This window comes from Ranitomeya variabilis, chromosome 1 (genome assembly GCF_051348905.1).
Source record: "Ranitomeya variabilis isolate aRanVar5 chromosome 1, aRanVar5.hap1, whole genome shotgun sequence".
Classification (NCBI taxonomy): Eukaryota; Metazoa; Chordata; class Amphibia; order Anura; family Dendrobatidae; genus Ranitomeya; species Ranitomeya variabilis.
Genome location: NC_135232.1, coordinates 1,131,652,387 through 1,131,940,744, shown reverse-complemented (window position 1 = coordinate 1,131,940,744; position 288,358 = coordinate 1,131,652,387). Strand labels below are relative to the sequence as shown.

Here is a 288,358-nt window from a genome sequence, read left to right as displayed (position 1 = left end):
TGTCATCTCTCTGTAGGGGCAGGCTGGGGGGGATGTCATCTCTCTGTAGGGGCAGGCTGGGGGGGATGTCATCTCTCTGTAGGGGCAGGCTTGGGGGATGTCTTCTCTCTGTAGTGGCAGGTTGGGGGGGATGTCGTCTCTGTAGGGGCAGGTTGGGGGGATGTCATCCCTCTGTAGGGGCAGGCTGGGGGAGGGGATGTAAAGTGAGACATTTTTACAGAAGTCCCCTTCAATCTGAATCTTTGTTCCTCACCTCAGCGTATTGTCTCTTGGAGGCTCCGCACATCGGGGGGCTCAGGAGTCAGACTTTCCTTTTGGGGGGCTCGGGCCGCCCCTCGTTCTGTTGCAGCAGCAATGTTATATCTTCTGTATACGATTTGGGGGCACATACCCCTCGGGAATTGATGACATAGATCCCTACCTGTGCAGGGTCCGGGCCTGTGCACAGTCCGTCCCGATATCTGACCTTCCCTCCTGTCTCTGGTCGTTATTAGGCGCTCACCGGCTCCTACATGAGAGCGGCCTGTACCTCCTGCTCCTGCTGACCACCTGCTGCTACCTCAGCATCCTCCTCGGTCTGGCCGCCTTCCTGCTGGACTTTCTTGGGACGAAGTACATGGGAATCCGGAGACTGGTGGGGATTCTGCTGCCTCCCACCCTGCACCTGAGCACAGGTAACACATACACCCGGCATTGAGGAAATCTCTCTCCTGTTAGTGACAGTGTAACAGTCCGGGGGTCCGCACATCAGTGTAGCAAACCCTCAGCTGCGAGGAATATTCAGTCTCATGGATTTTTAACCTTTGAATACTTGTAATAAAGGGGAAACTGGTCAAGAACAGAGACACAAACTTAATTTCCCACTTTCCACCATAGGGTGTATGGAGCGGGCACTGGCATATGCGGGAGGTGTTATACAGCCAGCGCCTGCCTCCACAATTTCCCATCACTGCTGTTTAACCATTTTGTTGCAACGGTCAGTGTCTTGACACCACGTTTAGGCCTCGTATGGAGGTGTGTGGATGAGTATTAAATGATGGATCTTGGGAAAAGAGGAGGAAGATTCTAAAGCATAAAGTCAAAAAAATTGGCCATGGCTAAAAGGGGTTAAAAAGTTGCACAATGTGTCACAACATGTACAATCACAGGAGGAGCCATGCAGCCCATGACTTAGTGTGGGGCATCTGGTTATTTCCTCGCCTCCTTTCCCCTTAGGAGGTTTGTGACCATTGCAGTTCACCATGTGTCCACCTGGTGTCACTGTTGCTCACTTCTCTGCTCCTGTTTTGTTGACCCTGTGTCCAGTCTCAGGTTCTGTTCCTAATTCTTTCTCTGCTCCTGTTTTGTTGGCCCTGTCTCAGGTTCTGTTCCTAATTATCCGTCCCCTTCCCTTGCAGTTCACCGTGTGTCCACTTGGTGTCACTGTTGCTCACTTCTCTGCTCCTGTTTTGTTGGCCCTCTGTCCAGTCTCAGGTTCTGTTCCTAATTCTCCTTCCCCTTCCCTTGCAGTGTTGTCGTCAGCTGCGGCCGTGGCTCTCTGCACCTACCTCTACGTAGCCCTGTATCATGAAGTGCACTTCCAGCTCATTAACTCTCCTGCAAACACCTTGACTCTGGGCGAGAGTTACTACTTTGCTATCTTTGCCTCCTTGGCTTCCATGGCTGCCACCGTTCTCAGCTTCTCTTATGCCAGAAAATACCGGAGAGTAAGCGGGACAGTCACACCGTCATCACAAATCGAAGAAACCGCCCCACTACTGCAAGAGACGGACCCCACCGGAGAGTACGGGTAGCCTGCTATGCAGCAGCCCACCGGAGGACCAAAGGGTTGCATTAATCTGCACGGGTGTGACTATTTCCAGTTCAGTATTATGTGTTTGTGGACTGTCATGTTATAGACCACTGAAGCCCCCTGCTATAAATGTTACCAACTGCTCACAGGAGGGGGGGATTATATCAGGGGATGAGCAGCTTCCTGACATCGGCAGCCGGGATCTGACATTATTGTCCATCCCCGGCACTGATCGGTGGAGAGGAGTCTTCTGACTAGACCCTTCTCTCCAGCCGGCAGTGATTGGGGCAGACCCCCGCTCTGTACGGTATGCAGCCATTACTATATACTACCTATGTTGTATCCCTCCTGTTATAGGTCAGTCATTTTGTTTTTTTATTTGTTTTATAGGGAGAATATCAGCACAGTGTAATGATGGGGGGATTTCGAGGGAGACGTGTGCAGGGACGGGTCGGTGTAATGGATTTATTGTTTCCCTCCTCAGAGAACTGATCACGAGCAAGGGGTCTGTGTAATCGGGAGTCACTCACGTGTCCACCTCTTGTTCAACAGGGTACAGATGGCTACACAGGGAATGTAATCCTTAAAGATGGATTCCTCTACTAGCTCATCAGTATCAGATCGGTGGGGGTCCATCACCAGCCCCCCTACTGATCAGGGGCTGGACGTACAGTGCACAGCTCTGTGTGAGACAGATAGAGCTGGACTGCAGTACTGAGAGCGGCCACTAGATGGTTGTGGAGCTGTGCTGTATCGGCTCCATACACGGACTATATCTGGACACTGGTCGGGGGCTGCTGCATGTCAGACCCCAATGGATATGATTTTTTTTCTTTCTAAGTAGTGGAAAACCCCTCTAAGTGTTTTGCATTCATTCACTCGGATCTGTACACACTGTCATTATGTACCTGCTGACAAGTTCCCATTAAAGCCTGTAGTGCTACATAAGAGCCTGTGCATTGTGGGACCCCGGCAATGCGTTCCGGGACCACCCTCCTCTGGTGTTATGTACACGATAAAGTAATATATAACATATTAGAACTTTTGTGTATACAGCTCCTTTGCAGAATGATGTGTTTCCTTCACGACAGACTCCGTTATTGGGGGTCACGAGCCCTCGTATTCACATCTAGAAGCTTGGATCCCGACCGGACACAATTGTAACGAACCCTCAGCTGTGAGGAGTAATCGTGGCTGTAGAAATATGCAAATGTTTCCATTCACTAGCAGGAAGAGGAGATGACGGGGGGAAGGGTCTCTATTTCAATGGTGGTTTTCAGCAAAGTCATAGCATAACTTGGGGGGCCACAGAGGGTCTCTTAACCCCTTAATGACCAACATGCACCTGTCAAGATAATCTCTGATTTTCTCCCATAATGCATCTGAAATATACAGGCCCGAGTTGCCACTTGCCAGCGGCTTAACCCTTTAATTGCCAGAGTGAAGAGCAGCTGTGGCATATAGAGATAGAGGGGGCTTCCTGTCGCCCCCTGCTTCCTCCTTATAGGGTGATTATGGTTGACGACGGCCCCCAGGTCCAACCAATGTCCGTTAGTTCAAAGTATTATACAGGTGATCGCTGGTTCCTGTCTTGAGTGTGAGGGGGGTGAAATATAATCCTAAAAAGTTTCATTATAAAAAAAATTTCATTCATAGGTTTTTGGGTTTTTTTGATTCACCAAATCCATTTGGTGCTTTTGTCACCATCATGACAATCCGTACCCAAAGATTCGGGGGTCTTCGGTTTTGTTTTTTTTTATAGAAAAGAAAAATGTAAATAAAATGGTAAAAACAAGACCCAACTATCTACCATATGTCAGAGGAAAAATATAAAAAGTGATGTCTCTATGGGAAGCAGGGACACAAAAATCCCCTTTTCCTGCAGCTAAAACAGACTGTAAATGTGCAAAATTTAAAATATATATACGGTATATATATTTGTCCGTGTTTGGTATCGCTCTTTTCATACCGACCTGTAGAATAAAATACACTGGATATTTTTACTGTGCAGGAAAGTATTAAGAATAAAAAGTCACCATAATTATAGGTCTTTACATTCCTTCCCCACAAAAAAAAAAATAAAATTTTGGACAGTTTAAAAAGCCCTCGAATGCCCACATCACCGGCAAGGAAAAAAAAAACAGGTTTGGGCTTTCTCAATGCAATGTTAAAAAAATAAAAAAGGTTTGTTATAGATATCAAACAGCCCTGATTTGGAAAGAAATGATTATTGTTCTTGACCAAAGCCTTGATAAGAAGGCCGAGCGCGCCCACCGGCCACTTTGGGAGCCGAGCGCGCCCGCCGGCCACTTTGGGAGCCGAGCGCGCCCGCCGGCCACTTTGGGAGCCGAGCGCGCCCGCCGGCCACTTTGGGAGCCGAGCGCGCCCGCCGGCCACTTTGGGAGCCGAGCGCGCCCGCCGGCCACTTTGGGAGCCGAGCGCGCCCGCCGGCCACTTTGGGAGCCGAGCGCGCCCGCCGGCCACTTTGGGAGCCGAGCGCGCCCGCCGGCCACTTTGGGAGCCGAGCGCGCCCGCCGGCCACTTTGGGAGCCGAGCGCGCCCGCCGGCCACTTTGGGAGCCGAGCGCGCCCGCCGGCCACTTTGGGAGCCGAGCGCGCCCGCCGGCCACTTTGGGAGCCGAGCGCGCCCGCCGGCCACTTTGGGAGCCGAGCGCGCCCGCCGGCCACTTTGGGAGCCGAGCGCGCCCGCCGGCCACTTTGGGAGCCGAGCGCGCCCGCCGGCCACTTTGGGAGCCGAGCGCGCCCGCCGGCCACTTTGGGAGCCGAGCGCGCCCGCCGGCCACTTTGGGAGCCGAGCGCGCCCGCCGGCCACTTTGGGAGCCGAGCGCGCCCGCCGGCCACTTTGGGAGCCGAGCGCGCCCGCCGGCCACTTTGGGAGCCGAGCGCGCCCGCCGGCCACTTTGGGAGCCGAGCGCGCCCGCCGGCCACTTTGGGAGCCGAGCGCGCCCGCCGGCCACTTTGGGAGCCGAGCGCGCCCGCCGGCCACTTTGGGAGCCGAGCGCGCCCGCCGGCCACTTTGGGAGCCGAGCGCGCCCGCCGGCCACTTTGGGAGCCGAGCGCGCCCGCCGGCCACTTTGGGAGCCGAGCGCGCCCGCCGGCCACTTTGGGAGCCGAGCGCGCCCGCCGGCCACTTTGGGAGCCGAGCGCGCCCGCCGGCCACTTTGGGAGCCGAGCGCGCCCGCCGGCCACTTTGGGAGCCGAGCGCGCCCGCCGGCCACTTTGGGAGCCGAGCGCGCCCGCCGGCCACTTTGGGAGCCGAGCGCGCCCGCCGGCCACTTTGGGAGCCGAGCGCGCCCGCCGGCCACTTTGGGAGCCGAGCGCGCCCGCCGGCCACTTTGGGAGCCGAGCGCGCCCGCCGGCCACTTTGGGAGCCGAGCGCGCCCGCCGGCCACTTCGGGAGCCGAGCGCGCCCACTGGCCTCATGTAATCTCTTCCTTTCTCTTTTGGGAGCAGGACGGGAGCACTATTTCATGAGATTATTTTTTGTTTTTCACCTTTCTGAAGACCCTCAGATACTACCTTGTTTTTCAGCCTCTGAATATAAATCATGTTGCTATTCACTGACGGCAAGCAGTAAATGGTGAGCGTCCCCTAAATGTGCAGCCCGTTGTTCCGGTTGTCGGCGCTGCGCTCGTCTGCTGCCCTCGGTGGGCTTTCTTCTTCCTGAGCGCGGAGACAGCGAATCTGCGTGAGCTAATAAGCGTGAGCGCGGCGTCTCGTTCTGACACGATGAGCGTCGTCCTACATGGCGCTGAGCGCGCAGAACTAATGCTGTAATTAGGGATGTGATTAGATTACGATGGACTGACGGAGACGCGGAGGATGAATGGACAGCGCTGCAGAACGCCGCGAACTGGAGCGCCTGATACTATTACTAGCTGTGCAATGGTCCTGGGTGGCAGAACTACCCACATACCAGGGAGCACAGTACCTAGACGGGGATCTGCCATTCAGGACTCTGGGAAAGCTGAGTGTATTATTTATAGGTATTTGTCGTAGAGTCTTGTGCAGCTCCTGTGTATTTGTTCACGAACATCGGGAAAGGAAGGAGTTAATTGGGCGCTCTCCGCCACTAGCTGGCACTCTGCTGTCATCCTGTCCACAGCGGGGGGCACCAGGCTGAGCTTCAAAGCGAAGAGTTGTCAGCGCCGGCTGTGTGCATGCTCTACTCCGAGCATCTGAGCTGCGGACGCCGGTCACCATAGTAATGATCAGAAGCAGTACAGAGGGGGCCGGGGGGACGTCGCTGCACATAACCGCATATAATACACCAAACACATTGTGGGATAGAAAGGAACAGAACCGAAGACTCAGGATGGACACGGAGAGGAGCACTGAAAATTACTACTGGAGTAACCATCACCTCCGCCCTACAGTACTACTGCTACTGACTAATATACAGAATAATTCACTAATATAATGGCACTAATCCTGTACAAAGAAACAGTATTATAGTAATTATGTGTACATAGGAGCAGTATTATAGTTATTATATTCTTGTACATAGGAGCAGTATTACAGTAGTTATATTCTTGTACATAGGGGGCAGTATTATAGTAGTTATATTCTTGTACATAGGAGCAGTATTATAGTAGTTATATTCTTGTACATAGGGGGCAGTATTATAGTAGTTATATTCTTGTACATAGGGGCAGTATTATAGTAGTTATATTCTTGTACATAGGGGCAGTATTATAGTAGTTATATTCTTGTACATAGGAGCAGTATAATAGTAGTTATATTCTTGTACATAGGGGCAGTATTATAGTAGTTATATTCTTGTACATAGGGCAGTATTATAGTAGTTATATTCTTGTACATAGGAGCAGTATTATAGTAGTTATATTCTTGTACATAGGGCGCAGTATTATAGTAGTTATATTCTTGTACATAGGAGCAGTATTATAGTAGTTATATTCTTGTATATAGGGGCAGTATTATAGTAGTTATATTCTTGTACATAGGGGGCAGTATTATAGTAGTTATATTCTTGTACATAGGGACAGTATTATAGTAGTTATATTCTTGTACATAGGGGGCAGTATTATAGTAGTTATTCTCTTGTACATAGGGACAGTATTATAGTAGTTATATTCTTGTACATAGGGGGCAGTATTATAGTAGTTATATTCTTGTACATAGGGGCAGTATTATAGTAGTTATATTCTTGTACATAGGGGCAGTATTATAGTAGTTATATTCTTCTACATAGGGGCAGTATAATAGTAGTTATATTCTTGTACATACGGCAGTATTATAGTAGTTATATTCTTGTACATAGGAGCAATATTATAGTAGTTATATTCTTGTACATATGAGCAATATTATAGTAGTTATATTCTTGTACATAGGAGCAATATTATAGTAGTTATATTCTTGTACGTAGGGGCAGTGTTATAGTAGTTATATTCTTGTACATAGGGGCAGTGTTATAGTAGTTATATTCTTGTACATAGGGGCAGTGTTATAGTAGTTATATTCTTGTACATAGGGGCAGTATTATAGTAGTTATATTCTTGTACATAGGAGCAATATTATAGTAGTTATATTCTTGTACATAGGGGGCAGTATTATAGTAGTTATATTCTTGTACATAGGGGCAGTACTATAGTAGTTATATTCTTGTACATAGTATTATAGTAGTTATATTCTTGTACATAGTATTATAGTAGTTATATTCTTGTACATAGTATTATAGTAGTTATATTCTTGTACATAGGAGCAGTATTATAGTAGATATATTCTTGTACATAGGAGCAGTATTATAGTAGTTATATTCTTGTACATAGGGGCAGTATTATAGCAGTTATATTCTTGTACATAGGGGCAGTATTATAGTAGTTATATTCTTGTACATAGGAGCAGTATTATAGTAGATATATTCTTGTACATAGTACTATAGAAGTTATATTCTTGTACATAGTATTATAGTAGTTATATTCTTGTACATAGTATTATAGTAGTTATATTCTTGTACATAGGAGCAGTATTATAGTAGTTAAATTCTTGTACATAGGGGCAGTATTATAGTAGTTATATTCTTGTACATAGGAGCAGTATTATAGTAGTTATATTCTGTACATAGGGGTAGTGTTATAGTAATTATATTCTTGTACATAGGAGCAGTATTATAGTAGTTATATTCTTGTACATAGGAGCAGTATTATAGTAGTTATATTCTTGTACATAGAGGCAGTATTATAGTAGTTATATTCTTGTACATAGGAGCAGTATTATAGTAGTTAAATTCTTGTACATAGGGGCAGTATTATAGTAGTTATATTCTTGTACATAGGAGCAGTATTATAGTAGTTATATTCTGTACATAGGGGTAGTGTTATAGTAATTATATTCTTGTACATAGGAGCAGTATTATAGTAGTTATATTCTTGTACATAGGAGCAATATTATAGTAGTTATATTCTTGTACATAGGGGCAGTACTATAGTAGTTATATTCTTGTACATAGTATTATAGTAGTTATATTCTTGTACATAGGGGCAGTGTTATAGTAGTTATATTCTTGTACATAGGGGCAGTATTATAGTAGTTATATTCTTGTACATAGGAGCAATATTATAGTAGTTATATTCTTGTACATAGGGGGCAGTATTATAGTAGTTATATTCTTGTACATAGGGGCAGTACTATAGTAGTTATATTCTTGTACATAGTATTATAGTAGTTATATTCTTGTACATAGTATTATAGTAGTTATATTCTTGTACATAGTATTATAGTAGTTATATTCTTGTACATAGGAGCAGTATTATAGTAGATATATTCTTGTACATAGTACTATAGAAGTTATATTCTTGTACATAGTATTATAGTAGTTATATTCTTGTACATAGTATTATAGTAGTTATATTCTTGTACATAGGAGCAGTATTATAGTAGTTAAATTCTTGTACATAGGGGCAGTATTATAGTAGTTATATTCTTGTACATAGGAGCAGTATTATAGTAGTTATATTCTGTACATAGGGGTAGTGTTATAGTAATTATATTCTTGTACATAGGAGCAGTATTATAGTAGTTATATTCTTGTACATAGGAGCAGTATTATAGTAGTTATATTCTTGTACATAGAGGCAGTATTATAGTAGTTATATTCTTGTACATAGGGGCAGTATTATAGTAGTTATATTCTTGTACATAGGAGCAGTATTATAGTAGTTATATTCTTGTACATAGGAGCAGTATTATAGTAGTTATATTCTTGTACGTAGGAGCAGTATTATAGTAGTTATATTCTTGTACGTAGGGGCAGTGTTATAGTAGTTATATTCTTGTATATAGGAGCAGTATTATAGTAGTTATATTCCTGTACATAGGAGCAGTATTATAGTAGTTATATTCTTGTACATAGGGACCGTATTATAGTAGTTATATTCTTGTACATAAGGGCCGTATTATAGTAGTTATATTCTTGCACATGGGAGTAGTATTTAAGTAGTTATATTCCTGTTCATAGGGGGCAGTATTATAGTAGTTATATTCTTATACATAGGGGTAGTATTATAGTAGTTATATTCCTGTTCATAGGGGCAGTATTATAGTAGTTATATTCTTGTATATAGGGGCAGTATTATAGTAGTTATATTCTTGTACATAGGAGCAGTATTATAGCAGTTATATTCTTGTACATAGGGGCAGTATTATAGTAGTTATATTCTTGTACATATGGGGCAGTATTATAGTAGTTATATTCTTGTATATAGGGGCAGTATTATAGTAGTTATATTCTTGTACATAGGAGCAGTATTATAGAAGTTATATTCTTGTACATAGGGGCAGTATTATAGTAGTTATATTCTTGTACATAGGGGCAGTATTATAGTAGTTATATTCTTGTACATAGGGGCCGTATTTAAGTAGTTATATTCTTGTACATAGGAGCAGTATTATCTATATTCTATATATATAATTGTCTAAGGGTTTTTCCGTCTGTCTTTCTGTCTGTCTGTCCTGGAAATCCCGCGTGTCTGATTGGTCGAGGCCGCCTGGGCCTCGACCAATCAGCGACGGGCACAGTATCGACGTAGATGTCATAATGGTTGCCATGGCGACGATGATGTCATAAAGGTTGCCTCGACCAATCAGCAACGGGCACAGTCTGCCGCGAATTCTGGAATCATCATTGTCCATATACTACGGGGACATGCATATTCTAGAATACCCGATGCATTAGAATCGGGCCACAATCTAGTCTATATATATAATTGTCTAAGGGTTTTTCTGTCTGTCCTGGAAATCCCGCGTCTCTGATTGGTCGAGGCCGCCTGGGAGCCGTGTGTGTACGAGGTGTACGGAGCGAAGCCGTGTGTGTACGTGGTGTATGGAGCAGAGTCGTGTGTGTACGAGGTGTACGAAGCGGAGCCGTGTGTGTACGAGGTGTACGGAGCGGAGCCGTGTGTGTACGAAGCAGAGGCGTGTGTGTACGGAGCAGAGCCGTGTGTGTACGAGGTGTATGGAGTGGAGCCGTGTGTGTACGAGGTGTACGGAGTGGAGCCGTGTGTGTATGAAGCGGAGCCGTGTGTGTACAAGGTGTACGGAGCGGAGCCATGTGTGTACGAGATGTATGGAGCGGAGCCGTGTGTGTATGAGGTGTATGGAGCGGAGCTGAATGTGTACGAGGTGTGTGGAGCGGAGCCGTGTGTACGAGGTGTACGGAGCGGAGCCGCGTGTGTACGAGGTGTACGGAGCGGAGCCGCGTGTGTACGAGGTGTACGGAGCGGAGCCGCGTGTGTACGAGGTGTACGGAGCGGAGCCGCGTGTGTACGGAGCGGAGCCGCGTGTGTACGGAGCACATCCGCGTGTGTAGGAGTAGCTATTAGTGGCCATTATGCGGTACGAAGTATGTGCGGCCAATATACAGTATGGAGCATCATGTGTGGTCATTATACAGTATGGAGCATCATGTGGGGCCATTATACAGTATGGAGCATCATGTGCGGTCATTATACAGTATGGAGCATCATGTGGGGTCATTATACAGTATGGAGCATCATGTGGGGCCATTATACAGTATGGAGCATCATGTGCAGTCATTATACAGTATGGAGCATCATGTGAGGTCATACAGTATGGAGCATCATGTGGGGCCATTATACAGTATGGAGCATCATGTGCAGCCAATATACAGAATGGAGCATAATGTGCAGCCATTATACATTATGGAGCATTATGTGCAGTCAGTATACAGTATGGAGCATCATGTACAGTCATACAGTATGGAGCATCATGTGCAGTCATTATACAGTATGGAGCATCATGTGCAGTCATTATACAGTATGGAGCATCATGTGCAGTCATACAGTATGGAGCATCATGTGGGGCCATTATACAGTATGGAGCATCATGTGCGGTCATTATACAGTATGGAGCATCATGTACAGTCATACAGTATGGAGCATCATGTGCAGTCATTATACAGTATGGAGCATCATGTGCAGTCATACAGTATGGAGCATCATGTGGGGCCATTATACAGTATGGAGCATCATGTGCGGTCATTATACAGTATGGAGCATCATGTGGGGTCATTATACAGTATGGAGCATCATGTGGGGCCATTATACAGTATGGAGCATCATGTGGGGCCATTATACAGTATGGAGCATCATGTACAGTCATTATACAGTATGGAGCATCATGTGCGGTCATTATACAGTATGGAGCATCACGTGCGGTCATTATACAGTATGGAGCATCACGTGTGGCCATTATACAGTATGGAGCATCACGTGCGGCCATTATACAGTATGGAGCATCATGTGGGGCCATTTTACAGTAAGGATCATCATGTGTGGTCATTATACAGTATGGAGCATCATGTGGGGCTATTATACAGTATGGAGCATCATGTGCGGTCATTATACAGTATGGAGCATCATGTGTGGCCATTATACAATATGGAGCATCGTGCGGTCATTATACAGTATGGAGCACTGTGTGGCCATATTTTTTTGTTTATAATTATTGTATATGAAACAGTGTGATCAGCAGTGCTAAATGGGTGTGGTTGGGACGTGGATATGGGTGTGACTAATTATGAATGGGTGTGGTCAGAGGCGTGGCCTAAAATTTGCCACATTGCGCGGCGCAAACTTTGTCCCTCTTTCACATCTCCCTGCACTTGTAGTTACAGCAGATTCTTGCTCTTAGGCCAGAGTCACACACAACGTATAAAAATACGATCCGTTTTTGATGGCCGAGATACGCAGAAAACTTCCTGAACAGTGATCCGTATTCAATGCGAGGATGCGATTTTTTTTTTTTCTCCAAAAATTATCCGTGTGTCATCCGTATGGCATCCGTACGGCGAGATTATCTTGCCGGCTTGCAAAATGGACATTGAATGGATCCGTGGCCTCAAATGTTTGTAAAAACCTATATACAGTCTATATATATATATATATATATATATATATATATATATATATATATATATATATATATATATATATATATATATATACTAGATTGTGGCCCGATTCTAATGCATCGGGTATTCTAGAATATGCATGTCCCCGTAGTATATGGACAATGATGATTCCAGAATTCGCGGCAGACTGTGCCCGTCGCTGATTGGTCGAGGCAACCTTTATGACATCATCGTCGCCATGGCAACCATTATGACATCTACGTCGATACTGTGCCCGTCGCTGATTGGTCGAGGCCCAGGCGGCCTCCAGGACGCGGGATTTCCAGGACAGACAGAAAAACCCTTAGACAATTATATGTATAGATGTGGGCTGTTATACACTCCGTGGGCTGTGCTATATACTACGTGGCTGTGCTATATACTCCGTGGGCTGTGCTATATACTCCGTGGGCTGTGCTACATGCTCCGTGGGCTGTGCTGTATACTACGTGGCTGTGCTATATACTACGTGGCTGTGCTATATACTACGTGGCTGTGCAGTATACAAAGTGGCTGTGCAATGTACTACGTGGCTGTGCTATTTACTATGTGGGCACTAACGCATCGGGTATTCTAGAATATGCATGTCCCCGTAGTATATGGACAATGATGATTCCAGAATTCGCGGCAGACTGTGCCCGTTGCTGATTGGTCGAGGCAACCTTTATGACATCATCGTCGCCATGGCAACCATTATGACATCTACGTCGATACTGTGCCTGTCGCTGATTGGTCGAGGCCCAGGCGGCCTCGACCAATCAGAGACGCGGGATTTCCAGGACAGACAGACAGAAAAACCCTTAGACATATATATATATAGATACAGTGCCTACAAGTAGTATTCAACCCCCTGCAGATTTAGCAGGTTTACACATTTGGAATTAACTTGGCATTGTGACATTTGGACTGTAGATCAGCCTGGAAGTGTGAAATGCACTGCAGCAAAAAAGAATGTTATTTCTTTGTTTATTTTTTTTTTTTTAAATTGTGAAAAGTTTTTTCAGAGGGTCATTTATTATTCAACCCCTCAACCCACCAGAATTCTGTTTGGTTCCCCTAAAGTATTAAGAAGTAGTTCAGGCACAAAGAACAATGAGCTTCACGTGTTTGGATTAATTATCTCTTTTTCCAGCCTTTTCTGACTATTTAAGACCCTCCCCAAACTTGTGAACAGCACTCATACATGGTCAACATGGGAAAGACAAAGGAGCATTCCAAGGCCATCAGAGACAAGATCGTGGAGGGTCACAAGGCTGGCAAGGGGTACAAAACCCTTTCCAAGGAGTTGGGCCTACCTGTCTCAACTGTTGGGAGCATCATCCGGAAGTGGAAGGCTTATGGAACTACTGTTAGCCTTCCATGGCCTGGACAGCTTTTGAAAGTTTCCTCCCGTGCCGAAGCCAGGCTTGTCCGAAGAGTCAAGGCTAACCCAAAGACAAGGAAGGAGCTCCGGGAAGATCTCATGGCAGTGGGGACATTGGTTTCAGTCAATACCATAAGTAACGTACTCCACCGCAATGGTCTCCGTTCCAGACGAGCCCGTAAGGTACCTTTACTTTCAAAGCGTCATGTCAAGGCTCGTCTACAGTTTGCTCATGATCACTTGGAGGACTCTGAGACTGACTGGTTCAAGGTTCTCTGGTCTGATGAGACCAAGATCGAGATCTTTGGTGCCAACCACACACGTGACGTTTGGAGACTGGATGGCACTGCATACGACCCCAAGAATACCATCCCTACAGTCAAGCATGGTGGTGGCAACATCATGCTGTGGGGCTGTTTCTCAGCCAAGGGGCCTGGCCATCTGGTCCGCATCCATGGGAAGATGGATAGCACGGCCTACCTGGAGATTTTGGCCAAGAACCTCCGCTCCTCCATCAAGGATCTTAAGATGGGTCGTCATTTCATCTTCCAACGACCCAAAGCACACAGCCAAGAAAACCAAGGCCTGGTTCAAGAGGCAAAAAATCAAGGTGTTGCAGTGGCCTAGTCAGTCTCCTGACCTTAACCCAATTGAAAACATGTGGAAGGAGCTCAAGATTAAAATCCACATGAGACACCCAAAGAACCTAGATAACTTGGAGAAGATCTGCTTGGAGGAGTGGGCCAAGATAACTCCAGAGACCTGTGCCGGCCTGATCAGGTCTTATAAAAGACGATTATTAGCTGTAATTGCAAACAAAGGTTATTCCACAAAATATTAAACCTAGGGGTTGAAGAATAATTGACCCACACTTTTATGTTTAAAATTTATAAAAATTTAACTGAGCAACAAAACTTTTTGGTTTGTAAGATTTATGCATCTGTTAATAAATCCTGCTCTTGTTTGAAGTTTGAAGGCTCTTATTTGCATCTTATTAAACCTGCTAAATCTGCTGGGGGTTGAATACTACTTTTAGTAGTATATATAAAATGTCATTGAGACATATATATATTTCATACAGCGCTAGATAGCAGAAAAGTCGGTAATTCAATTGTCGGCTTTTGCTATCTCCTTCCCAAACCCGACAAGATATGAGACATGGTTACATACAGTAAACCATCTTATATCCTTTCTTTTTTTACATATTCCTCACTACTAATGTTAGAAGTGTATGTGTGCTAAATTTGGAAGCTCTAGCTGTTAAAATAAAGGGTTAAATCGTGGGAAAAAACTGGCATGGGCTCCCGCGCAATTATCTCCGCCTGAGTGGTAAAGACAGTGACTGAGGGCAGATATTAATAGCCTAGAGAGGGTCCATGGTTATTGCCCCCCCCCCCCGGGTAAAAACATCTGCTCCCAGCCACCCCAGGAAAGGCACATCTGTAAGATGCGCCTATTCTGGCACTTGGCCAATCTCTTCCCACTGCCCTGTAGCGGTGGGATATGGGGTAATAAAGGGTTAATGTCACCTTGCTATTGTAAGATGACATTAAGCCTGGTTAATAATGGAGAGGTGTCAATGAGACACCTCTCTATTATTAATCCTATATTAATAAAGGGTTAAAAAACTGGGGAATGAATGGAATGCAGGGGAGCCGTAGCTACCTAGACTTGTGGTGCTGCGCCCCCTGCTGGCATAAACTCATGAACTCGAGCGTGAGAAAACATTCAGAAAAATTCCCACGCTCGAGTTCATATGAGTTTATGCCAGCAGGGGGTGCAGCACCGCAAGTCTAGGTAGCTACGTTCCCCTGCTTTCCATTCATTCCCCACTTTTACAGGCAGGAGCACAGCTGCATTAGCAGAGCTTCTGCTTGTAAAATTATTTAACCCCTTCTGATGGATTTACATCGCGGGACTTGACTGTAACGCCGGAGAGGTATGGGATATTGTTGCTTTTTTATTTTAACTTTGTTTAAGGTGACAAGGGTCTTCAATTGGATTGAGAGTTTAATAAACTATTACAACACCATGTGTCTTTATTTCATTAAAATACTTTTTTCCTAGTGTGTGTGTGTGTGTGTGTGTGTGTGTGTGTGTTTTTTAACCCTTTATTAATATAGGACTAATAATGGATACCTTTATTAATATAGGATTAATAATGGATAGGTGTCTCATTGACGCCTCTCCATTATTAACCAGGCTTAATGTCACCTTACAATAGCAAGGTGACATTAACCCTTTATTACGCGCGCCGCTAACTTTGTCCCTCTTTCCCATCTTCAAAAGTTGGGAGGTATGTTATAGTCGTTATATCCTTGTACATAGCGGCAGTATTATAGTAGTTATATCCTTGTACATGGGGGCAGTATTATAGTAGTTATATTCTTGTACATAGGGGCAGTATTATAGTAGTTATATTCTTGTACATAGGAGCAGTATTATAGCAGTATGCCTTCAATTTTGAATAAATCCCCAACAGTGTCACCAGCAAAGCACCCCCACACCATCACACCTCCTCCTCCATGCTTCACGGCATGTAGAGTCCATCCGTTCACCTTTTCTGCGTCGCACAAAGACACGGTGGTTGGAACCAAAGATCTCAAATTAGGACTCATCAGACCAAAGCACAGATTTCCACTGGTCTAATGTCCATTCCTTGTGTTCTTTAGCCCAAACAAGTCTCTTCTGCTTGTTGCCTGTCCTTAGCAGTGGTTTCCTAGCAGCTATTTTACCATGAAGGTCCGCTGCACAAAGTCTCCTCTTAACAGTTGTTGTAGAGAAGTGTCTGCTGCTAGAACTCTGTGTGGCATTGACCTGGTCTCTAATCTGAGCTGCTGTTAACCTGCGATTTCTGAGGCTGATGACGAGTGTTGAGCTACCTCCCTAGTGTTCGAGTTTGGTTCGGTTCGTCGAACTGGGACGTGTTTGACGAATGTTCGTCAAACCCCATTGAAACCAATGGCAGGCAAACACAAACACATACAAACACATAGAAACCACCATAAAGGTGTCCAAAAGCTGACAAACTGCTCAGAAGACACAACAAACACATGGAAAAGTCACAACTACTTATAGTCATGTGAAAAGAAAAGAGGTGGAGGAGTAAAAGGAGGAGGAGACACAGATATAGGCATGTCATCTAAAATCACCCTACCAACACCCAGACGTCGTGACAAAAAAAATTAAAAAATAAATATCTTTAGGTAGAATGGCGGCGGGTCCATTCAGAACATTTTCCTTAGAAGACGTAGTGGTACCCCCGTTGGGAGTTGTGCCAAAAAAGGAACCCAATACATTCACACTAATCCACCATTTGTCATATCCAAGGGGCAGGTCAGTAAACGACAACATCGACGCGGAACCAATACAGTGCTATATACTGTATCTCCTTTGACGAGACAATCAGGCGGGTCAAGAAGTTGGGAAGGGGCACCCTAATGGCCAAAACAGACATTGAGGGGGTATTCCGGTTACTAACTGTGCCTCCGAATAGTGTCCACCTATTGGGCTGCTTCTGTGAAGAAGCATACTACATAGATCGCTGTTTGCCCATGGGGTGCTCCATATCCTGCTCACTATTTGAGGCATTTAGTTGCTTCCTCGAATGTGTCATCATGGATGTTTCTAAGGGGGCACATATTATCCGTTTCCTCGACGACTTCTTATGCCTGGGCCCAAAAGATTTGCCACAGTGTGAAAACACGCGGTAGTCCACCTGAGATAAGGAGAGAGCTGGAGGGAGAGTGGACACCCCAGAGCCGAGGGGTTAGATTGAGAAAGGAAGAAGGCGGTGTAGCTTGCTTCATGGGTCGGGTACTCTGCTGAGTAGCAGAAATTGCTACTAGGCCCAAAAGGATTTCCTTGGCCAAATGCCATAAAAAATAGTAGTTAGGTAAACAGGCGGTGTAGCTTGCTTCATGGGTGAAGTACGCTGCTGAGTAGCATCAAATTCTACTAGGCCCAAAAGGATTTCCTGGGCTAGATGCCATTAAAAAATAGTACTTAGGTAAACAGGCGGTGTAGCTTGCTTCATGGGTGGGGTACGCTGCTGAGTAGCACCAAATTCTACTAGGCCCAAAAGGATTTCCTGGGCCAGATGCCGTTAAAAAATAGTACTTAGGTAAACAGGCAGTGTAGCTTGCTTCATGGGTGGGGTACGCTGCTGAGTAGCACCAAATTCTAGTAGGCCCAAAAGGATTTCCTGGGCTAGATGCCTGTTATGATCCGGTGACTTTGGAGCCGCATTAACTTTCTCTGGAGTAGGTGGAAACTGTACTGACCGCAAAACCTGAACTAACACCGCAACTAGAAGTAGCCGTGGGGTGTGCCTAACAAACCCTAGACACCTCGACACAGCCGGAGGACTAAATACCCCTATAGATGGAAATAGGAATACTACCTTGCCTCAGAGCAGAACCCCAAAGGATAGGCAGCCACCCACGAATCTTGACTGTGAGTAGGAGAGGAAAGACACACGCAGGCAGAAAACAGGATTCAGCAAAAGAGGCCACTCTAGCTAAATAGGGAAAGATAGGACAGAATACTAAGCGGTCAGTATTAAAACCCTTCCAAAAATATCCACAGCAGATAATACAAAAAGTTCCACAATCTAATTAAAGACATGGAATGTATATCTGCCACTCCAGAGAATCCAACAAGACTGAGAAAATACTGACACAATCTAAGCTGGACAAAAAAAACACTGAATAGCACAGAATTATTAAGCACACAGCATGTGTGCCACAGAAACAAAACCAGACACTTATCTTTGCTGATTTGGCAGAAGGCAGAAGAAACCAAACCAGGACCAAAACCTCCCAACAACCATGACAACTGGCAAGGATTAATGAATCCTGCACGCCTAAAAACCCCAGTCAGAACTGCAATCAGCAGATACACCTGACCAGGACTGCAACTCAGGGACAACTGCATTACCACCTACAACCACCGGAGGGAGCCCAAAAGCAGAATTCACAACAGATGCCGTTACAAAATAGTACTTATGTAAACAGGCGGTGTAGCTTGCTTCATGGGTGGGGTACTCTGCTGATTAGCAGAAATTGCTGCTAGGCCCAAAAGGATTTCCTGGGCCAGATGCCATTAAAAAATAGTACTTAGGTAAACAGGCGGTGTAGCTTGCTTCATGGGTGAAGTACGCTGCTGAGTAGCACCAAATCCTACTAGGCCCAAAAGGATTTCCTGGGCTAGATGCCATTAAAAAATAGTACTTAGGTAAACAGGCGGTGTAGCTTGCTTCATGGGTGGGGAACGCTGCTGAGTAGCACCAAATTCTACTAGGCCCAAAAGGATTTCCTGGGCCAGATGCCGTTAAAAAATAGTACTTGGGTAAACAGGCAGTGTAGCTTGCTTCATGGGTGAAGTACGCTGCTGAGTAGCACCAAATTCTATTAGGCCCAAAAGGATTTCCTGGGCCAGATGCCGATAAAAAATAGTACTTAGGTAAACAGGCGGTGGGTGGCTGGGCTACTCTGCTGACTAGTAGACACTGAAGCTTTGGAGCAGACCTCTGAATCCCAGGCCATAGTATGAGTTAACAACTCTGCAGATGACCCCACCCACCTGGAATTGACGATGGCAACGTCATGTAAAACACAGCAAGGGGACTCAATAAAGAGTCTCCATTTTTTCCAAAAATTCGGCCACAGACACCACTTAAGTGGCATCAATTTCGCCAGAGTTTTTTAAAACGGTTGGTGAGGTGATTTTCAAAAATCATCAAGCTTTTAGTCTCCCCAGGATGACACAAGGGTAGAAAAGTCCTTGCGGATCCAGGATTTGTTCATCTTGATGAACGTTAGTCTGTCTACATTGTCACTGGACAGCCGCGTGCGCTAATCTGTCAGCACACCACCAGCAGCGCTGAACACACGTTCAGAGAGAACTCTGGCTGCGGGGCACGACAAAATCTCCAAGGCGTAAGTGGCGAGCTCAGGCCATTTTTCAAGATTGGAAGCCCAAAATGAGCAAGGGTCCAGTTCCACAGTCATGGCATCGATGTTAACTTGGAGATACTCTTGTATCATCCTCTCAAGGCGTTGGCTGTGCATCAGACTTCTTGTCTCCTGTGGCCTTGCAAAGGATGGTCTAAAAAAGTCTTGAAACGATTGAAAAAAATTGCTATTACCACCAGATACGATGTTACTGTTACGGTTAGAGTGATGACTCGATAGTCCCACGGTTGGCAAGTTAGAACTCCGAGATTCACTATGTGCACCACTGGTGTTTTGTGGAAAAGCAGATGTTAGATTCTGTAACAGTCTCTGCTGATACTTCTGCATGCGTGAATCCCTTTCTATGGCAGGAATTATTTCGCCAAATTTACTTTTGTACCGGGGATCTAAGAGTGTGGCAACCCAGTAGTCGGCATTACTTCGGATTCTGACAATCCGAGGGTCATGTTGCAGGTAGTGCAGCAAGAAGGCACTCGTGTCTTGCGCATCCAGGAGGACCAAGTCCTTGTTGTCTTGGTGGTGGCGAGGTGAGAATCCTGCTTTCTTCCTCTGCCCTCTCCCCCCAACCTCGCACAACAGAAATTTGATCAAGGTCTCCCTCATCTGATGAGTCTTCCATGCCCAGCGCCAGTTTGTCCTCCACTTCTTCCTCGCCTCCTGCACCTTCCTCAACAGTTTGGCTGCTACCATGCGCCCTCGGTAATCCCTCTCCCCCAGACTCCAATGCCAGTCGCCTTGGTGCTGCCAACCGTCTGGACATTGGAGATATTATCCCTTCCGCATACAACTCCTGTTCCTCCTCCTCCTCTTGTTCCACCACCTGACTCCGAATACTGTTTAAGGTGTGCTCCAGCATGTAAATCACTGGAATAGTCATGCTGATAATGGCATCGTCAGCACTAAACATCTTCTTTGCTATTTCAAAACTGTGCAGAAGGGTGCATAGGTCCCTGATCTGAGACCACTCCTGCAGCGTGATTTGCCCCACCTCTGGATCTCGTTGGCCCAGGCTATACGTCATAACGTATTGCACCAGGGCTCGTCGGTGCTGCCACAGTCACTGCAACATGTGCAGAGTTGAATTCCACCGTGTGGGCACATCGCATTTCAGCCGGTGAACTGGCAGGCCCAACGACTTCTGTAGAGATGTAAGTCGTTGAGATGCAAACGGCGGAAGTGAGCACACAGCGACCGTGCCCTCTGCAGAAGCCCATCTAGTCCGGGATAGTGAGATAAAAATTGCTGGACAACCAGGTTCAAAACGTGAGCCATACAAGGCACGTGTGTGACATTGCCTCGGCGAAGGGCCGCACCCAGGTTTGCAGCATTGTCGCATACGGCCTTCCCTGGCTGCAGGTTGAGTGGAGACAACCATTGATGGAACTCGGTCTCCAGAGCTGACTACAACTCCTAAGCTGTGTGACTCACATTTCCCAGACATTTCTGTGTAAACACTGCCTGATGCCGTTGAGCCCTGGTGACAGCATAGTAAGGAGGTGTGCAGGATTCCTTCTGCGCAGTTAGAACGCGGGTGGCATTACCAGACAGGCTTTACGTGCAGGTGGAGGACCGAGAGGAGGTTGAGGAGGCAGAAGCAGTGGAGGAACTTCTAGATACATAGGATCGACAAGCAACTCGTGGGGACGGCAAGACTTGGACAGCAGCCCCTTCTCCTGATGTCGCCATAGTTACCCAGTGCCCAGTCACCGACATGTAATGCCCCTGTCCATGTCTACTCGTCCAAGTGTCTGGTGAAATGCACCCTGACACACACAGAGTTTATCAAGGAAGTGGTGATGCTGTGTGTGACATGCTGGTGTAGCGCAGGCACATCTTTCTTTGAGAAGTAGTGGTGACTGGGCATCTGGTACTGGGGCACTGCGACGGACATAAGGCCTTACAGACAACATGAGTTGGGTCATCCGTTGCGATGTCAAAAAATGCCCAGGCTATGCAAGGCTTAGAGCCCGTGCGACCTGAAGAGCCACCACGACTTCTGCTCAGAGGCACAGTTGGGGTTGAGGATGCAGTTGTTGACGTGCTTCCAGTACTCCGTCTCTGTCCAGGAAGGCGCACCGTTACCTCATCGTCAAACTCGTCACTAGCATCCTCCTCCACCTCCTCTGCTGACCTCATGGACTGGCAGACTGTGGGTTAACAGGAAGTGGGGTCTCCAACCTCATCATCATCATCCTGTGTGTTCTCACACCCCTCGTCCTCAGAGCCAACCTCTTCCTGACATGACCGAAAAGTCAAGTTTTCGTTCCAATCTGGTATCTCAGTCTCATCATCATCTTCCTCATTGTCTCCACCAACAGGAGTTACAGTTTGGGAACGAGGGTCTACATTATGCTCAGAACCTTCTTCTTCTGGGCCTGGATCCGACTCGCACAGATTCTGGGCATCAGTGCAGATCATTTCCTCGTCTGGATTCACAGAAGCTCTGGAGCAGACCTCTGATTCCCAGGCTATAGTATGAGTAAACAGCTCTACAGACTCAATCATCTGTGTTACCCCATGCTCAGATGGGCGGCTGGAGACTTGGGAGCTGTGAGGAAGCAAGTGTGATTGGGGTGACAACTCTGAGGACTGGAGTAGTTGTGATGTTGAAGTTGACATGGATGATAGCCCACTTGAACGAGCACTTGATATCCATTCAAGCACCTGCTGTTTTTGTGCCTCATCTGGAATTTTTGGCGATGCTCGTAGAGATGGTCGTAAGAAAGGGATCATATCAGATTGTCCATGAAAAGAAGTAGACATCTTACTTTGGCTGGAAGATGGTCTTTCTTCTGCAGATGTTACTGTTGCTTTACCACCTACCCCACGGACACAACCTTTTTTTCCCTTTCCAACATGCCTATTCCCATTTCCACCAGCAGCAGGCCTTTTGCCACTAATTTTAGTGCTTAACTAATTGGTAACTCTGTGTCTGTAGTTGTTGGCACAACAACCGATGGATGAAAACCGAGCAGAACTGGGTGGCCAAACTGTGGTACTAGGCCCAAAAGGATTTACTGGGTTAGATGCAGTAAAAATTTAGATACACAGGCGGTGTAGTTAGCTTCACAGGCGGGCTACTCCGCTGACGTGCAGACACTACTCCTAGGCCCAAAACTATTTACTGGGTTAGATGCAGTAAAAATTTAGATACACAGGCGTGCAGACACTGATCCTAGGCCCAAAACTATTTACTGGGTTAGATGCAGTAAAAATTTACATACACAGGGGTGCAGACACTGCTCCTAGGCCCAAAACTATTTAGAGTTAGATGCAGTAAAAATTGAGATACACAGGCGTTGTGGCTAGCTTCACAGGCGGGCTACTCAGATGACTACCAGACAATGCTACTAGCCCAAAAGGATTGGCTGAGCTAGATTACACCAAATGCTGTGACTAACACTTGCACAGCACTGGCTCAGACCTGCCTGGCAAAAAGTGCTATGAACTGCTGTAACCTACCCTGAAAAGGGCTGATATTACAACTAGTCCCGACTCCTCCCGACTCCCTAAACCTATCTCTGAAAATTTGCTCCAAAAAAACACTCTTAGTCTATATAGCGCCCACAGCAGCAGCAGTGCCGTCTAACACTAAGGCTACTTTCACAATAGCGTCGTACGACGCACGTCGCAATGCGTCGTTTTGGAGAACAAACGCATCCTGCAAAATTGCTTGCAGGATGCGTTTTTTCTCCATAGACTATTAGCGATGCATTGCCACACGTCGCAACCGTCGTGCGATGGTTGCGTCGGACCGTCGGCACAAAACGTTGCATGTAACGTTTTTTGGTGCGTCGTGTCCAGCATTTCCGACCGCGCATGCGCGGCCGGAACTCCGCCCCCCTCCTCCCCGGAGCTCACAATGGGGCAGCGGATGCGTGGAAAAACTGAAAAAAATCCGCATTGCGACGTGCGTAGTACAACGCTAGTGTGAAAGTAGCCTAAGCTGCAGCAGTGAGGAAATGGTGGCGACGGGGCAAATGGCTGGTTCTTATAGGGCAAGGACATGTGACATACACAGCCAATGACACATACCCTTGCTTGTGTGCATCACATGCACATTGCTGTGTGTGTGCACTGCTGATAGGCTGAGAGACTGCACCGCCCCACTGTAAATGCGGGAAAGAAAAAAGGAGATCAGTATTATAGTAGTTATATTCTTGTACATAGGGGCAGTATTATTGTATGTTTTTGTGCATAGGGGAAGTATTATAGTAGTTATATTCTTGTACATAGGGAGCAGTATTATAGTAGTTATATTCTTGTACATAGGGGGCAGTATTATAGTAGTTATATTTTTGTACATAGGGGCAGTATTATAGTGGTTTTATTCTTGCACATAGGGGGCAGTATTATAGTAGTTATATTCTTGTACATAGGCACAATATTATAGTAGTTATATTCTTGTACATGGGGGCAGTATTATAGTAGTTATATTCTTGTACATAGGGACAATATTATAGTAGTTATATTGTTGTACATAGGGGCAGTATTATAGCAGTTATATTCTTGTACACAGGGGCAGTATTATAGCAGTTATATTCTTGTACATAGGGGCCGTATTATAGCAGTTATATTCTTGTACATAGGGGCAGTATTATAGCAGTTATATTCTTGTACATAGGGGCAGTATTATAGTAGTTATATTCTTGTACATAGGGGCAGTATTATAGTAGTTATATTCTTGTACATAGAGGCAGTATTATAGCAGTTATATTCTTGTACATAGGGGCCGTATTATAGCAGTTATATTCTTGTACATAGGGGCAGTATTATAGCAGTTATATTCTTGTACATAGTGGCAGTATTATAGTAGTTATATTCTTGTACATAGGGGCAGTATTATAGTAGTTATATTCTTGTACATAGAGGCAGTATTATAGCAGTTATATTCTTGTACATAGGGAGCAGTATTATAGTAGTTATATTCTTGTACATAGGGGGCAGTATTATAGCAGTTATATTCTTGTACATAGGGGGCAGTATTATAGCAGTTATATTCTTGTACATAGAGGCCGTATTATAGCAGTTATATTCTTGTACATAGGGGCAGTATTATAGCAGTTATATTCTTGTACATAGGGGCAGTATTATAGTAGTTATATTCTTGTACATGGGGCAGTATTATAGTAGTTATATTCTTGTACATAGAGGCAGTATTATAGCAGTTATATTCTTGTACATAGGGGCCGTATTATAGCAGTTATATTCTTGTACATAGGGGCAGTATTATAGCAGTTATATTCTTGTACATAGGGGCAGTATTATAGTAGTTATATTCTTGTACATAGGGGCAGTATTATAGTAGTTATATTCTTGTACATAGGGGGCAGTATTATAGTAGTTATATTTTTGTACATGGGGCAGTATTATAGTAGTTATATTCTGGTACATAGGGACAGTATTATAGTAGTTATATTCTTGTACATAGGGGCAGTATTATAGTAGTTATATTCTTGTACATAGGGGGGCAGTATTATAGTAGTTATATTCTTGTACATGCGGCAGTATTATAGTTATATTCTTGTACATAGGGGCAGTATTATAGCAGTTATATTGTACATAGGGGCAGTATTATAGTAGTTATATTTTTGTACATGGGGCAGTATTATAGTAGTTATATTCTTGTACATAGGGGCAGTATTATAGCAGCTATATTCTTGTACATAGGGGCAGTATTATAGTAGTTATATTCTTGTACATAGGGGCAGTCTTATAGTAGTTATATTTTTGTACATGGGGCAGTATTATAGTGGCTTTATTCTTGCACATAGGGGGCAGTATTATAATAGTTATATTCTTATACATAGGAGCAGTATTATAGTAGTTATATTCTTGTACATAGGGGCAATATTATAGTATATTTTTGTACATAGGGGCAATATTATAGTGGTTTTATTCTTTCACATAGGGGGCAGTATTGTAGTATACTTACTGAATGGGCTAAGAAACCAATAACCATGCTGTGAATATGCTCATCTGACTCATAATAATATTTTGCTTTTCTGTCCCTTATGTCTGTCCATCGACACTCTCTATATATCGCTGATTATTTTGATACTTAAATCTCTTCTTCTTTCTGCAATTCCAAGATCTCTTGAACAAAGAAAGTTGTGAAGGACGGAGAGGTCAGATGTACAGAAGGTAAGATGACATTTCTGGGGCACCGCCGCGCTCTCAGCTATCTGCCCTTCTTTCACCAACAGTTACTATCAGCCTAGAGGAACGCAGAGCTCGATGCTAAGTGAAGGGAACTTTTATCTGTGTCTTCAGAGAATATCTCTTATTTCCACATCGTAGGTTAAATAATCCAAAAATTTCCAAAATTAATCACGCATGAATCCCACATTTGTGCACTCGTCTACTACTAATGTGTTCATCTACCTTAGGCATGGTGGCCACATCTATCGGTTGGCAGAACCAGTGAGGCCTGTATCTTCCCTAATCATCAGCACTTGAAAAGAAAATTTAAAAAAAAATCGTAACTTGTTGACGTAGCTATATATTATTCTTGCTTCACTGGAATGGGACTGGCAGCCGGAAAAATGCAGTATCCCTTTAAGTGTAACCTTGTCAAGTACTAAATGGTATTGCCAAATATGCAGATAAACCGTGTAATAATGCAAAAACATAGCTCGTGATTTATGTAATCTGATATCGACCATAACCGGTGACCATAATTAACGGAAGAGGGGTGTGGGGGTCTAGTCTTAGGTCTATATTGATTGTGTCTGGTCTGAGGTCTGAATTCTTATGGGTGGATTGATCCAATATTTGTAAGAATTTTACTTCTGGGGTCTATAAATATTTTTCAGTCTTGTCTAAATATTTCAATTCATTCGGGGGGTCTTAATTATTTTGGGGGCCTGGTCTAGGGTCTGCATTAATTTTGGCATCTGATCTATGGTAGTTAGGTTCAGAGACTGAATTGTGGGGTCTATTTTAATTTGGGGGTCTGAATGAATTGTGAGGTCTTGTCTAAGGGTATATGTTAGTTTTAGGGGAGAGGGGGCTGGTCTGAGGCTTGTATTAGTTTGGGGATCTAGGCTCTGTATTATTTTTGGAGTCTGCTCTGAGATCTGAATTCATTTTTGAGGGTCCGCATTAGTTAAAGTGATCTCAATCAATTTTGAGGGACTCTGAATTTAATTTTGTGGCCTGCCTGTGGGTTAGATGCATGTGCTGACCCCATTCTCCATTTTCCGGCTAGGCTTAGGAAGTATCAGGTCTGTATCCATCCACACTGACTCTGCTTTCTGCTCTATCTGGCGCTCGTGCCCATTTCCTGTTGCCATGACTACCACATCGCCATGGCTGACAGCACTCTCCTGGTAAATACTTACTGAGCCTCGGCTTGTGACTCAGACTTGTCAAAAACGTTGTGCGGAGATGAGCTGAGGCCTTACGTAACGTGTATCCAGTATAAAGCATCCAGGACATGACTTCTGTCTATAGGGAACCTATCCCATAATCACAGGATCGATCAAACCCCACCCTGTGCGAATGGTGCACATGCTCGGCCACCGCTTTATTCACTTCTATGGTACTGATCCTAGTCCCAGAGAAGTGAAGGGAGCGGTGGCCACCCATGCACATGATGACTGTGGGACCCCCATCCTTTTGGAGAGTGGGAATCCTAGCAGTCGTTCCCCAATAATCACAGTCATTATCTTTCCTGTACGTGCGAGATTAAGCCTCAGGTGACTGCTGCCATCACTGCATGGAGCAAGCTCAGGAGCTGCGCTCGGTGAATGCTGCACCCGTGCCGACACCCGAGAGCAACTAATGGCCACCTTCTCAACCTGTGGCATGATCAGAGGTGCCATGGAAGCTGAGGGCCTACCAAATGCCCCCCTGTCTACCATCATGCAGTTGATGGCCATTTTACAATACACTGCAATATTGTACCGATATACAGTATATCACAAAAGTGAGTGCACCCCTCACATTTTGGTAAATCTTTTATTCTATATTTTCATGGGACAAAACTGAAGATAAGACTCTTTGATGCAATATAAAGTGGTCAGTGTACAGCTTGTCTAACAGTGTAAATAACTCCACACACAGCCATTAATGTCTAAACCACTGGCAACAAAAGTGAGTACACCCAGCGTCGGACTGGGGTGTCTGGGGCCCACCAGGGGAATGGACTCTAGGGGCCCACCCTACAGCTATATGCAAATATCTGTCATTACAGTGGAGAATCGGCTGTAAAACACCGGCAGCTGCTGCACATCTACCGTGTGCCCCAATAACTGGGATGTATAATTACGGTAGTTTACATTAATGGGGCTCTTGGTTAAAACACGTTATCACTGATCCATGGGCTCCACAGGATAGGTGATCGCTTAGATCCGACCATTAGAAACTGCACCGATCGGAAGAATGGGGAAATTTTATCCCTGACAGGACACTTTTATCACTATTTTAAAATGCAGCAGCAGGTGGGATATCTGACCGCAGCTCCATTCATTCTCTTTGGGGCTTCCAGAAAAAAACAAGTGCAGCCACAGAGTGAATGAATGGATCAGTGATCTAGTCGGACATGCCACTCCAGTCTAAAGGTACCGTCACATTTAGCGACGCTGCAGCGATCTAGACAACGATGCCGATCGCTGCAGCATCGCTGTTTCGTCGTGTGGTCGCTGGAGAGCTGTCACACAGACAGCTCTCCAGAGACCAACGATGCCGGTCCCCGGGTAACCAGGGTAAACATCAGGTTACTAAGCGCAGGGCCGCGCTTAGTAACCCGATGTTTACCCTGGTTACCAGTGCTAATGTAAAAAAAAAAAAACACTACATACTTACATTCAGGTGTCTGTCCCCGGCGCTGTGCTTTCCTGCACTGACTGTGAGCGTCGGCCGGAAAGCACAGCGGTGACGTCACCGCGGTAATCTGCTTTACGGCTGGCCGGCGCTGACAGTGCAGGAAAGCACAGCGCCGGGGGACAGACACCGGAATGTAAGTATGTAGTGATGTAGTGTTTGGTTTTTTTTACATTTACACTGGTAACCAGGGTAAACATCGGGTTACTAAGCGCGGCCCTGCTGCAACGTCACAGATCGCTAGCGATATCGTTCAGTGTGAAGGTACCTTAATGGGGATAAAAAGTTCCACATTTTGCTGAATGGGTCCAAGCAGTCAGACCCCCACCAATCAATACGTTATCACTTATCCTGTGGAGAGGTGATTACTTTTTTCCACAGGAGAACCCCTGTAAGTGCATCTCCGCCGCTGTGTGCAAAGCAGTAAAACTCTAATGGAAATAAAGAATCTTCTCCTAATTAATATCAGAGAGAACAAATGACCACCATACATAACACAATCCACTATACCAAGACCAATAATACCCCATACAGGAAAAAATACCACCACACCATGACCAGACCACATAGTGACCGAATAATACTACATACAAGGGACAAATACCGCCACACCATGTCAAGACCGCATATTACCACCACTTGGTGACCAAATAGCACATACAAGGGACAAATACCACAACACCATTTCCAGACCACATATTACCACCACATAGTGACTGAATACTACAATACTGATCAGAAATTTTTTTAAAAAAAAAAACACAATACTATCACCATAAGGCTGCCGTCACACTAGCAGTATTTGGTCAGTATTTTACATCAGTATTTATAAGCCAAAACCAGGAGTGGAACAATTAGAGGAAAAGTATAATAGAAACACATGCACCAATTCTGCATTTATCACCCACTCCTGGTTTTGGCTTACAAATACTGATGTAAATTACAGACCAAATACTGAATGTGTGACGGCAGCCTAAGTGACTTTATACACAGGAGATCTGTACTTAGTATGCCGTGTCTGTGTAGAGGTAATACAGAGATCACTGGTGACATTATACACAGGAGCTCTGTATATAATGTATAGGTAATACAGTGATCACTGGTGACATTGTACACAGGACCTCTGTATATAGTATACAGTGTATAGTGTCAGTGTATAGGTAACACTGACTCACCAGTGACGTCTCTAGGTGAAGTCCTTCATCTTTCATCCAGCACAGACCGCCATCACTTCATCCAGCCACAACTCGTCTCTTCAGGAAATAAAACAGTTATCTCGAGCTCCGCTTGCAGAACACATTACTTAGTTTTTCACAACTTCTACATTACATCACATGAAGAAAAAAAGGCGATATAGTGTCACTCTACACAGTAACAGGACCGCCCCCCCCCCCCCCCCCATTTAAAACAGTGTCCTCAAAAAATAAAATAAATACATCACTGCAGTAATAATATCCCTTAATTAGCCCCTATGGTAATAATATTCCCCACCCTGGCCCCGTGTGTCTCATTCCTGGCTCCAGCCATATGTTCTCCCATCCTGCCCTCATGAGTATCCATTCTACACCATATGATCTCCCCATCCTGCCCCATCTGTCTCCATCGTATCCATCCTGCCCCATGATCCAATCCTGCCCCATGTCTTTCATTCTGCCCTGTGTCTCCAATCATGCCCCGTGTTTACATTCTGCCCATGCCTCCAGTCCTGCCCCCAGTGTGTCCAGCAATCTGCCCCAGTGTGTCCAGCATATTACCCCCAGTGTGTCCAGCAATCTGCCCCAGTGTGTCCAGCATATTACCCCAGTGTGTCCAGCATATTGCCCCAGTGTCCAGCAATCTGCCCCAGTGTGTCCAGCATTGCCCCCAGACAGTGTGTCCAGCAATCTGCCCCAGAATGTCCGGCAATCTGCCCCAGTGTGTCCAGCATATTACCCCCAGTGTGTCCAGCATATTGCCCCAGTGTCCAGCAATCTGCCCCAGTGTGTCCAGCATTGCCCCCAGACAGTGTGTCCAGCAATCTGCCCCAGTATGTCTGGCAATCTGCCCCAGTGTGTCCAGCATATTACCCCCAGTGTGTCCAGCAATCTGTCCCAGTATGTCCAGCATTGCCCCCAGACAGTGTGTCCAGGAATCTGCCCCAGTATGTCCGGCAATCTGCCCCAGTGTGTCCAGCAATCTGCCCCAGTATGTCAAGCATATTGCCCCAGTGTATCCAGTATTGCCCCCGGACAGTGTGTCCAGCAATCTGCCCCAGTGTGTCCAGCATATTACCCCCAGTATGTCTAGCATTGCCCCCGGACAGTGTGTCCAGGAATCTGCCCCAGTATGTCCGGCAATCTCCCCAGTGTGTCCAGCAATCTGCCCCAGTGTGTCCAGCAATCTGCCCCAGTGTGTCCAGCAATCTGCCCCAGTATGTCAAGCATATTGCCCCAGTATGTCCAGTATTGCCCTCGGACAGTGTGTCCAGCAATCTGCCCCAGTGTGTCCGGCAATCTGCCCCAGTGTGTCCAGCATATTACCCCCAGTGTGTCCAGCAATCTGCCCCAGTGTGTCAAGCATATTATCCCCAGGTTGTCCAACAATCTGCCCCAGTATGTCCAGCACTGCCCCCAGTGTGTCCAGCAATCTGCCCCAGTGTCCAGCACTGCCCCCAGTGTGTCCAGCAATCTGCCCCAGTGTCCAGCACTGCCCCCAGTGTGCCCAGCAATCTGTCCCAGTGTCCAGAAATCTGCCCCTGTATGTCCAGCACTGCCCCCAGTGTCTCCAGCAATCTGCCCCCAGTGTCCAGCAATCTGCCCCAGTGTCCAGCAATCTGCCCCAGTATGTCCAGCACTGCCCCTAGTGTGTCCAGCAATCTGCCCCAGTGTCCAGCACTGCCCCCAGTGTGTCCAGCAATCTGCCCCAGTGTCTAGCAATCTGCCCCAGTATGTCCAGCACTGCCCCCAGTGTCTCCAGCAATCTGCCCCTGTGTGTCCAGCATTCTGCCCCTGTGTGTCCAGCATTCTGCCCCAGTGTGTCCAGCAAACTGCCCCAGTATGTCAAGCATATTGCCCCAGTGTGTCCAGTATTGCCCCCGGACAGTGTGTCCAGCAATCTGCCCCAGTGTGTCCAGCAATCTGCCCCAGTGTCCAACAATCTGCCCCAGTATGTCCAGCACTGCCCCCAGTGTCTCCAGCAATCTGCCCCCCGTGTCCAGCAATCTGCCCCCAGTGTCCAGCAATCTGCCCCAGACTATTACCCCCCCCCAGCGCGCCGGCTTATGTCCTCCTCCATCCCCCAGTACCCCTGTCCCTCATACTCACCTGTCCCACACACTGCATGGCCGTGCCGACTTCCCTCGCGCTCGCGCTCTGTCCCGACTCCCGGCGGCGGCGCAGCATCTTCTTCCTGCTTGTGCGGTCATGTGATACTGCTGATTAAAATCATGAATATGCGCATATTCATGACCTTAATGAGCGGTACCACGTGACCGCACAAGCAGGAAGAAGATGCAGTGCAGAGCAGACGCCGAGACTATCGCTGGAGCAGGGTGAGTATCGTCTTCAAGGAGGGTGGGTGGGAGATGGCCGGGGGGGCCCCTGGATAAGTGGGGGGCTGTTATGGCTGGACCTGGTAGTTAGGAGCACTGGGAATGACCTGATAGTCAAAACTGCAAAATAGAGCGAGCTCTGGGAAGTGGGAGCTCTGCTGACCGCAGCCCTAATCTATTATCACACACACTAGAATTAGCCGTGGATCGTACCTGACTCTGCCTAGACGACTCTTCACAGCCTGAGAGGTAACTACCCCTAAAGAGAAATATAGCCTCACCTTGCCTCAGAGAAATTCCCCAAAGGAAAAGAGCAGCCCCCCACATATATTGACTGTGAGTTAAGAGGAAGGCACAAACATAGGAATGAGACAGGTTTCAGCAAAGGAGGCCCGACTTACTAAATAGACAGAAGATAGATAAAGGGATCTTTGCGGTCAGCACAAAAAACTACAAATAGCCACGCAGAGTGAGCAAGAAACCCCCCGCGCCGACTCATGGGCCTGAGTACACCCCTAAATGTAAATGGCCAAATTGTGCCCAATTAGCCATTTTCCTTGGCCACTCTCTCTCCGTATTCAGGCCACGTAATGTTCTGCACTTTTTTTGGGCGCAAAGAATGAGGAGATCATCAAATAGGGGACGTGGCCGTATTACTGGTGGTGGTGATGTAGCTGCGGCCGGGAGAGGATATGGTCGTTCTGTGCCTATTACGCACCCAAATGAAACACCTCTGGTGCTTGTAGGTGACAGGACGTTCTGCGTAATTTCGTAGTCCCGAGTATCGCTAGGTGAATGGTGAGGCCAGAAGAAGTAGAGGTGGTTGTAGATTGGTTGGCTGAGTCTGCCATTAGTTCCTTCGCTTTGTCTTCCACCTCATCCTCTGCTGAAAGCACAGATTTTGCACCTGCGGCCTATGGGCATCTGTTTTCCACCTCACCCCCTTGGAAATCAGGCAGCAGTCTGAGCCCCCAGTCATGCAGCAATGACTTCTTCTTTTTTGATGCCTCTGCTAGCTGTGGTTCCATGGCCCATCCACCTGGCCCTGGCCCACAAGTGGATGAGATTGAGTGCACTGATGTCCAACCACTTGTTCCGTTGGAGGATGAGTATGTGGCAGGTGTACTGTACACGGTCAGCGGACCACCGCAGCACATCTCTGATATTTCAGATGACGAAACACAGGTGCCAACTGCTGCGGCTTTCTGCTGTGTGCAGACCAGCAAGGAGGGCAGGGCCGAGGACTGGGTGGAACATCATGTGGGAGATTATTGTTATTTATTGGGGGATACTTAGGGGAAGTCTTGTAGGCGATTGGATGAGTAATGTACGATTGTGGAGGAGAGAAGGAGGTCTTGAGAGGACCGGAGATTACGTGGTGGGAGATATATGGGGGAGACAGATTATGAACGGCTTTGTAGGTTAGTGTTAGTAGCTTGAAGTGGGTATGTTGTGGAATTGGAAGCCAATGGACAGATCTACAGATGGTAGAAGCGGTAGAAGTCGGGCAGCAAAGTTAAGGTCAGACTAGAGAAGTATGATGATGCGATGGGGGATGATGAGGTCCTAGACCTCACATGGAGTCAAAGCCATCCAAGTGACATGGGCAGTTCGGAGGAAGAGGTGGTGGTCATTCTGCACAGTAGAAGAGGGAGCAGAGTGCAAAAGAACGGCAGCCGGCTCCTAGTCAGTACGTCGGCTGCTACTGCCCACTGTGCTGACAAACAGCCCACCAAAGCCAGCTCATAGCAGCGCTCTGACAAGACACAAGTAGTTTGCTCTCTATATCGGCAGAGACTGAAGCAACGCATAAATGTTCTTAACCTGAGCACCACCTGCATGACGAGGCATCTAAATGCAAAGCACGAGCCGCAGTGGAGTACACACCTGGAAAACCAGGAAAGATCAGAGCCTCCTCCTGCTCCCTCTTCTGCTGTGGTCTTGGGCTTTATATTTATTTATAAAGGGGTAACAATGCTTTGGGATCACAGAAACCACAGTACGTAATTCCCAGCCACCACTACTTTTTCAGGCGGGCCATACCTGGCTTGCATGAACATGTTGCGTAGAAAATCAAGTGTGCGCTGGTCAACGCCATCAGTGTCAAGGTCCACTTAACCACCAATACGTGGACCAGTAAGCACGGGCAGGGATGCTGTATCTCCCTGACTGCTCACTGGGTAAATGTAGTGGCAGCTGGGCCTGAGGCAGAAAGTTTGCGCGTGTCCCGCCACAGCCGAGGACTGCTGGATCTTCATGGTTGGTGGTTGGTGCCGCAGAACCTCAAACCCGGCCTGGTGGTGTGCGATAACTGCAAAATCTCATAGCAGCTCATTGCCTTTGGACAGCCTGGAACACCTGAACCTATACGTTCTGCAGAGCCTGTTGCCCAGATTGTTACCATTGCTGATTACTGGGTGACCACCCTGCTGGGTCCCCGCTATAAGGACAACGTACCATCCTTCCGTCACTGAAGTGGGGTCAGAAAATGTGTTCAGCATTGTATATGAACATGTACTGTGACATACTAAAGCAGAGCATGATCCCTTCCCTTCAGAAACTGGGCCGCAGAGCATGGTCCAACAAGATAACGACCCCAAACACACCTCCGAGACTACCACTGCCTTTCTAAAGAAACTGAGGGTAAAGGTGCTGGACTGTTCAAGCATGTCTCCAGATCTAAACCCAAATGAGCATCTGTGGGTCATCCTCCAATGGAAGGTGGGGGAGGACAAGGTCTCCAACATCCACCAGCTCCATGGTGTCATCATGAAGGAATGAAGAGGATTGCAGTGGAAACTCTAGTGACCTTCATGCTCAAGAGAGTTAAGGCAGTGCTTGAAAATAATGGTGGCCACAAAAATATTGACACATTGGGCACAATTTGGCCATTTTCAGTTAGGGGTATACTCGCATTTGTTGCCAGCGGTTTAGACACTAACCCCTTCACCCCGAAGCCTGGTTTCACCTTCCTGACCGGGCCAATTTTTACAATTCTGACCACTGTCACTTTATGAGGTCATAACTCTGGAACACTTCAATGGATCCCACTGATTCTGAGACCGTTTTCTCGTGACATATTGTACTTTATGATAGTGCTAAAATTTATTTGATATGACTTGCGTTTATTTGTGGAAAAAAAATGGAAATTTGGCAAAAATGTTGAAAATGTTGCAATTTTCAAATTTTAGTTTTAATGTCCTTAAATCAGAGAGTCATATCGCACAAATTAGTTAATAAAAAACATTTCCCACATGTCTACTTTACATCAGCACAGTTTTTGAAACATTTTTTTTGTTAGGAAGTTATAAGGGTTAAAAGTTGACCAGTGATTTCTCATTTTTACAACAAAATTTGCAAAACCATTTTTTTAGGGACCTTGAGGGGCCTATATGACAGAAAATATCCAAAAGTGACACCATGGTAAAAACTGCACCCCTCAAGGTACTCAAAACCACAGGAATTTTTGGAATATGGAAGAAAACATAAACATTTCCTTTCACAAAAATTTCCTTTAGACCTAGTTTTTTTTACTTTTGCAAGGGTAACAGGAGAAAATGAACCATTCCATTTGTTGTGCAATTTCTCCTGAGTACGCCGATACCCCATATGTGGGGGAAATCTACTGTTTGGGCGCACGGCAGAGCTCGGAAGAGAAGGAGCGCCATTTCATTTTTTAGATGTAAAATTTGCTGGCATAATTAACGGTTGCCATGTTGCGTTTGGAGAGCCCCTGATGTGCCTAAACAGTGGAAACCCCCCACAAGTGACACCATTTTGGAAACTAGACCCCTTTGGGACCTTATTTAGATGTGTATTGAGCACCTTGAACCCCCAGGTGCTTCACAGAAGTTTATAATGTTAAGCCGTGAAAATAAAAAAATCTAATTTTTCCCACAAAAATCTATTTTAGCTACAAATTTTGTATTTTCACAAGGGCAAAAGGAGAAAATTGACCCCAAAGTTTGTTGTGCAATTTCTCCTGAGTTCACCTATACCCCATATGAGGTTGAAAACTACTTTTGAGGCACAGTGCAAAGCTCAGAAGGGAAGTAGCGCCATATTACAGGGCAGATTTTGCTGCATTTGTTTGAGGGTGCCATGTCACATTGGCAGAGCCCCTGAGGTGCCAGAACAACAGAATCCCCCATAAGTGACCCCATTTTACCAATTAAACCTGACAAAGAATTCATCTAGGGGTGCAGTGATCATATTGACACTACAGGTGTGTCACAGACTTTTATACCATTGGGCAGTGAAGAAAAAATAATTTACATTTTTACCACCAAGATTGTGTGTTATCCCTAAGTTTTACATTTTCACACTGGGAAATGGGTAAAAATGCCACCAAAATTTGTCTCACAATTTCGGCTGAGTGTAGAAATACCCCATTTGTGGATGTACAATACTACGTGAAGCCGCGCGATCGCCACACTTATATATACTTCTCTTTGCGGGAACGCAGCTCCCACAGAGCAGTATATGTACGGCGCACGTCGGGAAGGGGTTAATGGCTGTTTGTTGAGTTATTTAGAGGACTCAATAAATTTACACTAAGGGTATCGCACCTTGCAGATTTTCCTGTGGAAATTTCTGTGCAGATTCTGCATCTCTTGGCAGAAAACGCAGGTAAAAATCGTCACAGATTTGATGTGTTTTTAATGCGGATTTTCATGCGTTAATTTCCTGCAGATTTGTAAAAAGATCTATTATTTAACAAAAAAAAAAGGAATTGTGATGTCATTTCTTGTCCAACCTCTTCATTTACATACTCCATTGAAGATTAATGTTTACACACACAGATAGACAGATACATAGATAGATAGATGATAGATAGATAGATAGATAATACCAAGCCCAATGTTTAGTAATAAACATAATAAAATGGTACATAAACAATTAAAGACACACACACAAAATCTGCGTAAACGCAATATCTGTTTAACTTTTTTAAAAAAATTAAATGGCGTGGGCTACCGCGCAATTTTCTGCACCAGAGAGGGAAAGACAGTGACTGGGGGCCCATGTTTATAGCCTGGGAAGGGGTTAATACCCTTGGATCTTCCCATTCTATGAATATCAGCCCGCAGCTGTATATTTAGCCTTTACTGGGTATTAAAATAGGGGGACCCCCCAAAAAATGAAGTGGGTTCACCCTATAATTTATAGCCAGAAAGGCTATGCAGACGGCTGCAGGCTGATATTCATAGCCTAGAGAGGGACCATGGATATTGTCCCCCCCCCCGGCTACAGACACCAGCTCCCCACCGTCCCAGAAATGGCGCACCTGTAAGATGTGCCAATTCCGGCACTTAGCCTCTCTCTTCCCACTGCCCTGTAGCGGTGGGATATGGGGTAATAAGGGGTTAATGTCACCTTGCTAATGTAAGGTGATATCAAGCCTGCTTAATAATGGAGAGATGTCAATAAGACACCTATCCATTACTAATCCTATAGTTGTGAAAGAGTTAAATAAAGACACAGCCAGGAAAAAAGTATTTTAATATTCTTAATGTCACCATACTTACAACCACGCCTAATTCCCCGAAGTCATCGATTACCTGCAAAAATAAAAAATAATAAACCAACAGAATACTCCCTGGTCCGACGCAGTAAAATTAATAATGAGTGTCCCACGATGATCTCCCCTATAGAGCAGTCACATCAGGAGCTGTGACAGCTCTATAGGCCTCCAGTGACACACTGACAGGAGACAATGACTCCTGCAGTGTTATCACTGAGGCTACAATGGCCTCCCTCATTTTACTCCACTGCTGCGTGAGAATTTTCCCATGCAGCAGTGCCGCAAGTGACAGTATGAACTACTGTACTCACAGCGGCAGAGGGATACAGTGCGGAAGGATACCTTCCATCATTGTATCATGAAGCCCTTGGAGAGCGGTTGCATCTGCCGATGTGACAGCTCTCCACGGGAGATCGCTGTGGGACACTCGTTATTAAATGGATTATATCAGATCAGGGAGTATACTGTTGTTTTTTTATTTTTTTTTACAGGTGATCGTGGGCTTTGGGGACTAGGTGATTGTTGAGTACATACTGTATGTTGTATGTACTGTATGTCTATATGTGTGTATGTGTTTTGTTTTGCGCGTCCAAAAAGCAGCGGAAACGCATCAAAATCCGCAACGTGTGCACATAGCCTTATACAAGCTGTCCACTGACTACTCTACATTGTATCAAAGTATCAGATCTTCAGCGTTTTCTCCTGAAAATATAGAATAGAAGATTTACAAAAATGTGAGGGGTGTACTCGCTTTTGTGAGATACTGTAGTAGTAATATTATAAATGCCATGCTTTGCAAAGGCAATCACAAGTTCAAGTCCCCTAAGGGGACTAATAAAAAAAATCGAAAAGAAGAGAATTTAAAAAATAATAAATATATGTGCAACTCCAATTCCCAAAAAGTTGAGGCATTGTTTAAAACGTAAAGAAACCAAGAATGCAATGATTTGGAAATCTCTTATAGCCATATTTTATTAACCACATTGCATAGAGCAGATGAGAAGTTGAACGTTGGACATTTTCTCTATTTCAGTTGAAAAAAGTTTTACTCATTTGAAAATTGATGGCAGCAACAACTCACATAAAAATGCCGACAGGGAAAACAATAAACTGGAAAAAGAAGTGGTACTAATGAAAAATAGCCGGAAGGTCAATGTTCACCTTAGTCAAATGACTGTGTATAAAAAGTGCATGTCAGAGAGGCAGAGTCTCTCAGAAGCAAAGGTGGTCAGAGGTCACCGATCTATGAACAACTACATCTAAAAACCGTGGATCAATTTCAAACAAATGTTCCTCAATGTAAAATTGTAGACTTTGACAGCCACTCAGTGGTGGGTGGTGTTATACAAATTAGTCCGACTATCTTGCAGGAAATACCTAGTCTTTCAGTGATAATCTCCTGCTGATAAAATACTGATTGTATTGAAAGTACAGCAAGCTATTTAAGCAAAGGACACATCCGTGGAATCAAACTCTCTGCCCCTGTGTTATGCTGCTCTCAGATTAAATCGCAAAAACTTTCTGAGAGATTCCTTTTAACTGCTAAAATAGAAAATTGCTAAATCTTGTTTTACTGCTCAATGGATGCTGTAAAAATAAAGCCCCCCAAAATAATAGCAGAATTGCAGGCGGGGGGTTATCATTTTGCACCATTTTTTTTTTTTTTTAAATGAGCAAAGCAACCTGATGATTTGCCCCCTTTGCGTCTGTACTGGGGGGGTAATCTCCCTATTCTGTCTGTCTCATCATCGTCGTTCCAGTTCTCTTCAGAAGCAAGACCCATCTAGATAAAAAGATCATTCAAGTTATTTGGTCAATTTCACTTCCGGTTTCTCAACCCTAAAGTTGGTCTGCGGTGCCAGTATAGGAACGTCGTCATTACAAATGATGTCATTCAGACCCCAGTCTACTCTATACTTAGTGGTCAGCACTCTGCTGGTGACGTGCGGCAAGGACTTAGCGACCAGCCTAATGTGTGTCTACAAAAGCATCACAAAATTACAAGGACTTGTTATGCTGAACGACGACCCGCTGGTTATAACAATATATTGTGAGCAAAGCTGTTTAGAAAATGCAATCCAAAGTCACTTTCATCTCTCGGGTTTGAAGACATCATTGAGATTGGTGAAGCACTGATGTAATGCTAGATCATGTCAGATTTCAGATAACGCTATCTAATTGATGGACCATGGACCTTTAAGACACACGTTCAGGTTTTGGTTCTTATGTGGTCATCAGTCTAAAATGCTAGATCTCTCCAAGTTGTTCTCATCAGTGGGATCTACCACCAAAGGTCTCTCCATAGTAGATGTGTGTGCTGTGAAGCCACCAAGTATGGAGTGATAGTAGAAAAGAAGTCCTAGTGATGTTACCACCTTCTCTTCTTCACCTTGCATTACTGATGATGATCCCAAAGCAATACGATAATGCAAACTACATTGTATATACAACATTGAGTGCATGTCATGTAGGAGACCTCTCCAAAATGGTCCACCTTTGATTATTTGGGCAGAAGACTTCTTGGGGCTCAGTAATCTACCAGAGAGAGAGAGCAACCAATGGAGCACTGGTTTCCAGGTGAAGGTTATGTGGCAGCAGCGGAAAAGCCAAAGGCAGAGCAGTTGGTGGCCTCTTACAGTGTTCAGTCAGAGTACAGCAGTTATGTCTCCCTTTTTACGTGGATCCTTAAAGCCCCTGGTCTGGTTGAGCAGTTCTTGAGAAAAACAGACAGGTTTATAGAGTGTAGCACGACGATTGGGCAGAATCAGAGGAGTAGCCAGTAGTGGCCATTCCAAATGTTAGAACTCTTGTACAAACCCTCCCAGATTTAGTTAATCCACTTCCCCCTGTAAGGTGGAATCTAAAGGATCTGACCATTCTTCACCAGGGACTTCATCCTGAAGCTTCAGATTCCTCACCAGGTCAGGTCTTAAGAATAGTAACTGGTCACCAATGAGAAGCATCCAAGATACAGAAGAGTGGTCAGGTGGTACCTGTAGATCAGAAGTAGAAGGTCAGTGAGGGTCCAAATATCAAGAGGATGCAGGAGTCTAGGCCAGAGGTCAAGCTGGATAAATAAACTGAAGGTGACATATCCAAGGAGAGAGACAAGTATTGAAGAACATTTCCTGTTGTCTGGGACACTCTGCTACATCTTGGGGACTCTTCGTCTGGGCTCTTGTTCTCATCTGTTGACCTCTGGTCCTTCATGCCAAGCTCTAGACTAAGGGTACTGTCACACAGTACCATTTTGATCGCTACGACGGTACGATTCGTGACGTTCTAGCGATATCGTTACGATATCGCAGTGTCTGACACGCAACAGCGATCAGGGACCCTGCTGAGAATCGTACGTCGTAGCAGATCGTATGGAACTTTCTTTCGGCGCTTGATCACCCGCTGACATCGCTGGATCGTTGTGTGTGACAGCGATCCAGCGATGTGTTCGCTTGTAACCAGGGTAAACATCGGGTAACTAAGCGCAGGGCCGCGCTTAGTAACCCGATGTTTACCGTGGTTACCAGCGTAAACGTAAAAAAAACAAACAGTACATACTCACATTCCGGTGTCTGTCCTCCGGCGTCTCAGCTTCTCTACACTGTGTGAGCGCCGGCCAGCCAGAAAGCGAGCACAGCGGTGACGTCTGACGTCACCGCTGTGCTTTCCGGCTATGGCGCTTACACAGTGGAGAGAAGCAGAACGCCGGGGACAGACACCGGAATGTAAGTATGTACTGTTTGGTTTTTTTACGTTTACGCTGGTAACCACAGTAAACATCGGGTTACTAAGCGCGGCCCTGCGCTTAGTTACCCGATGTTTACCCTGGTTACCGGGGACTTCGGCATCGCTCCAGCGGCGTGATTGCAACGTGTGACCGCAGTCTACGACGCTGGAGCGATACTCATACGATCGCTGCGACGTCACGGATCGTGCCGTCGTAGCGATTAAAATGGTACTGTGTGACAGTACCTTAACCCGCTTTGCCATTATCTTGCTGGGGACCTCTGTGCCCCACGTTCTGTTTAATTATTTATCTGATGCCCATCTTCACCCTCTATGCCCATCTACCTTAGCACCTGTACTTAGCTTGCCCAGGCCTCAGTCTGTGTACAGCTGAGAGCATCCCTGCTTGCCTGGACCTCCACCACGCTTGATTATGCTTTGTCTTGCTGCTTTGGAACAGCGTACTGAACCCTTCTATTCATTTATACGTCAGCCATTGCTAACCCACACTACTATGTGAATGCTTGCCAACTTTTCACACCGGTAGGGGCCTCTGGAGTGACTATGAAAAATATTTTGCATCCTCTTTTTTTAGAAGGCAAAATCCCTTCCACGCTCCATATTGCTATCTTGACAGGCGCTTCTTCTAATTCTAGAGCATCCCACCACCCTGCACAGAAAACCTTCTGGAAATTCTGCATTCTGGGAAGTCTTGGGAAGACTTTTGTGATTGGCAATTCTTATGAAATTGATGGGTTGTTCACTTATTCTGGGAAAAAGGCCCAAAAGTTACGGAAGAGTTAACAAGTATGACTTTCTACAGTTTTGGTTTCATGAAAACTTATCAACCCAGAGGATCCACGTCTCACCAGGTAGGTGTTTTGACAGTCCTTTTTGTTGTTTTTTTATAAGAAGTTGGACAAACCCTTTGAGCCATTTTTGATTTGACTCTAAACAGTATCATAGAGAAATACATTTTCCGACCTCAAGTCTTTTATAATTGAGAAAAGTTTCCTCCACTGTTCCAACATTGATGGTGGTTGGGGGGTCTGCTGAGCATTGCAATTTACAGAATGCGTCTCTCTCACCCCCTCTGTTATGAAAGGTTCTGGATCTGCCTTTGATGCCTCTCCTGACTGGGACGCTCGCTGGCAGGCTTTACAAATGTTATCACATGTGAAGTTACGGGTTTAAAGGGAATATTATAAATGCAGGTTCATGGAGAGTTCACACTGTAGTACAGAACCACCATGAGTGACAGCTCATCCTCGCATTAAAAAGCAATTCCACCCATTAAATCGGAGCAAAAGGAAGATCAGCCGGAGCGCGACTGTTTATTTATGGATGGAGCAGGTTTGCAGAGGAATAATGTGACAAGCAAGTCAATAAGCCGTAATACACCACCGGGAGTCAAAAGTGCAACCGGCGCTGCTATTAGACTTGTATTGTGGACGACAAATAGGTAAAGGGGCACTCCAGGATGTAGGTCATCAACATTGTGTTTGATCGTTGGGGGTCCGATGTCCGAGACTATTGCTTCACTTTTCTGACCTGCAGGAGTCTTGGTGGCCGGACTTCCACAGATCGCACATCGGTGGTCTGTAGTAAGGTTAGGTCATAATCATCAATCTTGTCATTCGATGTACTGGAAAATGGAGTAAAAAACTCCAAGTAAAGTAAAATTGCACAAAAAAAAAAGCAGTTCTACAATTCTTTCTCATTATTTGAGGGTTTTTTCAGCATTTATTCTGCATTAAAAAATGACCTGGAGCGGGGTAAACTCTTAACATACCAGCCTGTCCTTGCCAGCTTATTGATTTTTGAACAGCAGTTATCTGCTCCCTTCCCTTCCCATCCCTCTCAGCTCAGTACTCTTATCAGTCCTTCATAATCACAATCCCAACACTGAACCCAGCACTGCATTGGCAATTTCCAGAGCAGTTCTAATCACAGCTCAGATTTCTTGTTATCTCTATATGTAAATATCATGACTCAGAACAAGCACTAAATGTGCAGTAGCTGAATGAAGCTGCTCCCTGGAAATGTCACTCAAGGAGGATCACTCACCTCCCAAGCAACCAGGAACTATGGAGACTGCATTTGAAACAAAATTATCCTGAACGTGTCCAGATCCTTTCAAGATTACCTATCATTTGCTAAAAAATTGAATTATTTTGTTAACATCCATGAGTTCCCATGATTCTGCTGAACTTTTCGATTTTCTGCCATGTCGCTCCATTGCAGAGATACTCACATTGCTCCTTTTGGAGCGCAGTATGTGAAATCTCTGCTTACAATCCAAATGGGCATTTCTTCTCTGTGGGTGTGCACTTTCAACCCTCCCTCCCAGACACTGCCAATCACACCTCAGCAGCATCGGAGGCTGCCAGATCAGTTGCCGAGCTGTTAGTCACCCACACCCACAGAGAAACCTCTGAGGAAACGCCCAGTAAGACTACAGTCAGAGATTTCACATACTACACTCCAGAACAAACAAATGAGAATATCTCTGCAATGCAGTGACGCAGTAAAAAACGGGAAAAAGCAGCAAAATCAGGGGAGCTCAGGTTTTTTTTTATAAGGTATTTATCTTCATTTTTTTCACAATTGACAGGTCATCTTTAAGCTCACCCCAGTTGAACGCAATTATAATTTAAGACTGGCATCCTTAAAGAAGCACTCCCACAACATTTGCTATTCTCTTTCTAAATGAATATGTAATGTAATGTAAGCATAAGGGGCTTCATTCGGAATACAAGTTAGGTGAGAACGAAGAGGAGCAGAACGGCGCTGGAAACTGGGGAAGACGATAACCGGTGAGTTTATTACCGCACTTACCCTACGTTATATGTACATTTACAAAGGTTTAGGGAATAAAATGTTGTGGCATCGCTTCTTTAAACTGCTCTTCCTGTGTTTGCACTGGTTTCCTCTGGATTCTCTGGTTTTCTCCCAAAACTACAACTTATTTTACTCCACTTTATTTCAGTATTTTTTTTCTGCATAAACTTCGACTCTTGTAATCAATTTATTGCCAATTTTTGTGATTTTTTCCCCCATAAATTGTTACTTGTTGGAGTTACATTATTGCAGACATAAGTGCCAGGTAGTGATGAGCGAGCACTAAAATGCTTGGGTGCTCGATCCGAGTAACGAGTACAATGGAAGTCAATGGGAAATTCAAGCATTTTTCTGGCAGACCCTACTAGGATGTCAGGGGAGGGGGGGAGGGCATAAAATCGCTGAAATGGAAGGAGAACAGTATGGGGAAGACGCCTGGACGCATCTCTGACTCCCAGGTCACTGCTGGGAACAATGTTGTCAAAGTATTACGCAATTTTTACAGATTGACAATAAAACATAAAACAACAAAGATAAAATGGATTTTACAAGAAAAAATATTAGGAAACATTCTTCTATGTATAATGACTTGGGCGGGGGCAGCAACGAATATTTATTGTATCATCTGATTTCAGAAGTCAGTGGGCCGAGCATCGGGGTCTTAGATAGACCCGATGACGCGATGCGGCTGGCCAATCACAGCAATGCCAGTAGCCAACATGGCTACTGCATTACTGTGTATGGCAGGAAATCCCTTCATGCTGAAACATGCAGGACAGGGACTCGAGCACTGCGGTTCAGCACCCCCGATACTTGGCTGAGTAGCGCGTGTGCTCGGCGCCCTAATGCTCGGCCATGGAACGAGCAGTGCTGAGCGCGCTCATTCACCACTAGTGCCACGCATACATTTTGCACATCTTTTATTTTCTGGGGCTGTTCTCTATGTCAAACTTTTAGCCACAAACATGATTTTCTTTTGTTCACATATTAAAAAATGCTACACAGATGCAAAAGGCGTCCATGATGGCAAAAGTACAGGATGGCGCTATGTCAAGGCGCTTCCTCCTATGGGTGTGCACGTCCTAGAAGAGGAGCTGTCCACGATCATGTGGTGCTGAAGTGACAGCAGTCACAGCTCATTAGTCTGCCTGCCAGGAGAAATATATATATTACTGGCATCGCTGAAATTCTAACCTGTAGAATAAAGACATCTGTTAATCATTACCTTATGATGATCACTGCACCTGATAAACTATGGCAGAACTGCTGTTTTTTTTCTACCCCTTTCTAAAAAAAACATCTGCTCTTCATTGTCCAGATGTGTCTACCCCTTCCAATTCATTGAGAACTCCAAATTCTCACAATACAAAATTCAACACATTGACGCCTGGACAGGATGCAATGCACATCACAACCACTGGGTGGCACATATAGACACATGCTGCACAACCCACTCCCGACAGAGTATCACAAAATCAGGGTTTTTTTCCAAGCTGATGATCTCCAGCCAATTATCCTAGGATACAATTTGCATGTTTGTCACACTTAAATATTTCAGATCACCAAACAAATTTAATTATTAGACAAAAACAACAGAAGTAATCACAAAATGTAATTATCAAATGAAGGCCTTTATTATTAAGGGAAAAATACAAACTTTCAGGGCCCTGTGTGAAAAAGTGATTGCCCTCCCCCCTCCCTCCTTAACACCTTCATGACCCGGTGTATTTTTGTTTTTTTATTTTTCTGTCAATATGGCCATGTGGCGGCTTATTTTTTTGCGGGACGTGTTGTACTTTTGAACGACGTCATTGGTTTTAGCATGTCACGCACTAGAAAACGGGAAAACAATTCCAACTGCGGTGAAATTGCAAAAAAGTGCAATCCCACACTTGTTTTTTGTTTGGCTTTTTTGCTAGGTTCACTAAATGCTAAAACTGACCTGCCACTATGATTCTCCTGGTCATTACGAGTTCATAGACACCTAACATGACTAGGTTCTTTTTTATCTAAGTGGTGAAAAAAAATTCCAAACTTTGCTTAAAAAAAAAAAAATTGCGCCATTTTTCAATACCCGTAGTGCCTCCATTTTTCGTGATCTGGGGTCAGGTGAGGGCTTATTTTTTGTTTGCTGAGCTGATGTTTTTAACCCCTTCATGACCCAGCCTATTTTGACCTAACCTGGCCATTTTTTGCAATTCTGACCAGTGTCCCTTTATGAGGTAATAACTCAGGAACGCTTCAACGGATCCTAGCGATTCTGAAATTGTTTTTTCGCAACATGTTGGGCTTCATGTTAGTGGTAAATTTAGGTCGATAATTTTTGCATTTATTTGTAAAAAAAAATTGAAATTTTGCGAAAATTTCACAATTTTCAAATTTAGAATTTTTATTCTGTTAAACCAGAGAGTTATGTGACACAAAATAGTTAATAAATAACATTTCCCACATGTCTACTTTACATCAGCACAGTTTTGGAAACAATTTTTTTTGTTGTTAGGAAGTTATAAGGGTTAAAATTTGACCAGCGATTTCTCATTTTAACAACAAAATTTACAAAACCATTTTTTTTAGGGACCAACTCACATTTGAAGTCAGTTTGAGGGGTCTATAAGGCTGAAAATACCCAAAAGTGACACCATTCTAAAAACTGCACCCCTCAAGGTGCTCAAAACCACATTCAAGAAGTTTATTAACCCTTCAGTTGTTTCACAGCAGCAGAAGCAACATGGAAGGAAAAAATGAACATTTAACTTTTTAGTCACAAAAATGATCTTTTAGCAACAATTTTTTTATTTTCCCAAGGGTAAAAGGAGAACATGGACAAAAAAGTTGTTGTCCAATTTGTCCTGAGTACGCTGATACCTCATATGTGGGGGTAGCCCACTGTTTGGGCACACGGCTGGGCTCGGAAGGGAAGGAGCGCCAATTGACTGTTTGAATGGAAAATTAGCTCCAATCGTTAGCGGACACAATGTCGCGTTTGGAGAGCCCCTGTGTGCCTAAACATTGGAGCTCCCCCACAAGTGACTCCATTTTGGAAACTAGACCACCCAAGGAACTTATCTAGATGCATAGTGAACACAGTAACCCCTTAACCCCCAAGGGTGGTTTGCACGTTAATGACCGGGCCAATTTTTACAATTCTGACCACTGTCCCTTTATGAGGTTATAACTCTGGAACGCTTCAACGGATCCCGGTAAATCTGACATTGTTTTCTCGTGACATATTGTACCTGATGGAAGTGGTAAAATTTCTTTGATATTACCTGCGTTTACTTGTTAAAAAAACGGAAATTTGGAGAAAATTTAGAAAATTTCGCAATTTTCCAACTTTGTATTTTTATGCCCTTAAATCACAGAGATATGTCACACAAAATATTAAGTAACATTTCCCACATGTCTACTTTACATCAGCACAATTTTGGAACCCAAATTTTTTTTTGTTAGGGAGTTATAAGGGTTAAAAGTTGACCAGCAATTTCTCATTTTTACAACACCATTTGTTTTAGGGATCACATCACATTTGAAGTCATTTTGAGGGGTCTATATGATATAAAATACCCAAGTGTGACACCATTCTAAAAACTGCACCCCTCAAGGTGCTCAAAACCACATTCAAGAAGTTTATTAACCCTTCAGGTGTTTCACAGCAATTTTTGGAATGTTTAAAAAAAAACCTAACATTTAACTTTTTTTCACAAAAAAATTACTTCAGCTCCAATTTGTTTTATTTTACCAAGGGTAACAGGAGAAAATGGACCCCAAAATTTGTTGCGCAATTTGTTCTGAGTACGCCATACCCCATATGTGGGGGTAAACCAATGTTTGGGCGCATGGCAGAGCTCGGAAGGGAAGGAGCGCTGTTTGACTTTTCAATGCAAAATTGACTAAAATTGAGATGGGACGCCATGTTGCATTTGGAGAGCCCCTGATGTGCCTAAACATTGAAACCCCCCACAAGTGACACCATTTTGGAAAGTTGACCCCCTAATGAACCTATCTAGATGTGTGGTGCGCACTTTGACCCACCAAGTGCTTCACAGAAGTTTATAATGTAGAGCCGTAAAAATAAAAAATCCTTTTTTTTCCCACAAATATGGTTTTTTAGCCCCCCAAATTTTTATTTTCCCAAGGGTAACAAGAGAATTTGGTCCCCTAAAGTTGTTATCCAATTTGTCCTGAGTACGCCGATACCCCATATGTGGGGGGAAACCACCGTTTGGGTGCATGGCAGAGCTCGGAAGGGAAGGAACGCCATTTGGAATGCAGACTTAGATGGATTGGTCTGCAGGCATCACATTGCAGAGCACATGATGTACCTAAACAGTAGAAACCCCCAACAAGTGACCCCATATTGGAAACTAGACCCCCAAGGAACTTATCTAGATGTGTTGTGAGAGCTTTGAACCCCCAAGTGTTTCACTACAGTTTATAACGCAGAGCCGTGAAAATAAAAAATAATTTTTTCCCACAAAAATGTTTTTTTTAGCCCCCAAAATTTTTATTTTCCCAAGGATAACAAGAGAAATTGGACCCCAAAATTTGTTGTCCAATTTGTCCTGAGAGTCGCATTTGGACAGCCCTTGATGTGCCTAAACAGTGGAAGCCCCCAATTGTAACTGAAACCTTAACCCAAACACACCCCTAACCCTAATCCCAATCCTATCCATAACCCTAACCACACCCCTAACCCGAACATGCTCCTAACCCTAATCCCAACCACACCCCTAACCCCAACACACCCCTAATCCCAACCCTAACCACACCCCTAACCCTAATCCCAACCCTAACCACACCCCTATCTCCAATACACCCCTAATCCCAACCATAACCCTAACCACACCACTAACCCTGACAGACCCCTAATCCCAACAGTAAATGTAATCCAAACCCTAACTTTAGCCCCAGCCCTAACTGTAACCCTAGCCCCAACCCTAACCCTAGCCTCAACCCTAACCCTAGCCTCAACCCTAACCCTAGCCCCAACCCTAACCCTAATGGGAAAATGGAAATAAATACATTTTTTAAAACTTTATTATTTTTCCCTAACTAAGGGGGTGATGAAGAGGGGTTTGATTTACTTTTATAGCTGTTTTTTAGCGGATTTTTATGATTGGCAGCCGTCACACACTAAAAGACGCTTTTTATTGCAAAAAATAGTTTTTTGCGTCTCCACATTTTGAGAGCTATCATTTTTCCATCTTTTGCTCCACAGAGTCATGTGAGGTCTTCTTTTTTGCGGGACGAGTTGACGTTTTTATTGGTACCATTTTCGGGCACGTGACTTTTTTTTATCGCTTTTTATTCTGATTTTTGTGAGGCAGAATGAACAAAAACCAGCTATTCATGAATCTCTTTTGGGGGGGGGGCGTTTATACCGTTCCATGTTTGGTAAGATTGATAAAGCAGTTTTATTCTTCGGGTCAGTACGATTACAGTGATACCTCATTTATATCATTTTTTTATGTTTTGGCTCTTTTATATGATAAAAACTATTTTATATAAAAGATTATTATTTTTGCATCTCTTTATTCTGAGGACTATAACTTTTTTATTTTTTCGTTGATGATGCTGTAAGGCAGCTCGTTTTTTGCGGGACAAGATGATGTTTTCAGCGGTACCATGGTTATTTATATCCGTATTTTTGATCGCGTGTTATTCCACTTTTTGTTTGGCGGTATGAGAATAAAGCGTTGTTTTTTGCCTCTTTTTTTTTTTTTTACGGTGATCACTGAAGGGGTTAACTAGTGGGACAGTTTTATAGGTCAGGTCGTTACGGACGCGGCGATACTAAATATGTGTACTTTTATTGTTTTATTTTTTTTTTAGATAAAGAAATGTATTTATGGGAACAATATTTGCAAGTGCTTGCTCTGAGCAGGCACTTGCAAGCCACCTCCCTGCAGGACCCGTTAGCAGCCCCGCTGCCATATTGGATCCGGGGCCTGCAGGGAGGAGGAGGTAGGAGACCCTTGGAGCAACGCAATCACATCGCGTTGCTCCGAGGGTCTCAAGGAAGCACGCAGGGAGGGGGCTTCCCCATGCCGCTGGATCATCATTGATCGCAGTGTGCCGGGAGCGGTCCGTGACCGCTCCTGGCACATAGTGCCGGATGTCAGCTACGATAGTCAGCTGACACCCGGCCGCGATCAGCCGCACTCCCCCGTGAGCGTAGCCGATCGCATATGACATACTATCCCGTCACTGGGAATGAAGTCCCAGGTCACTTCGACGGGATAGTATGTCATATGGGATTAAGGGGTTAAACCCCCAGGTGCTTCACAAATTTATCCATAAAAATGAAAAATTACTTTTTCTTCACAAAAATTTTCTTATAGCCTAATGTTTTCATTTTCACATGGGCAACAGGATAAAATTGATCCTAAAATTTGTTGGGCAATTTCTCCTGAGTACATCGATACCTCATATATGGGGGTAAACTACTGTTTAGGCGCACGGCAGGGCTCAGAAGGGAAGGAGCGCCATTTGACTTTTTGAATGCAAAAATTAGCTCCAATCGTTAGCGGACACAATGTCACGTTTGGAGAGCCCCTGGGTGCCTAAACATTGGAACTCCCCCACATGTGACCTCATTTTGGAAACTAGACCACTTTAGGAACTTATCTAGATGTGTGGTGAGCACTTTGAACCCCCAAGTGCTTCACAGAAGTTTATAACGCAGAGCCGTGAAAATAAAAAATCATTTTTATTTCCTCAAAAATTATTTTTTAGCCTTCAATTTTTTATTTTCCCAAGGGTAACAGGAGAAATTGGACCCCGAAAGTTGTTGTCCAGTTTGTCCTGAGTATGCTGATACCCCATATGTGGGGGAACCACTGTTTGTGCGTATGGCAGAGCCCAGAAGGGAAGTAGTGACGTTTTGGAATGCAGACTTTGATGGAATGGTCTGCGGGCGTCATGTTACGTTTTGGGAGCCCCTGATGTGCCTAAACAATAGAAACCCCCCACAAGTGACCCCATTTTGGAAACTAGACCCCAAGGAACTTATCTAGATGTGTGGTGAGCACTTTTTACCCCCAAGTACTTCATTGAAGTTTATAACGCAGAACCGTGAAAATAAAATTTCTTTTTTTTTCCTCAAAAATAATTTTTTAGCTCGCAATTTTTTATTTTCACAAGGGTAACAGGAGAAATTGGACACCAAAAGTCGTCCAATTTCTCCTGAGCACGCTGAAGGAGTGATGTTTTGGAATGCAGACTTTGATGGAATGGTCTGCGGGTGTCACGTTGCGTTTGGAGAGCCCCAGATGTGCCTAAACAATATAAACCCCCTAATTCTAACTCCAATCCTAACCCCATCACACCCCTAATCCCAACCCTACCCCTTATCCTAACCCTACCCCTAATCTCAACCCTACCCCTTATCCTAACCCTACCCCTATCCATGCCCCTAATCCTAACCCTACCCCTAAAACTATCCCTACCCCTAATCCTAACCCTATCCCTACCCCTAATCCTAACCCTACCTCTAATCCTAACCCTATCCATACCCCTAACTCTAACCCCAATCCTAACCCTACCCCTAATCCTATCCCTACCCCTAATCATATCCCTAACCCTACTCCTAATCTTAACCCTATCCCTACCCCTAACTCTACCCCTAATCCTAACCCTATCCCATAATCCTAACCATATCCCTAACCCTAATGCTAACCCTATCCATACCCCTAACTCTCCCCTAATCTTAACCTTATCCCTACCCCTAATCCTAAACCTATCCCTACCCTAATCCATAACCCTATCCCTAACCCTACCCCTAATCCTAACCCTACCCCTTATGGGAAAACTGGGGCAGGGGGGCTATCAGGGGGCAGGGGGTGATTACTAGAGTGTCAGGACTCTGAACATTTTTTATTACCTTTTTGTGCATTACTGCCCTTTTCCAAGATGGAGTCTTTGGTCTCATGTGCACTGTGTCTTCCTGCTATAAAACTCCACCCCAGCCTTCAGTCTGTGCTAGAGTATTCTGCCTTGCATCCTGCTCCTGACTTCTGGTGACTCCCTGGCTATATACCTGCTCCTGTGAACCTGTGGGGTTATCCTGCTACTCTGCTCTGAGTTCCTGCTGCATACACCAGTTCCAGTAATCCTCCTTCATCTGCTGCTTGTGTTTGCTTTCATCTGCATTTGCTGGACATGTAAGCTGTTTCTGCTCTGCAAGAACCTGAGACTATTACCCAGACCTCCCTGGTTGAGCTAAGATATTATTTGAACTGACTTATAAGCATATCTATCTGTGTTTTGGACTAAGCAAGGACTTATTCGTGTCAAGTATCCTCAAGAATAATTGTGCTTCATAGACTTTCTGCATGATTGCATTTTCCTCTGAAGTTTCCTATAGTCTGCTGAGCTGCATTTGATATTTGCACCAAGTGTTGTGGACTTGAGTTTCTCTCTGCACCTGTTTGAATCACCGTGTGATAATATAGACTTTACCACTTATAAAACTGTGTCCTGTAGTTGTCTTGTTCCACGCAAAGAGTCTCCTGAGTTATCCCCTATAATTATTACATGGAGTGAGGGGTAATCACCAGGGCAGGAGGTTGGGGGTGATCACCGGGGGCAGGAGGAGGCTGTCAGGCATGGGGGGGTGAGGAGATGAGCCGCAGATGGAGGACATGGAGCCGGCAGCAGTAGCAGGGGGGGTGATCACCGGGGCAGGGGGGAGGGAGCAGAGATAGGTGGGCGTGGATTCGGATGGAGGGGGAGCGGAGGTTTGCGGGAGTGAATTCGGATGGAGGGGGAGCAGAGGTGAGTACCTGGCGGTGGTGATGATGGCGGCGATCGTGGTGAAGGCAGCGAGCAGGCACCTCACTGTTCAGCTTCCAGGGATCCCATAAAGCTGGACAGCGAAGCAGCCATGGTTTTCTCCGCCCCTCTACATCTGAATGGCGAGCTAGCGTCACATGGACGCTAGCTCCCATCAGATCTGGGGGGTAGTGACAAAGTGGTCACCAGGGCGATCATAGCCAAGGGGGGCAAGCCACCTCCCCCCCCCCCCCCGCCGGGCTAAAGTACAAGTCGCCCTGTTCCTGCAGAACGGGTGAAATTTCAGTTAACCCTTTCACCCGACCTGCAGGAACGCGATCCCGCCATGACGACATATAGGCGTCACAGGTCGGATTGGCACCGACTTTCATGACGCCTACGTGGCGTCACAGGTCGGGAAGGGGTTAATGATACCACTTTTGTGCAGATACGTTCTTTTGATCGCCCATTATTGCATTTTAGTGCAATGTCGTGGCGACCAAAAAAATTTAATTCTGGTGTTTCGAATTTTTTCTCGCTACGCCGTTTAGCGATCGGGTTAATAATTTTTTGGGTTGATCAGGTGATTCTGAATGTGGCGATACCAAATATGTGTATATTTGATTTTGTTTTAATTGTTTTATTTTGAATGGGGCTAAAGGGGGGTGATTTAAACTTTTATGTTTTTTAAAACATTTTTTTTTTTTACTTTTGCCATGCTTCAATAGCCTCCATGGGAGGCTAGAAGCTGACACAACTCGATCGGCTCAGCTACATAGCAGCGAAGCTCAGATCGCTCTTATGTAGTAGAATTGCTGCATAGCTATGAGCGCCGCCCACAGGGTGGCGCTCACAGCAATACGGCATCAACAACCATAGAGGTCTCTGGTTGTCATGCCGACACATCGCTGACCCCCGATCATGTGACGGGGTCAGCGATGCGCGCATTTCCGGCCCGATGGCCGGAAGCGCTAGTTAAATGCCGCTGTCAGCGTTTGACAGCGGCATTTAACTAGTTAATAGAGGCGGGTGAATCGCGATTCCACCCGCCGCTATTGCGGGCACATGTCAGCTGTACAAAAGAGCTGACATGTCCCGGCTTTGATGCGGGCTCACCGCCGGAGCCCGCATCAAAGCGGGGATTCTGACCTTGGACGTACTATCCCGTCCAAGGTCAGAAAGGGGTTAAAACATAAATTAACTTTATCACATCTTTGGGAAGCTGAGTTAAAATTTTCTAGCCACATCCAGACCTGATTAGTGCCAAACCTGTTCTCAATCAAGAATCACTTAACTAGGACCTGCCTGACAAAGTGAAGTAGACCAAATGATCCTCAAAAGCTAGACATCATACCGCGATCCAAAGAAAGAAAGCAAGTGAGAAACAAAGTAATTGAGATTTATCAGTCTGGAAAAGGTTATAAAGCCATTTCTAAAGCATTGAGATTCCAGTGAACCACAGTGAGAGCCATTATCCACTAATGGTGAAAACTTGGAACAGTGGTGGACCTTCCCAGGAGTAGGCAGCCGACCAAAATTACCCCAAGAGCACAGCGATGACTCATCCAAGAGGTCATAAAAGACCCCACAACAACATCCAAAGAACTGCAGGCCTCACTCGCCTCAGTTAAGGTCAGTGTTCACGACTCCATCATAAGAAAGAGACTGCGCAAAAATGGCCTGCATGGCAGACTTCCAAGGCAAAACCACTGCTGAGAAATAAGAAGATAAAGGCTCATCTCAGTTTTGCCAGAAAACATATTGATGATCCCCAAGACTTTTGAAAGAATACTCAGTTGACTGACAAGACAAAAGTTGTACTTTTTGGAAGGTGTATGTCCCTTTACATCTGGTGTAGAAGTTACACAGCATTTCAGAAAAGTAACATCATACCAACAGTAAAATATGGTGGTGGCAGTGTGATGGTCTGTGGCTGTTTTTCTGCTTCTGGACCTGGAAGACATGCTGTGGAAAATGGAACCATGAATTCTGCCGTCTACGAAAAAATTCTGAAGGAGAATCTCCGACCATCTGTTTGTGACCACAAGCTGAAGCGCACTTGGGTTATGTATCAGGACAATGATCCAAAACACACCAGCAAGTCCACCTCTGAATGGCTTAAGAAAAGGAATTTTAAGACTTTGGAGTGGCCTAGTCAAAGTCCTGACCTTAATCCCACTAAGATGCTGCAGCATGACCTTTAAAAAGGCGGTTCATGCTCAGAAACCCTCCAATGTGGCTGAATTACAGCAATTCTGCAAAGATGAGAGAACAAGATTCCTCCAGAGCGTTGAAAAAGACTCATTGCCAGTTATCACAAACGCTGGCCCAACCAGTTATTAGGTTTAGGGGCCAAGCACTTTCTTACACAGGGCCCTGTAGGTTTGGATTTCTTTTTCCCTTAATAATAAAGACCTTCATTTATAAACTGCATTTTGTGACTACTTGTGTTATCTTTGTCTAATATTTACATTTAGTTGGTGATGTGAAACATTTACGTGTGACAAGCATGCAAAAGAATAGGAAATCAAGAAGGGGGCAAACACTTTTTCACTTAACTGTATATGAAAGCAAAAGGAAAGATGAGGAAGGACACTCAGGATCTAACCAGAGTGCCGCCATTACAATATGCCGGCACTGACAGCTGCAGTTAGTGAGAGAACATAGACGATTGGGATCAGGGATGCCATGCTTAGGCACACAGCTCAGTTAGCTCTGCTGCATCTATATACAGGGGCTTCAAACAAAATTAGAATATCATAAAAAAGTGAATTTATTTCAGTCCTTCAACACAAAAAGTGAAACTCCTATATTATATAGTCATTACAGAGTGACCTATTTCACATGTTTATTTCTGTTAATGTCGATGATTATGGCATACAGCCAATGAAAACCCAAAAGTCATTATCTCAGTAAATTAGATTAACAAAAATCACCTGCAAAGGCTTCCTAAGTGATTGTAAAGGTCCCTTAGTCTGTTTCAATAGGCTCCACAATCATGGGGAAGACTGCTGACTGACAGATGTCCAGAAGGCGTCACTGACACACTCCACAAGGAGGGGAAGCCACAAAAGGTCATTGATAAAGAAGCCGGCTGTTCAGAGAGTGCTGTATCCAAGCATATTAATGGAAAGTGGAGTGGAAGGAAAAAGTGTGGTAGGAAAAGGTGCACAAGCAACCGGGATAACCGCAGCCTGGAAGGATTGTTAAGAAAAAGCCATTCAAAAATGTGGGGAGATTCACAAGGAGCGGACTGCTGCTGGAGTCATTGCTTCACCACACACAGACGTGTCCAGGACATGGGCTACAAGTGTCACATTCCTTGTGTCAGCCACTCATGACCAATAGACAATGCCAGAAGCGTCTTACCTGGGCCAAGGAGAACAAGAACCGGACTGTTGTCAGTGGTCCAAGGTTTTGTTTTCAGATGAAAGTAAATTTTGCATTTCATTTGGAAATCAAGGTCCCGGAGTCTGGAGGAAGAGTGGAGGCCACAATCCAAGCTGCTGGAGGTCTAGTGTGAAGTCTCCACAATCAGTGATGGTTTGGGGAGCCATGTCATCTGCTGGTGTAGGTCCACTGTGTTTTACCAAGACAAAAGTCAGCACAGCCATCTACCAGGAAATTTTAGAGCACTTCATGCTTTCCTCTGCCAAGAAGCTTTGTGGAGATGGAAATGTCATTCTCCAGCAGGACTTGGCCCCTGTCCACACTGCCAACAGTAACAATACCTGGTGTAAAAACAACAGTATCACTGGGTTTGATTGGCAGCAAACTCGCCTGACCTTAACCCCATAGAGAATCTATGGAGTATTGTCAAGAAGAAGATGAGACACCAGACCCAACAATGCAGACAAGCTGAAGGCTTCTATCAAAGCAACCTGGGCTTCCATAACCCCTCAGCAGTGCCACAGGCTGATCGCCTCCATGCCACGCCGCATTGATGCAGTAATTGATGCAAAAGGAGCCCGACCAAGTATTGAGGGCATTTACTGAACATACATTTTGGGTTTTAATTTCATTTCTCAAGCTGGTGTTATAAAGTATTCTAATTTACTGAGATAATGACTTTTGGGTTTTCATTGGCTGTAAGACATAATCATCAACATTAACAGAAATAAACACGGGAAATAGATCACTCTGTGTGTAATCTACTATATTATTGTCTAAGGGTCACTTCCGTCTTTCTGTCCTTCTGTCATTCTTTCTGTCACGGATATTCATTGGTCGTGGCCTCTGTCTGTCATGGAATCCAAGTTGCTGATTGGTCTCGCCAGCTGCCTGTCATTGCTGCCGCGACCAATCAGCGACCGCCACAGTCCGATTAGTCCCTCCCTACCCCCCTGCAGTCAGTGCCCGGCGCCCGCTCCATACTCCCCTCCAGTCACGGCTCACACAGGGTTAATGCCGGCGGTAACGGACCGCGTTATGCCACGGGTAACTCACTCCGTTACCGCTGCTATTAAACCTGTGTGACCAAGTTTTTACTATTGATGCTGCCTATGCAGCGTCAATAGTAAAAACATCTAATGTTTAAAAAAAAAAAAAAAAAAATCATTATATACTCACCTTTCCCGCTCCTTGCGACACTCCGGTGACCGCTCCATGCAAGCGGCAGGTTCCGGTGGCAAGGATGGTCTGCGAGAAGGACCTGCAATGACGTCACGGTCATGTGACCGCGACTTCATCACAGGTCCTGCGCGCCTGCGCGAGAAGGAGGCGACAGGACTACAAGGGGCCCTGGAAGGTGAGTATATGTTTACTTTTTATTTTTTAACCTGTGACATACGTGGCTGGGCAATATACTACGTGGCTGGGCAATATACTACGTGGCTGGGCAATATATTACGTGGCTGGGCAATATACTACGTCGCTGTGCAATATACTACATGGCTGGGCAATATACTACGTAGCTGGGCAATATTCTACGTCACTGGGCAACATACTACGTCACTGGGCAATATACTACGTGGCTGGGCAATATACTACGTGGCTCTGTGCTATATACTACGTCACTGGGCAATATACTACGTGGCTGGGCAATATACTACGTCACTGGACAATATACTACGTGGCTCTGTGCTGTATACTACATCACTGGGCAATATACTACGTGGCTGTGCAATATACTACGTGGCTGGGCAATATACTACGTGGGCTGGGCAATATACTACGTGGCTGTGCAATATACTACGTGGCTGGGCAATATACTACGTGGGCTGGGCAATATACTACGTGGCTGTGCAATATACTACGTGGCTGGGCAATATACTACGTGGGCTGTGCAATATACTACGTGGCTGGGCAATATACTACGTGGCTGGGCAATATACTACGTGGCTGGGCAATATACTATGTGGCTGGGCAATATACTACGTGGGCTGTGCAATATACTACGTGGGCTGTGCAATATACTACGTGGCTGGGCAATATACTACGTGGGCTGGGCAATATACTACGTGGCTGTGCAATATACTATGTGGCAGGGCAATATACTACGTGGGCTGTGCAATATACTACGTGGCTGGGCAATATACTACGTGGGCTGGGCAATATACTACGTGGCTGGGCAATATACTATGTGGCTGGGCAATATACTACGTGGGCTGTGCAATATACTACGTGGGCTGTGCAATATACTACGTGGCTGGGCAATATACTACGTGGGCTGGGCAATATACTACGTGGGCTGGGCAATATACTACGTGGCTGTGCAATATACTATGTGGCAGGGCAATATACTACGTGGGCTGTGCAATATACTACGTGGCTGGGCAATATACTACGTGGGCTGGGCAATATACTACGTGGCTGTGCAATATACTACGTGGCTGGGCAATATACTACGTGGCTGGGCAATATACTATGTGGCTGGGCAATATACTACGTGGGCTGTGCAATATACTACGTGGCTGGGCAATATACTACGTGGCTGGGCAATATACTACGTGGCTGGGCAATATACTACGTGGGCTGTGCAATATACTACGTGGGCTGTGCAATATACTACGTAGCTGGGCAATATACTACGTGGGCTGGGCAATATACTACGTGGCTGTGCAATATACTACGTGGCTGGGCAATATACTATGTGGCTGGGCAATATACTACGTGGGCTGTGCAATATACTACGTGGCTGGGCAATATACTACGTGGCTGGGCAATATACTACGTGGGCTGGGCAATATACTACGTGGGCTGTGCAATATACTACGTGGGCTGTGCAATATACTACGTGGGCTGTGCAATATACTACGTGGCTGGGCAATATACTACGTGGCTGGGCAATATACTACGTGGCTGGGCAATATACTACGTGGACTGTGCAATATACTACGTGGGCTGTGCAATATACTACTTGGCTGGGCAATATACTACGTGGCTGGGCAATATACTACGTGGGCTGTGCAATATACTACGTGGGCTGTGCAATATACTACGTGGGCTGTGCAATATACTACGTGGCTGGGCAATATACTACGTGGCTGGGCAATATACTACGTGGACTGTGCAATATACTACGTGGGCTGTGCAATATACTACGTGGCTGGGCAATATACTACGTGGGCTGTGCAATATACTACGTGGGCTGTGCAATATACTACGTGGGCTGTGCAATATACTACGTGGGCTGTGCAATATACTATGTGGGCTGTGCAATATACTACGTGGCTGGGCAATATACTACGTGGCTGGGCAATATACTACGTGGCTGGGCAATATATTACGGGGCTGGGCAATATACTACGTCGCTGTGCAATATACTACATGGCTGGGCAATATACTACGTAGCTGGGCAATATTCTACGTCACTGGGCAACATACTACGTCACTGGGCAATATACTACGTGGCTGGGCAATATACTACGTGGCTCTGTGCTATATACTACGTCACTGGGCAATATACTACGTGGCTGGGCAATATACTACGTCACTGGACAATATACTACGTGGCTCTGTGCTGTATACTACATCACTGGGCAATATACTACGTGGCTGTGCAATATAATACGTGGCTGGGCAATATACTACGTGGGCTGGGCAATATACTACGTGGCTGTGCAATATACTACGTGGCTGGGCAATATACTACGTGGGCTGGGCAATATACTACGTGGCTGTGCAATATACTACGTGGCTGGGCAATATACTACGTGGGCTGTGCAATATACTACGTGGCTGGGCAATATACTACGTGGCTGGGCAATATACTACGTGGCTGGGCAATATACTATGTGGCTGGGCAATATACTACGTGGGCTGTGCAATATACTACGTGGGCTGTGCAATATACTACGTGGCTGGGCAATATACTACGTGGGCTGGGCAATATACTACATGGCTGTGCAATATACTATGTGGCAGGGCAATATACTACGTGGGCTGTGCAATATACTACGTGGCTGGGCAATATACTACGTGGGCTGGGCAATATACTACGTGGCTGGGCAATATACTATGTGGCTGGGCAATATACTACGTGGGCTGTGCAATATACTACGTGGGCTGTGCAATATACTACGTGGCTGGGCAATATACTACGTGGGCTGGGCAATATACTACGTGGCTGTGCAATATACTACGTGGCAGGGCAATATACTACGTGGGCTGTGCAATATACTACGTGGCTGGGCAATATACTACGTGGGCTGGGCAATATACTACGTGGCTGTGCAATATACTACGTGGCTGGGCAATATACTACGTGGCTGGGCAATATACTATGTGGCTGGGCAATATACTACGTGGGCTGTGCAATATACTACGTGGCTGGGCAATATGCTACGTGGCTGGGCAATATACTACGTGGCTGGGCAATATACTACGTGGGCTGTGCAATATACTACGTGGGCTGTGCAATATACTACGTGGCTGGGCAATATACTACATGGGCTGGGCAATATACTACGTGGCTGTGCAATATACTACGTGGCTGGGCAATATACTACGTGGCTGGGCAATATACTACGTGGGCTGTGCAATATACTACGTGGCTGGGCAATATACTACGTGGCTGGGCAATATACTACGTGGGCTGGGCAATATACTACGTGGGCTGTGCAATATACTACGTGGGCTGTGCAATATACTACGTGGGCTGTGCAATATACTACGTGGCTGGGCAATATACTACGTGGCTGGGCAATATACTACGTGGCTGGGCAATATACTACGTGGACTGTGCAATATACTACGTGGGCTGTGCAATATACTACTTGGCTGGGCAATATACTACGTGGCTGGGCAATATACTACGTGGGCTGTGCAATATACTACGTGGGCTGTGCAATATACTACGTGGGCTGTGCAATATACTACGTGGGCTGTGCAATATACTACGTGGCTGGGCAATATACTACGTGGACTGTGCAATATACTACGTGGGCTGTGCAATATACTACGTGGCTGGGCAATATACTACGTGGGCTGTGCAATATACTACGTGGGCTGTGCAATATACTACTTGGGCTGTGCAATATACTACGTGGGCTGTGCAATATACTATGTGGGCTGTGCAATATACTACGTGGCTGGGCAATATACTACGTGGCTGGGCAATATACTACGTGGCTGGGCAATATACTACGTGGACTGTGCAATATACTACGTGGGCTGTGCAATATACTACGTGGCTGGGCAATATACTACGTGGGCTGTGCAATATACTACGTGGGCTGTGCAATATACTACGTGGGCTGTGCAATATACTACGTGGGCTGTGCAATATACTATGTGGGCTGTGCAATATACTACTTGGCTGGGCAATATACTACGTGGCTGGGCAATATACTACGTGGGCTGTGCAATATACTACGTGGGCTGTGCAATATACTACGTGGGCTGTGCAATATACTACGTGGGCTGTGCAATATACTACGTGGCTGGGCAATATACTACGTGGACTGTGCAATATACTACGTGGGCTGTGCAATATACTACGTGGCTGGGCAATATACTACGTGGGCTGTGCAATATACTACGTGGGCTGTGCAATATACTATGTGGGCTGTGCAATATACTACGTGGCTGGGCAATATACTACGTGGCTGGGCAATATACTACGTGGCTGGGCAATATACTACGTGGGCTGTGCAATATACTACGTGGGCTGTGCAATATACTACGTGGCTGTGCAATATACTACGTGGCTGGGCAATATACTACGTGGACTGTGCAATATACTACATCACTGGGCAGTATACTACGTGGCTGTGCAATATACTACGTGGACATACATATTCTAGACTACCCGATACGTTAGAATCGGGCCACCATCTAGTGACTATATATAATTATAGGACCGTCACTTTTTGTATTGAAGAACTGAAATAAATTCACTTTTTGATGATATTGTAAGTTAGTGAGACGCTCCTGTACTGATGTATCTATTCTTCATCAGTAATCTGTGAAGTCAGCAGGCAGGGAGCCATCGGACCTTGCTGGGAGTTGTAGTCCCCAGTGTGGCCATGTTCTCTCTGCACTGATATACGGCAGCTGTGACGTCAGCAGACAGGATACAGTGCAGTGCCCGGGCAGGGACCTGGGAGGAGAGCGGTGCCAGTCAGGAGCAGCGGCTGGTGCCCTGTGGGGCAGTGCGGGAGCTGTGTGCACTGAGAGGGAGCGCCAGCAGCGGCGCTGCCTCCCCTCCTCGGCTGCTGGATCCTCTCTCCGCACATCCAGAGATGGAGGCGGCGGCCGGGTGAGCGGCTGCAGCCACTGCAGGACATGTAGAGCCGGACACTGCCCGATGTGCACCCAGGACTGCAGCCGAGAAGATGCCCGCTAGAAGCCCCCGGACAGAGAGGTGAGAGCGGGACGTGGAGCTGCGGCTGTGCTGCACTGCAGCCCTCAACCGATGATGTCATCCCCAGCACCGAGGAGCTGAGTCACTGCCAGTGTGTGCGAGCTGGGGGAGACTGGGGTAGGAGGGCAGGGGCACTGCCAGTGTGTGCGAGCTGGGGGAGACTGGGGTAGGAGGGCAGGGGCACTGCCAGTGTGTGCGAGCTGGGGGAGACTGGGGTAGGAGGGCAGGGGCACTGCCAGTGTGTGCGAGCTGGGGAGACTGGGGTAGGAGGGCAGGGGCACTGCCAGTGTGTGTGTGCTGGGGAGACTGGGGTAGGAGGGCAGGGGCACTGCCAGTGTGCGCGAGCTGGGGGAGACTGGGGTAGGAGGGCAGGGGCACTGCCAGTGTGCGCGAGCTGGGGGAGACTGGGGTAGGAGGGCAGGGGCACTGCCAGTGTGTGCGAGCTGGGGGAGACTGGGGTAGGAGGGCAGGGGCACTGCCAGTGTGTGCGAGCTGGGGGAGACTGGGGTAGGAGGGCAGGGGCACTGCCAGTGTGTGTGAGCTGGGGAGACTGGGGTAGGAGGGCAGGGGCACTGCCAGTGTGTGCGAGCTGGGGGAGACTGGGGTAGGAGGGCAGGGGCACTGCCAGTGTGTGCGAGCTGGGGGAGACTGGGGTATGTGGGCAGGGGCACTGCCAGTGTGTGCGAGCTGGGGGAGACTGGGATAGGAGGGCAGGGGCACTGCCAGTGTGTGCGAGCTGGGGGAGACTGGGGTAGGAGGGCAGGGGCACTGCCAGTGTGTGCGAGCTGGGGGAGACTGGGGTATGTGGGCAGGGGCACTGCCAGTGTGTGCGAGCTGGGGGAGACTGGGATAGGAGGGCAGGGGCACTGCCAGTGTGTGCGAGCTGGGGGAGACTGGGGTAGGAGGGCAGGGGCACTGCCAGTGTGTGCGAGCTGGGGGAGACTGGCGTAGGAGGGCAGGGGCACTGCCAGTGTGTGCGAGCTGGGGGAGACTGGGGTAGGAGGGCAGGGGCACTGCCAGTGTGTGCGAGCTGGGGGAGACTGGGGTAGGAGGGCAGGGGCACTGCCAGTGTGTGCGAGCTGGGGGAGACTGGGGTAGGAGGGCAGGGGCACTGCCAGTGTGTGCGAGCTGGGGGAGACTGGGGTAGGAGGGCAGGGGCACTGCCAATGTGTGCGAGCTGGGGGAGACTGGGGTAGGAGGGCAGGGGCACTGCCAGTGTGTGTGAGCTGGGGGAGACTGGGGTAGGAGGGCAGGGGCACTGCCAGTGTGTGCTAGGTGGGGAGACTGGGGTAGGAGAGCAGAGGCACTGCCAGTGTGGGCGAGCTGGACAAGGCTGGGGTAGGGGGGACAGAGGCACTGCCAGTGTGTGCTAGATGGGGGACTGGGGTATGTGGGCAGAGGTACTGCCAGTGTGTGCGAGCTGGGGGAGACTGGGGTATGTGGGCAGGGGCACTGCCAGTGTGTGCAAGCTGGGGGAGACTGGGGTAGGAGGGCAGGGGCACTGCCAGTGTGTGCAAGCTGGGATAGGAGGGAAGGGGCACTGCCAGTGTGTGCGAGCTGGGGGAGACGGGTAGGGGGGCAGAGGCACTGCCAGTGTATGTGAGCTGGGGGAGACTGGGGTATGTGGACAGGGGCACTGCCAGTGTGTGCGAGCTGGGGGAGACTGGGGTATGTGGGCAGGGGCACTGCCAGTGTGTGCAAGCTGGGGGAGACTGGGGTAGGAGGGCAGGGGCACTGCCAGTGTGTGCAAGCTGGGGTAGGAGGGAAGGGGCACTGCCAGTGTGTGCGAGCTGGGGGAGACAGGGGTAGGGGGGCAGAGGCACTGCCAGTGTGTGCTAGATGGGGGAGACAGGGGTATGTGGGCAGAGGCACTGCCAGTGTCTGTGAGCTGAGGGAGACTGGGGTAGGAGGGCAGGGGCACTGCCAGTGTGTGCTAGGTGGGGAGACTGGGGTAGGAAAGCAGAGGCACTGCCAGTGTGGGCGAGCTGGACAAGGCTGGGGTAGGGGGGCAGAGGCACTGCCAGTGTGTGCTAGATGGGGGACTGGGGTATGTGGGCAGAGGCACTGCCAGTGTGTGCTAGATGGGCAAGGCTGGGTTAGGAGGGCAGGGGCACTGCCAGTGTGTGCGAGCTGGGCAAGGCAGGGGTAGGAGGTCAGGGCACTGCCAGTGTGTGTTAGATGGGGGGGGGACTGGGGTATGTGGGCAGGGGCACTGCCAGTGTGTGCTAGTTGGGGAAGACTGGGGTAGGAGGGCAGAGGCACTGCCAGTGTGTGCTAGATGGGCAAGACACTTCCAGTGTGTATGAGCTGAGCAATGCTTGGGTAGGAGGGCAGAGGCACTGCCAGTGTGTGCTAGATGAGGGAGACTGGGGTATGTGGGCAGAGGCTCTGCAAGTGTGTACTAGATGGGTAAGGCTGGGTTAGGAGGGCAGGGGCACTCTCAGTGTGTGCTAGATGGGCAAGGCTGGGTTAGGAGGGCAAGGGCACTGCCAGTGTGTGCTAGATGGGCAAGGGCACTGCCAGTGTGTGCGAGCTGGGCAAGGCAGGGGTAGGAGGGCAGGGGCACTCCCAGTGTGCGAGCTGGGCAAGGCTAGGGTAGGAGGGCAGGGGCACTGCCAGTGTGTATTAGATGGGGGAGACTGGGGTATGTGGGCAAGGGCACTGCCAGTGTGTGCTAGCTGGTGAAGACTGGGGTAGCATGGCAGGGGCACTGCTAGTTAGTGCTAGATGGGTAAGGCTGGAGTAGGTGGGCAGAGGCACTACCAGTGTATGCTAGCTGAGGAAGGCTAAGGTAGGTGGGCAGAGGCACTGCCAGTGTGTGCTAGATGGGCAAAGCTGGGGTAGGTGGGCAGGGGCACTGCCAGTGTGTGCTAGCTGAGGAAGGCTGGGGTTTGTGGGCAGAGGCACTACCAGTATATGCCAGATGGGCAAAGCTGGGGTAGGTGGGCAGAGGCACTGCCAGTGTGTGCTAGCTGGGGAAGGCTGGGGTATTTGGGCAGGGGCACTGCCAGTGTGTGCTAGCTGGTGAAGTCTGGGGTAACAGGGCAGGGGCACTGCCAGTGAGTGCTAGATGGGTAAGGCTGGAGTAGGTGGGCAGAGGCATTGCCAGTGTGTGCTAGCTGGTGATGACTGGGGTAGGTGGGCAGAGGCACTACCAGTGTGTACTAGCTGGGGAAGACTGGGGTATGTGGGCAGAGGCACTGCCAGTGTGTGCTAGCTGGAAAAGACTGGGGTAGGTGGGCAGAGGCACTGCCAGTGTGTGCTAGCTGGAAAAGACTGGGGTATGTGGGCAGAGGCACTGCCAGTGTGTGCTAGCTAGAAAAGACTGGGGTAGGTGGGCAGAGGCACTGCCAGTGTGTGCGAGCTGAGGAAGGCTGAGGTAGGTGGGCAGAGGCACTGCCAGTGTGTGCTAGCTGGAAAAGACTGTGGTAGGTGGGCAGAGGCACTGCCAGTGTGTGCTAGCTGAGGAAGGCTGTGGTAGGAGGGCAGGGACACTGCCAGTGTGTGCTTGATGGGAAAGGCTGGCGTAGGTGGGTAGAGGCAATGCCAGTGTGTGCTAGATGGGAAAGGCTGGGGTAGGAGGGCAGAGGCACTGCCAGTGTGTGCTAGCTTGGGGAGACTGGGGTAGGTGGGCACTGGCTGGGCTCTGCTTTAGATGAGAATAGTCACTGGCAGTGCGGGGCATAGATGGGCATTAGTGGATTCTGAATGGGCATGGTCACTGGCAGTGTTGGTTACTGGTTTGGCACTGTTAGTGGTACTGCTGCCAATGATGAAGCCCTGGCATAGATGGAAATGATTAGTGGTGTAGAGCTCAGTGACTGGCAGTGCCCGGCGTAGATAGGCATTCCTGGCAGTACCTTATGACTGTTGATTTGGCACAGTCAGTGGTTGCCCCCTGGTAGTGGCCCTGGCATGGATAGGCTTTCCTGGCTGAGAAGGGGAGACGGCTCAGTCACTGGCCATGCTGCTTGCAATGAATGCTTTCTATGTGACAGTGCCCTGGCATAGAGAGCACCGGTACCAGGACGTGACTGGCAATCCTACATGCCATATAGGCTCGGTCACTGATGTTCACCTTATTGTCACAACCACTGGTAGTGCCCTGCACCAAACAGGCCTAATCACTACAGGCACTCCCCTGGCACAGAGGGGCACGGTCACTGGAGGCCGTACTTGCCAGGTTCATGTCTCGGGGGCAGTGCTGTATAGTAGCGGCCGTAGATGATGCAGTGCTGTATACTTGTCGGAATAAGCGTAGTCATGGCCACTGCCGTGTAGTACGGACCTTAGTCACTGAATGATTTGTCCTTGATTGGCTTTACGGTGCTAAGTAATGAGCTGACACAGTGGCTACGTGTCACTGACACACGTGTAATTGATGAGCCTGGTGACATCTGTGACCTAGAGAAGGCAAGAAACATTACGTAGGGACAGGTGAGACGAGGAGTGGACGTGTGCTATTGTAATCCCATGGCCGGTGGGCTGACCGTACCCCAGCACACTCCAGTATACCCCAGCACACTCCAGTATACCCCAGTACATTCCATTATACCCCAGCACACTCCAGTATACCCCAGCACACTCCAGTATACCCCAGCACACTCCAGTATACCCCAGCACACTCCAGTATACCCCAGCACACTCCAGTATACCCCAGCACACTCCAGTATACCCCAGCACACTCCAGTATACCCCAGTACACTCCAGTATACCCCAGCACACTCCAGTATACCCCAGCACACTCCAGTATACCCCAGCACACTCCAGTATACCCCAGCACACTCCAGTATACCCCAGTACACTCCAGTATACCCCAGCACACTCCAGTATACAATAGCACACTCCAGTATACAATAGCACACTCCAGTATACAATAGCACACTCCAGTATACCCCAGTACATTCCATTATACCCCAGCACACTCCAGTATACCCCAGCACACTCCAGTATACCCCAGTGCACTCCAGTATACCCCAGCACACTCCAGTATACCCCAGCACACTCCAGTATACCCCAGCACACTCCAGTATACCCCAGCACACTCCAGTATACCCCAGCACACTCCAGTATACCCCAGCACACTCCAGTATACCCCAGCACACTCCAGTATACCCCAGTACACTCCAGTATACCCCAGCACACTCCAGTATACCCCAGCACACTCCAGTATACCCCAGCACACTCCAGTATACCCCAGCACACTCCAGTATACCCCAGTACACTCCAGTATACCCCAGCACACTCCAGTATACAATAGCACACTCCAGTATACAATAGCACACTCCAGTATACCCCAGTACACTCCAGTATACAATAGCACACTCCAGTATACCCCAGTACACTCCAGTATACCCCAGCACACTCCAGTATACCCCAGCACATTCCAGTATACCCCAGTACACTCCAGTATACCCCAGTACACTCCAGTATACCCCAGCGCACTCCAGTATACCCCAGCACACTCCAGTATACCCCAGTACATTCCAGTATACCCCAGTACACTCCAGTATACCCCAGTACATTCCAGTATACCCCAGTACACTCCAGTATACCCCAGCACACTCCAGTATACCCCAGTACACTCCAGTATACCCCAGTACATTCCAGTATACCCCAGTACACTCCAGTATACCCCAGCGCACTCCAGTATACCCCAGCACACTCCAGTATACCCCAGTACATTCCAGTATACCCCAGTACACTCCAGTATACCCCAGTACACTCCAGTATACCCCAGCACACTCCAGTATACCCCAGTACATTCCAGTATACCCCAGTACACTCCAGTATACCCCAGTACACTCCAGTATACCCCAGTACACTCCAGTATACCCCAGCGCACTCCAGTATACCCCAGCACACTCCAGTATACCCCAGTACATTCCAGTATACCCCAGTACACTCCAGTATACCCCAGTACACTCCAGTATACCCCAGCACACTCCAGTATACCCCAGCACACTCCAGTATACCCCAGCACACTCCAGTATACCCCAGCACACTCCAGTATACCCCAGTACACTCCAGTATACCCCAGTACATTCCAGTATACCCCAGTACACTCCAGTATACCCCAGCGCACTCCAGTATACCCCAGCACACTCCAGTATACCCCAGTACATTCCAGTATACCCCAGTACACTCCAGTATACCCCAGCACACTCCAGTATACAATAGCACACTCCAGTATACCCCAGTACACTCCAGTATACAATAGCACACTCCAGTATACCCCAGTACACTCCAGTATACCCCAGCACACTCCAGTATACCCCAGCACACTCCAGTATACCCCAGTACACTCCAGTATACAATAGCACACTCCAGTATACAATAGCACACTCCAGTATACCCCAGTACACTCCAGTATACCCCAGCACACTCCAGTATACCCCAGCACACTCCAGTATACCCCAGCACACTCCAGTATACCCCAGTGCACTCCAGTATACCCCAGTACACTCCAGTATACCCCAGCACACTCCAGTATACCCCAGCACACTCCAGTATACCCCAGTACACTCCAGTATACCCCAGCGCACTCCAGTATACCCCAGCACACTCCAGTATACCCCAGCGCACTCCAGTATACCCCAGCACACTCCAGTATACCCCAGTGCACTCCAGTATACCCCAGCACACTCCAGTATACCCCAGCACACTCCAGTATACCCCAGCACACTCCAGTATACCCCAGCACACTCCAGTATACCCCAGCACACTCCAGTATACCCCAGCACACTCCAGTATACCCCAGTACACTCCAGTATACCCCAGCACACTCCAGTATACCCCAGTACACTCCAGTATACCCCAGCACACTCCAGTATACAATAGCACACTCCAGTATACAATAGCACACTCCAGTATACCCCAGTACACTCCAGTATACAATAGCACACTCCAGTATACCCCAGTACACTCCAGTATACCCCAGCACACTCCAGTATACCCCAGCACATTCCAGTATACCCCAGTACACTCCAGTATACCCCAGTACATTCCAGTATACCCCAGTACACTCCAGTATACCCCAGTACACTCCAGTATACCCCAGTACACTCCAGTATACCCCAGTACACTCCAGTATACCCCAGTACACTCCAGTATACCCCAGCACACTCCAGTATGGCCTCAAGTCCTACTGATTCCTAATGTTTGCCTCATTATCTGATTTATTTACAAATCAGCCTCCACAAATCCTCTACCTCTCTGGAATAAAATACAGAGCAGCGCTGTGAACTGGACGACCCTAACCACCGCAGGCTGCCATTCAGGACAACAGCTTTCATTAATGATATGCTATAGCTAAGGAATCCTCACATTGAGTCATATCACCCTTACCTTCAAAGAAACCTAATCGACCCCCAGATACCCACCACCAAAATTATAAATCAATGTGTTAAAGGGAATTTTTTAAGAATAATTTTATTATTGAACCCTGCGGTATGGCTGTATAGGTCATAACACAACAATAAAAATGATACCTGTCTTGTATTGATCCGATGTGCCAGCGCTGAGAAATCAAGCTTTGAAGTCACATGCTGAATAGCCTGGAAGTGCACTGACACGCCCCCAGTGCACTTCCTGGCAAATTTACATGTGGCTTTAAAGCTTGATTTCTCAGAGCTGCTACATCGGATCAATACAAGACAGGTATCATTTTTATTGTTGCCTTATGACCTATACAGCCATACCAACAGTTTCAGTAATAAAATCGTCATCACAGATTCCCTTTAAACATTTCAGTAGTCAAGTTTATGCTGGACCTCACAAGTCATGAATTATCAATAGTTTTTTTAAACATGGAGTCACTGGTCTATAAATCTATGAACCAAAGAGTAAATCTCATAATGACACCTCCGTCTGGGGTTGACCCATGCTAATCCCCTTCATTCTACTCTTTAACAGCTATAGACAAGGGTTATGGTGGACCCTCCTGTGAATGTCCAACCTGAAAACCATTCATGTTAGTAAGTTCAAAAGATCTTCCTAGTGGTTAAGCTACATCTTTCTTTATACAGAGCTCCAATTCTTCTCAATGTATAGATAAGAAAACATGCTGTCTACCTGTTGTCACCACTAGAGGGAGCGCTTTGTACGCTGTTATTTATGGAACTCAATCAAAGGAGTGTATGCAGTATGCTCCCCTGCTCCCTCTAGTGGTGGCTGCAGGTGGCTAACCTATCCATGTGTGTACAGAGGATTAGGAGCACTGACTGTAACATTAAGAAATCGGAGAGTTACTTCCTTCTTGGGAATTTATGTTCCATCCACAGATGCCTGATAGATGAGAATCTATCTTGTGTATGGGACCTCACCATGGGCCACTAGGAGCGGAGATGAAGCCGCCACATGTGCGGTGGTCACAAGCATTTGGAATGGAGCTGTGCAGGTCACCTCTGTTCTCTGTTTAGTTTTGGCCGCTGCCTGAGTTGATAACAGCCCATTGGTCAGGGGTCTGGTGTGAGACCAGGACTATGTGGTAGTTGCTGCTACTGTCTAATACAAGTAACTGATAAACCAAAGAAAAATGTTGTTCTTTAATCTCTTGTGGTTAAAATTCCAAATCAACATAGTTATTGAATTCATTGTTTTTGGCCTACAGACTTCTTTTACTGGACCTACATCATTTACAGGGAGAGACTCGGAGACAGTAATATCTGTACTTGCATTATTTAAAGGGAGACACTGGGAGGCAGTACTATCTGTACCTACATCTTTTACATGGAGAGACTGGGAGACAGCACGATCTGTATCCACATCATTTACAAGGAGAGACTTAGAGGCAGTAATATCTGTACCTACATCATTTGCAGGGAGAGACTGGGAGGCAGTACTATCTGTATCTACATCATTTACAAGGAGAGACTAGGAGGCAGTACTATCTGTACCTACATCATTTGCAGGGAGAGACTGGGAGACAGCACGATCTGTATCCACATCATTTACAAGGAGAGACTAGGAGGCAGTACTATCTGTACCTACATCATTTGCAGGGAGAGACTGGGAGACAGCACGATCTGTATCCACATCATTTACAAGGAGAGACTTAGAGGCAGTAATATCTGTACCTACATCATTTACAGAGAGACTGGGGGGCTGTAATATCTGTACTTGCATCATTTAAAGGGAGACACTGGGAGGCACTACTATCTATACCTACATCTTTTACATGGAGAAACTGGGAGGCAGTACTATCTGTACCTACATCATTTACAGGGAGAGACCTGGAGACATTAATATCTGTACCTACTTCATTTATAGTGAGAGACCGGAAGGCTGTGAGGCCATGTGCACACGTTCAGGATTTTTAGCGTTTTTTCGCTATAAAAACGTGATAAAAACGCGAAAAAAATGCTAACATATGCCTCCTATTATTTACAGTGTATTCCGCATTTTTTGTGCAAATGTTGCGATTTTTTCCGCGAAAAAATCGCATCGCGGAAAAAAAAGCAACATGTTCATTAAAAATGCGGAATTGCGGGGATTCCGCACACCTAGGAGTGCATTGATCTGCTTACTTCCCGCACGGGGCTGTGCACACCATGCGGGAAGTAAGCAGATTATGTGCGGTTGGTACCCAGGGTGGAGGAGAGGAGACTCTCCTCCACGGACTGGGCACCATATAATTGGTCAAAAAAAAAAGAATTAAAATAAAAAATAGCCCTATACTCACCCTCGATGTCTTCCCGCCTCACCGCTGCATGCTGCCGCTTCGGTTCCTATAGCTGCTGTGCGGTGAAGGACCTGCCGATGACGTCACTGTCTTGTGATTGGTCGTGAGCGGTCATGTGACTGCTCACGTGACCGCTCACATGACCGCGACGTCACGGAAGGTCCTGCGCGCACACACCAGCTATATGAAGGGGAACGGACGCCGCTGAGGAGATGTCTGGGTGAGTATAACCATTTTTTTTATTTTTTTTATTATTTTTAAACATTCTATCTTTTACTATAGATGCTGCATAAGCTGCATCTATAGTAAAAAGTTGGTCACACTTGTCAAACAGTATGTTTGACAAGTGTGACCAACCTGTCAGTCAGTTTTCCAAGCGATGCTACAGATCGCTTGGAAAACTTTAGCATTCTACAAGCTAATTACGCTTGCAGAATGCTAAAAAAACGCAAAAAAAACCGGAAAAAAAACGCAAAAAAAAAAATGCGGATTTCTTGCAGAAAATTTCCGGTTTTCTTCAGGAAATTTCTGCAAGAAATCCTGAACGTGTGCACATGGCCTAATATCTGTACTTGCATCATTTAAAGGGAGATGGGAGGCAGTACTATCTGTACTTACATCATTTAGCGCGAGAAACTGGGAGGCAGTACTATCTGTACCTACATCATTTACAGGGAGAGACTGGGAGGCAGTACTATCTGTACTTGCATCGTTTAAAGGGAGAGACTGGGAGACAGTACTATCTGTACCTACATCTTTTACATGGAGAGACTGGGAGACAGTACTATCTGTACCTACATCATTTACAGAGAGACTGAGAGGCTTTAATATCTGTACTTGCATCATTTAAAGGGAGACACTGGGAGGCAGTACTATCTGTACCTACATCTTTTACATGGAGAGACTGGGAGGCAGTACTTTCTGTATGTACATCATTTACACGGAGATACTTAGAGACAGTAACATCTGTACCTACATTATTTACAGGGAGAGACTTGGAGCCAGTACTATCTGTATCTACATCATTAACAGTGAGGGACCGAAAGGCTGTAATATCTGTACTTGCATCATTTAAAGGGAGAGACTGGGACGCAGTACTATCTGTATCTACATCATTAACAGCGAGGGACCGAAAGGCTGTAATATCTGTACTTGCATCATTTAAAGGGAGAGACTAAGAGGCAGTACTATCTGTACCTACAGCATTTACAGCAAGGGACCAAAATGCTCTAATATTTGTACTCACATCATTTAAAGAGATCAAGACTGGGAGGCAGTACTATCTGTACCTACATCATTTACCTGTAAAGATTGGGAGACAATACAATCTGTATCTACATCATTTACTGGGAGAGACTTGGAGGCAGAAATATTTATACCTACATCATTCACAGCAAGGGACTGCAAGTCTGTCCTGTCTGTACTTACATCTTTTAAAGGGAGAGACTGGGAGGCAGTACTATATGCACTTATATAATTTACATTGAGAGACTGAGAGGCAGTACTATCTGTGCATACATCATTTAGAGGGAGAGACTGGGAGACAGTACTATCTGTATCTACATAATTTACAGGTAGAGACTTGGAGGCAGCAATATCTGTACCTACATAATTTACAGCAAGGGACCAGAAGGCTCTCATTCTTCTTTCTTCATTCTCATAATTCTCCATTATTGAGTAAGATTTGACATCACTTGGCACTATTGATCATCTCGCCGGTCTTATACGTTGTATCCCAGTTCCACATTATGGACAGGGAAACGGGTTCTGGGGCAAAGTGTGTGGGACTGTGAATACATCATAGTGTGTGAATGAAATATGGTGCCATCATACTGTTTGTGTGGTGCTGTGGAGGTATAGTGTGTTGGGGTGACTGGGTCATACTGTGTGTGGGGGTGTTATACTGTGTTAGTGGGTTCTGGGATACTTTATTCTGGGATGGAGAATATACTGTGGTGGCATTATACTCTATGGGGGACATGAAACTGTATGGTTGAATGTAATGCAAGTATCTTCATACTATATGTGGGGGAATGTACTGTCAGAGCATAATACTGTGTGTGTGGGTGTGTACTGTGGGGGTATTATACTGTGGGGGTAAATTTACTGCAGGGGCATTATACTGTGTATGCGGAAAACCACTGCAGGTGACTTTATACTGTTTTGGTGGGAGTGTACTGAGTTGACAGCACACTGGGTGGGTGAATGTCCCATGGGGATGTGATACTGTGTGGGGTGGCGTTTTGGTGACATCTTACTGTTTGTGGGGGAATGTACTGTGTGGACATCATACTGTGTGTGGGGGAATGTACTGTGGGGGCATCATACTGTGTGTGGGGGAATGTACTGTGGGGACATCATACTGTGTGTGGGGGCATCATACTGTGTGTGGGGGAATGTACTGTGGGGACATCATACTGTGTGTGGGGACATCATACTGTGTGTGGGGGCATCATACTGTGTGTGGGGGCATCATACTGTGTGGGGGAATGTACTGTGGGGACATCATACTGTGTGTGGGGGAATGTACTGTGGGGACATCATACTGTGTGTGGGGGCATCATACTGTGTGTGGGGGAATGTACTGTGGGGACATCATACTGTGTGGGGGAATGTACTGTGTGGACATCATACTGTGTGTGTGTGGGGGCATCATACTATGTGCGGGGGAATGTACTGTGAGGACATCATACTGTGTGGGGGAATGTACTGTGAGGACATCATACTTTGTGTGGGGGAATGTACTGTGTGGACATCATACTGTGTGGGGAATGTACTGTGGGGGCATCATACTGTGTGTGGGGGAATGTACTGTGGGGGCATCATACTGTGTGTGGGGGAATGTACTGTGGAGACATCATACTGTGTGTGGGGGAATGTACTGTGGAGACATCATACTGTGTGTGGGGGAATGTACTGTGGAGACATCATACTGTGTGTGGGGGAATGTACTGTGGAGACATCATACTGTGTGTGGGGGAATGTACTGTGGAGACATCATACTGTGTGTGGGGGAATGTACTGTAGAGACATCATACTGTGTGTGAGGGAATGTACTGTGGAGACATCATACTGTGTGTGGGGGAATGTACTGTGGAGACATCATACTGTGTGTGGGGTATGTACTGTGGAGATATACTGTGTGTGGGGGCATCATACTGTGTGTGGGGGAATGTACTGTGGGGACATCATACTGTGTGGGGGAATGTACTGTGGGGACATCATACTGTGTGTGGGGGAATGTACTGTGGGGACATCATACTGTGTGTGTGGGAATGTACTGTGGAGACATCATACTGTGTGTGGGGGAATGTACTGTGGAGACATCATACTGTGTGTGGGGGAATGTACTGTGGAGACATCATACTGTGTGTGGGGGAATGTACTGTGGAGACATCATACTGTGTGTGGGGGAATGTACTGTGGGGACATCATACTGTGTGTGGGGGAATGTACTGTGGAGACATACTGTGTGTGGGTGAATGTACTGTGTGGACATCATACTGTGTGTGAGGGAATGTACTGTGGAGACATCATACTGTGTGTGGGGGAATGTACTGTGGAGACATCATACTGTGTGTGGGGGAATGTACTGTGGAGACATCATACTGTGTGTGGGGGAATGTACTGTGGAGACATCATACTGTGTGTGGGGGAATGTACTGTGGAGACATCATACTGTGTGTGGGGGAATGTACTGTGGAGACATCATACTGTGTGTGGGGGAATGTACTGTGGGGACATCATACTGTGTGTGGGGGAATGTACTGTGGAGACATACTGTGTGTGGGGGAATGTACTGTGGAGACATCATACTGTGTGTGGGGGAATGTACTGTGGAGACATCATACTGTGTGTGTGGGAATGTACTGTGGAGACATCATACTGTGTGGGGGGAATGTACTGTGGAGACATCATACTGTGTGGGAGAATGTACTGTAGAGACATCATACTGTATATGGGGGAATGTACTGTGGAGACATCATACTCTGTTAAGGAATGTACTGATAGTATTATACTGTGTGTGGGGGAATGTACTGTGGGGACATATTGTGTGTTAGGGAATGTGCTGAAGGTATTATGCTGTATGTGAAGAATGCAGTGCGGGGAATCATACTGTGTGTGGGAGGCTTTGTAGGGTATTATACTGTGTCTGGGGCTTTGTAGGGCATTATACGGTGTGTGGGAGGCTTTGTAGGGCATTATACTGTGTGTGGGCTTTGTAGGGCTTTATACTGTGTGGAAGGCTTTGATTGGCATTATACTCTGCGTAGGGGGCTTTGTAGGGCATTGTACTGTGTGGTGGGGCTTTGTACTGTGTGGGGGCTTTGTAGGGCATTATACGGTGTGTGGGAGGCTTTGATTGGCATTATACTCGGCATAGGGGGCTTTGTAGGGCATTGTACTGTGTGTGGGGGGGCTTTGTAGGGCATTGTACTGTGTGGGGGGGGCTTTGTAGGGCTTTATACTGTGTGTGTGGGGCTTTGTAGGGCATTATACTGTGTGTGGGGGCTGCGTAGGGCGTTATACTGTGTGTGGGGGGCTTTGTAGGGCTTTATACTGTGTGTGGGGGGCTTTGTAGGGCGTTATGCTGTGCGTGGGGGGCTTTGTAGGGCATTATACTGTGTGGGAGGCTTTGTAGGGCACTATACTGTGTGTGGGGTTTTGTATGGGCATTTTACTGTGTGTGGGAGGCTTTGTAGGGCGTTTTTCTGTGTAGGGGGCTTTGTAGGGCATTATACTATGTGGGGGGCTATGTAGAGCATTATACTGTGTGGGGCCACTGTGACAGGCATACTACTAGGCTTCACTAGGACCACTATTTCTGACTAAACTAGGAAGATTATGGAAGTGGCTTGATGTAATTGGCGCGCTGTGCGGCCACAGTTTGTGTCTCTCTTTATTGCCTGTCAATGTTGAGTGACTTACATATGTAAAAATCAAGCAGCACCGTGGAGTTAATGACACACTCGGCTCTGCTACAACAGATCTTTTTGTTGCTGACTGGCTCTTAGCTCAGCAATACTCAGGGCATGTGTCTGGAGAAGATGACAATCCTGACCTGAATTTGTCTCTCGGAATAACCCTCTGTCACGTAGGCTAGGTGCGCGGAGTGTATGGCAGGCCCGGCAGATGCGGATCGGCCCCGGCACAGTGCTGAATTCACCAAAATAAAGCGATTTGCATGTTACCGTGAGGTTTCCTTGCCTGTTGTATTCCCAGGGGCCCTGGCTGACCTGTTTCAGCGCTTTCTTTGACATTGTGTAATGTTTTGCTATATTAAGTACTGGGGAATATGAAATGACTTTGGCGTCTTAACTGTTTCACGCCCATGTGTTTTTCCTTATTATATTTTTTATTGTCATGTGCTTTATTTTTCCAAATAAGTAGATAATAAGTGCACAAGAATTGACTATGAAAGCTTCTGTCCCAAGCAAACACAATGTCAGGTCTCCTGTGATCAGCATCACAAGCCAGCTACACCGAAACTCACCAGTGTGTTCAAAAAGAAGCAATTTGCATGTAACATTGTACTCCAGAGCTGCACTCACTGTTCTGCTGGTGCAGTCACTGTGTGCATACATTACATTACTGATCCTGAGTTACATCCTGTATTTTACCCCAGAGCTGCACTCACTATTCTGCTGGTGCGGTCACTGTGTACATACATTACATTACTGATCCTGAGTTACATCCTGTATTATACCCCAGAGCTGCACTCACTATTCTGCTGGTGCAGTCACTGTGTGCATACATTACATTACTGATCCTGAGTTACATCCTGTATTATACCCCAGAGCTGCACTCACTATTCTACTGGTGTAGTCACTGTGTACATACATTACATTACTGATCCTGAGTTACATCCTGTATTATACCTCAGAGCTTCACTCACTATTATTATTATTATTATTATTTATTTATATAGCACCATTAATTCCATGGTGCTTTACATGAGAAAGGGATTACATACAGGGTTATAAATATCGTTTACAGTAATCAAGTTTACAGTGACAGACTGGTACAGAGGGGAGAAGACCCTGCCCTTGCGGACTTAAATTCTATGGGATAGTGGGGAAGAGACAGAAGGTCGGAGGTGCAGCAGCTCTGGCGGTGGTGAGGGGGCTGCTCTGGCGATGGCGAGGCGGCAGATTGGTTATTGCAGGCTGTAGGCTTTCTTGAAGAGATGGGTTTTCAGGTTCCGTCTGAAGGATCCAAGGGTGGTGGATAATCGGACGTGTTGAGGCATGGAATTCCAGAGGAAGGGGGATATTCGGGAGAAATCTTGGAGGCGGTTGTGTGAGGACCGAATAAGTGTGGTGGAGAGTAGGAGGTCTTGGGAGGATCGGAGATTACGTGAGGGAATGTATTGGGAGATTAGTTCAGAGATATAGGGAGGGGACAGGTTGTGGATGGCTTTGTAGATCAGTGTTAGTAGTTTGAACTGGATTCGTTGGGGAATTGGGAGCCAGTGGAGGGATTTGCAAAGGGGAGAAGCAGGGGAGTAGCGAGGAGAGAGGTGGATTAGCCGGGCAGCAGAGTTGAGGACAGAATGGAGTGGTGCAAGAGAGTTAGCGGGGAGGCCACAGAGGAGGGTGTTGCAGTAGTCGAGGCGGGAAATGATAAGGGCATGCAGAAGAGTCTTAGTAGATTGTGGGGTGAGGAAGGGATGGATTCTGGCAATATTTTTGAGTTGGAGAGGTGGCAAGAGTTTGAATGTGCGGTTTGAAGGACAAGGCAGAGTCGAGAGTTACCCCGAGGCAGCGGGTTTCAGGTGCGGGAGAGAACGTGATGCCGTTTACCATAATAGATAGATCAGGTAGGGGGAATACGTGAGATGGGGGAAAGATGATGAGTTCGGTTTTGTCTACATTGAGTTTTAGGAAGCGAGAGGTGAAGAAGGAGGATATGGCTGACAGAAACTCCGGGATTCTGGACAGAAGAGAGGCGACATCTGAGCCAGAGAGGTAGATCTGAGTGTCGTCCGCATACAGGTGGTACTGGAAGCCATGGGACTTTATGAGTTGCCCTAGGCCAAGGGTATAGATGGAAAAAAGTAGGGGCCCTAGGACAGAGCCTTGAGGGACTCCAACAGAGGGAGGGCGGGATGAGGAGGTAGTGTGGAGGTGGGAAACGCTAAATGTGCGGTCGGAAAGGTATGAGGCAATCCAGGACAGGGCAAGGTCTTTGATGCCAAGGGAAGAAAGAATCTGTAGCAGTAGGCAGTGATCGACTGTGTCAAAAGCAGAGGACAGGTCAAGAAGGAGAAGGATGGAGAATTGTCTGTTACCTTTGGCTGTGAGTAAGTCATTAGTAATTGTTGTCAGGGCAGTTTCGGTGGAGTGGTTGGGGCGGAAGCCAGATTGGAGGTTGTCAAGGAGAGAGTTAGATGAGAGGTGGGAGGAAAGTTGAGCATGGACATGCTGCTCAAGAAGTTTTGAAGCAAACGGGAGTAGTGATATGGGGCGGTAGCTGGGCATAGCAGTTGGGTCAAGGTTAGTTTTTTGAGGATGGGTGTGATGGTGGCATGTTTGAAGGCAGAGGGGAAGGTACCAGAAGATAGCGATAGGTTGAAGAAATGGGTTAGGGCTGGAATGAGCATGATAGTGAGGTTGGGGAGCAAGTGGGAGGGGATGGGGTCAGGTGCACAGGTGGTAAGGTGTGATTTGTTTTTGAAGTAGGTGGCAAAGTCCTCGGAGGAGATGAGGGGAGTTGGGGGTGGCAGTGGTGGGCGGAGGAGGGAGTTAAATGTGCTGAACAGTTGTTTTGGGTTGTAGGATAGTGAAGATACAAGGTTAGTGAAATAGGTCTGTTTAGCGGAGGTGAGAGCTAATTTGAAGTCAAATGTAGCTTGTTTGAAAGCAGTGAAGTCGTCTGGCAGGCGTGTTTTCTTCCAACGCCACTCCGCAACCCTGGATGCTTGTCGAAGTTTTTTTGTGACATTGTTATGCCAAGGTTGCCTATTGGTTCGTCGCACTTTGCCATGCATGAGAGGGGCGACTGAGTCTAAGGCTGATGTGAGAGTGGAGTTATAGAACGCGGTGGCGCTGTCCGTGTTGTGGAGTGAAGATATGGAGGACAGGGGTAGGAGAGAGTCTGAGAGTCTGTGAATGTCTAGATGTGCGAGGTTTCTGCGTGGATGTGGTAATGGCTGGACATGGGGGGCGGGTGAGGAGGACAAGGATGAGAAGGTGAGTAGATGGTGGTCAGATAGGGGGAAGTGTTGTGAATTCCGTTTTCAGGCTCCCTCCTGTGGTCATGAGTGGTACTGTGTGAATTCTGTTCTTGGGCTCCCTCTGGTGGCCTTTAGCGATACGTCTGTAGCTGGCTCAGCTGTCTCGTTTCCTGCTATTCTGGTTCCTATTTAATTCACCTGGACCTTTACTTGTTGCCTGCTGTCGTTGTATTCAGTACTGGTTCTGATCTCTCCTGGATTTCCCTTGTGACCTGTCTCCTCCTGGAGAAGCTAAGTCTTGCTAGTTCATTTTGCTCATTGTTTCCTTGAAAATGTTTCTCACTACATTATGAGTCCAGTCCAGCTTGCTTATATGTGATTTTCTTGCTTGCTGGAAGCTCTGGGGTTGCAGAGTGCGCCCCTCACATCGTGAGTCGGTGTGGGGGTTCTTGTATTCTCTGCGTGGATATTTTTTATAGCATTTTGTACTGACCGCACAGATCCCTTGCTATTTTCTGACTATTTAGCATTAGCGGGCCTCATTTGCTAAAACCTGTTTTCATTTCTACGTTTGTACTTTCCCCTTAACTCACCGTTATTATTTGTGGGGGGCTGTCTAAACTTTGGGGTTATTTCTCTGAGGCAAGTGAGGCTTGCTTTCTCTCTAGGGGTAGCTAGTTTCTCAGGCTGTGAAGAGGCATCTAGGTTTTTAGGTAACGCTCCACAGCTGCCTTTAGTGTGTGTGTATAGGATCAGTGTTGCGGTCAGTATAGTTCCCACATCCCCGGAGCTTGTCCTATATTCCGTTTACCTATCAGGTCAGTTTTGTGATCCTTACCACCAGGATCCATAACAGGGAAGGGAGAGGTTGCGAGATTAGATAAGGAACAGAGGCGAGTGAAGATGAGGTCTAGTGTATGTCCGTCTGTGTGGGTGGCTGTGGAGGACCACTGAGTGAGTCCAAAGGATGAAGTAAGGGCCAGTAGCTTGGAGGCTGCTGGCTGGCGGGTGTCAGTAGGGATATTAAAGTCACCCATGATGATGGTGGGGATGTCAGCGGAGAGAAAGTGAAGGAGCCCGGTGGAGAATTGGTCGATGAAGGCAGTGGCTGAGCCCGGTGGTCGGTATATGACAGCTATTTGGAGATTGGAGGGAGCATAGATATGGACAGAGTGAACCTCAAAAGAAGGGAGGATAAGGGAGGGTGGGGGTTGGATAGGGTTGAAAAAACAGTTTTTAGAAAGAAGGATACCCACTCCTCCACCATGTCTGTTGCCAGTTGTTCACTATTCTGCTGGTGCAGTCAGTGTGTACATACATTACATTACTGATCCTGAGTTACATCCTGTATTGTACTCCAGAGCTGCACTCACTATTCTGCTGGTGCAGTCACTGGATATACATTACATTGCTGACCCTGTACCGATCCTGAGTTACATCCTGTAGATCTTTGATTCCAAAAATTAGAAATGTAACAATGATAAAAGATATATAACAAAAATATCAAAAATCCCAACACTCCCCCCCCCACCGACCGTTTCATGTCCAGGTATTTAACCAGGACCATGTGATGATCACATGATCATGACATCACCGCAGGTCCTGCTAGTACACATGCCAGTGTGGGCTCTGCAAGAGGGGATACAGTGAGCTCCCTCCCACTCTGTTGGTGCTCACATTAAAGGGCCACTGTCACCCCCCTCCAGCCGTTATAAACTAAAAGAGCCACCTTGTGCAGCAGTAATGCTGCATTAAAACAAGGTGGCTCTTTTAGTTTTAGATTCAAGTATACCCCAAATAAAGTGTTTTTATACTTAGCCACAATTCCTGTCTATAGCCAGGGAGGTGGGTCCTCACTCCCCAGCTTGGCCAGCTCCTCTGCCGTCACTCCAATCTTCAGGCGATTTCGGCGCCGCCCCTTCAGCACTGTTATCGTTTCAAAACCGGCGCCTGCGCTGTGTACTGGTGTCCTGCGCAGATGCAGTAAGCTCTGACCGTCTGACGTCCCAGCCAGGCTTGCACACTGCGCCTGCGCGGGCATTGCGGCCAGCCACCTTTGGAATCCCCGGAAAACGTCTTCTTATCAGTATATATTTATGTTTCACCTATACAGAATATTCCGTGTAATGGCTGATACCACAGAACAAAAGACATCCACAGAACACCAGGATGGATCTGCTGCACAGCAAATAGCTGTGGACTCCCAGACTATGAGAAATAAGATTCTCTGGTCTGATGAAACGAAGATAGACCTTTTTGGTGATAATTCTAAGTGGTATGTTTGGAGAAAACCAGCCACTGCTCATCAGCTGCCTAATACAATCCCAACAGTGAAACATGGTGGTGGCAGCATCATGCTATGGGGGTGTTTTTCAGCTGCAGGGACAGAGCGACTGGTTGTCATTGAAGGAAACATGAATGAGGCCAAGTACAGAGATATCCTGGATGAAAACCTCTTCCAGAGTGCTCTGGACCTCAGACTTGGCCAAAGGTTCTCCTTCCAACAAGACAATGACAGTAAGCACACTGCTAAAATAACAAAGGAGTGGCTTCAGAACAACTCTGTGACCATTCTTGACTGGCCCAGCCAGAGCCCTGACCTAAACCCAACTGGGCATCTCTGGAGAGACATGAAAATGGCTGTCCACCAACGTTCACCATCCAACCTGACGGAACTGGAGAGGATCTGCAAGGAAGAATGGCAGCAGATCCCCAAATCCAGGGGTGAACAACTTGTTGCATCATTCCCAAGAAGACTCATGGCTGCACTAGCTCAAAAGGTGCTTCTACTCAATACTGAGCAAAGGGGCTGAATACTTGTGACCATGTGATATTTCAGTCTTTCTTTTTTAATAAATTTGCAAAAATTTCTACATTTCTTTTTTTTTGTCAGTCAAGATGGGGAGCAGAGTGTATATTAATGAGAAAAAATGAACTTTTTTTAATTTACCAAATGCTTTCCAAACACACTGTATATCACTGATCTTCTTGGAAGACAAATCTCCCTCCCAGTCTCAGGTCTTTTGCAGACTCCAACAGGTTTTCTTCAAGAATGGTCCTGTATTTGGCTCCATCCACCTTCCCATCAATTTTAACCATCTTCCCTGTCCCTGCTGAAGAAAAGCAGGCCCAAACCATGATGCTGCCACCACCATGTTTGACAGTGGGGATCAGGGCCGCCATCAGGGCATTAAAGCAGTTACTGCTGTATGGGGCCCGGTCAGCAGCAGTACACAGAGGGGCCCGCAGATCCGGGGCCCCACTGTTGTGCTTCTACTGACCGGGCCCCATCATGCACTAAAATACTGTGCACTGCAGCGCACATGTCGGCGCTGGGGCCCGGGAGCCGTTTTGGAGCTGTGCACGGCCGTCTTACCTAGTCGACTGCGCTGCTCCTGCTCGGCTGTAGCTAGAATGTATGGGCTCCCTGCAGGTCCTGACTACAGCCCATCCATTCTAGCAATCTCAGTAGTGAATGTGCTAGAATGTTGGGGCTCCTGTCAGGTCCGCTCAGCAGCCCATACATTCTAGCTGCTGCTTCACTGCTGGAAACACTAGACGGCCCGGGAGCGACTGAGGTAAGTATAAAAAACATTTTTATTTTTGTTTTTTTAAATGGGTGAGGTGGGGGGGGAGTGAGACTGCAGATGATGAAGTGTGTTTGAGGGGGCACTGCACATGATGAAATGATAGGGGGCTGCAGATGATGAAGTGTGTTTAAGGGGGCACTGCGCATGATGAAATGATAGGGGGCTGCAGATGATGAAGTGTGTTTGAGGGGGCACTGCGCATGATGAAATGATAGGGGGCTGCAGATGATGAAGTTTGTTTGAGGGGGCACTGCGCATGAAGAAATGATAGGGGGCTGCAAATGATGAAGTGTGTTTGAGGGGGCACTGCGCATGATGAAATGATAGGGGGCTGCAGATGATGAAGTGTGTTTGAGGGGGCACTGCGCATGATGAAATGATAGGGGGCTGCAGATGATGAAGTGTGTTTGAGGGGGTACTGCGCATGATGAAATGATAGGGGGCTGCAGCTGCAGATGATGAAGTGTGTTTAAGGGGGCACTGCGCATGATGAAATGATAGGGGGCTGCAGATGATGAAGTGTGTTTGAGGGGGCACTGCACATGATGAAATGATAGGGGGCTGCAGATGATGAAGTGTGTTTGAGGGGGTACTGCACATGATGAAATGATAAGGGGCTGCAAATGATGAAGTGGGGGTGATGGGGACTGCAAATGATGAAGTGGGGGTGATGGGGACTGCAAATGATGATGTGGGGGTGATGTGGACTGCAAATGATGATGCGGGGGTGATGGGGACTTCAAATGATGATGTGGGGGTGATGAGGACTGCAAACGATGATGGGGACTGCAAATGATGATGTGGGGGTGATGTGGACTGAAAATGATGAGGTGATGGTGATGGGGACTGCAAATGATGATGTGGGGGTGATGTGGACTGAAAATGATGAGGTGATGGTGATGGGGATTGCAAGTGATGGGGACTGCAAATGATGATGTGGGGGTGATGTGGACTGCAGATGATGAATTGTGTTTGAGGGGGTACTGCACGTGATGAAATGATAGGGGGCTGCAAATGATAAAGTAAGGGGGACTGCAGATGAAGTGAAGGGGGATAGGGGACTAAATGATGAAGTGGGGGTGATGGGGACTGCACATCAAGTGAGCGTGAGGGACGGTGGACAGCAATTGAATTGAAGGTGGGGGTGGGGAGCGCCAATGGTGTATTGAAGGTAGGGAGAGCAAATAATGAATTTTGAGGGTGGGGAAGAGCAGTTGATAAAGAATAGAGGGTGGGAGAGAGAGAAGACATGACAATGAATTGAGGCAGAAGGGACATGTAACTATAATGAATCGGAGTTAGGGTTAGAGCGGGAGGTACATAGTGGGATCATTGAGGATAAAGTGACTGGAAATAAATTGGGGGAAAGTGTACAGGTGCTAATTAATTTTTATATTAAATGGGGAAAGTGGCTATGTATAGCTAGAAGGGGCTCAGTGGCATATTATAATTTATATTTGGAATGGTGGGTTGCATAATAACCATTTACAGTATATATTAATGGTGGGTGAATGTCTGTATTCAGATGTGTAGTGTAGAAGAAAGGGAAAAAGTGTGAATGTGCTCTGGAAGCGGTGCTCTAGATAACTGTGTTATTTTATGCAGAGACGAGTCCTGGCTGAAAGAAGTGATGGCGGTCTGCGCTGTATTAAAAAGAAACGCAAAGATGAAGGACTTCAGCTAGAGACGTCACTGGTGAGTCAGTATGTTACCTGTACACTGACACCATACACTGTATACTGTATACAGAGCTCCTGTGTATAATGTCACTGGTGATCACTATATTATCTGTACACTATACACTATATACAGAGCTCCTGTGTATAATGTCACTGGTGATCACTGTATTACCTGTAAACTGACACTATACACAGAGCTCCTGTGTATAATGTCACTAGTGATCACTGTATTACATATACACTGACACTATATATAGAGCTCCTGTGTATAATGTCACTGGTGATCCCTGTTTTACCTGTACACTGACACTATATATAGAGCTCCTGTGTATAATGGCACCGGTGACCACTGTATTACCTGTACACAGACACTGCATACTAAGTACAGATCTCCTATGTATAATGGCACTTATGGTGATAGTATTTTTTTTTATTAATGATCAGTATTGTACTATTCAGTCACAATGTGGTGGTAATATGTTGTCCGGCCATGGTGTGGCGGTATTTGTTCCTTGTATGTGCTATTATTTGGTCACTATGTGGTGGTAATATGTGGTCTGGTCATGGTGTGGTGGTATTTGTTCCTTGTACGTGCTATTATTCGGTCACCGTGTGGTGGTAATATATGGTCTGGTCATGTGTTGGTATTTGTTCCTTGTATGTAGTTGGTCACCATATGGTGGTAATATGTGGTCTGTACATGCTGCGGTGGTATTTGTCCCTTGTATGCGATATTGTTCGGTCACTGTGGTGGTAATATGTGGTCGTCACATGGTGTGGCAGTATTTATTCCTTGTAGATAGTATTATAGGTCACTATGTGGTGATAATGTGGTGTCTGGTCATGGTGTTGTGGTATTTGTCCCTTGTATGTGGTATTATTGGTCATTTGAAAAATTAAAAAATAAAAATATACCTAAATTGTATTGCATATTTTAACAAATGTTTAATAAGTTAGAGTAGGGCCCGACCAAAAGAGTCTACCTTGTCATCGTGGCAGATTAAAAAAACCTTTTGGCCAAAACAAAATCTGCTGGCTATGTGTGTGATCTGGTGATGGGAACTGTTAATGTGTGATTGGTGAGAAGTGGAGTTTTTCCAAGAGACAGCGGTGGTGCTGTGGACAGTTCGAGGGTTGGAGGCGGGGCTGGGGTGGAGCCTGGGCGGAGTCTTAAGGGGGCCCCACAAAATTTTGCCAGTATGGGGCCCCGAAATTTCTAGTGGCAGCCCTGGTGGGGATGGTGTGTTCAGGGTGATGAGCTGTGTTGCCTTTACGCCAATCATATCGTTTGGCATTGTTGCCAAAAAGTTCGATTTTGGTTTCATCTGACCAGAGCACCTTCTTCCACATGTTTGGTGTCTCCCAGGTGGCTTGTTGCAAACTTTAAACAACACTTTTTATGGATATCTTTGAGAAATGGCTTTCTTCTTGCCACTCTTCCATAAAGGCCAGATTTGTGCAGTGTATGACTGATTGCTGTCCTATGGACAGACTGTCCCACCTCAGCTGTAGATCTCTGCAGTTCATCCAGAGTGATCATGGGCCTCTTGGCTGCATCTCTGATCAGTCTTCTCCTTGTTTGAGATGAAAGTTTAGAGGGACGGCCGGGTCTTGGTAGATTTGCATCCTTCCATTTCAATATGATTGCTTGCACAGAGCTCCTTGGGATGTTTAAAGTTTTGGAAATCATTCTGTATCCAAATCCGGCTTTAAACTTCTCCACAACAGTATCACGGACCTACCTGTTGTGTTCCTTGGTCTTCATGATGCTCTCTGTGCTTCAAACAGAACCCTGAGACTATCACAGAGCAGGGGCATTTATACGGAGACTTGATTACACACTGGTGGATTATATTTATCATTATTAGGCATTTAGGACAACATTGGATTATTCAGAGATCCACAATGAACTTCTGGAGTGAGTTTGCTGCACTGAAAGTAAAGGGGTCGAATAATATTGCACGCCCCACTTTTCAGTTATTGAATTTCCACAAAAATTTAAAATAACCAATACATTTTGTTCAACTTCACAATTGTGTTCCACTTGTTGATTCTTCACCAAAAATTTACATTTGGCATCTTTATGTTTGAAGCATGATATGTGGGAAAAGGGTGAAAAGTTCCAGGGAGCCGGACACTTTCGCAAGGCACTGTATATATTCTATTCTAACCTGTCATGCTGTGATTTTACAATTTTACAGTACGCGGCAGATGAATTGCTGGCTTTTAGTCTATCTAATATATATGTATATATCAGTGACATCTTAATCAGGGCCGGTTTTAGGCAAAGTGGGGCCCTAGGCAAAGTTTAAAATGGGGCCCCAAATGCTAACATATTGCACGTCACACAGAAGCATTTCGGTTGTATTTACCTGCGCTGATCTCAGGCCGCTAAACGAGTGTGATCGACAATACTGAAGTCGTTGGACGCTTGTTTCCCGGCCTCTTTCCACCATCTGAGAAAGAATGATGGGACAGAACCATCACTAATAGATCACTAACAGATCACCATACAGTATCATGTTATCAGCAGCACATCTACAGTTTACATAGGGTGATGTGCTGCTGAGAACAATGATTTTTATTCCGGCATAAACAATCCAATCACCCAATGAATATGCAGCATTTTACTTGTTTAGTAAAATACACCCCATAGTCCTCCATATAATATAATGTGCTCCACAGTCCTCCATATAGTATAATACACTCTTCATAGTCCTCCATATATTAAAATGCACACGCCATAGTCCTCCATATAGTATACAGCAGAGCCCACAGTAGTATACAGCAGAGCCCACAGGGATATACAGCAGAGCCCACAGGGGTATACAGCAGAGCCCACAGGGATATACAGCAGAGCCCACAGGGGTATACAGCAGAGCCCACAGGGGTATACAGCAGAGCCCCCAGGGGTATACAGCAGAGCCCCCAGGGGTATACAGCAGAGCCCCCAGGGGTATACAGCAGAGCCCCCAGTAGTATACAGCACAGCCCCCAGTAATATACAGCAGAGCCCCCAGTAATATACAGCAGAGCCCCCAGGGGTATACAGCAGAGCCCCCAGGGGTATACAGCAGAGCCCCCAGGGGTATACAGCAGAGCCCCCAGGGGTATACAGCAGAGCCCCCAGTAGTATACAGCACAGCCCCCAGTAATATACAGCAGAGCCCCCAGTAATATACAGCAGAGCCCCCAGGGGTATACAGCAGAGCCCCCAGGGGTATACAGCAGAGCCCCCAGTAGTATACAGCACAGCCCCCAGTAATATACAGCAGAGCCCCCAGTAATATACAGCAGAGCCCCCAGGGGTATACAGCAGAGCCCCCAGGGGTATACAGCAGAGCCCCCAGGGGTATACAGCAGAGCCCCCAGTAGTATACAGCACAGCCCCCAGTAATATACAGCAGAGCCCCCAGTAATATACAGCAGAGCCCCCAGGGGTATACAGCAGAGCCCCCAGGGGTATACAGCAGAGCCCCAGGGGTATACAGCAGAGCCCCCAGGGGTATACAGCAGAGCCCCCAGGGGTATACAGCAGAGCCCCCAGTGGTATACAGCAGAGCCCCCAGGGGTATACAGCAGAGCCCCCAGGGGTATACAGCAGAGCCCCCAGTAGTATACAGCACAGCCCCCAGTGGTGTACAGCAGTGCCCCCAGGGGTATACAGCAGAGCCCCCAGTAGTATACAGCACAGCCCCCAGTGGTGTACAGCAGTGCCCCCAGGGGTATACAGCAGAGCCCCCAGTAGTATACAGCACAGCCCCCAGTGGTGTACACCACAGCTCACATCCCCCCCTCTCCTCTCCTCTCCTCCCCTCTCCTCTCCTCTCCCCTCCTCCCCTCTCCTCTCCCCGTCCAGTAAAAGGAAAAAAAAAAAACACAAGCTCCTCACCTCTCCACACGTGCCCGCGCTGCTCCTGTGTCGGCGGCTGCAGCTGCTCTGCCTGGGACACAGTGAGTGCGCGCGCACCCGCTGTGTCAGAGGCAGAGCGGGGAATGATGGGAGAGGGGGCGTCAGGTGACGCTCTCTCCTCCATCATTGCTTTGAACTGTACCGGCAGATGCCGGTACAGTTCAATGCGGCGGGGGAGTCAGCGCTGGCGGCAGGCGGGCCCCCTGCCTCACAGGGGCCCGGGGCCCCATAGCGGCTGCGTGATTTGCCGCTAGCTGGGGGCCCCTGGGGGAGTGGGGGCCCCAGGCAGCTGCCTGGTCTGCCTGCCCCTAACGCCGGCCCTGATCTTAATATATATCTATTCTATGTGGATACGGTATATCTATTCTAACCTGTCACACTGTGATTTTTCTATACGCGGCAGATGAAGTCGGCTTTTCAACTTTCTACCTATCTATCATCTACTTTAAAATACTTTAGTGGCAACGCAATTATTTTCCCACACTTTTACTGAATTTTAACAACTTTTTTTATTTTAAGAAAAATGCTTGTGTTACCAATCACAAATCCGACTTTGTCATATTTGTGCCCAATTTATGTTTGGCAATCGTTTTCCGAACATATTCGCTTATCTCTACTTACTACTACAAAGATCTAGTAAGGTCTCTGGTTCGGATGAAAATCCTCAAAGGACTGTCTTATGTCCGCTTTTTCTAAGAGAGCCAAGAGAGACGAATTGAGCCTCCAAAAGCCTCTTCCCATCCGGAGGGTCTCACATTGAGTGAAAGCAAAATTAAACAGTGGTTGGAGAACTCCACCTCAACAACAGACACTGCTGAAGAGACAGCTTCCTCCTTTAAATAAAACCTGTCTATTCTGGATCTACAGTTACCTCTGTGATAGGTGAACCCCTCGCGGCCTGGGGTGTGCCGAATGTGGACATCCACCAGGCGAGACTCACTAGCTATACTATTAAGGGCGACGCTATCATAAGTCAGCTAGTCTCTGGAACCTCCTCTATCTCGGGGCCTCATGACAGCATTGAAGTCCCCTCTAAAGACAACCTGCCGACTCATAAGAAGGTAGGGTTTGATCCTCATAAAGAGACACTTCCGGTCCCACTTACTGTATTTTTCGGACTATAAGACGCACCGGACTATAAGGCGCACCCAGGTTTTAGAGGTGGAAAATAGGGAAAAAAATATTTGAAGCAAAAAAATGTGGTAAAATATTTAATAACATACTATTATGTGTGGTGTTATTACATATAATAGTATGTTATTATGTTGGAAGCTGCGGGACCAGTGTGGTGTCTGTGAAGTACTATATGAAGATCCTGGAGGGTGAGTATAAGAATGGGGGCACAGGGCTTATATTGAAAGCACCACTCCAGCACTGCAAAATAACACTGGAGTGCTGCTTTAAAATTCCATGGGAGAACTATAACTCCCAGCATGTCCTGCAGATCCTATGACATGCTGGGAGTTATAGTTCACTAAAGGAGTGGCAGAGTGCTTTATTGTGTTTTGGAAAGACTAACCTATTAATTGTGGCAGCCTGCCAGCCTGTGGTGAGGTAAAAGCATCCCATCGCTGCACACACAGAGCCCTCCCTCTTGTTGCCTTTCCACAGCACAGGTAATGGAAGCCAGCAGATTCTAGTGTTGGAGTCTGAAGGACCTGTTATGATGTCAAGAAGAGGGAGGGCTCTGTGCTGCCATGTGATGCTCCAGCCCGCCCACTTCTGACATCATCACAGGTCCTCCTTGTGCACACTGCACAGCACTCAGCTCCAGCCCAGGAAGGTACCAGCGATCTCCTCTCCCCCGGACCCTGCTGCTGCTGCCTCCTCCTCCCCCGGACACACGGATCTCCCCAGCTGCTGCAGGAATCAGCGCTGAGGAAACCATGTGTGTCCCTGCTTAAGTGCAGTATTTATTTGCTGCTCCCAGCTCACCGCTCAGCTGATAGGTGGGCGGGGAGTAGCTAATGAATATTCACTGCACTTAATCATTGGGACCACATGGTTTCCCCAGCACTGATTCCCGGCAGTGGGGACATTTTTCTGCCTCCTGAAGTGGGATAACAGTGCGATCCCACTCGCTGCTGCCCCCCTCCCCACATGCTACATCCCTACCATAAGACGCACCCACACTTTCCTCCCAAATTTGGAGGAAAAAAAGTGTGTCTTATGGTCAGAAAAATACGGTAGATTGGAGACCATAGATGTTAATGAGCTGGAACTCTTGTCACTTTATGAAAACATCTAAGATCAGGCACCTCCTCATTTCTAACTTAATAACCCGTAGGCAGGGCCGCCATCAGGGCATTACTACCCTTACTAGTGTATGGGGCCCGGTGAGCAGAAGCAAAGAGGAGGGGCCCCGACTGGATGAGATATTCCGGCAGCGTGTCTCACCCAGTCCAGGCTTCCCACTTTGCTTCTGCTCACTGGGCTCCAGTGCAAGGGCATCAAAAGGCAGTTACATTCGGGGCCTGAGCCCTGGATCAAAAGTTTGATGCTCCAAACCTCCTGAGGGCACGTTCTTCCAGAGCAGCCTGACATAGCAGTGCTGCCTTTCCTGACTCCTCTCCTTCACCCTGGAGCACAACACATAGATGTGACCGCTCCTGTAAGTGTCTATGCGCCTCACAGGAGAGGAGCTACACAAGAACCGGGAGCGCCGCACTGCTGCACTCGCTGCTCTGCTCCGGCTGCTGCTGCACTCGCTGCTCTGTTGCGGCTGCTGCTGCACTCACAGCTCTGCTCCGGCTGCTGCTGCACTCGCTGCTCTGCCCTGGCTGGTGCTGCACTCGCTGCTCTGCTCCATCTGGTGCTGCACTCACCATTGCTCCACTGCTGCAATCTTCAGACAGTTTGACTCAAGCAGACTTCTGCCTCCAGAATGAAGAAGCCTCCTCTCTGCTGCTCACAGGTTTGTTCTTACAACAGGATCGGGTATACTAATCCTTCTGCACTATTCAACACTATTGCTTCTAACCAACCACACAGCAATTATTACACCTCCCCTCCTGCCTTTCCAGCACATCTAGTAGTCGGCAAACTGGAGGGGAAAGGGGAACAGTCTGCTGTGCACAGAGCTGCACATGGAGAACTTAGTGAGGGTCCTGTGCCCCCCATTGCTTGAGACTGAGGATGCATGCTGCCCAGTCCTCTACTCAGTGTACATGTGTATAATGTATGCACAGTACATGTAATGTGTATGTCTACTATATGTGCCGTGTACAGCATGTTTGTGGCTGTGTCTGTGTGCACTGGACTTCCAATATGCGTGCATTTGTGTATATATAAGGCATATTGCTGAATTTGTGTGTATGAAATAGCGTGTGTATGGATATGTGCACACGTTAATTATTTGCTGCAGACATTTTTGCACCAAAAACGTGTCTTGTGGCAGGAAAAACGCAATATAAAACACACGGTTTTATCTAATTTTCTCTGATCGCCCATGACGGCACCACGGAGAGAGGGGATCCGCCCACCAAGGACAGGAAACCTACGGATAAAAAGGCGGTACCACTCTCCCGCATCAGTTGGTTTCCTGTCCTTGATGGGAGACCTATGGACTTACCAGATCGACGTGGGAATTCCGGGGCCATCTAGTCCGGTTCAGGCAGCTGGGGTCCCTCTGCCTCGGCTAAGGTGGTGACCCGAAGCGCCACCGCGAAGGGCTAGTGGGCCTCTAGGGTGTGCGGGGGAGGTGACAAGGAGTTCGCGGTCACCTCCCCAGGTAAGATGCAGCAGGCAACATCCAGGGGGGTCCCTCTGTGGTTGCGGGAGGTGCGGCGGCCCTCCCCCCAAAAAAAAAAAAAAAAAAAAGCTGGCGTCAGTCTGCACACTGCACCGCCATCGGGCATGCAGAGCCGCACACTAAGGACTGCATAGGACCGGAGGCGCCGGTCAGCAGCGCCATATATGCACTCCCGGCGCCATCTTGCAAGTTCGGCGCATGCCCGGGATTAAGCTGGTCTCGCGAGGCGCCGGCGAAGCGCTCGTACCGCTTCTGCGCAGGCGCCGCTTGGATCCGACGGCGCCGGCGTTCGGCGCTCCTCGCCATCAGCCGGGCGCTACTGCGCAGGCGCCGGCGTTCGGCGTCAGCCGGGCGCTACTGCGCAGGCGCCGGCGTTCGATCAGCCGGTCGCTACTGCGCAGGCGCGGATAATAAAAAAAAAAAAAAAAAGCGGCGCGAAGGCTTTAAATGGGGAAAGCTACTTCCTCCTAGCGGCTCCGCAAATTTATCAGCAGAAGCCTCAAAAAAAAAAAAAAAGCTGCTTGCAACTACATCACAGTGTTGTCAAAGCAGTGACCGCAGACCAGCAGCAATATGAGCGACCCGGCATCTCCCTTGCCAGAATCATCTCCACCTATAGCAGCGCCACAGCAGCAGCAGCAGCAAAAAAGGCGACAGCAGCGCCAGGACACCAGCAACGAACGCCAGAGGTCCCAACGCAGTAAGGGGTCCAGTACGGCGTCGGGGAAAAAGCCAGAGGCGGAGAATCCCCAATCGGTATTTATGGGTCCTGGAGGTGGTAAGTGGATCTTCGTGAAAGTCAGAGACAGTAAGGTTATTATTTGTCTCTTTTAGGGGAGGAAGAGCGTAGGCAAAACAAAGCATAGAATTTGTTCCATCTGCAGAGAAGATCTTCCACCTGCCTGGGAGAAGACGCTGTGTAATACTTGCATACAGCAGACAGTATCTGAAAGTCTGCCAGGGTTTGCAACCGACTTAAAAAACCTGATTAAAGAGCAAGTAGAAGACACCCTTAGATCCCTAAAAAAGGGGAAAAACGGAGAAAGACCAAGGATAGGTCTCCATCTCCGGTCTCAAAATCTGACAGCGACAGTGCAAGCTCAGTATCCTCCGACTCCTCCGACTCCTCATCGGCATCATCCACTTCTTCCTCGGGGGGGCACAATTGTTTCCCTCTAGAGGACACCGATGGCCTTATAAAGGCGGTGAGAAGTACTATGGGATTAGTAGACTCCCACCCCAAAAAATCGGTACAGGACATCATGTTCGGGGGCCTAGAACAAAAAAAGAGGAGAGTTTTTCCACTTAATGATGCAATTGCAGCTTTAATCAAAAAAGAATGGAAAAAGCCCATGAAAAAGTCTCTCTTAACTCCCAAAAGGAAATACCCTTTTGAGGACGAATCCTGCTCCTTTTGGGAAAAAGCCCCCAAATTAGATGTGGCTATAGCCAAAGCGTCAAAAAAATTCGCACTCCCGTTTGAAGACATGGGGGTACTAAAAGACCCTATGGACAAGAAGGCGGACGCCTTCCTCAAAGGCTCTTGGGAGGCAGCAGGGGGGGGCTTAAAACCTGCAGTAGCAGCGGCGTGTACATCTCGCTCCCTAATGATTTGGCTAAACCAACTAGAGGGTCAATTAAAAGGGAAGACTTCCCGAGACTCCATACTGAATACTTTACCAGTGATGAGAGGAGCCGCGGCTTTCCTGGCTGACGCCTCGGCCGACTCAATCAGACTAGCCGCTAGGTCAGCAGCACTAGCTAATGCAGCCAGGCGCGCCCTCTGGCTTAAGAACTGGCCAGGCGACCTCCAAACTAAGACAAGACTGTGTACCATCCCCTGTGAAGGAGAATTCTTGTTTGGCTCCACTTTAGATGACATTTTAGAAAAAGCTGGGGACAAGAAAAAGTCCTTTCCTCCCTTGGGCCTCCCCTCTTACCGGAAGCCCTTTCGGAGCAAGAGGTTTTTCCGAAAGAACCCGGGGAGAGGCCAGGGGAAATGGGAGGATAAGAGGAACAAAAACAAGGGGTTTATCTTTAATAAAAACCCCAATGATAACAAGAAACCTCCGCAATGAAGGTTCGCCCCAGGTGGGAGGGAGGCTGTCTCGCTTTCTCCCAGCCTGGAAAAAGATTACCTCCAGTCAATGGATACTGAACATTATAGAATCAGGACTGAGGTTAACATTCAAGAGATACCCTCGTCCCTCTTTTACGATGACATCTACAAGGTCTTCAGCAGAGGAACAGCTGGCACTAGAAAGAGAAGTCATGGGGTTAGTAGAAAAGAGAGTTCTACTGGAGGTCCCCCCTCAAGAAAGAGGACAAGGATACTATTCCCCTCTATTTCTGAGAAGAAAACCAGACGGGTCTTTCAGAACCATCATAAATCTGAAAAGTCTAAACAACTACTTAGAGGTCCAGGCATTCAAAATGGAAACGATAAAGTCATCTATCAAGATGCTGTTTCCTCAATGCTTCATGGTGGTCCTAGACCTAAAGGACGCATATTATCACGTCCCAATACACAAGGATCACCAAAGATTCCTCAGGATGGCGGTTCACATCAGAGGAGTCCTAAGCCACTTCCAGTTCTCAGCTCTGCCTTTTGGTCTAGCCATAGCACCGAGGATTTTCACAAAACTGATTGCGGAGGTAATGGCCCACCTCAGAGAAGAAAATACCTTGATCGTACCATATCTGGACGATTTTCTGGTAATAGGCTCCTCCCCGCAGCACTGCGAGCAACAACTGGCAATTGTGATTCATTCCCTAAAAGAACTAGGCTGGCTAATAAACATAGAAAAATCCAGACTAATACCTTCTCAAGTTCAGGAGTACCTAGGTCTCACCCTAGACTCCATAGAAATGGAATGTCGGCTACCAGAGAACAAAATACAAAAACTAAAAAGTTTGGTATCGAGGGTTCAGTCTCTCCCCTCCATAACACTCCGTCAGGGTATGTCCCTCCTAGGCTCCATGACCTCTTGCATCCCCGCAGTCCAGTGGGCCCAATTACATTCGAGAGACCTCCAATGGCAGATATTGTCGGAACAAACCCGTCTAGGAGAGCATTTAGACGGGCGGTTAATTCTATCTCCTCGTACCAGCCACTCTCTGACATGGTGGAAATCGCAGGAAAATCTTTCCCAGGGGGTCCCGTGGGTAATTCAGATCTCAAAAGTCCTGACTACGGACGCAAGCCCTTCAGGGTGGGGAGCTCATTTAGACGATCTGGTAGCCCAGGGCACCTGGTCTCCGTCCCTAGCAGACAAATCCTCCAATATGAAGGAACTACTGGCAGTCAAATTTGCCCTTCAGAAATTCTTGAAAGTCCTTCACTCTCATCACGTAAGAGTGATGTCGGACAACCGGGTGGTAGTATCTTACCTCAATCACCAGGGGGGCACCCGTTCCAAAAATCTAATGGAAGTGACCAACTCAATCCTGCAAATAGCCGAGAGCAACCTCCTATCCATAACAAGTCTACACATAAAAGGGGAAGACAACTACAAAGCGGACTTCCTCAGTCGGTCCAGCCTAAAACAGGGAGAATGGGAACTAAATCAGGCAATATTTACCCAGATCACAGAGAAATGGGGTGTTCCCAAAATAGATCTCTTTGCGAGTCACCTAAACAAAAAAGTAACCTCCTTTTGCTCCCTATCTCCCCTGGGGAACCCAGTAGTTGTGGACGCTTTTCTGATGTCTTGGAGCCATCATCTGCTCTATGCCTTTCCTCCTCTCATTCTGATTCCAGCAGTGCTGAGGAAGATTCGGGAGGACGGGGCGCTGGTTATCTTAATTGCCCCGTTCTGGCCGAAGAGACCTTGGTTCTCATGGATGAGAAAGATGTCAATGTCCGACCCCTGGGTATTACCAGACCTTCAGGATCTATTGTCACAGGGCCCAGTCTGCCATCCAAGGGTCAAGAACTTGCACTTGACAGCTTGGCTCTTGAAAGGAAGCTGCTAAAAGACAGGGGGTTCTCCCCAGGGCTAATCTCAACCTTATTACAAAGTAGGAAGCCAGTTACAACGAAACAATATGGCAAGATATGGAAAAAGTTTTTGTCTTCATCAGGCGAAAAAGTAGAGAAAGAAATTCCCCTTAATTCCATACTAGAATTCCTACAAAATGGGTTGGAGATGGGGCTGGCCACTAGTACCCTGAAAGTTCACGTGGCAGCATTGGGGGCCCTATTCAATTTTGATTTAGCTTCAAATAGGTGGGTCGCTAGATTCATAAAAGCAGCAGGAAGATCAAGGCCTCTTCCGACAAAAATCGTTCCTCAATGGGACTTAAACTTAGTCCTTAAAGCCCTGACCAACCCACCATTCGAACCATTACACGAAGCTTCATTAAAAAACCTATCTCTCAAAACCGCTCTGTTAGTCGCCCTCACTTCTGCCCGTAGGGTCAGCGACTTACAGGCTCTTTCGGCTAACCCTCCTTACACACAATTTCTAGAGGATAGGGTCATTTTAAAAACAGACCCAGCATATCTCCCGAAAGTGGCTTCAAAGTTTCACAGGTCTCAAGAGATTTCTCTCCCTTCCTTCTGTCCCAACCCTGTAAATAGGAAGGAACAAACATTACATACACTAGATGTACGAAGATGTCTCTTACGTTACCTAGAAGTCACTACGGAGAGTAGGGAGGATGCCTCTCTGTTTGTGTGTTTTCAGGGTCCCCGGAAGGGGAAAAAAGCATCGAAAGCCACCATAGCAAGATGGATTACGGATGCCATCAGTCTTTCGTATTCGGCAAGTGGGATGTCCGTTCCCGGGGAGGTTAAGGCTCACTCAACAAGGGCAGTGGCATCTTCCTGGGCGGAGAAGGCCGGAGTTCCTATAGACCAGATATGTAGAGCTGCTACCTGGTCCTCACCATCTACATTCTATAGGCACTATAGATTGGACCTAAACTCCTCTTCAGACCTTACCTTCGGTAAAAGGGTTCTGGAAGCGGTGGTCCCTCCCTGAATGTACTATCTATGCAATTCTCTCCGTGGTGCCGTCATGGGCGATCAGAGAAAAATATAGTTCTTACCGATAACGGTATTTCTCTGAGCCCATGACGGCACCCGTACATTCCCTCCCTTCACCTATGGGTGCTCACATTAAATAGTGCCACGATTTATTCATAGTTTACTAATAGTTTTTAAGTCACGCGGTATCTCGTTATGCTAAACAAGTTAAAGTTAACAAATGTTTTAGTAGTCTCCCATCATTTTCTATGTAAAACAACTGATGCGGGAGAGTGGTACCGCCTTTTTATCCGTAGGTTTCCTGTCCTTGGTGGGCGGATCCCCTCTCTCCGTGGTGCCGTCATGGGCTCAGAGAAATACCGTTATCGGTAAGAACTATATTTTTCTACTTGCATTTGTTCTATTTTTTATTTGCTTTTCTTTCCCCCATTGTGTTGCATGGGGTGAAAAACACTGAAAGTATCGATATGCTGCAGATATGAAACTGCTTCAAATCTGCAAGGCAAAACTAAGCAACGTGTGCATGAGACATCAGGAATCCTTACTTAGTTCATGCTAAGAAATGCTGCAGTGTTTGCTGCAAAAAACAAAGGAAATACTTAAAAAAACACTCCAGCTTTTTTTTATGTTACCGCTAGAGTGGTGCTTTAAATTAAAGTCTATCTGCTTCTCACCTTCTGGCAACTTCATGTATTATCACTGCCGCTCCAGTCTGTCTCCAGCTGTTTGTGGCCTACGGTATTTGTCCCCTGTATGTGGTATTATTCGGTCACTATGTGGTGGTAATATGTGGTCTGGTCATGATATGGCAGTATTTGTGCCTTGCATGTGGTATTATTCGGTCACTCTGTGGTGGTTATATGTGATTTGGTCATGGTGTGGCGGTATTTGTGCCTTATATGTGTTATTATTCAGTTACTATGTGGTGGTAATATGTGATCTGGTCATGGTGTGACGTATTTGTTCCCTGTATATGGTATCACTTGGTCAGTATGTTGTAATATGTGATTTGGTCATGGTGTGGCGGTATTTGTGCCTTGTATGTGTTATTATTCAGTCACTATGTGGTGGTAATATGTGATCTGGTCATGGTGTGACGGTATTTGTTCCCTGTATATGGTATCACTTGGTCAGTATGTTGTAATATGTGATTTGGTCATGGTGTGACTGTATTCCTCTCTTGTATGTGGTATTATTCACTCACTATGTGGTGGTAATATGTGATTCGGTCATGGTGTGGCGGAATTTGTACCCTTGTATTATTCAGTCGCTATGTGGTGGTAATTTGTGGTCAGGTCATGGTGCGGCAGTATTTGTTCCTTGTATGTGGTATTATTTGGTCACTATGCAGTGGTAATATGTGGTCTGGTCATGGTGTGGCGGAATTTGTACCTTGCATGTGGTATTAATTAGTATAGTGGATTGTGTTGTGTATGGAGGTCACTTGTTCCCTCAGATTTCAATAAGGAGAAGATTCTTTACTTACATTAGAGATTAATTACTTGGATGTTTAACTCCTCCCCTTCTCTGGCGAAAACAAGTAATCACCTATCCCAAAGACACATTCACACATTCAGTAATTGGTCAGTACTTTACACCATTATTTGTAAGCCAAAACTAGGAGTGTGTGAAAAATACAGAAGTCTTGACTTGTTTCTATTATACTTTTCCTCTGATTTTTCTGCTCCTGATTTTGGCTTACAAATAAATTATGTAAAATACTGAACGTGTGACCATGGCCTGATGATAAGTGATAACTTGTGAATTGCTGGGGGTCTGACTTCTGGGACCCTCACTGATCAGCCAAATGTGGAAGTTTTATCCCCTTTAGAATGGAGCTCATGTGCGACTCGACCATTGATCCATTCATTCCCCCAGTGGCTGCACTTGGCTTTTTCTGGAAGCCCCAAAGAGCATGAATGCAGCCGCGGACAGATATCCCACCTGATGCTGCATCTTAAAATGCGCATAAAAGTTCCCCATTCTTCAGATCGTTGCTGTTTCCAGTGGTTGGATTTTTCCAAGATTGGGCGGTGGGTCTGTGGAAGGTTCGATGGGTGGAGGCGGAGCTGGGGTGGAGCCTGGATGGAGTCTCAAGGGGCCCGAAAATTTTGCAGGTATGAGGCCCTGAAATTCTTGCCCGCGAGCATTCTTTTTCTTGCTGTTCATCCCTGGCCCCTCATCTCATTCACTTCCACTAATCCCTTCCCAGCACCTAATCTCCACACAAGATGCAGCGTGATGGCCGATATCTCCACACAATGCACATTTTTGTACAGTGCAGTTTGCACTGGAGTGTGTTTGGGTCACCGCACTCGCGACAGAACTCATTGCGGTTTTTGGCATCTCCACCACCTCTCCATACTGACCAAGCCACGTCATGATGTCATTAAAAGAAAGCGACTGGTTACAAGACATCATTATCACTTTCTTGGCTTTTTTTTGCGAGACACCACCTGAATGGCAAAGTCTCACCTGCCTGGCTCATTTTTTGCCAATTCATAATTCAACCAGAAGACCTCAATCCCTTCTGGCCGAACAAAGCTGACATCAAACTCAGGCGTGGCATAGAGATTTATCAATGCGTAGATGTCAATATCCTTGAAGCCCATCCTCAGCAGGAACACATCACTGCACCTCTGCCGAAGATGGACCACAGACTACGCACACTGCCCGGCCTGGCTGTTGGGAAGGACCACACTGTATCCCCCAAATTTTGCTCTCGGAAAGCCCCGAGGCCATATATCCAGGATATATCTCTCAGCCCTTACCCATTAGAGATATCTTCCCCTTCTTTAGAGCTTTCAGAAGACTCCGCTGCCACATGTACATTTTACCCTCAGCATCATCAGGCACAAGGAGCTCAGCCTCCTCCATAGAACTAGAGGCAACCTCAGCTCATGTAGAATAAGGCGACGCTGATCTTTAGCCTTTTGTGTCACCACTATTTCATTATAGATTGTATCTTGGGGGCAGGCTCTCACTACTTTTAGCATCAGGATCTTGTTGACTAGTGGCACCAACACAGAATAACACTTTTGTGGGAGGATCTGGACTCTCTGCCCCGGCAGTCCCCTCACACTGCCGCTCCTTCTTAACTATGTGATGGTCTGTATACAGTGGGGTCTGGTCTGGACTCTATACAGTGTGGACTGGGGTCTGTATACAGTGGGTTCTGTATACTGTGGGGTCTGGTCGCTATATACAGTGTAGTCTGGGATCTGTATATAGTGGGGTCTGTATACAGTGGGTTCTGTATACTGTGGGGTCTGGTCGCTATATACAGTGTAGTCTGGGATCTATATAGTGGGGTCTGTATACTGTGGGGTCTGGTCGTTCTATACAGTGTGGTCTGGGGTCTGTATATAGTGGGGTCTGTATACTGTGGGGTCTGGTCGTTCTATACAGTGTGGTCTGGGGTCTGTATATAGTGATGTCTTGTTGCTCCTTACAGTGTAGTTTGGGATCTGTATATATACAGTGGGGTCTGTACTGTGGGTTCTGGTTTCTGTATACAGTGTGGTCTGGGATCTGTATACAGTGGAGTCTGTATAGTGTGTGGTCTGGGATCTGTATACAGTGGAGTCTGTATACTGTGTGGTCTGGGATCTGTATACAGTGGGGTCTGTATACTGTGAGGTCTGGTCGCTGTATACAGTGTGGTCTAGGATCTGTATACAGTGGAGTCTGTATACTGTGTGGTCTGGGATCTGTATACAGTGGGGTCTGTATACTGTGAGGTCTGGTCGCTGTATACAGTGTGGTCTAGGATCTGTATACAGTGGGGTCTGTATACTGTGGGGTCTAGTCGTTCTATACAGTGTGGTCTGGGGTCTGTATATAGTGGGGTCTGTATACTGTGGGGTCTGGTCTGAGGTCTGTGTACAGTGTGGTCTGGGGTCTGTATAATGTGGTCTGTATACTGTGGGGTTCTGGTCGGGAGTCTGTATAAAGGGGGGCTTGGTAAGGACTGATTTGGGGTCTATTCGAAGAGGGCTTGGGGTCTGTAGATTCATTTAGAGGGTGCAGTGTGTGGTCTGTATACATTTTGGGAGGTGTTGAAGGAGTCGCCTGTGGTAGCTGTGTGGCGCCATCACTTCCTGCACCCCTCGCAGACTCTAGCTTTCCTCGGGCGTACTCTGCATTAAGACCTCGCTTCATCCTTCTCTCCCGGATATATATATATAACATGAGATGATTCATCCCGGAGGTGCGTTGGGTACGGGCCCGAGTCAGGTACGTATAATGGTCTCCATAGCAACCCTGCAGATAGTAGCTGCTCAGCTCCTGACAGGGATGGATCCGGAGCCAAACACAGCAGTGATGGATGAACGCTGGTGATGAGCGAATGTGCTCAGATAAGGTGTTAATGTTCGGGTGCTAAATGAGTGTCTTCGGTGTGCTCGAAAAATATGTCCGAGTCCCCGTGGCTGCGTGACTCGCGGCTGTTCGACGTGTGTTGTGGCTATCGTCCACAAGACATGCAGCTCGTTAGCACCTGAGCATGGGCGGATAACACGTTTACTCATCACTAAGAACGCCAAACCTCCAACTCCGACTCCTCAATTTCCAATGCACCGACTCCACAGCCCTGATGAACACTATGGTTAATATTGGAGATAACTCCATCCCGGGTTAGTAGATGAGGGGTCTCCTGTTTACAACTTGATTATGGAATAGCTGTGAAGGGCGCCTCTTGCCTTGGAGGAATCAGCTGTGTAATACTCTGTTCCTCCTGAGGAGGTGCTGTAGGGAAAATTAACAATCGCTGTCAGATTTACACATACATAGAAGATGATCACAGAGGTTTCCTCATCTACAGAGGGTCACCAGAGGTTTCTTCCCTAGGAGATACAGAAGCAGCCGGGAGAGCTCATTTGACTGTTCTCAGATATCTTAGGGAGTCATTTAGTTTTTTAAATGCTTTTTTCTCTGTCCGACAACGACGGCTTCTGCGTTCTCGCCCCCAGTCCAGAGGAGGATAGCTCCCTGCTTCTATCTAATGTGTAGGGCCTACTTTAGGGACACTAGAGACACATCTGGCACTGGCAGACAAGGTGTTAATGGTTTCATTTCCGGAAATTTCTGATGCAGAACCCATTATCTTGAGATAAGCTCCAGCAGATGTTTATTGCAGGCAGTGCGGGAGCATAAAGCGGGGACGCTTCAGCGGACAGACATCTTCCTATTTAGTAATGATGACTTTAAGGCGCCGCTTCCAGGTTGTGCGGCATCTATTACGGCGGGTACGTGGGTAGCCCAATGGAAGCCATGGCAGCTTTCTCCAGTAGAAGACAAAATCCTCATGAGTCACAAGACACTTGTTCAAAATGCTTCTCGACTCCAACAATTAATCCCCGGATTAATGATCCATCTGCCGAAAGCTAGTAAGGGGTTTTTGATGGAGGTCTAGGAGGGTTACGTTTCTCCTTGTGGAGACCACCAGTTGGTTTCCTGGGGGAAAAAAATATAAAAATTTGTTCTTCTCTAGAAAAAAAGACATTTGCCTCACTGGTGCCACCTATTGGAGGTAGCCACCTCCTAAGTCAAAGTCTGACCCTTTAATGGGTGTTGCCATATGACCCTCAACAATCTTCTTGCTCTTACAGTAAAGAATCCTCTCTATGATCTATTTTTCTACTTCTATTTTACTCATTTGTATAGCACCATTATTTTCACAGCGCTTCACAGACATTTTTGGCACTGTCCCCATTGGGGCTCACAATCTAGCTTCCCTATCACTATGTCTTTGGAGTGTTGAAGGAAACCAAAGAACCTGCAGGAAACCCACGCAAACACGAGAAGATTTTAACCCAGAGCCCCAGTGCTGCAAAGGCTACAGTGCTAATGACTGAGCTACCCGGAAACCTTCCTGCTGTTACAGTAAAGAATCCTGTCTGTGATTATGGTGAAACCTTCCTGCTGTTACAGTAAAGAATCCTGTCTGTGATAATGGTGAAACCTTCCTGCTGTTACAGTAACGAATCCTGTCTGTGATGATGGTGAAACCTTCTTGCTGTTACAGTAAAGAATTCTGTCTGTGATGATGGTGAAACCTTCCTGCTGTTACAGTAAAGAATCCTGTCTGTGATAATGGTGAAACCTTCCTGCTGTTACAGTAACGAATCCTGTCTGTGATGATGGTGAAGCCTTCCTGCTGTTACAGTAACGAATCCTGTCTGTGATGATGGTGAAACCTTCCTGCTGTTACTGTAAAGAATCCTGTCTGTGATGATGGTTAAACCTTCCTGCTGTTACAGTAAAGAATCCTGTCTGTGATGATGGTGAAACCTTCCTGCTGTTACAGTAACGAATCCTGCCTGTGATGATGGTGAAACCTTCCTGCTGTTACAGTAAAGAATCCTGTCTGTGATGATGGTGACACCTTCCTGCTGTTACAATAAAGAATCCTGACTGTGATGATGGGGAAACCTTCCTGCTGTTACAGTAATGAATCCTGTCTGTGATGATGGTGAAACCTTCCTGCTGTTACTGTAAAGAATCCTGTCTGTGATGATGGTGAAACCTTCCTGCTGTTACAGTAAAGAATCCTGTCTGTGATGATGGTGAAACCTTCCTGCTGTTACAGTAACGAATCCTGCCTGTGATGATGGTGAAACCTTCCTGCTGTTACAGTAAAGAATCCTGTCTGTGATGATGGTGACACCTTCCTGCTGTTACAATAAAGAATCCTGACTGTGATGATGGGGAAACCTTCCTGCTGTTACAGTAAAGAATACTGTCTGTGATGATGGTGAAAACTTCCTGCTGTTACAGCAAAGAATCCTGTCTGTGATGATGGTGAAACCTTCCTGTTGTTACAGTAAAGAATCCTGTCTGTGATGATGGTGAAACCTTCCTGCTGTTACAGTAAAGAATCCTGTCTATGATGATGGTGAAAACTTCCTGCGGTTACAGTAATGAATCCTGTCTGTGATGATGGTGAAACCTTCCTGCTGTTACAGTAAAGAATCCCATCTATGATGATGGTGACACTTTCCTGCTGTTACAGTGAAGAATCCTGTCTATGAAGATGGTGAAACTTTCTTGATTGTACAGTAAAGAATCCTGTCTATGATGATGGTGAAACTTTCCTGCTGTTACAGTAAAGAATCCTGTCTATGATGATGGTGAAACTTTCCTGCTGTTACAGTAAAGAGTCCTGTCTATAATGATGGTGAAACTTTCTTGATCTTACAGTAAAGAATCCTGTCTATGAAGATGGTGAAACCTTCCTGCTGTTACAGTAAAGAATCCTGTCTGTGATAATGGTGAAACCTTCCTGCTGTTACAGTAACGAATCCTGTCTGTGATGATGGTGAAGCCTTCCTGCTGTTACAGTAACGAATCCTGTCTGTGATGATGGTGAAACCTTCCTGCTGTTACTGTAAAGAATCCTGTCTGTGATGATGGTTAAACCTTCCTGCTGTTACAGTAAAGAATCCTGTCTGTGATGATGGTGAAACCTTCCTGCTGTTACAGTAACGAATCCTGCCTGTGATGATGGTGAAACCTTCCTGCTGTTACAGTAAAGAATCCTGTCTGTGATGATGGTGACACCTTCCTGCTGTTACAATAAAGAATCCTGACTGTGATGATGGGGAAACCTTCCTGCTGTTACAGTAATGAATCCTGTCTGTGATGATGGTGAAACCTTCCTGCTGTTACTGTAAAGAATCCTGTCTGTGATGATGGTGAAACCTTCCTGCTGTTACAGTAAAGAATCCTGTCTGTGATGATGGTGAAACCTTCCTGCTGTTACAGTAACGAATCCTGCCTGTGATGATGGTGAAACCTTCCTGCTGTTACAGTAAAGAATCCTGTCTGTGATGATGGTGACACCTTCCTGCTGTTACAATAAAGAATCCTGACTGTGATGATGGGGAAACCTTCCTGCTGTTACAGTAAAGAATACTGTCTGTGATGATGGTGAAAACTTCCTGCTGTTACAGCAAAGAATCCTGTCTGTGATGATGGTGAAACCTTCCTGTTGTTACAGTAAAGAATCCTGTCTGTGATGATGGTGAAACCTTCCTGCTGTTACAGTAAAGAATCCTGTCTATGATGATGGTGAAAACTTCCTGCGGTTACAGTAATGAATCCTGTCTGTGATGATGGTGAAACCTTCCTGCTGTTACAGTAAAGAATCCCATCTATGATGATGGTGACACTTTCCTGCTGTTACAGTGAAGAATCCTGTCTATGAAGATGGTGAAACTTTCTTGATTGTACAGTAAAGAATCCTGTCTATGATGATGGTGAAACTTTCCTGCTGTTACAGTAAAGAATCCTGTCTATGATGATGGTGAAACTTTCCTGCTGTTACAGTAAAGAGTCCTGTCTATAATGATGGTGAAACTTTCTTGATCTTACAGTAAAGAATCCTGTCTATGAAGATGGTGAAATTTTCTTGATCTTACGATAAAGAATCCAGATTTTGATGATGGTGAAAATGTCTTCCTCTTACTGTAAATAATCTTGTTAACAGTGATGTTAAATCATTTTTGCTTTTACAGTAAAGAATCCTGTCTATGATGACAGTGCAAACGTCTTGCTGTTACAGTAAAGAATCCTGTCTCTGATGTAACCATGTTGTTAGATAAAGTCTTGATATAAATAGGTTGTTACACCTTGATGATGGCGGGGCATTTAGTCTTTGTGGCGGGAACTTTCAGGCCTATAATCCAGACTCCTTATAATGTCATGTGATAGAGACTCCTTCCTAGATCACCTAGAACTTAACATTCGTCCTATGACAGTATTAATTAGACATTGTATAGTGCTGTGATTACATGATTTTATGTATTTGGTTGTGGGGTTTTTTTGTGGTCATTTTCTGTTGGTGCATTGTATGGCGGTATTATTATTTTTGTAGTTTTGAAAGATGAATTAAGGAACGTCCGTTTTCTTCCTGACTTAAGGGGATAGAGTGCTGCCTTCTTTTTTCTTGGATTAGATAGATAGAAATGAGATATAATATCAGTCCGCAGCTTCGCTCTTTCATTTCCAAGCTCCATAATTAGATGATCTTTTTTTTTCTTTCACTATATGAAAATATTAGCCCTTTCTTGGCGGGTGAGCTGGCACCGTTCTGTGCCGAAGCCTCTACACCCACCTATCTGCCTACTCGGGCATTCAGCCCAACTGAACATTCAGTCCTACACAGCGACGACGTGACTCAGTGAGCTGAACACACCACTACACACATGAAGCGTGGATGTGGGGAAGCCGCAGTCAATGCTCTCTCCGTATGATCCGGGGAAGGCTCGGCTATGCTGCAGGACCGGGGACGGATGAGCCTTGTGCAGCTATCACACAGCATGGGGACTGAGAGGGCCTGCAACATGAGATGAGAAGACAATCTGCAAAGGTAAGAGGAGGGGGCGCACCAGGCTCCAGCTAATCACTGCCGGAGCAGCGCTCCAGCCTTCCGCATGCTCCATCAGCCCAAATGTGCCATTGTCATGGCCGCTGGTAGGCTTAATGCTGGTGATGAGAGTAGGAAGGATGATGAGGACACTGACTTTGAAGGCCCTCAGTAATAATATTAATAATGATGATGATGTAATATAATGGTGGTGATTATGGGTATGATTAAATTGACACAACCTATTAAAAAAATCACATTGAGAGTGATGATCATTGTAATCATGACTATTACACGGACTTTATTGATGATGATGATGGTGGTGGTATGGACACGTAGATGATGCATGATGATATGGACTTCACGATGCCTAATAGTGATGATAATGGTGAAGCCGATGAAGATATGGACTTGACACTAAATGATGAAAAGTTCTTCATGATGATGGTGATGGTGGTGGTGATGGACATGTAGATGATTCGGAGTTCAAGATGCCTAATAGTGATGACAATGTTGAATCCGATGAAGATATGGACTTGACACTTAATGATGATAAGTTCTTCATGATGGTGGTGATGGTGGTGGTGATGGACATGTTGATCATTCATGATGATATGGACTTCAAGATGCCTAATAGTGCTAAGGATGATATAGCCAATGATGATATGGACTTGACACTTAATGACTATAAGTTCCTCATGATGATGATAATGGTGGTGCTGATGGTGACGGTATGGGGAAGGAAGCAGTTGATCCAGCTTCTGATCCACAGTTCATAGATATGTAATTTAAAATCATGAAATCTTTATTTCCAGAAGAGTTAAAAATCAATAGAGAAATTATAAAATGCAAAATATAAGAAACCAAATCCTCTGTGATGGAAGAGTAGTAGAGGGGACAAAAAAAATTGAAGCTACAAGAAGCGTTTCGGACACAAGTGCGTTCTTAGACTTGGTTTAAATCGAATGAAGACTTCATGATTTTAAACCACGTCTCTTTGATCTGAGGATCAGAAGCTGGATCAACTTGTTCCTTCCCTATGTCTAATTAACGTTTTTTTCCATTTTTCCATTCACTACATGGTGGTGGTATGGACATGTAGATGACTAATGATGATAAGGACTTCAAGAAGCTGAATAGTGATGATAATGGTAAAGCCCATGATGATATGGACTTGACACTTAATGATGCTAAGTTCTTCATGATTACGATGGTGGTGGTGGTATGAATATATAAATGATTCATGATTATATGGACTTCAAGAAGCCTAATAGTGATGATAATGGTGAATCCAATGATGATATGGACTTGACACTTAACGATGATAAGTTCTTCATGGTGATGGTGTTGGTGATATGGACACGTGGATGATTCATGATGATATGGACTTCAAGAAGCCTAATATTAATGATAATGGTGAAGCCGATGATGATATGGACTTGACACTTAATGCTGATAAGTTCTTCATGATGCTGATGGTGGTGGCGGTGGTAGGTGATTTTTGACTATATGGACTTCAAGATGCCTAATAGGGATGATGATGGTAGAGCCGATGATGATACGGACCTGACATTTAAAGATGATAATAACGTCATGATGATGATTACATGGATTCGTAGAGCCGTAAAGATAATAATGATGATATGAATTATATATTATGTGTCATAAATAAGAATAATTGAAATAGGCTAATGGCTAGCATCATTTTTTTCTGGAGGTGATGTGGATCTGAAGAACCTTGATGTTGGTGTGTTCTTGTAGCTGCTTAATGATAATTACAATGGTGGTGATGATTTCACAGACTTGAAGATGATTGATAATTATATGGACTTGTTGAAGTTTAATGATGATGATATGGGGATGAAGACTCTTGTAATGATAATGACAATGTGGACTTGAAGACTTTTGATAATCAGATGTAATCGTAGATGCTTAATAAAGATGTTGATGATGATATGTGCATAAAGTCACCTGATAATGATGATGAAATGGGCTTGAATACACTAGATGATGATTATATGGACTTGTAGACTATTGGTAATTATGTGGACTTCTCAAAGTTGAAGGCTCTGGTAATGATAATGTTGGCTTGAAGACTTCTGATAATAAATGGAATCGTAGCTACTCAATAAAGGTGATGATGATGATATGGGCATAAATTCAATTGATGATGATATGGACCTGTAGATTATTGATAATTATGTGGCCTTGTCAAAGTTTAGTGATGATGATACAAGTATGAAGGCTCTGACAATGATGATGAGGATGATGATTATGATATGAACTTTTAGATACATAAAGATGATTATATGTATGATATGGATCTGAAGACCTTTGTTGATAATATGGGCTTGAAAGCTCTTAATCATGATGATGAAATGGACTTGAAGACACTTGATGATAATGGAGATTAGGTGAATCTGAAGAAGTCCCCAACGTAGGTGTAAACATTGTGTGGAACATTGTGTTCTCTTAAATAAATTAGACTGCTTGAAGTTGGATGTAACTTAATATGGGCCTAACATTTTTCACCATGATAGGAGCTTGTGGATGCTTGGTAATGATGCTGATATGGACTTGTAGACACCTTAAGATGATGATAAAGGTAATATGGCCCTGAAGAACTTTGATGATTTTTTTGACTTAGAAATGTTTATTAATAATAATAATAATAATAATAATAATAATGATAGGGGTTTGTAGACACATGATGATGACAGTAGAAGTGATATGGGCTTGTAGAAGCTCAGAGATGATAATGCTGCGGATGATGATGTGGAGTTAAGTGGACTTGTAGAAAAGATGATGATAAAGGTGATCTGGACCTGAAGAACCTGAACCTTGATTATTTTATGGGCTTGTAAATGTTTAATGATGATGATATGGATTTGTAGATACATGATGATGATAGTTGTAGTAATATGGACTTGTAGATGTTCAGTGATAATGATGGGGATGATGATATCGAGTCAAGTGGACTTGTAGAGAAGATGATGATAAACGATCCATCTGCACCCGAGGATCCTTGATAATTATGAAGACTGGTAAACTCCTAATATTCATGATATGAACTAGAAAAAGTCTTTTCTTAAATGTCATGTGGAAAATGTCTTATTATGAGGAAATAAGAATACATGATATCGGATATTCGGCTAGTGGTGAACTTTTTTTTCTGAAGACTCTTGATGATGAGGGTGATGATCATTTGAACTTGAAGACAATTGATAATTATATGGACCTTTCGATGTTTATTGATGATGATGTTATGGGCTTGAAGACTCTTGAAGACTCTTATTAGTGATGATAACGATGATGACATGAAGACTCCTGATGATGAGGATGATGATGATATGGGCATAAGAACCCTTGATAATAATGATGATCAGATATCATCCTGAAGAATCCTTGTCATAACCAGTGATTAATGAAGATGATGATGTGGACCTGATATTTGATGTATAAATGGCAGCCCGCCGGTCTATATTCTCCTCCGTGCAGCAGATCTCCGCACTGTCCTGTTATATAAATGTGCAGTGCCGCTGCGGCTGCGTGCTGTGATTTCTAGGTGGCACCGCTGTGGTTTGGTTAACCCTCGCATGGTTACTCTTGCCTGACAGAAGACATGAGAGGATAGGAGTGCGGATGACTAGAATTTGAATGTGTTTGAGAAGAGTGATGGGGGTTGTGGTGACTTGTCGGTGGGTTTTAGTGGGGCAGGTGCCAGGTGTCGGGTCGCTCACTTGGTTGGAATTTCTTCTCCAAATAAACCTGAACTCGCTCTACCTGTGCAAGATGGTGTCTGAGCCCCCAGCGGTGTGTGGGCTGTCATTTGGCTGCACATAAGTAGATTATTACTATGGTCATGTCTGGTGGTCACATTAATGGTTGTAGTGTTCTATGTACACAGTATAATGTTAAGTTTGGGAGTAGTAGTATTCTGTAGACAAATTTATCAAAGGTGTTATGGACTGAAGAGATGATGCACCAGATGATGGGCCATGGCGGGATCAGTAACGGGCATAGACCTCTTCGATGAGACACCAGCAAACCTACTACCAGTGTTTAGAAGACATTTTCATCAAGGAGTGGTCAGGAAAAAGCCTGCGTCTTTGAAGACTTCTGCAGGACAGTGCTCCATCACAGCATCGAAGTCTCCATTGCTCGGGGCCAGGTAAGGCCTTATAGATGTAAGAATAATGACACGGCCCCGTTCTTAGCAAACCTAAACCCTACTGAGAACCTGTAGGCTTTTCATAAACGGGAGATTTATGGTTAAGGAGAACGGTCTCTTCTTTGAGCAGTGTCTGAGGCTATGGTTGGTGCCTCACGTTCTCAAAGGAAAGGAAACCCACCCACCTACCTCCGATTCCACAATGTGTTGCTCCGCATTGTGCTACGTGTGTGGCTCCGCATGGCAGGAGCCGTCTAGTGACCTCTGCGATGAGACCCTCATGCAGGAAGATGGAGTGGTGGACAGACGGCTTTATCCAAGACTGTCAATGTTCTGAAGGCACAGATACTTTTGGAATTGGGACATAACTTCAAATTTCCGGAACAGCGTCCCCAATCTGAGAATGTTCCCCTGGATCTGGAATATTTGGAAGGTGCAAAAAGATGGAAATGTCAAAAGACTTGATTGAGCTTCTTCTTCTTCTGAGCTGGATCTGTTCACATTTCTGGCCACAAGAGATGCCAGAGCCTGTGAATCAGGCTTACAAAAGCAGCGGGGAAGACCCCAACTCATCGACCCCTTAGCAGCTCTTTAGCGTTGGTCCATTGGAGGATAATAGAGTTGGGTTATGACCTTGTCCAGTCAAGTTGATTGGATGTAGATAGAGTGGAGCAAACAGATGTGTAGGATCCTTGTCCAGTGGCCACATCGAGAACCCTGCGAAGCTCCTATTACCTGCGGCATCCCCAGCGCCTCTTCCGATTACTAGACCTCATAACGCCATGACGCACTTCTACTATTCAGAAGAGGTGCAGCATGCCACAGGTAGGAGAAGGTTCGTCGCTTGGATGATTTTTTTCAGCCTAACGACTAAATCAATGTCTGTTTTTCCCATTTTTTAGGTTTGATGTTGTACTTGATTATTAATGAATATCCATGCTGTGCGTATATTATATCTGGAGGTTGTATTGACCTCTACACAGGGTGTCCATCAAATCTGGAGGAACATGACAATGATAAGTCTTATCTTAGATCAGACGCTGGAGTGAAAAACCACAGAGAGAAGGGAGGAAGCGGCAGGGGCTGTTCTTCATCGCGGAGCCGGGGGGACTGATCAATGGCCGCTATAAATGATGTATGACGTGATGCCAGCGTGCTCTGTTATGAACTGGTGGTTTAGGAGCAACATGGGACGGCCTCTGGAGGAGGTGGTACCTGTACTGACCGCAGTTCCTGAGCTTAACACAACACTAGAAGTAGCCGTGGGATGTTCCTGTCACTCCCTAGACACCTCGTCACAGCCGGAGGACTAACTACCCCTAAAGATAGAAACAGGAAAGCTATCTTGCCTCAGAGAAAATCCCCAAAGGATAGACAGCCCCCACAAATATTGACTGTGAGAGGAGAGGGAAATGACATACACAGAATGAAACCAGGATGAAGCAAAGGAGGCCACTCTAGCTAGATAGATAGAATAGGACAGAATACTGTGCGGTCAGTTTTAAAAAACTAGAAAAATCCACCAGAGTTTACAAAAATCTCCACACCTGACTAAAGGTGTGGAGGGTAAATCTGCTTTCCAGAGCTTCCAGCTTAACTGAATAAATCCATACTGACAAGCTGGACTAAAAAAAACATAGAAAGTGCTGAACGATAAAGTCCACAAAATATGGACTGCAAAAGAATAAAGCAAGGACTTATCTTTGCTGAACTGGTCAGAACATCAGGGAAATCCAAGCAGAGATATGAATCCAACCAGGAACCATTGTCAACTGGCACTGGCTGAAGGATAGAGCCAGGCTTAAATAGCTGAGCCAGAATAGACGATCAATGGTAGCAGCTGCTGACTGCTAAATCCAAGGAGCAGCCGTTCCACTTAAAACCACCGGAGGGAGCCCAAGAGCAGAACTCACAAAAGTGCCACTTACAACCACCGGAGGGAGCCCGAGAGCGGAATTCACAACAGCGCTCCTCTGTATATAACATAATCCCTATATCGCGCCATCCCCACATTCCAGGGCCGCGATAAGCGGAGAGGAGGACCATGCAGACAACGGGCTGGAAGTTTCCAAGTTTATAAATTCCTGTACATTTCACTTTGATCTGTGAGAATCCATTAAATTGTTCAGGGTCCGGCCGATAATTAATTGTTATCTTCATCCAAGATGGAGAGCTGAAGCATTTTCTACATACCGTGTACTATACCGTGGGCACAAGGCACAAAATAGTATCAACCAAATGCCTCAGCAGCACAGACCTCTCCTCTGGCACGTTTGTCACAATGTGTCAGTGCAGCTGTAAAGCATCAGCATCCCACCTTCCTATCTATGAAAGGACTTCTCCCATCTTCAAATATGACATTTTTTTCTTATTAAAATTTGCAGCAGTTCTTGAGATATGAACACTTTACAGCTTGTTACCAAGGAGTCCGACCACTGCTGTTGCCTAGCAGTGGTGGACAAACTTGTGCATTGCTTTTTCTATTGAGTTTGTAAGTGTTGCTCTGAAACTGTTGGGGACCATTTGAGAGCGCTGTTACTTCATAATCCCAAGAAGTCAGTGAGGAGCAGCTTCAACCTATAGCTGCAGAGCAGGAAGTCAGTGAGAAGCTTCAACCTATAGCTGCAGAGCAGGAAGTCAGTGAGGAGCAGCTTCAACCAATGGCTGCAGAGTAGGAATTCAGTGAGGAATAGCTTCAACCAATTGCTGCAGATCAGGACCTCAGTGAGGAGCAGCCTTAACCAATAGCTGCATAGCAGGAAGTCAGTGAGGAGCAGCTTCAACCAATAGCTGCAGGTCAGGAAGTCAGTGAGGAACAGCTTCAACCAATAGCTGCAGAGCAGGAAGTCAGTGAGGAGCAGCTTCAACCTATAGCTGCAGAGCAGGAAGTCAGTGGGGAGCAGCTTCAACCAATAGCTGCAGAGCAGAAAGTCAGTGAGGAGCAGCTTCAACCTATAGCTGCAGAGCTAGAAGTCAGTGAGGAGCAGCTTCAACCAATAGCTGCAGAGCAGGAAGTCAGTGAGGAACAGCTTCAACCAATAGCTGCAGAGCAGGACCTCAGTGAGGAGCAGCTTCAACCTATAGCTGCAGAGCAGGAAGTCAGTGGGGAGCAGCTTCAACCAATAGCTGCAGAGCAGAAAGTCAGTGAGGAGCAGCTTCAACCTATAGCTGCAGAGCTAGAAGTCAGTGAGGAGCAGCTTCAACCAATAGCTGCAGAGCAGGAAGTCAGTGAAGAGCAGCTTCAACCAATAACTGCAGAGCAGGAAGTGGGTGAGGAGCAGCCTCAACCAATAGCTGCAGAGCAGGAAGTCAGTGAGGAGCAGCTTCAACCAATAGCTGCAGAGCAGGACCTAGTATCACAGAGAAGTTGTGATACTTAGCAGCACCTACACTTGGATAATTCAAGAACTTTCTAAGAATAAGATTTAATGACAAATTGAATTTATTTAACTTATATTTTAATAGTTAAAAATATTTAAAAAAAGCAACAAATGTACTCACCCATACCAGTCCTCTGCAGGTCCTGCACCGCCTCTTGGTCCTGGCCCCACCCTTGACAGTCAATGGCTGTGGTGTTGGCCCGCCTTATACAGTGATTGGCTGAGTAGACATTTCTGCCCATTTCCTATTGAACGAGGATGGGACAAGGAAGAAGAGATCAGCAGGGACTGTGCAAGCACCAAAACAGGACTTGTGGGGGATTGCTGAGGTCGAATATTTTTTATTTTATTTTTCTCTTAATTGTCGGAGGACTGAGACTGGCGATAATGATGGTCTTGACTCCTCCGGGCAATGTATGCTGATGTCGGCCATTCATTAGAAGATTCATTAGACTGGGGCTGATCACTTGCCAGGACGGAGCAGTGGCTTTGCACAACCTATGGGACTACCACTGGCGGACACAGACAGAAAAGGGTCCCTGTGCAAGAACTGGGACCTATACCCGCATGTCGACAACAGTGGTCCCCTGACCTGATGATGTCCATAGATGTCGACATTGACGTTGGCAATTTAGGGGCATTTTAACATCCTATTTGTATATGGGACGTCCCCAAATTTACGTAGACTGATTACGAAAAATTCTGACAGTCCTGGAAAATCCTACGACTGTTGGCAATCATGGATGTGACCTTTATACCTACGCCGAGACTTGAACAAGCCACAGGTCCACGGCCCGGAGGTCGGACCAACATTTTACCATGAGGCCCTTTAATCTGACAATGGGGTGGCGTCTTGCTCTGTGCCCATGGTTGTGGATTCTGAATGGTTCACCGAGACAGGGGTCCTCACACAGAGCCCACCCGCAGACCACCATTAATATACATCACATCTTTATTCCATTCCTACCCTTCACTTGTGAGTAATGCGGCACCACATGCAGATAATAGCAGATGAGAGGACACTGGAACACACGGATGAAAAGCAGGCCAATCTGGAAGAGCGGTCCTCCCTGGGACCCCAGAAGCGCCATGTTCAGAAGGGGCGCGGACGCTGGGGAGGCAATTAAGCCCCTCTGCAGAGCGACGCTGCCTCCCCTGACAACTCGTGGGGAAAGCTGAGCTGCACTTTTCTGTCTTCATTTTATGTAAATCTCTTTATTTTTCTGCCTTATCTAGAGCAGAACATCGCCGCGTCTTTCTGAAGCCGGAGACCTGGGGGAATGTGCAGCCTGACCTCTGGGCTGAGACACCAGTCTAGATGAAGTGGGGTGATAATTATGGGATGTCATCCCTAAAACGGTGCGGTGACATAGCGCCATGTGGACACTGCTGACACCACTGCGGTGTGACGTCATACGTGTGACGCGTCACAGCGGCCCCTGATGAGGACAAAGCGGGCAGCGATTGTGCCAGGAGCAGCAGTGAACCCAGAAGAGACAGCGGTCAATGGGATGGACAACATCTGGTCCCTGGTGGGCAGTGGTGTAGCCATTATCTGTACTAGGTAATACATGGTACAGTGCTGATATGGTCTCTGGTGGTGAGTGGTGTAGCCACTATGTGGTGCGTGGTAATACACGGTACAGTGCTGATATGGTCCCTGGTGGGCAGTGGTGTAGCCATTATCTGTACTAGGTAATACATGGTACAGTGCTGATATGGTCCCTGGTGGGCAGTGGTGTAGCCATTATCTGTACTAGGTAATACATGGTACAGTGCTGATATGGTCCCTGGTGGTGAGTGGTGTAGCTACTATGGGGTGCTTGCTAATACACGGTACAGTGCTGATATGGTCCCTGGTGGGCCGTGGTGTAGCGATTATCTGTACTAGGTAATACATGGTACAGTGCTAATATGGTCCCTGGTGGGCAGTGGTGTAGCTACTATGGGGTGCTTGCTAATACATGGTACAGTGCTGATATGGTCCCTGGTGGGCAGTGGTGTAGCTACTATGAGGTGCTTGCTAATACACGGTACAGTGCTGATATGGTCCCTGGTGGGCCGTGGTGTAGCCATTATCTGTACTAGGTAATACATGGTACAGTGCTAATATGGTCCCTGGTGGGCCGTGGTGTAGCCATTATCTGTACTATGTAATGCATGGTACAGTGCTGATATGGTCCCTGGTGGGCAGTGGTGTAGCCATTATCTGTACTAGGTAATACATGGTACAGTGCTTATATGGTCCCTGGTGGTGAGTGTTGTAGCCACTATGTGGTGCTTGCTAATACATGGTACAGTGCTGATATGGTCCCTGGTGGGCCGTGGTGTAGCCATTATCTGTACTAGGTAATACATGGTACAGTGCTAATATGGTCCCTGGTGGACAGTGGTGTAGCCATTATCTGTACTATGTAATGCATGGTACAGTGCTGATATGGTCCCTGGTGGGCCGTGGTGTAGCCATTATCTGTACTATGTAATGCATGGTACAGTGCTGATATGGTCCCTGGTGGGCAGTGGTGTAGCCATTATCTGTACTAGGTAATACATAGTACAGTGCTGATATGGTCCCTGGTGGTCAGTGGTCTGGCCATTAATTATATTGTGCTTTGTTACACCTGGTAGAGTCATTAAATTGTACCTTATGGTCAGTGGTGTAGCCATTATCTATACTGGTTAATAGTACAATGGTAATATATATGGTGGGCAGTGGTGTAGCTATTATGTGATACTGGTTAATACATAATTAATGCAGCAATGATATGGTACCTGGTGATCAGTGGTCTGGCCACTAATTATATTGTGCTTTGGAATACCTGGTAGAGTCATTAATTGTACCTGGTAATACGGTACCTGGTGATCAGTGGTTTAGCCATTACCTGATACTTGGTAATCCATGGACAAGTCATTATATGGTACCTGGTGGTCCCTAGTATAGGCACTGTCTGATACTTGTTAATACATAATCCAGGGATAGTGTAGTACCTGGTACTTAGTGGTATAGCCATTGTCTGGGGTACTTGGTGATTCATGGTATAGTGATGATATGATACCTGGTGGGCCAGTGTTGTAGCCACTATCTGATACTTAGTAAAACATGGTACAGTGATTATACAGTATGTGGAGGCCATTATCTGGTACTTGCTAATACAGTGATCATATGGTCCCTGGTGGTCAGTGGTTCAGTTATCATCTGTTCTGGATATAGTCATCATAGTCTGTGGGGGCGGGACTTTGTCTCTACAGGAAGTGGGAGTGGGGCTTTATCACTACAGGAAGTGTGGGCAGGGCTTTGTCTCTACAGGAAGTGGGAGCAGGACTTTATCACTACAGGAAGTGAGGGCAGGACTTTGTCTACAGGAAGTGGGAGTGGGACTTTATCTGTACAGGAAGTGAGGGCAGGGCTTTGTCTCTACAGGAAGTGTGGGCAGGGCTTTGTCTCTACAGGAAGTGACGGCAGGGTTTTGTCTCTACAGGAAGTTGGAGCGGGACTTTATCTCTACAAGAACTGGGAGCGGGTCTTTATCTCTACAGGAATTGGAGGCGGGACTTTGTCTATACAGGAAGTGTGGGCAGGACTTTGTCTCTACAGGAAGTGAGGGCGGGGCTTTGTCTCTACAGGAAGTGACGGCAGGGCTTTGTCTCTACAGAAAGTTGGGGCGGGACTTTATCTCTACAAGAACTGGGAGCGGGACTTTATCTCTACAGGAAGTGGAGGCGGGACTTTATCTCTACAGGAAGTGGAGGCGGGACTTTGTCTATACAGGAAGTGTGGGCAGGACTTTGTCTCTACAGGAAGTGTGGGCAGGGCTTTGTCTCTACAGGAAGTGTGGGCAGGGCTTTGTCTCTACAGGAAGTGAGGGCAGGGCTTTGTCTCTACAGGAAGTGACGGCAGGGCTTTGTCTCTACAGGAAGTGAGGGAGTGGAGTATGACTTTGTCTTTCTACAGGAAGTGGGGGCAAGATTTTGTCTCTTTACATGAAGTGAAGGTGGGACTTGGTCTCTACAGGAAGTGGGATTTGGCCCTTGTCTCCACAGTTAATGGGGGTCTTTGTCTCTCAGCTCCTGCTCTACTGTCGGCTACAATATAAACATGCCTAACAGAGAAACAGGCTTACAGTTCAGGACAGGCAAGCCACTGAACAATTAAAGAAGCAAAGTATGCCCAAAAATTAGGGAAATGACGTTCCAGCACCCGTAGTACTGGTAGAATGCTAATGCAAAAAAAATGTCCTCCAAAAAAAAGTAGATAGAAAGATAGGAGACTTCCTGGACATGTAGGCAGATATGTGCACCTTGGGAGATGAGGGCAGGAAGACCCTGCAGTTCTTTAGTTTTTGTGTGAAAGGACAGGTACGCATTAAACTCCGTACATTATACATCTATGGATTTTTGTTTATGGCTGAAGACGCAAATCACTGAGCTGTTCCAGAACCATCTACTGAGATTTCTTCTCCCGTGAGTCGCACTTGACACGAAGCATTCATGTTGGACACGCATTGATCCATGTCTCCATGATGAGAAGAGACGTTCCACATCCCGGAAGGTCAGAGTCGTTAATGGTGTAAGCACAGAGGACACGTCACCATCATTCTTTTGCGCTGATGCGTCCTTCTCCTCTTGGCTCCATGTGTCTTGACTTGAGTCGATTAGTGCAACATGACCGACTTTTAAAGAAGCCCAGGTCTTGTGCTACTCTGCTGGGAGACATTTATGCTCTATGTGTCTGGCCACCTAGTGGCTGGGCATAATATATTAATCTATACTATACCCTGGACCACCAGGAAGCAACATATTAATCCATACTATACACTAGACTACCAGGGAACAACATATTAATCCATACCATACCCTAGACCACCAAATAACAGCATATTAATCCATACTACACCCTGGACCACCAGGAAGCAACACATTAATCCATACTATACCATAGTCAACCAGGGAACAGCACATTTATCCATACTACACCCTAGACCACCAGGGAATAACATATGAGCAAAATTACCTAGGAAGGAGGGAAGTGCTGTAGGACCAGATAGTGCCGTTATACAGATTTGTGTTGGAAACTCTTCTTAGTCCTGGGTCGACGAGCGTTTGCTGGGATTGTCAGCACAGTCCTGGTCAATACGGCACAGTTGGCATTTATGCATTACATCTTCTTCTATCTTAGGCCCCTTTCACACATCAGTTTTTTGCCATCCGTCACAATCCATTGGCTCGACGGATCCATCGCAGATTGTGAAAAACTGATGGGATGGATCCGTTTTTTGGACGGATCTGACTAGAGGGGCTGGCTAATTGGATCTGAAAAAAGCGGAGCATGCTTATTTAAAAAAAAAAGGAATCCGTCGCCCATAGGCTTCCATTCTAGCAAACGACGGACGGCGACGGATCCGTCACTGTCCGATTTTTTTAACGTACACAAAAAATGTTACTTTGTCCGTCGTCTCCAGCCGCTGGACAGACAATTTTTGACGGATCCGGCGAATGATGGATGAAACGTGAGGCCATCCTTCGCTAATACAAGTCTATGAGAAAAAAACGGATCCGGTGGCAAAAAACTGATGTGTGAAAGGGGCCTTAGACTGCCTTAGTATACTATTTTTACAACTTTTATTTTATTATTGATTTTGCAAGACCATAAATATTTCAATATTTAGCAAAATTGAGCAGTAGAACAAATCCCAGCCGTGAGTGTGGCGTTCAATGTCACCTTCCCACCTCCCGTCCCCTCAGGCGCCCCCCTGTCAGCGTCGCCCCCCTGTCAGCGTCGCCCCCCTGTCAGCATCGCCCCCGACAGGCACAGTTCTGTCTTGCAGGCATTTCCTATGAAGGCCTCTTCTCTTCTTCCCTCTTCCCCCTGCAGGGAGGGAACACATTTCCAAACCTCCTTGCAAGTTGCAGTTGTGATAAGTTGTGTTGGGGGCGCAGAATGCATCGTCCCCCTGTAATTAGCCCGCGGCAGCTCGTAGCTCACACCCGGTAATATCCGCTACCAGCGGCCTTCAGAGATTAACATCTGATTCTATAGATTAAACCTTCATTTCTTCACTCCGGGGGAGGTAGAATGTGAGGAGCTGAATATTGTTCTAATCCATAGAAAATAGGGTTGAGCGCAGATATTATTTCAAAGCTGTCCTTAAAGGAGAGTGGGCCTGACATGGACGCTGCAGCCTCCTGTTCATTTACATTGGCGCCATGCACGGGGCTGGCTCCTGGTCTCTGCGGCCCTCGGGCGACTCTCCCATAGGGCCCCTCATTGCTTCTAACGGGCTAAACGGCTGATAGCTTTTCCAGCTTGTTATTTGGGAAGGACCCCTTTTAGAAGTCTTTCCTATTCTCCAAGCCAGCACCCCTTTTAGAAGTCTTTCCTATTCTCCAAGCCAGGACCCCTTTTAGAAGTCTTTCCTATTCTCCAAGCCAGGACCCCTTTTAGAAGTCATTCCTATTCTCCAAGCCAGGACCCCTTTTAGAAGTCTTTCCTATTCTCCAAGCCAGGACCCCTTTTAGAAGTCTTTCCTATTCTCCAAGCCAGGACCCCTTTTTGAAGTCTTTCCTATTCGCCAAGCCAGGACCCCTTTTAGATGTCTATCCCATTCTCCACCCCTTCATGTCCAGAATCCCACCTCCCTGAATCTGCAGTTAGACCCTGGGACCTTCCAGAATCACATCAATATCTGATTGGTGGAGGTGCAAACCCCAGAACCCTCCCCAATGTCCTGTTACCGGCGGCGGACGGAAGTGCTCAGATTCTGCTGGAACACTATAGATCCTACAGATCCAGCCCCGGGAATAGTAGTGTAGTGTAACGGCACCTCCTAACAATATGCCATCATAGAAATGCCTCTTTAAGGAAACCTACAAGCATGTTTTTGCATGTAGAAGTAGTGGCATGGCTGAATAGGTGCTCGTCCTCCGATAAAAATGATACCTTTCTTGTACAGATCTGATGTGCCAGTCATGAGAAATCTGTAGTAGAAGCTATATGCAAATTAGGCTGGAAATGCACTGGGGGCGTGTCACGGCGCTCCGCCTACTTCTCCCAAGTGCTTTCTTCCAGCCTGATTTGCATATAACTTCTACTCTACATTTCTCATGAGTGGCCCATCGGATCCATACAACAAAGGTATCATTTTTATCAGGGGATGAGCGCCTACGCAGCCGCACTACTACTTCCATATGTATAAACGGGCTGACAGGTTTCCTTTAAGCAGATGGAGACTGAGAAAAAAACTTTAATTATCTCATCACATTCTGTTCTCCACACGTATTGCTCAATCCAAGTACCAGCTAAAAGCATCATGCAGAAAATGTGTCACAACATCCCGCCATCATCCGGAGCCTGACAGCCTTACATCATCCATAAGAAATAGTAGGAGAAAGTATGTCACATCCAAATGGAAATTCTCATAGAATTCTCGGGTCACACTAACGAGCCCTTCTCATACTTCTGAGTTAGGAGCATAGGAACATTTAAGTCCCACCAGGGAATACCCACTTTTAGGTGGGGTTTACACAAAAAAAACTTCCCCTTTAAAGACTGGGACGGCCCTGAATTCTATCTGCTTCTTCTGAGCGCCTCCCCGATGATTTATGACCACTTGAAAGTCTGAGGGGAGTTCAGAAGAAGGGAGATAAGAGATATCAGCTCACTGACAGATTCTCAGTTACCTCATTCTACAGCCAGCAATATACAGTGCCACATTGGTAATGTAACCTAATAGCCAGCACCATGTTTAGCCATAAATACATGCATTTAGGTAAAAAAAAGTAAAAAAAATGTTCACTTTAAAGAAAATAAAAAAGAGAGGATGAAGTCGAAGGCCTTTTTCTCTGCAGTGCATGGAGATGTAGCAGAGCTGAGCGTATAATGATGCTGTGTCCTCACGTTCGGGGTCCCCCAGCCGGACACATGTGAGAAGAATCGGTGGGCGCTGCCATCATTACACAATGCCATTCCCAAGTCTCCTAGATTAATTGTAGTGTGCACGGTGACGAGCGGCGGCCGAGAAGTCTGTAACCATGGCAGCAGCTCCTCCAGCAGAATCTCGCTCCACGGATCAGAGCGGAGATAAAACGCGGCTTTTTATAGCTTATTCCTCCAAGACAATCCTTAATTAGGACGGGGCCGATATAACGCTAGACTGTGTGTATGCCTCCATAGCCTGGTGATGAGGGAGGGGGACTGTGGCTGCCTCATGGGGGCAATATGGCACTGCAGTCGGGGTGACATTCTCCTGGAATCGCCAAACCAAGGCTCCTCCATCAGATACAGATAGCGATCCATCACTGCACAGAACACGTCTCCTCCAGAGTCCAGTGATGGCGGCTTTACACTGCTCAATTCAACACTCGACATTGTGCTTGGTGATATACGGCTGCATGCAGCTGCTCGGCCATGAAGCTCCCGACTGTAGCTGATACCAGAGGAGGTCTGGACTGTGGAGTCAGCAGAGCTGTGGTGATTGTTCTGCCCTCTGCTCCTCAGCAGTCAGACCCCCTCTCTGTAGCGGTACAGGGTCTCCACTTCGTGGCTGAGTTGCTGCGGTTCATTTCACTTCTCAATAATGTCACTCACAGGTGATGGGGGAAGATGTAGGAGGAAGAAATGTCATGGACGGACTTACAGGACTGCGCTGGTATCAGTGAGCTCTGCACCACGGCCGCTCTCTCACATAGCCAACAACATGGAGGGGCCAGACGTTGTACGCCGGGGGACGAGGAGGCCGGATGTTATACACCAGGGGCAATATGTTATATACTGAGGGGACCGGACGTCATACATGGGGGGACGAGGGGCCAGATGTTATACACTGAGGGGGCCGGCCGTTATACGTTGGGGGTGAGGGGCCAGATGTTATACACTGAGGGGACCAGACATCATACACGGGGGGACGAGGGGCCAGATATTATACACTGAGAGGACCGGACGTCATGCAAGGGGCCAGATGTTATACACTGAGGGGACCGGACGTCATACACGGGACAAGGGGCCAGATATTATACACTTAGAGGACCGGATGTCATACACGGGGGGACGAGGGGCCAGATGTTATACACTGAGGGGACCGGACGTCATACACGGGGGGACGAGGGGCCAGATGTTATACACTGAGGGGACCCGACGTCATACACGGGGGGACGAGGGGCCAGATGGTATACACTGAGGGGGCCGGCCGTTATACGTTGGGGGTGAGGGGCCAGATGTTATACACTGAGGGGACCAGACATCATACACGGGGGGACGAGGGGCCAGATATTATACACTGAGAGGACCGGACGTCATACAAGGGGGGGCAAGGGGCCAGATGTTATACACTGAGGGGACCGGACATCATACACGGGGGGACGAGGGGCCAGATATTATACACTGAGAGGACCGGACGTCATACAAGGGGGGGCAAGGGGCCAGATGTTATACACTGAGGGGACCGGACATCATACACGGGGGGACGAGGGGCCAGATGTTATACACTGAGGGGACCGGACGTCATACACGGGGGGACGAGAGGGGCCAGATGTTATACACTGAGGGGACCGGACGTCATACACGGGGGACGAGGGGCCAGATGTTATACACTGAGGGGACTGGACGTCATACACGGGGGGACAAGAGGCCAGATGTTATACACTGAGGGGACCGGACGTCATACACGGGGGGACGAGGGGCCAGATGTTATACACTGAGGGGACCGGACGTCATACACGGGGGGACGAGAGGGGCCAGATGTTATACACTGAGGGGACCGGACGTCATACACGGGGGGACGAGGGGCCAGATGTTATACACTGAGGAGACCGGACGTCATACACGGGGGGACGAGGGGCCAGATGTTATACACTGAGGGGACCGGACGTCATACACGGGGGGACGAGAGGGGCCAGATGTTATACACTGAGGGGACCGGACGTCATACACGGGGGACGATGGGCCAGATGTTATACACTGAGGGGACTGGACGTCATACACGGGGGGACAAGAGGCCAGATGTTATACACTGAGGGGACCGGACGTCATACACGGGGGGACGAGGGGCCAGATGTTATACACTGAGGGGACCGGACGTCATACACGGGGGGACGAGAGGGGCCAGATGTTATACACTGAGGGGACCGGACGTCATACACGGGGGGACGAGGGGCCAGATGTTATACACTGAGGGGACCGGACGTCATACACGGGGGGACGAGGGGCCAGATGTTATACACTGAGGGGACCAGACGTCATACACGGGGGACGAGGGGCCAGAAGTTAGACACTGAGGGGACCGGACGTCATACACGGGGGGACAAGGGGCCAGATGTTATACACTGAGGGGACCGGACGTCATACACGGGGGACGAGGGGCCAGATGTTATACACTGAGGGGACCAGACGTCATACACGGGGGGACGAGGGGCCAGATGTTTTACACTGAGGGGCCGGATGTTATACACCGAGCGGCTGGATGTTATATACCGAGGGGCCGGATGTTATACACCGAGGGGCCGGATGTTTTACACTGAGGTGCCGGATGTTTTACACTGAGGGGCAGGAGGTTATACACCGAGGGGCCGGATGTTATACACCGAGGGGTCGGATGTTTTACACCGAGGTGCCGGATGTTTTACACTGAGGGGCAGGAGGTTATACACTGAGGTGCCGGATGTTTTACACTGAGGGGCAGGAGGTTATACACCAAGGGGCCGGATGTTATACACTGAGGGGCAAGAGGTTATACACCGAGGGGCCGGAGGTTATACACCGAGGGGCCGGATGTTATACACTGAGGGGCCGGATGTTATACACCGAGGGGCCGGGTGTTTTACACTGAGGGGCAGGAGGTTATACACTGAGGGGCCGGATGTTATACACTGAGGGGCCGGATGTTATACACTGAGGGGCTGGATGTTATACACTGAGGGGCTGGATGTTATACACTGAGGGGCAGGAGGTTATACACTGAGGGGCCGGAAGTTATACACTGAGGGGCCGGATGTTATACACCAAGGGGCCGGGTGTTTTACACTGAGGGGCAGGAGGTTATACACTGAGGGGCCGGATGTTATACACTGAGGGGCCGGATGTTATACACTGAGGGGCTGGATGTTATACACTGAGGGGCAGGAGGTTATACACTGAGGGGCTGGATGTTATACACTGAGGGGCAGGAGGTTATACACTGAGGGGCCGGATGTTATACACTGAGGGGCCGGATGTTATACACCGAGGGGCCGGGTGTTTTACACTGAGGGGCCGGATGTTATACACCGAGGGGCCGGATGTTATACACTGAGGGGCAGGAGGCTATACACTGAGGGGCCGGATGTTATACACTGAGGGGCAGGAGGTTATACACTGGGGGGCCGGATGTTATACACTGAGGGGCCGGATGTTATACACCGAGGGGCCGGGTGTTTTACACTGAGGGGCAGGAGGTTATACACTGAGGGGCCGGATGTTATACACTGAGGGGCCAGATGTTTTACAGTGAGGGGCCGGATGTTTTACACTGAGGGGCCGGATGTTATACACTGAGGGGCCAGATGTTTTACAGTGAGGGGCCGGATGTTTTACACTGAGGGGCCGAATGTTATACACTGAGGGGCAGGAGGTTATACACTGAGGGTCCGGATGTTTTACACTGAGGGGCCGGATGTTATACACTGAGGGGCAGGAGGTTATACACTCAGGGTCCAGATGTTAGACACTGAGGGGCAGGAGGTTATACACTGAGGGACAGGATGTTATTCACTGAGGGGCCGGATATTTTACACTGAGGGGCCGGATGTTATACACTGAGGGGCAGGAGGTTATAAACTGAGGGTCCGGATGTTATACACTGAGGGGCCGGATGTTATACACTGAGGGGCCGGATGTTATACACTGAGGGGCCGGATGTTATACACTGAGGAGCCGGATGTTATATATTGAGGAGGCTGGATGTTATACACTGAGGGGCCAGATGTTATACACTGAGGGGCCAGATGTTATACACTGAGGGGCCGGATGTTATACACTGAGGGGCCGGATGTTATACACTGAGGGGCCAGATGTTATACACTGAGGAGCTGGATGTTAAACATTGAGGAGGCTGGATGTTATACACCAGGGAGCATAAGGGGCCGGATGTTATATACTGAGGGCAACAGGGCAGAATTTTTTTATATCTTTGACTTCTCAGGTCACCTGGCACCGGTGTGATTGGTCCATGGCTCCCTGTATAGCTACATAGGGTTATCATTGTCCTGTACGGCACCCACCTGGTACTGTGCTGACAATTCTTCCTGTCAGGATTCCTGTGGATGTGATGGAAACTCCCAGGTTCTCGCCTTTACTTTTTATTTATTTTTTCTATTTTTCACCTGTTTTTCATTTGCGCATAATTCATTTCATTTGTGCTTTGTACTAAGTTTATATGTGTGTGTGGTTTTTTGATGTGCCTTATTTTGTGCACAGTTTCGGGGGATTTCTGGTAGATTTTGGCTGATTAATTGCAGCATATGTTTTGGGCACGTGTACCCCAGTGCCCCCGAGTGATCTTATGTGCAAAATATGCGTCTTTTTTATCGCATTTAGTACGGGAGAACAAAAAAAGATTAAAGAAAATTTGGGAAGCACGTGCGCCATTGTGAGGAATTTGGCAGAGGAAACAAAAACCTTATACCACAAGGGAAACAAAGAAAAGTGACTTAAAAGAAAATGCAAATGGTGACTGGGCCGTATGGAGAGTAATGGGAGCCACACCATAATGAAGACAGGGGAGAGGTTCCATCTCCTGTGTATTTTGAGGACTGGCGGAGGCACCCCCAGTACCAGTGCCGGCCATTACCTGGGCCTTATCTATGAATCTGCAGCCTCCAGGAGATGACTGACTGGATACAGGCTGCAGAATATTGTGCTATCCATGCCCGGCCGCTCGCCCTGCGGTTGTCATAGTAACCAACACGATGACAGAGACGAGACACTTGCATCCCTCTGTATTTTGCTGTTTCCTTGACACTTTCACTGTATGAGAATTATACAAAACCTGACATAATCTATAGGGTCAAAGAGCTTCGCCTATCCTGCATCTTACTAGATACTGCAGATAACCAATCAGAGTGTGGGATATAGATCAGCAGCGGGGGAAGATGGTGTTGATCTTGTTGGAGGCAGTGACCTGTCCACTTATATGATGATGTTGAGTGAGGACAGGGCTGGATGTGGCAGAGGGAACAGCAGATTATGAGGAGGTGAACATGGACAGGAAAGGTCACAGATCTGCAGTAAAGCAGAGGCCGAAGCCTCAGCAGCACCGAACGTTTTAGGAGAAGAGGGTGTTGATCTTGTTGGAGGCAGTGACCTGTCCACTTGTATGATGATGTTGAGTGAGGACAGGGCTGGATGTGGCAGAGGGAACAGCAGATTATGAGGAGGTGAACATGGACAGGGAAGGTCACAGATCTGCAGTAAAGCAGAGGCCGAAGCCTCAGCAGCACCAAACGTTTTAGGAGAAGAGGGTGTTGATCACGGGAAGAGTTGAGGCAGGAAATACAGCAGCCACTTTGAGGAGAACCTGGAGTGAGAGGATGTCAGAGCTTAGCAATGGAGATCGGGAGCGAGAGCCATGAAACACTGACTAAACTTTACAGATAATGTGTGTAACAATAGAGAATGAAGAACAGTTACCAGCCCTTCACCCATAACCATATGTGTTGTGGTCACTCTGTCACACCAAGACTTTGTTTCCGTTAAAGACCTTGAAAAGCTTTATTTTTAATCCAGTCCTAGGAGACCTCAGAGTGTTACACATGTCTTCCCAGAGAATTGGAGGCTTTCCCGTACTTGTGATTCACAGAGAATCCGTTCACCACAAATCACATTTTTGTGTCAAATTTCAAACGATTCGCTCATCTAAAAAAAAAAAGAGTTAACATAAAAACCTGATTTCAACAATCGGGTCATTTTCTGACACGTTGCCTTTCAGATAGTTTTCTTGGACAGTACCCCATGGACTTTGGAACTATGCTTCTTCTCAGGGTGAAGAGGTGTCCTGCATGGCGGTATGATGCCAGTTATTTATACACGGTTATTGATTTCCTTCACAAGAAGAGCTTGGTGAAAGGGGTTGTTCAGGATTACAAAAACATGGCTGTTCTCCTTTTCTGAAACAGTGCCACCATTGACCATTGGTTGGGCCTAGTATTGCAGCTCGGCTCCATTCGCTTCATAGTGGTCATCAACAATGAGTCCTTATGGCCCAAATCCAAGCCTGGGGCACAAGCTCTTGTCTCATATACACAGGAACACCTCAGAAAATGTCAGGAAGCCCAGGCCTTGGAGCTTATCCCCAGTATGTAGGGCAGTGGCTGCAATCAGGGGTAGCATTAACGTCTGCTGGTTTTCTAGAAATATTCCTCCACCTTTAGAGACTTTCTTGGTGGAGGTTTCTTCCTTGTACAATGAGCGTCTTCTGCTGCATCCAATCTCATTGTGCAGATTAATGATCCCCAGGCCTGAGATGCAGCCGCGTTGGTACAAATCCTGCCCCTCGCACACCATCCTGTCTCTTATCATTAGGCCGCACGGCTGCAATCCCGCCGAGCATATTCTGCACATGGAAACTCCGACTAAATGCTAATCATCCGCAGCAAAAATAGGCCACATGTCACAGCGAGCACACACTGAAATCCGCTGCGGTGATTATATCTGCCATAGCACCCTCACATGCCCATTATCATTCGTCGGCGCTGTATCTGGTGAATTAAAGCCACATTTTATGTGGTTACCAATAGAAGTGTTTTTATTTTCCAGATTTGCAATTAATTGTGCATTTATGATATTATATATATATTTTGCAGCAGACTGTAAAGAAAGTTGGATTTTTGGTGTGTAACATGTTATGCTGCCGTCTACTGGCCATCGTGGAAACTGCAATTTAAAAAAACAAACACATCATTGCCCAGAGATCTATATAAACACAAATCTAAGGGTATGTGTCCACGTTCAGGTTTGCTTCAGGCTTTGGTCAGGATTTTATGCAGGTAAAATCCTGACCAAAAATGCACCTGAGGTCACTGGCAGGTCACCTGCGGCAGGGGTGTCAAACTGCATTCCTCAAGGGTTGCAAACAGGTCATGTTTTCAGGATTTCCTTGTATTGCACAGGTGATCATTTAATCACCTGCACAGAATGATGCCAGTACCTTGTGCAATGAGAAGGAAATCTTGAAAACACGCATGGTTTGAGGCCCTCGAGGAATGCAGTTTGACACCCCTGACCTGCGGTGTTTCTGCGTGTTTTGCTCATTGTAGCAACATGCTGCGTTCTGAAAAAACGCAACGCATGTGCGTTTTTGCGGGAAAAACGCATGCGTTTTTTAATGCACAGTGGAGACGGGATTTCATTAAATCCCCTCCACTATGCTGTAACATCTGGACGCTGCATTTTTGACGCTGCGGCTCAGCACTGCGTCAAAAACGCAGCGTTTCCTGAACGTGGACACATACCCTAAGACCCCCCTGAATGAGTACAAAGCCCAGACCCCTAATAGACACAGATTTAGAACCTGTGATCTTATACAGACTCCCCTTGATGAAGACCCCAAATCAGGCTTTTCTTGATACAGACCCTAGACTAGACCCCCTCAAAATACAGACTGGACTCTTTATCATCCAGCCCCCCCAGATGATACTTCCCTTATCCAGATCCCAGACCAAAACCTTATTTTCAATAATTGAAAATATTTTTAATATTGCTGACTGTTTTTAGTTTTTAAAATAAATATATTTAAAAAAAATGTCAAGGTATTAAGTATGAAAAAGTAATATAAAAAGTCTTAATATTTGCAACTTTTATACATTAGGGGAGTAACTGCTGAAATTTGCCATGAAAACCTAGTGTACTCTCTCCCATTTTGCATTACGGATGCAGTAAAAGTGGGCAGGGTCTGCTTTTACTCCTCCCTTCCAGGAGGATGAAGTTTAGGATCACTGTGCAGCGCCATATTGTTGGTGACTACAAAGTGATATAGAGATGTGGACAGTGTCACCTAGGACCTCTGGCAGTGCAGATTCTGTTAGAGGTGCGCTGCTCATTGCAGCTGCAACTCTCAGATCACAATAATTGAAAACCTCAGCAGTCAGTTTCACACATGCAAGGATTAGATACACAGTTCAGCAGACTGCATCTCACAAGGTAGGATTAGATGCATTGGTCAGCGGACTGTATCACAATCACACGTGATAGTATTGGACACACAGTGTAATAATTATAGGGGATAACTCAGGAGACTCTTTGCGTGGAACAAGACAACTACAGGACACAGTTTTATAAGTGGTAAAGTCTATATTATCACACGGTGATTCAAACAGGTGCAGAGAGAAACTCAAGTCCACAACACTTCGTGTAAATATTAAATGCAGCTTAGCAGTCTATAGGAAACTTCAGAGGAAAATGCAATCACGCAGAAAGTCTATGAAGCACAATTATTCTTGAGGATACTTGACACGAATAAGTCCTTGCTTAGTCCAAAACACAGATAGATATGCTTATAAGGCAGTTCAAATAATATCTTAGCACAACCAGGGAGGCCTGGGTAATAGTCTCAGGTTCTTGCAGAGCAGAAACAGCTTACATGTCCAGCAAATGCAGATGGAAGCAAACACGAGCAGCAGATGAAGGAGGATTACTGGAACTGGTGTATGCAGCAGGAACTCAGAGCAGAGTAGCAGGATAACCCCACAGGTTCACAGGAGCAGGTATATAGCCAGGGAGTCACCAGAGGTCAGGAGCTGGATGCAAGGCAGAATACTCTAGCACAGACTGAAGGCTGGGGTGGAGTATTATAGCAGGAAGACACAGTGCACATGAGACCAAAGACGCCATCTTGGAAAAGGGCAGTAATGCACAAAAGGTAATAAAAAATGTTCAGAGTCCTGACACACAGCTAAGCAGACTGTATCACACATGATAGGATTAGATACACGGCTCAGTGGACAATTACTGTGATCTAAGCTCCTCATCAATGTCATGGTGGTGCTCAGATCACAGTAAAAATCACTGAAAAATATTTAGAATTGAGAGTCCTCAGTGGTTGATACCTTTTAATGGCTAACTGAAAAGATGATAACAAATTTAACACGGTACCAAGATATATATCTTTCCTGTAGTAAAAATCACTGATCGCTCACCAGGTCCGTGAAAAAGCACTGCGGCGTTGATTTAATTAGATAATGTGTGCTCACCACTAGGTAAAGTCCCCATTGCAGTGCAAATACCTGGAGCGGATGAGCACTCACCGGTTATTACTGTGATCTGCAGCAGCTACTATGACATCATGGCTTCGCTCAGATCACAGTTATTACCAGTGATCATTCATTATGTCCGGGCAGTGGCGGGGACTTCTTCCAGTGGTAACACGTGTCACTGGATGAAATCCCTGCCGCAGCGCTAGTGATGGGACCTGGTATAAACGCGTTCAGAAAAGTCTGATCTATCGAAGTATAAAGACAATTAACCCGCTTGGAAAACACTGTAAACAGAAAAAATTCAACAATGCCAAAATTACATTTTTTGGTAGCTACTACAAAAATACTGTAACAAGCAATGAAAATGTCCTATATATCCCACAATGGTATCAATAAAAATGTTTCTCTCCCCAAAAAATTAGCTGTTACACAGCACCATCGCCTGAAAAATGAAAACAGTATGGGGTCTCGCAAAATGGCAACGCAACCCCAATTTTCTTTTTTCAAATTTTTCACCACTAAAATAATAATAAGAAAACGTAACCTGTTTGGTATCACCGTAACCATACTGATGAGCAGAATCATACTGTGAGGTCAATTTTACCACACAATGTACGCCGTAAAAACAATTCCCAAAAAACATGTCACAATTGCGTTTTTTTTTTTACAATTTCATCCAGTACACTATGTGGTAAAATGAATAGTGTCATTGAAAAGTACAACTTGTCCCACAAAAAAAAACAAACCCTCATATGTCTAATTATCGCACACATTGGCTTAGATACGGTATCACACATAGGATTCGTTAGACTGACACTATCCAAGTACATTACATAATGGGGGTCGTAGTGAGGGACATAGATATGGTGGGTGTTATTGTACAGGGTGTCATGGCCACCTCACGAGTTGTCTCCCCCTTATGTAATGTGCGCCTCCCACAGTCCTGTACAGATCGCCTCACATTATCTCACACATCTACATCTTTTCACATGTTTAGAGTTTCCTTGGTAAAAGCTGTTGCCATGGGGACCTTCATCAGGGCAGATGGAGGCGGCCATTTTGACATCTTTATTAGATGGGTTTATTCTTATGTGCATCGGCCTCGATTTAATTGACATCGTGTGGTCTGTGTCTTATGTTATCACAAATTTGTTTTAACCTCTTACAATTTTATTTTGTTTTTGCGCTTTTTTATTTTTCCATGGACATATAACCCTATGAGGGCTTGTATTTTTCCACTGAAGTTTTATTTTACCATATAATATACAAAAAATAATCCGAGGGATTTGAAATAGTAAAAAAGAAATATTCCACTCCACCATTATTTTTTCGGTTTTGTATTCACGGCTTTCAATGCAGGTAAAAATGACCAAATAATGTAATTATACTGATCAATACAATTTTGTCGACTCCTAATTTATTTATTTTATTTTTTTTTCAATACATTTTATTGGTAAGAAAAATTCAGAACTTTGTAACCCAAAAATGTGGTTTCTGTCACCATTTTCTGAGACCCGTAAGGTTCTTATTTTTCTGTCGATGGAGATATCTGGGGGCTTGTTTTTTGCATGTGGGGCTGACAATTTTATTCATACCATCGTGGTGTATGGATGAAGTTTTAATTTCTTTTTCTTGCATTACAGTGAAAAAATCCCTCTAATTTTGACGTTTCATTTCTTTTTCTATTTCAGCATTTATAAATATTTTTAGATCTCATTAATTCCGGCAATGAACGCATGCAGAAATACCATTTTTTTTTTTAATTATTATTATTATTATTATTTTTTACATTTTGCTATTTACTTTTGAGGAAAAAGGGGGTGATTTCAACTTTTCTTTCGTTTTTGTGCAGTTATTTTTATATTTTGTTTACATTTTTAAATGGTCTCATTAAGAGATCTCTTGATCACCTATGTAATACACTTCAGTACCATAGTGTGATACTGAGGATGTCCCGTGAAGCCCGGCATATGGCTGGGCTTCGTATAAGACCTCACATGGCAGCCTTCAGAAGGCCTGCGGCTGCCATGATGGCCGATCGGCACAAGGATCATGGCTTTTAAAGGACTACAAGCCATATTCACTGTGTCTATAAGTGAGAACTAATGTTTTTTCACGTTTTTCCCCCCCCAATTTGAGTCATTTTTCAGTCATGAAATGCTGCCTCTACAGGTTAAATCAGTCATGGCACGCAATCATAGTTTTCATATTAATTATATAACTTTTTTCTTTTTTTTTTTTTTTAGTCTGTAATATACAATTATGGAAGAATGAGAAAATTGTAAAAAAAAACAACAAGCAGCTTTGAAAAAAAACGTGAGGGAAAATAAAGGCGTTCAGTTCCTGGGCTGATGCCATGTTATCCTCATCAAGCCACCCTCACAGCAACTGATGAGATGAAACTCGTGCCTAAAAAATGTCACTTCTCCAAGCAGTAAACATCTCTGAAATCAATGGCTCCTGTGCCCTGCTGCTGCATATACAGGAGAATGATTAGCTCTTAAAGGGACGGTGTATGTTATATAAGACACATCATAAATCTATTGCTAAAATGAGCTGCATGACACAGACTCAGGGTGAAATCCATATCCTATATTTGTCCCTTTAAAACTTAAAGGGCATGACCAATTTTGCAATTTTTTTTATTTTTATTGCTGTGCGGAATAAAGAAAAAATGACTTGATTAAATTAAAAAAATCTATTTTTTTTTCTATATAAAGCTCCAATGCAGATCTATGTGTCTCCGTAGTTACAGACTACAAATAAACTTTTCTGTAGTCTTATCCTGTACTTGTGTGTCGCCATCTACTATCTTTCACGTGTGTACAGCGCTCCATTGAGCGTCACGGAGGAGTTAATTCTATCTACAGAGAAGCCATATATCTGCTGCGAGTCATAAAAGCCCCTCTCCCCCATCACAAGTTCTGCTGATGGTACGTGTCCTCCCTAAATCCATCAGATATTACTCTCCCATCCAGGGAGCAGGTGCGGGATCTGACAGCCCAAGATTTACAGGAAGGATCTGTGTTTTATTTCAATTCTTAGAACATTCCGTTTGCATAACAACAAGGTGTAACTATGGCGACCATATGGAATGTTGTCATTCATTTTCCCCAAAAATGTGCACTGTAGAACGGAATTATTGAAAAATTGCCCTGATAGACTAGGTCTATGGTAATCCATGCAGATACTATAGTTAGGCTTACCAACTCTCCTGGGAATCTCCAGGAGGTCCATCAAAAATGAGATCACATGGACTTCCAGAAGGGCCTGCTTCCGAAGTACGGCACTTTGGAGTCCGGATCAAAATGGGATCTGAATCTGTAACAGAAACTTTAGGGTTTGGGGTCTGAAACACTTGAGTGTAAAACCTCTTGGGGTCTAAAAAAAACTATTAGGTCTGTAGTTTGGGGTCTGAAGCACTTTAGGGCCTGAGTCTCGGGTCTTTTGAGGTTTGATTCTAGGGTCGCAAACTTTTTGGGTATCTTTGGGTTGTGTAGAGTCATGTTGTGCGTGAAACACTTTTAGATCTCATTTTAGTATCTAAAACTTTGGGCTTAAGTCTTAGATTTGGACTGAGAAAAGTGTTCTTCGGCATCGTGACAAAAAATAAGAAGGTGAAAAAGAAAAATCACTTAAGAGATTTTCCCACGTGTCTTGGACCCTATGGTTGTAAATCATTGATAGTCTGAGTCTGAGTTTGGGGGTCTAAAACTTTTTAAGATCTGATTTTAATATCTTAAAAACTGTAAGGTCCAAGTCTGAGATCTGAAGCACTTTAGCGACTGAGTCTCGGATCTAAAACACTTTGACATTCTGGGGTCTCAAACATTTTTTGGTAGATCTGTGACACTTTTGTCTTATACGTGGGTCTAAATCTAGATTCTAAGTCTATTCTTGGAGTATGAATCTATGCTTTAAAACTTTGTGGTCTGGAAGCATTTTAGACTCTGAGTCTTTGGTCTAAAACATTTTTTTCCTCTCTGATTCTGAAGTCTTTGGGACCTAATTCTGGGGTATGTGTTATGATCCGGTGGTAGGATCACAAAACTGACCTGACAGGTTTACCAGAATATTAGGACAAGTTCTGGGGATGTGGGAGCTATACTGACCGCAACCCTGATCCTATCCACACACACTAAAGGCAGCCGTGGAGCGTTACCTGAAAACCTAGACGCCTCTTCACAGCCTGAGAAACTGGCTACCCCTAGAGAGAAAGCAAAGACCTCACTTGCCTCAGAGAAATAACCCCAAAGTTTAGACAGCCCCCCACAAATAATAACGGTGAGTTAAGGGGAAAACACAAACGTAGAAATGAAACAGGTTTAGCAAATGAGGCCCGCTAAACACTAGATAGACAGAAGATAGCAAGGGATCTGTGCGGTCAGTACAAAAGCTATCAAAAACTATCCACGCAGAGAATACAAGAACCCCCACACTGACTCACGATGTGAGGGGCGCACTCTGCACCCCAGAACTACCAGCAAGCGAAAAAATCACATAATAGCAAGCTGGACTGAACTCATCATATACTGAGAAACGTTTTCAAGGAAATAATGAGCAAAATGAACAAGCAAGACTTAGCTTCTCCAGGAGGAGACAGGTCACAAGGGAGGTCCAGGAGAAATCAGAACCAGTACTGAATACAATGACAGCAGGCAAAAAGTAAAAGTCCAGGTGAGTTAAATAGGAACCAGCCCAGCAGGAAATGAGGCAGCTGAGCCCTGCTACAGACCAGCCATATCGCTAAAGGCCACCAGAGGGAGCCCAAGAACAGAACTCACACAGTACCACTCATGACCACAGGAGGGAGCCCGAGAACGGAATTCACAACAGGTATGAGAAACTCTTTGGGGTCTGAGTCTAGTTTAGGAAATGCTATTGAGCTGTAGTCCAGTGTGACTTTGGCATTTAAGACTTTGAGATTTGAGTTTTAGGTCTGAAAGGCTAGGCTTTGGTTTCAGTCTTTGGTCTACATTTGGGGTATGGAACACTTTGTGATCTATGGTCTAAAACACTTTGAGATCTGAGTGTGAGGTCTAAATCTGAGTTCCAAGCCCTTGGGACTAAAACTTAGTTTAGTGTGTATGTCCGTTGTCTGAAACACCTTGGTGATTCGGGTGTGAAACACTTTAGTGGCTGAACCTGGGTCTGAAATTCTTTTGGTTCTGAATTTGGGGTCCAAAAACCGTGAGGTCTAAGTCTGGGAGTCTGAAACATTTCGAAGTCTGAGTCTGTCGGATCTGAGTCCAGAGTCTGAAACTTTTTAGGGTCTGAGTTTTGGGTCTAAAACATGAAAACACTGTAGAGATGTAGTCCGAGGTGAAGCATTTATTCTGATTTTGGCATCTAAAACTTTGGGATTTTGAGTCTTAGACCTGGTTGAACCACTTTGTGATATGTGGTCCAGAACACTTTGGGGTCTATGTCTGGGGTCTGAAATACTTTAAACTTTGGGGTCTAAATTTGGGATCTGAAACCTTTTAGGGTCTGTCGGGTCTGAAACCATGTGTAATCTGAGTCTGGGAGTCAGAATTCTTCTAGAAAGCTGGAGATGATTAGGCGGCCTATGAATGTTTCTTAATTTAAAAGGTATTACTTAAAAAGGAATGTGGTTGACATACAGGGGTGTGGTTTCTATATGGGTATGGTACAGGGTTTGTTATTTTGAGGGCAATTTTAAGTAGGCTATAAACCCAAGGAGAGTAGAAATCCAGCCCGTGTGGTCTGTACTTGCTTCGCTAGTTGACATCCAGCAGAGGATGAGTCTTGTATCACACTCATGTTGCGTCATCAAAAATTTTTGCTCGACACATCAGCTTAACCCCTCAGTGCCTCTGTTCTCGCCCACCTGATATTCCTGGCAAGAAGAAATCATTCATAAGTCAAGAGAACATGGGTGACTGTGCAGGTTTAGCTATACTGGGGCATGCTGGTTTCTCACCTAGGATTCTATATTAGTAAGACGCTCCTTTAAGAAGTAACTTGTATAAAGTTTTCCAAAAGCTTCATCACCCCCCACCCATCCCAGTACACCCAGTACACTGATGATTCCCAGTGTGCCCCCTTTTATCTGGCTCTACTCCTCTGAGCTGTGCCAGACACGTGACCCTGGAGAGACATCAGGAATTTTTGGTATGTGGATGTGTGCAGGTCCAGTGATTGCGCTGTACAAGGCGCCACAGTCCAGAACCTGAGACAGTCCTAATGTAGAGCCCATTCACCGCAGGGACAGAGCGGAGCCATCACTGACGGGTAAAGGGGCATGCACAAATCTCTCCTACCCAGACAGCGTCAGTGCAGGTAACAGGTATCAGATCAGGAGACTCCTCAAGATGTAGTATGGACTCTGAATGCAACTGTAGCAAAATCTCAGCTCTGATTATTATTAGTACATCTTGTATATTCTGATTACTAAGCAACATATTCCAAATGCTAGACCACCTAGAAATCTGTCTGCGGTGGGTTCTTGTTAGCGGCAGCCTTGTGGTCAACCGTCGTTCCCTGTAGTCAGACCCCAAAAATCAGAACTTTCTTGTTCCGGGTTATTGTGTATTGCATGGCCGTGATATTAGACCTCCATATGGCGCTGTTATTGGGGCACTGTATGGCTGTGATCTAAAGCCCAATCATTAGGATCCATATGGTAGTACTATTTTTGTTATGTATGGCGGTATTATTAGGCAATTATATGGACTGTATGGCTATAAAATGTGATCATAATTTAGCTAACTTATTTGGACACTATATGGTAGCATTATTTATGTTTTGTACAGAAGTATTATTATGCTATTATATTGTACTACTGTTTGACCACGGACTATAATATGTGGTTGTTAAGTATCATCATTATTTATATATCAATATTGCAGTAGTATTTCTGTTTTATATGGTGGTATTATTAGGCCATTACATGGTTCTATTATTTGAGCACTGTGTGACTATAATATGTGGTCATTATAGCAGAATAATTTTAGAAAACATATGGTAGCATCAGTTCTATTTGAGATGGCAGCATTATTAAGCCATTATATGGTGATAATATTTGAGCACTGTGTAGCTTTAATATCTTTGTATGGCAGTATTATTAGACAGCTATATGGTATTATTATTTCTGTTTTGTATTATTAGACAGCTATATGGTATTATTATTTCTGTTTTGTATGGCAGTATTATTAGACATCTGTATGGTATTATTATTTCTGTTTTGTATGGCAGTATTATTAGACATCTATATGGTATTATTCTGATATGTACGGTAGTATTATTAGACAGCTATATGGTATTACTATTTCTGTTTTGTATGGTAGTATTATTAGACATTTATATGGTATTATTATTTCTGTTTTGTATGGCAGTATTATTAGACAGCTATATGGTATTATTATTTCTGTTTTGTATGGCAGTATTATTAGACAGCTGTATGGTATTATTCTTTGTGTTTTGTATGGCAGTATTATTAGACAGCTATATGGTATTAATATTTCTGTTTTGTATGGCAGTATTATTAGACAGCTATATGGTATTATTATTTCTGTTTTGTATGGCAGTATTATTAGACAGCTATATGGTATTATTATTTCTGTATTGTATGGCAGTATTATTAGACAGCTGTATGGTATTATTCTTTGTGTTTTGTATGGCAGTATTATTAGACAGCTATATGGTATTAATATTTCCGTTTTGTATGGCAGTATTATTTGACAGCTATATGTTATTATTATTTCTGTTTTGTATGGCAGTATTATTAGACAGCTATATGGTATTATTATTTCTGTTTTGTATGGTAGTATTATTAGACAGCTATATGGTATTATTATTTCTGTTTTATATGGCAGTATTATTAGACAGCTATATGGTATTATTATTTCTGTTTTGTATGGCAGTATTATTGGACTGCTATATGGTATTATTTCTGTTTTGTATGGTAATATTATTAGACTGCTATATGGTATTATTATTTCTGTTTTGTATAGTAGTTTTAGTAGACAGTTATATGGTATTATTATTTGTGTTTTGTATGGCAGTATTATTAGACAGCTGTATGGTATTATTGTTTCTGTTTTGTGTGGTAGTATTATTAGACAGCTATATGCTATTATTTCTGTTTTGTATGGTAGTATTATTAGACAGCTATATGTTATTATTATTTCTGCTTTGTATGGCCATGTAATTATGCAACTATCGTGTGTGGTACTGTTATTTAGGCACAGTATTCTTGTTATATTTTATCATATGGTCATTCTGTACCATAACAATATGGCAGAATTATTTTTGTAGCCCGCCTCGTATTAAGGCACTATATTGCATTAATATTTGGGCAACGTATAACTATAATATGTTGTCTGTTTGTAGCATAGTTATTTGGACAGTATATGTTAGCATTTTTTTGTTTTGAGTGTCACAGGGCGATATATCACTATTAGGGCACTGTCTTTTAGGTTGTATTATTTGGCTGCTGTATGACGCTATTATTTACCAAGTGTCGATCACTGTTTTGAATAAACAGTAATATTTGAGCAGTGGATGACATTACTGTATGACCGCCTTATAGGAGTATTATTAAGCATTGTATGAATATTTATATTATTTTCTGGAGGTATAGGGAGATCCCTGGGAATTAGGGCCATTGTGGTCACATGCGGCTGGAGGTTGTAGGGTGTCACCTGCCGCGGATACCACGTTACCTACCACAGAGTACACACAAGAGTATCCGTCATAGGGCGAAGGTTGGGTAATGTGACACTGGAGTGATATAATAGCAGACTGGACTGACTGCTCACATGGCGGAGGAGGAATGATCTGCGGCCACAGATGTGCACGGCAGGTGAGAGCTGAGCAGCTCCAGGCTCACTATCTGGAGATATAAGTGCTTCTTGTGCTGCCGGTGAGGGGGTAAGGGTGGGACTGTGTTTGTTATATATGTATACGTGTGTGTATGTCATCTATATGTATATACCTGTACTGTGTATATGTTATATATTACCGTATTTATGTATATACAGGAGCGTCTCACTAAATTAGAATATCATCAAAAAGTGAATTTATTTCAGTTTTTCAATACAAACAGTGAATCTCATATATTCTATAGAGTCATTACAGAGTGATCTATTTCACGTGTTTATTTCTGTTAATGTTGATGATTATGGCTTACAGCCAATGAAAACCCAAAAGTCATTATCTCAGTAAATTAGAATACTTTATAACACCAGCTTGAAAAATTATGTTAAAATCCAAAATGTTGTCCTCCTGAAATGTATGATCAGTAAATGCACTCAATACTTGGTCGGGCTCCTTTCGCATCAATTACTGCATCAATGCAGCGTGGCATGGAGGTGATCAGCCTGTGGCGCTGCTGAGGGGTTATGGAAGCCCAGGTGGCTTTGATGGCAGCCTTCAGCTCGTCTGCATTGTTGGGTCTGGTGTCTCATCTTCCTCTTGACAATACTCCATAGATTCTCTATGGGGTTAAGGTCAGACGAGTTTGCTGCCAATCAAGCCCAGTGATACTGTTGTTTTACACCAGGTATTGGTACTTTTGACAGTGTGGACAGGGGCCAAGTCCTGCTGGACAATAGGCAAGTAATGTGGTGAGAAGGCAACAAGTGTTGGCACAATTATTAGAACATGGATTAAACACAAGATGACTGTCAATCATCCATCTATTATCTATATGTGTGTGTATTTAATGTATATGTTTGTATATGTAATCTCTATTCATAAGGGTGGCTACTACAGTGCCTACAAGTAGTATTCAACCCCCTGCAGATTTAGCAGGTTTACACATTTGGAATTAACTTGGCATTGTGACATTTGGACTCTAGATCAGCCTGGAAGTGTGAAATGCACTGCAGCAAAAAAGAATGTTATTTCTTTGTTTATTTTTTTTTTAAATTGTGAAAAGTCTTTTCAGAGGGTCATTTATTATTCAACCCCTCAACCCACCAGAATTCTGTTTGGTTCCCCTAAAGTATTAAGAAGTAGTTCAGGCACAAAGAACAATGAGCCTCACATGTTTGGATTAATTATCTCTTTTTCCAGCCTTTTCTGACTATTTAAGACCTTCCCCAAACTTGTGAACAGCACTCATACATGGTCAACATGGGGAAGACAAAGGAGCATTCCAAGGCCATCAGAAACAAGATCGTGGAGGGTCACAAGGCTGGCAAGGGGTACAAAACCCTTTCCAAGGAGTTGGGCCTACCTGTCTCCACTGTTGGGAGCATCATCCGGAAGTGGAAGGCTTATGGAACTACTGTTAGCCTTCCATGGTCTGGACAGCCTTTGAAAGTTTCCTCCCGTGCCGAGGCCAAGCTTGTCCGAAGAGACAAGGCTAACCCAAGGACAACAAGGAAGGAGCTCCGGGAAGATCTCATGGCAGTGGGGACATTGGTTTCAGTCAATACCATAAGTAACGTACTCCACCGCAATGGTCTCCGTTCCAGACGAGCCCGTAAGGTACCTTTACTTTCAAAGCGTCATGTCAAGGCTCGTCTACAGTTTGCTCATGATCACTTGGAGGACTCTGAGACTGACTGGTTCAAGGTTCTCTGGTCTGATGAGACCAAGATCGAGATCTTTGGTGCCAACCACACACATGACGTTTGGAGACTGGATGGCACTGCATACGACCCCAAGAATACCATCCCTACAGTCAAGCATGGTGGTGGCAGCATCATGCTGTGGGGCTGTTTCTCAGCCAAGGGGCCTGGCCATCTGGTCCGCATCCATGGGAAGATGGATAGCACGGCCTACCTGGAGATTTTGGCCAAGAACCTCCGCTCCTCCATCAAGGATCTTAAGATGGGTCGTCATTTCATTTTCCAACAAGACAACGACCCAAAGCACACAGCCAAGAAAACCAAGGACTGGTTCAAGAGGCAAAAAATCAAGGTGTTGCAGTGGACTAGTCAGTCTCCTGACCTTAACTCAATTGAAAACTTGTGGAAGGAGCTCAAGATTAAAGTCCACATGAGACACCCAAAGAACCTAGATAACTTGGAGAAGATCTGCATGGAGGAGTGGGCCAAGATACCTCCAGAGACCTGTGCCGGCCTGATCAGGTCTTATAAAAGACGATTATTAGCTGTAATTGCAAACAAAGGTTATTCCACAAAATATTAAACCTAGGGGTTGAATAATAATTGACCCACACTTTTATGTTTAAAATTTATAAAAATTTAACTGAGCAACAAAACTTTTTGGTTTGTAAGATTTATGCATCTGTTAATAAATCCTGCTCTTGTTTGAAGTTTGAAGGCTCTAACTTATTTGCATCTTATTAAACCTGCTAAATCTGCAGGGGGTTGAATACTACTTGTAGGCACTGTATATAGTATACACACATTACGGTGCAAAGGTTAAAGGCAAGTGTGGAAAAAATAATAAATCCTACAAAAACCAAATCTAGCAATATATACCATAAAATAATCATAAAAATTGTTAAGAACCAACAAAATTATGTAACCTATGGTTGTGAAAAAATGCCGCAAAATAAGAATGTTCTAAAATACAAGTGTTAATATTTTATTTTTCTCAATTAACAAAATGGAAAGTGAATAAATATAATAGAAATCTAATTAAAACCAGTATTTGGCGACCGCCTTTTGCCTTCAAAACAACATCTTTTCGGTACTTGTCACTTGCACACAGTTTTGTAGAAACTAGGCACGGATTTTGTTCCAGACATCTTAGAGAAGCAGCCCCAGATCTTCTGTGTATGAGGCTTGTGTGGATCCTGCTGTCTCTTCACGTGATCCCAGCCAGACGGGATGATGTAAGATCAGGGCTCTGTGGGGCCGGATCATCACCTCCAGGACTCCTCATTCTTAATGACTTTGGCTGGATGTTTGGGGTCGTTGTTCTGCTGCAGAATAAATTTGGAGTCAATCAGACGCCTCCTGATGGTGTAACACGATGGATAAGTACCGTATCTGCCTGCATTTCTCAGCATAGAGGACACCATTAATCCTGACCAAATCCCCAACTCCATTTGTTGAAATTGTACCCGAAACTTGCAGGACCCTCCACCGTGCTTCACTGTTCCTGCAGACCCTCATTATTGCGCCGCTCTCCAGCCCTGAAGTAAACAAATTGCTTCTGTTACAGCCAGATATTTCACATTGCGACTCCTAAGTCCAGATGCCCTGCTGCCATTTTTCTGCCCCCAGTTTCTAGGTTCTCACGCGTAGTTGAGTTGCTTGGCCTTTTTTTCATGTCAATAGTCTATGTTTTTGACAGGAATTCTTTCATGAAGATCTCTTCTTTCCAGACTTCTCCGAACAGATGGTTGTAGCTGGTCCCACTTTTTGCTGCTAGTTCTGAGCTGATGACACTGCTAGATATCTACCGATTTTGAAGGGAAGTAAGCATGATATGTCTTTCATCTGCTGCACTAAGTTTCATTGAACACTGCATCTGTGATCCTCAAAATTGCCCATTTCTGGTCATCCTCAATGCTGAGAAATAGAGACAGATATTTATCCATCATGCTTTACCATCAGGGAGGTGTCTGAACTATTCTCAGGATAAAGAAGAACGAGGAGTCCTCGAAGTGATGATCCGGCCCCACAGAGTGAGGAGGAATCCTGGAAGTGATGATCCGGTCCCATAGAGTGAGGAGGAGTCCTGGAAGTGATGATCCGGTTCCGGTCCCATAGAGTGAGAAGAAGTCCTAGAAGTGATGATCCGACCCTCAGAGTGAGGATGAATCCTGGAAGTGATGATCCGGTCCCACAGAATAAGGAGGAGTCCTGGACATGATGATCCGGCCGGCCGCCCAGAGTGAGGAGGAGTCCTGCAAGTGATGATCTGGCACCACAGAATGAGGAGGAGCCCTGGAAGTGACAATCCGGCCCCACAAAATGAGGAGGAATCCTGGAAGTGATGATCCGGTCCCATAGAGTGAGAAGGAGCCCTGGACATGATGATCCAGCCGGCCCCACAGAGTGAGCAGGAGTCCTGGAAGTAATGATCCCACCCCACAAAGTGAGGAGGAGTCCTGGAAATGATGATCTGGCCCTATATTGATAACATCAGAGACAGTTTTGGTCAACAAAAAAAAAACAACCCAAGAGCCCTTCCTCCCGACTTCCCAGCCCTCCACCTCCAAAACCAACTTCACCATTACAGAAGATCAACTCTCCACTCTACTCTCAAGATCACATCTCACCACCTGTGCACTTGACCGGATCCCATCCCACTTCATCCCAAACCTCACCACAGTCTTCATCCCAACCCTAACCCATCTCTTCAACATATCACTAACAACTGTTGTTTTCCCCTCAAGCTTTAAACCTGCCTCCATCACACCTATCCTCAAAAAGCCCTCTCTTGACCCATCCTCTGTATCTAGCTATCGCCCTATATCACTTCTCCCCTATGCCTCAAAACTACTGGAACAACACGTCTACCTTGAACTGTCCTCCCACCTCTCTTCTTGCTCCCTCTTCGACCGCTTACAATCTGGCTTCCGGTCACACCACTCCACTGAAACTGCCCTAAGTAAGGTCACCAATGACCTCTTAACCGCCAAGAACAAGCAACACTACTCTATCCTCCTCCTGGACCTGTCGGCTGCCTTTGACACAGTGGACCATTCCCTATTATTACAGACCCTCTCATCCCTTGGCATCACAGACTTGGCCCTATCCTGGATCTCATCATACCTAATAGACCGGACATTCAGCGTCTCCCACTCACACACCACCTCCTCACCTCGCCCCCTATCTGTCGGTGTCCCACAGGGTTCTGTCCTAGGGCCCCTGCTCTTCTCCATTTACACCTTTGGCCTGGGAGAGCTCATAGAATCTCATGGCTTTCAGTATCATCTCTATGCTTGATGACACACAGATCTACATCTCTGGACCACATATCACCTCCCTACTAACCAGAATCCCTCAATGTCTGTCCACTATTTCATCCTTCTTCTCCATTAGATTTCTGAAACTTAACATGGACAAAACAGAATTCATCATCTTTCCCCCATCTCACGTGACCCCCCCAACGAACCTATCCATTACAGTAAATGGCTGCCCACTCTCCCCAGTCCCACAAGCTCGCTGCCTCGGGGTAATCCTTGACGCTGATCTCTCCTTCAAACCACATATCCATGCCCTTTCCACTTCCTGCCGACTTCAACTCAAAAATATTTCACGAATCCGTTCATTCCTCAACCAAGAATCTGCAAAAACCATAGTCCATGCCCTCATCATCTCCTGCCTTGACTACTGTAACCTCCTGCTCTGTGGCTTCCCCTCTAACATGCTCGCACCCCTCCAATCTATTCTAAACTCTGCTGCCCGACTAATCCACCTGGACCCCGGCTATTCCCCGGCCTCTCCCCTCTGTCAATCCCTTCACTGGCTCCCCATTACCCAGAGACTCCAGTACAAAACCCTAACCATGACGTACAAAGCCATCCACAACCTGTGTCCTCCATACATCTGTGACCTCGTTTCTCGGTACTTACCTACACGCAACCTCCGATCCTCACAAGATCTCCTTCTCTACTCCCCTCTTATCTCCTCTTCCCACAATCGTATACAAGATTTCTCTTGCGTATCACCCCTACTCTGGAACCCTCTACCACAACATATCAGACTCTCGCCTACCATCGAAACCTTCAAAAAGAGCCTGAAGACTCACCTCTTCCGGCAAGCCTACAACCTGCAGTAACCACCGATCGACCAAACCGCTGCGCGACCAGCTCTGCCCTCGCCTACTATATTCTCACCCATCCCTTGTAGATTGTGAGCCTTCGTGGGCAGGGTCCTCTCTCCTCCTGTACCAGTTATGACTTGTATTGTTCAAGATTATTGTACCAGTTTTTATTATGTACACCCCTCCTTACATGTAAAGCGCCATGGAATAAATGGCGCTATAACAATAAGTAATAATAATAATATAGACTGAGGAGGAGTCCTGGAAGTGATGATCTGGCCCCACAGAGTGAGGAGAAATCCTAGAAGTGATGATCTGACCCCACAGAGTGAGGATGAATCCTGGAAGTGATGATCCGATCCCATAGAGTGAGGAGGAGTCCTGGATATGATGATCCGGCCGGCCCCACAGAGTGAGGAGGAGTCCTGGAAGTGATGATCTGGCCCTATAGAGTGAGGAGGAGTCCTGGAAGTGATGATCTGGCCCCACAGAATAAGGAGGAGTCCTGGACATGATGATCCGGCCGGCCCCACAGAGTGAGGAGTCCTGGAAGTGATGATCTGGCCCTATAGAGTGAGGAGAAGTCCTAGAAGTGATGATCCGACCCCACAGAATAAGGAGGAGTCCTGGACATGATGATCTGGCCCCACAGAATGAGGAGGATCCCTGGAAGTGACAATCCGGCCCCACAGAATGAGGAGGAATCCTGGAAGTGATGATCCGATCCCATAGAGTGAGGAGGAGTCCTGGATATGATGATCCGGCCGGCCCCACAGAGTGAGGAGGAGTCCTGGAAGTGATGATCTGACCCCACAGAGTGAGGATGAATCCTGGAAGTGATGATCCGATCCCATAGAGTGAGGAGGAGTCCTGGATATGATGATCCGGCCGGCCCCACAGAGTGAGGAGGAGTCCTGGAAGTGATGATCTGGCCCTATAGAGTGAGGAGGAGTCCTGGAAGTGATGATCTGGCCCCACAGAATAAGGAGGAGTCCTGGACATGATGATCCGGCCGGCCCCACAGAGTGAGGAGTCCTGGAAGTGATGATCTGGCCCTATAGAGTGAGAAGAAGTCCTAGAAGTGATGATCCGACCCCACAGAATAAGGAGGAGTCCTGGACATGATGATATGGCCCCACAGAATGAGGAGGATCCCTGGAAGTGACAATCCGGCCCCACAGAATGAGGAGGAATCCTGGAAGTGATGATCCGGTCCCATAGAGTGAGGAGGAGTCCTGGACATGATGATCCAGCCAGCCCCACAGAGTGAGGAGGAGACCTGGAAGTAATTATCCCACCCCACAAAGTGAGGAGGAGTCCTGGAAGTGATGATTCGGTCCCACAGAGTGAGGAGTCCTGGAAGTGATGATCCAGCCCCACAGAATGAGGAGGAGTCCTGGAAGTGATGATCTGGCCCTATAGAGTGAGGAGGATTCCTGGAGGTGACGATCCGGCCCTGCAGAGTGAGGAGGATTCCTGGAGGTGACGATCTGACCCTGCAGAGTGAGGAGGATTCCTGGAGGTGACGATCTGACCCTGCAGAGTGAGGAGGAGTCCTGGAGGTGACGATCTGACCCTGCAGAGTGAGGAGGAGTCCTGGAGGTGACGATCCGGCCCCACTGAGTCCTGATCTCACATCATCCAGTCTGTCTGGGATCACATGAAGAGGTATAAGGATTTGCAAGTGACATCCACAGAAGATCTGTGGTCAGTTCTCCAAGATGTTTAGAACAACCTCCCACCATGTTCCTTCAAAAACTGTGAGCAAATAAACCTTGAAAAAGTGATGTTGTTTTGAAGATAAATGGCAGTCACTCCAAAGATTGATGTGATTTACATTTCTCTTTTGTTCATTCTCTTTACATTTCATTAATTGCTAAAGATAAATTATTAAAGGGAATCTGTCACCTAATTTTGGCCCTATAAACTGCGGCCACCGCCATCAGGGGCTTATCTACAGCATTCTGTAATGCATTCTGTAATGCTGTAGATAAGCCCCCGATTTAACCTGAAAGATAACAAAAACAAGTTAGATTATACTCACCCAGGGGCGGTCCCGGTTCGGTTCCGGACCGATGGGCGTCGCGGTCCGGGTCCAGCACCTCCCATCTTCATGCGATGACGTCCTTTTCCTTGCTTCCTGTCGCAGCTCCTGCGCAGGTGTGCTTTATCTGCCCTGTTGAGGGCAGAGCGAAAGGTCAGAGAGGCCCGGCGCCTGCGCACTGCAGTACTTTACGCTGCCCTCAACAGGGCAAATTAGTACGCCTGCGCCGGAGCTGCAACAGAAGCAAGGAGGATGAAGACATCGTATGTAGATGGGAGGCGCCGGACCTGCGACGCCCATCGGACCGGACCGCCCCTGGGTGAGTATAATCTAACTTGTTTTTCTTATCTTTCAGGATACATCGGGAGCTTATTTACAGCATTATAGAATACACCGATAGCTGCTACTTCGCATGCGCGGCTGGCGCAATTTTCAAACAGATTTTTTTATGACTATCAGGAGAACAGCAAACAAATTAATTATACACACAAAACATATGCGATCAGGTTGTACCGCTGGCGCCTGCAGAAGGTTTTTTTTCACCAAGATAAATATAATATTCATTATGTAAACTCGGGGGCGGGTCATTGAGGGATCAGTGACCTATCAGAAACCATACAGAAGAATCGCTAAGCGGAGCACCACATGAAGGCCCCCCACAGGCCGCCCCGGAGCACGTTTTTTGCCTGCATTGCCTTTCGTGTGAATCCTCATGTTTTTTTGCAGCATTACTTTTACCTGTAGAATTGTCTGTTCTCCATGTGCTCCCTATGGTACAAGGCGGCTAATTATTAACCGCATGCCAATCCTCATCATAGACAAACACACATGAAAGAATTCCCGAGTAATGGGATTTACCTCTTCACTGCTGGAGCAACAGAAACTGCAGCAACGAAACCTGAAGTTCAAAGCTCAGGTGACTCCATGCCAACATGAAGAATTCCGTAATTACAGACGACAAAAACACCAACAGTTTGGAAAACCCCTAATATGACAGGCTGAAAAAAGTGGAAGTGCCCCTCTTGCACACTTATTATAGGTGGACCCCCGATTTCCCAACTCATATCCATTTCCTCTTACTAAAGACACCAGAAAGTCCTTTTCGGTTCAAAATATGGTGGAAATTATTAACCCACTGAGCCTGGTACTTTACCCCCACATACCCACTTTCTGGGGGAATATCTGTGAGGCCAGTCTCACACGTCCAGATAATTCCGGTACCGGAAAAATCAGTACCAGAGATATCCGTGTCCGTGTGCTCACGTGGCACATCAGTGTGGCACACGTGCGGCTGCCGTGTGCCGCCCGTGTGCCAACTGGGTACCACACGGACCGTGCAGGAGACAGCGCTACAGTAAGCGCTGTCCCCTGCTTTGGGTGCTGAAGCCACCATTCATTTCTTCTCTCCAGCAGCGTTCGCTGGAGAGAAGGAATGAAAAATCATTGTTTTTTTATTTTTTTTGCGGTTGAAATAAAGTTTCAGGACCACAAGGACGCGGCCGCCGGTGAAGAAGCACTACAATAAGCGCTGCTCCCTGGCGGCAGGTGCTGAAAACGGGTCTCATCATTCTCCCCTGCTTTACTGGAGATCGGCACAAGCAGAGGAGAATGATGAGAGTTATATTAAAGTTCGAACGATGACAGCAGGTGGGGCTTTTGGGACTTTTACTCCCATCATCCGACACCTGGTGCCGCTAATAACAGTGACAGCAGGAGCGGATGATCGGGGTATTCCTCAGCCGCCGCCTGCGATATAACGAAAAAATTGAATGGAAAACCCGAAGTGGGTCCCCCCCCCTTATTTTCTTGAACCAACCAGGCAAAACTCACAGCTGGGGACTGCAACCCTCAGCTGTCCGCTTCAGCAAGGTTGGTTATCAAGAATAGAGGGGTCCCCACACTGTTTTTTAAATTATTTAAATAATTTTAAAAAACGACGTGGGGTGCCCCCCATTTTTGACACCCAGCCTTGCTAAAGCTCACAGCTGAGGGCTGGTATTCTCAGGCTGGAAAGTGGCCATGGATATTGACCTCCCCCAGCCTAAAAACAGCAGCCCGCAGCTGCCCAGAAAAGGCACATCTATTAGAGGTGCCAGTTGTGGCACTTTGCCCAGCTTTTCCCACTTGCCCTGTAGCGGTGGCAAGTGGGGTTCACATTTGTGGGGTTGATGTCACCTTTGTATTGTCAGGTGACATCAAGCCCACAGCTTAGTAATAGAGAGGCGTCTATAAGACACATATTCATTACTAACTCTATAGTTACATGGTAAATACACAGACAGAATAAAATCCTTTAATTGAAAAAATGACACAGACTCCTTTAATATTCTCAATTAAACCATACTTACGACCTCGCCTAATTCCACCGAAGCCCTCGATCTCCTGTAATAAAAATAAAATACAAAAGAATATACCGTACCTGTCCGTTGTTCTGTCCCACGCCGTAATCCATGTCTGGGGGTTAAATAATTTTCAACCTGGACGGTGCCAAGATAATAATAATTTTATTTATATAGCGCCAACATATTCCGCAGCGCTTTACTTTATAGAGGGGACTTGTACAGACAATAGACATTACAGCATAACAAGTTTTTTTGAATGGGCCACACAGGGATCGTTAGGTTAATGCGTTGAGGTGGTAGGCCAGTCTGAACAAATGAGTTTTTAGGGCACCCTTAAAACTGGTGGGATTGGGGATTAATCGTATTAACCTGGGTAGTGAATTCCAAAGAATCGGCGCAGCACATGAAAAGTCTTGGAGATGGGAGTGGGAGATTCTGATTATCGATGATGTTAACCTCAGGTCATTAGCAGAACGGAGGGCACGGGTAGGGTGGTAGACTGACACCAGGAAGGAGATGTAGGGTGGAGCTGAGCCATGGAGTGCTTTGTGGGTGAGGGTAATAGTTTTGTACTGAATTCTGGAGTGGATGGGTAACCAGTGTAATGACTGGCACAAGGTAGAGGCATCGGTGTAACGATTGGTGAGGAATATGCTCCTGGCAGCAGCATTCAGGACAGATTGGAGAGAGGAGAGTTTGGTAAGAGGGAGGCCGATTAGTAGAGAGTTACAATAGTCCATACGAGAATGAATAAGAGAAACAGTAAGAGTTTTTGCAGAGTTGAAAGTAAGAAAAGGGCGAATTCTAGAAATGTTTTTGAGATGCAGATAACAGGAGCGAGCCAGTGATCGGATGTGGGGGGTGAATGAAAGCTCAGAATCAAGGATGACCCCAAGGCAGCGGGCATGTTGCTTGGGAGAAATGGTGGAACCGCACACAGAGATGGCAATGTCAGGCAAAGGTAGGTTAGTAGAGGGAGAGAACACGAGGAGTTCAGTTTTTGACAGGTTCAGTTTCATGATGTTAGAGACAGCGGTAAGACAATCACTGGTGTTTTCTAGAAAGGCAGGCGTGATATCAGGAGCAGAAGTGTATAATTGGGGTCATCAGCATAGAGATGGTACTGGAAACCTGAATCTACTGATTGTTTGTCCAATAGGGGCAGTATACAAAGAGAAGAGGAGAGGGCCTAGAACTGATCCTTGAGGAACCCCAACAGTAAGGGGAATGTGAGAGGAGGAGGAACCAGCAAAACATACAGTGAAGGAGCGGTCAGAAAGATAGGAGGAGAACCAGGAGAGAACGGTGTCCTTGAGGCCGATGGAGTGTAGCATAGTGAGGAGGAGCTGATGATCCACAGTATCGAAGGCTGCGGAGAGATCCAAGAGAATTAGCATGGAGCAGTGACCATTAGATTTAGCTGTTAGAAGATCATTAGAGACTTTAGTGAGGGCAGTTTCAGTAGAGTGTAAAGAACGGAAACCGAATTGAAGAGGGTCGAGAAGAGAGTTATCTGAGAGATAGCAGATAAGACGTGAGTGGACCAAGTGTTTGAGGAATTTAGAGATGAATGGGAGATTAGAGACAGGTCTGTAGTTAGCGGCACAGTTTTGGTTGAGGGATGGTTTTTTAAGTAATGGATGTATGATGGCATGCTTAAATGAGGAGGGAAAGATACCAGAAGAGAGAGAAAGGTTGAATATTTTTGTTAGGTGAGAGGTGACAGCAGGGGAAAGGGACTGGAGGAGATGTGACGGAATGGGGTCACTGGTGCAAGTGGTCGGGCAAGAAGATGTAAGGAGCCTGAATACTTCTGTGACTGGTTCAAAGTCAGAGAGTGAACTAGATGCAGTGGGGGAGGGAGGACAGTGCATGGTATGAAGAGATTGGGAGATAATTTCCTGTCGGATGTGGACAATTTTTTCTTTGAAGTAGTTGGCCAGATATCGTCAGCGCGGAGATCCGTGGTTGGTACCTGCACTTTTGGGTTGAGTAGGGAATGAAAAGTGTCAAAGAGACGTTTAGGGTTATTGGACAGTGAGGTGATGAGGGTGTTGAAATATGTTTGTTTGGAGAAGTGAAGGGCAAAGTTGTATGTTTTAAGCATGAACTTATAATGGATGAAATCTTCGGGTAGATTGGATTTTCTCCACATGCGTTTGGCGCATCTGGAGTACCACTGCAGGAAACGTGTTTGCAGCGTGTGCCACGGTTGTCGCCATCTGTGCCGGGTTGTTCTATGTATAGGAGGTGCAATTTCATCCATGGCACTTTTCAGGGTTTCATTGTAATGCTTCAGTGCAGAATCAGGTCATGAGATGGAGGAGATAGGGGCCGATGAAGACTGCAAGTTCTTTATAAGTTTCTGGGTGTTAATGGCCTGGATGTTTCTATAAGATGTGGCCGTCCAGGCTGATAACCACTGATGAATGAACAGCTGCGAGCGCAGCCTCAGTGACGTCAATTAGGATGCATTCCCAGCTGGCCTGAACTACAGTGACCTCAGGACCATGGGAAAAAATCAGTGATGAGGTCACCGCAGTTAAGGCTCAGTGTCTTCACAGCAGATCACCGAGAAAAATTCTCATGGTGATCTGCTGTGAAGACACTGAGCATGAACTATGGTGACCTCATCACTGTTATTTTTCGCGGTCATCTGGTGAAGTTCTCCTCCACTATGAGGGTGCATCACCCAGTTGTAATCACCCAGTTGTCTTCACCATAGTGGAGTTTGGAGTGTGACTGTTTGAGGTTGTGGACAGGTGTCTTTGAGGCCGGTTTCACACGTCAGTGGCTCCGGTACGTGAGGTGTCAGTTTTCTCAGGTACCGGAGACACTGACACACGTAGACACATTAAAATCAATGTGTCTCTGCACATGTCATTGATTTTTTGCGGACCGTGTGTCCGTGTGCAAAACACGGAGACATGTCAGTGTTCGTTGGAGCGCACGGATCACACGGACCCATTAAAGTCAATGGGTCCGTGTAAAACACGTACCGCACACGGATGCTGTCCGTGTGCAGTCCGTGTGCCGTGCAGGAGACAGCGCTACAGTAAGCGCTGTCCCCCAGCGTGGTGCTGAAGCCGCCATTCATTTCTTCTCTCCATCAGCGTTCGCTGGAGAGAAGATATGAAAAATCTTTTTTTTTTTGTGTTTAAAATAAAGATCCCTGTCACCACCCCCCTCCCACCACCTGTGCGCCCGCAGGAAGAAGCAGCGGCGCTGAGAGGAAGCAGCGAGGGAGCCGGGTGAGTATTTTTTTTCCAGCGGGCGGGCGCACGGGGTGGGAGGGGGGTCGTGACAGGGATCTTTATTTTAAACACAACAAAAAAAAAAAGATTTTTCATATCTTCTCTCCAGCGAACGCTGCTGGAGAGAAGAAATGAATGGCGGCTTCAGCACCAAATGCAGGGGACAGCGCTTATCTCTAGCGCTGTCTCCTGCACGGTCCGTGTGGTACCCAGTCGGCACACGGGCGGCACACGGCTGCCGCACGTGTGTCACTCTGATGTGCCACGTGAGCACACGGACACACGGACACGGATAACTCCGGTACCGATTTTTCCGGTACCGGAATTATCTGGACGTGTGGGACAGGCCTTATACTGATAACAAGTTCAAACAAGTGCCATTACTACAGGTAATGAGTGGAGGACAGAGGAGCCTCTTAAAGAAGAAGTTACAGGTCTGTGAGAGCCAGAAATATTGCATGTTTTTAGGTGACCAAATACTTGTTTTTCACCATATTTTGCAAAATAAATGTTGCCAAATCAGACAAGGTGATTTTCTGGATTTGTTTTCTCATTTTAACTCTCATTAGTTGTGATCTATCTATGGTGTCAATTACAGGCCTCTCTCATCTTTTTATGTGGTAGAACTTGCACAATTGGCGGCTGACTAAATACTTTTTTCCCCATTGTGTATATATATATATAACGCTAGGAACAAATAAAAAAAATGTAAAAGTTAAATGCCCCCTCTCTTAAGAAAAAAAAAAGAAACTCTGAAAGATTTCTTTTATATTGATTTTAATTAAAAAAATAATAATATAAATAAAAAACACTACACATATTAGGTAGGCGTATGATCGTAATAACCTGTAGATTTCATTAACCAGGTTACTTGTTATGAAGCATGAGTAATAAAAAAAAATATATATATATGTATAAAAAAAAAATTTATATATATATTTGCGGCGCAAAAAATTTGATAAATGGATTGTCTCCTATTTGGACAATGCCCTTCTCAATTCCTATGTTTCCCCACAGTAAAAAAAAATAACAGCTCTGGGTTGTCCGAATGGTGGAAAACCCTTTTCATATAAACACCAAAACAGAGCAGAAAATATGAAAATTTCTCTGGAATAAAACACGTTATCCTACATCCACATCTGTGAAAAAAAAAAATAGGGCCAAAAAAATTGGTCAGTAATTAAGGAGTTAAGATATATCGTATTTCTATATATCTAATAACCCCTTCATATTCAAAGCTGCATTTAGAAGTGATTGTTTTATGTTCTCCGCTCACCCAGCCTCCCCAGATTGTTCAATGTCTATGTATTCAGATACTCCGCACCAGCGCAGGCAATTCTCGGCACAGGCAATTCTCGGCACCGGCACAGGCAATACTTGGCACCAGCGCAGGCAATTATCCGCACCAGCGCAGGCAATTCACGGCATCGGCGAAGGCAATTCTCGGCACCGGCGCAGGCAATTCTCGGCATCGGCACAGGCAATACTCGGCACCGGCGCAGGCAATACTCGGCACCAGCACAGGCAATTCTCTGCACCAGCACAGGCAATTCTCGGCACCGGCACAGGCAATTCTCGGCGCAGGCAATTCTCGGCACCGGCACAGGCAATTCTCGGCACCGGCGCAGGCAATACTGGGCACCAGCGCAGGCAATTCTCCGCACCAGCGCAGGCAATTCTCGGCACCGGCGCAGGCAATTCACGGCATCGGCGAAGGCAATTCTCGGCACCGGTGCAGGCAATTCTCGGCATCGGCACAGGCAATACTCGGCACCGGCGCAGGCAATACTCGGCACCAGCACAGGCAATTCTCTGCACCAGCACAGGCAATTCTCGGCACCGGCACAGGCAATTCTCGGCGCAGGCAATTCTCGGCACCGGCACAGGCAATTCTCGGCACCGGCGCAGGCAATACTGGGCACCAGCGCAGGCAATTCTCCGCACCAGCGCAGGCAATTCTCGGCACCGGCGCAGGCAATTCACGGCATCGGCGAAGGCAATTCTCGGCACCGGCGCAGGCAATTCTCGGCATCGGCACAGGCAATACTCGGCACCGGCGCAGGCAATACTCGGCACCAGCACAGGCAATTCTCTGCACCAGCACAGGCAATTCTCGGCACCGGCACAGGCAATTCTCGGCGCAGGCAATTCTCGGCACCGGCACAGGCAATTCTCGGCACCGGCGCAGGCAATACTGGGCACCAGCGCAGGCAATTCTCCGCACCAGCGCAGGCAATTCTCGGCACCGGCGCAGGCAATTCACGGCATCGGCGAAGGCAATTCTCTGCAATGACGCAGAGTGTTTTATATAAGTTCAGCTGAGCGGTTTGTTGCAGCTTTGGATGTGACTGGAGCATAAGATGGTCTACCTTTAAGATAAGTACAACCAGGATAAAGTTTGTAAAGTTCCAGGTTTAGTTTCTTCTCTCCCCTTTCCTTGGTTTCTCCAGGTGATGGCATTGATGATGTGGTGTATCGGAGATGAGAGGAGAATGCGCTGCCACCATTGCCTGTGGCTACATATGAAAGCTACGGAAATAGCATTTATCCTTCTGTATATCTCTGTCCTGCCCCTCCTGAGCCTCCTGAAGGCTGTAAATCGATGACTGTCTATCGCTGAGAGGAGCAAATCAATACACTCAGTTCAGAATGTGAGGTGAAGTCAGGACTCTCGCCAAAAGTGATTTCATCTTTCATTTCTCATCATGGTAGATAGATTCAAGAATGTGATGAGTTGTTTTCACATTCTGGAAAAAAAAGTGTCTTGGTCTATCCTCGAATCATCATCAGGAGAACTTGTTCAGAGCCTCCATTAATAAAGTTGTGTTATCTGGAGACTTTCAAGAAAATAGAGTTCCACAGGGGCAGCCACTCTTCATCAGTGTGGAAGCCCCACCCCCGAACTGCAGGACCAAGAGTAGGCAGAGATTGAATGGAACAGGCTATCTACATCAGCGCCGTAGACTTTAAATGGAGTGACACGGTGCATGCGTGACCTCCTACACCACTCATCTCCTTCTGCTTGCAATCTAAAGTGAGTGAAAGACATAAGTTCTTGTTCTTTACTGTCATCAAGACCACTCCCACGAGGAGCAGCTGGTAGTGTTCTGATGCTTCACTGGCAAAAATAGGCAACCACAACATATTATTAATGACTTCTGGGATTGATCAACACTTTGGTGATCAATGGGGGGTCCTACAATTTAACATTTATCACTTACCTAGTGGACAGGTGATATTTGTGATAACTTCTGGACAACCCCTTATTAATAGGCTCAGAGAGGTGGAAAAATAAATCAGTATGAAATATGAACATTGTGGCTGGATGTTGATTCCAGAAGACGAAGGAGATCCAACAGGTGAGTATTGATTTTTTTAAATGTTTTTCAGACGCCCGCAGTCCATTAATAAGGGGTTATCCAGTAGTGAATAACCACTTTAGGCAAAATTCCTTTGTAAATTGGATGAAAAAAGTAAAATACACAACAAGGATCAAATGTGTAGGGTTTCTTTTTGTACACTTTTGTTTGCTGGGCTCAACAGTTTTGAAAAAAAGTCTGTGGCTAAATGGAGTCCCAACATGTTCCAAATGTATCACCAATAGGCGCAATATTTGGCATAAAATACCGGTGACAATTTGTGGCTATGATGAGGTTTCTCCAGAGAAGGAAACGCCGGATGTGTCAAATTTATAGTGTCACGTACGCCATTATGATATACTTTGATTATTTGTCACCGATTGTGTAAATGGAAGCTAATATCAAAGAATGACGTATTTATTTAAATCAGATTTTTTTTTGTTACATGTATATTTAATCACATATGTAGCAATGTTTTTTTACTTTCATTTAAAAAAACAAAATGACTAGTGATTGATAACACCTCTATATACAGCTGATAAGACAAGATCAACCAATAACAATAGGTGATGTCACAGCTCACCTCCTCCTCCTGTACAATGACTGATAACACCTCTATATACAGTAGATAACACAGGATCCACCATTCACAATAGCAGATGTAACAGCTCACCTCCTCCTCCTGTATAATGACTGATAACACCTCTATATACAGTAGATAACACAAGATCCACCATTCACAATAGGTGATGTCACAGCTCACCTCCTCCTGTATAATGACTGATAACACCTCTATATACAGTAGATAACACAAGATCCACCATTCACAATGGTTGATATCACAGCTCTCCTCCTCCTCCTGTACAATGAATGATAACACCTCTATATACAGTAGTCAGCACAGGATCCACCATTCACAATAGGTGATGTAACAGCTCACCTCCTCCTCCTGTACAATGACTGATTACACCTCTATATACAGTAGATAACACAGGATCCACCATTCACAATAGGTAATATCACAGCTCACCTCCTTCTCCTGTACAATGACTGATAACACCTCCATATACAGTAGGTAACATAGGATCTACCATTCACAATAGGTGATGTCACAGCTCACCTCCTCCTCCAGTACAATGACTGATAACATCTCTATATACAGTAGATAACACAGGATCCAACATTCACAATAGGGGATGTCACAACTCACCTCCTCCTCCTGTACAATGACGGATAACACCTCTATATACAGTAGATAACACAGGATCCACCATTCACAATAGGTGATATCACAGCTCACCTCCTCCTCCAGTACAATGACTGATAACATCTCTATATACAGTAGATAACACAGGATCCACCATTCACAATAGGTGATATCACAGCTCACCTCCCCCTCCTGTATAATGACTGATAACACCTCTATATACAGTAGATAACACAGGATCCATCATTCACAATAGGGGATGTCACAGCTCACCTTCGCCTCCTGTGCAATGAGTGATAACACCTCTATATACAGTAGATAACACAGGATCCATCATTCACAGTAGATGATATCACAGCTCACCTCCTGTACAATGACTGATAACACCTCTATATGCAAAAGATAACACAAGATCCACCATTTGCAGTGTCACAGCTCACCTCTTCTTCCATTGCACACGCTCATTAGATGCTTTAATACAAAACATAGGGTCAGATTCTGCTCATTGCTGCTAATGTTCATGTGTATTTCCTGAAACAACAGGAAGTTAGAGTCTTAAAAACCCCAGTGGCCAGAGTGAAAATTGCAGGATTTGTAATAAAAAATGTTCAATACAGATTGTGTGATATGGAAAAAAAATATAGTCTTTTTCTGATGACACATTCCCTTTAAACTTCTAATTTTCTGGGTACATTTTAACAAGAGGCATTGGCTTGGTGGACTCGGACCACCCATGCTCCGCTGTGATACGATCAGGTGTTGTCTGGGGGTCTCGAGACTCCGGCCCCCTCTTCCCATATTGGAGGAGGTGGTGACAGTAAACTTTTCAGTACTGATGGGACTTTGGTGCTGTCGTATGTTTCACACTGGAATTTTCTGTTCTGTCCCGGAAGATGTTCCTCTTTGTAGAAAACCAAAGAGATTAAAGATTCTTTACAAAATCGGCAAAAAAAAAAAAAAAAGCCATAATTACGTTTAGCTCTGGACTGAGTCTCGCACCCGCCTGATCTCGCAGGACCGCAATCATTTTGGCAGAGATTGAGTTTTTGGTAATGAAGTTCCCCGGAAGCGTGGCGCGTAGAGGCGAGCTCGGAGATCTCTCTCCAGGAGCCAACATTACACATAACCTTTCCTTCAACTCGCTTTCATCTGCAGCAATTGCTGAAAACACTTAACTGGGGAAATCTCTGGACTGAGAAATTGATTCTGACAGCACAGAGACCGGAGCATCGTAGGGAGGTGTAGAGGGAGGGGAGCCGAAAGTTCACAGGCGAGAAACTCGGGGGGACGTTATCTTCATAGGCTGGCAACGAGACATTAACGAGATGGAGAACGTGATCTACATGGTAAATGTCAGATCTGACGGAGGCGAGCGCCCGCCATCACAGTCATATGGGCCTGACCGGACACGGTGCATCACAGTCATATGGGCCTGACCGGACACGGTGCATCACAGTCATCTGGGCCTGACCGGACACGGTGCATCACAGTCATATGGACCTGACCGGACACGGTGCATCACAGTTATGGACCTGACCGGACACGGTGCATCACAGTCATCTGGACCTGACCGGACACGGTGCATCACAGTCATATGGACCTGACCGGACATGGTGCATCACAGTCATATGGGCCTGACCGGACATGGTGCATCACAGTCATCTGGGCCTGACCGGACACGGTGCATCACAGTCATATGGGCCTGACCGGACATGGTGCATCACAGTCATATGGACCTGACCGGACACGGTGCATCACAGTCATCTGGGCCTGACCGGACACAGTGCATCACAGTCATATGGGCCTGACCGGACACGGTGCATCACAGTCATATGGGCCTGACCGGACATGGTGCATCACAGTCATATGGACCTGACCGGACACGGTCCATCACAGTCATATGGGCCTGACCGGACATGGTGCATCACAGTCATATGGACCTGACCGGACACGGTGCATCACAGTCATCTGGGCCTGACCGGACACAGTGCATCACAGTCATATGGACCTGACCGGACACGGTGCATCACAGTCATCTGGGCCTGACCGGACACGGTGCATCACAGTCATATGGACCTGACCGGACACGGTGCATCACAGTCATCTGGACCTGACCGGACACGGTGCATCACAGTCATATGGACCTGACCGGACACGGTCCATCACAGTCATATGGGCCTGACCGGACACGGTGCATCACAGTCATATGGACCTGACCGGACACGGTGCATCACAGTCATATGGGCCTGACCGGACACGGTGCATCACAGTCATATGGACCTGACCGGACACGGTGCATCACAGTCATATGGGCCTGACCGGACACGGTGCATCACAGTCATATGGACCTGACCGGACACGGTGCATCACAGTCATCTGGGCCTGACCGGACACGGTGCATCACAGTCATATGGACCTGACCGGACACGGTGCATCACAGTCATATGGACCTGACCGGACATGGTGCATCACAGTCATATGGACCTGACCGGACATGGTGCATCACAGTCTTATGGACCTGACCGGACATGGTGCATCACAGTCATATGGGCCTGACCGGACACGGTGCATCACAGTCATCTGGACCTGACCGGACACGGTGCATCACAGTCATATGGACCTGACCGGACACGGTGCATCACAGTCATCTGGGCCTGACCGGACACGGTCCATCACAGTCATATGGGCCTGACCGGACACGGTGCTGGGGCCGTCAGAAATCAGGCGTCCAAATAATGGTCTATCTCAAGTGCCAACATTTACCTGTGACCTAGGGCTTGTCTTGTGGAAGGGTCTTACAGGGAAACAAAACTTGTGTTTATCATATAGTACAGTGACTGCTTAGTAGAGATGATTGGTGGGGGTCCGGGGCCAGAGAAGACCCTTGCTTCCATCGATTGGCGCAGTCTCAAAACCTTGGAGATAAATCAGTAGAAAGATGGATAAGAAATAGGTAGATAACATAAAGGAAGGAAGGGAGAGAGAGGAAAGGAGGAAAGAAGAAAGAGAGGGGAGGGAGGGAAGAAAGAAAGCAAAGAAGGTAGGAAACAAGGAAAAAAAGAAAGGAAGGAATGAAGAGGGAAGGAGACAGAAGGAAGTGAGGGAATGAAGAAAGAAAGGAAGCAAGCGAGGGAAGAGAGAGATGGAAGGAGGGAAGACAGGAAGCAAAGGAGGGAAGGAACAAGGAAGGAAGGAATGGAGAGAGGAGGAAGTGAGGGAATGAAGAAAGAAAGGAAGCAAGGGAGGGAAAGTATGGAGAGAGGGAAGAAAGGGAGAGGGAGGAAGGAAGGAGAGAGGGAAGAAAGGAAGCAAAGGAGGTAGGAAACAAGGAAGAAAGGAAAAGAAAGAATGGAAGGGAAAGAGGATGAAGTGAGGGAATGAAGAAAGAAAGGCAGCAAGTGAGGAAAGAGAGAGAGATGGAGGGAAGAAAGGAAGCAAAGGAGGGAAGGAACAAGGAATGGAGAGGAGGAAGTGGAGGAATGAAGAAACGGAAGCAATGGAGGGAAAGTATGGAGAGAGGGAAGAAAGTGAGAGAGGGAGGAAGGAAGCAAATAGGGAAAAGGAAGCAAGGAAGGGGAGGAAAGGAGAGAGGGACGGAAGCGAACAAGTAAGAAAGGTATGGAAGGGAGGGAGAGAGAGAGAACTGAGGGAAGGAATAAAGAAAGGAAGAAAAGTCAGGGAAGGAGACAAGGAAGAAAGAGAACAAGGAGGAAATGGACGGAGGAAAGGAAGGAAGGGAGAGAGTGAAGGAACTAAGGGAGAGAAGGGGAAGGAAGGGAATAAATAAGAAAGGGAAATAAATGATGGTAGTACTCCAAAAAGGTAAAGTGTGAAAACTAATAATGCACATATTGTCTAAGGGAAAACCCTCTCCTTGTGGAGAGTTCCATGCCAAGTGTAATGAGACTTATAGGCCATGCAATGCTCCTTAATTTAAATGTGCAAATAGCCTCTTCAGAAAGTAAGAGGACTTGAACACTAGCGCCACCTATTGGAAGTGGCAATTCTAAAACTCAAAATTGACCCTTTAACGAACCTTGCCAAATGACGCAAGATAAAAAGTTAAACCAGACACTGAGTTTGCAGAGCCCTGTTTTGGGGTGTTCACCCTTCATCACTGCAAAGCAGGTGTTCTGACCAGGCTGGGTGAGAGGCCTCTGACAGGAAGTCTAAGGGGAAAACGTTCTCCTTGTGGACCATGATAAGGCAATAAGTGGCACTACAGTTCTAGTTCTCCTCTCTGAAAATAATATTTGCCAGAGGAGCACTGCATGGCCAATAAGTCTCCTTACGCTGGCTTGGCATATCCTCATGTACACACACAGGACAGCTTATTCTGAAATGTTACAATTTAACAGTATTTTTCACTTTACCTTTTTTTCTTGCAGTGCCGTTAAGTGTCATCGCACATCCTCCTCGCTGCCGCCATGGCAAAACTAGAGTCAAGAACCGTCCTGAGCGACGCAACCTACCAGAGCCAGGAGTCCTACCACTCGTTCGCCAGCCGGTCTTCTGACTCCCCCTCCCAGGGCACTATGGGCAGTGTGGGCAGCGGAGTCGCCAATGATCAAGAGTTTGCAATGAAGAGCGTGGGCACCAGGACTCAGAACAGCCTCAAGCAGAACGACAGCTTCAGAAACGGATACTCGAACCGCTACTCGGGGGAAGAGAAGAGCTACAAGACGGAGAAAAACTCCATGTACATCAATGAGCAACGCAAGAGCGAAAAGGTGAAAATATCAGATAATGTCCGAGAAATGGGGGGCGTGCTCCTGACTGCTTCTCTTCAGACACAGCGACACTCCGGACAATAGGCTGTGCCTGGTATTACAGCACATACTCCTTCACTAGAATGCTGCAATGCCAGACACAGCCAGCAGAGGACAGCGGCGCTGCATCTGACTAAAATTGTGAGTGCAGCTCTGGAGTATAATACAGGATGTAACTCAGGATCAGTAATGTATGTACACAGTGACTGCACCAGCAGAACAGTGAGTGCAGCTCTGGGGTATAATACTGGAGGTAACTCAGGATCAGTAATGTAATGTATGTACACAGTGACTGCACCAGCAGAATAGTGAGTGCAGCTCTGGAGTATAATAACGGATGTAACTCAGGATCAGTAATGTAATGCATGTACACAGTGACTGCTCTAGCAGAATAGTGAGTGCAGCTCTGGAGTATAATACAGGATGTAACTCAGGATCAGTAATGTAATGTATGTACACAGTGACTGCTCCAGCAGAATAGTGAGTGCAGCTCTGGGGTATAATACAGGATGTAACTCAGGATCAGTAATGTAATCTATGTACACAGTGACTGCTCCAGCAGAATAGTGAGTGCAGCTCTGGGTTATAATACAGGATGTAACTCAGGATCAGTAATGTAATGTATGTACATAGTGACTGCACCAGCAGAATAGTGAGTGCAGCTCTGGAGTATAATACAGGAGGTAACTCAGGATCAGTAATGTATGTACACAGTACCTGCAGCAGCAGAATAGTGAGTGCAGCTCTGGAGTATAATACAGGATGTAACTCAGGATCAGTAATGTAATGTATGTACACAGAGACTGCACCAGCAGAATAGTGAGTGCAGCTCTGGGGTATAATACAGGATGTAACTCAGGATCAGTAATGTATGTACACAGTACCTGCACAAGCAGAATAGTGAGTGCAGCTCTGGAGTATAATACAGGATGTAACTCCGGATCAGTAATGTAATGTATGTACACAGTGACTGCACCAGCAGAATAGTGAGTGCAGCTCTGGGGTATAATACAGGATGTAACTCAGGATCGGTAATGTATGTACACAGTGACTGAACCAGCAGAATAGCGAGTGCAGCTCTGGAGTATAATACAGGAGGTAACTCAGGATCAGTAATGTAATGTATGTACACAGTGACTGCACCACCAGAATAGTGAGTGCAGCTCTGCGGTATAATACTGGAGGTAACTCAGGATCAGTAATGTAATGTATGTACACAGTGACTGCACCAGCAGAATAGTGAGTGCAACTCTGGAGTATAATACAGGATGTAACTCAGGATCAGTAATATAATGTATGTACACAGTGACTGCACCAGCAGAATAGTGAGTGCAGCTCTGGGATATAATACAGGATGTAACTCAGGATCATTAATGTAATGTATGTACACTGACAGCACCAGCAGAATAGTGAGTGCAGCTCTGGGGTATACTACAGGATGTAACTCAGGATCAGTAATGTAATGTATGTACACAGTGACTGCACCAGGAGAATAGTGAGTGCAGCTCTGGGGTATACTACAGGATGTAACTCAGGATCAGTAATGTAATGTATGTACACAGTGACTGCACCAGAAGAATAGTGAGTGCAGCTCTGGGGTATAATACAGGATGTAACTCAGGATCAGTAATGTAATGTATGTACACTGACAGCACCAGCAGAATAGTGAGTGCAGCTCTGGAGTATAATACAGGATGTAACTCAGGATCAGTAATGTAATGTATGTACACAGTGACTGCACCAGCAGAATAGTGAGTGCAGCTCTGGGGTATAATACAGGATGTAACTCAGGATCAGTAATGTAATGTATGTACACAGTGACTGCACCAGCAGAATAGTGAGTGCAGCTCTGGAGTATAATACAGGATGTAACTCAGGGTCAGTACAGGGTCAGTAATGTACCATAGGCCGTCAGCATATGATCGTTGGAGTATCCAGGTCTTGAAGTCTCCGCTCTGATGTGTTTCTCATGTAGCTCAGCCCTACAAGTCTCTGTACTTGGGTGAATAATGAAGAGACTTTTTAGTGGGTTCTAAAAATAATTTCAGGAAAATTTAGAGAACTGTTTGATACCTATTGATAAATTTTAAGGTAAATGTTTGTTTCTTTCCATTCTTGCAGAGCAATGAGCCTTTGGTGAGACCCTCTGCCTTTAAGCCGGTGGTTCCCAAGAATTTCCATTCCATGCAAAACTTATGTCCACCTTTGAACAATGGTGTCACCGAGAACCGAAAGGGCTCCAGTCATGGGAACAGCAACAGCGCAGCTACCCTGAAAAGCAGTTTGGAGAAGACCAGCCACAACAGGTCTTCCAGCCAGGTGGGAGGTCTATCGGACTCTGGCCGTAATTCACTGACCAGCCTACCAACGTATGGGACTGGTTACAGCCAGCATGTTGGCCCGATGAGTGCGTCAACAAGCCATATAAATCGCATCGGGACTACCTACGTAGAAAAGAATATAGTGGGATACAATGGAATTTCTACCTCAGACAGTGGCCGATCTTCCAGCAAAAGCACCTCTTCTTTTAGCAGACTCAACCATCTCAACGAGGCCTTGCCTTTCCATTCACCCTCGAGCGACGACATCATCCAAGACCTAGAGGATCGTCTCTGGGAAAAGGAGCAAGAGGTGATCCAGATGAAGAGGAGCCTGGACAAGAGTGAAGCTGCCATTTTTCAAGTCTTTGAAGAGAAGCAGAAAATCTGGGAACGGGAAATGGAAGACCTGAGACAGAATTATGCCAACAAGCTTCAGCAAGTGTCCAAGAAAGCACAGCGCGCCCAGCAGGCGTTACAGCTTCAGATATTCAAGCTGCAGCAAGAAAAGAAGAAGTTTCAGGATGACGTTGGACAGTTGCTGCAGGAAAGGGAGGAACTGGAGAAGAAGTGCATGGTCTTCAAGAAAGAGCAGTCCGAGTTCCTCCCGAAGATTGAGGAAACCAAGTGGGAGGTAAGATGATATCAGCAGAAGGCTTCATTCCTTCTTGTATTGATGTCTTTTCACAGCTTTATCCTATCTGGATATAATAAACATAAAAATCCACTTCCCCCCCGGCACAAGAAAATAAATCCGCTTTACAGTGACCATATGATCTTCTTTGTCCAGTCCGAATAAAGCAGTTCTCTCTTCCCCTCTCCCAGCAAGAAGTCACAGCGCCATGTTATGATCTTGTCAGCAGATTGATTACTTTTAACTGATCAGCTTCCTAGTAACTATGTTTATCTCCAAAGCCGAGTTAAAAGGGTTGTCTAAGACTCGTATGTCAGTTCCTTGGAGGTCCGACTGCCAGCACCCCCACCTATCAAGTGTTTGCAGCTATACAACAGTGTCAAGGCTGGTCTTAGACAGGGTGGGGCACTGGGCAAAAGTTTAAAGTGAGGCCCCAAATGAAATATTTTGGTTGTAGTTACATGCGCTGAGTTCAGGACGCTAAACAAGTGCGATCAACAATATCAAAGTCGTTCGACGTCTGTTTCCCAGCCTCTTTACACCGGCTAAGGAACAATGATGGGCACACGACAAACCCAAATAGATCAATCTGTCCCCATACAATATCATGTTATCAGCAGCCTATCTGCAATTTTCACCGGCTGATGTGCTGCTGAGAACAATGATTTCTGATCCGGCATAAACAGTCCAATCACTCGATGAATAGGCAGCATTTTGCTCATTTAGTATAATGCACCCCATAGTCCTTCAAATAGTATAATGCACCCTATAGTCCTCCACATAGTATAATACACCACATAGTCCTCCATATAGTATAATACATTCCACATAGACCTCCATATAGTTTAATACACTGCCTATAGTCCTCAATATAGTATAATGAACATCCCATAGTCCTCCATACAGAATAATTCATCCCATAGACCTCTATATAGTATAATGTGCCCCATAGTCCTCCATGCAGTATATTGCACACCCTATAGTCCTCCATATAGTATAATGTGCCCCATAGTCCTCCATATAATATAATGCACTCCCCATAGACCTCCATAAAGTATATTGCACACCCCATAGTCCTCCATATAGGAGGATAATACACTCCCCATAGTCATTTATATAGTATAATGCACTCCTCATAGTCCTCAATATAGTACAATACAATTCCCATAGTCCTCAACAGTATAATGCATCCCATAGCCCATGTTATATAATGCATCCTCCATAGTGTTTCATATAATACAATGTACTCCCCATAGTATAATGCATCCCATAGTCCTCCATATAGTATAATGCACTCCCAATAGTCCTCGATAGAGTATAATCCAGAATATAATGCATCCCCATATGGTACAGAGTATTATGTACTCCCCATAGTCTTTGATAGAGTATAATGCAGCCCCCAAAGAGTATAACGCAGCCCCTATAGAGTATAATGCACCCCCTATAGTCCTTCATATAGTACAATGCACTCCCCATAGTATAATGAACCCCATAGTCCTCTATATAGTATAATGCACTCCCAATAGTCCTCGATAGAGTATAATGCAGCCCCCATATAGTACACCCCATATTACTCCAGTATTGTGGCCACCACATACTCATTGATATAAAAATAAATAAATACAGTACTCTACTCTCCTTGTTCTTCCACTCAGGGCCAAATGCCAGAAGGGCCTGTCTGGTCGTGCGCTGCCTTGACTGCTACATTGCTAACAGAATCGGTGTTCTCAAGACATCCATACTGTAAAGAGTTGTGATGGAGCAGAAAGTTGCTGAGTCCTTTATTTACCGCAGCAGGCCACTGGTATCATTAGAAACCTTGGTCTTGTAGTACATCTTGCTTTCCTCCATCTAGGGTAATATTAGTCATATATCCCCAGCTGGTGCTTGGAAACGGGGACAACATGGGCCTGTGTGATTGCAAATAGCAGGACTGAATTTCAGTCCCAGTCCGTACCTGCTTCCGCTGCTCTGGTCTCTGCAGCACGTCTACTCGTCAGCTTCACTGCTCGGCACAGCGTGGCATGCAATGAAGTGACATCATCACACCCTCTCCACAGAAGCATCTATGGTGCTGATACAGTTGAATGTGTGATGCTGGGAGGTAGCGGCGCTGGAACCGGGCCCCCCTGCCTCTTGGGCCCCATAATGGCCACTGTCTGGTCAGCTCCTTGAAGAGAGTAGCTGAGCTGCTGTACCAAAGCGCAACCACTACACGGTATATAGTGCTGTGTACACGGTCTGCATCCAGCACCAAAGTAGCCAACAGCTGACCGGTGAGGGTGGTAGATGCCAGGTGACTCCTGCCAACCTGATATCCAACAGATTTGTAGAGTGTTTTTTGGCAATTTATTTAGCCTGAGAACAAAAGGATCAGGCATGTCGAAATCCCACAACCTAATCCTTTACTTTAACAACTGCAATTAGCAGAAAAGTCAGGACTTCACCCCATAAGCAATAGATGATTGGCCAGTCTGGCAAAAGCTGGATTTCCAGCTGACACTGATGTAGATTATCTTCTTCACTGACACCTTCGATGGGATTTGCAGTTACAGTCTGCAACCATTCATGTGACAAAAAGGCACGCCGCTGTGGGTGTGATTGACAGGTAGTAGGTACGTGAGCTGTATATGACATCGCTGATAAACATTCGCTCAGATGATGGCCTGTGACCTTCATTCCCTGGGAGGCACATTTGGATGCTGTTGCAGTTCATGATTTTACAGCTATGTGCATGTGATAAAGTCCAGCCATACCCTTCTTTTCTACTCTATAGTCCTTGTTTTATCCCAGAAAATGAATAAAACTTACCTGTTATTTCAGGTGTCTCCATTTTTCATTTTTTTCTGAGCTGGTGGATGGAGACTAGCTGCGATGATATCTCCCATACACGGCACACGCAGACATGAGGGATTCCTGCTCTCCTTTCTTTATATAACACATGTTCAGAAGCAGCAGCATGGAGGACATTATTCAGCAGCATGTAGCTGTGAATCCAGCTCTAGGGTGAGATGAACACTTACTAGAAAGCTGCAGCATGATCTGATTATTTTCAGTCTCCTCTTCCCCTATTGATAGGCTACATTAGGCAGCTGTAATCTGATCTGGCAGTGAGCTGATAGTCCATCTTGTTTTGACCTAGATGGATTTGAGATGTTTTGCAAAGTAGGTGGTGAGTTCAGATAGGAGGGAAGGAGGAGAAGTGGCTCATAAGTGGAGAAAGCATCCTGTTTCTATGTTATATTACAAGGTTTCCTAGATTTCTTTGTAATTATTGACTTATTCAAAGTTTGCTGAAGTGACCAATTAACCATGTGAGCTTTCCTTGGCAGGTTTGTCAGAAAGCTGGGGAGATATCTCTTTTGAAGCAGCAACTGAAAGATGCCCAGGCGGACATTGCCCAGAAACTCAATGAGATAGTCGGCCTTAGATCACAGTTAAAAGAAATCAAGGCCTTACTGCGTGAGAAAGAGGAACATCTCGCCTCCATTAAGGATTCCTATAGCTCCAAAACGGTCAGTCTGGAGATCTGCGAGAGCGAAATGCAGAGGAAGCAAAGCGAGGCCCAGCAAATGAAGGAGAAGCTCAGCCAGTGCGAACAGGAGATAGCTGGTTTGAAGGAGACCTTGTCCGATCTGGGTCAGAACCCGTACACCATGGACATGACCGAGAAACTGAGGGACACTCTTGCGTGCGAGAGTGACGAAGCAAAGATGAAACGCCAGAACGAGGACAGCCTGGGCACGCTCAAGAAGGACATCGAGAATCTCCAATTTGAGTTAGCTATGGAGAGACAACAGCGGGACCAGCAGGTGGTGGACTTCGAGGAAGAGAGGCGCACGTGGCAAGAAGAGAAGGAAAAAGTCATAAAATATCAGAAGCAACTGCAGCTCAACTACGTGGAGATGTATCAGAAAAACCAACAACTGGAGCAAAAGATCAACGAGATCACCGCCAAGGCCACCACACCGCCAGCAGAAGACAAGAAGCCTTGGACACCGTCAAGACTGGAGAGGATAGAGTCCACCGAAATATGAGGACGGTTGATTCAGTTTACACTCTGCATGTGCTACCTACTCCAGCCCATGATATCAGGAAAAGAGTGAGCAGAGTCTAAGGGGACCATGGACTCCATCAACAACCGCCCTGAAGGACTCGAAAAAGGTGTCTCAAGTGCTTGCTGTAATGAAACATTTATGATGTACGGTTTATGATGCCGCCAATGATACTATATGTCTGTTTTATTTTCCCTTACGCCTTCACCTCCCTCAGACTTGCCGGCTCCGAAAGGTGTATTATATTGTTATAATGCACCGCCGGGCAGTCGAAGGGGAAGTGCAGTGTTGTGACTGTTACCAGTCCTTAATCCTTTAGGACTCACGGAAAGAAAAGGTCAAAGTGACTTGGATAATGAGTTCCTTTAGCCATATTGGCTAGCAACGGAAGTTCTGCTGTGCAGTGAAATCTAGCAATCTTTCCTACACTTCTAGGCACTGTTTACTGTGAATTATCCCCAAAACCTTTCGAGGGACTTTAGTAAATGTTCTTTGATACGTTTTTTTTTCCTATAATATTCCATTACAATATATTAGCGAGTCTGCACTACTGATAACTGTGGGATCGTGTACCCGTCCGTGTGTTGTCACTACGAGGGTGAGAGGTTTTCTAAAGAAGTTTTTTTTTGGCCCAAAGCCTTTTCCACAGTCCTCAACTTCTCCCGAGACCCAAGTTCAGAAAAGCGATGTGTAACCCAACGATTACATTCTGCTTTGTGCAGTCCCATGCAACCGGAAGTGATGCACAGAGTCCCGCTGTGATCAGCGTCAATCCAGGGAATGATTTGTGTGCAAATTTTTTGCAGGACCACCACTGGCGAAATAAGGTATTACACAGTGATCATTGAAGTTAATGATCTGTCTTTGTGCATTGAGAAGCCTGGTCCTCCAGGGAAAAGGAGACACTCTTCTGATTTTTTTCCCATGGCGGTTTGGAATGGAAAAAATAAATATATATTATTGTCCAGATTGGAAAAAAATCCTCTGTTCCAAATCCTTACTTCTTGGTTACCAGACCTGAATCTTCTGATTTGGATGGGCATGGTGTACTCCTGCGTTTCTCCTGTGGTGGCGCTGCAGGGAAATTGAACTCTTGCTGCCAGGTTTCTCCATAGATTTCAGCTGATTGATGGGGATTGCAACAATCTATGGATAGTTTATCAGCATGGGACCCTTTTACCGGGTAGAGAAAGTCCAAAAAGTGGTCCCCTTCCATTGTTAACTATCTTAAATACTATAAAAAAGTGTATTGTGTAATTCAGGCCACCGCTTTAATTTAATTTAAAGAGTAATAGTAGTTTTATTTTATTTATTTCAGAAATGAATAGTGCCCATAAAAATAAGCAACTTTTGTAATATATCTTATCAGAGAAATCTGCTTCTTTCTAAGTCAGGACTGATCATTCCCTCTCAAATCAGGAGTAAAATCTGTATGCAGTGAAGTCAGATTTTCCCATTACTGAGATAGGAGATGGCAGTTGGTGCTTTTAAAATGCTATAGAGGTGGGAGGAGCTAGAGGAAGACAGACATTCTGCTGCCAGTTCTACTGAAATAATAGAGACAGTTTGTGCTCATAAAAATCTATGGAGAACCGTGGAGAACCTACAGTAGAATGTCTGTATTTGTCTCTAGTTCCACCCTCCATAGAATGTCTGTACCTGTCTCTAGCTCCTCCCTCCATAGAATGTCTGTTTCTCTAGCTCCTCCCTCCATAGAATGTCTGTGTCGGCCTCTAGCTCCTCCCTCCATAGAGTGTCTGTTTCTCTAGCTCCTCCCTCCATAGAGTGTCTGTGTCTAGCTCCTCCCTCCATAGAATGTCTGTACCTGTCTCTAGCTCCTCCCTCCATAGAATGTCTGTTTCTCTAGCTCCTCCCTCCATAGAATGTCTGTTTCTCTAGCTCCTCCCTCCATAGAGTGTATGTGTCTCTAGCTCCTCCCTCCATAGAGTGTCTGTGTGTGTCCCTAGCTCCTCCCTCCATAGAATGGCTGTGTGTGCCTCTAGCTCCTCCCTCCATAGAATGTCTGTGTCGGCCTCTAGCTCCTCCCTCCATAGAATGTCTGTGTCGGCCTCTAGCTCCTCCCTCCATAGAGTGTCTGTTTCTCTAGCTCCTCCCTCCATAGAGTGTCTGTGTCTAGCTCCTCCCTCCATAGAATGTCTGTACCTGTCTCTAGCTCCTCCCTCCATAGAATGTCTGTTTCTCTAGCTCCTCCCTCCATAGAATGTCTGTTTCTCTAGCTCCTCCCTCCATAGAGTGTATGTGTCTCTAGCTCCTCCCTCCATAGAGTGTCTGTGTGTGTCCCTAGCTCCTCCCTCCATAGAATGTCTGTGTGTGCCTCTAGCTCCTCCCTCCATAGAATGTCTGTGTCTGTTTCTAGCTCCTCCATAGAATTTCTGTGTCTCTAGTTCCTCCCTCCATAGAATGTCTGTGTGTCTCTAGCTCCTCCCTCCATAAAATGTATGTGTCTGTCTCTAGCTCCTCCCTCCATAGAATGTGTCGGCCTCTAGCTCCTCCCTCCATAGAATGTCTGTGTGTCTCTAGCTCCTCCCTCCATAGAATGTCTGTGTCTCTAGCTCCTCCCTTCATAGAATGTCTGTGTCTCTAGCTCCTCCCTCCATAGAATGTCTGTGTGTCTCTAGCTCCTCCATAGAATGTCTGTGTGTCTCTAGCTCCTCCCTCTATAGAATGTCTGTGTCTGTTTCTAGCTCCTCCCTCCATAGAATGTTTGCATCGGCCTCTAGCTCCTCCCTCCATAGAATGTCTGTGTCGGCCTCTAGCTTCTCCCTCCATAAAATGTCTGTGTCTCTAGCTCCTCCCTCCATAGAATGTCTGTGTCGGCCTCTAGCTCCTCCCTCCATAGAATGTCTGTGTCGGCCTCTAGCTCCTCCCTCCATAGAATGTCTGTGTCTCTAGCTTATCCCTCCATAGAATGTCTGTCTGCCTCTAGCTCCTCCCTCCATAGAATGTCTGTGTCTCTAGCTCCTCCCTCCATAGAATGTGTCTGCCTCTAGCTCCTCCCTCTATAGAATGTATGTTTCTCTAGCTCCTCCCTCCATAGAATGGCTGTGTGTGCCTCTAGCTCCTCCCTCCATAGAATGTCTGTGTCGGCCTCTAGCTCCTCCCTCCATAGAATGTCTGTGTCGGCCTCTAGCTCCTCCCTCCATAGAGTGTCTGTTTCTCTAGCTCCTCCCTCCATAGAGTGTCTGTGTCTAGCTCCTCCCTCCATAGAATGTCTGTACCTGTCTCTAGCTCCTCCCTCCATAGAATGTCTGTTTCTCTAGCTCCTCCCTCCATAGAATGTCTGTTTCTCTAGCTCCTCCCTCCATAGAGTGTATGTGTCTCTAGCTCTTCCCTCCATAGAATGTCTGTGTGTGCCTCTAGCTCCTCCCTCCATAGAATGTCTGTGTCTCTAGCTCCTCCATAGAATTTCTGTGTCTCTAGTTCCTCCCTCCATAGAATGTCTGTGTGTCTCTAGCTCCTCCCTCCATAGAATGTGTCGGCCTCTAGCTCCTCCCTCCATAGAATGTCTGTGTGTCTCTAGCTCCTCCCTCCATAGAATGTCTGTATCGGCCTCTAGCTCCTCCCTCCATAGAATGTGTGTCTCTAGCTCCTCTCTCCATAGAATGTCTGTGTCTCTAGCTCTTCCCTCCATAGAATGTCTGTGTGTCTCTAGCTCCTCCCTCCATAGAATGTCTGTGTGTCTCTAGCTCCTCCCTCTATAGAATGTCTGTGTCTGTTTCTAGCTCCTCCCTCCATAGAATGTTTGCATCGGCCTCTAGCTCCTCCCTCCATAGAATGTCTGTGTCGGCCTCTAGCTTCTCCCTCCATAGAATGTCTGTGTCTCTAGCTCCTCCCTCCATAGAATGTCTGTGTCGGCCTATAGCTCCTCCCTCCATAGAATGTCTGTGTCTCTAGCTTATCCCTCCATAGAATGTCTGTCTGCCTCTAGCTCCTCCCTCCATAGAATGTCTGTGTCTCTAGCTCCTCCCTCCATAGAATGTCTGTCTGCCTCTAGCTCCTCCCTCCATAGAATGTCTGTGTCTCTAGCTTCTTCCTCCATAGAATGTCTGTGTCTCTAGCTCCTCCCTCCATAGAATGTCTGTGTCTCTAGCTTCTCCCTCCATAGAATGTCTGTGTCGGCCTCTAGCTCCTCCCTCCATAGAATGTCTGTGTCTCTAGCTTATCCCTCCATAGAATGTCTGTCTGCCTCTAGCTCCTCCCTCCATAGAATGTCTGTGTCTCTAGCTCCTCCCTCCATAGAATGTCTGTGTCTCTAGCTTCTCCCTCCATAGAATGTCTGTGTCGGCCTCTAGCTCCTCCCTCCGTAGAATGTCTGTGTCTCTAGCTCCTCCCTCCATAGAATGTCTGTGTCTCTAGCTTCTCCCTCCATAGAATGTCTGTGTCGGCCTCTAGCTCCTCCCTCCATAGAATGTCTGTCTGCCTCCAGCTCCTCCCTCCATAGAATGTCTGTGTCTCTAGCTCCTCCCTCCATAGAATGTGTCTGCCTCTAGCTCCTCCCTCCATAGAATGTATGTCTCTAGCTCCTCCCTCCATAGAATGTCTGTGTCTCTAGCTTCTCCCTCCATAGAATGTCTGTGTCTCTAGCTTCTCCCTCCATAGAATGTCTGTGTCTCTAGCTTCTCCCTCCATAGAATGTCTGTCTGCCTCTAGCTCCTCCCTCCATAGAATGTCTGTCTCTAGCTCCTCCCTCCATAGAATGTCTGTCTCTAGCTCCTCCCTCCATAGAATGTCTGTGCCTCTAGCTCCTCCCTCCATAGAATGTCTGTGTTTCTAGCTTCTCCCTCCATAGAATGTCTGTCTGCCTCTAGCTCCTCCCTCCATAGAATGTCTGTGTCTCTAGCTCCTCCCTCCATAGAATGTCTGTGTCTCTAGCTCCTCCCTCCATAGAATGTCTGTGTCTCTAGCTTCTCGCTCCATAGAATGTCTGTGTCGGCCTCTAGCTCCTCCCTCCATAGAATGTCTGTGTCTCTAGCTCCTCCCTCCATAGAATGTCTGTGTCTCTAGCTCCTCCCTCCATAGAATGTCTGTCTGCCTCTAGCTCCTCCCTCCATAGAATGTCTGTCTGCCTCTAGCTCCTCCCTCCATAGAATGTCTGTGTCTCTAGCTTCTCCCTCTATAGAATGTCTGTGTCTCTAGCTTCTCCCTCCATAGAATGTATGTGTCGGCCTCTAGCTCCTCCCTCCATAGAATGTCTGTGTCGGCCTCTAGCTTCTTCCTCCATAGAATGTCTGTGTCTCTAGCTTCTCCCTCCATAGAATGTATGTGTCGGCCTCTAGCTCCTCCCTCCATAGAATGTCTGTGTCTCTAGCTTCTCCCTCCATAGAATGTATGTGTCGGCCTCTAGCTCCTCCCTCCATAGAATGTCTGTGTCTCTAGCTCCTCCCTCCATAGAATGTCTGTGTCGGCCTCTAGCTCCTCCCTCCATAGAATGTCTGTGTCGGCCTCTAGCTCCTCCCTCCATAGAATATCTGTGTCTCTAGCTCCTCCCTCCATAGAATGTCTGTCTGCCTCTAGCTCCTCCCTCCATAGAATGTCTGTCTGCCTCTAGCTCCTCCCTCCATAAAATGTCTGTGTCGGCCTCTAGCTCCTCCCTGCATAGAATGTCTGTCAGCCTCTAGCTCCTCCCTCCTCCATAGAACTTTATGAGCACCAACTGTCATCTCCTATCTCAGGATTGGGAAAGTCTAATGACTGAAATCGCTAAGAATTGAGGATTTTGAGAAAGAATAATCCGTCTAGGAGAAGAAAGAAGCAGATTTCTCCGATAAGATATATTGCAACATTTTTTTATTTTCACATTGTTCAATTAATTAAAAAAAAAATTAATAAATAAAATGATGGTTACTGTTGGAATCCACCCTTTTTGGAGGGTAAAATACTCACTCTTAGTTGCTTAGAATTTTACCCCCCCAGGTCACGATTCAAGGGGCAAAGTGAGTGACAACAACCATGGGTTCTGTTTAAGGCCACATAGGTTGTTACTTTTCCCAACAAAGTCCTAGCCCAAAATGAATCCTCATAGTCACACGGTATATTTGGGTTTAGTGACAGATGTCCGCCCCGTGTATGCCTCAGTATAACTTTCGAGACAACATTCTGACCAGAGAGACTTTCTCACCACGGTAGAGTCCTGCTACACGCTGAGACAAAATCCCAGGGATCAAACCAAAGAAAACTGCTGTACAACTTCAGGAATAAATTGCCTCTTCCCTCTTCTTCGGGGATTTGCCGGCAGCACCACTCGTACAGTAAACTACAGGATACCAGATGAGCCGAGAGCTTCTCAAAGCCTCCCGCCGAGCTGCGGCATTACAGACGCATGGCCAGCAAGTGTTACCTTGGTAATAATGCACAGTTCACAGTGGGTAGATTTTAGCACGCTAGATTTTACTCCATAAAAATGCTGCAATGAATCGTGAGTGTGCTTGTTTACTAATCCAGCATCGAGAGTGTCCTTGAGGTCTGAGTGGTGGAGAGTGGACAACGGGCGAAGCTTGGAGCACGTTCTTCAGGTGGACGGTCAGGGAGATGTGCTACGTAACCATATTGTGTCTTATAACTTAGCAATGAGGCATCCAAAAGCTGGTCACCCGCATGGCCTCGACTTAAAGGGGAACTCCACTCATCGCTAATGACCCACTTAATGTATTCAGGAAGGTTTGATCTTCAAGGTAGAAGACAATTGCTTCAAATACTTTTATTTATTTAGTAATTTCTCATGATTTCTAAACGTAATCTACTTAATCATTACTCCAGGGGGTGGAGCTTAGATGTCACATGATTATGTGCGCTTTCAAATTTAAAGTAGCTTTATTGGCAAGACCAAATATATATTAGCTTTGCCAAAGCAAAGAGGAATTGAGAGAGAGGGACTTTGGGAATGAGGGATAGGAGCTTCAGGATCCAGGGTGGGGGTTTTAAAAGTCTGTTATATATTTTGCTCTCAGTCCTATGGCATGCATTGTCTTTAAGGCCTCCAGGTCTCAGCATTGGCACAGTCTGCTCTCCATGGGCTTATAGGTCTCTCTATGCCACCCTGAATCAATGTCTATGGATGGAAAATTAAAATAACTTAAGCAGGGGTGTAACCCAATAGCAGGGCGGGGACTGTCAGTAGAGCAGGGGTGGAGTCTGACACATGATCTAAATATTTACTCTTCTGGGTGGAGCTAAGATGTCATTTGATTCTTTGCACTTTCAAAATAAAAGCTAAATATGAAAAAGAGATTGACATAAGTAGGGGTGTAACCCAATAGCAGGAGGGGGTGTGTCAATACAGCAGGGGTGGAGTCTGATACATGATCTAAATATTTACTCTTCTGGGTGGAGCTAAGATGTCATTTGATTCTTTGCACTTTTCCAAATAAAAGCTAAATATGAAAAGGAGAATGACATAAGCAGGGGTGTTACCCAACAGCAAGAGAGGGGGTGTCAATACAGCAGGGGTGGAGCCTGATACATGATGTAAACCATTACTATTGTGGGAGGAGCTTAGATGATTATATGCACTTACCAACTAAAGGCTAAGTATGCAAAAGGAGAATGGCATAAGCAGGGGTGTAACCAAAGAGCAGGAGGAGGGTGTGGCAATACAGCGGGGGTGGAGCCTGGTACACATGATGTATGAAGTAGGAACCAATTGTCATGTTCTGAGTCTATTGTGGGTGGAGCTTAGATGTCACATGACTTGCCCACTAATTTTGGTAGGGAAAGGGGTGCTACATTGTACAGTACATTCTGATGATAAACTCATAGACACACTATTCATTAAAACAGGGGTTCTATACAACAGAGTTGATGAAGAATGCGCTGGAGTAAGACTCGCCATATTCTTTAGGAAACTTTCGAAAATTTCGTTGGCTGATTTTTTTTTCATTTTTGATTGGAGTTCTCCTTTAAGTCCGTCAAGGTCAATTCCTCCCATATTGATTTAGTGAAAGCAAAATAATCCAAACTGCAGTAATGAAGGGGAAAGTGCGCAGCGCGTTTTGGTCTTGCTGCAGAACAGACATTAGTCATGTCTCGATATTGGCTTTGGAGAAGCAGAATTTGGTCACTTACAAGGTGACGAACCCAAAGTAGCGTCAGCTCCTCTAAACTTTCTTTATAACATTTTGTTGGGGGTCAAGAAATAAAATGGCGTCTTCCTGGTAAAAAATCCGGAATTTCATCGTAGGTTTGCCCTAGGCTAATATATTTACATTTTCAGTATAAAATAATCCAATCTCCATGTGTGACCAGCTTTATGTCTCAGCTAAAGAAAATGCAAAGCTTAAAGGGGTAATATAAGATTGGAAAAAGCAGCGCCACTCTTGTCCGTGGGCCGTATCAGGCATGGCGGCATTGACTTGAGTCTTGACTTAAGCTTCAGCTGAGCTGCAATACCAGATCCAACCTGTGAATGACAGTGGCGCTGTTTGCAGAGTTAGAAGCAAACCTCTATGTCTGACCCCAGGTTTCTTCGAGGGTCATTTCTCAGCAGCCACCACTTGTTCCCTGTTCCTCGCACTAGTGTCTGTCCATTACACGTCTCATTATTGTCATTTTTTCTATATTTTAGGGCTATAAAAATTGCCAATACTGAAGTTATCAATATATTTTGTTACAAATAAATATAAATTGTAATTGTTTTCAAATTTGATCTATAGAGGCCAAACATATAGAGAGATTCTCTGAAGGCAAGTATCCACCAGGGGTAATTACATCCGAGCCAAACTCCTCTACTGCAGCTGCATTCTCATGGTGATACAAAATCAAAATCCACCTTTACTTCTTTTCTTGCACCTTATTTTGTGGGCGCCGGTACTTCTTATTGCTTAGAGACCCCCTGACCTCTAAATGGGGGGCGGAGGTAAATGCAGGAACAGGAAAGAGAAGAGTTGGAGAAATATTAGTTATATGGACTACCACGAGGGGGCGCTGTGTTGACGGAACTTACAAACATTTATGAGACCTCCCATGAGCAGTGCTTTATTTGGTGATGATCAGCAGCGGCACTGCCATAAACGCATTCATGCTTGCTCAGTTGGTTTCCCGTTTTACTAAGCTGATGTTAATGATCTTACATTTAATCTTTCTACCCATCGACTAATTTGCGCCCCTTCGTTTACTTTGCCTTCACTTGTTTACACGGATGCTTTTGGAGGCTTCCTGCGGACCGCCACGTCAGAATTGTCCAATCCACCCAATAAGCCCTGCCTAATCCCTTTCCCTTGATTGTCTCCACTCTAAGTAGATCTCTTAGCCAATCCACCTAATATCCCTAATTGCTCTCTAATCACACACTCGCCTTTCCTTTCCCCCCCCCCCCCCCCCGAGTAGATCTCCTGGCCAATCCACCCAATGTGCTGTGATAAAACTCTTGACTGCCCTGGCCACACCCTTACCTTTCATACATCCCTTTACACTGGGCAGTTCTCTTAGCCAATCTGCACAGTACCCGGTGTTAAAGCTCAGCCAGCCCCCTTTAGAACAACCTAACCTTTTATTCTCCGCCTCTGAGTAGATCTCTTGGTCAATCGACCCAATACTCAGTGCTAAAGCCCTGCCAGCCCTTTAGCCGCACGCTTACCCTTCTTTTCCTCACCACCAGATCTCTTGGCCAGTTCATAAAATATCCTCTTCTAAAGTCCTGCCAGCTTCCTAGCCACACCCTTGCCTTTCTTTTCCCCACCCCCGAGTAGATCTTCTGGCCAGTCCACCCATTATGCTGTGCTAAAACTCATGAAGGCCCCCTAACCATTCCCTTGCCTTTCACCCCTTCCCTGAGAGCCCCTAGCCACACCTTTGCCTTTCCGTTTCCTAGTTTTGGTAAGCCAACTCAAGACTGTGCTAAAGCCCTGTCAGTCCATCAGCCTTTCTTGTCCTCCTCACCAAGTAGATTTCTTTGTCACTCTACCCAATATCCCATGCTAAAGCCATAGCGGCCTCCTAGCCACACCTTTGCCTTTCTCTTCCCGACCCACAAGTGATCTCTTGGTCAGTCAACCCAAGACACAAAGCTAAACCCCTGCCTGGCCCTTAGCCACACGCTTGCCTTTCTTTATCTCCTCACCCAATATCCCATGCATCAGCCTCCTAGGCACATCCCAGCATTACCATTCCCCACCCCTGAGTAGATCTCTTGGTCAATCAATTCAAAACTGTGTGCTAAAACCTTGTCGGTCCCTCAGCCTTTCTTTTCTTCACCACCAAGTAGATCTCTTGGCAAATCTACCTAATATCCCGTGCTAAAGCCCTGCCATACCTCTAGCCACACCCTTTCCTTTCCCCACCCCTGAGCAGAGCTCTTAGCACCTCCTACGAGGAGCCCAGGAAAAGGCCAGTATGTGAGGAAGTAGTACACATCAGAGCTCTCAATTGTGTTTGCTTCTAACATGTTGAGGATCCTGAAGTGGATTCCTAATTACTGGCCAACATCAGATTGCCACCCTTGTACCAAAATAGGTATCAAAAATATAACTAACTAAGCATACCTAAATACCTAAAGACTCCATTGTATTTTCTAGACGGCAGTGATGAAAGAATAGATGCCCACATCTTAGAGATGTCTGATGACCCCATCAGTCCTGCCCAAACCCTACTCAATGCCACTTTATTTTCCACCTCTGCCCCCCATGACTGTGTCCTGCACATAGTACAGAGCAACGAGGGAGTCTGCAATAAAGCGTGTGCGTGCGTCAGTGCGTGAGTGCGTGTACATGTGCACGCGTGTGCATGTGACTAGCCGCCTGTGTGTGCATGCACAGATCTAAGAGAGATATATAAATAGGCAAATAATTGTATATATATAATTTTATATAAAGAAAAAATAAACTGCGGTAAGAACGCAGGGTGTCTATGAAAGAAAATATATGTGGACAAAAAAAAAACTATTTTCTGTTATTTTATTTAGTAGTTTTATGCCGTACGAACTGTTGTCAGTGATTTACTGGTGAAGAGATGTGTTATGATATCACCCAATTTACTGTTGAATGTTCCACTTTGAACACAATGCTGTGTGTAACGGGACACCCTTCACGTGTATATTTTATGTATTGCTGGTTCTTTTTCACCATGGGGCACCTGTTGTCTCCATGTGTTGGTGGGGGATAAATTGGGGAGTGGTCCAAATTCCCTTCAAAAAAGCAAATTTCGTTACAAATATATCCTTCAATATATCATCTCTCTATAGTGGTAAGAGCTTCAAATCCTCTATATGATAAAATTATAACTTCCTGGAGTGACCACTAGAGGGAGCTTCAGAGCTTACTGCATACATTAGTTGTAAGCTCCCTCTACTGGTGACTTCTGGTAATAGGAAATATATCCCTTGTCATTTTGGATCAGTTCCCTAAGTGTCCCCCTCCATTTTTTTTTTTTTGCAGACAGCAGGTGCACTTTAAGTAATGCAGAACTTTGAAGGAAGATTTCCTGGCAATTTTAATTAAGTGACCTGGATGTTGAGTTGAATGGGATTTGATCCCTATTTGATATGCTGCTACGTTCTATATAAAACAAGTGTACTTTGATATAAATAGAACTATTTCTGTATGTACATCAGGTTAGAGATACTAAGACGGGGCGGACGTTTCTATAAGGATTCACAGCGAGGTGTGCGACTGGAGATGAAGACGGGATTTGAGAATAAAGTTCAGTCTTTTTGGGAAACTGTTGTTTTGCTTTATTGTTATATTAAATGGAAATACAAGCAACATTCACCACGATATCCTTGTCTTCCTTGCACCTGCATTTGCCCAAATTACGGTCCAAAAATCCCATCTGTCCTCAGAGTCTCCCGTCTTCTACCCCCTCCAGTGCTAGTGATGCAACTCTGAAAGTCTCTGGATGCTTCATCTACAGTGACATGCAAAAGTATTCACCCCTTTGGCTTTTTACCTATTTTGTTACATTACAACCTGTGTATAAACATTTTTGAAATCCGATTTGTGTGTGATACATTACCACTAAATAGTCTAAGTTGGTGAAGTGAAGTGAGAGAGAAAAATAAAGGCATAAGTTACATTTATGGGATCAAATAACTAAAAATTGGCATGTGCATATGTATTCTCCCCTTTTGCTTTGAAGCCCCTAAAAATATATTATGCAAGCAATTACCGTCATAAGTCTTGTGCTTAGTTACAGGATGTCCCCGTGTGCAATCTTAAGCGTCACATGTCTGTCAGTATATACACTTTACCTTCTCTGAGAGGCTACAGAGGCTGCAACACCATTAACAAGAGGCTCCACTAACCAAGCAACACCATGAAGACCTAAGAGATCTCCAAACAACACAATGAAGACCAAGGAGATTTCCAAACAACACCATGAAGACCAAGGAGATCTCCAAACACCATGAAGACCAAGGAGATCTTCAAACAACATCATGAAGACCAAGGAGATCTCCAAACATCACCATGAAGACCAAGGAGATCTTCAAACAATACCATAAAGACCAAGGAGATCTACAAACAACACCACGAAGACCAAGGAAATCTCCAAACATCACCACGAAGACCAAGCAGATCTCCAAACATCACCATGAAGACCAAGGAGATCTCCAAACAACACCAAGAAGACCAAGGAGATCACCAAACTACATCATGAAGACCAATCAGATCTCCAAACAACACCATGAAGACCAAGGAGATCTCCAAACAACACCATGAAGACCAAGGAGATCTCCAAACAAGTCAGGGACAAAGTTGTTGAGAAGTACAAGTCAGGGTTGGGTTATAAAACAATATCCCAATCTCTGATGTTCCCCCCGAAGAACCATTAAATCCATTATCATCAAATAGAAAAAATATGGCACCACAACAAACCTGCACAAGAGAGGGCCACCCACCAAAACTCTCAGTCGGGGCAAGGAGGACATTAATCAGAGAGGCAGCACAGAGACCAAACGTAACCCTGAAGGAGCTGCAGAGTTCTCAAGCAGAGACTGGAGTATCTGGCCATGCAAATGCAACATGCCGTAAACTCTACAGAGGTCACCTTTATGGAAGAGTGGGCAGAAAAAAGCCTTTACTTACATAAATTGTAAGGCTCGTGTTGAATTTGCCAAAAGACATGTCGGAAACTCCCCATATGTATGGAGGAAGGTGCTTGTGATGAACCCACACCTCATCACCCTGCCTGACTCACTATTAGTCAGACAGATCACGTAATGTGGTCTCCACACTTTCACCAATGTGACGTTCTGCACCCCCTGGGGACACGTAACATCAGCTTAGTACAATTTTAGACACCCCCTGTCTACAAGGACCCTGGGAGGCACAGGGAGTGAGAGGATGTGGCCCATGCAGTCACTGACATGATACCACACTCGCTCACAATCCTGACAGGCTGAGAGGTCTCTTTCACTAGCACCAGTGAAACAGAATGCTGCCAGCCCAGTAGGACTGATCTCAGTTCCTCAATAGATACTGTATAATCCCGATATGTTAATGGGATTATATTGACCCAGAAACCAGCCCTGACGACATGGAAAGTTAAACTGAAAAATGGACTTGTGGATTGAGATAAAAGAGCAGCTCAAACGTAAATTATACATTTAACCGCCTTAAGGGCGGGCTAAACAATACACTATGTACACAATGGTTATACATAGCCAATGGTCAGATATGGAGATACAGATAGAGGTAGGACATAAGATATAAGCAGAAGGATCATGTTAATTACCCTGGCTGATGCTAGACTGTGTGCGCTGGGCCGCAGGGGGCATTGACTGGCTCGTCTACAGCACGTTGCTCGACATGACTCCCCTTTCGAAGTGGACCGCACGCATAGCAGAGAGAGAGACCATATGACCTCCACTAGCCTTTATCCCCTTTGGGTCACTCCCCGCCTTACCTCTGGGCTGAACCCAAATCCCCTCCCTTTGCTACCTGGTTCCCATTGGTTCCCACGTATCTCTCCTCCCAGGGATGTTACAATGGATAGAGACCCTGGGAGGCGTTCAGTCCATTGCAGAGATCTCGAAAATGTCCACGATGTAAGGCTAGGACGTATAGTATCTCCATTCCTCCTTATGAAATTATGTTTCTAGAAAGTTTTTTGGCAGCTTCAGCATGACTCTATATTGCAAGCAAACCTTTATCCTGCGCTGAGCTGGCTCAAGGTGTGAGATCTGTCACAGCCTTTGGAGGCTTGACCTCCCTGCTGAGCTAAAAGCCAGCTTTCTCCTTGAGTCTTTGATAATATTAGACTTTGTGCTGAGTCCATGCTGGGCAAAGTAAAGAGGGTTTTATAATCCCAGGCCAAATAGGATGCAAATTATTGGCATGAAATTATATCTCCAATATTCTTCACAGTGCTGTGGTCAGATGAGACCAAAATTGAACTTTTTGTCCACCAAGGTAAATGCAATCTGTGGCATCGAAACAACACAGCTCATCACTCCCAAGAACACCATCCCCACAGTGAAACATGGTGGTGGCAGGATCATGCTGTAGGGATGTTTTTGGCAGCAGGAACATGAAAAATGGCTCGAGTTGAGGGGAAGATGGATGGTGAGAAATACAGGGATATTCTTATACAAAATCTGTTTTTGTCAGTGATTTCAGACTGGGATGGAGGTTCGTTCACCTTCCAACAAGACAATGACCCAAAGCATACTGCTAAAGCAACACTCAAGTGATTTAATGGGAAACATGTAAATGTTCTGGTGTGGCCAAGTCAAAGCCCAGACTTTAATCAAATGGGGAATCTGTGGTCAGACGTAAAGATCACTGTTCACCAGAGGAAACATCTAACTTGAAAAAGCTGGAGCAGTTTTGTCTTGAGGAATGGGCAAAAATCCCGGTGGCAAGATGTGGAAAGCTCATAGAGACTTATGCAACGTTCATTTTAGCCAGTTCTTCATTGGAAGGTCAGTGCCAGATTGGGATTAAAAGCAGCCTTGGCAGCCAAAGCCAAGATGTAAGATGGGATAATGGCTGATGGAGGTGTGCCCCTGTGGCAGGACCCTCATTAAATTGCCCATCATGGCACCCGGTTTTACCTCCCTGAAGTCATTGTCCTGATAGGAGGGGGCTGCAATATATTGTCTGATAGGAGCTAGACATCGCTAGAGGGGTTGTCCTTGTGGGTTGGCTAATACACATAGAGCAGGTACGGAGCTCAGTGCCGAAGGTCCTCACCTGAAGAGCTAACAATTTACAGTTGTGCTAAGGACAATAGAGCGGTATTTTATCACAGAGGTATCAAATGCCATAACAAAGAATGAAATAGAAAAAGCGGTGTCTGATCAGGAACCTTACGTGTGTGTTACCTGGCACTGCAAATATGAAACTGAGAAATACCTCCACATCACCATCTGCTGGTAATATAGGGTAGTGCAACAAGTATTATAGATGTTTTATCATAGAATTTATAATTTCTCATTACTTGTATAGAAAAACTATACATATACTGTGCATATATAATTATAGACAGAAGATACCCAAGTTATACCAGCTGTACATATATGATTATATACAGGAGATGCCCCGGTTATACCAGCTGTACATATATAATTATATACAGGGGATGCCCAGGTTATACCAGCTGTACATATATAATTATAGACAGAAGATACCCAAGTTATACCAGCTGTACATATATGATTATATACAGGAGATGCCCCGGTTATACCAGCTGTACATATATAATTATATACAGGAGATGCCCAGGTTATACCAACTGTACATATATAATTATAGACAGAAGATACCCAGGTTATACCAGTGGTACATATATAATTATATACAGGAGATGCCCAGGTTATACCTGCTGTACATATATAATTATATACAGAAGATGTCCAAGTTATACCAGCTGTACATATATAATTATAGACAGAAGATACCCAGGTTATACCAGTGGTACATATATAATTATATACGGGAGATGCCCAGGTTATACCAGCTGTACATATATAATTATAGACAGAAGATACCCAGGTTATACCAGTGGTACATATATAATTATATACAGGAGATGCCCAGGTTATACCAGCTGTACATATGTAATTATATACAGAAGATGCCCAAGTTATACCAACTGTACATATATAATTATAGACAGAAGATACCCAGGTTATACCAGTGGTAGATATATAATTATATACAGGAGATGCCCAGGTTATACCAGCTGTACATATATAATTATATACAGAAGATGCCCACGTTATACCAGTTTTACATATATAATTATAGACAGGAGATGCCCAGGTTATACCAGTGGTACATATATAATTATATACAGGAGATGCCCAGGTTATACCAGCTGTACATATATAATTATATACAGGAGATACCCAGGTTATACCAGCTGTGCATATATAATTATATACAGAAGATACTCAGGTTATACCAGCTGTACATATATAATTATATACAGGAGATACCCAGGTTATACCAGCTGTACATATATAATTATATGCAGGAGATGCTCAGTTTATACCAGTGGTACATATATAATTATATACAGGAGATGCCCAGGTTATACCTGCTGTACATATATAATTATATACAGAAGATGCCCAAGTTATACCAGCTGTACATATATAATTATAGACAGAAGATACCCAGGTTATACCAGTGGTACATATATAATTATATACGGGAGATGCCCAGGTTATACCAGCTGTACATATATAAGTATAGACAGAAGATACCCAGGTTATACCAGTGGTACATATATAATTATATACAGGAGATGCCAGGTTATACCAGCTGTACATATGTAATTATATACAGAAGATTCCCAAGTTATACCAACTGTACATATATAATTATAGACAGAAGATACCCAGGTTATACCAGTGGTACATATATAATTATAGACAGGAGATGCCCAGGTTATACCAGTGGTACATATATAATTATATACAGGAGATGCCCAGGTTATACCAGCTGTACATATATAATTATATACAGGAGATACCCAGGTTATACCAGCTGTGCATATATAATTATATACAGAAGATACTCAGGTTATACCAGCTGTACATATATAATTATATACAGGAGATACCCAGGTTATACCAGCTGTACATATATAATTATATGTAGGAGATGCTCAGTTTATACCAGTGGTACATATATAATTATATACAGGAGATGCCCAGGTTATACCTGCTGTACATATATAATTATATACAGAAGATGCCCAAGTTATACCAGCTGTACATATATAATTATAGACAGAAGATACCCAGGTTATACCAGTGGTACATATATAATTATATACGGGAGATGCCCAGGTTATACCAGCTGTACATATATAAGTATAGACAGAAGATACCCAGGTTATACCAGTGGTACATATATAATTATATACAGGAGATGCCAGGTTATACCAGCTGTACATATGTAATTATATACAGAAGATTCCCAAGTTATACCAACTGTACATATATAATTATAGACAGAAGATACCCAGGTTATACCAGTGGTACATATATAATTATATACAGGAGATGCCCAGGTTATACCAGCTGTACATATATAATTATAGACAGAAGATACCCAAGTTATACCAACTATACATATATGATTATATACAGAAAATGCCCAGGTTATACCAACTGTACATATATAATTATATACAGAAGATGCCCAGGTTATACCAGCTGTACATATATAATTATATACAGGAGATGCCCAGGTTATACCAGCTGTACATATATAATTATAGACAGAAGATACCCAGGTTATACCAGTGGTACATATATAATTATATACAGGAGATGCCCAGGTTATGCTAGCTGTCCATATATAATTATATACAGAAGATGCCCACGTTATACCAGCTTTACATATATAATTATAGACAGGAGATGCCCAGGTTATACCAGTGGTACATATATAATTATATACAGGAGATGCCCAGGTTATACCAGCTGTACATATATAATTATATACAGGAGATACCCAGGTTATACCAGCTGTACATATATAATTATATGCAGGAGATGCTCAGGTTATACCAGTGGTACATATATAATTATATACAGGAGATGCCCAGGTTATACCAGCTGTACATATATAATTATAGACAGAAGGTACCCAGGTTATACCTGTGGTACATATATAATTATATACAGGAGATGCCCAGGTTATACCAACTGTACATATATAATTATATACAGGAGATGCCCAGGTTATACCAGCTGTACATATATAATTATATACAGGAGATACCCAGGTTATACCAGCTGTACATATATGATTATATACAGAAAATGCCCAGGTTATAGCAGCTGTACATATATAATTATATACAGGAGATACCCAGGTTATACCAGCTGTACATATATAATTATATACAGAAGATGCCCAAGTTATATCAGCTGTACATATATAATTATATACAGGAGATACCCAGGTTATACCAGCTGTACATATATGATTATATACAGAAAATGCCCAGGTTATACCAACTGTACATATATAATTATATACAGGAGATGCCCAGGTTATACCAGCTGTACATATATAATTATAGACAAAAGATACCCAGGTTATACCAGTGGTACATATATAATTATATACAGGAGATGCCCAGGTTATGCTAGCTGTCCATATATAATTATATACAGAAGATGCCCACGTTATACCAGCTTTACATATATAATTATAGACAGGAGATGCCCAGGTTATACCAGTGGTACATATATAATTATATACAGGAGATGCCCAGGTTATACCAACTGTACATATATAATTATATACAGAAGATACTCAGGTTATACCAGCTGTACATATATAATTATATACAGGAGATACCCAGGTTATACCAGCTGTACATATATAATTATATGCAGGAGATGCTCAGGTTATACCAGTGGTACATATATAATTATATACAGGAGATGCCCAGGTTATACCAGCTGTACATATATAATTATAGACAGAAGGTACCCAGGTTATACCTGTGGTACATATATAATTATATACAGGAGATGCCCAGGTTATACCTGCTGTACATATATAATTATAGACAGAAGATACCCAAGTTATACCAGCTGTACATATATAATTATATACAGAAAATGCCCAAGTTATACCAGCTGTACATATATAATTATAGACAGGAGATGCTCAGGTTATACCAGCTGTACTTATATAATTATATACATAAGATGCCCAGGTTATACCAGCTGTACATATATAATTATATACAGGAGGTGCCCAGGTTATACCAGCTGTACATATATAATTATAGACAGAAGGTACCCAGGTTATAACAGTGGTACATATATAATTATGTACAGGAGATGCCCAGGTTATACCAGCTGTACATATATAATTATAGACAGAAGATACCCAGGTTATACCAGCTGTACATATATGATTATATACAGAAAATGCCCAGGTTATACCAACTGTACATATATAATTATATACAGGAGATGCCCAGGTTATACCAGCTGTACATATATAATTATAGACAGAAGATACCCAGGTTATACCAGCTGTACATACATGATTATATACAGAAAATGCCCAGGTTATACCAACTGTGCATATATAATTATATACAGGAGATGCCCAGGTTATACCAGCTGTACATATATAATTATAGACAGAAGATACCCAGGTTATACCAGTGGTACATATATAATTATATACAGGAGATGCCCAGGTTATGCTAGCTGTCCATATATAATTATATACAGAAGATGCCCAGGTTATACCAGTGGTACATATATAATTATATACAGGAGATGCCCAGGTTATACCAGCTGTACATATATAATTATATACAGGAGATACCCAGGTTATACCAGCTGTGCATATATAATTATATACAGAAGATACTCAGGTTATACCAGTTGTACATATATAATTATATACAGGAGATACCCAGGTTATACCAGCTGTGCATATATAATTATATACAGAAGATACTCAGGTTATACCAGCTGTACATATATAATTATATACAGGAGATACCCAGGTTATACCAGCTGTACATATATAATTATATGCAGGAGATGCTCAGGTTATACCAGTGGTACATATATAATTATATACAGGAGATGCCCAGGTTATACCAGCTGTACATATATAATTATAGACAGAAGGTACCCAGGTTATACCTGTGGTACATATATAATTATATACAGGAGATGCCCAGGTTATACCTGCTGTACATATATAATTATAGACAGAAGATACCCAAGGTATACCAGCTGTACATATATAATTATAGACAGGAGATACCCAGGTTATACCAGCTGTACATATATAATTATATACAGAAAATGCCCAAGTTATACCAGCTGTACATATATAATTATAGACAGAAGGTACCCAGGTTATACCAGCTGTACATATATAATTATATACAGTAGATGCTCAGGTTATACCAGCTGTACATATATAATTATATACAGGAGTTGCCCAGGTTATACCAGCTGTACATATATAATTATATACAGGAGATGCTCAGGTTATACCAGTGGTACATATATAATTATATACAGGAGTTGCCCAGGTTATACCAGCTGTACATATATAATTGTATACAGGAGATGCTCAAGTTATACCAGTGGTACGTATATAATTATATACAGGAGATGCCCAGGTTATACCTGCTGTACATATATAATTATAGACAGAAGATACCCAAGTTATACCAGCTGTACATATATGATTATATACAGAAAATGCCCAGGTTATACCAACTGTACATATATAATTATATACAGAAAATGCCCAGGTTATACCAGCTGTACATATATAATTATATACAGGAGATGCCCAGGTTATACCAGCTGTACATATATGATTATATACAGAAAATGCCCAGGTTATACCAGCTGTACATATTTAATTATAGACGGAAGATACCCAGGTTATAACAGCTGTACATGTATCATTATATACAGGAGATGCCTAGATTATTCCTTGTGATCCTCCTTGAGGTGGTTCTACTCCTTCATTGGAGTCCAGCTGTGTATAATTAAACTGATAGGATGTGATTTGGAAAGGCGCACACCTGTCTATATAAGACCTCACAGCTCACAGTGTATGTCAGACCAAATGAGAATCATGAGGTCAAAGGAACTGGCCAAGGAGCTCAGAGACAGAATTGTGGCAAGGCACAGATCTGGCCAAGATTACAACAGAGTGTCTGCAGTACTCACGGTTCCTAAGAGCACAGTGGCCTCCATAATCCTTAAATGGAAGAAGTTTGGGACCACCAGAAGTCTTCCTAGACCTGGCCGTCCAGCGAAACTGAGCAATCATGGGTGAAGAGCCTTGGTGAGAGAGGTAAAGAAGAACCCCAATATCACTGTGGCTGAGCCCCAGAGATGCAGTAGGCAGATGGGAGAAAGTTCCTCAAAATCAACTATCACTGCAGCCCTCCACCAGTCAGGCCTTTATGGCAGAGTGGCCCGACGGAAGCCTCTCCTCAGTGAAAGACATATGAAAGCCAGCGTAGAGTTTGCTTAAAAAAAACACATGAAGGCCTCCCAGACTATGAGAAATAAGATTCTCTGGTCTAATGAGACGAAGATAGACCTTTTCGGTGATAATTCTAAGCGGTATGTGTGGAGAAAATCAGCCACTGCTCATCACCTGCCCAATACAATCCCAACAGTGAAACATGGTGGTGGCAGCATCATGCTATGGGGGTGTTTTCCAGCTGCAGGGACAGAACGACTGGTTGTCATTGAAGGAAACATGAATGTGGCCAAGTACAGAGATATCCTGGATGAAAACCTCTTCCAGAGTGCTCTGGACCTCAGACTTGGCCGAAGGTTCACCTTCCAACAAGACACTGACCCTAAGCACACAGCTAAAATAACAAAGGAGTGGCTTCAGAACAACTCTGTGACCATTCCAGCCAGAGCCCTGACCTAAACCCAACTGAGCATCTCTGGAGAGACCTGAAAATGGCGTCCACCAACGTTCACCATCCAACCTGACGGAACTGGAGAGGATCTGCAAGGAAGGATGACAGAGGATCCCCAAATCCAGGTGTGAAAAACTTATGGCATCATTCCCAAGAAGACTCATGGCTGTACTAGCTCAAAAGGTGCTTCTACTCAATACTGAGCGAAGGGGCTGAATACTTATGACCATGTGAGATTTAAGTTTTTGTTTTTTAATAAATTTGCAAAAATTACTACATTTCAGTTTTTTTTTCAGTCAAGATGGGGTGCAGAGTGTATATTAATGAGAAAAAATGAACTTTTGAATTTACCAAATGGCTGCAATGAAACAAAGAGTGAAAAATTTAAAGGAGTCTGAATACTTTCCGTACCCACTGTATATTGATATATACAGAAGATGTCCAGATTATAACAGCTGTACATTTATAGTGAACGAAATAAGTATTTGATCCCTTGCTGATTTTGTACATTTGCCCACTGACAAAGACATGAACAGTCTATAATTTTAAGGGAAGGTTAATTTTAACATTGAGAGATAAAATATCAAAAATAAAATCCAGAAAATCACATTGTATAAATTATATAAATTGATTTGCATTTTGCAGTGAGAAATAAGTATTTGATCCCTACCAATCATTAAGAGTTCTGGCTCCTACAGACCAGTTAGACGCTCCTAATCAACTCATTGCTTGCATTATAGACAGCTGTCTTACATAGTCACCTTTATAAAAGACTCCTGTCCACAGGCTCAATTAATCAGTCAGACTCTTAACCTCTACATCATGGGCAAGACCAAAAGAGCTTTATAAGGATTCCAGGGACAAGCTAATAGACCTGCACAAAGCTGGAATGGGCTACAAAACCATAAGACGCTGGGGGAGAAGGAGACAACTGTTGGTGCAATAGTAAGAAAATGGAAGAAATACAAAATGACATTGACCTGGGGCACCATGCAAAATCTCACCTCGTGGGGTATCCTTGATCATGAGGAAGGTGAGAGATCAGCCTAAAACTACACGGGAGGAACTTGTTAATGATATCAAGGCAGCTGGGACCACAGACCAAGAAAACCATTGGTAACACATTACGAAGTAAAGGTTTAAAATCCTGCAGTGCCCGCAAGGTCCCCTGGCTCAAAAGGTCTTTGGAATTAACTCGCCATGTTTGGAGGCAGAGAAATGCTGCCTATGACCCAAAGAACATCGTCCCCACTGTCAAGCATGGAGGTGGAAACATTATGTTTGGGGTGTTTCTCTGCTAAGGGCACAGGACTACTTCACCGCATCATTGGCAGAATGGATGGAGCCATGTACCGTAAAATCCTGAGTGACAACCTCCTTCCCTCCGCCATGACATTAAAAATGGGTCATGACTGGGTCTTCCAACAAGACAAGAAGCACATTAAGGTCATGGAGTGGCCTAGCCAGTCTCCAGACCGTAATCCCATAGAAAACTTATGGAGGGAGATGAAGCTCCGAATTGCCAAGCGACAGCCTCAAAATCTTAATGATTTAGAGATGACCTGCAAAGAGGAGTGGGCCAAAATTCCTCCTGACATGTGCGCATACCTCATCATCAGCTACAAAAAACGTCTGACTGCTGTACTTGCCAACAATGGTTTTTCCACCAAGTCTTAAGTCTTGTTTGCCAGAGGGATCAAATACTTATTTCTCACTGCAAAATGCAAATACATTTATATATTTTATGCAATGTTATTTCCTGGATTTTATTTTTTATATTCTATCTCTCAATGTTAAAATGAACCTACCCACTGTATCTGTGCCCTTGTGTCTATCGCCATTGCCTCTGTGCCTCCATGTGTATGTGCCCCCCATGTCTGTACCACTGTGTATGTGCCCTGTTATGATCCTTAGTGGCTGAGGATCACAGATCTGACCAGCTAAGTAACTGAACATAGGACGAGCTCTAGGGAGGTGGTAACTGGACTGACCGCAATCCTGATCCTATCCAATACTAAAAGTAGCCGTGGAACGTTACCTGAAATCCTAGACGTCTCTTCACGGCCTGAGAAACTAACTACCCCTAAAGAGAGAAAGCAAGACCTCACTTGCCTCAGAGAAAATACCCCAAAGATATAGAAAGCCCCCCACAAATAATAACGGTGAGTTAAGGGGAAAACACAAACGTAGAAATGAAATAGATTTAGCAAATGAGGCCCGCTAATCACTAGATAGCAGAAGATAGATAGGAGACTGTGCGGTCAGTAAAAAACCCTATCCAAAATATCCACGCTGAGAATTCAAGAACCCCCACACCAACTAACGGTGTGAGGGGAGAAACTCAGCCCCCTAGAGCTACCAGCAAGCGAGGAAATCACATATTAGCAAGCTGGACAGAACTCATCATAAAACAAGAAACACATTAAACACAGATGAGCAAAAAATGAACAAACAGAAACTTAGCTTCTCTTGGAGAGACTGATAACGAATGTAGACAGGGGAACTCAGAATAGCACTGAATACATTGACAGCAGGCAACAACTGAAGGTCCAAGTGAGCTAAATAGGAAACCACCTAGCAGATAACGAGACAGCTGATCCCAGCCACAGACCTACAGAAAGACAAAAAGAGCCACCAGAGGGAGCCCAAAGATAGCACTCACACAGTACCACTTGTGACCACAAGAGGGAGCCCAAGAACAGAGTTCACAACAGTGCCCCCCATGTCTGTACCACTGTGTATGTTCCCCGTCCATGTCTGTGCTGCCCTCTGTCTATCCTCCCATGTCTGTGCCCCTGTGTCTGTGCCCCGATTGTACCCCCTGTGTCTGTGCTCCCTGTGTCTGTGCTCTCTGTAGCTGTGTCCTGTGTCTGTGCCTCCTGTGTCTGTGCTTCCTATCTGTGCCCCCTGTGTCTGTGGTCTCTGTGCTTCCTATCTGTGCTCCCAGTGTCTGTGGTCTCTGTCTGTGCCTCCCTTGTCTATGCCCCCTGTCTGTGTGCTCCCCGTGTTTGTGCTTCTTTTGTCTGTGCCCTCTGTGTATCTACTTCCTGTGTCTGTGCTCCCTTTATCCAAGCCCCCGTTTCTGTGCACCCTGTGTCTGCACCCCTGTGTATGTGCCGTGTGTCTGTGTCCCCTGTGTTTATTCACTCTCTCAGTGCCACTGTGTATGTGCTCTTTGTGTCTGTGCTCCGTGTCTGCACCACCTGTGTTTCTGCCTACTGTGCCTGTGCCACTGTCTGTGCCCCCTCTATTTATACCCTCTGTGCCACTGTGTCTGTGCCCCCTATGTTTATACACTCTGTGCCACTGTGTTTGCGCTCCCTGTGTCTGTGCTTCCCGTGTCTGTGCTTTCTGTACCTGTGCTCCCTTTCTGTGTCTGTGCTTGTTGAGTCTGTGCGCCCTGTGTATGTGCTCCCTTTGTCTATATCCTCTGTTTCCCCTGTGTCTGTGCTCCCTAGGTCTGTGCCCCGTTTCTGCGCTCCCTGTGTCTGCACACTCTGTGTATGTGCCCCTTGCCTCTGTGCCTGTGCCACTGTGTCTATGCTCCCTGTCTTTGCTCTCTATGTCTGCACCCCCGTGTATGTGCCCCATCTCTGTACCCGCTGTGTTTGTACACTCTGTCTGTGCTACTGTTTCTGTGCTCCCTGTCTGTGCTCTCTGTGTCTGTGATTCCTGTGTCTGTGCTTCCTGTTTGTGCTTTTTTTGTCTGTGCTCCCTGTGTCTGTTCTCCATGTGTCTGTGCTCCCTGTGTAACTACTTCCTGTGTCTGTGCTTCCTTTACCTGTGCTCCACTTTCAGTGCCCCCTATGTCTGCTACTCCATGTGCTCTGTGCCACTGTGTTTGTGCTCTCTGTCTGTGCCCTGTGTATATGCTCCCTGTGTCTGTGCTCCCTATGTCTGTACTCTCTGTTCCTCTGTCCCGTGAGTTTGTACACTCTGCCTGTGCCACTGTGTCTATGCTACCTTTTTTTGTGCCCTGTGTTTGTGCTCCCTATGTCTATGCTCCCTGTGTCTGTGCTCCCTGTGTCTCTACACCCTGTGTCTGTGCTTCCTGTGTCTGTACCCCTGTGTCTGTGCTTCCTGTGTCTGTGCTCCCTGTGTCTGTGACTCCAGTGTGTGCTACCTGTGTCTGTCCTCCCTGTGCCTGTGCTCCCTGTGTTTGTGCCCCCTGTGTCTGTGCTTCCTGTGTCTGTGCCCCCTGTGTCTGCTTCCTGTGTCTGTCCTCCCCGTGTCTGTGCCCCCTGTTTGTGCCCCCTGTGTTAGTGCCCGCTGTGTCTGTGCTTCCTGTGTCTGTGCTCCGTGTCTGTGCTCCCTGTGTCTTTGCTCCATGTCTGCTTCCTGGTTCTGTGCTCCCTGTGTCAGTGCTCCCTGTGTCTGTGCTCCCTGTGTCTGTTCCCCCTGTGTCTGTGCCCCCGTGTGTCTCTGCTCCCCGTGCCCTCTGTGTCTGTGCTTCTTGTGTCTGTGCTGTTTTTGTGCCCTGTGTTTGTGCTCCCTATGTCAGTGCTCCCTGTGTCTCTGCCCCCTGTGTCTGGGCCCCCTGTGTCTGGGCCCTCTGTGTCTGGGCCCTCTGTGTCTGGGCCCCCTGTGTCTGGGCCCCCTGTGTCTGTGCCTCCTGTGTCTGTGTCCCCTGTGTTTGTGCGCCTTGTGTCTGTGCTCCTTGTGTCTGTGCTCTCTGTGTATGTTCTCCCTGTTTCTGTGCTCCTTGTGTCTATGCCCCCTGTGTATATTCCTCCTGTGTCTGTGCTCCTTGTGTCTGTGATTCCTGTGTCTGTGCTTCCTTTTTGTGCTTTTTTTGTCTGCGCCGTGTCTGTGCTCCATGTGTCTGTGTCCCTTGTCTGTGCCCCCTGTGTCTGTGCTGCCTGTGTCTGTGCTTCCTTTACCTGTGCCCCACTATCTGTGCCCCCTAAGCCTGCTCCTCCATGTGCTCTGTGCCCATGCCCTGTGTCTATGCTCCCTGTGTCTGTGCTCTGTGTGTCTGTACTCTCTGTTCCTCTGCCCCTGAGTTTGTACACTCTGTGCCACTGTGTCTATGCTACCTTTTTTGTGCCCTGTGTTTGTGCTCCCTATGTCAGTGCTCCCTGTGTCTGTGCCCCCTGTGTCTGTGCCTCCTGTGTCTGTGCCCCCTGTGTCTGTGCCCCCTGTGTCTGTGCCCCCTATGTATGTGCCCTCTGTGTCTGTGCCTCCTGTGTCTGTCCTCCCTGTGTCTGTGCTCCCTGTGTCTGTGCCCCTGTGTTTGTGGTCCCTGTGTCTGTGCCCCCTGTGAGTGTGCCCCCTGTGTCTGTGCCCCCTGTGTCTGTGTTTCCTTTGTCTGTCCTCCCTGTGTCTGTGCTCCCTGTGTTTGTGCCCCCTGTGTTTGTGCCCCGTGTTTGTGCCCCCTGTGTCTGTGCCCCGAGTCTGTGCTCCCTGTGTCTGTGCTCCGTGTCTGTTTCCTGTGTCTGTGCTCCATGTGCCTGTGCTCTGTGTCTGTGCCCCATGTCTGCTTTCTGTGTCTGTGCTTCCTGTCTCTGTGCTCCCTGTGTCTGTGCTCACTGTGTTTGTGCTCCCTGTGTTTGTGCTCCCTGTGTCTGTGCCCCCTGTGTCTGTGCCCCCTGTGTCTGTGCTCCCTGTGTCTGTGCTTCCTGTGTCTGTGCCCCCTATGTATGTGCCCTCTGTGTCTGTGTCTCCTGTGTCTGTGCTTCCTGTGTCTGTGCTCCCTGTGTCTGTACCCCCTGTGTCTGTGTTTCCTGTGTCTGTGCTCCCTGTGTTTGTGCCCCCTGTCAGTGCCCCCTGCGTCTGCACTCCCTGTATATGAGCCCCCTGTGTTTGTGCCCCCTGTATTTGTGTCCCCTGTGTCTGTGCCCCCTGCGTCTGTGCTCCCTGTGTCTGTGCTCCATGTCTGTTTCCTGTGTCTGTGCTTCCTGTCTCTGTGCTCCCTGTGCCTGTGCTCCGTGTCTGTGCCCCATGTCTGCTTCCTGTGTCTGTGCTTCCTGTCTCTGTGCTCCCTGTGTCTGTGCCCCCTGTGTCTGTGCCTCCTGTGTCTGTGCCCCCTGTGTCTGTACCCCTGTGTCTCTGCTCCCTGTGCCCTCTGTGTCTGTGCCCCGTGTCTGTGCTTCTTGAGTCTGTGCCCTGTTTTTCTGCCCTGTGTCTCTGCTCCCTGTGTCTGTGCCCCATGTGTCTGTGCCCCCTGTGTCTGTGCCTCCTGTGTCTGTGCTTCATTTGTCTGTCCTTCCTGTGTCTGTGCTTCCTGTGTCTGTGCCCCCTGTGTCTGTGCTTCCTGTGTCTGTGCCCCCTGTGTCTGTGCCCCCTGTGTCTGTGCTTCCTGTGTCTGTCCTCCCTGTGTCTCTGCTCCCTGTTTGTGCCCCCTGTGTTTGTGCCCCCTGTGTTTGTGCCTCCTGTGTCTGTGCTTCCTGTGTCTGTGCCCTCTGTGTCTGTGCCTCCTGTGTATGTGCTTCCTGTGTTTGTAGTCCCTGTGTCTGTGCCCCCTGTGTTTGTGCCCCGTGTCTGTGCTCAGTGTCTGTACTTCCTGTGTCTGTGCTCCATGTCTGTGCTTCTTGTGTCTGTGCTTCCTGTGTCTGTGCTCCCTGTGTCTGTGCTCCTTGTGTCTGTACCCTCTATGTCTGTGCCCCGTGTCTGTTCTTCTTTTGTCTGCTGTCTGTGTCTGTGCTTCCTGTGTCTGTGCCCCCTGTGTCTGTGCTTCCTGTGTCTGTGCTTCCTGTGTCTGTGCCCCCTGTGTCTGTGCTTCCTGTGTCTGTGCCCCCTGTGTCTGTGCTTTGTGTCTGTGCCCTATGTCTGTGCTTCCTGTGCTTCCTCTGTCTGTGCTCCTTGTGTCTGTGCTCCTTGTGTCTGTGCCCCCTGTGTCTGTGCCCCCTGTGTCTGTGCCCCCGGTGCCCTGTGTCAGTGCTCCCTGTGCCCTCTGTGTCTGTGCTTTGTGTCTGTGCTCCATGTTTGTGCTTCCTGTGTCTGTGTAAGGGGTGTACCGGGACCACGTGATACTCCACTCCCTTTCCTCATGTTGATATTACCTTGTTCATATGATTGTATATAATTGCATGATGCTGCTATGTGTATATACAGTGGGGCAAAAAAGTATTTAGTCAGTCAGCAATAGTGCAAGTTCCACCACTTAAAAAGATGAGAGGCATCTGTAATTTACATCATAGGTAGACCTCAACTATGGGAGACAAACTGAGAAAAAAAAATCCAGAAAATCACATTGTCTGTTTTTTTATCATTTTATTTGCATTTTATGGTGGAAAATAAGTATTTGGTCAGAAACAAACAATCAAGATTTCTGGCTCTCACAGACCTGTAACTTCTTCTTTAAGAGTCTCCTCTTTCCTCCACTCATTACCTGTTTAAACTTGTTATCAGTATAAAAAGACACCTGTGCACACCCTCAAACAGTCTGACTCCAAACTCCACTATGGTGAAGACCAAAGAGCTGTCAAAGGACACCAGAAACAAAATTGTAGCCCTGCACCAGGCTGGGAAGACTGAATCTGCAATAGCCAACCAGCTTGGAGTGAAGAAATCAACAGTGGGAGCAATAATTAGAAAATGGAAGACATACAAGACCACTGATAATCTCCCTCGATCTGGGGCTCCATGCAAAATTCCACCCCGTGGGGTCAGAATGATCACAAGAACGGTGAGCAAAAATCCCAGAACCACACGGTGGGACCTAGTGAATGAACTGCAGAGAGCTGGGACCAATGTAACAAGGCCTACCATAAGTAACACATTACGCCACCATGGACTCAGATCCTGCAGTGCCAGACGTGTCCCACTGCTTAAGCCAGTACATGTCCGGGCCCGTCTGAAGTTTGCTAGAGAGCATTTGGATGATCCAGAGGAGTTTTGGGAGAATGTCCTATGGTCTGATGAAACCAAACTGGAACTGTTTGGTAGAAACACGTGTCCTATTTGGAGGAAAAAGAATACTGAGTTGCATCCATCAAACACCATACCTACTGTAAAGCAGGGTGGTGGAAACATCATGCTTTGGGGCTGTTTCTCTGCAAAGGGGCCAGGACGACTGATCCGGGTACATGAAAGAATGAATGGGGCCATGTATCGTGAGATTTTGAGTGCAAACCTCCTTCCATCAGCAAGGGCATTGAAGATGAAACGTGGCTGGGTCTTTCAACATGACAATGATCCAAAGCACACCGCCAGGGCAACGAAGGAGTGGCTTCGTAAGAAGCATTTCAAGGTCCTGGAGTGGCCTAGCCAGTCTCCAGATCTCAACCCTATAGAAAACCTTTGGAGGGAGTTGAAAGTCCGTGTTGCCAAGCGAAAAGCCAAAAACATCACTGCTCTAGAGGAGATCTGCATGGAGGAATGGGCCAACATACCAACAACAGTGTGTGGCAACCTTGTGAAGACTTACAGAAAACGTTTGACCTCTGTCATTGCCAACAAAGGATATATTACAAAGTATTGAGATGAAATTTTGTTTCTGACCAAATACTTATTTTCCACCACAATATGCAAATAAAATGATAAAAAAACAGACAATGTGATTTTCTGGATTTTTTTTTCTCAGTTTGTCTCCCATAGTTGAGGTCTACCTATGATGTAAATTACAGACGCCTCTCATCTTTTTAAGTGGTGGAACTTGCACTATTGCTGACTGACTAAATACTTTTTTGCCCCACTGTATACAGCAGAGCCCACAGAGTACTATATACAGCACAGCCCACAGAGTACTATATACAGCACAGCCCACAGAGCACTATATACAGCACAGCCCACAGAGCAATATATACAGCACAGCCCACAGAGTAATATATACAGCACAGCCCACAGAGTACTATATACAGCACAGCCCACAGAGTACTATATACAGCACAGCCGACAGAGTACTATATACAGCACAGCCCACAGAGTACTATATACAGCACAGCCCACAGAGCACTATATACAAGGAGGAATGGGCCAAAATACCAACAACAGTGTGTGGCAACCTTGTGAAGACTTACAGAAAACGTTTGACCTCTGTCATTGCCAACAAAGGATAGATTACAAAGTATTGAGATGAAATTTTGTTTCTGACCAAATACTTATTTTCCACCATAAAATGCAAATAAAATGATCAAAAAACAGACAATGTGATTTTCTGGATTTTTTTTTCTCAGTTTGTCTCCCATAGTTGAGGTCTACCTATGATGTAAATTACAGACGCCTCTCATCTTTTTAAGTGGTGGAACTTGCACTTTTGCTGACTGACTAAATACTTTTTTGCCCCACTGTATATATATATATACAATGCCTATAAGTAGTATTCAACCCCCAGCAAATTTAGCAGGTTTAATAAGATGCAAATAAGTTAGAGCCTTCATACTTCAAACTAGAGCAGGATTTATTAACAGATGCATAAATCTTACAAACCAAAACGTTTTGTTGCTCAGTTAAATTTTTATAAATTTTAAACATAAAAGTGTGGGTTAATTATTATTCAACCCCTAGGTTTAATATTTTGTGGAATAACCTTTGTTTGCAATTACAGCTAATAATTGTCTTTTATAAGACCTGATCAGGCCAGCACAGGTCTCTGGAGTTATCTTGGCCCACTCCTCCATGCAGATCTTCTCCAAGTTATCTAGGTTCTTTGGGTGTCTCATGTGGACTTTAATCTTGAGCTCCTTCAACAAGTTTTCAATTGGGTTAAGGTCAGGAGACTGACTAGGCCACTGCAACACCTTGATTTTTTGCCTCTTGAACCAGGCCTTGGTTTTCTTGGCTGTGTGCTTTGGGTCATTGTCTTGTTGGAAGATGAAATGACGACCCATCTTAAGATCCTTGATGGAGGAGCGGAGGTTCTTGGCCAAAATCTCCAGGTAGGCCATGCTATCCATCTTCCCATGGATGCGGACCAGATGGCCAGGCCCCTTGGCTGAGAAACAGCCCCACAGCATGATGCTGCCACCACCATGCTTGACTGTAGGGATGGTATTCTTGGGGTCGTATGCAGTGCCATCCAGTCTCCAAACTGTTATGGACCTGGTGGTTAGGAACACTTGTAATGACCTGATAGGTAAACCTGAAATATAGGACAAGCTCTGGGGATGTGGGAACTTTACTGACCGCAACCCTGATCCTATCACACACACTAAAGGCAGCCGTGGAGCGTACCTAACTCTCCCTAGACGCCTCTTCACAGCCTGAGAGCTAGCTACCCCTAGAGAGAAACAAAGCCTCACTTGCCTCAGAGAAATTTCCCCAAAGTAAAGACAGCCCCCCACAAATAATGACGGTGAGTTAAGAAGAAAATACAAACATAGGAATGAAAACAGGTTTTAGCAAAGGAGGCCCACTAATACTAAATAGTAAGAAGATAGCAAGGGAACTGTGCGGTCAGTATAAAATACTACAAAAATATCCACGCAGAGAATACAAAAAGACCCTCACACCGACTTACGATGTGAGGGAGCAACTCTGCACCCCAGAGCTACCAGCTAGCAAGAAAATAGCATATAAGCAAGCTGGACTGAACTTATCATATACTGAGAAACATTTTCCAAAAGCAATGAGCAAAAATGAACTAGCATGGACTTAGCTTCTCCTGGAGGAGACAGGTCACCAGAGTTGTTCCAGAGAGATCTGAACCAATACTGAATACATTGACAGCTGGCAACAAGTAAAGATCTAGGTGGAGTTAAATAGGCAGCCAGCATAGCAGAAAACGAGGCAGCTGGGAACCCAGCTAAAGACCAGCAGTATCACTGAAAGCCACCAGAGGGAGCCCACGAACAGAACTCAACAAAGTACCATTCATGACCACAGGAGGGAGCCCGAGAACGGAATTCACAACACCAAACGTCACGTGTGTGGTTGGCACCAAAGATCTCGATCTTGGTCTCATCAGACCAGAGAACCTTGAACCAGTCAGTCTCAGAGTCCTCCAAGTGATCATGAGCAAACTGTAGACGAGCCTTGACATGACGCTTTGAAAGTAAAGGTACCTTACGGGCTCATCTGGAACGGAGACCATTGAGGTGGAGTACTTTACTTATGGTATTGACTGAAACCAATGTCCCCACTGCCATGAGATCTTCCCGGAGCTCCTTCCTTGTTGTCCTTGGGTTAGCCTTGACTCTTCGGACAAGCCTGGCCTCGGCACGGGATGAAACTTTCAAAGGCTGTCCAGGCCTTGGAAGGCTAACAGTAGTTCCATAAGCCTTCAACTTCCGGATGATGCTCCCAACAGTGGAGACAGGTAGGCCCAACTCCTTGGAAAGGGTTTTGTACCCCTTGCCAGCCTTGTAACCCTCCACGATCTTGTCTCTGATGGCCTTGGAATGCTCCTTTGTCTTTCCCATGTTGACCATGTATGAGTGCTGTTCACAAGTTTGGGGAGGGTCTTAAATAGTCAGAAAAGGCTGGAAAAAGAGATAATTAATCCAAACATGTGAAGCTCATTGTTCTTTGTGCCTGAACTACTTCTTAATACTTTGAATAATAAATGACCCTCTGAAAAAACTTTTCACAATTTAAAAAACAAACAAACAAAGAAATAACATTCTTTTTTGCTGCAGTGCATTTCACACTTCCAGGCTGATCTACAGTCCAAATGTCACAATGCCAAGTTAATTCCAAATGTGTAAACCTGCTAAATCTGCAGGGGGTTGAATACTACTTGTAGGCACTATATATATATATATATATATATATATATATATATATATATATATATATATATATATATATGTGTGTGTGTGTGTGTGTGTGTGTTGTGTAGGAAAGGGACAGTGCAGTAATAGGAATAGCCACCAGAAGAGAGCATAGTAGAAGAGGAATAGGAGTTTAGTATAACAAATAGTTAACATAGGAGGGGCCAGCTGTGGGTAAGAAAGGAGTATTTCCTTATTGCAGTTCAGTAGGGCCAGGGAGACCACACAGCCCAGGAGAGCCAGAGAGCCCAGGCAGTCCTGTTAGGCCCTAGAGCCCAGGGCAGCACAGCCAGCTCCATAACATTCAAGCTAGAAGCCAAGGCCAGTAGGCTGGAAATTACAGCAGCACAGGAGCGCTGATGGCTCTAACATGTGGCAGCTTACTATGTGGGCAGAAGCCCTTATGTCTGGTGTGGGCTGAATTGCGCCGACCTGGAGGGGACGCTATGGCCGGACGCCGCAGATGCAGGCATTTAGTATATACGGACATTGACCAGGGCTCTGGATTCATTCATGAGGCGGGCAACGATGCTAAGGTGTATGTGAATGCCGCCTCAGTTAAATATGGTAGGCCCCTGAAGGAAGGGGACTGGGTCTCCTTCTTTAAAGAGGATAGTCCCCGGGGATACTTTGCGGTGGCTGGAAGATGACCTGGAACTTTTTGCGGGCCTGGAACAGGCTCAGTCGGCCCCCTGTTCACTGGTCATTGCCCGCCCGAGCCCCACCCTTGCCATGTCACTGCAGAACCCGACGCCTGCGGCTGTAGGGTCATCGTCGATCCGAACATGGACATGGAGCCTGGAGGAGAATAAAGCAGAATGGAGCATGTGCCACTGAACTGTGAAAGAAGATTCCTTTTATAAGTGCAAGTTGCACAATTTGAAATGTACTGGACTGTTCTGCATCCCCAAGTTTTGTTGCGCCTGTTGCACTTCTCCTGCTGATTGGTGGGGTTATAACCCCAAAGGGGGTACATGCCCGTAGACTGAGTAAGAACTGTGTGCATAGCTGCTAAAAATGACTGCATGTTAAGCAAATGCAGCACACATGGTTCTTAAAGGGGCTATACCTCACACAAAGGAGGGGGAAGCCCTCAACTACTGAAGATGCTGTTAGGAGGACTAAATATCAGGCACCTGTTAGGAGAAAATGAACTGTTATGCGGCATAAAAAGACTTTCCTCACGTTGGGCTGGTGGATTCTCTACCTCTTTCGTATGTTTGCCTTCCTGTGTGGAGTATTCCTTTGTACATATTAAAATTTTATTCTTTACTTGGTCAGGAATGACCAATATTAAAGGAGGGGGGAATGTAAGGGGTGTACTGGAACCGCATGATGCTCCACTCCCTTTCCTCATGTTGATATTACCTTGTTCATATGATTGTATATATAATTGCATGATGCTGCTATGTATATATATACGTATATATATATATATATATATATATATATATATATATATATATATATACAGTACAGACCAAACGTTTGGACACACCTTCTCATTTAATGATTTTTCTGTATTTTCATGACTATGAAAATTGTACATTCACACTGAAGGCATCAAAACTATGAATTAACACATGTGGAATTATATACTTAACAAAAAAGTGTGAAACAACTGAAATTATGTCTTATATTCTAGGTTCTTAAAAGTAACCACCTTTTGCTGTGATGACTGCTTTGCACACTCTTGGCATTCTCTTGATGAACTTCAAGAGGTAGTCACCGGGAATGGTCTTCCAACAATCTTGAAAGAGTTCCCAGAGATGCTTAGCACTTGTTGGCTCTTTTGCCTTCACTCTGCGGTCCAGCTCACCCCAAACCATCTCGATTGGGTTCAGGTCTGGTGACTGTGGAGGCCAGGTCATCTGGCGTAGCACCCCATCACTCTCCTTCTTGGTCAAATAGCCCTTACAGAGCCTGGAGGTGTGTTTGGGGTCATTGACCTGTTGAAAAATAAATGATGGTCCAACTAAACGCAAACCGGATGGAATAGGATGCCGCTGCAAGACGCTGTGGTAGCCATGCTGGTTCAGTATGCCTTCAATTTTGAATAAATCCCCAACAGTGTCACCAGCAAAGCACCCCCACACCATCACACCTCCTCCTCCATGCTTCACGGTGGGAACCAGGCATGTAGAGTCCATCCGTTCACCTTTTCTGCATCGCACACAGACACGGTGGTTGGAACCAAAGATCTCAAATTTGGACTTATCAGACCAAAGCACAGATTTCCACTGGTCTAATGTCCATTCCTTGTGTTCTTTAGCCCAAACAAGTGTCTTCTGCTTGTTGCCTGTCCTTAGCAGTGGTTTCCTAGCAGCTATTTACCATGAAGGCCCGCTGCACAAAGTCTCCTCTTAACAGTTGTTGTAGAGATGTGTCTGCTGCTAGAACTCTGTGTGGCATTGACCTGGTCTCTAATCTGAGCTGCTGTTAACCTGCGATTTCTGAGGCTGGTGACTCGGATAAACTTATCCTCAGAAGCAGAGGTGACTCTTGGTCTTCCTTTCCTGCGGTGGTCCTCATGTGAGCCAGTTTCTTTGTAGTGCTTGATGGTTTTTGCCACTGCACTTGGGGACACTTCCAAAGTTTTCACAATTTTTAGGACTGACTGACCTTCATTTCTTAAAGTAATGATGGCCACTCATTTTTCTTTACTTAGCTGCTTTTTTCTTGCCATAATACAAATTCTAACAGTCTATTCAGTAGGACTATCAGCTGTGTATCCACCAGACTTCTGCAAAATACAACTGATGGTCCCAACCCCATTTATAAGGCAAGAATTCCCACTTATTAAACCTGGCAGAGCACAACTGTGAAGTGAAGACCATTCCCGGTGACTACCTCTTGAAGCTCATCAAGAGAATGCCAAGAGTGTGCTAAGCAGTCATCAAAGCAAAAGGTGGATACTTTGAAGAACCTAAAATATAAGACATCATTTCAGTTCTTTCACACTTTCTTGTTAAGTATATAATTCCACATGTGTTAATTCATAGTTTTGATGCCTTCAGTGTGAATGTACAATTTTCATAGTCATGAAAATACAGAAAAATCTGTAAATGAGAAGGTGTGTCCAAACTTTTGGTTTGTACTGTAGGGGGAGCACAGTAGAAGAGGAATAGGAGTTTAGTAAAACAAATAGTTAACATAGGAGGAGCCAGGTGTGGGTAAGATAGGAGTATTTCCTTATTGGAGTTCAGTAGGTCCAGGGAGACCACACAGCGAAAGCCAGGGAGCCCAGACAGCCCAGGAGGGCTAGAGAGTCCAAGCAGTCCTGTTAGGCCCTAGAGCCCAGGGCAGCACAGCCAGCTCCGTAACATTCAAGCTAGAAGCCCAGTAGGCTGGAAATTACAGCAGCACAGGAACGCAGGAGGCTCTAACATGTGGCAGCTTACTACGTGGGCAGAAGCCATTATCTCTGGGGTGAATGACAGGGGAACTTCTAAAAGTAATGAAGCTGGGCAGGGAGGACGCTGCAGTCCCGGACAAGTCAACACGACCTGGAAACATGCTGAAGGATATGAGGGAGAGCACAGGGAAAGTGAAGGATGAGAATTGTGTGGAACCCTATGTCGATGCTGTAATTGATTTGGATGTGCTGAGGAAGGAAAACAGTAAAGTTACTCATTTAAAGTTGGAACTGGACTCTGTCTCTATTTGTGTACAATCGTCGGGAGTGAGCCTGCAACAGACCAGAAGAGACCCTGATGGTTCAGAGAATGGAGAGACAGGTTCACTGACAAAGGGACATTGTTTTTATGTGGAGGGAGACCAGGGCGCGTGTGATGGTGTGATATGCTATGTGGGTATCATTTTTGTGTATATTTCTATTTTACTTATTTTCATAGTGTTCTCTTGTGGAAGGAGTTATTTGCTAATTGATGAATGGCTGTTGCTGCCAACTGATATCAGCCCCACAGCACTGTATTGTATGCTAATGACATGTTGACCTAGCTTGTTGAAACAATGAGCCTCTGAGACCTTCCCCCTCCTGACCTGTGAATGAGGAGGGAGACTTAAAATATCAGGTAGGTGAGACACAGATGAGTCCTGTGTGGAATGATGATGTGTTCACAGCATCTCAGAGAAAAAGAAGAGTTTATGGACTATGCTATCCTCTGTCTGCTGGATTGTTGGACTTTTATCCTGTTACTGAACTGCATTCATGTTCTGGACTATTTTATCCTTTGTGTGGTGGATCGTATATGGACCTTTCGTATTTTTGCCTAAATTAAGGTCTTGGGATTGTTCACTCTTCGCTGGCTCTGTTGATTGTGTGGCACCGGAGAAGGAACCCGTAACAGCGCGTATAAACAAATACTCTCAGCCACGACTACGGCCCTGGTGTCCCTCACATCTGTGCTCCCTGTTTCTGTGTCTAGTAATAGAGAACTGTTTGAATTTTTGTTTGCCCCTGTCTTCTTCATCAGGGGAAATCACTCAAGAGCCCCCAAATTACCAGCTATCTGTGTCTGTGAATCGCTGGAGTATAAAACTGGAGGAGCGAGAAGAAGACCTGCAGCCTCAGTACAAGGAGACATCTGCTGCGCTGCCATAGACCACCATGGAGGCTGGAATATTCCCAACAAAACCAGGTTTCTGGTGTGCATCGGCTGGGACATAGCTTGCTGATCTCTTGGGGTCCTGAAATCTGGAGACCTGTCCTGAATGGAGCGGAGATGTGTATGATTGTCCTCTGCACTGTCCATTATCTAATGTACTACACGAATAGCTGAACTCTGTTCTCCACAGCCCCATCGACCATGGATGGAGCTGCAGACGATCATCTCCGCTCCATTCAGGACAGGTCTGCGGAGCCCCGATCTCAGGATCGCTGGAGGTCGCAGGGGTCGGATCACAGCAATCAGCACGCTACACTCCATCATATGGATAGGGGACCTCTTTTTTGTATGGGATGAATAACTATTTAAAGGAATTTTCCATTTTAAACAAAGTGAAATGCTTGCAGGCCGTCTTTCATGTTACAGGTTCTCTGCACCCATTAGATGTCAGCGCTGCAGAAGTCGCCATCCGGGCAGGACGTCTTGTAGGGGCCCGGCATCTCCTGGTTACTCCTCCTCATGCTCTAGATAACAGGGACATCACTACCCATCACTGCAGGTAAAAGTCAGACTAGCCGGCCATATTTCTATATGGCCATTATTAGTTTCTGAACTGGCAGCATGAGGCCCCTCTACGGATTGTGCCCCGGGCCCCCAGTTATCTGCAGCCCCCTGCACTCTGCTGTATACATATATACACAGGAATGTCATGATGATGGTCAGCATTCTACCACTAGAGGGCAGCAGAGCACCACTGGTATTTCTGTATTTCTGCTCATCCCCCATACAGGGGATCAGTTTTGGGGCAGTCGCTGGCAGCACTGATGAAGCAGAGACGCACGCGTGGCCATGTTTCAGGTCTTTATTCACTGTACAGTACATCTATACACGGCGGCGGGGGTCCTCCTTCTTGTGTGGTGGGATCACTGCTCTCAGTGTCTGTGCTGGAGACGTTTTACCATTTGTGAAGACACCGACTAAGAAAATACAGAATCCTGTTCGCAGGCCGGGTCCATCGTGCAGCTCTCTGCGGGGAAAAACACGAGGGAGGATTATAATAGCGGCCCGTACATTATAACGGCTAGCCCGTCAGCGCATTGCCATCGTATTATGGCTCCTGGCGGGATTCTCATCGTCCATTACTGGTTATGGGTGATGGACAGAGACTGGAAAACCTTCTAGAACTAATTACAAGGTTTGTTACAATGTATCAGTGAAGAAAGTCTTATATGAGCTTTAAAATCCATAGAACTGCACTGATACATTGTAACAAACCTTCAGCTGTGTTTACAGGACACTTATCATGGCTAAAAATATTAATGGGCTAAAATCCGGGAATTTAATAGAATCCTTGTAATGTCCAAAGCATAGGTCGATGACATAAAAGGGTTTTCGGAATCTTAATATTGAGAACAGGAAGTGAGTATCTGATTGGTGGGGATCGAGTTCCCAGCTGATCAACAGGAGGAAGGAACAGCATTCCCTGTGGATAGGCCGGGTACTACAGCCCAATCCTATCGGCTGATCAGCAGGATGAAGGAACAGCATTCCCTGTGGATGGGCCGGGTACTACAGTCCTATCCTATCGGCTGATCATCAGGAGGAAGGAACAGCATTCCCTGTGGATGGGCCCGGTACTACAGCCCAATCCTATCGGCTGATTGGCAGGATGAAGGAACAGCATTCCCTGTGGCCGGGCCCGGTACTACAGTCCTATCCTACCGGCTGATCAACAGGAGGAAGGAACAGCATTCCCTGTGGATGGGCCGGGTACTACAGCCCAATCCTATCGGCTGATTGGCAGGATGAAGGAACAGCATTCCCTGTGGCCGGGCCGGGTACTGCAGCCCAGTCCTATTCTATTCTGCAGATATTTGGGGCCTCCCAGGAGGTGGCTGGAAATATTCATGGCCAATCCTCAAGATTAAACCTATGGATTGGACTGATGTACACCTGTATGTCAGACAATACCAGCTCCTCGGGTTCCTACCACAATAAACCCTTTCCCCTGCCTTAGACTCCTCAGTCAGGGGCGTAACTACGACAGGTGCAGAGGTTGCAATCGCACCCGGGCCCTGGAGCCTAGGGGGCCCTAAAAGTCCCTTTGGCCTATAGAAAAAGACTATTGCTATTAAAGATTTAGGCTATTTGGGGGCCCCGCTGGAGCTATGGCATCGGGGCCCATGAGTTCCACCACTGCCCTTAGCAGCGCCCAGTCGGCAGCGTCTTCCGTGACTGATCCGTTTCGCCTCTCACCGTGATTACAGCAGATGCCGGAGGCGGCGCAGTTTCCTCCATTGCTCCCACACGGTTTCCTGCCGGACTCGCAGGGTGACGGGAGGAAGTTTTCTTCCTGGCACCTCAGGGTCTCGGTGGTGCCGAAGTAACAGCCCAGCTCCTCTCCGCAGCAGATGTTGGGCCCGAAGCAGTGACCCTTGTTCCTCGGTCCGCAGGGAATACACTAAAAAGGAGAGAAGACATCATCACCTGCAGTACCAGCCTCCGCCAGAGAGTGGCGCTGTGCGACACATACCACCAGTAATCAATGTTTTTGACTTTCTATTTAGGCATGCTGGTTGTTATAGTCCCACAAGTGATAGGTCAGAGACCACTATCCTGCACTGATACATTATATTGAACCCTCTGCTGTGTGATGGTTCACTAATAATATTGTAACTCAGATGTAGCAGGGCTGGATTTGGTCTTTTTCTTTTGCTCCTTGACAGTTTCCTGATCATTCTATAACATTTCCTCCGGCACGGCGGTGCGGATGTAGCAGTGCTGTGTTTGTCATTTATCAGGTGCTGTCGTGAGAAGTTATCGGTCCACACTGCACTGATAAAAGTACAACAAAGCTTTAGCATGAGGCCAGATGTAGCAGAGAGGAATGTGTCACCTGTAGAGTGATTCATTTGTCAGGTTTATGAAACACTGAACACAGATGTAGCAGAGCTGATGGTGTCACAGCAGAGTTTACATTCATTAATCAATTGGTTTCTTACTGATGTAGCAGAGCTGAGTTTGTTATTTATTAAGTTTCATGGCCACTTCATGAAATCCTATCAACAAAAAAATATTCAGCACTGCTACATCTTCTATAAAATGGGAGGGACGAGTTGTCTTTGTAATTTCTGCCTCCACAATGAACCTCACATCCTCCCCGCTCAGTGATCAGCACCATTGGTTCTTACCATCATGGTTCTTACGTGCCCCTTCCTACCAACTACTACCCCCACCATCACATGGCATAGTGCAGATCTGTATTATATGCAACAGCTGCTCTGAACAAGCAGAGCTGCAGTGTAAAGCATGGAGGAGCACATGAGGCAGAGCTGCAGTGTAAAGCATGGAGGAGCACAGGAGGCAGAGCTGCAGTGTAAAGCATGGAGGAGCACAGGAGGCAGAGCTGCAGTGTAAAGCATGAAGGAGCAGAGGAGGCAGAGCTGCAGTGTAAAGCATGGAGGAGCACAGGAGGCAGAGCTGCAGTGTAAAGCATGGAGGAGCACAGGTGGCAGAGCTGCAGTGTAAAGCATGAAGGAGCAGAGGAGGCAGAGCTGCAGTTTAAAGCACGGAGGAGCACAGGAGGCAGAGCTGCAGTGTAAAGCATGGAGGAGCACAGGAAGCAGAGCTGCAGTGTAAAGCATGGAGGAGCAGAGGAGGCAGAGCTGCAGTGTAAAGCACGGAGGAGCACAGGAGGCAGAGCTGCAGTGTGAAGAACGGAGGAGCACAGGAGGCAGAGCTGCAGTGTGAAGAACGGAGGAGCACAGGAGGCAGAGCTGCAGTGTAAAGCATGGAGGAGCACAGGAGGCAGAGCTGCAGTGTAAAGCATGGAGGAGCACAGGTGGCAGAGCTGCAGTGTAAAGCATGGAGGAGCACAGGTAGCAGAGCTGCAGTGTAAAGCACGGAGGAGCACAGAAGGCAGAGCTGCAGTGTAAAGCACGGAGGAGCAGAGGAAGCAGAGCTGCAGTGTAAAGCTCAGAGGAGCACAGCTGGCAGAGCTGCAGTGTAAAGCATGGAGGAGCACAGGAGGCAGAGCTGCAGTGTAAAACACGGAGGAGCACAGGTGGCAGAGCTGCAGTGTAAAGCATGGAGGAGCACAGGAGGCAGAGCTGCAGTGTAAAGCATGGAGAAGCACAGGAGGCAGAGCTGCAGTGTAAAGCATGGAGGAGCACAGGAGGCAGAGCTGCAGTGTAAAGCATGGATGAGCACAGGAGGCAGAGCTGCAGTGTAAAGCATGGAGGAGCACAGGTGGCAGAGCTGCAGTGTAAAGCATGGAGGAGCACAGGAGTCAGAGCTGCAGTGTAAAGAACGGAGGAGCACAGGTGGCAGAGCTGCAGTGTAAAGCATGGAGGAGCTCAGGAGGCATGCAGTGTAAAGAACGGAGGAGCACAGGAGGCAGAGCTGCAGTGTAAAGTATGGAGGAGCACAGGAGGCAGAGCTGCAGTGTAAAGCATGGAGGAGCACAGGTGGCAGAGCTGCAGTGTAAAGCATGGAGGAGCACATGAGGCAGAGCTGCAGTGTAAAGAACGGAGGAGCACAAGTGGCAGAGCTGCAGTGTAAAGCATGGAGGACCACAGGAGGCAGAGCTGCAGTGTAAAGCATGGAGGAGCACATGAGGCAGAGCTGCAGTGTAAAGCATGGAGGAGCACAGGAGGCAGAGCTGCAGTGTAAAGCATGGAGGACCACAGGAGGCAGAGCTGCAGTGTAAAGCATGGAGGAGCACATGAGGCAGAGCTGCAGTGTAAAGCATGGAGGAGCATAGGAGGCAGAGCTGCAGTGTGAAGCATGGAGGAGCACAGGAGGCAGAGCTGCAGTGTAAAGGACGGAGGAGAACAGGAGGCAGAGCTGCAGTGTAAAGCATGGAGGAGCCCAGGTGGCGGAGCTGCAGTGTAAAGCAAGGAGGAGCACAGGAGTCAGAGCTGCAGTGTAAAGAACGGAGGAGAACAGGTGGCAGAGCTGCAGTGTAAAGCACGGAGGAGCTCAGGAGGCAGAGCTGCAGTGTAAAGCACGGAGGAGCACAGGTGGCAGAGCTGCAGTGTAAAGCATGGAGGAGCACAGGAGGCAGAGCTGCAGTGTAAAGCATGGAGAAGCACAGGAGGCAGAGCTGCAGTGTAAAGCATGGAGGAGCACAGGAGGCAGAGCTGCAGTGTAAAGCATGGAGGAGCACAGGAGGCAGAGCTGCAGTGCAAAGCATGGAGGAGCACAGGTGGCAGAGCTGCAGTGTAAAGCATGGAGGAGCACAGGAGTCAGAGCTGCAGTGTAAAGAACGGAGGAGCACAGGTGGCAGAGCTGCAGTGTAAAGCATAAAGGAGCACAGGAGTCAGAGCTGCAGTGTAAAGAACGGAGGAGCACAGGAGGCAGAGCTGCAGTGTAAAGTATGGAGGAGCACAGGAGGCAGAGCTGCAGTGTAAAGCATGGAGGAGCACAGGTGGCAGAGCTGCAGTGTAAAGCATGGAGGAGCACAGGAGGCAGAGCTGCAGTGTAAAGAACGGAGGAGCACAAGTGGCAGAGCTGCAGTGTAAAGCATGGAGGAGCACAGGAGGCAGAGCTGCAGTGTAAAGCATGGAGGAGCACAGGAGGCAGAGCTGCAGTGTAAAGCATGAAGGAGCAGAGGAGGCAGAGCTGCAGTGTAAAGCATGGAGGAGCACAGGAGGCAGAGCTGCAGTGTAAAGCATGGAGGAGCACAGGTGGCAGAGCTGCAGTGTAAAGCATGAAGGAGCAGAGGAGGCAGAGCTGCAGTTTAAAGCACGGAGGAGCACAGGAGGCAGAGCTGCAGTGTAAAGCATGGAGGAGCACAGGAGGCAGAGCTGCAGTGTAAAGCATGGAGGAGCAGAGGAGGCAGAGCTGCAGTGTAAAGCACGGAGGAGCACAGGAGGCAGAGCTGCAGTGTGAAGAACGGAGGAGCACAGGAGGCAGAGCTGCAGTGTGAAGAACGGAGGAGCACAGGAGGCAGAGCTGCAGTGTAAAGCATGGAGGAGCACAGGAGGCAGAGCTGCAATGTAAAGCATGGAGGAGCACAGGTGGCAGAGCTGCAGTGTAAAGCATGGAGGAGCACAGGTAGCAGAGCTGCAGTGTAAAGCACGGAGGAGCACAGAAGGCAGAGCTGCAGTGTAAAGCACGGAGGAGCAGAGGAAGCAGAGCTGCAGTGTAAAGCACAGAGGAGCACAGCTGGCAGAGCTGCAGTGTAAAGCATGGAGGAGCACAGGAGGCAGAGCTGCAGTGTAAAACACGGAGGAGCACAGGTGGCAGAGCTGCAGTGTAAAGCATGGAGGAGCACAGGAGGCAGAGCTGCAGTGTAAAGCATGGAGAAGCACAGGAGGCAGAGCTGCAGTGTAAAGCATGGAGGAGCACAGGAGGCAGAGCTGCAGTGTAAGGCATGGAGGAGCACAGGTGGCAGAGCTGCAGTGTAAAGCATGGAGGAGCACAGGAGTCAGAGCTACAGTGTAAAGAACGGAGGAGCACAGGTGGCAGAGCTGCAGTGTAAAGCATGGAGGAGCTCAGGAGGCATGCAGTGTAAAGAACGGAGGAGCACAGGAGGCAGAGCTGCAGTGTAAAGTATGGAGGAGCACAGGAGGCAGAGCTGCAGTGTAAAGCATGGAGGAGCACAGGTGGCAGAGCTGCAGTGTAAAGCATGGAGGAGCACATGAGGCAGAGCTGCAGTGTAAAGAACGGAGGAGCACAAGTGGCAGAGCTGCAGTGTAAAGCATGGAGGAGCACAGGAGGCAGAGCTGCAGTGTAAAGCATGGAGGACCACAGGAGGCAGAGCTGCAGTGTAAAGCATGGAGGAGCACATGAGGCAGAGCTGCAGTGTAAAGCATGGAGGAGCATAGGAGGCAGAGCTGCAGTGTGAAGCATGGAGGAGCACAGGAGGCAGAGCTGCAGTGTAAAGGACGGAGGAGAACAGGAGGCAGAGCTGCAGTGTAAAGCATGGAGGAGCCCAGGTGGCGGAGCTGCAGTGTAAAGCAAGGAGGAGCACAGGAGTCAGAGCTGCAGTGTAAAGAACAGAGGAGAACAGGTGGCAGAGCTGCAGTGTAAAGCACGGAGGAGCTCAGGAGGCAGAGCTGCAGTGTAAAGCACGGAGGAGCACAGGTGGCAGAGCTGCAGTGTAAAGCATGGAGGAGCACAGGAGGCAGAGCTGCAGTGTAAAGCATGGAGAAGCACAGGAGGCAGAGCTGCAGTGTAAAGCATGGAGGAGCACAGGAGGCAGAGCTGCAGTGTAAAGCATGGAGGAGCACAGGAGGCAGAGCTGCAGTGTAAAGCATGGAGGAGCACAGGTGGCAGAGCTGCAGTGTAAAGCATGGAGGAGCACAGGAGTCAGAGCTGCAGTGTAAAGAACGGAGGAGCACAGGTGGCAGAGCTGCAGTGTAAAGCATAAAGGAGCACAGGAGTCAGAGCTGCAGTGTAAAGAACGGAGGAGCACAGGAGGCAGAGCTGCAGTGTAAAGTATGGAGGAGCACAGGAGGCAGAGCTGCAGTGTAAAGCATGGAGGAGCACAGGAGGCAGAGCTGCAGTGTAAAGAACAGAGGAGAACAGGTGGCAGAGCTGCAGTGTAAAGCATGGAGGAGCACAGGAGGCAGAGCTGCAGTGTAAAGAACGGAGGAGCACAAGTGGCAGAGCTGCAGTGTAAAGCAAGGAGGAGCACAGGAGTCAGAGCTGCAGTGTAAAGAACAGAGGAGAACAGGTGGCAGAGCTGCAGTGTAAAGCATGGAGGAGCACAGGAGGCAGAGCTGCAGTGTAAAGAACGGAGGAGCACAAGTGGCAGAGCTGCAGTGTAAAGCATGGAGGAGCACAGGAGGCAGAGCTGCAGTGTAAAGCATGGAGGAGCACAGGAGGCAGAGCTGCAGTGTAAAGCATGGAGGAGCACAGGAGGCAGAGCTGCAGTGTAAAGCATGGAGGAGCACAGGAGGCAGAGCTGCAGTGTGAAGCATGGAGGAGCACAGGAGGCAGAGCTGCAGTGTAAAGAACGGAGGAGAACAGGAGGCAGAGCTGCAGTGTAAAGCATGGAGGAGCCCAGGTGGCAGAGCTGCAGTGTAAAGCAAGGAGGAGCACAGGAGTCAGAGCTGCAGTGTAAAGAACGGAGGAGAACAGGTGGCAGAGCTGCAGTGTAAAGCATGGAGGAGCTCAGGAGGCAGAGCTGCAGTGTAAAGCATGGAGGAGCACAGGAGTCAGAGCTGCAGTGTAAAGAACGGAGGAGAACAGGAGGCAGAGCTGCAGTGTAAAGCATGGAGGAGCCCAGGTGGCAGAGCTGCAGTGTAAAGTATGGAGGAGCACAGGAGGCAGAGCTGCAGTGTAAAGCATGGAGGAGCACAGGAGGCAGAGCTGCAGTGTAAAGCATGAAGGAGCAGAGGAGGCAGAGCTGCAGTGTAAAGCATGGAGGAGCACAGGAAGCAGAGCTGCAGTGTAAAGCATGGAGGAGCACAGGTGGCAGAGCTGCAGTGTAAAGCATGGAGGAGCACAGGTGGCAGAGCTGCAGTGTAAAGCATGAAGGAGCAGAGGAGGCAGAGCTGCAGTTTAAAGCATGGAGGAGCACAGCACAGGAGGCAGAGCTGCAGTGTAAAGCATGGAGAAGCACATGAGGCAGAGCTGCAGGGTAAGGCATGGAGGAGCACAGGAGGCAGAGCTGCAATGTAAAGCATAGAGGAGCACAGGAGGCAGAGCTGCAGTGTAAAGAACGGAGGAGCACAGGAGGCAGAGCTGCAGTGTAAAGCATGGAGGAGCACAGGAGGCAGAGCTGCAGTGTAAAGCATGGAGGAGCACAGGAGGCAGAGCTGCAGTGTAAAGCAAGGAGGAGCACAGGAGTCAGAGCTGCAGTGTAACGAACGGAGGAGAACAGGTGGCAGAGCTGCAGTGTAAAGCACGGAGGAGCTCAGGAGGCAGAGCTGCAGTGTAAAGCAAGGAGGAGCACAGGAGTCAGAGCTGCAGTGTAACGAACGGAGGAGAACAGGTGGCAGAGCTGCAGTGTAAAGCACGGAGGAGCTCAGGAGGCAGAGCTGCAGTGTAAAGCACGGAGGAGCACAGGTAGCAGAGCTGCAGTGTAAAGCATGGAGGAGCACAGGAGGCAGAGCTGCAGTGTAAAGCATGGAGAAGCACAGGAGGCAGAGCTGCAGTGTAAAGCATGGAGGAGCACAGGAGGCAGAGCTGCAGTGTAAAGCATGGAGGAGCACAGGAGGCAGAGCTGCAGTGTAAAGCATGGAGGAGCACAGGAGGCAGAGCTGCAGTGTAAAGCATGGAGGAGCACAGGTGGCAGAGCTGCAGTGTAAAGCATGGAGGAGCACAGGAGTCAGAGCTGCAGTGTAAAGAACGGAGGAGCACAGGTGGCAGAGCTGCAGTGTAAAGCATGGAGGAGCACAGGAGGCAGAGCTGCAGTGTAAAGAACGGAGGAGCACAGGAGGCAGAGCTGCAGTGTAAAGTATGGAGGAGCACAGGAGGCAGAGCTGCAGTGTAAAGCATGGAGGAGCACAGGTGGCAGAGCTGCAGTGTAAAGCATGGAGGAGCACAGGAGGCAGAGCTGCAGTGTAAAGAACGGAGGAGCACAAGTGTCAGAGCTGCAGTGTAAAGCATGGAGGAGCACAGGAGGCAGAGCTGCAGTGTAAAGCATGGAGGAGCACAGGAGGCAGAGCTGCAGTGTAAAGCATGGAGGAGCACAGGAGGCAGAGCTGCAGTGTAAAGAACGGAGGAGCACAAGTGGCAGAGCTGCAGTGTAAAGCATGAAGGAGCACAGGAGGCAGAGCTGCAGTGTAAAGCATGGTGGAGCAGAGGAGGCAGAGCTGCAGTGTAAAGCACGGAGGAGCACAGGAGGCAGAGCTGCAGTGTAAAGCATGGAGGAGCACAGGAGTCAGAGCTGCAGTGTAAAGAACGGAGGAGCACAGGTGGCAGAGCTGCAGTGTAAAGCATGGAGGAGCACAGGAGGCAGAGCTGCAGTGTAAAGAACGGAGGAGCACAGGAGGCAGAGCTGCAGTGTAAAGTATGGAGGAGCACAGGAGGCAGAGCTGCAGTGTAAAGCATGGAGGAGCACAGGTGGCAGAGCTGCAGTGTAAAGCATGGAGGAGCACAGGAGGCAGAGCTGCAGTGTAAAGAACGGAGGAGCACAAGTGTCAGAGCTGCAGTGTAAAGCATGGAGGAGCACAGGAGGCAGAGCTGCAGTGTAAAGCATGGAGGAGCACAGGAGGCAGAGCTGCAGTGTAAAGCATGGAGGAGCACAGGAGGCAGAGCTGCAGTGTAAAGAACGGAGGAGCACAAGTGGCAGAGCTGCAGTGTAAAGCATGAAGGAGCACAGGAGGCAGAGCTGCAGTGTAAAGCATGGTGGAGCAGAGGAGGCAGAGCTGCAGTGTAAAGCACGGAGGAGCACAGGAGGCAGAGGAGTTTCATTTCAGATCACCTCTGACTTTCTTCAATATATTAGGACCCAGCTCTCGATGTAGTTGTTGCCTATACACAACTGCCAAAGAGAACAAGCAAAGCTGCAGTGTAAAGCACAGGGGAGAAGAATCCTAGTTACCCCAATACATGGTAGTCACTGATATTACATACATGCATCCAGATGTAGCAGAGCTAGACTGTATCCTACAGAAAAGTATATACTGTCCACAATTCAGAAAAAGGAGGAGGGGGAGGGATTGAAGCTTGACACGCCGAGACATACATCTGAGAGCCGTTGCAAGTAAATGTAACTGGTGGGTGCCGTACCTGCTGGTGATTTTCAGCTGAAGTAGAAGAGAGGAGAAATGTGAATATTCAGCATGTCCATCCAGTGTAAGTAAAATAGCCAAAATTTATTTCTGGCGCCAGAAACGCATCAGGCAAAGAGGGTTCTTCTCTCTTTTTTTAATATTGTTTTTTAAAATGTTCCAATAAATTTTGGCTATTTTACTTACACTGGATGGACATGCTGAATATTCCCATTTCTCCTCTCTTCTATATACTGTCCACATTATTTTTTAATATCTCCTGATAGTAGTCGGAGCTCCGTTTTTCTGATACAAAGCTCCAAACCCTCTGCTTCTACAAAGATGTAAAAATACAACATGCTGATTACCGTCAGCCACCGCTAGAGGGAGCTGAAATGCTCTGTGTTATCATTGAGCTCTATGGAAAAACGCTGAACAACAAGCTCCCCCTAGTGGCCCCTGCCTGATATTTACATGTTCTACTTTACACCTCAAGGGGAGATTTATCTTGATTTCTGTTACTTTTTTATTATAAAGAAATGGAAAATTATGGAATTCATAATATTAGTACAACAATTTGGAACTTTTTTGTTTTATAAAGTGAACCATAAAGTGTGCAAAAATAACCAGGAAGGGCAACTAACCCAAAAGATTTGCTATGACTAAAGGCAGAAATGTATCCGTTCATAGCCCTGTCAAGAAAACGGAGCGCTGACTCACTATAATGTGAAATGAATCATCACAAAGTGCTGCCATCATGATAACAAGTAGAGAGTTGCCTTAAAGTTGACATTAAAGGGTCTCTCCGCTTTGGAAAACCCTGTTTTTTTTCTAGAAATGTCTCCGAATTATAAGCTTTTCACAGGGAGTTTGGTTGCTGGAATCTCTGGCGATCAGCTAGGAATCTAACAGCAATTGAGCTATTTCCCTACAGCGCCTCTAGAGGACATATTGGGTATTGCACCATTAAAATTATTAATCAATGTATCATGTCAATGTAATAAGTCCTCCACAGCTAGGAACAGTCCTCATAGTGGGTAATGAAGACGGGACCTCTAATTCATATAACCTCACAAAATGGGTGGCGAGAGAATTGGGGAACTCATAGGAGCAATTCTGAGAAGGGTCCATCTTCCCTGATAGGCAAGGTTCAAGAAAAGGAGGAGAAACCACCAAGAGTCCTCTACAGTGTCCTATACTGGAAAGTGTCTGCTCAGAGTCAGTCTGCTGCCATAAAGCCTCTTACCTTTCTGACGTCCATGAAGTCTATCACCGACCTCTTTCCTCCTATGGGACAGTTCTGTATATAACACGCCGACGACAAGGCTAAAAAGCAGAAGTAGGTGATGGCGAGTCCACTGTAAGACATGGCTGCCATGACGCCAGCGATCTGTGATGTTCCTTGGGGCTGTTCTGCATCTGGACAGGGACCTTAGTGTATATATATATATTCCCTGCCGGACACATCTCCGCCCCCCGCCCCCATCCTCCGGGAACGTCATGAATACTACTGTCACACGAACACATCGATCATGATACCAAATTCCTCAATTAATAACCCAAGGTTGAAGATGTGAGGTCACCGGAGAACAGATCATTTCTTAAGAAAATTTCCAGAACGTGTAAAGAAATAATGCAGCCAGGAGTAAGACGTGTCCTTCCAATTACGCCCGTCCTCAGGGTCAGCGCGGGGCGGCTTCTCCTCTTATGAGTGGTCACAACCTTCTTAAGCTTCGTACCGACGATCAGACGCACTCGCCCCGAAATAGAAAGAGCGAAAAAATGTTCTTCATCTACAAGTAAAATAGATTCCATCTAAATGTGATATTATAGGAACGCGGCAAAATGGGGGTGAGGGGACGACTGAGGAAAAGGTCGATAGATAGATAATAAATACATAGATATATAGATAGATAGATACATAGATAGATGATAGATAGATAGATAGATAGATAATAGATAGATAGATAGATAGGTAGATAGATAGATAGATAGATAGATAGATAGATAATAGATAGATAGATAGATAGGTAGATAGATAGATAGATAGATAGATAGATAGATAGATAATAGATAGATAATAGATAGATGATAGATAGATAATAAATATATAGATAGATAATAGATAGATAGATAATAGATAATAAATAGATAATAGATGGATAATAGATAATATATAGATAGATAATAGATAAATAAATAATATGTAGATAATAGATAGATTAATAGATAGATGATAGATAACGAAATAATACATAGATAGATAATAGATAGATAGAAAATAGATAGATAACAGATAAATGATAGATAATATATAGATAGATAATAGATACATATTAGATAGATAATATATAGATGATAGATAGATAGATAGATATTAGATAGATAATAGATAGATAATAGATAGATAGAGGATAGATAGAAAAATAGAGTCAAAATGAAAACAGACAGACATGTTTTAAATTGTGGATGTATGCGAGTGGCAAAAAGTATGTCATCCTTTAAGACTAGCAGATAATGTAAATGTGAGATTAGAATCTGGTGTTTCCTATCAATGGGTGACAATCAGGTCTGAGTGGGTGTCCCGTTTTTACTTAAGGAACAGGAACTTATCAAAGTCTGATCTTTACAGCACATTAGTGAAAGTGTGTGATAGCAGGAAATAAAGATATTTCCAATGACCTCAGAAGAAGAATTGTTTTAGGCTCAGCAGTCGGGAAAAAGTAAAAAAAAAAAATATATGAAGAGTTTGGACTCCATCAATACACAGTCAGACTGTGTACAAGTGGAGAGAATTCACGGCCATGTTACTATGTTACTCTCCCCAGAAGTGATCGAAGTTAACTCCAAAAACAAGGCGTCTAATAATCACTGATGTCACAAAGGAACTCAAGGTAACCTCTAAGCAACCAAAGGCCTCTCTTACATTACCTAATGTTCATGAGTAGCGATGGGCGAACTCGTGGATATTCAGGTTAAGCTGATCATTTAAAAAAAGTTTGGTTCAGGTACCAAAACAGTACCCAAACTCGAACCCAAACCCATACCCCATTCAGATGAATGGGAGGCCCTAACGATTATTTGCCACGCTGTCATCTGCGTGACAACGTGACAAACACGAGCTTTGATTGACGGTATGATTGTTACCGCTGGTCAGAGCGTTGCAGTTCCCATGCTGTCAGATGACAGCGCGTGAGCCAGCAACTGTGACTCTCGGTAAAAAGGTTACTCCCAGTCACAGGCGTCGGCTGATGAAACAGTACTACCCTCATCAGCGTATGCCTACTGTCGCTGATAGCAGCGAGAGCAGGCGAGGCTGATGAGAGTATTCATTAGCTGGTGCCTGTGTTATAAATAAATTAAAAAAAATTATGTGGGGTCTCTTCTATTTTTGATAACTAGCACAGGCAAAACCGACAGCTGCAGCCCCCCAGCTGTCAGCTTTAACATGGCTGGTTATTAAGAATAGAGGGGTCCCACACCATTTTTTAAATTCTTTAAATAAAGAATTTAAAAAAACGTGTGGGGTCTCCCTCATTTTTGGCAACCAGTCAAGCTAAAGCAGGCAGCTGGGGGCTGGTGTTTTCAGGCCAGTAAGGGGCCATAGATATTGCCCCCCCAGCCTAAAAATAGCAACCCACAGCTGTCCCAGAAAAAAATGCATCTATTAGACTGCTCTCCAAATCATCCAGGATCCTCGTGGGACAAATATGGATTATCTTCTCGTTGGACAGGTGAGAAATATGGTTTATTATTTTTTGTCTTTTACAGGTGACATGGGCATCGGAGTATTAGCTTCTCGTCGGACAGGTGAGGAGTATGGTGGTTTATTATTTTCTGTCCTTTACAGGTGACATGGGCTTCAGTCACTACGGTAGGTGTAAAGGTGAATTATAACTTTTCATTTTTAATTAAAATAAAGGTGTCAGTGTCTTTATTTCAAATACAGCACTTTAGTCTGGCTGTGTATTTTTTACAATCTAACTATGGGATTAGGAATGGGGCGTCTTATAAATGCCTCTCCATTACTAAGCCCTGGGCTTGATGTCAGCGGCCATAAAACAGCTGAAATCAACTCCAAACCTATTACCCCACTTGTCACCTCATCAGGGCAAGTGGGAAGAGCCGGGCAAAGCGTAAGAATTGGCGCATCTTATAGATGTGCCTTTTCTGGGGTGCCTGTGGGCTGCTATTTTTAGGCTGGGGGCAATATCGATGGTCCCTTAACAGTCTTAGAATACTATCCCCCAACTGTCTGCTTTAGCTTGGCTGGTTGTCAAAAATGAGGGGGGACACCACGCCGGTTTACGTATTTATTTAAAAAATTAAAAAAATGGCATGGGGACCCCTATATTCTTGATTACCGGCCATGATAAAGCTGACAGCTGAGGGCTGCAGGTGTCGGCTGGTGAATACTCCCATCAGCGACGCCTGCGTTTTACCACTGGTCACAACTGCTGGCTCACGTGCTGTCATCTGACAGAGTGGGAACCGCATCTCGCTGACAGGAAGCTGATTTATTAAAGTAAATATGAATTATATGAAATATGAATAGCATTACTGCTCTAGATAATAAGAAAAAATGTAGATTCTTAGCATTTTTCTTATTAACTAGAGCAGTAATACTATTCACATTTCATATATTTCATATTTACATTTTTTAGCACTACAAAGTGAAACTTTGTTTGTTGTTTGTTATATGTAATACCCCAGGGTCCTGGCCTGGTTGTTACAGTGGCATTGCTTTCCTCATGGGGAGAGTGATGTCCCGCTTGGAGGTGAGCGAGGATCTTCTTCATCAGGTAACCACAAGCATGCAACATGTTCACACTCCAGGCCAGAAGGGGGAGCTCTGATCCAGCTTGTGGGTGGCTCCCCTATATATATATATATTTTGGTCTGGAGGGAAAGTCAGTTAGTTCCTGTCAGAGAGACAGAGGGGGAGGAAGCAGAAGGGCCGTGCAGCCACAAGAAGGTGCTGCAGCTCCTGAAGGACAGAGACAACAAAGAAAGACGGACAAATTTGTAGTGAGCGTGCAGGAGAGTGAAGCACAGGCAAGTGACAACTGGGGAGAACAGCTGCGATTGGGCTACCTCCCTGTAAAGCGCAGATACCGGTAGCCGGAAGACCGAGGTTGTGAGGGTCTCCAAGACTCACATCAGAAACCGGCAGGACACCTGGATTACATGTAACCTGTCTGCCCTAATACCCAGGAGACACAGTGGTGCATAGAGCCCGGGTCGTGATAGAGACCGTGTAAAAAGGTTCGAGGCACCTGTCATACAGGTTTATGTACCACCTTTAAGGAGGACAGAGAGAACTGTGAGGACCTAGCCAGACGCCATAGGCAGTAAGGGACTACAACACCACCGCGCTAGTAGGAAGGCTTCTAACTCCACCTGTTAAAGGGGACTCTGAACTCGCTTCCAAGCCGACCAGACCCTACATGTACCTGTGATCTGGTGCCCTGGACTGTGGCTGCCTGAAGTCTTCAGTAAACCAGGTAAAGAGAGGAAACCCTGTGTCCTCCATTTTTTACTGCACCACTCACCATCCTCACCTATACACCAGGCGCCCTGGGGATATACTTCATCTGTGGGAAGTTATACCATCCTGGCTGCCATAACATCACCCCAGAGGACCCCTTTAAGCAGCGTCGGTCCCCACTGACCGAATACCACAGGTGGTGTCACGAACACAAACTTTATTCCAAACTCCTTTAAGGACATTCCCTTTAACATGGGCGCCCAGGGCCACGGACCGGATCGCCACCACGGTGACGTCCCCTTTGAGTACCGGACCCAGTACCGAGTACTCCCTGGCGGGCGTTTCATTTATATGGAGATGGCTGCTCTTAGTTTGCACCTGTGCACTCCAGTTTCCTGACTTGGAAGTGACGGTCATTCTTTTGTTATTTGTTACTATGTAACAGTGAATGGCATTTTACTTAATAAGAGAGGACACTATATAATAAGGGACAACGCTATGTATAAGGAAGGACACTATGTAAAAATGGACAGTGACATGCATAATAAGAAAGGACACTACGTAATAAGGCACAGTGCTATACAGCTCACCTATATATGATCCTGTGCGGTGTCTCTACGGGCAAGGATCCTACTGAATGACACAGATAGCGCAATGACTTTATTGCAGCGCCCGCATGCTACAGCTTAATTTGGAGCTTGTGGTCCCCAATGCAAAGTCTTCAGCAGGGCTCCCAACTTTCATGGAGCTTTATTAGTTCTGGTATTCTCATATGGGTCCAGGAGACCTAATGGCCCCCCCAAAGTGTTGGGCCCCAGACAGTAGCCCAGATTGCCCTCATTATAGTCTCAGCAGGTGAATGAGCCTCCATTCAATATTTAATTAGTAATCTGTAATAACTCACAATTTATGTAACTTTCGGGTGTATCCCGCATGTAGATAGTTAGGTTTAGATACACGCAGACATTGATAGATATGATAGGCTTAGATACACAGCCTAGTATCACAGCTGTACATTAGCACAGCAGACATATGTGCAGTCAGCGCTGCGCCTGAGCACCGGGCCATTGATGATACAATCTGCGGCACTTTATATGAGCGCCCCAGGTCAGTAATATATTGCAGATGCTTCTCCTGTATACTGGGGAGGGCTCATTATTTTCGGGTGCTGAGATGAGCACTCCCCAGGTGGCATCGTCTACACCGTCCCTTAGAAATCAATGAGCAGGGTATGGATTATCTTTCATCAATAGGATAATGAATCTCCCACCATTATATCGGGGAGAACAGGGCGGTCATCCATCATACCATACATATTCTCCCGCAGGCGGCACATTTGGTAGGCAGGATAGAGAGCTGCTATGGGGCTCGGAGTGCCAAACTCATCGCTTATTATACCACTTCCGGAAGATTTCGCAGTATCGGACACAAGGACAGGAGTACGTACTGACCTGCGCCACACTCCCGGTTTGTTCCTTCTTCCGCCTATCAGCAGCCGTTACGGATTACAAACGTCTGGTCAGGATGGATGGAGTCCGCGCCCCTGCATACCCCCAGCATTTATAGTGAGCCGCCTTCGACCAAACCTCTCTTTCTTTTTACTCATTCACTATATATTAGTAATAGTAGTGGTTATGGGGCGGCAATATTATTTAATCACTGTTTATTGACAATGTTTGGAGTTGTGGTGTGGTGGTTATTTGTATAATGTGTGGTGCTTTTATTCTGTCATTATGGAGAAGTCATGGTGTGGCGGTATTATTTACTCACCCAATACTGGGATGGTGGGAGCCATATTGATTGCAATATTATTCTCTCACTGTGTAGTGCTCGTAGTGTGGCAGTATTTTTTATGTAGTGTTACCATATATAATGTTGGCAGCGGATTAATCTCTGTACTGTCCTGCCTTCAACAGTGTATATATATATTTATTCAGGAACAAAGATAACAGCTTACAACTGGTATTTCTTATAGCTTAGGAAGATATAATCTTGTGAATGTAAAGCTATGCTGCAGTTACACACACACTGAGTAGGAACTTGCTTTTTTTTTGTACATTTTCCCTTTCAGAAACTTTCTGTCTTTCACTTGTACTCATCTACAAACTTTCCTCTGACATACTCCAATGCAAACTCATAATCTGGGCGTGCATCTAGTGCGGTTACAAGTGTGTCATAGCTTTCTGGTAGACCACTTAGTAGTAGTGTAGCAACATGGAAATCCTTTAGATGTTCCCCAATGTCATGCATGCATGCCACAATTTCTAGAGTATTCCTTATGTAATCATGCATATCTTGGCCCTTAGGTAGCTTAGACTGATACAGCTTTCTCATTAAATAGAGCCTATTTTATTCTTTAATGCACTTTCTGCAGCTGTCCCCACATTTCTTTTGCAGTTTCACACATACATGCACAATCTGATCATCTTTATTGAGGGAGATTTGTGCTTTTGATCTTTCACTACCCAGTCTTCTGGTAATAGGTCAGGTCAAGACTCCTGTGTCTATTTCCACGTACATTTTCCTATCAGCAGCATCTTTATCTTGAATTTCCAGTATTGGTAGTTCTGGTTAGTTAGATTCGGCACTGTGAACTTCACCGAGTTGCTGCTGAAGGTCATCTTTGCTTCTTCTTAGTACACTATTGTTTTCTCTGTGTCTTTGGGTTCCTGGGTTTCTGAGCCCATAACCTGTTGGCAGCAGATTAATCTCTGTACCGTCCAGCCTTTCAACACTGAATATATATATTTATTCAGGAACAAAGATAACACATCTTACCACTGCTATTTCTTATAGCTTAGGATTGTAGCATGTTGTCTGTCACCTTGCAAAGTAAAAGTCAAATGTGCTCATCTTGTACAGTGAGCAGGAACTTCCTGTTGTGTTTTTTTTTTTGTTTTTTTTACAGTGCTTTATTGGCAACATAACACTATTGCTGGAGACAGAAACTCGTAATGTCACGATGTGACACGACCCAACAAGGGGTCGGTCAGCGGACAGCACAACACTCACACAACGAGATGGAAATGAGGAGAGGAAGGCCCTACTGATAGGGAAATGGGGGATGGTCACCACCTGAGCTCAAACCCGAGCCTGTCCCTGCACTCCCCTAACGCCCTAAGTGGGTCTTTCCCCCACCACCATCAGGATCCTTGTCCCTCGCTGTCACCTAGCAATGCCCTGGCTAGTGCACTGGCCGGCAAGGGGCGCTAGCCTCACCACTGCAGATAGTACCACACAGAGGACAGTGACAAACATGAAAGGGACAAGGAATAAACACAACATTTAGCTTCCAGACTCCGCTGCCAATCTCCACACCGCAAATGACACAGAAACAGGACTCCAAACACCAGAAGCAGCTGACACCAGAGAGCTGCAACTGCACTGCTGGTCTCCATAGAGAAACTCTATCACCAGCAGTCAGCTGATGCATCAGGTGACTATTTAAAGGATGGTGGGAGTGGTCACCACCCACATCAGCTGACCCAGCAACTCTGCAGTTACAGCAGATTGCCAGCAGGGGAAACACTGACATTAACCCTCGCTGGTCCTGAAAGGAAAAAAGCTACAGTGGAACCAGAGCTGCCACAAATCCAAACATGGATTGTGACACGTGCACTATTATACAGTAGTAAACAGTAGTTGTTGCAATATATGCAATAATAATCATTATTCCAACAAATAATATTGTTTTTTGTCCAATGAGTTTTATTGATAATAGTATAAATGTAAATACTTTTATGCCCGAAAAAAGACAAAAGTGTCCCTAGGAGTGATACCTTTATTGGCTAACCAGAAGAATAATATTTGCAAGATTTTTGGAGCACAGAGGCTCAACTCAGTCATTCATTTGCAAACCTGTCAGCTGAAGAAGCCTTGGTGCACTGAAATCTTGCAAATATCATTTTTCTGGTTAGCAAGTATAGGTATCACGCCTAGGACACTTTTGTCTTTTTTGGACATAAAAGTATTTACATCGATTTACCACAATATAATTTTTATTACACATATTTTGTAACAGTATAGAGTTAATATTTATTGACTATGTGGCGGTATTATCATCAGATAACTCCATATTCATAAACTTTCTGTTGCATGTCTGTTCATGAGCACATTGATGTCTCGTAGAGCGTTGGGTGAAGATGATGGGAGTGCTGCAGGGTTTGGACTAAAATCAATGCCGTATATTGCCATTATTGATTTATCCATATCCATCAGGAGCCTTCAATACGCAACGCTCATAATCCAGATGTGTCGACAGTTTACATAGAGAGTGTTCCCCTGATGCTGGATACATCCAGAGGTGCAGAGTGCAGCTGCTGTGCCCCCCGGGGCTAAATCCATACCAACCGCCCACCCAGGAATCACTATTATATCACTGCTATCCTCTTACGTGGAAGAAATTTCGTGACCATTATCTTCTGTCTCACTCATGGTCTATCAGATCTGAATTTGGGGCCATTGTCTTGGAGGAGAACTACGCCACAACTACAGAATATTGGGCTAGTAGTGAGCCTGCAGATCCACTGAGAGGGTGTCCTTGAGGATGGCGAGTCAGTGTTGGCATTAGGGGTTATAGGGTCTGTGTGGGTTATGATCACCGATGATTACTTTACCTCCCACGGATTAAAAGGGTGCAAAGATTGAAGAGGCACAAGAGAGATTTTGCACTGGAACCTAGCAGCTTCTGATTACACCTCTGATGTTCAGGGCTTGGAGTTTGGGCACACTTTTGGTAACGTTGATCAATTGTAGGTATTCAGGAGAGGGTTTATTTTAACTATGGGTCCCAACCTTTTGGAATAGGTCCTGTAAAGGAGTAAAGATAAATGAGGCAGAGAAATGCATGATTTTCTGTTTCCCAAATATCTTACAATTTTGTGTTGGAACTTATGAGCTTCCAAGAACACCATTAATGGGCAGAACTTGGAGCCAGGACGTAATTTTCTAAGTTGGATTTATGGTACTTACTCAGAAGATTGATCCTTTCGATGTCAGGATGCCTTCCAGCCTTCTGGAATGTGTCTTAAAAAAAAGGCACTTGATAGTCTCGGCAGCTGAAGGCAAAACTATCTCATCCATTTACCAAATCCCAAAATCAAGAATGTTGTAATATTGACACCTAGGAGCTTCTAATGACACCACTGATAGGACAGCTTAGAGTCAGGATACCATTTTCCAAAACAAATGTCTGCAGGAGGGAGAACATTTTGATTTTAGTATGGGACCCCTACCTTTTGTCATGGGTACTGTCAAGAAGTGAAGCACCATCGCGACTCTAATGTCTCTGATGCCAAAGTTAGGCAGCTGTATGATCTCCAGTTCCCAAAACCGCCAAGATCAAGAATCTTGCAATTTTGCATTGGAACCTAGGAGCTTCCAATGATGCCACTGATGGTCATGACGTAAGGGGTACACGTGACTCATGACCGCCTTTACTGACTTAAATGCCTAACCTTAATTACTGCATCGGATCTCTCGTAAACTGCCTTATCGTAAGATCCCCTCCTGAATAACGACATTACACCAGATTTGGATTAAATGGCCACAGCAGCCTTTTATTAAACATAAATACAACATGTAAACAATATCCCCCCAGGGAGTGGTGGTCCTCGAAGCCTCAAAAATAACCTTGCAGAAATTCAAATTGTGTACCTTGGCCTCCAGGCTTAGTCTTGCCTCCAGCCGCTAAGCACCAGCTCGGAGGCAGATAATGACCAACCCGGCCAAACCAACCGATTACCAAATCCTTTAATCAGCCCCTCCACGGGCTGATCTACCACATCCACTCGCAATCCACTCCGGGGGAGTCCAGGACCACTAGAGGTCCCCCCCCTTAGAATCCGCCATTACCCTTTTTCCACCAACTTCGAGGACCTCCCTCCCCCGCCACCAACATAAATGTTTTGACACCTCAAACATTTGTGTCCCTCCAAACCTTCAAACCCATCTCAATTCCTTCCTGAACAGCGAGACACCACATGTCAACCCCGATTGCATTTAAATGAACGCCATCTGCCCTCCAATATTCGCCCTTTCCGGATTCCAAATTTACATGACGCACTACCAATGCCCCATTCCGCGCCATGAACTGAGATACCGCCCTATTTACCTTTATTCTGGCCTTATTTATCCCCTCAATTGAGCGAGCACCTCGCCACACCTTCCTCGGGATAATATCCGACCAGACAACTAACAATTTCGGAAACGCCGCCCAAAGTCTTAAAATGTCGAACTTTATGTCCTTTATCAATTCCCTACAGGGCCTTTTGCCCAAGTCATTGCCGCCCAAATGAATTACTACCACATCCGGAGCTCAATCCAAACGAACAAACTGGTGGAACTGCGGCAAAAGCTGGCTCCATATCATTCCACGTTTTCCGATCCACCGCAGAATCGCTGTCTCTCTTGAGAACCCCAGTCCGGCCGATAACACAACAATAAGAAAAAAAACAACTCAACTATTAAACCATTAGACCAAGTTCGGGCGGATATAGGAGATGAATCTCCTCGACTCCCACCGACCGATCTTTTTTACCACCTCCTCGCCCAGGCCCCTCCTGGCAGCTTACGTCGCTGCGCCGATCCTAAATGAGTGCCCACTGTAATCCCCTGGTGAAATTCCCCCTGCGATCAAACAATTCTTAAAAACCGCTATGAACTGAAATCGAGATAAAAAGGAACCGTCCTCATGGACCAAAAGGGGGTTGGACAATCCTCCGCCCATCCCCATGAAAGCATTGACACACAGGACCGGGCATAACGGGGAACCGTCCACCTTAAATAACACCACTTTACAGCCTTTACCTTGACTGTCTGTCTTAGAAAATCGAAGCCGAATAACTAGCCTATCATTATACACGTCCACGTCTTCCCTCAACAAACCCCCTTTGGTTCTTTTAGAGGGGCTGACCAACTCCCCTAACCGGAAGGCTCCAAAGAACGCTAATGCGAAGGCTGCCTTAAGAAGAATTATTTCCCATTGCGATGAACAGACCGAAGCTAACTGATTGCCCAATACCTCGTATGATACCGGGCGTCTTTTATCGCTCACCGCCCAACCTTTTCTCCATCCCTTTAACGTCTGAACTACCAAAAAAGACTTTGTGACGTCCTTAAGGCCCCGAGCCTTGAAACCGAATGCAATGCCCGCCAACAACTTGTTCAGTCTAGACACGGACCGACCCGATTCTTTAAAATGCCCGATCAACAACAATAATCTGCTCTCATCCTGTAGTCCCGCCCCTAAAGCAACACCCCACTCTTCCCAAATACCCCATGCCTGCTGATACTGACTCCAAGACCTAGCTGATAAAGAATTCTGAAACAGATAATCTACTGCCCGCCAGGAAGCTTCCACAACTCCGCTGGGCACTCCCGGCCTGTCGACTCCGCCTGAGGTACCAATTCTCGAAAACGATCTCCCTGCAAGTGAGAAAGAGCAACAGAGACAGGGTTAGAAGCCATCGACCTGACCTCCGCCACAATCCACAAATTCAAAGATAAGTCCAAAAACACCAAACGCTGCAAAATTTTTACTACCGCCGGTAAATCAGCCGACAGTGAATTTATCGCCACGGCAACTGCATCGGACCCACATGGAAAACGAATCTTCCTGTCTCGCACACTGTTACCCCATAACGACAACGCAACAACGATAGGGAACAAATGAGGAAGAACCCGATTTTGTAGCCAACCTTGCACCCGCCAGAAACCAGGCCATTCAGCCAACAACCAACTGCCTTGAAAAAACAAACCAAAACCACGATCATCCACCACGGCAATGATGAAATCCAAATCTGAATTCACAACCGGTTTTATCCAGATAGACTTTCCGTTGTAATTCTCCCGAAAATTTGCCCATACTGCCAAATCTTCACGCAATTTCTTCTTTAGTCTGATAAAATGAACCGGAGATCGAACGCCCCTGGTCGCCAAAGACAACCTGCGGCAGAATGCCCTTCCCATAGGCATAATACAGCAAGCGAAGTTCAATTTGCCAAGCAAAAATTGTACCTCCCTCAGCTTCAATTTTTTAGCACTACATGCCCTAGACACCTCTTCGCTCAGAGCGCTAACCTTCTCCCCAGGCAGCCTGCACACCATTCCTAAGGTATCGATTTCTATACCCAGAAAACTCAAAACAGTGACTGGACCCACAGTTTTGTCCGCAGCTAAAGGAACCCCGAAAATCTTGCACACTCTCTCCATAGTGTGCAATAGCACCGAGCAATCAGTACTTTGAGCCGGGCCTACAGGAAGTCATCCAGATAGTGAATGCAGGATTTCAAGCCCGACACGTCTTTCACCACCCACTCCAAAAAGGTGCTAAAAGTTTCGAAGTACGCGCAGGAAAGGGAACAACCCATGGGGAGACATCGATCAACGTAAAAACCTCCATCCCAATAGCAACCCAGGAGATGCATACTCTCCGGGTGAACCGGTAGTAGCCTGAAATCCGCTTCGATATCCGTTTTCGCCAACAGTGCGCCACCCCCACATACCCACACCCAATCCATACAGCATCAAATGAAGTGTAAATCACCAAACATAACTGAGGGTCAATTCCGTCATTTACTGAGGACCCTTTCGGAAAGGACAGATGATGAATCAATCTGAATTTATTGTGTTCCTTTTTGTGTACCACGCCCAACGGGGAAACCCTCAGATTGTGTATAGGCGCCACTGGAAAAGGGGCGGACATCCTGCCCAATTTAACTTCGCTTTCCAGCTTTTTAGCAACCACGTCAGGAAATTGCAAAGCCGATTTCAAATTTTTTGTGGAAAATTTATGTTCCGCATCCACGAATGGAATACGGAAACCATCCCGAAAACCTCCTTCTAACAAAACTGCAGCTGGTGAATCAGGGTACCTATTTAGAAATGGCACCATCACATCCAGACGAATTGGCGTCATTCCTTTTTTCAGAACCATCTCCGCTTCTCTGTCTGCCACCCTTAAAATATTTGGATGACCCATGCGGTCCCCCACAAGTTGCACATTCATGCTTGAATTTGCATTTTCCCCCAAATTTACATGACCCTTCATTGAATACAAAGCACAGTCCTCTCTGCATTGCCGCTGAGTGTCCCGACTGCCCTGAACCCCCAGCGCTTCCAAGAAACGACTGGCTGCCTGACCCGAAGCGTGACGGGACCATAACCTTCATCCACAAAGCTATATCTTTGTGATCCCACCAAATACTGGGCCTAATGGCCTTCCGTTGCCGGAATTGCTCATCATATCTGAGCCAACCTTGGCCCCCGTAAGTCCGATAAGCTTCCCCAATCGCATCCATGTAACAAAAAAGCCCCGAGCAGTTCTCGGGGGACCTCTCACCAATCACACTCGCCAAAATGGCGAATGCCTGTAACCAATTAGAAAACGTCCTAGGAATCAGCCTAAAACGCCTCTTTTCTTCTTCCTCTTTTTTTAAATCACCTTTGCGCAGCCTGTCCAATTGAAAACGCTCTAGTGCTAATAAGGAGAATATTTCCACGTATTCCCCTTTCCAAATTGTATCCCTAGTTTCACTTTTTAAGTGTGCTCCCAACGGTCCCTCGAAACAAACGTATACCTCCCCACGGGCCGCATCATCCAAACGCACTGAGGTATCTTTTTCCGCTTCCCCTGTCTGACTGGCAACAGACACGCTAACTGAAGGTACAGCGGCACTCGTCGCCGCAGCATCATTCCCCACGTTATCTGACGACATACTCCTAGAACTCATATCAGTGAACCCCCCCAGAGAACCCCTCAAACCCGAAACTTCCCCCGGAATTCCCAAGCCATGCCGCAGAAGGAGAAGACCCCATATTTGAAACCCCCGATCCCCATAGCGCCGCCAGATCTCTAAGCCCGTGCATGATAAGCCCTACCCCCCCGACTCCCCCCATAAATACATCCCTACTAACACTGATAGAGGGAGCTAACACAGGGGTACATGAAAGAAAAGGATTGTTCTCACCTAGCTGCCCGAGCGCTGTGGACCTGGCAGCCGAAGATCCTGAAGCCAGACGAACGTGCTCCTCTCCTGGGCTCTCCATCCGTTGCTCCCCGGGTAAGTCAGACGGCCGACTGCCATCCTGTGACACCTCATCCGAAGGTGCGGGGTCCCTTGCTGCTGACGCCGCCACTGTGAAGATGCCTGAGCCAGCGTAACGCTGCCCGTGCTGGGAAGTGCTCCTATCTGCAGCTGTGACATGGCCAGACCCACTGGATGGACTCAGCCCCGGCCTGCGCTGGCTAGAGGAAGTCAGCCCTCCAGCTCCCTGCCCCGTCCCAGGCAGAGCGCTGCTGACAGAGCCGGCAGAACGCCGCCCGTTAGATGCCACACGCCGAGAGGCCTGGGAATAAGGCCCCTGCTTCCTGGAACCGCCCGCTCCTCCGCGCCGAGCAGGCTCACCAGACCTGGCGCAGCCCGCTGCTCCTGGTCCCGACACCCGGTGAGTCACCCGCGCCGAGGGGGAGGCCGACACTTCCCCCTGCTGCAGGCCCCGCCGTGCTGCCGGATTCCTCCCGGCTCTGCCGCGGGCCGCTGCTGCACCGCTGCTCGCGGCTCCTGCTGGAGGGTCCCTAGAGGGGCTCCTGATACGTCGCCGGGCCCGAGGGGTGATGTCGGGGCTCAAGCACGCCGGAGGCCTGGACCTCCGCGGCCGGCGTCCCTCTGCAGGTACCTGGGCTGGTCCCGTCACCGCTCCGTCCAGAAGGCTGCTGATGGACTGCTGCAGCCATTCGGTGCCCTGTGTGCTGGCCTGTTCGCGCAGTCTCTGCAATAAGGCCTCCACGTTCATCACTGGGGATTGATTTCAGCAACCGCCGGACCAGCAGGTGAGCGTGGCAGTTGCTGAGGTGAAATTGTCAGTTTCTTATCCAAATCACCCCCTGAGTAAACTCCCCCTGCTTGCTCCTCCCTGACTCATCCAAAACCCCGCCCCCCCCTCTGTCCAAATTCAAAAGTACACATCCCAAGCAAACTATTTAACCCCGACTTGCCCTTGCCCACCCTGAGGCTCTGCCTTTCCCCGTGACCCCGTCATGCTGGCCTCCCTTCAGGGCCAGGGGCCCAGTACGGCCTTTCCTGGACTTGGAGCCTGGACATAATTTTCAAAGGTAGATTTATGATATGTGTCAATAAAGTTGATCATTTAGATTTCAGTATGCCACCCGGTCTTCTGGAATGGGTATTTTAAAGGAGGCACATCATGGTCATAACTGCCAAAGATGTTTGATCTCCTCCTTTAACAAGATCTCAAGATTAAGATGTAATCTTGTAATTCTGAGTTGGAATCTAGAAGCTTCTAGTGACATCATTGATGGTCACAGCATGGAACCAAAGTACCATTTTCCAAAGCAGATTAGTCATATGTAGAAGGGGATCATTTAGATCTCAGTATTGGACCAGACATTCTGAAATGGGTTATTTAAACTAGTAAAACTCTATAAGGCACGGTCACAGGTCCAATGTCTTAGAAACAAATGTCAGACAGTTGTATGATTTCAAGAATCTTGTAATTTTGCATTGAAGCTTCTTCTAATTACACCATTGATGGTCAGAACTTGGATTTAGTGCACCTAGTTTGCCAAGGTGGGTAAAGGGTATGTTCTTGGGATGGATAAAGCCATACCATAGTTGGAATACATGTCGCTTGGAAGCCAGAGGTAGACACTGTATAGTCTTCATTCCTAATCCCAAGATACAACATTGATCATCCAACAACCAGGCATGTCATCTCCTCTTACAGACATCTACCAATGTCTTAATCTCCTTTGATCAAGATATTATAGGAGCCAGAGGGAACACAAAAACCAAGATGAAGATTTAAATGAGAAATTTAACCTTCCCATTGACCCGTATGAAGTTCATCATTAAGGAGATGTCTCGAGATATTGAGCAGAAGGTCACTTCACCTTCGACTTCTCCTGTTGTCCTACAGAGCCGCTCCTATTCCATAGAACAATGCCTCGCAACCCTGATACCTAATTATTTCCTAACGAGAGCCGAGGTGGTTCAGTTAATGTTTTCTCTTATCCATTGCTGCCGTGACAATGAGGGACCTGGTCATCACCTTAATGTTCTCGAGGATCACAGAGCTTAAATGCCAGCCGCTTAGCTGCTTAATGCAATGCAATGAAGGGTCTTAATAGTCGAGAGGTGTCAGGTTGTCAAAATGCGGAGCTCGTTAGGGCAATTAGGCTGCAGAGCGAACCAGCTTAGCTAATGTACTGACCTCATGTGAAGGAGCTAACACCCAGCAAATTAACTTATTAGGCTGGATGACATCTTAAGTGGCGGATATGTAAATCTTAATTAAGGATCAAAATTAGACAAAGCTTCTTAATGTTAAGATTTTTATTAACCTCTAAGTGTCTAATCAGCAGCAGAAGATGGTGGTATCTCGGGTGGATACACCACATGGCAAAGCATCTCATGGCAGAAATGGAACCTCTTCCATCGCGGAGTCAAAAGAAGCCCCTCTATCCTAGGACCTGATCCCCATGGACAATAAAAAGATAACTGCTTGCTTCATGCAACCTGTCCAAGCTTATTGGACACCCCTGATTCCGTGTGATCAACTTTAGTCTAATGAATGGGATGTAGTCATCAAAGCCCCAAACTAGACGCTGGGGTCCTTTTGTGTATTAGATGTCTACAAAAAGTTTGAGGCGGTTAAAGATTTGATATGTGGGTTGGGGGCAAAGAGGGTGAGTTTCAGGAATGTCCCTGCTTTGCACCCGGAAGTTACGGACTAATTTGTAGGACAAAACTTTCTTTAGCTATTGAACCAGACCATAAGGAACATTGCAAAACTCAAGAGAGACTGTTCTAAAACAAGGAAAGAGGTGAAGCAGAGAACATCTTTTGTGAAAAAAACAATGATTTTGTGATACTGTTGGGAGATATTTATGTTCTATGTATCTGTATGTGGCCACCCATCGGTTGTGATATCAATTACAGAGATAAAGGACACAAAGTTTGGACCAGCAGTGTGACTTTGCCACCGGCCTGAACCGTGAATCTTCAGGAAATGAGAATATTTGCATTTTTCCTGGTAAAGAACAGTTTCTCCATACGTGTTGTGATTAGGATGGTGGAGTGAGTCAGCAGCCAGTGGTTCCTCCTCTCCTCCTGTGTCTTTATAAAGGCTGCGCCTTCGGTGAGCACGTATCTGAAGATGTCATATACATGAAGGTGACAATCTGTGATCCAGACCTGCAGACAGAATCTTCTATGTGACCCCCGCGGGTGTAGAGGTAAGAAGGAGGTGGGGTGCAGTTACTATTAAACTTTCCAAACTCAATCTTAAGGATTTATGGCACTTTCTTGTGCCCTGGGGATTGATGAACTCATCAGTAGGGTGCTGCCCATTTACTACTGTTTATTAAAAGTTGATTATAAATGCAAGGTCTGCATGACGACCTACGGATCAACGCGTTTCAAACCCTCACAGGCGTCCAAAACTGCTTTGAAAAAGGGCACCTGTGAGCGTTCGAAACGCGTTGCTTCGTAGGTCGTCATGCAGACCTTGCATTTGTAATCAACTTTAATAAACCTTGGATTTTTATGAAGCTGGAATTTATTATTTATTATGCGGACGCCTTGCGAGCTGGCTTCAAATCCCTTTTTCATACCATTTGCCCTGGTGTAGAGCATAGACCTCAGTTTATAAAGTTGTGTCCAAAAGTTTTGTAAAAATGTTTTTCAATTTTATATATATTATTTATTCTTTTTTGTAGCCGGTGTCAATTTGTTAATTCACACCAGGGTCCGATTCATCATTGTTTTTACTTTTTTTTTTTTCAAGAGTAAAAATGGTTCTTTCATTACTTAATTTGCGCCTTTTTAAGTTTAACTTGTGTTTTTTTTTTCTTTTCGGAATTCTGCCCGTGATTTTCCGTATTCTGATGTTTTAGACTACCTTAATTCATCATTTGTGACTTTTTGACATTTCAGCCAAGTGTTTCCATAATTTTACTCCAGTGCCCCAATCTAATTTTATTTTTGGCACAGCTGATGACTCACGTGAGATGTTTTGAATTCTCGTGTGACTTTTTTGTTCTGAAAAAGTGCAAAAATGAAAAAGATAAGAAGGAAGAGAATCTTTGATTTTGTGCAAAATTCATGATTTCGCGAGCGCCATTTTGAAGAATTTGCCAGAAAAACACAATGAATGCCACAAGACAAAAAAGAAAAGTCACTTAAGGTACCGTCACATTAAGCGACGCTGCAGCGATAGCGACAACGATGCCGATCGCTGCAGCGTCGCTGTTTGATCGCTGGAGAGCTGTCACACAGACCGCTCTCCAGCGACCAACGATGCCGAGGTCCCCGGGTAACCAGGGTAAACATCGGGTTGCTAAGCGCAGGGCCGCGCTTAGTAACCCGATGTTTACCCTGGTTACCAGCGTAAAAGTAAAAAAAACAAACAGTACATGCTCACCTGCGCGTCCCCCGGCGTCCGCTTCCTGACACTGACTGAGCTCCGGCCCTAACAGCACAGCGGTGACGTCACCGCTGTGCTTTCACTTTCACTTTAGGGCCGGATCTCAGTCAGAGCAGGAAGCAGACGGCAGGGGACGCGCAGGTGAGCATGTACTGTTTGTTTTTTTTACTTTTACGCTGGTAACCAGGGTAAACATCGGGTTACTAAGCGCGGCCCTGCGCTTAGTAACCCGATGTTTACCCTGGTTACCAGTGTAAAACATCGCTGGTATCGTTGCTTTTGGTGTCAAACACAACGATACACGGCGATCGGACGACCGAATAAAGTTCTGGACTTTATTCAGCGACCAGCGACATCACAGCAGGATCCTGATCGCTGCTGCGTGTCAAACTAAACGATATCGCTAGCGAGGACGCTGCAACGTCACGGATCGCTAGCGATATCGTTTAGTGTGACGGTACCTTTAGTATAATGCAAATGATGAAGATCTTTTTCGTAGAACCCTTGGGTGATCACTGACGGTGATTGCCACGTTCAATGGAGTCTAAAGGTACCGTCACACTAGGCGATATCGCCAGCAATCCGTGACGTTGCAGCGACCTGGATGGCGATATCGCTGTATTTGACACGCAGCAGCGATCTGGATCCCGCTGTGAAATTGCTGGTCGCTGCTAGAAGGTCTGCACATTATTTGGTCGCTAGGTCGCCGTGTATCGCCGTGTTTGACAGCAAAAGCGACGATACCAGCGATATTTTACACTGGTAACCAGGGTAAACATCGGGTTACTAAGCGCAGGGCCGCGCTTAGTAACCCGATGTTTACCCTGGTTACCAGCGTAAAAGTTAAAAAAACAAACAGTACATACTCACCAGCGCGTCCCCCAGCCTCTGCTTCCTGACACTAAAGCGCCGGCCCTAAACTGAAAGTGAAAGCAACAGCGGTGACGTCACCGCTGTGCTGTTAGGGCCGGAGCTCAGTCAGCGTCAGGATGCAGAGGCTGGGGGACGCGCAGGTGAGCATGTACTGTTTGTTTTTTTAACTTTTACGCTGGTAACCAGGGTAAACATCGGGTTACTAAGCGCGGCCCTGCGCTTAGTAACCCGATGTTTACCCTGGTTACCAGTGTAAAACATCGCTGGTATCGTTGCTTTTGGTGTCAAACACAACGATACACGGCGATCGGACGACCGAATAAAGTTCTGGACTTTATTCAGCGACCAGCGACATCACAGCAGGATCCTGATCGCTGCTGCGTGTCAAACTAAACGATATCGCTAGCGAGGACGCTGCAACGTCACGGATCGCTAGCGATATCGTTTAGTGTGACGGTACCTTTAGTATAATGCAAATGATGAAGATCTTTTTCGTAGAACCCTTGGGTGATCACTGACGGTGATTGCCACGTTCAATGGAGTCTAATAAGTCTTTAGGACATGGGTACAAGTGAAAGCTAGTAGGGATGAGGATGTCTAGGTCTCTCCTAACCAGCTTGCTTGGCATGGAGCATTGTGGTTGGCATGAATGACCTGGGTGTTATATAAGGGGCATTCATTGGGGGTATTTGCATTAAAGTGAGAAGCCAAAAATGCCTCTGATGCCAAATCTGCAGAGATGCATCACCACTCAGGAAAACATCATGACGGTCAGGGCCAGATGGAGAACCAGGAGAAGATGGGGCAAGTGAAGGACTCCATCAGAGCAGATTTCACACGCAAGTCCCTGTGACTGTGGGGGGTCAGGTCTGTATTTAGGGTATAAAAGAAAATATACACTGGCGCTGCACCAATGGAACAAGAATGGGGGAAGTAGCTACGTATAGTGTGGGGGGGGACTATGGAGATCTAAGCTGCTGGTGATGTGACGGAGTCTGTGCTGAACTCTGTCTGAAGATTAAACAGTGAAAGTAAAATAAGTAAATCACCTGCGCTGATTAATGATGTTGCTAGTACAAAACTTGCAATAATGCCTCCACTGTGGGGGAATTGAGAAGAGGGCTAAGTTAAATGGATTGGCGGGACGCCAAGTCCTTAGTGTTTAATACACAATTGCACAAAGGTGTTAAAATCGGGGGGTGAATCACACCTAATAGTGATTAGTTATGCGAAAATGCTTGTAAGCATGCACCGTTTTGCTCTCTCTGATATGTTTGTGTGCACTGTGCCAACATGCATTAACAATACGGGCATGATTATTCTGGGGGTAAAATACGGCAGGTGCTTTTATGCCTACATGCATATTTATACTCATTTATCTTTGCATTTTTTTACTCCCCGAGCGTTACAATATATGTAATGACACTAGGTGGGGCTCTTCGCATAGTACTGACCCTTTAAGCGCATTATGAATCTGCATATGAGTGCAGCCTGCATATGAGTGCAGCTTATCTACGGTGCTGGTCCGATGGGACATTTATGACCATGTGCCTGCGTCGCTCTGCTCTCTAACATGTTTGTGTGCACTGTACCAACATGCAATAACAATACGGGCATGGTTACTTCGGGGGTAAAATACGGCAGGTACTTCTAAGCCTATATGCATAATTATACTTATCTATCTTTGCATCTTTTATTCCCTCAGCATTACAGTATGTGCAATGACACTAGGTGGGACTCTTTGTATAGTACTGATCCTGCGAGCGCATTATGAGTCTGCATATGAGTGCAGCCGGCGTATGAGTGCAGCTTACCTATGGTGTTGGTCTGATAGGACATTTATGATCATGTGCCTGCGCCGTTTTGCTCTCTCTGATATGTTTGTGTGCACTGGGTTAACATACAGTAACAACACAGGCATGACTACTTCAGGGGTAAAATATATATATTTTTTTATACAACTTTATTGTCAGTACACCGCTCTGGTGGATTCACAAGATGGCCGCGACCAGTCTGCTCCATGTGCCTCCCTCACTGCTGTTTCCTAACAGGTGAATATCATTTAGCTCATTTATTCTACATAAATATTGGATCGATACGACACACAGTATGCTACCTCTCCCTGAGGAAGCCGAAACTTTTGCGGCGATACGCGTGGGTTTCTTTTCCCACATCTCCTTCCCTCCTCTCTTTTCCATCGGTACACACATGGCCCTAGCCTGATCTCAACATTTGGATCCCACATGGTGGATGTATTTGATTCTTTTTTGACATGCAGGACCTTATCATACTTTGTGGTCTTTTCATTTAGCATGGCTGCACTGGGTAAAGGCCGCTTAGGCATTGATCTTTATTTGCCTGTGGGGTCCATTGTTTTCCATTGATACCTATAGGGCTGTATGGTGCTGTGATACTAGCAGGTCTACACTTATGTGCTCATATTGTTGTGTTGTTTTGATCTGTGAACCATGTACATATAACTAATTGTTTCTGTATACTAAGCACATTGTATATGGTTATACCACAGGCCATTATATTGTATTGTATGACCATGCTGGAGTAGTTGGGGATGTGGGTTGTCACTCTTTTCCTACATTATCATATTAGGATATGACTTGTGTACAAGATTTGTGCTGTTGCTGCACTTTTAATGTTTTTATCTGTTTTTCTGTGTGATGTATCTTTTTGTGTGTTGCATTATTTTTTGTAAAAGCTTACTAATAAAAGATTTTGTATTTTTTATTTATGGTTGTGGTGCTCCCTTCCGTGTGGACGTGATCTTTTTCTATGGGGTAAGTTGCTATGTTTCCAAGTCCACGGTGAGCCCCAACAGTTATATATTCAGCGGTGCCCTCTGCCCTCACGAATTTATCTCCCTGCACTTGTAGTTACAGCAGTGCCTCTCCCTGCACTTACAGTTACAGCAGTGCCTCTCCCTGCACTTCTAGTTACAGCAGTGCCTCTCCCTGCACTTGTAGTTACAGCAGTGCCTCTCCCTGCACTTACAGTTACAGCAGTGCCTCTCCCTGCACTTGTAGTTACAGCAGTGCCTCTCCCTGCACTTACAGTTACAGCAGTGCCTCTCCCTGCACTTGTAGTTACAGCAGTGCCTCTCCCTGCACTTACAGTTACAGCAGTGCCTCTCCCTGCACTTCTAGTTACAGCAGTGCCTCTCCCTGCACTTGTAGTTACAGCAGTGCCTCTCCCTGCACTTGTAGTTACAGCAGTGCCTCTCCCTGCACTTGTAGTTACAGCAGTGCCTCTCCCTGCACTTGTAGTTACAGCAGTGCCTCTCCCTGCACTTGTAGTTACAGCAGTGCCTCTCCTTGCACTTGTAGTTACAGCAGTGCCTCTCCCTGCACTTGTAGTTACAGCAGTGCCTCTCCCTGCACTTGTAGTTACAGCAGTGCCTCTCCCTGCACTTGTAGTTACAGCAGTGCCTCTCCCTGCACTTGTAGTTACAGCAGTGCCTCTCCCTGCACTTGTAGTTACAGCAGTGCCTCTCTCTGCGCTTGCAGTTACAGCAGTGCCTCTCTCTGTGCTTGTAGTTACAGCAGTGCCTCTCCCTGCACTTGTAGTTACAGCAGTGCCTCTCCCTGCACTTGTAGTTACAGCAGTGCCTCTCCCTGCACTTGTAGTTATAGCAGTGCCTCTCTCTGCACTTGCAGTTACAGCAGTGCCTCTCTCTGCACTTGCAGTTACAGCAGTGCCTCTCCCTGCACTTGTAGTTACAGCAGTGCCTCTCCCTGCACTTGTAGTTACAGCAGTGCCTCTCCCTGCACTTGTAGTTACAGCAGTGCCTCTCTCTGCGCTTGCAGTTACAGCAGTGCCTCTCTCTGTGCTTGTAGTTACAGCAGTGCCTCTCCCTGCACTTGTAGTTACAGCAGTGCCTCTCCCTGCACTTGTAGTTACAGCAGTGCCTCTCCCTGCACTTGTAGTTACAGCAGTGCCTCTCTCTGCACTTGCAGTTACAGCAGTGCCTCTCTCTGCACTTGCAGTTACAGCAGTGCCTCTCCCTGCACTTGTAGTTACAGCAGTGCCTCTCTCTGCACTTGCAGTTACAGCAGTGCCTCTCTCTGCACTTGCAGTTACAGCAGTGCCTCTCCCTCCACTTGTAGTTACAGCAGTGCCTCTCCCTGCACTTGTAGTTACAACATACCTCCCAACCATCCCGGATCCAGCGGGACTGTCCCGATTTTGACAGTCAGCCCCACGATCCCGGGCGGGACATTAGTTGTCCCGCACTGGTTGGGAGGTGTGTACATCACCCGGCAGGGCCATATCACGTGCCTAGGGCGGGGACAATGCAGGGGGCGGCACCTGAGCAAGGTTTGTTGTTGTTGTTTTTTTTTTTTTTTATAAAAGCTGGGTCACCTCTCGACCGACCCCGCCTCCCACCCACCCTCCTTGAAGACGATACCCACCCTGCTCCAGCGATGCCTGGTCTCGGCTTCTGCAGCGCTCCTGAATGAGCTGTCACGTTGTACCGCTCATTAAGGTCATGAATATGCGCATATTCATGACCTTAATGAGCGGTATCACATGACCGCTCACGCAGGAAGAAGGTGCTGCGTCGGGAGTCGGGACAGAGCGAGAGGGATGTCGGTGCGGCCGCGCGGTGAGGAACAGGTAAGTATGAGGGATGGAGGGACGGGGGGACAGGGTAGGGGGGATATGAGTCATGCATACGGGGAGGGAATATGAGCCATGCATACAGGGGGGGGAAATATGAGCCATGCATACAGGAGGGGGGGAATATGAGCCATGCATACAGGGGGGGAATATGAGCCATGCATACAGGAGGGGGAAATATGAGCCATGCATATGGAGCTCCCCCAGGCGCAGGGCAGTGGGGTACTCGGTACCGGGTCCCTCTGTCTCGGTTCTGGGATGTCTCAGTGACCCGACCCGGTCCGTGGCCCTGCTAAGGGGTGCCCAATCGAAGGGTGAAGTTTGTCAAGTGTTCGTGACGCCACCTGTGGTACTCGGTCAGGATGACCGACGCTGCTTAGGGGTCCGCTGGGGTCATGTTATGGCAGCTAGATGGAATACCTTCCCACAGGTGAAGTATGTCCCCAGGGCTTCCCAGTAAGGTAGATGATGATGGTGTAGGTCGCAGTAAATAACGAGGACACAGGGTTGCAGTCTCTTTACCTCGTTACTGAAGGCTTCGGCATCCACAATCCAGAGCACTGCTAACAGGGCTGGCTGAGACCAGCCGGTCCGAAGGCACATCCAGAGTTCCCTTTGCAGGTGGAAAACAGTAGCCTTCCTACTAGCGCCTGTGTGTTGTAGTACTTCCCTGCTGAGCACCACGGGATAGTCCTCACAACTGTCGTGTATGTTGCTGATATTCTCTCTCTCCGTCCCCCCAGATGGTATGGATAGGACGACCCGTATGACGGGGTAGGCCTGGAGCTATTTTATAGGGACCCTAGAGACGCCCCTCTCCCACAATTTGCCTCCGTTGTCTTCATTAGGTTAAAGGTTGTTCAGCCAACTTGGAATTAACTGCCCTGCCGTAGTTTGAAGTAATGCGTGGAGCCCAATACTTCCTCGGTGTTCCGGGCCACCGGCTACGCGCCTCAGAAGGAGGCTGCCGATCTTAAGGCTGAACTCCTCCCGGTATTATCTCCTTGTGCTGTGATCTCGTTTCTCACTCTCCACAATATACTCCGCGTATTGTCCTTACTTAGGATGCTGCCGCAATGGGGTGCAGGCGCGGCTCCGTAACGTTCTATCTCTTGCTAAGTCTCTGACAGCTAACATAGAAAAAAACTCAGAAAAAATACATACAATGAGATACGGTCTTCCCAAAACCCTGTCTGATGACAAATGCACACTTAGCAGGAGGCAGCAGGCCTCCGCTGATAAAAGCTAGGAGCGGCACAAGTGCAAACTACTTGATAAAAACAACCACCTCCACCCTCCAAACATTGCAGGGGTTGGCTGCCTAGTAGAAAAAATGCACATTGATATAACTCACATAGGACGCCAGTCACACTGGTAAGTGTGGTGCACAGTGTCTGGTATGCAACCTATTAATGACGCCCCTTGTATTAACAGGCGGGCTGCCCAGCACTATAATATGCAGCACACAGTGACAGATTCCCCAGAAAAACCTAACCAACATAAAGAGGCCTGGCCACATCCTGCAAAAAAGAATATGATATAGTGCAAAAAAATGTATGCATATGATAAACACATACACTATATGAGTATTGGTTTAATATTTTGGCCAAAATAAAGTAAGCCCGCAACCCAACGTCAAGGGTCCTCATAATATTGCGGGTCCTACTACTAATATCAAAAAACAGCTAACATAGAAAAAACTCAGAAAAAATACATACAATGAGATATGGCCTTCCCAAAACCCTGTCTGATGACAAATGTACACTTGTCTCTGCCAGGATAGCAGGATGACACTACGTCTCTGCCAGGATCCCACCCCTCACAGGGACCTCTGTCTGCAGCTCAGATGTTCCTCCTTCTCCCCCTGTCTGCCTGACACGTCTTTCCTGGGTCTCACCCAGCAGCTTTCTCTCTCTAACTTCCTATCCAACCCCCAGTTTTACCCGAGTGTGAGGAGTGGCCTAATAGATAGAACCTTTTGCTCCCCCTGGTGGCCGGAGTGTGAAGTGTAGTGTGTGACTGTGATACCTGGTCAGGTGAACTCCTTTAGTGCCATCAGACGTACCATCACTCCCCCTGGTGGAAGAGCGACAGTACTGCAACGACCAGGACTCTGGGGCGCTGCACATACAGGAGGGGGAAATATGAGCCATGCATACAGGGGGGAATATGAGCCATGCATACAGGAGGGGGGGTCATTATACAGTATTAAGCATCATGTGGGATCATTATACAGTATGGAGAACTGTGTGGCCATTATACAGTATGGAGCATCAAGTGGAGCCATTATACAGTAAGGAGCATCATGTGTGGTCATCATACAGTATAGAGCATCATGTGTGGCCATTATACAGTATGGAGCATCATGTGGAGCCATTATACAGTATGGAGCATCATGTGTGGCCATTATACAGTACGCAGCATCATGTGTTGCCATTATACAGTACGAAGCATCATGTGGGGCTATTATACAGTATGGAGCATCATGTGGCCATTATACAGTATGGAGCATCATGTGTGGCCATTATACAGTATGGAGCATCATGTGGCCATTATACAGTATGGAGCATCATGTGGCCACTATACAGTATGGGGCATCATGTGTGGCCATTATACAATATGGAGCATCATGTGTGGCCATTATACAGTATGGAGCATCATGTGTGGCCATTATACAGTACGCAGCATCATGTGTGGCCATTATACAGTACGAAGCATCATGTGGGGCTATTATACAGTATGGAGCATAATGTGGCCAATGGCCATTATACAGTATGGAGCATCATGTGTGGCCATTATACAGTATGGAGCATCATGTGGCCATTATACAGTATGGAGCATCATGTGTGGCCATTATACAGTATGCAGCATCATTTGGGGCCATTATACAGTATGGAGCGTCATGTGTGGCCATTATACAGTATGGAGCATCATGTGTGGCCATTATACAGTATGGAGCGTCATGTGTGGCCATTATACAGTATGGAGCGTCATGTGTGGCCATATTTTTTTGTTTATAATTATTGTTTATGAAACATTGTGATCAGAAGTGCTAAATGGGTGTGGTTGGGGCGTGACTAGTTGTGAAATGGGTGTGGTCAGAGGTGTGGCCTAAAATTTGCTGCGGCGTGCTGTGTGCGCCGCTGACTTTGTCCCTCTTTCCCTTCCTCGAAAGTTGGGAGGCATGGTTACAGCAGTGCCTCTCTCTGCACTTGTACTTACAGCAGTGCCTCTCTCTGCACTTGTACTTACAGCAGTGCCTCTCTCTGCACTTGCAGTTACAGCAGTGCCTCTCCCTGCACTTGCAGTTACAGCAGTGCCTCTCCCCTGCACTTGTAGTTACAGCAGTGCCTCTCCCTGCACTTGTCGTTACAGCAGTGCCTCTCCCTGCACTTGTAGTTACAGCAGTGCCTAGACTTGCGGTGCTGCGCCCCCTGCTGGCATAAACTCATATGAACTCGAGCGTGAGAAAACATTCAGAAAAATTCCCACGCTCGAGTTCATATGAGTTTATGCCAGCAGGGGGCGCAGCACCGCAAGTCTAGGTAGCTACGTTCCCCTGCTTTCCATTCATTCCCCACTTTTTACAGGCAGGAGCACAGCTGCATTAGCAGAGCTTCTGCTTGTAAAATTATTTAACCCCTTCTGATGGATTTACATCGTGGGACTTGACTGTAACACCGGAGAGGTATGGCATATTGTTGCTTTTTTATTTTAACTTTGTTTCAGGTGACAAGGGTCTTCAATTGGATTGAGCGTTTAATAAACTATTACAACACCATGTGTCTTTATTTCATTAAAATACTTTTTTCCTAATGTGTGTGTGTTTTTTAACCCTTTATTAATATAGGATTAATAATGGATAGGTGACATAATTGACGCCTCTCTATTATTAATCTGGCTTAATGTCACCTTACAATAGCAAGGTGACATTAACCCTTTATTACCCCATATCCCACCGCTACACGGGAGTGGGAAGAGAGTGGCCAAGTGCCAGAATAGGCGCATCTTCCAGATGTGCCTTTTCTGGGGTGGCTGGGGGCAGATGTTTTTAGCCAGGGGGGGTCCTATAACCATGGACCCTCTCTAGGCTATTAATATCTGCCCTCAGTCACTGGCTTTACCACTCTGGCGGAGAAAATTGCGCGGGAGCCCACACCAGTTTTTTCCGTGATTTAACCCTTTATTTTAACACCTAGATCTCCCAAATTTAGCACACAGACTCTACTAACATTATTAATGAGGAATATGCAAAAAATAAGGGATATGAAATGGTTTGCTGTATGTAACCATGTCTCATATCCTGTCGGGTTTGGGAAGGAGATAGGAAAAGCCGGCAATTGAATTACCTGCTTTTCTGCTATCTAGCGCTGTATGAAATATAAATATATGTATATATGTGTCTCACTGACATATATACAGTATATGTGTGTGTGTGTATGTATATGTGAGTGTATGTATATGTATGTGTGTGTGTGTGTGTATATATATATATATACGTATATATACACACATACATATCTATTCTATGTGTACACATTAATTTTATCTGTTCTATTCTAACCTGTCAGTGTGATTTTACTGTACACCGCACTGAATTGCCGGCTTTTCTATAGAACACTGGTGCGTATTTCTCGCAAGTCACACTGATGGTCTGTGTGTAATCTGTTTTTTTTCTCGCCCCACATAGACTTGCATTGGCGATTCTCGGCCGAGATACACTGACAATCGCAGCATGCTGCAATTTCACTCGGATCGTGAATACGGCCGAGAAAACAACGGATAATAGGAGCTGCCCCATAGATTAACATTGGGCTGAGTGCTATGCGATTTTTTTATCGCATTGCACTCGGCCGTATTACGGTCTAGTGTGACTCCAGCCTTACCCTAATAGTCACAGCAGGGCTTTGCACATTGAGAGGTAGTGAAAGCAGTGCCTCCATCCTTTTCTCAGCAGTCTGTCCAGTCTCTCCTCCACATTCCCACGGAAGTGCTCCTTTTTCCTGTCTATAATCAATGTCTTCGGCCATTTTCCCCCAGTAGTGTCAGCAGGTCTTCCCCTCATTAATCACAGCAGGTTATAACACCCCGCCCCCCCCCCCCCCCCGGCAGTTTTATATTACTCACCTTCTGTCTATAATCTGATTGGTTGTTATAAGTAACTGCTTTCTACTCCAGAGCTATAACGCCGGCAGTGTCATCCGTCGCTCTTCGGTGGCATTATATTGAGAATCTGAGCAATCTAATATTGGTCAGATGACGATCCAATAATTTTATTAACACTGGCAAAATTGTTAAGGTTAAACAAAACGCTCCAGACAAAAAGCGCAGAGAATATGACAGGGATTAAAGATCCCCTGGACCAAAAAGCCCCATTAGTTATCCATTGAGTTTGATCCTATAGATATCAGGCTTATTGCCCCGGGATCTTATCACCTCTTGACTGCGGTCAGGACACTTCATCGACTGAAAAGTATAAAGGGCCCCAGACCAAGAAGCCCTGAGAATTAATGTGTAACACCCCAGGTTGTTACAGTGGCATTGCTTTCCTCACGGGGAGAGTGATGTCATGCTTGGAAGCGATGAAGAATCCCTTTAACAGGTATTCAGCACATACAACAGTGTTCTGACTCCTGGCCAGAAGGGGGAGCTCTGAACCTGGATTCAGGGGAACTTCCCTAGCTAATATATATTCTGGTCTGGAGGAGGAAATAGTCAGTCTAAAAAGGTAAAGAGACTGCAACCCTGTGTCCCCTGTTTCTTTCAGGCACCACGCCATCTTTGCCAAATACACCGGGAGCCCTGGGGACCCAGCTTCACCTGTGGGAAGCGATACCACCCCAGCTGTCATTACATCACCCCAGTGAACCCCTTTAAGCAGCGTTGGTCACCCCTGTCATGAACAATCTTTATTTCCATTCAATATTACACCTTTTATTGGACGCCCAGGACCACGGACCGGGTCGCTGCCATCGTGACACATCCCTTTAAGAACCGGCCCGGTTCTGAGTACCCCACGGTCCTGGTGGGCGCTCCAAATGATTTCAGGGTTTTGTCTGCAAACTGAATCTATTTAGGAGTCTGATTTAGTTTTTGGGTCAAAATGAATCAGGTCTAAATTAGTTTTGGGTCTGGCGTGGGGGTTGAATTACATTTTGAGTCTGGTCTGAAGTCTGAATTAATTTTGAGTCTGGTCTGGGGTCTGAATTAATTTTGGGGTTTGGTCTGAGGTCTTAATTAATTTTGGGGTCTGGTCTGGGGTCTGGAAGAAATTTATGGGCTTGGTCTGGGGTCTGAAAGAAATTTTTGGGCCCGGTCTTTTATCTGAAATAATTTTTGAGTCTGGTCAGGGATCTGAATTAATTTTGGGGTGTGGTTGTTTAAGGTCTAAATTAATTTATGGGCCTGTCTGGGGTCTGAAATAATTTTTGGGTCTGGTGTAGGAGTTGAATTCATATTTGGGTGTGGTCTAGTGTCTGAATTAATTTTTGGTCTGGTCTGGGGTCCAAATACATTTTTGGGGCTGGTCTAGGGTGTGAATTAATTTTTTGATTGGGTCTGGAGTCTGAAATTAACTTTGTGGTCTGGGGGTCTAAACGTATTACCGTAATTAATTGAAAAAAATCCCCCAAAAGTGGACCATCCCTTTAAGAATTGAGGGGAGGGTGAGAATTACCAGACTGTGGGTGGACAGCTGTGGCTTATCCCCATCCAGACTTCACTCCACTTGTGACTTCTCTTCAGATTATTCTCTCCTTCCCATATTTAATTAATGAGACCTGCAATAACAGGAGGATTTATTTCCCCGCCCAAACTCAATGGGATTAATTGATGCGCCATCAGCTCCTATTATCAGATTTATTAGCGTTGAATAAAACATCTTGGATTCTGGTTGTTGAAATGATTCGGATGAAAAAAAAAACATTGTATTATTATTTATGGAGAAGGTAACGGGCAATCGACCGCCGGCGCCCAGCGAAGACCGCCATACAATGTGCTGCATTCCGTCTATGGGTTCACCATAGATTAGTCTTTATTTAAAGGGCATCTGTCCCCGGGGTCTATGAAGCCCTGAGGTCTCGTACACAAGGCCGTATCCCGGATCCGTGGTTCGTGACTCGCTATGCAGTCCTGTACAACTCAAATTGTATTTTGTTTGTAGCTGCCGGGTCACATATACCCCTTTATACGGGGCAGAGACTTTTCACTGCCACCTGAGCAGAGTGACTTCACTGTCTTGAATATACCGTACACTTTTTAGTGGCGGTATTACAAAACTACATTACAGGTACATTTTATACCCATTGATATCTGCTGATGTAATTTGGATGGTAACATATAAATAGTGCTATTATACCCTACACAAAAGTAATGTTGTTACCCTGTCCACACAGACATGACTACTTTAGGTTATATATAAATAATACTGCACATAAATAGTACCCCTATACCATATACCTCAATATTACCACTAGAACATACACCTAAATGTACCGCTACACATACACGTTAATGTACCTTTACATCATACACATAAATAGCATTGCTATACCATACACATAAATATTACATACATAGTACAACTATGCCATAAACAAAAATGGATCACTATACCATACATATTAATAATACTGCTAGAACATACACCTAAATGTAATGCTACACCATATACATACCTCTACATCATACATATAAGTAGTACTGGTATACCACACAGACATAAAAAGTAGCTATACCATACACATAAATAGCACAGCACACCAAACCTATAGATAGTACAGCCATGTCATACACATAAATTGTACAGGTATACCATACACATAAATATTACATACATAGTACAACTATGCCATAAACAAAAATGGATCACTATACCATACATATTAATAATACAGCTAGAACATACACCTAAATGTAATGCTACACCATATACATACCTCTACATCATACATATACTGTAAGTAGTACTGGTATACCACAGACATAAAAAGTAGCTATACCATACACATAAATAGCACAGCACACCAAACCTATAGATAGTACAGCCATGTCATGCACATAAATTGTACAGGTATACCATACACATAAATAGTACACCAAACACGGAGACTATAAAAGCCATGCCATACACATAAATATACCACTATATTATGCACATTAATACTACACCTATACACATAAATTGTACAACAATATCATACATGTAAATGTACCACTACTCAATACATATAAATGTACTGCTATATCATACACAAAAATAGTAAAACATACATATAGAGAGAACAGCCATGCCATACACATAAATGTACCGCTAAACTCTATTCATCATTAGAACACCATACACATACACTGTACAACTATACCATACACATAAATGTATCTCTGAACCATACAAATAAATGTACTGCTATACCATACACATAAATGTATCTCTGAACCATACAAATAAATGTACTGCTATACCATACACATAAATGTATCTCTGAACCATACAAATAAATGTACTGCTATACCATAAACATAAGTTATACACCATACACATAGAGAGAACAGGCATAGCGTATGCATAAATGTACCACTATACTATATACCTTATTAGTGCACCATATACATACACAACTATACTATGCAGATAAATGTACTGCTGTACAATACACATAAGTTATACACCATACACATAGAGAGAACAGGCATAGCGTATGCATAAATGTAGAACTAAACTATATACCTTATTAGTGCAGCATACACATACAGAACTATACTATGCAGATAAATGTTCTGCTGTACCATACACATACGTTATACACTATGCACATAGAGAGAACAGGCATAGCGTACACATAAATGTAGCACTAAACTATATACCTTATTAGTGCACCATACACATACAGAACTATACCTTACACATAAATGTACTGCTATACCATACACATAAGTTACACACCATGCACATAGAGAGAACAGCCATGCCATACACATAAATGTACTGCTATACTATACACATAAATGTAACTCTGGACCATACACATAAATGTACTACTGCTATACCATACACATAAGTTATACACCATGCACATAGAGAGAACAGCCATGCTGTACACATAAATGTATCTCTGAACCATACACATAAATGTACTACTGCTATACCATACACATAAGTTATACACCATGCACATAGAGAGAACAGCCATGCCGTACACATAAATGTACTGCTATACTATACTATACACATAAATGTATCACTGAACCATACACATAAATGTACTACTGTCATATCATACACATAAATGTACTGTTATACATACACATAAGTTGTACACCATATACATAGAGAGAACAGCCATGCCGTACACATAAATGTACTGCTATACTATACACATAAATGTATCACTGAACCATACACATAAATGTACTACTGTCATACCATACACATAAATGTACTGTTATACATACACATAAGTTGTACACCATATACATAGAGAGAACAGCCATGCCGTACACATAAATGTACTGCTATACTATACACATAAATGTAACTCTGAACCATACACATAAATGTACTACTGCTATATCATACACATAAGTTATACACCATGCCCATAGAGAGAACAGCCATGCTGTACACATAAATGTATCTCTGAACCATACACATAAATGTACTACTGCTATACCATACACATAAGTTATACACCATGCACATAGAGAGAACAGCCATGCTGTACACATAAATAGTACCGATATGACATACAAATAAATAGGTCATCAATATCAGATCAGTGAGGGCCAGCAGTTTGCAGCTCCATCTGCAGCCATGTATATACATCGTACAGAACATCACGGCTCTGTACACTGTGTAGTAGCCGCTCTCAGGTACTGAAGCTCGGCTGCTACTGACCTGACCCGGCACCAATCTGACCAATGACCCATCCTGCATGGTAACATAGAATATATCCTTTACAGTGACAGGTAAGTCCTATCCAGAAGGTAACGTTAGTGACCAAGATAGATAGATGAAAGAACTTACAGCAGTATTGACGTGAGAAAAATCTATGGAGGCGTCAGGGTCGGTCCCCCGAGGCTTGCACCCTTCTGACAAAGTGATAAATAATAGCTATCTCACAGTATATGTTATAATGAGCACATCAGAGTCACATGACAGTGCAATATAAGACTTTATTTGCTCTATGTACAATGAACTGTCAGCCATTTGTATGAATACATTCTTAAATAAATGTCCGGAGACAGAAGAGCCCCCAGGGGGCGTAGTACATGAAGCACAGAGCTCCGCGGGGGCGGGGCTCAGTAGAACTGCTGCTTGCTTTGCTGCTGTTGTCTGTTGGCCATGTGCATGAGTCTCAGGAGGAGATCGCTGGCGGAGCCATCCATTTGGGTATTGTTCTGCTCCGGGGACACTCGTCTCCTCTCACTGTCGTCATCCAGGCAGCTGGAGTCCACCATGCAACTGTCTGTGGGAAGAGCAGGCACGGCATTAATACCAAAAGACATTTTACTTTTTTCCTTGACCTGCCCAAGTCTGCCACACCTAATACCCAGCTTTACAAGATAATTTAGGAAACCAGCCCTGCTACAGGTGACCTAATAAGTCCAATACAGCTGCCAAATTCAGCCTGCTCCATCTGACAAACTCCGCTTTTCTACATGTAACCAGCTCTGCTCGGCTATATATTTCATATATTAGAGACTACACCTTTTGAATTCAGTCCTGCTGCATCTGACAAACTCGGCGCTGCTACACGGGGTCTGATGTGTAAGTGGTGTGTGTGTGCGGTGTGTGTCTGATGTATAAGTGGTATGTGTGTGCGGTGTGTGTCTGATGTATAAGTGGTATGTGTGTGCGGTGTGTGTCTGATGTGTAAGTGGTATGTGTGTGCGGTGTGTGTCTGATGTGTAAGTGGTATGTGTGCGGTGTGTGTCTGATGTGTAAGTGGTATGTGTGCGGTGTGTGTCTGATGTGTAAGTGACATGTGTGCGGTGTGTGTCTGTTGTGTAAGTGGTATGTGTGTGCGGTGTGTGTCTGATGTGTAAGTGGTATGTGTGTGCGGTGTGTGTCTGTTGTGTAAGTGGTATGTGTGTGCGGTGTGTGTCTGTTGTGTAAGTGGTATGTGTGTGCGGTGTGTGTCTGATGTGTAAGTGACATGTGTGCGGTGTGTGTCTGTTGTGTAAGTGGTATGTGTGTGCGGTGTGTGTCTGATGTGTAAGTGGTATGTGTGTGTGCGGTGTGTGTCTGTTGTGTAAGTGGTATGTGTGTGCGGTGTGTGTCTGATGTGTAAGTGGTATGTGTGCGGTGTGTGTCTGATGTGTAAGTGGTATGTGTGCGGTGTGTGTCTGATGTGTAAGTGGTATGTGTGCGGTGTGTGTCTGATGTGTAAGTGACATGTGTGCGGTGTGTGTCTGTTGTGTAAGTGGTATATGTGTGCGGTGTGTGTCTGATGTGTAAGTGGTATGTGTGCGGTGTGTGTCTGATGTGTAAGTGGTATGTGTGCGGTGTGTGTCTGATGTGTAAGTGACATGTGTGCGGTGTGTGTCTGATGTATAAGTGGTATGTGTGTGCGGTGTGTGTCTGATGTGTAAGTGGTATGTGTGTGCGGTGTGTGTCTGATGTGTAAGTGGTATGTGTGCGGTGTGTGTCTGATGTGTAAGTGGTATGTGTGCGGTGTGTGTCTGATGTGTAAGTGGTATGTGTGCGGTGTGTGTCTGATGTGTAAGTGACATGTGTGCGGTGTGTGTCTGTTGTGTAAGTGGTATGTGTGTGCGGTGTGTGTCTGATGTGTAAGTGGTATGTGTGTGCGGTGTGTGTCTGTTGTGTAAGTGGTATGTGTGTGCGGTGTGTGTCTGTTGTGTAAGTGGTATGTGTGTGCGGTGTGTGTCTGATGTGTAAGTGACATGTGTGCGGTGTGTGTCTGTTGTGTAAGTGGTATGTGTGTGCGGTGTGTGTCTGATGTGTAAGTGGTATGTGTGTGCGGTGTGTGTCTGTTGTGTAAGTGGTATGTGTGTGCGGTGTGTGTCTGTTGTGTAAGTGGTATGTGTGTGCGGTGTGTGTCTGATGTGTAAGTGACATGTGTGCGGTGTGTGTCTGTTGTGTAAGTGGTATGTGTGTGCAGTGTGTGTCTGATGTGTAAGTGGTATGTGTGTGCGGTGTGTGTCTGTTGTGTAAGTGGTATGTGTGTGCGGTGTGTGTCTGTTGTGTAAGTGGTATGTGTGTGCGGTGTGTGTCTGATGTGTAAGTGACATGTGTGCGGTGTGTGTCTGTTGTGTAAGTGGTATGTGTGTGCGGTGTGTGTCTGATGTGTAAGTGGTATGTGTGCGGTGTGTGTCTGATGTGTAAGTGGTATGTGTGCGGTGTGTGTCTGATGTGTAAGTGACATGTGTGCGGTGTGTGTCTGATGTATAAGTGGTATGTGTGTGCGGTGTGTGTCTGATGTGTAAGTGGTATGTGTGTGCGGTGTGTGTCTGATGTGTAAGTGGTATGTGTGCGGTGTGTGTCTGATGTGTAAGTGGTATGTGTGCGGTGTGTGTCTGATGTGTAAGTGGTATGTGTGCGGTGTGTGTCTGATGTGTAAGTGGTATGTGTGCGGTGTGTGTCTGATGTGTAAGTGACATGTGTGCGGTGTGTGTCTGTTGTGTAAGTGGTATGTGTGTGCGGTGTGTGTCTGATGTGTAAGTGGTATGTGTGTGCGGTGTGTGTCTGTTGTGTAAGTGGTATGTGTGTGCGGTGTGTGTCTGTTGTGTAAGTGGTATGTGTGTGCGGTGTGTGTCTGATGTGTAAGTGACATGTGTGCGGTGTGTGTCTGTTGTGTAAGTGGTATGTGTGTGCGGTGTGTGTCTGATGTGTAAGTGGTATGTGTGTGTGCGGTGTGTGTCTGTTGTGTAAGTGGTATGTGTGTGCGGTGTGTGTCTGATGTGTAAGTGGCATGTGTGCGGTGTGTGTCTGTTGTGTAAGTGGTATGTGTGCGGTGTGTGTCTGTTGTGTAAGTGGTATGTGTGTGCGGTGTGTGTCTGATGTGTAAGTGGCATGTGTGCGGTGTGTGTCTGATGTGTAAGTGACATGTGTGCGGTGTGTGTCTGTTGTGTAAGTGGTATGTGTGTGCGGTGTGTGTCTGATGTGTAAGTGGTATGTGTGTGCGGTGTGTGTCTGATGTGTAAGTGGTATGTGTGTGCGGTGTGTGTCTGTTGTGTAAGTGGTATGTGTGTGCGGTGTGTGTCTGATGTGTAAGTGGCATGTGTGCGGTGTGTGTCTGTTGTGTAAGTGGTATGTGTGCGGTGTGTGTCTGTTGTGTAAGTGGTATGTGTGTGCGGTGTGTGTCTGATGTGTAAGTGGCATGTGTGCGGTGTGTGTCTGTTGTGTAAGTGGTATGTGTGCGGTGTGTGTCTGGAGTATAATTGGTATGTGTGTGCAGTGTGTGCTGTATGTGTGACGCTCCAGGGTCCTGGTTGTCACAGTTGCATTGCTTTCCTCACGGGGAGAGTGATGTCACGCTTGGAAGCGATGAAAGACTTCTTTTATCAGGTAATCACATACGCACAACATGTTCATACTCCAGGCCAGAAGGGGGAGCTCTGAACCCGGATTAGGGAGGACAGAGGACAGGGAAGAAAGCAGTGGGACAGTGAGTGTCAGAAAGACTGAAGGGGCCGTGTAGCCAGATTTGCTACAGCTCCTGGAGAAAGAGAACAGAGAAGGAAAGGACAGCTTGTGCAAAGTGTGCAGGAGAGAAAAGGCACAGGAGAGTGATACCAGGGGAGCAGAGCAGTGACTTGGCTACCTCCCTGGCTGAGCGCAGATTCCAGTAGCCGGAAGATCTAGGCCGTGTCGGACTCTGAGGCATAGCTGAAAAGGGATTATATGTACGTACTTTGAGTTTTTTGATTCCTGTATATATTTTGTTGTCTGAGTATTTTTCTGCATAGCTGAAACTGGCAGCACAGCTGAACTTTAAGTTACCTGTCCGCCTTTACACCCAGTAAGGGACTACAACACCACCGCGCTTTGAGGAAGGCTTTCATCTCCACCTGGTAGAGGGGACTCTGGATTTGCTTCCAAACCGGCCGGACCCTGCCTGTCCTGTGATCCGGTGCCCTGGACTGCGGTTGCCTGAAGCCTTCAGTAAACCAGGTAAAGAGACTGCAAACCTGTGTCCTCGTTCTTTACTGCACCACTCACCATCTTCATCTACACACCGGGAGCCCTGGGGACCCAACTTCACCTGTGGGAAGGTATACCATCTAGCTGCCATAACATCACCCCAGAGGACCCCTTTGAGCAGCTCCTGACCGAATATCACAGGTGGCGTCACAAACACGAACTTTATTACAAATCCCCTTAAAGACCTTTCCCTTTACTTGGGAGCCCAGGGCCACGGATCCGGTCGCAGCCATCGTGACATCCCCTTTAAGTTCTCCACGGACCTGACAGGTGTTCCATATGTGTCTGATATGTGATAGGTGTGTGCTGTATGTGTCAGATATGTGATAGGTGTGTGCTGTATGTGTCTGATATGTGAGCGGTGTGTGCTGTATGTGTCTGATATGTGAGCGGTGTGTGCTGTATGTGTCTGATATGTGAGCGGTGTGTGCTGTATGTGTCTGATATGTGAGCGGTGTGTGCTGTATGTGTCTGATATGTGAGCGGTGTGTGCTGTATGTGTCTGATATGTGAGCGGTGTGTGCTGTATGTGTCTGATATGTGAGCCGTGTGTGTGCTGTATGTGTCTGATATGTGAGCGGTGTGTGTGCTGTATGTGTCTGATATGTGAGCGGTGTGTGCTGTATGTGTCTGATATGTGAGCGGTGTGTGCTGTATGTGTCTGATATGTGAGCGGCGTGTGCTGTATGTGTCTGATATGTGAGCGGTGTGTGTGCTGTATGTGTCTGATATGTGAACGGTGTGTGTGCTGTATGTGTCTGATATGTGAGTGGTGTGTGCTGTATGTGTCTGTTATGTGAGCGGTGTGTGCTGTATGTGTCTGATATGTGAGCGGTGTGCGCTGTATGTGTCTGATATGTGAGCGGTGTGTGCTGTATGTGTCTGATATGTGAGCGGTGTGTGCTGTATGTGTCTGATATGTGAGCGGTGTGTGTGCTGTATGTGTCTGATATGTGAACGGTGTGTGTGCTGTATGTGTCTGATATGTGAGTGGTGTGTGCTGTATGTGTCTGTTATGTGAGCGGTGTGTGCTGTATGTGTCTGATATGTGAGCGGTGTGCGCTGTATGTGTCTGATATGTGAGCGGTGTGTGCTGTATGTGTCTGATATGTGAGCGGTGTGTGCTGTATGTGTCTGATATGTGAATGGTGTGTGTGCTGTATGTGTCTGATATGTGAGCGGTGTGTGCTGTATGTGTCTGATATGTGAGCGGTGTGCACTGTATGTGTCTGATATGTGAGCGGTGTGTGTGCTGTATGTGTCTAATATGTGAGTGGTGTGTGCTGTATGTGTCTGATATGTGAGCGGTGTGTGCTGTATGTGTCTGATATGTGAGCAGTGTGTGCTGTATGTGTCTGATATGTGAGCGGTGTGTGCAGTATGTGTCTGATATGTGAGCGGTGTGTGTGCTGTATGTGTCTGATATGTGAGCGGTGTGTGCAGTATGTGTCTGATATGTGAGCGGTGTGTGTGCTGTATGTGTCTGATATGTGAGCGGTGTGTGCTGTATGTGTCTGATATGTGAGCGGTGTGTGCAGTATGTGTCTGATATGTGAGCGGTGTGTGCTGTATGTGTCTGATATGTGAGCGGTGTGTGCTGTGTGTGTCTGATATGTGAGCGGTGTGCTGTAAGTGTCTGATATGTGAGCAGTCTGTGCTGTATGTGTCTGATATGTGAGCGGTGTGTGTGCTGTATGTGTCTGATATGTGAGCGGTGTGTGCTGTATGTGTCTGATATGTGAGCGGTGTGTGCAGTATGTGTCTGATATGTGAGCGGTGTGTGCTGTATGTGTCTGATATGTGAGCGGTGTGTGCTGTGTGTGTCTGATATGTGAGCGGTGTGCTGTAAGTGTCTGATATGTGAGCAGTCTGTGCTGTATGTGTCTGATATGTGAGCGGTGTGTGTGCTGTATGTGTCTGATATGTGAGCGGTGTGTGCTGTATGTGTCTGATATGTGAGCGGTGTGTGCTGTATGTGTCTGATATGTGAGCGGTCTGTGCTGTATGTGTCTGATATGTGAGCGGTGTGTGCTGTATGTGTGTGATATGTGAGCGGTGTGTGCTGTGTGTGTCTGATATGTGAGCGGTGTGCTGTAAGTGTCTGATATGTGAGCGGTCTGTGCTGTATGTGTCTGATATGTGAGCGGTGTGTGCTGTATGTGTCTGATATGTGAGCGGTGTGTGCTGTATGTGTCTGATATGTGAGCGGTGTGTGTGCTGTATGTGTCTGATATGTGAGCGGTGTGTGCTGTATGTGTCTGATATGTGAGCGGTGTGTGCTGTATGTGTCTGATATGTGAGCTGATGGTGCTGTATGTGTCTGATATGTGAGCGGTGTGTGCTGTTTGTGTCTGATATGTGAGCGGTCTGTGCTGTATGTGTCTGATATGTGAGCGGTGTGTGCTGTTTGTGTCTGATATGTGAGCTGTCTGTGCTGTATGTGTCTGATATGTGAGCGGTGTGTGCTGTATGTGTCTGATATGTGAGCGGTGTGTGCTGTATGTGTGTGATATGTGAGCGGTGTGTGCTGTGTGTGTCTGATATGTGAGCGGTGTGCTGTAAGTGTCTGATATGTGAGCGGTCTGTGCTGTATGTGTCTGATATGTGAGCGGTGTGTGCTGTATGTGTCTGATATGTGAGCGGTGTGTGCTGTATGTGTCTGATATGTGAGCGGTGTGTGCTGTATGTGTCTGATATGTGAGCGGTGTGTGCTGTATGTGTCTGATATGTGAGCGGTGTGTGTGCTGTATGTGTCTGATATGTGAGCGGTGTGCGCTGTATGTATCTGATATGTGAGCGGTGTGTGTGCTGTATGTGTCTGATATGTGAGCGGTGTGTGCTGTTTGTGTCTGATATGTGAGCGGTCTGTGCTGTATGTGTCTGATATGTGAGCGGTGTGTGCTGTATGTGTCTGATATGTGAGCGGTGTGTGCTGTTTGTGTCTGATATGTGAGCGGTCTGTGCTGTTTGTGTCTGATATGTGAGCGGTCTGTGCTGTATGTGTCTGATATGTGAGCGGTGTGTGCTGTATGTGTCTGATATGTGAGCGGTGTGTGCTGTATGTGTGTGATATGTGAGCGGTGTGTGCTGTGTGTGTCTGATATGTGAGCGGTGTGCTGTAAGTGTCTGATATGTGAGCGGTCTGTGCTGTATGTGTCTGATATGTGAGCGGTGTGTGTGCTGTATGTGTCTGATATGTGAGCGGTGTGTGCTGTTTGTGTCTGATATGTGAGCGGTCTGTGCTGTATGTGTCTGATATGTGAGCGGTGTGTGCTGTATGTGTCTGATATGTGAGTGGTGTGTGCTGTATGTGTCAGATATGTGAGCGGTGTGTGCTGTATGTGTCTGATATGTGAGCGGTGTGTGCTGTATGTGTGATATGTGAGCGGTGTGTGTGCTGTATGTGTCTAATATGTGAGCGGTGTGTGCTGTATGTGTCTGATATGTGAGCGGTGTGCGCTGTATGTGTCTGATATGTGAGCGGTATGTGCTGTATGTGTCTGATATGTGAGCGGTGTGTGCTGTATGTGTGTGATATGTGAGTGGTGTGTGCTGTGTGTGTCTGATATGTGAGCGGTGTGCTGTACGTGTTTGATATGTGAGCGGTGTGTGCTGTATGTGTCTGATATGTGAGCGGTGTGTGCTGTATGTGTCTGATATGTGAGCGGTCTGTGCTGTATGTGTCTGATATGTGAGTGGTGTGTGCTGTATGTGTCTGATATGTGAGTGGTGTGTGCTGTATGTGTCTGATATGTGAGCGGTGTGTGCTGTATGTGTCTGATATGTGAGCGGTGTGTGCTGTATGTGTCTGATATGTGAGCGGTGTGTGCTGTATGTGTCTGATATGTGAGTGGTGTGTGCTGTATGTGTCTGATATGTGAGTGGTGTGTGCTGTATGTGTCTGATATGTGAGCGGTGTGCTGTAAGTGTCTGATATGTGAGCGGTCTGTGCTGTATGTGTCTGATATGTGAGCGGTGTGTGTGCTGTATGTGTCTGATATGTGAGCGGTGTGTGCTGTATGTGTCTGATATGTGAGCGGTGTGTGCTGTATGTGTCTGATATGTGAGTGGTGTGTGCTGTATGTGTCTGATATGTGAGCGGTCTGTGCTGTATGTGTCTGATATGTGAGCGGTGTGTGCTGTATGTGTCTGATATGTGAGCGGTGTGTGCTGTTTGTGTCTGATATGTGAGCGGTCTGTGCTGTATGTGTCTGATATGTGAGCGGTGTGTGCTATATTTGTTAGCTGTCTCTCCTATCGGTTTTCCCGAGCACGCTCGGGTGGTCTCCGAGTATTTGTGACTGTTCGGAGATTTAGTTTTCCTTGCCGCAGCTGGATGATTTGCGGCTACTAGAGAGCTTGATTACATGTGGGGATTCCCTAGCAAAAAGGCAACCCCCACATGTACTTAGCCTGGCTAGCAGCCGTAAATCTTCCAGCTACCTCAACAAAAACAAAATCTCCCAAGCAGTCACAAATACTCGGAGACCACCCGAGCGTGCTCTGGAAAATCCGAGCAACGAGTATACTCGCTCATCACTAGTAATGAGGTAATTGCTATTTTCATATCTCTTCTAAAAAAATAGAATATAAAGTGATCAAAAAGATAGAAATAAAGTTGTAAACTCCCACAAACAAAAGCCCCTATGCAGCCATCTGTGATAAAAAATGTTATAGCCCCTTGTCATCTTGTATCAGCCCTTGCCGCAGTTTCCTTATCCATGTGAACAGTGGCACAGACCTGGACCTCTTTCAGATTTTGTGCAGAGGATTACTTTCGATTTATTTCATGCAAATCAATGCTGCCGTCTGATCAGCTGACACATACCTCCCATTTTTGAACGTCAGGAAAGAGAGACACATTTCCATAACCTGGTCCAGTCCTTTATATGAGCCCATACAAAAATATTTTCCTGGTGAAGCCCATTAGTGTTCCCACACAGTAAGATGTCCACTCATAGCCCCCACAGTGCCCACCATTCAGTATAATGCTCCTACAGTATGATAACCTTTGCCCCAAAATACTCACACAGTATGATGCCCCTTACTCACCCCTCCACACAGTATGATGCCCCTTACTCACCCCTCCACACAGTATGATGCCCCCTTATTCACCCCTCCACACAGTATGATGCCCCCTTATTCACCCCTCCACACAGTATGATGCCCCCTTATTCACCCCTGCACACAGTAGGATGCCCCCTTATTAACCCCTGCACACAGTAGGATGCCCCCTTATTCACCCCTGCACACAGTAGGATGCCCCCTTATTCACCCCTGCACACAGTATGATGCCCCCTTATTCACCCATGCACACAGTATGATGTGCCCTTATTCACCTCTGCACACAGTATGATGCCCCCTTAGTCACCCTGCACACAGTATGATGCCCCCTTATTCACCCCTCCACACAGTATGATGCCCCCTTATTCACCCCGCACACAGTATGATTGTCACGATAATATAAAAAATGTCATATTGTAAGTTTAGTTCCAGAAGGATCCATGGCAGACACACGCTGTGGGCCATTCCGACCTCCCCTCTTCTCACTCTGCCTGCTGCCTGTGTGTGTGTGAATCCTAAACCCCTCATTTCATCCCTCCCACAAGAATTTATATGGTTCTATGCTGCGGGCAGACCAGTCTCCCTAAACTACTCATTCCCTCCTCCCGCATAATACTGCCCAAAACTAGTATAGAAAGCCTGAGATTTTTTGTGCTATTAAAGTGATATATATGGGCACCGATTCGGGCTATAGATATAAAAATTATATATTCCGGATGTCCCTCAGTAAATCTATAACTCACTGAAACCGCTGGCAGCTAAACGCAATGAGTGCAAAGCGTGGATTTCTCCGTAAGCATGATGTCATGTAATTACTCCGTGTTTACACTTAAAAGAATCCCCAGGGGCACATCCTGATCATTGTGGCTTTCTTATACTAGGTTCATACAGCGAGATATGCATAAAAATGGCATTTCATACCTGCATTTCATGGGTCTTTTGTCCAGGGTCTAGCTGCTGTACAGATGTGCTATGCATCTAGAAATATGCTCGCCCCTCCTCCTTAGCACACGGCCAGCCATGATGATGCGATGGCATAATAACCTGTAAGTGTTCTTTTCAATTTAAATCCTATTTTTAGTTGTAATTGTATTGTACATATGATTTGTCTCCTTTATAATATCTTTTTAAACTTTGGAGTAAAATATAAAACTACTAGCTTGTCTCTCCTTGCTCTATAACGAACTGTCGCGTCCTCTGAAGTGAATTACGCTACTGATTTGGGTTGGCTCCGGACCCGTTAATAATGACGAAATCGGAGCTGGTGGCAGCGGATTTGTCATGTGCGTTGGGAGGCTTTGTAGCGACGGCGGCGTTGATAATTATTGTTCCCGCCTGAGTGGGAGTAGTTATATCGCCCTCGCTGCAGTGTACCCAATAGCAGTACATAGCAGGCAGCCTTTCTGATGACTAATTACCCTAGATGCAGTACCCTGACTGACCTGATTGTAAGGGGGGTGCCAGAGAGCTGCAAGTTTCAAACCGGGACTGGGAAGTGGGATATAGATAAATCTCCTTCAGAAAGAACCAGGGGCAACCAAACAACCCCGGTTCATGAAAAATTGGTGTGAGTGGTGAGGATGATAAAGGTATCTTCCCCGTGAACCGTGACATATTGTGGGATCCCTGACATATCCGGTGGGATCCGTGACAATGACGCCCCTCATATGATGTCCTCCATGCTACACCCCATATTATGATGTCCACACAGTATGATGATCACATGGTCTACCCCACACAGTATGATGCCCCCACAACACAGTATGATGCCCTCCACCAGTATGAACCTAAGATATAAACACAATGAGTCAATACCCTATAACAAGTAAATGAATAGTAATAAAGTAATAATACTGTATATATAAATAACATTGAGGACTTAAAGTTAACATTATTTGGAACAAAAAAGCGTAAAAGTCATCCCACTGCGACGAGGTGACCCAATCTGGATGGTACCTAATTCTCGCAGTTCACCTATGTGTCAGCAGACATAAAATTAGATAAGGTCTGAGCAGGACCTGGGTCCCGACTGTGATGCCACCCATCCATGGAAAACTTTATAAACAAAACTGACAGCCAAAAATGTACAAAAAAACTCAAACAAAACCAAAAAAAAGAGCCAGAGCATATGATGGTGTAAGTGTCCCCTTCAGACTGAGACATCTGGAAGAATGATTAGAGACGAGAAAGTGAATGCTACAATCAGTCCTGTGTCATGCTCGCAGTAAAGACTCCTGAGATCACTTGTGGGGGGGCTTTTCATCCGTGTAGGGGGCTCGCTCACAATTTTGCCTAAGATCACTGTCAGGATTAAGAATAAAATCTAAATATCCTCCGAGAGCAACTTCTCCCAACCAGTGAAGAGCAATTTGGTGCTGAACAATGCATTCTCCAGCAAGTTACTCGCATCTATTACATCCCAGTATGGGTAATGGCAGCGTTCATTTCACAGGTAACACTGGTTTTAAGGCCATTTAGAACCCCACATGACTCCCGGTAATGGCCCGGTGCACCTCCCCTGCAGCTTTATGACCGGTCCGATATTTCTTGCTAAGCTTATAGAATAAGGTGCATTATTGGAAGAGGGAAAATGGTGGAGATAGCAGCATAATAGTGACAGAAAGAGCATTAATATTACGTGCTACCACTTGTTGTAGAAGAGGTAGTAGAAGAGGTTGTGGTAGTTACATAGTAACATAGTTATTAAGGTTGAAGGAAGACTTTAAGTCCATCTAGTTCACCCCATAGCCTAACCTAGCATGCCCTAACATGTTGATCCAGGGGAAGGCAAAAAAAAACCCATGTGGCAAAGAGTAAACTCCACATTGGGGAGAAAAATTCCTTCCCGACTCCACATATGGCAATCAGACTAGTTCCCTGGATCAACGCCTTATCAAGGAATCTAGTGTATATACCCTGTAACATTATACTTTTCCAGAAAGGTATCCAGTCCCCTCTTAAATTTAATTAATGAATCACTCATTACAACATCATACGGCAGAGAGTTCCATAGTCTCACTGCTCTTACAGTAAAGAATCCGCGTCTGTTATTATGCTTAAACCTTCTTTCCTCCAGACGTAGAGGATGCCCCCTTGTCCCTGTCTCATGTCTATGATTAAAAATATCATCAGAAAGGTCTTTGTACTGTCCCCTCATATATTTATACATTAACATAAGATCACCCCTTAGTCTTCGTTTTTCCAAACTAAACAGCCCCAAGTGTAATAACCTATCTTGGTATTGCAGACCCCCCAGTCCTCTAATAACCTTGGTTGCTCTTCTCTGCACCCGCTCCAGTTCAGCTATGTCTTTCTTATACACCGGAGACCAGAACTGTGCACAGTATTCTAAGTGTGGTCGCACTAGTGACTTGTATAGAGGTAAAATTATGTTCTCCTCATGAGCATCTACGCCTCTTTTAATGCATCCCATTATTTTATTTGCCTTTGTAGCAGCTGCCTGACACTGGCCACTGAATATGAGTTTGTCATCCACCCATACACCCAGGTCTTTTTCATTGACGGTTTTGCCCAGAGTTTTAGAATTAAGCACATAGTTATACATCTTATTACTTCTACCCAAGTGCATGACCTTACATTTATCCCCATTAAAGCTCATTTGCCATTTACCAGCCCAAGCTTCTAGTTTACATAAATCATCCTGTAATATAAAATTATCCTCCCCTGTATTGACTACCCTGCAGAGTTTAGTGTCATCTGCAAATATTGAAATTCTACTCTGAATGCCCCCTACAAGGTCATTAATAAATATGTTAAAAAGAAGAGGGCCCAATACTGACCCCTGTGGTACCCCACTGCTAACCGCGACCCAGTCCGAGTGTGCTCCATTAATAACCACCCTTTGTTTCCTATCCCTGAGCCAGCTCTCAACCCACTTACACATATTTTCCCCTATCCCCATTATTCTCATTTTATGTAACAACCTTTTGTGTGGCACCGTTTCAAAAGCTTTTGAAAAGTCCATATACACTACGTCCACTGGGCTCCCTTGGTCCAGTCCGGAACTTACCTCTTCATAGAAGCTGATCAGATTAGTCTGACATGAACGGTCCCTAGTAAACCCGTGCTGATACTGGGTCATGAGGTTATTCCTCTTCAGATACTCCAGTATAGCATCCCTTAGAATGCCCTCCAGGATTTTACCCACAGTAGAGGTTAAACTTACTGGCCTATAATTACCGAGTTCAGTTTTTGCCCCTTTTTTGAATATTGGCACCACATTTGCTATACGCCAGTCCTGTGGTACAGACCCTGTTATTATGGACTCTTTAAAGATTAAAAATAATGGTCTATCAATGACTGTACTTAGTTCCTGCAGTACTCGGGGGTGTATCCCATCCGGGCCCGGAGATTTGTCAATTTTAGTGATTTTTAGACGGCGCCGTACTTCCTACCTAGTAGTAGTTGGCAGATTAATAGTAGCAGCAGTGCTGATGGTAATTGCAGTACTAGTGGTGATGGCATCTGTGGGAATAGTAGTAGTGATGGTGATAGTAGTATTAATAAAAACAGTGGTGATTGTTATAGCATTAATAGAAGTAATAGTGACAAAAGTGGTGGTAAAGGCAGTATTTATAGTGATTGAAATAGTGGTGGTAGTAGCAGTGGTGGTGGTAGTAACAGCAGCAGCAGTAGTAATAGTAATAGGAATATTAGGACTTGTAGAAGTATTAATAGTTGTAATAGAAGTAGTAGAGATACTAACAGTGGCGGTGGTAATGGTAGTAGAAGCAACAGTAGTAATGGTAGCAATAATAATAGTAGCATTATTAGTGGTAGTAACAGTAATAATATTAGTAACAATAGTAGTAGCAGTACTAGTAATAAAGGTAGAAGCAATAGTAGTAGGATAGTAGTAGTAGTCATAGTAATAGTAGTGGTGGTAGTAGTAGTAATAGTAATAAAGGTAGTAGTAATAGTAGTAGCAGCAACAGCAGTGGAATAGTAGTAGTAATAGTAGCAGTAGTAATAATAGTAATAGTAGTAGTAATAGTAGTTGCAGAACTAATAGTAGAAGTAGTAATACTGGTTGTAGTAATAGTAGTGGTAGTAGTAGTAGTAATAGTAGTGGTAGTAGTAGTAGTAATAGTAGCAGTAATAGTAGTGGTAATAGTAGTGGTGGTAGTAATAGTAGAAGTATCATTAGTAGTAGTAATAGTAGCAGTAATAATGCAGTAGTAATAGTAGAAACAGTAATATTAGTAGTAATAGTAGTAGTGGTAGTAATAGGAGAAGTATTATTAGTAGTAATAGTAGTAGTTGTGGAAGTGGTAGCAGTAGTAATAGTAGAACCATTACTGTAATGTTTAGTATTGTAATAGTAATTGATTATTAATGTAATTGGTTACGGTATTATTTATTTTCCTAGTAATAATGTTAGTAGTTGGGTTGCTATTGTTACTATTAAAGTAATAGAAGTATTGTTGTATGTACTATACAGTATGTATAGGATATGCATGTGTACAATGTGTACAATGTTTATAATATTTATTATGTGATAACACTTGTGATTAGTAAGAGTTGTAGTTGATAGTAATATGTTAGTAATAGTAGTGATAACAGTATTGGTTGTGAATTATTAGTAGTATTATTACTGCTGTTATTATTGGTAGTAGGTCTATTCTAGTAATCACATTGCAATTTCTGTTACTAGTAATAGTAATAATAAACATAGTATTTGTATTACACTATTATTATTATTATTGTTAGTGTTTTAATTAGTAATGGTATCAATAATAATATTAGAAGTAGAAGTAATATTAATAGTTTTAATCTAATAGTCAGTACTATTTGTGTTATCAGTAATAGTAGTGATAACAGTAGCAATTGTATTATTATTATTTGCCATAGTAGCACTAATGGCAGTTCTAGCCTACTAGTTACAGTACTGTTTATTTTATTAGTAATTGTACTGTATTATTATTAGTACAACTCTTTCCTGTCTAGTAGTCAGTATTATTTCTGTCATTATTATTATTATTATTATTATTATTATTAATAGTAGTGATATAAGTAGCAGCTGTAGTAATATTATTATTAGCAATATTGGTAGTAGTAGTCGTTCTAGTCTAGTAGTCACAATGTTATTTCTGGTTTTAGTAATAATGAGAACAGGGGTAGTTGCATTCTTACTATTATTATTAATAGTAATAATAATAATAACATTAGTAGTAGCAGTAGTAATAACAGTTCTATTCGAGTGGTCAGTGCTATTTCTGCTACTATTAATAGTAGTGATAAAAGTAATAGCTGTAGTATTATTAATAATGATAATAATAATAGTAGTAGTAATGGTAGTTCTAGTCTGGTAGGACTAATTCTGTTATTAGTAATTGTAGTGATAATAGTAGTAGTTGTATTATTATGATTAGTACTGTAGTAGTCTAGTCATAATAGTAGTGGTAGTAGAAGTAGTGTTAGTAGTAGTAGTGGTAGTAGAAGTAGCAGTGGTAGTGTTAGTAGTAGTGGTATTAGTAGTAGTGGTAGTTGTTGTAGTAGTGGTAGTAGTAGTACAACATCTTCAAGGAGTTTGCATGTTCTCCCCGTGTTTGCGTGTTTCCAAAGACATACTGATAGGGAATTTAGATTGTGAGCCCCATCGGGGACAGTGATGATCAGTGTGCAAACTGTAAAGCGCTGCGGAATAGGTTAGCGCTTTATAAAAAAAAATGAAGAGAATAAAGATATTATAGTAGTAGTGGTAGTAGTGGAAGTAGTATAGTAATAGTGGTAGTAGTGGGGGATGTAGTAGTAGTAGTAGAAGTAGTAGAGATAGTGGTAGTAGTAATATAGTAGTGGTAGTAGTAATGGAAGTGGTAGTGTTAATAATAATGGTAGTAGTAGTAGTGGTGGTGTTAGTACTAGTGCTAGCGGTAGTAGTAGTGATAGTGGTAGTGTTGGTAGTAGTAGTGATTTAATAGTAGTTGAAGTAGTGGTAGTAGCAGTAATAGTAGTAGTAGTATAGTAGTAGTGGTAGTAGCAGTAGAGGTAGTAGTAGTAGTATAGTAGTAGTTGTAGTATTTGTAATAGTAGTAGTAGTGACAGTAGTCGTGGTAGTAGTGATACTGGCAGTAGCAGTAGAAGTAGTAGTATAGTAGTAGTAGTTGTAGTACTTGTAATAGTAGTAGTAGTGGTAGTAGTAGTACTTGTAATGGTAGTGGTATGTTAAACAGCTTAGAGTTTCCCAATAGCTTGAAATATAAAATATAACCTTTAATAAAGATATTAAAAAATGGACAAACATATCACATCTACAATACATAAATAAAGTGTCCGTGCCCGAACAGTGCTCAAGAATAAAAATTGGCTTGATGTCACCAAATACACACGGACAGATACCCACAGTCGTTCGAAGGAATCCACAGGGGGTCCATACAGCAGGATAAAGTGGGGGGAAATGGGGTCCGTTCCCTAAACTCCTGTCGTGCCCCTGTACTGCTCCTCTCCTAACAAGGACAGGCCCCAAGTGAGCCCTGCTATGGACACCCACCAAATGGAAATGAAGATAAACACGCCTCCCTACGCGTTTCTTCCCCAGTCTTGGGGATTCATCAGGGGAGTTTTCAGTAGCCATTAGGCAATATACTGTTATGTCTTAGAATAAGTGCCTGTAAATGCGGCATAACAGCAGTGGCGGAGTATCCCTGAGAGAATGAGTCTGTGGGACAGTGTGTCACAGCCTGACATTGCATGTTCTTCTCTGGATCCCTCACAGAGACCCCTCAGATTGGCGACTTACCATCACTGCAGCATATTCCTGGTGCCGCACATCGCCCTCCGCTGCTGCAGGGTTTCCCACCGGCCTCACAAGGAGAAGGCAAGTAGTTTTCTTCCACACAACGAAGCGTTTCGGGAGTACCGACGTAACATCCTAGATCTTCTCCGCAGCAAATGTTTGGGCCGAAGCAGTTCCCTCTATTCCCCGGGCCACATGGTATACACTGCAATGAAACAGCATCATGATGGCATTACTTATGTGTACAGTACGGCAGAGATACTTATGTCTACTGTATATTAGTATTACTTATGTGTTCAGCATGACAGTGATATTTATGTGCACTTCATAATGGCAGTAGTTAGCTTTGCATATGGTATTGCAGTTATTTATGCACACTATATAATGGCATTAGTCAGATGTACAATATAGCAGTGTTATTTATTTGTACTGTATGATGGCGTTAGTTATATATACTGGCAGCAGCTATGTGTTCAATAGAGCAGTGTTATTCATACTGTATAATGGCGTTAGTTATGTGTACATTATGGGAGTGTAATTTATGTGCACAGCATAATGCCATTACCGATAGGTACTGAACGGCAGTATTAGTTATGTGTACCGGATAATAGCATTCATTATTTGTGTAGTATGGAAGTGTTATATATACTTGATAATGGAATTAGATATGCAGGATGCTATATCTTTGTTATTTATGTGATCTTTATAATTGCACTAGTTATGTGCACAGTATTGCAGTTTTATGTTTCTGCACAATATAATGGCATTATGTGCACAATATGGCAGTGTTATATATGTGTAATGTATAATGGAATTACTGGTATGCTGTAGCTGTAGTGTTATTTATCTGAACTTAATAATGGCATTAGTTTTCTGTACAGTGTGGCAGTGTTATTTATGTGTATCATATAATAGCATTAGATGTACTGATGGCATAGCTGTGTTATTTATGTGTACTGTAATGATATAAATGGTGTGTTTAATATAGCATTTTTTATGTGCACTATATAATAGCATTAGTTATATATACAGTATGACATTGATATTTAAATGCCCTGTATAATTGTATTAGTTACATGTACAATATGGCAGTGTTTTTTCTTTTAACTGTATATTGGCAATAGGTATTTGTATAGTAATTCAGTGTTGTGTATGTGTACTGTATAATGGCATTAAATATGTATACGGTATAGCAGCTTTATTTATGTGTTCTATGCACACTATGGAGGTGTTATGTACAGTATGTGTACCATATAATGGTATTAATATGTGTACGGTATAGCAGGTGTAATTATGTGTTCTATACACACTATGGAGGTGTTATGTACAGTATGTGTACCATATAATGGCATTAATATGTGTATGGTATAGCAGCTGTATTTGTGTTCTATGCACACTATGGAGGTGTTATTTCTGTGTACCATATAATGGTATTAATATGTGTACGGTATAGCAGGTATATTTATGTGTTCTATGCACACTATGGAGGTGTTATGTACAGTATGTGTACCATATAATGGCATTAATATGTGTATGGTATAGCAGCTGTATTTGTGTTCTATGCACACTATGGAGGTGTTATTTCTGTGTACCATATAATGGTATTAATATGTGTACGGTATAGCAGCTGGATTTGTGTTCTATGCACACTATGGAGGTGTTATGTACAGTATGTGTACCATATAATGGTATTAATATGTGTACGGTATAGCAGCTGGATTTGTGTTCTATGCACACTATGGAGGTGTTATTTCTGTGTACTGTATAATGGTATTAATATGTGTACGGTATAGCAGGTGTATTTATATGTTCTATGCACACTATGGAGGTGTTATGTACAGTATGTGTACCATATAATGGTATTAATATGTGTACGGTATAGCAGCTGGATTTATGTGTTCTATGCACACTATGGAGGTGTTATTTCTGTGTACCATATAATGGTATTAATATGTGTACGGTATAGCAGGTAAATTTATGTGTTCTATGCACACTATGGAGGTGTTATTTCTGTGTACTGTATAATGGTATTAATATGTGTACGGTATAGCAGGTGTATTTATATGTTCTATGCACACTATGGAGGTGTTATGTACAGTATGTGTACCATATAATGGTATTAATATGTGTACGGTATAGCAGCTGGATTTGTGTTCTATGCACACTATGGAGGTGTTATGTATGTGTACTATATAATGGCTTCATTATTATAATGCTCCCACACTATATACTAACACTATTGTTTCATTTTCTAGGTGCCCTGACCATCGATCAAGTGTGCGCTCAGTACATGGAACCATCCATCCTAGAGGACGTACGGTACATCCATTGTGAGCAGATGGTGATTATAAATGGGCCCGTCACTACATTAGAAAAAGTAACAAAAACACTCGCTAGGATCTACTAGATTTCCAGGGATCTGATTCCAGGGCTCACAATTCCTTTTGAGTACTGTTCTTGTGCTCCAGCCCACTGGTTTGTGTTTCTTCCCTGATAAGCAGGGGCGTATTTGCTGGATTTTCATACTAGTATAATAAAATAAACTCAGCTCTGCTGCATCTGTGAATGCAAAGTTTCCCTCTGCGCTGCGATAAGAGCAACTCTAATTCTTCTGCCTAACAGGAACTCTTCTATGACACAGACGTAGCTCCCACTACTGCGGGTGTACTTATATAGCAGAGCTGAACGTGTCCCAGATATTAAAGCAGTGCGAAAGTGGCCAAAAGTTGTGCGAAGTGACAAACTCATGTGCCCAGTGTCTATATGAAGCCATCAGATGGGCTGACCCCTCTCCATGGTGCTGAAATGCGACCAGTGATTAATGTAATATTAGATATCAGACAAGATCCCGATGGCGGCTGCACAGATGGAGCGGAGCTGACTTTGTCATCTCTGTTTAATACCAAGATTATCCACTCAGTAAACATAATGCGGTAGATGCAGATCCCGGGAGAAAGAACTAGTGATATTACCGCAGATTGTGACAATTAACCTGGACATCTGGTTTTACATGGGACTGCGCCTATACCTATTAAGTTATTTTAGGTGAATGAACAATCACACTGCACATAAAAATGTAGATCGTGAGATTATTCTTACTTGTGGATTTACATAGGACTGCAAGTAAAGTACACGCACAGATAATTTATCCCCAAATTCAGCTCTGCGATATCTACACTATAAGTCCATCCGCAACTCAGAACATAAAGGTCACAGGATGTTAAAAATGGAGCAGAGCCGAGAGTGTGAGATAAAGAAATGCTCAGCTTAACAATTGGCACAACTATTATTTTTACTACAAATTGCTATTTTGAATTTACATAGGACTGCAGAAAAAAAAGGTATTATATTTTCTAACTTTTATAGTCATCACAATGCACAAACAATAGCCACATGTCTAAAGCAGTAAAGCTGAGTTTGTCAGAGGGCACAAGTCACTGTGATAGTACAATGTGTTTCCTTTACATAGGACTGCAAGTAAGCCTATGATCCTAATACTTCAAGTGATCGCAATGGAGAAAAAATAAATAAATAAATACAGCGATAGAGAGAGGTATCCCAGTAATAAATATAAATATATATATATATATATATATGGAGTATGGCCCCGGTAATGTATATACAGAAATGTGTATCTATATATCTATATCTATATATATATACATATATCTATATCTATATATATATACATATATATATATATATATATATATATATATATATATATATATATATATATATATATATATATATATACATATATATACATATATACATACACACACACACACACTGTATGCACACAGTTATGTGATGAGGGGTCCCGGTGATGAAAGGCTGGATACTGCACCTGTCGGACGTCTGTGTCGGGGTAGGACCTCTTGCCCCCTCTGGGGCAGTTCTGGATGTAGCAGGCTGAGGACAGGGCGAGGAGGCAGAGGAAGCAGGCAGGGACGGAGGATTCAGGCATCCTGACAGTCTGGAGGAGCAGCAGTGATGGGAGGACGGTCCGCTGTGCGATGCTCTTGGCTGTACCAGTGTTTGCCACTTCTGGGCGAGATCCCTATTTATACTCCATTCATTTCTTCTTAATGCCGACGTAATTGTTTGTGTCCTATTGTTGTGCCGCCTGCAAAGCACGCAAACAATGAGTGACAAGCAATTAGCAGGCAGAGCATTGGGGCGAGAAGGCTCATTCATCAGCGTCATTAGTCGCCGTAATACCCAGCATGGGCAAAACACTGCACCTCTGCACCCCTGTACACAAAACCGGGCACTGAGACTATGTACACTACATGTAATCAGATGGGAATTAGATAAATATGACATAGATAATAGACAATAGATAGATAGATAAATAGATATATAATAGATAGATAATAGATAGATGATAGATAATAGATAATAGATTGATAGATAATAGATAGAAAATAGAAAGATAGATAATAGATAGATAGATAATGGATAGATAGATAATAGATAATAGATAGATAGATAGATGATAGATAGATGATAGATAATAGATAGAAAAGAGAAAGATAGATAAAAGATGATAGATAATAGATACAGTAGATAGATAATAGATAGACAATAGATAGATTATATATAGATAAATAGATAATGATAGATAGATAGATAGATAGATAGATAGATACTAGATCGATAGATAGATATGCAACAAGTGGGCAGCACTCAAGACCTGAAATGTTGCCACCTGTTCACATGGGCCAAAAAATACAGCAGTTTTTTTAATTGAATTTGCTGCTGCACAACAGTCAGGGGACACCCAGTTTGTTTCAACACAGAAGTTAGGTTCTCGCTTTTGCCGTCAGCGCACTACACCTTGAACTTGATGCTGTCACTTCAGTAAACAAATTCCCTATCTAGCCAACTATCAGGAAGCAGTCCCTTTTACTATGACTTGCCCCTCCCACTATGGGCTAGTCCTGAACATTAACTATATCTGTCCTTACAGTCTGTTGCTGGGCTGATCTCTCTCGCGAACACTATTCATTCACTTTCCATACACTTGCAATGCTTATCACCCTCTGCCTTACCCTATACTTATCCGTACTGCACACTACCTCATGTCCTAAATCTTATCCTATGTCTTGCTTTATACGTTATACATTACTATATCACAATTTATATGAAATGATGCATAACACCATTCACACTACGTTATAACTAGTGATGAGCGAGCATGCTCAGGTGTGATCTGAGCATGTTCGAGTGCTAAAAACGTGCTCTCTAGTTATAGTGCGATTGGTGGCCCCAGGTGTAGGAATGTGACAGTACAGGCCACCACTCTTACATATCTACCATAGGTGGGATGGTTGTAACCTGTAGACTGGCACCTATGCCTGAACTTCCCTTGGGCGCCTGACCAGCAGGTGGTCACTCCAGGGAGCAGTACCCGCAGACACACAGCGCTCAGCATTATTGGTGGAGATATGCATGAGTAGGACAACTATTTACTGCACCTTCTACTCCTTTCTGGAGCAAGTCATATCTATGTCTTTCATTATTATACTTATAATACTGACACTGATTGGAATATCTGTCTATTCCCTTCATCATATAATAGATGGTAGAATTTTCAATGGATGTCATTATAATGCTGGCGCGAGAGAAACCTGCGAGTGTGGAGCGGCTCTGGAAACAGCGAATGATTATGACCTGCATCCTTACAACTACTGTAATAACGGCCTCAGAAGTGGAGGAACGCCCTGAGCAACCTAAAGCGTACACGCCTGAGCAACGTCAGGACAAGTTACCCCCTAAAATGACCATATCTGCCCGGATACCACCTGTGGTGAGATACCATGACCTGTGGCAGCGATACAGACTGTGGCCTGTGTCCTAAAGTGGCGCTAACACATTCTAAAGGACGATATAAGAAGGTGAAGATACCTGGGGTCTGGACCCTGAGCTTTCAGTGACCTAATATACTGTACTTATTATGGGCCCTGAGTAATAGTATAGAGTCTGTTCCTGTGAGAAGGAATCTGTGGTCTGTTCTGAGTGTGATGTTCATGAACTAACCATTGACCCTGACCAAAGCAGTTGAATGGTATCTGATGCCAGTTTATATGTTAAAGGGACTGTACCAGTTAATTGCCATAGCTGCCTGTTATATGCCACAGTATAGTAGTGCAACTGGCAATCTGAGAGATTGTTCATGTTGTTGTGTAACCACCAAATATTGAAATGTAACCACCAAGCTCTGTGCCTCAGTATTGAAATGTAACCACCAAGCTCTGTGCCTCAGTAATGAAATGTATACCAAGCTCTGTGCCTCAGTAATGAAATGTAACCACCAAGCTCTGTGCCTCAGTAATGAAATGTAACCACCAAGCTCTGTGCCTCAGTAATGAAATGTAACCACCAAGCTCTGTGCCTCAGTATTGAAATGTAACCACCAAGCTCTGTGCCTCAGTAATGAAATGTAACCATCAAGCTCTGTGCCTCAGTAATGAAATGTATACCAAGCTCTGGGCCTCAGTAATGAAATGTATACCAAGCTCTGTGCCTCAGTAATGAAATGTAACCATCAAGCTCTGTGCCTCAGTAATTAAATGTATACCAAGCTCTGTGCCTCAGTATTGAAATGTAACCACCAAGCTCTGTGCCTCAGTGATGAAATGTAACCATCAAGCTCTGTGCCTCAGTAATGAAATGTATACCAAGCTCTGTGCCTCAGTAATGAAATGTAGCCATCAAGCTCTGTGCCTCAGTAATGAAATGTATACCAAGCTCTGTGCCTCAGTAATGAAATGTAGCCATCAAGCTCTGTGCCTCAGTATTGAAATGTAACCACCAAGCTCTGTGCCTCAGTGATGAAATATAAATACTAGTGATGAGCGAGTGTACTCATTGCTCAGGTTTTCCCGAGCACACTCAGGTGACCTCCGAGTATTTGTTATTGCTCGGAGTTTTCATCACCTCAGTTGCATGATTTATGGCTTCCAGATAAGCTGAATACATGTGGGAATTCCCTAACAAACAGACATTCCTCACATGTATTCGGCGTATCTGGAAGCCGTAAATCATGCAACTGAGGCGATGAAAACTATGTCTCCGAGCAATAACAAATACTCGGAGGAAAACTCGAGCTCTGGAAAACCCGAGCAACGAGTACACTCACTCATCACTAATAAATACCAAGCTCTGAGCTTCAGTAATGAAATGTAACCACCAAGCTCTGTGCTCTGTGCCTCAGTAATGAAATGTAAGTACCAAGCTCTGTGCCTCATTAATGAAGTGTAACCACCAAGCTCTGTGCCTCAGTGATGAAATATAAATACCAAGCTCTGTGCTTCAGTAATGAAACATAACCACCAAGCTCTGTGTCTTATTACTGAAATGTAACCACCAAGCTCTGCCTCAGTAATGAAATGTAACCATCAAGTTCTGTGCCTCTGTGATGACATATAAATACCAAGCTCCGTGCTTCAGTAATGAAATATAACCACTAGTGATGAGCGAGTATACTCGTTGTTCGGGTTTTCCCGAGCACGCTCGGGTGATCTCTGAATATTTGTAAGAGCTCGGAGATTTAGTTTTCATTGCTGCATGATTTAAAGCTGATAGACAGCTTGAAGACATGTGGGGATTCCCTAGCAACCAGGCAACCCCCACATGTACCCAGGCTGGCTAGCAGCCGTAAATCATGCAGCCGCCTCAACAAAAACTAAATCTCCAAGCAGTTACAAATACTCGGAGACCACCCGAGCGTGCTCGGGAAAACCCGTGCAATGAGTACACTCGCTCATCACTAATAACCACCAAGCTCCGAGCCTCTGTAATGAAATGTAACCACAAGCTCTGCCTCAGTAATGAAATATAACCATCAAGTTCTGTGCCATATTATTGAAATTTGACCAGCAAGCTCTGTGCCTTAATATTGAAATGCAACCACCAAAGTAAGTACCTTATCATTGACGTGTAGCCATGAATCTCTGTGCCTAAGTTTTGAAATGTAACTGCAAAACTTTGTGCTTTAGTATTAAAATGTAATTAGCAAGCTCTATCACTTAGAATTGAAAAGTAATAATCGAGCTCATGTATTAGCATTGAACATCAACCACCACGTTCTATGTCACAGCAGTGAAAAATTACCAACAAGTTTTGTGCCTCAGTAATTGAAATGTAACCACAAGCTCTGTTCTTAGTATTGAAATGTAACCACCAAGCTATGTGCGTCATAATGTAACCACCAAGATCTGTGCCTTAGTATTGAAATGTAACCACCAAGCTATGTGCCTCATAATGTGACCACCAAGGTCTGTTCTTAGTATTGAAATGTAACCACCAAGCTCAGTGCCTCAGTAATTGAAATGTAACCACAAGCTCTGTTCTTATTATTGAAATGTAACCAGCAAACTCTGCATCTCCGTAGTGAACTGTAATAAACAAGCGTAGTGCTTTTTGTAAGGAAGTGTAACAAAGAAGCTCTGTGCCTCAGTATTGAACTGTAACCACCAGCCTCTATGTCTCATTGTTGATATGTAACCACCAAGCTCTATTCCTCATTATTGTAATGTAACCTTCAAGCTGTATGTGTCAGTATTGAAGTGTAACTACCAACATTAGTGCCAACGTTGTTACCACTTTGCTTGTACCCTCATGTAAGAGACTATAACCACTTCTCTCGCCGTCCTCACTTTTAGTAAACCAGTTTGAGTTCTACCCCGCCATGAATGTGTCCATCTCTGTGTCGTCCTTGCATCGAGAGGAGTGTTGTGGGTCCAAGGCTTATGTACATTTATTAAAAATTAACTCTTGCATGCATCTATTAGTTGTTCCTCAAAGCCCCCTGAAGTTGTACTGTGTTCTTGAGATCTTTTTTCAAGATAGAAAATCTACACAAATACTTTGGAGAAAAGTATAAAGGTAATGTACAAAGTGCTTACATTGCCAACAATGCATTAGGCCAATTTCACACATCTTGATATTTCTGGGACCAGAAAAATGGGTACTGGAGATGTCAGTATCCGTGTGTCTTTGTGGGTAATACTTGTGTCACACAGTACCATACACACAGGTGCCAGGGAAGCAGTGGTACAGTTAGCGCTGTTTCCCGGCGCAGGGTGCTGAAGACGGCTTTCAGCATTCTCCCCTGCTTTGCTGGTGATCAGCGCAAGAAGGGGAAAATGATGAGAGTTATATTCAACTGATAACAGTTACAGCAGGTGGAGGCTCATGGGACTATTACTCCTACACCTGCTACCGCTAATAACAGTGACCGCAGGAGCGGCTGATGGGAGTATTCATCACCCTTTGCCTGCGCTATTAATAAATAAACCGTCATAGGTTCCCCTGTATTTTCAATAACCAGCCAGGCTGCAACCCTCAGCTGTCAGATTCAGCAAGGTTGGTTATCAAGAATAGAGGGGTCCCCAGGCTGTTTTTTTTTAAATTATTTAAATAAATAATTTAAAAAAACGGCATGGGGTCCCCCCCATTTTTGACAACCAGCCTTGGTAAAGCTGACAGCTGGGGGCTGGTATTCTCAGGCTGGTAAGGGGCTATGGATAGTGACCCCTCTCCGGTCTAAAAATAGCAGCCTGCAGCCACCCATTCTAGCACTTTGCCCGTCTCTTCCCCCTTACTCTGTAGCAGTGGCAAGTGGGTTTCTTTAGAGGGCTCCGGCGATGAGCCCGCATCAAAGCCGGGACATGTCAGCTGTTTTGTACAGCTGACATGTGCACGCAAAAGCACCACTGCTATTAACTAGTTAAATGCGGCTGTCAAATGCTGACAGTGGAATTTAACTAGCGCTTCCGGCCATAGGGCCGGAAATGTGCGCATCGCTGGCTGACGTCACGTGATTGGGGGTCAGCCATGTGTCGGCATGACAACCAAAGGTCTATTGAAGACCTCTATGCTTGTTGATGCCGAATTGCTGTGAGCGCCACCCTGTGGTCGGCGCTCATAGCAATGCAGTAAATCTACTATATAGGAGCGATCTGAGCATCGCTCCTATGTAGCAGAGCCGATCAGGCTATGCCAGCTTCTAGCCTCCCATGGAGGCTATTGAAGCATGGCAAAAGTAAAAAAAAAATGTTTGAAAAAATATGAAAAAAATAAATAAATAAAAGTTTAAATCACCCCCCCTTTTGCCCCATTCAAAATAAAACAATAAAAAAAATCAAACCTACACATACTTAGTATCGCCGCGTTCAGAATCACCCGATCTATCAATAAAAAAAGGATTAACCTGATCGCTACATGGTGTAGTGAGAAAAAAATTTGAAACGCCAGAATTATATTTTTTTGGTGGCCGCGACATTGCATTAAAATGCAATAACGGGCGATGAAAAGAACGTATCTGCACCAAAATGGTGTCATTAAAAATGACAGCTCGGCACACAAAAAATAAGCCCTCATCCAACCCCAGATCACGAAAAATGGAGACGCTACAGGTATCAGACATTTGCGCAATTTTTTTTTTTTTTTTTTTTTTTTTTTTTTTTTTTATGCAAAGTTTGGAAAAAATTTTTACCTCTTAGATAAAAAATAACCTAGACATGTTTGGTGTGTATGAACTCCTAATGACCTGGAGAATCAAAATGGCAGGTCAGTTTTAGCATTTAGTGAACCTAGCAAACAAAAAACAAGTGTGGGATTGCACTTTTTTGCATTTTCACCTGGAATTTTTTTCCCGTTTTCTAGTAAATGACATGCTAAAACCAATGATGTCATTCAAAAGCACAACTTGTCCCGCAAAAAATAAGCCCTCACATGGCCATATTGACGGAAAAATAAAAAGGTTATTGCTCTGGGAAGGAGGGGAGCAAAAAACGAAAACACAAAACCCAAAAAAGCTGGGGTCATGAAGGGGTTAAGCCCATGGCTTAGTAATGGAGAGGCATCTATAAGACACCTATCCATTACTAATATTACTAATCCTGTAGTTGTATGGTAAGTAATGACACAGCAAGTATAAAGTTATTTATTAGAAATAAAACAAAACACACTTTTCCATTTTTTAATTAAAATAACAAACACAGCTATACTCACCTAACTTCTAATTCCACTGAATCCCTCGTCTCCTGTAATAAAACAAAAATAAAAAAACAACAATATCCTTCACCTGTCCGTCGTTCTGTCCCACACCATAATCCATGTCTGGGGGATAAACAGTTTTCAATCTGGACGGTGCCAAGTTGTGACCGTCCAGGCTGAGAAATACTGGGGAAAGAGAGGTTGCAAGTGCAGCATCAGTGACTAATGGTGACGTTCTCGAGGTTACTGCTGGTCACTGAGGCTGCATTCCCAGCCAGGCCAATGAACGGCAGTGACCTCAGTGAGATCCCCGCTAGCACCGTGAGACTTTTTCAGAGGCGAGTTCACCGCAGTTCACCGGGAGAATTTCACTGCGGTGAATTTGAACTGCAATAAACTCGCCTCTGCACCTTGAGACTTTTTTATCATCGCTAGTCACTGATGATGCGCTTGCAGCAGCTAATTTCCTAGTGGTTCTCAGCCTGGATGGTCACAACTTGGCACCGTCCAGGTTGAAAACAGTTTATCCCCCAGAAATGGATGACGGTGTGGGACAGAATGTGGGACATGTGAGGAATAGGGTTGTTTTTTTCGTTTTATTACAGGAGATGAGGGCTTCAATGGAATTAGCGTTGAAGTGAGTATAACTGTGTTTCTTATTTTTAAATAAAAAAGTAAAAGCGTGTTTTGTTTTATTTCAAATAAAGGACTTTATTCTGGCTGTGACTTTATTTACCATACAGCTATTGGATTAGTAATGAATAGGAGTCTTATAGATGCTTCTCCATTAGTAATTTGTGGGCTTGATGTCACCGGACAATATAAAAGTGACATCAACCCGACAAATATGCACCCCACTTGCCACAGCTACAGGAAAGTGGGAAGAGATGGCCAAAGTGCTAGAATTGGCGCATCTAATAGATGTGTGTTTTCTGGGTGGCTGCGGGCTGCTATTTTTAGGCTGGGGTGGACAATATCCATGGCCCCTTACCGGCCTGAGAATACAAGCCCCCAGCTGTCTGCTTTAGTTTGGCTGGTTGCAAAAATGAGAGGAACCCCACACCATTTTTTTAATTATTTATTTAAATAATTAAAAAAATTGAAGTGGGAACCCCTCCATTCTTGCTAACCAGCCTTGCTGAAGTTGACAGCTGAGGGTTGCAGCCCCCAGCTGTCAGTTTTGCCTGGCTGGTTATCAAAAATACATGGGAACCCACAACATTGTTTTTTTTTATTTATTTACTGCACGGGCAGCTGCTGATGAATACTCTCATCAGCCACTCCTGCTCTAGCTGATATTAGCAGTAAGAGGCGTCAGCTGATGGGAGCAGGAGTACCATCAGCCGACACTAGTGACCGGAGGTAAACTTTATACCTCTGATTACGGCTGCGGGCTCATGCTGTCATTTGACAGCATGGGAACTGTGGCTGTCTGACCAGTGGTGATGATTTTACCATTGCTCAGAAGCAGTGAGCACAACAAATATACGGTGTCGGGGGCCCGAACCCGAACAGTAAAACCGTCTTCCTGGTGAAGTCCGTGTTTGGTGTCCGTGCCCGAACAGCAGGTGTTTGGTATGGACGCCAAACTTTATTGTTCGGGATCGCCCATCTCTATTAGCAAATATTGGTAGGTAGAAAACCAATGAAGGGCATCGCTATCATCCCCTGAAGGGGACAAAAGATATCTCTGCTGCATAAAAAGACACCAGTATTATAAATTGCACATAAGTGGAGGGCCTGTAACTAATTTTGCTTGGGATCCAGGAGTTAAATTATATCTCTATTTGCCAACCATGACTTTATTGTATGTGGCTTGGCAGCAGCCACATGGCACTGGTGTCCACAGGTCTATTTGCTGTCCATTAATATCCATAAGTTGTTTTCCAAATCTTGCCATTTTCCCATCACCAGATTGCTGCAGCGATACCATGACATTCAGAAAATGATATAAGGCTTCTATAGAATAATTCCAGTGGGGGATGACGCTTTATTCTATTTGTATATATTGACCCCACTTCATGCCAAGGGTAAGAGTCAATTACCCCCTGAGATGAGGTGATGATGGTAATTGTATAATGACGGGCACATTTGGCGTAAAGTCGTCAGGCGTCAACACCTGTAAACAAGGGCGAGCACTCCAACGTATGTATAAGGTGCGACCCCGCCTGAACTGCTCTGCGCAGGCATATGTTACCATTAACTGCCTGATCTGGATTCACAGAGGTCTCTGTCTCATCTTCTGATTAGGGAGTGACTTGGCATATTCAATCTGTGCCAGATTATTCCCTGTAACGTGTCAGGATGGTTCCCCCAGGAGGAGACGCGGAGGACCTCATCTACGCAGGGGGTGACCCCAGCTAGGAGAAATTAATATGCAACCAAGCATAAGTGTATTAGTGACGACATCAGCTGCTCCCGAGGGCTGTAAATCATCCGCATCTCTGCACCCCCCACCATTCATAAACTCAGTGTAACATCACCGCTGGGTAAGTGGAGAGGTCTCCGCTGACTGATGGACGAGCGCGGGCAGCAGTAAATGGCTGTAAGGCCTCTCTCTGGTGATTACAGGGAACTTCTGTGATTAATGGAGTGATGAAGGATGGATAATGTGCAGATATGTGGTGAGGAGGCATTCACCTCCATAGGAAACAGTCTGTGTGCGGATAGAAAATGAGAAAATGTTATCTATTAATCTATTATCTATCAGCTGTCAATTATCTATCATCTATTGTCTATCTTTCTATCTATCTATCTATCTATCATCTATCTATTATCTATCTATCATATATCGATGTATTATGTATCTATCTATCTTTGTCTATTGATGAGCGAATATACTCGTTACTCGAGATTTCCCGAGCACGCTCAGTTGTCCTCAGAGTATTTTTTATTGCTCGGAGATTTAATTTTCTTCGCCGCAGCTGGATGATTTACAGCTATTAGCCAGCTTGATTACATGTGGGGATTCCCTAGCAACCAGGCAACCCCCACATGTACTTACCCTGGCTAATAGCTGTAAATCATTCAGCTGAGGCGATGAAAACTAAATCAACGAGCACTAAAAAATACTCGGGGTACCCCCGAGCGTGCTCAGGAAATCTCGAGTAACGAGTATATTCGCTCATCACTAATAATGAGAAAGGTGAGAGATCAGCCTAAAACTATATGGGGGAACTTCTTAATGATCTAAAGGCAACTGGGACCACAGTGACCTTGAAAACCATGGGTAACACATTACGCCGTAAAGGTTTAAAATCCTGCAGTGCCCGGAAGGTCCCCCTGCTCAAGAAGGCTCATGTGCAGGCCCGTCTGAAGTTTGCCAATGAACACCTACAGTGGGGCAAAAAAGTATTTAGTCAGTCAGCAATAGTGCAAGTTCCACCACTTAAAAAGATGAGAGGCGTCTGTAATTTACATCATAGGTAGACCTCAACTATGGGAGACAAACTGAGAAAAAAAATCCAGAAAATCACATTGTCTGTTTTTTTATCATTTTATTTGCATTTTATGGTGGAAAATAAGTATTTGGTCAGAAGCAAAATTTCATCTCAATACTTTGTAATATATCCTTTGTTGGCAATGACAGAGGTCAAACGTTTTCTGTAAGTCTTCACAAGGTTGCCACACACTGTTGTTGGTATGTTGGCCCATTCCTCCATGCAGATCTCCTCTAGAGCAGTGATGTTTTTGGCTTTTCGCTTGGCAACACGGACTTTCAACTCCCTCCAAAGGTTTTCTACAGGGTTGAGATCTGGAGACTGGCTAGGCCACTCCAGGACCTTAAAATGCTTCTTACGAAGCCACTCCTTCGTTACCCTGGCGGTGTGCTTTGGATCATTGTCATGTTGAAAGACGCAGCCACATTTCAACTTCAATGCCCTTGTTGATGGAAGGAGGTTTGCACTCAAAATCTCACGATACATGGCCCCATTCATTCTTTCATGTACCCGGATCAGTCGTCCTGGCCCCTTTGCAGAGAAACAGCCCCAAAGCATGATGTTTCCACCACCATGCTTTACAGTAGGTATGGTGTTTGATGGATGCAACTCAGTATTCTTTTTCCTCCAAACACGACAAGTTGTGTTTCTACCAAACAGTTCCAGTTTGGTTTCATCAGACCATAGGACATTCTCCCAAAACTCCTCTGGATCATCCAAATGCTCTCTAGCAAACTTCAGACGGGCCCGGACATGTACTGGCTTAAGCAGTGGGACACGTCTGGCACTGCAGGATCTGAGTCCATGGTGGCGTAGTGTGTTACTTATGGTAGGCCTTGTTACATTGGTCCCAGCTCTCTGCAGTTCATTCACTAGGTCCCCCCGCGTGGTTCTGGGATTTTTGCTCACCGTTCTTGTGATCATTCTGACCCCACGGGGTGGGATTTTGTGTGGAGCCCCAGATCGAGGGAGATTATCAGTGGTCTTGAATGTCTTCCATTTTCTAATTATTGCTCCCACTGTTGATTTCTTCACTCCAAGCTGGTTGGCTATTGCAGATTCAGTCTTCCCAGCCTGGTGCAGGGCTACAATTTTGTTTCTGGTGTCCTTTGACAGCTCTTTGGTCTTCACCATAGTGGAGTTTGGAGTCAGACTGTTTGAGGGTGTGCACAGGTGTCTTTTTATACTGATAACAAGTTTAAACAGGTGCCATTACTACAGGTAATGAGTGGAGGAAAGAGGAGACTCTTAAAGAAGAAGTTACAGGTCTGTGAGAGCCAGAAATCTTGATTGTTTGTTTCTGACCAAATACTTATTTTCCACCATAAAATGCAAATAAAATGATAAAAAAACAGACAATGTGATTTTCTGGATTTTTTTTTCTCAGTTTGTCTCCCATAGTTGAGGTCTACCTATGATGTAAATTACAGACGCCTCTCATCTTTTTAAGTGGTGGAACTTGCACTATTGCTGACTGACTAAATACTTTTTTGCCCCACTGTAGATGATTCTGTGAGTGATTGGGAGAAGGTGCTGTGGTCAGATGAGACAAAAATTGAGGTCTTTGGAATAAACTCGCCGTGTTTGGAG

The 288,358-nt window shown here is 45.6% G+C and overlaps 4 protein-coding genes and 1 long non-coding RNA gene across 6 annotated transcripts in view; 3 read left to right on the top strand and 2 right to left on the bottom strand.

Annotated features, from left to right (window-relative positions):
• LOC143793385 (uncharacterized) overlaps positions 1-3,710 on the top strand; it is a 6,929-nt gene extending 3,219 nt beyond the window's left edge. Inside the window, exons 2-3 of the mRNA XM_077280304.1 lie at positions 495-674; positions 1,510-3,710. Of these exons, the coding sequence (XP_077136419.1) occupies positions 495-674; positions 1,510-1,793 (464 nt within the window). The 3' untranslated portion in view covers positions 1,794-3,710. The remainder of the gene's footprint in view (positions 1-494; positions 675-1,509) is intronic.
• A 58,676-nt stretch (positions 3,711-62,386) lies between these two features.
• On the top strand, positions 62,387-172,124 carry LZTS3 (leucine zipper tumor suppressor family member 3). Of its 2 annotated transcripts, none has more exons than XM_077280303.1 (4): positions 62,387-62,599; positions 163,771-164,112; positions 166,273-167,103; positions 170,436-171,284. In XM_077280303.1, exons 2-4 carry the CDS (start codon positions 163,810-163,812, stop codon positions 171,138-171,140), a joined length of 1,839 nt encoding a protein of 612 aa, XP_077136418.1. In that variant the 5' UTR covers positions 62,387-62,599; positions 163,771-163,809; the 3' UTR covers positions 171,141-171,284. The 2 variants fall into 2 exon arrangements, with proteins under 2 accessions (XP_077136418.1, XP_077136417.1); XM_077280302.1 differs by lacking the exon at positions 62,387-62,599 and adding an exon at positions 107,569-107,750 and having other exon boundaries at positions 170,436-172,124.
• Positions 172,125-210,077: 37,953 nt separating this feature from the next.
• LOC143793060 (mesotocin-neurophysin MT) lies at positions 210,078-221,331 on the bottom strand. Its single transcript, XM_077279655.1, has 3 exons — positions 221,143-221,331; positions 211,486-211,690; positions 210,078-210,256 (listed from the first exon to the last, which is right to left on the bottom strand). The coding sequence occupies exons 1-3, from the start codon at positions 221,272-221,274 to the stop codon at positions 210,207-210,209; spliced, it is 387 nt and encodes a 128-aa protein (XP_077135770.1). The 5' UTR covers positions 221,275-221,331; the 3' UTR covers positions 210,078-210,206.
• A 34,158-nt stretch (positions 221,332-255,489) lies between these two features.
• On the bottom strand, positions 255,490-276,374 carry LOC143793047 (vasotocin-neurophysin VT). Its single transcript, XM_077279637.1, has 3 exons — positions 276,169-276,374; positions 272,322-272,523; positions 255,490-255,800 (listed from the first exon to the last, which is right to left on the bottom strand). The coding sequence occupies exons 1-3, from the start codon at positions 276,286-276,288 to the stop codon at positions 255,634-255,636; spliced, it is 489 nt and encodes a 162-aa protein (XP_077135752.1). The 5' UTR covers positions 276,289-276,374; the 3' UTR covers positions 255,490-255,633.
• On the top strand, positions 259,325-272,400 carry LOC143793055 (uncharacterized). Its single transcript, XR_013220039.1, has 3 exons — positions 259,325-259,468; positions 265,510-265,608; positions 272,298-272,400. It is a non-coding gene; the product is annotated as an uncharacterized LOC143793055 (long non-coding RNA).
• Positions 276,375-288,358: the final 11,984 nt, after the last annotated feature.

Bases quoted from the DNA above. Each gene is read 5' to 3' on its own strand.
- LZTS3 (XM_077280302.1), top strand. From the start codon at position 163,810: ATGGCAAAACTAGAGTCAAGAACCGTCCTGAGCGACGCAACCTACCAG. The intron at 164,113-166,272 runs GTGAAAATATCA...CCATTCTTGCAG, and splicing joins AGCAACGCAAGAGCGAAAAG to AGCAATGAGCCTTTGGTGAG. The intron at 167,104-170,435 runs GTAAGATGATAT...TTTCCTTGGCAG, and splicing joins TTGAGGAAACCAAGTGGGAG to GTTTGTCAGAAAGCTGGGGA.
- LOC143793060 (XM_077279655.1), bottom strand. From the start codon at position 221,274: ATGGCAGCCATGTCTTACAGTGGACTCGCCATCACCTACTTCTGCTTT. The intron at 211,691-221,142 runs GTAAGAGGCTTT...TCTCCTTTTTAG, and splicing joins ACTTCATGGACGTCAGAAAG to TGTATTCCCTGCGGACCGAG. The intron at 210,257-211,485 runs GTGAGAGGCGAA...TTTTCCCCGCAG, and splicing joins CGGCATCTGCTGTAATCACG to AGAGCTGCACGATGGACCCG.
- LOC143793047 (XM_077279637.1), bottom strand. From the start codon at position 276,288: ATGCCTGAATCCTCCGTCCCTGCCTGCTTCCTCTGCCTCCTCGCCCTG. The intron at 272,524-276,168 runs GTGCAGTATCCA...GTTTCATTGCAG, and splicing joins CCGACACAGACGTCCGACAG to TGTATACCATGTGGCCCGGG. The intron at 255,801-272,321 runs GTAAGTCGCCAA...CTCTTCCCACAG, and splicing joins AGGAATATGCTGCAGTGATG to ACAGTTGCATGGTGGACTCC.